The 288,358-nt window shown below is 37.4% G+C and overlaps 1 pseudogene; it reads left to right on the top strand.

The window, feature by feature from the left end:
• Positions 1-94,302: 94,302 nt before the first annotated feature.
• LOC109703178 (small ribosomal subunit protein eS7-like) lies at positions 94,303-243,969 on the top strand (annotated as a pseudogene).
• The last annotated feature ends 44,389 nt before the right edge of the window (positions 243,970-288,358 follow it).

The raw sequence follows: 288,358 nt of genomic DNA, 5'->3' as shown, positions 1-288,358 counted from the left end.
CCCATGTACTGAGGCAGAACATCATGGCAGCTGGAGCATGTGGCAGTGACTGTTCTTTACTTCTTGGTGGACAGGAACCAGAGAAAAACAGAATACAGGAAGAGCCCATCCCCAATGTCATACACCCAATCACCTACTTCCTCCAACTAAGCCCTACTTCCTAACTTTCACTACCTGTGATATGCCAGCTTATCATGAATCCATCAAGGAATTAATCCACTATTTAGGTCAGAGCCTTCATGATCTAATAATCTCTGTAGATACCCTCACAGATATACCCAGAGGCGTGCTTTACTAATCTCCTAGGCAATTCTTAATCTAATCAAGTTGACAAGACAAACCATCACACTGTGCTTATAGTGGGAGACAAATAATTTACAAAGGCTTGGGATGGAGTCGGGGAATAACAAACTAATCCAGTGCATGCAAGAGTTTATTCTGTTAGCTCTCTCTAAACCAAAACTATTTCACTGTAGGAATAAGCACTCCACTGAAAACTAAAAATAACAAATATGTATGCCTCTACATGTATTTAGTTATTTGTTTATGTCTTTACAAGCTTCCTCTTATCTTTATCCCCCTCCTCTAACACCATATCAATCTCTAATGAATAAAACGTTCTCTCCCATTCTCCTGCTCCAGGACCTTTATATATTATATTTTATTTTTATATTAAAATTGAAAATGGAAACTTGATATATTTTTCTAGACTTAACTAATTGGGCAACTATGGTATGCGGGTGTCTTTATGTAAAGCATCCATATGTTTCAGGTGGGAAGAGTCAAACTTAATAAATCAGTCAGACTGCCCAACACATTTGGCCTGACCAAGCACCCAGGTTACTGTCTATATCACCAAGTAAGTTATACCCTGTGTTCAGAGTTTCAAGATGCTCAAACTCACCATAGAAGCAGCCTAAAAGCATAGGTGTCACTTCCCAGTACTCTCAATGACTGGCTATGTGAAAATGGACAAATAGCTAACTTCTCTGATACTCACTTTCCTCATCTATAAAATAGTGATAATAATAGTGCAAACCTCCTAGCATTTTTGCAAATAATAAGTAAAATAACCCACATAACTTGCCTAATATAGAACTCTGCACACAGTGAGAACATAATTAATGTACAATTAATGTGGAAAAATGCAACTTTATCATACTTTTGGCCATATATACTACCTTCAAGTGATGAACTGTAATTTACTGAAGGAATATTTGAAATATATGTGAAAAAACATGCATTCCAATTTGGAACATGACTACAGGAAAGAACCATCAAACAGTTATTGGGCTTGTCCCAAAGTGGGGCATCACTGATGAGCACACTAACAGTTGTTATGGTATTGTAGATGGCCTTTAACAGCTTGGTTCTAAGCCATCTGCCATCTTCCCTTTCAACTCTTTCCTCCTATGCCTCACCACAGGGACAGAGGATCTTGTTTCTACTTTGCTGTGATTGAGCTCAAAAGCCAAGAAAAGACCTACTCCTATGCTATTGTTGTTGCAGAGAATTTCCCCCACATAGTCTCATTTTCTAAACTCCAGTAATAGACTTAGTGACACTCTCAAATTTTGTCATATGACCTTATGTGAAGGAAAGTGACTCCTCCATAAATCAGAGCAGAAGCCACCCTGTACAGTCTAGAATTTCCTTAGTCAGAGAAACAAACTAAATGCAACTGCTGCTGAGCATATGGTACAATTTCAATGTCTTCAAAATGCAGCTCAAAGACCCCCCATATCAGAATCACCTGGAAGATTTTGAGATTCACTGATTCACTGATCTAATTATTAGAAGTAAGTAATAATCAAAATCTTGGAAAAGAGAGGCTGGCAGAGTGGCTCAAGTGGTAAAGCACCTGCCTAGCAAACATGAGCCCCTGAGTTCAAACTCCAATATGACCAAATAAATGAAATTTAAAAAAAATAATAATCTTGGCAAAGAAAAAGAGAATAGAAACTGGAATTCATAAATCTTTCCCCCACTACCCAAAGACTTATACAGGATGATATTTAAAGAAGATATCTCTATTAGCTCAATCCATTGTGTTGGATAATCCTGGCCCCCAAAACACTTCCTGACTTGCAAATGTACCCCTGCAGAGGGATTCCACTCAGGACTTTCTCTTCCTCTGTACCTTTCTTCTTCCAAGAAGGGTTCATGTGGCTGAATTTATTTTCCTAAAGTAAATTCTTTGTTCTCAACTATAAATTAATGTCTCTATACCAAATCGACTTTGATAATGCAGTATGCATGGCAAAAGGAGTTAAAAAAAATCTCCAAACCCTAAACTTTATCTCATTCTCTTTTTACTAATTTCAAATTTGCAGGTACTATGACACTCAAAAGCTTATCCATTTTTTAAGATCATTAAAAGAAAAAACAATGAAATATTAAATCCCTGGGTAAAAACATGACCAAAAAAAGGAAAACAAATGACTGCTGGCAGTCATTAATAACATTATAGTATTCTGACATGCTATAATATTATTATATTATTATATATATATACACCACATTTTCTTTATCTATTCATTTTTGATAGGTACCTAAGATGATTTCATATATACACATACAATAGAGTTTTACTTGGCCATTGAGAAGAATGAAATTATGTCACTTGTTGGAAAATGTATGGAACTAGAATGATGTTAGATGAAATTAGCCAGTCACACAAGGACAAATATTGCATATCTTCTCTCATTTGTGGAAGCTAGGGGAAAACAAAACAAAAAACCAAGGTAATGAAAGTAAAAAAGAAACTACAAGTGAGGTGGGAGGAGAAGGGAAAATGGGGAGGAGCATAAGAAAATAACAAAGGCAGTGAATATGATAAAAAAACATTACATGCATTTATGGAAATGTCATGATGAAACCCCTCACTAACATATAATTTAATACATGCCAATAAAAAATAAGTGTTGTATAAAGCTTGGCCTACCTCATACCATGTATTCTAAAAATGGTGGTCACAGATGGGTGGATTTTAGTTCTGGTCACTGCACACCTCTTCCCAACACCTCTCTCAGTGACCTTGGTAGCTAGAAATCAGCTGTGCTAGGAGTATTATGTTCTTGTTCTCCTCTTTACCTCTTGCCTTTTGCCACTGTGTAAGCAAAAAAATGCCTCTGGTTCCACAGGTAAACCAGACCAAAACCAGAGAGAATCCTGCAGTTTGATAGCTGTGACATCCACTTGAGACACTCCTTCTTGTCCATCGCTTGTCTTCCAACATTCCTACAATGCCACAGCACCATCCTATAGACACGTGAATGTGCTTTCTAAATCTTTTTATTTGTTATTCTGTGTTCTCCATGTTAAAAACCCATTGAGAAGATAACAGTGCTTGAAAATTCCTCACCACCCAGCAACTATAAAGATTGCACCACACAAAGAAACTATGAGTCACTAACTCAGGATAATACTTTAGGAAAAATAAATGGTCTTTTCAAATGATTACAGCAGAAAAAGATTATAATATTGAGGGAAAGGCATAAAGAATTTGTTTGTGCTATGAAGAAATAATGAAGAGCAAAAATTATTTCAGCCTTATGATCAACATTTCTGTAAAAATGCAAACATTTGACAACTGTATATCAGCGTGTCTACAAGATCTATAAAACAGTGTCCTTACATACAATCTTCTCTGATTTCATTTGGAGAGGACTTATTAATTATAATATTCAGTAAGTACTATATTCCTTAAATATAGTACCACAACAATACCTAGTTTCAAAAATCACTGGAAAGGGCTGTCAGATCTGAAGGAGTCTGGGTCCCTCTCTCTAAACAAGGCAGTCTACTAAGAGCTATCCCAATAATAAGAGCCTTTATCATTCTACTGGGGCAAGTGAAATACCTTTTAAACCTCAGGCAAACATAGTGTTTGTCCTGTAACATGATAGAGGAAACAAAGAAAAAGAAAGAACTAGAAAAAAAAATAAAAGTCTTTATGAACAAGTTCATGATGGCTAAGATAAGCCGTATCTTGAACATCAATGCAAAATACAACTTACCCACCTTTGATCTCCAGCATCAGGAGGTTCCGTATTAGTTTCTATGCTTCTGTGATTTGATTCTGAAAAGTATTCTCCATCTTTGATCAATACTCCACAAGAAAAAAACCATCCCACTGTACAAACAAATGTGCCTAGCACTGTTTATGTTCCCTCTTTTTCTCTTTTTTGCTTCTTCCCATTTAACAACATTCCTAATCACTTTTTTCCACTCTGACAAAAAAAATCCTTGGGTTCCCATGATGCCAAAAGAAGAGATCTTGAAATTTAGTGTACCTACATCTTCAAGGGTTCAAAACTGAAAAATCACTCACTATTCACTGCTCAATTTTCTTAAATCCATAAATTTGCAGCACACATTAAATGTGATTTTTTTAATGTATCTCTTCTCAATCACTTGCTTGGGTTCCCTTTTTTCAAATGATGAAGCCTTCTACTTATACATCTTCCTTTCTACCTCTATGATGACAAGTGAGTAGATGACATGACAAAATGTGTATGTGGCTCCCTCTTTCACTGAGTGGAGAAGAGGTCAGAGGCCCATCCACCTTACTCTAAAGTTGCCCTAGACACTTGTCTGTGTCTGAAAGGGCTCTGTCCCTTTTCCTCTAGGGATGCCATTTGTATTGGTCAGTTTTTCATTGCTGTAACAAATTACCTGAGGTAAACAACTTCAGGGAAGAAAGATTTATTTTGTCTCAAGGTTTCAGAGGTTTCAGTCCATGATTCCATTGCATTGGGCCTACGATGAGGCAGTGGAGCATGTGGTAGAAGCTGTTTACCTCGTGGTGGCTGAGAAGGAAAGGGGATGGGAAGGGGAAGAGGAAAAGATAACACCTTCAAAGGTAAGCCCCAGTGACCTAATTCTTCCAGCTAAGCTCCACATCCTAAAGTTTCTACTACTTCCCAAAATAGCACCACCACCTGGAGGTCAAACATTCAACATATGAGCTTGTGGAGAACATTATATATTCAAACTATAACACCATTCTAGTTATAGTAAATAAAAGTGAGTTAATATAAGTGTTTATGCTGACATTTACAAGTCAAAGCATTCAATTGTAACTCTCCTTAGTGGTATCTACAGCCCTCATTGGTAAAGGAAGCACATGTATAAGTCAGAACCTACTAGAGGTATGTGAATGCTGAGTACAGGGATAATACATGCAGTCCCTCTCCTCCACCATCTCTTTAGTAAGCATCTTCAGGGAGACACTGTTCATAGTGGTCCCTTCAAATTCCTCCTCCTCCTTCTCATGAGACATTATTGCCTTTGTCATGGTGTTGCCTTCTTATTGAGGCAGAAAACCAAATAGAAAGAGCCAATACTAATAGTTCATGAATCTTTTAATACTGCAACACTACTAGAATCCAGAGCTTGCCAAGTGCTGGGATGATAGCACCATTTTCCTTAACTCAACTTTTCCCCCAAAAAAACCAAGATACACATAGGCACACAGTATATACTTCAAAGGTCCATGGAGGCAGGGAGCTCTCACAATAATGAGCACTAGGACCTTCCCTCTCCATACGACATCCAGAGTAAACTTTTGAAACATAGACTGTACAAGTTCAGCTTCCCTGACTCAGAGTGAAACCAGAACTCCATGTTAGACCCTACACATTCCTCATGTTCTGTCTGCTTGTTATCTCAAGGTAACTTATTAAAGTTTGGACAGAGAGCAGCAAAGCTAAATGATTTTATTCTCTACTTTCATGACCATGGCCTGAGAGGTTGGTCCTGGAAAATGACCGGCAAGCCTTCAAACCCCATTAGCCTTTCCTCTTATAGCTCATGTGTGCTCTTTATCCAAATCTAGAGTAACCCTAATTCTTTTTTTTCCCTAACTTGATTTGTCCCTGACATCAAGAAAATGGGCAACAGCTCTGACACTGAAATAAAACTTAGTTCTCATCTAAAAGAAGCTTAATTTCTTCTTCTGGAAGATGTACAATTTTCATTCTTATAATCCTCACATCTGATTTTTGTTTTTCATTTTATCTTTATATCCAAATTTTTAAAGAAGCTCATGATATGAAAGAAAGCAAGGTTCTTAGAGACCAAAGCAATCACTGTGCTGCGGATGGGGCAGTGCTATACCTGAGCCCCCAGCATGAGTTTAGCATTGCTCCTCAAACCTGGCTCATTGTTATCCTGATTCTGTGACACTTAATTTCTTCTTCTATAAGTGCTTCAGTCTGCTGGTGAGAGACTTAGTAGTGAGAGATTTGTAGTTCTGGTGAGAAGGTGGGTTATAAACAGATCTACCGAGAAAAAGCTCAAAGATGGCATAGGACAAGGCATCATAAAACACTGAGGAACCACACTACCAGGGTAGGAATAGAATGAAGGCTTCCTACAAAATCATTTCTTTTTCATTTGCCATTTATATATTTACTTATCTATTTTAAATCATTTTCATGATCACCTTGCATCTTAATTCAGGTTCAATCACTGTTCACCTCTTTCAACCCATTTTTGGACAGCAGTTTCAAAAAATAAAAGCCCTTTCAGTGACATATTCTTTCCTTCATTACATGAGTCTCATTTCTTACCATGATATCTCTGTTACTAGATTTTTTAAATTCTTCATTAATCTCAACATAGTTTAGTGTAGTGTAACAATCCTATTCAGTAATTAATATTAGATGGAATTTTCAAAAAGAAAAAACATAAACAAGAACATATTAAATAATAAAATCCTATTGTGGCAAACTTAATTAGTAGAAAAGTGCCAATGCTTGCCTTTGATGGACAGCCAAAAGACAAACATGAAGAACTCTTAGAACCATTAACAGAAACATTGTTCTTTCAAGATAGGTTCTTCACTGTGTGGTCCCAGTAAACTGAGCTCTTCACAAAATTGGCAACACTATAACAAACTCTTTTTCCACTGTACTTTACAAAGGCTTTTCAGCATTGCAAATATATTTCCTTTAGAACCCATTTACAGAGAACTCTTGAAACTATGAGTGACAGTATGATTCTCCAATGAAGCATTCCCCACCATGTTCTCTTATGGTCTTGATCCCGGAGAACTGATCAGAACAGGACCTCAAGTTAGGCATATGGGCAATCTAAACCATCCCTTACTCAAAGAAACTCAACCCACAGAATACAAAAAGAAGGAAATAGTGAATAAAGAGCATAACTGAATATAACAGAATAGAAAAACAATAGGGAAACCCAATAAAGCAAAATACTGGTTCATTGAAGAGATCAGCAAAACTGACAAACTAAGCCAGGATGACCAAAAAAAAAAAAAAGAGAGAGAAAGAAGACATAGCTACAAAATTCAGGAAGGAAGAGGAGACATAACTGAATTTTTTTAAAAAGACAGAATACTATATTCAACAGTATGACAATTAATTAGATAACATATGAAATATACAAATTCCTAGAAAGACACAAATTACTAAATCTGACTCAAAAAAATTAAACAATTGGAATTGACCTATAATAAATAAGAGTTAAAATTAAGTGCTCCCCACAAAAAAAAACTCCACGCCTTGATGTATTCACTGATGAATTCTGCCAAATACTCAAAGAAAAATTGGTAAGAATCCTTTGCAACCTCTTCAACAAAACAGAAGACAATGACAAGTTTCTAACTCATGTTATAAGGTCTGTATTATCCAATACCAACAACAAATAAAGAAATCTCAAAAAAAATACAAACCGATATAGATTCAAAAACTCTCAACAAAGTAGAAAATGAAATCTGGCAACATGTAAAATGGATTGCCTACCACCATCAAATCAGATTTAGCCTAAATAATGCATGGTTGATTTAGCAAATGAAAATGTAATGTAATATTCCACATTAATAGAATAAAGGACAAAACCACATGCTCATATAAACTAATATATAAAAAGCTTTTAAAAATAAAATTCAACATCATTTCATAGTGGTATTTTTTAAAAAAGCAATAAAAGGGCATTTTCTGAACCTGAAAAGGGGACATCTTTGTAAAACAGTCAGCATCTTACTTAATGGTGAATGGCTTGGTATTTTCCACTTGATGTTAAGGATAATTTTGATACGTGTATTTGAACTATTTCTATTTAACACTGTTCTGGAGGTTTACCAGGGAAAGTAGGTGATAAAAAGATAGACAAGACATCTAGATTGTAAAGAAAAGAATAAATAAAACAATACAAATATCTCTATGAAGACATCATGAGTTTATCTTTTGTTTTATAACAAAGAAATAAGTGCTAATAAAAACCAAGTAGTACTAATAATCTAATAGTTCCTTCAAGGTTGCAGGCTATAAAATCAATATACAAAAAGCAATTGTATTTCTACATACTACCAGTGAACATTTTTAATGGAATGAATAAAATAATATGATTTATAAAAGCATCAAAAAGAATAAAATAATTAAATGTGAATTTAAAACACAAAAGAAATGCAAGTACTGTGCACTAAACACTATAACACATTATTGGAAAAAATAAAGACCTCAAAAAATGGAAAGACATTCCATGTTCATGGATCAGAAGACAGCATTGTTAAGACAGCAAATCTCCTCAAATTGAATATAACTCCTATCAAAATTCCAGATTATCTTTTTATGTAAATTGACAAATTGCTATAACATTCATACAGAAAAGAAAAGAGCCAAGAAAAATCAAAGCAATCTTGGAATTTTTACATGAAACCCCCCTGAGGTCACCTGATCCACTGAAGCAGTCTACCCAAGGAGCTGGGAATGCTACCAAACTCATTCTACAAAACAGTATTATCCTAATATCAAAACCAGGTAAGGACACAACAAAAAAAAGTTGTAGACCAATTGCCTTGATGAACATAAACACAAAAATTCTCAGTAAAATACTTGCAAACCTAATCCAACAGCACATTAAAAAGATCATATACCATGATGGAGCTGGTTTCATTCCAAGCATACAAGGAAGTTTCAACATATACAAATCAATAAATATAATACATTACATAAACAGAATTAAGGACAAAAACCATATGATCATTTCAATAGATGCAAAAAAAAGCCTCTGACAAAATTCAACATCTCTTCATGATAAAAGTTCTGAAGAAACTAAAAATAAAAGAAACATACATCAACATAATAAAGACTATGAATGACAAATCTATAGCCAGCATCATACTGAAAGTGGAAAAACTGAAATGATTTCCTCTAAAGTTAGGGATGAGACAGGATATCTACTCTCTTCCTTCTTATTCAATACAGGACTGGATTTCCTAGCCAAAGTAATAAGCTAAGAGAAAGAAATAAAATGAATTCAAATAAGGAAGAGTCAAATTATCCCTACTTATAGATGATATAGGTTCTATACTTAACAGACTTTAAAATCCCCACCAAAAAACTCTTTGACCTCATAAACACACATTCAGCAAAGTAGCAGGACACAAAATCAAGATACAAAAATGTAGTTTTTCCATACACCAACAATGAAAAGGTTGAGAAAAAATCAGGATATCGATCCCAATCATAATAGCCTCAAAAATATTTAGGAATAAATTTAACTTAGGAGCTAAGAGAGCTCTACAATTAAAACTGTAATACATTGAAGAAAGAAACTGAAGAAGATGCTAGAAAATGGAAAGACATCCTATGTTCGTGGATCAGCAGAATCAATATTGTGAAAATGGCTATACTATTGAAAACAATCTACAGATTTAATGCAATCCCCATCAAAATCCTAATGACATTCTTCACAGAAATAGAAAACTAAATCTCAAATTTATATAGAAGCACAAAAGATTCCAAATAGCCAAAGCAATCCTGAGCAAAAAGAACAATGCTGGAGGTATCAAAATACCTGACTTCAAACTATACTATAGAGCCATAGTAACAAAACCAGAATGGTACTAGCACAAAAACAGACATGTAGACCAGAGGAATATAACAGAAGCCCCAGAAATAAGCCTGTGCAGTTAGAGTCATCTGACTTTTAACAAAGACACCAAAAACAGAACAAATGATTTTGGAAAAACTGGATATCCACATGTAGAAGACTGAAAGTATATCTCTGTCTCTTTCCCTGTACTAAAATCAATTAACAATGGGTCATACCTCTACAAGGAAAACTATACACTTCTGAAGAAAGAGATTGAAGAAGACTATAGAAAGTGGAGAGATCTCCCATGCTCATGGATTGGTAGAATCAACATAGTAAAAATGTCAATACTCCCAAAAGTAATCTACATGTTTAATGCAATTCCCATCAAAATTCCAATGACATTCATTAAAGAGATGGAAAAATCTACCGTTAAATTTATATGGAAACACAAGAGGCCATGAATAGCCAAGGCAATACCCAGTCAAAAGAACAATGCAGGTATCACAATACCTGACTTCAAACTATATTACAAAGCAATAACAATAAAAACAGCATGGTACTGGCACAAAAACAGACATGAAGACCAGTGGAACAGAATAGAGGACCCAGATATGAAGCCACACAACTATAACCAACTTGTCTTTGACAAAGGAGCTAAAAATATACGATGGAGAAATAGCAGCCTCTTCAACAAAAACTGCTGGGAAAACTGGTTAGCAGTCTGCAAAAAACTGAAACTAGATCCATGTATATCACCCTATACCAAGATTAACTCAAAATGGATCAAGGATCTTAATATCAGACCCCAAACTCTAAAGTTGATACAGGAAAGAGTAGGAAATACTCTGGAGTTAGTAGGTATAGGTAAGAACTTTCTCAACGAAACCCCAGCAGCACAGCAACTAAGAGAGAGCATAGATAAATGGGACCTCATAAAGCTAAAAAGTTTCTGTTCATCAAAAGAAATGGTCTCTAAACTGAAGGAACACCCACAGAGTGGGAGAAAATATTTGCCAGCTATACATCAGACAAAGGACTGATAACCAGAATATATAGGGAACTTAAAAAACTAAATTCTCCCAAAACTAATGAACCAATAAAGAAATGGGCAAGTGAACTAAACAGAACTTTCTCAAAAGAAGAAATTCAAATGGCCAAAAAACACATGAAAAAATGCTCACCATCTCTAGCAATAAAGGAAATGCAAATTAAAACCACGCTAAGATTCCACCTCACCCCTGTTAGAACAGCCATCGTTAGCAACACCACTAACAACAGGTGTTGGTGAGGATGCAAGGAAAAAGGAACCCTCTTACACTGTTGGTGGGAATGTAAACTAGCACAACCACTCTGGAAAAAAAATTTGGAGGCTACTTAAAAAGCTAGACATTGATCTACCATTTGATCTTGCAATACCACTCTTGGTTATATACCCAAAAGACTGTGACACAGGTTACTCCAGAGGCACCTGCACACCCATGTTTATTGTGGCACTATTCACAATAGCCAAGTTATGGAAACAGCCAAGATGCCCCACTACTGACGAATGGATCAAGAAAATGTGGTATTTATATACAATGGAATTTTATGCAGCCATGAAGAAGAACGAAATGTTATCATTCACTGGTAAATGGATGGAACTGGAGAACATCATTCTGAGTGAGGTTAGCCTGGGCCAAAAGAGCAAAAATCATATGTTCTCCCTCATATGCGGACATTAGATCAAGGGCAAACACAACAAGGGGATTGGACTATGAGCACATGATAAAAGCGAGAGCACACAAGGGAGGGGTGAGGATAGGTAAGACACCTAAAAAATTAGCTAGCATTTGTTGCCCTTAACTCAGAGAAACTAAAGCAGATACCTTAAAAGCAACTGAGGCCAATAGGAAAAGGGGACCAGGAACTAGAGAAAAGGTGAGATCAAAAAGAATTAACCTAGAAGGTAACACACACGCACAGGAAATTAATGTGAGTCAACTCTCTGTATAGCTATCCTTATCTCAACCAGCAGAAACCCTTGTTCCTTCCTATTATTGCTTATACTCTCTCTACAACAAAATTAGAAATAAGGGCAAAATAGTTTCTGCTGGGTATTGAGGGGGTGGGGGGAGAGGGAGGGGGCAGAGTGGGTGGTAAGGGAGGGGGTGGGGGCAGGGGGGAGAAATGAACCAAGCCTTGTATGCACATATGAATAATAAAAGAAAAAAAAATACACAACACAAAAAAAAAATGGGTCATAGACCTTAAAGTAAGACCTGAAACTTTGAAACTACTGTAGAAAACATAGGGAAAGCACTGGAAGGTATAGCCATAGGAAACAACTTCCTGAAATAAGAACAAGAATTCACTCCAATAGTGAAATAAGAATAAGAATTGACAAATGGGATTGCATCAAACTAAAACACTTCTATTCAGCAAAGGAAATAGTCCCTAGAATGAAAAGATAGTCTATAAGAATGGGAAAATTTTTGCCAGCTATTCATGTGACAAGGAATTGATTACCAGAGTATATAAATAGCTTATACAACTAAACTCCAAAAGAAACAATAATACTATTAATAAATGGGCAAATGAATTGAACAGATGATTCTCAAAAGAAGTACAAAGTACCAATAAATAATGTGAAGAAATATTCAACATCCCTAGCTATAAATGAAATGCAAATCAAAATGACATTGAGATTTCATCTCACTCCAGTCAGAATGGCTATCGTCAAGAACACAAACAACAACAAATGCTGGCAGAGATATGGGAAAAAGGAACCCTTACACAATGTTAATGCAGCCACTATGGAAATCAGTAAGGAGGTTCCTCAGAAACTAAAATTAGATCCAATGATACCACTCTTGGGTATATATCCAAAGGTATATAAGTCAAGATACAATATATACACTTGCACACCCATGTTTATTGTAACATTTATTCACAATGGCCAAGCTATTGAATCAACCTAGATACTCTTCAACAGATGAATGGATAAAGAAAATGTGGCATATATACACAATGGACTATTATTCAGCCATAAAGATGAAATTAGGTTGTTTGCAGGAAAATGGGTAAAGCCAGAGATCATCAGGTTAAATGGAATAAGCCAGGTTCAGAAGTACAAATATTGCATGTTTTCTCTCATATGTGAAATCTAGATTCATATATAATGAATACAAACATGAGACTATTTGGGAGGATAAGCAAGAGGGAGGAACAGGAAAGAGAATGATCAAGAGTGAGTAATTTTGAGGTACATATGTCTACATATGATGATGCCATAGTGAAACCCATTAAAAACTGCTAAAAGTATAGGATTAGGATTAGGAGAGACAGGATAAAGAGAACAATAGAGGGAGTTAATTTGATCAAAGAACAATATATGCATGTGTGAAATACCACAATGAAACCACTTTGCACAATTAATATACACTAATAAGAAAAAGAAAAAAATGGAAAAATAATATATTGGATTATATCAAGATTTACATATTTTGTGTTACAAAATACCTATCAAAAAAGTGAAAATACAGCCCCCACAATGGAAGAATATATTTTCAAATAATAGCTATGATAAGGAATTTGTTTTGAAAAAATATAAAGAACACTGAATAACTCAGTAAGAAAAAGACTTGAATAACCCAATATTTCAGAAAAAAATGAGCAAATAATTTTCATACATATTTCCCCAAAAAAGATTCACAAGTGGCTAATAAGCATATGAGAAGAAGCTAAAATCATTAGTAATTAGGGAAAGATAAATCAAACCACAGTAAGATACCAGTTTACAACTACTAGGATGGTATGATAAAAAAGAGAGACAATAGGAAGTGCTCACAAGGGTATGCAGACACAAGTACTCTTATGAATTATTGGTAGAAATGCAGAAGAGTGCAGCAATTTTGGAAAATAATTTGACAATTTCTCAAAATGTTAAACATCGTTATTATATGGCTCACAAACTTGACTCTTCTATAGTATATACCCAAAAAGAAATGAAAATATGTCCACACAAAAACTGGTACATAAATTTTCACAGCAATGTTATTCATAATATCTAAAACATGGAAAAAACCAAATATCTATCAACTGATTAATGAATAAAAATATGGTATATCCATGCAATAAAATATTATGTGGTAATATAAGTAAATGAACTATATGCTAACATAGATGATGAACCTTAAAAACATTATTCCAAGTAAGAAGTAAAAGAAGCCAATCACAAAAGATTCTATGACTCCATATATACGAGATAGGAATAGACATTATTTTAGAGACATACGTTATATTATTGGTTGCTTAGGGATTGTCCCTGACTTAGTGAGGCTTCTGAGCAGGAGGTTCTTTTACTCTAACTTTTATTGTGCTGCATATGCCAGAATTCATGGCAGATATTTTGTCTAGTGTTTTTAAATGCCACCTATTAAAATTCATTTCTATATAAATTAGCATATTTACTTTTTACATAGATATCATAAAATCTGATTCTCTCTTTTCCACATTGATTCCTTTTATTAAAAAATCCTAACACTTGCTGATTCCATATTTAAGTCAACATGGTTATGTGCTTGTTTTCTTGTTTTATAATCTTGTTTTCTTATTTCTAGTGAAATACTGCACATTTTCATATTCTGGATTAGACTATAAGAATGTCATAGGAAAGAAAAATAGTATTGTATATCAAAAAAAAATTACACCCATGAGCCCAGAAAACAAACAGGTTTGGTGAATGAGATTTTATTACAGATGATAGAGTCTTCAACTAATACAAACATGAAGAAAATAGGAAACATAAGATAGGATAGATAGGAAGAAAAGAGCTGAGTAGGAGACATATCCATGGGCAAAGGGCTTGAAGAGACTTAACCACTTCCCACCCATAAATTATGTTCTAATTTTGACGTCATGAAAAGAAACATTCAACCCAGATGAAATCTTAGTCTCACATTTAATCTTCTGGTATTAACAATTACAATGATGAGGTATTAGCTCTTTGACTTTTCCTCTCCTCCATAATAATCTTCCAAGAATTATACAAGTCAGTGGATGCTTCAACAGACATTATACGTGACACATTCAATCAATATTAAATAAAAGACAGTTCTTACTCTGAATTCCACCACTACGACTCCCAGTCCTACACTCAGCTCATACACTAATTCAACCACAAAAAAGAGCTCTAACGCATAAACTCAGAACCTGGGAAAATTAGACTGAGCATAATAGAAAGATGGAACAGGGGATTAAAGCTCATTCTGCTACATTTTCTTTTCTTATTTTCCCTTTACTAATCTGGAACACTCAATTAGCAGATGCAAAAGAGATTTTTCTTTTTCTCTCTACACAAAGAGCATTTGCGAGCACTTAGAATGGTGCCAACCACAGTCACTCAGTGATTTTGTGAGTGTTTGTGTGTAATCAATAAATGAATCAAAGGTAAGAGAAGTTTCAATCCAAGGTATTGAGGCAATTTCTACAGATGCTGCATTAGATGTTGACTTGTTATTTCTTAATCCTCATTTTTAAAGTTGGGTTTTTTTCCAAACTCAAGATTGAAGCAATCATATTTATCTTAATTCAGATTCCTCAGCAGAGACAAGGATTGGTACACATAAATTGAATGGGAAGCTTTCATAGGAGAAATTGCTAAGGGAGTGGGAGATGCAGGAAAAGGGGAGGAAGAAGTTAAACTATGGCACAATTTGAGATAAAGTTCCAGTCTCAGTTTGATTCCATAGGGAGATTTATAAATTGACTCCACTAACATTTATCTCAGTTTTGAGAGTTGTCCCCACTCGAAATCAGGTGCTGGGTTTTTATACTGCTACTCTAGTCAGTCATTGGTCTTGGGCTATATTTAGGAGACTAAATTAGTAAGCAACCCCTGCTCTAGTCTAAAAGACTCCAGCAAATCTCTAAGTTGTAGGTGATGAAGTACTCAGAAGTTAGTAGCTATGCACCCACAACTGGTAAGGAAGATCAGAGGGGATCTGGGCAGAGTATCCTTAGTGTTCACTACAATGTTGAGAAAACGCACACACACACACACACACACACATACACACACAATGTATCAATTAGAACTCATTCCAAATTTCTGAACTACTTGTGTGTCCCTAGGCAAACTACTTCTCATTCCTTATCCTGTTTCCTCATATGTAAAACAGATAGGTTAAGATCATATGATTTATATGTTTGTTATAAGGAACAAATTTTTTATGTGTATGTGTATGTATGTATGTATATACATAAAGCAATGTAAAGCTATACCTCACTTTAATAGTTAAACAGCATTGTATTCTGAATTTCTTGAAAATCTTTACACCCCAAATTTGAATCTCTTCTAGTCTTGAAATACTCAGCTCTCTGCTGTTTTTTCAACTTTAGAGGATAACCTCCTTTCTTCCTTCTCCTCCTTTTCCCCATCCTCATTGCTTAGCCCCAGTGCCTTTGTTCCTTCTGACCTTGACTTTGAAGCAGTCAATTCAGACAGTACCAAGCCAAGCCATAAGAGTTTGTGACTCCAAGACTAATGGATAGTGTCAGGTATCTACAACCTGAAATTAGTGGGAATATCATCAGCTCCTAGGAAGACCTGCCAAGAACAGTGATGACAAGGATTCCTGGTAGCAGCAGCCCTGCAGAAATAGGGACTTAGCAAAATATAATGAAGGATGGACTGCAGACCTGGACTGCTGGGCTCAGGAAAGAAAGGAAGGACTTGGGAAATTGCAGAATCTTTGAATTCTGATTCCATGTGTCTTTAGCTGGATCAACTCACTTTTTATTTGGGAGTTGTGAGAAAGAATGAGTTGAAGTGTTGGCTGAGTTTGAAGAGAAGTGTTATTCAGACTCTATTCAGCAGATAAGTTTTGTTCTGGCCAAGATTTCATGACCTTTTGAATAACTCATTTCTCATTAGCCTCACTCCTAAGTGGCCAGTCATGTGTCTTTCTTTGGAAAGGCAGACTTGCCCCAGTTGACCACTTTACTGATCCCTTCTTTGCAACTTCATGTCATGCAAAACAGACTTCAGTTTCACATCAAAACTCCTCATAACCAGGTTTTACTTCGCCCAGAACTGATTACAAAGGCATCCAGTGGGATAACTTGAAGATGCAGCAGAAGAAACATTGCCTTTGACTCTTTTTTTCCTGCTAACTACCTAATGATAAAACTCTGAAGATGAGAGAGATATCAATACTGAACCATAGTGTTCATCTAAGGTTAGAGAATAAAAATAATTTTGAGTCAACTTTTCTTATTTGTATTGATCATAGGTCTCCACTTTCATTTATTATAAAATGCAAATTTAATACAAGTTAGAAATTCCTTGCTGAAGGACAGTTCTAGGACACATGCCAAGAAGAGGAAATTTGTTTTTTACATAATAGGTCATTGCTATTTATGCTTTTACTGAGGTTCCTCACTTAGCAGATAAGTTCCCAGGAAGCAGTTGCACTAACTCCCAGAAGCCTCAGACCTCAAAAAAGAGATAGCTCTTAAAACAATAAGCCAATCTTGTTTACCTACATGCCAGCACTCAATCTGCAAAGATGGCAGAGAAGTGATAGAAATGTAGCAAATTATAAAATATATAATACAACTGTGTTACAATTTATATCCAGTGGCAAACAGCATAGCAATCATCCATCAGGTATAATATTCAACCCCAACAAACTTAGGAAGAGATGGATGATAGGGTCAGAGAGGGTCTATGATATGAAACACTATAAGTTAGCCCTTTGCTCCTTTACAGGATAGAAGCAAAGGTGAAAAGAATTAGATTTATAGACACAACTCAGGAGTTTTGTTGTTGCTTTTGTATAAATGTCTGAGTACCGAAAGAGAAAAGAGTTGCAATGTCAGATACATCTTAGATTCGATGAATACAAAAAACAAGAAATCTCATTTAAGTAGCTATTATGTTATGTCACCTAAATTGTGCTTATGACTATGGGGATACAAGACTCTATTTTCAAATAATGCACAATCTAGTTGAGATGACAAAACTAATCTTTATGAAAATACCAGGGCTCAGTCAGAGCTTGTAGAAATACGAGAGAACAGCCTGAAGTTGCCCAAAAAAAAGATGCTGCAGACAACAGGGGTGTTAGTAACTGACAAACTTCTGCAGAACAGCTCAATAAATCATCTTGTTTGAAAGTATTCAGGAATTTTTTTAAAGTCTACATTCTGTTAGAGGCCCCATGATTCAGACAAAGAATCTACAACAAAGTGGAAAGCTGTCCAAACAAAATTGGACATGGTGTGAGCAAGAAATTAAACTGTCAGGGATTATTTTTTCTACATCTGAGTCTAGCCTATTCTGACTGCTGAAAACACTGTTTTCCCCTATTTTTAGCATAAATCTCAGGTCCAAGCCTAATTCTAACCATAGCCAAAGAGAAGTCCTCTAAAGAAGTTCCAGGTGTAGTTGGTTTCTTAGGAGAAGCACACAGAAGTTAGTAGCTAGAATGTAAATGTAAAGGTAAACAGAGGAGGTTTGGGCAGAGTATCAATAGTGTATGAGTCATGTGACTCTCTTAGGAACATCCTTTGGACTATTTACCCCAAAGACACCAACACATGGTCCATGGCCCATTAAAGGCTTTTGATAGATAAATAACCATACAGTACTATCAAATCATTGCCAAATTTGTCTTCAGGTAAAAATTATTTTCTTTTTGACAATCCTATAGAATTAGAAAGTTAAACCTTAAGGATTAGGATTAGTATTGTTTTCAGTAATTACACATCAGAATTAATCCCATTTGGGGGCAATAATCATTATAGAAAATCCTTTTTCTCTAAGTAATTAGAGCAGGAAATATTTCTACCCAAGATGACCAAAAAAGCCCTGTTTTCTCAGTGAAAATAGAAATCTTTTAAAGTACATGATTTGTCTCATTTTGCATTTCAGATTGCTTAAGGAATTTCTACTTCAATTCCAATGGTAAAACAATGATTTATAATATCCCCAGCTACCCCCATATGTAGATTCCTGAGGAATCATGGTTTTGCTCCAGGACTGCCTTTAACTGACTTCCTTCCACCCACCCACACCCATACCCACACAATGCACACTACTCAGAATCCCACCCAACCAGCATATCCCTCTCTCTACTTCCCGGTCATTTCCTCCTCTTCATCACTTAAACATTCTGGCAAACATCTGCCTTGCATGGTTATCTTCAAATCACCAAATCTCAAGTGTGCCTTTTCTTTTGATGGAGGAAACATAGTCACTGTGAGAATGCAAAATTCTCCTTGCTCTTTAACTAACATTCAAGGTCTTCATTTTATTCCTGGATTGTTTTCCCATTTAACTTCTACTTTTTTAGAAAATTTTTAGTCTAATAATTGATAAATCTCTGTTTGGAAACAATGTTTAGCTCTCATCCAAACATGTCAATTTGCAATTCTCTTCATTCTCATTTCTCTTGCTGTTTACAATAAAAGAAACTCCTGCCTTCCACCAGAGGCAGCGTTATTTACAGAAACAGATTGTTTGCTTCTTAACAGCCCATGGTCCGTCCAAACATACCATCTCATAATATTTTAAGAGTCCCACTTCTCTTAGGTTAACTTCTGCTAGATCAAACTGAAGATGGTCCCAGGACAATTAATCCTTCATTTTGGCGGTATACTATATATTCCTGAGAGAAATAACTGTACTGCCTATCACTTCACAGAGATCTTTAGGCAAGAAGTTAAAGAGGACACCAGGGGAAGAAACTGTGAAGAACAAAAAGAAAAGTATCTATTATCCACTTTCTATTTACATTTCCCTTGCTAATGCTCAAATTTAAGTATTAGTTTTGGTGGTAATTTGAGAGGACAGTGAGTGATAAAGTGTTTGGATTTTACAGTTATCTTGAGTAACCTGACAAAAGCATGAAAGAAAAGATCTTGCCTAAACTAGTAATTGAAGATGTAATTCACAATATAACTATGAACAGAAATTCTACAGAAGTCCCCATTCTTCTCTACACCCTTTACATGTTTCTGTTTCCAGCCAAATGTCCATCAGAAACTACCTAGACAGGTACCCTAGAGTCTCAAAGTGTCAACTAGTAAGTTATTATTGTGATCAATAAATTCCTGTTTCCCCTTGGATCATCCTCCATTATATCTTAGGACAAAGACTGCTCCTACGTACAAAATCTGTTCAAGTATTTTTCCCTATTTTATAACCCTGATACACTGACCTTATTGTGTGACTCTTGCACATATTGGCTCAAGAGACAAAGCAAAGAAAGAGGTTTCATTCTGTATTCAGAATTGTCACTCAGTAACAACAATGAAGGCTTTCTTCATTACCAGGTCATTTCTCCTGCAATCTGGGCTCTCTCTCAGCAGCTGCTTCAGGTGCTATGACGGTCGTGATTTCATGAATTCTCACAAACAAGCTTGTTTAATCCCCCTGTTCTGTTCTCCTCCTAAGCATCCCCCATTTCCAATCACCTAATGAAACAGTCATTATATTTTCCTTACTGCTGTTTCCTCACTGATGCTCTTTGCTATCTTAATTCTGGAGGTAGACAGTTTATTTAGCTAGCATGAGATACTAATGAGGATAAAGTTTTGAACTTTTCAAGTGGTTCAGCCCAGTCTTGTCAAGGCCTCTAGGCCTAGGTCATAGCATTAACCAAGCTGCCATCTTATAAAGTATCCTAGAGGGTCAAAGTAGAGCTCAAAGGAGTGGTTCTTTGAACAGTTATAAGAGCATCAGATCCATTTAGCTGCCTTGAGGCAACACTGTCACTGCCTTTGAGGAGTTTGAAATTCTTTTTTTTTTTTTTTTTTTTTTACATGTCCATATATACATACATATATAATATTTTCTTTGTTCCCTCATCAGTTGATGGCCACCTCAGCTGATTCCATGGTTTAGCTATCTTTTTTTTTTTTTTTTTTTTTCATTTTTCTTTTATTATTCATATGTGCATACAAGGCTTGGTTCATTTCTCCCCCCTGCCCCCACCCCCTCCCTTACCACCCACTCTGCCCCCTCCCGCTCCCCCCCTCAATACCCAGCAGAAACTATTTTGCCCTTATCTCTAATTTTGTTGTAGAGAGAGTATAAGCAATAATAGGAAGGAACAAGGGGTTTTGCTGGTTGAGATAAGGATAGCTATACAGGGCATTGACTCACATTGATTTCCTGTGTGTGGGTGTTACCTTCTAGGTTAATTCTTTTTGATCTAACCTTTTCTCTAGTTCCTGGTCCCCTTTTCCTATTGGCCTCAGTTGCTTTAAGGTATCTGCTTTAGTTTCTCTGTGTTAAGGGCAACAAATGCTAGCTAGTTTTTTAGGTGTCTTACCTATCCTCACCCCTCCCTTGTGTGCTCTCGCTTTAATCATGTGCTCATAGTCCAATCCCCTTGTTGTGTTTGCCCTTGATCTAATGTCCACATATGAGGGAGAACATACGATTTTTGGTCTTTTGAGCCAGGCTAACCTCACTCAGAATGATGTTCTCCAATTCCATCCATTTACCAGCGACTGATAACATTTCGTTCTTCTTCATGGCTGCATAAAATTCCATTGTGTATAGATACCACATTTTCTTAATCCATTTGTCAGTGCAGTGTGTGAAATTCTTTAAGGAGGAAAGATTTTCACTCATAAGGGAATAAGCAACCCCTTGGGATATAGCACAGAAGGAAATACTAAACTTAGTATTTCTTTGGGAATTGCATTAGCCTGCTTAGGCTGCTATAACAAAATATAGATTTAGTGGTTTAACCACATACATTTATTTCTTTTTTTTTTTCCTTTTTCATTCCTTTATTGTTGTTTTTTTATTTTTTTTATTTTTTTTATTTTATTATTCATATGTGCATACAAGGCTTGGTTCATTTCTCCCCCCTGCCCACACCCCCTCCCTTACCACCCACTCTGCCCCCTCCCTCTCCCTCCCCCCAATACCCAGCAGAAACTATTTTGCCCTTATTTCTAATTTTGTTGTAGAGAGAGTATAAGCAATAATAGGAAGGAACAAGGGTTTTTGCTGGTTGAGATAAGGATAGCTATACAGGGCATTGACTCACATTGATTTCCTGTGTGTGGGTGTTACCTTCTAGGTTAATTCTTTTTGATCTAACCTTTTCTCTAGTACCTGTTCCCCTTTTCCTATTGGCCTCAGTTGCTTTTAAGGTATCTGCTTTAGTTTCTCTGTGTTAAGGGCAACAAATGCTAGCTAGTTTTTTAGGTGTCTTACCTATCCTCACCCCTCCCTTGTGTGCTCTCGCTTTTATCATGTGCTCATAGTCCAATCCCCTTGTTGTGTTTGCCCTTGATCTAATGTCCACATATGAGGGAGAACATATGATTTTTGGTCTTTTGGCCCAGGCTAACCTCACTCAGAATGATGTTCTCCAATTCCATCCATTTACCAGCGAATGATAACATTTCGTTCTTCTTCATGGCTGCATAAAATTCCATTGTGTATAGATACCACATTTTCTTAATCCATTTGTCAGTGGTGGGGCATCTTGGCTGTTTCCATAACTTGGCTATTGTGAATAGTGCCGCAATAAACATGGGTGTGCAGGTGCCTCTGGAGTAACCTGTGTCACAGTCTTTTGGGTATATCCCCAAGAGTGGTATTGCTGGATCAAATGGTAGATCAATGTCTAGCTTTTTAAGTAGCCTCCAAATTTTCTTCCAGAGTGGTTGTACAAGTCTACATTCCCACCAACAGTGTAAGAGGGTCCCTTTTTCCCCGCATCCTCGCCAACACCTGTTGTTAGTGGTGTTGCTGATGACGGCTATTCTAACAGGGGTGAGGTGGAATCTTAGCATGGTTTTAATTTGCATTTCCTTTATTGCTAGAGATGGTGAACATTTTTTCATGTGTTTTCTGGCCATTTGAATTTCCTCTTTTGAGAAAGTTCAGTTTAGTTCACTTGACCATTTCTTTATTGGTTCATTAGTTTTGGGAGAATTTAACTTTTTAAGTTCCCTATATATTCTGGTTATCAGTCCTTTGTCTGAGGTATAGTTGGCAAATATTTTCTCCCACTCTGTGGGTGTTCTCTTCAGTTTAGAGACCATTTCTTTTGATGAACAGAAGCTTTTTAGTTTTATGAGGTCCCATTTATCTATGCTATCTCTTACTTGCTGTGCTGCTGGGGTTTCATTGAGAAAGTTCTTACCTATACCTACTAACTCCAGAGTATTTCCTACTCTTTCTTGTATCAACTTTAGAGTTTGGGGTCTGATATTAAGATCCTTGATCCATTTTGAGTTAATCTTGGTATAGGGTGATATACATGGATCTAGTTTCAGTTTTTTGCAGACTGCTACCCAGTTTTCCCAGCAGTTTTTGTTGAAGAGGCTGCTATTTCTCCATCGTATATTTTTAGCTCCTTTGTCAAAGACAAGTTGGTTATAGTTGTGTGGCTTCATATCTGGGTCCTCTATTCTGTTCCACTGGTCTTCATGTCTGTTTTTGTGCCAGTACCATGCTGTTTTTATTGTTATTGCTTTGTAATATAGTTTGAAGTCAGGTATTGTGATACCTCCTGCATTGTTCTTTTGACTGAGTATTGCCTTGGCTATTCATGGCCTCTTGTGTTTCCATATAAATTTAACGGTAGATTTTTCCATCTCTTTAATGAATGTCATTGGAATTTTGATGGGAATTGCATTAAACATGTAGATTACTTTTGGGAGTATTGACATTTTCACTATGTTGATTCTACCAATCCATGAGCATGGGAGATCTCTCCACTTTCTATAGTCTTCCTCAATCTCTTTCCTCAGAAGTGTATAGTTTTCCTTGTAGAGGTCTTTCACATCTTTTCTTAGGTTTACACCTAGGTATTTGATTTTGTTTGAGGCTATTGTAAATGGAATTGTTTTCATACATTCTTTTTCCGTTTGCTCATTGTTAGTGTATAGAAATGCTAATGATTTTTCTATGTTGATTTTATATCCTGCTACCTTGCTATAGCTATTGATGATGTCTAGAAGCTTCTGAGTAGAGTTTTTTGGGTCTTTAAGGTATAGGATCATGTCATCTGCAAATAGGGATATTTTGACAGTTTCTTTACCTATTTGTATTCCTTTTATTCCTTCTTCTTGCCTAATTGCTCTGGCAAGGAATTCCAGTACTATGTTGAGTAGGAGTGGAGAAAGTGGGCATCCTTGCCTAGTTCCTGATTTTAGAGGGAATGGTTTCAGTTTTTCTCCGTTAAGTATAATGCTGGCTATAGGTTTGTCATATATAGCTTTTATAATGTTGAGGAACTTTCCTTCTATTCCTAGTTTTCTTAGAGCTTTTATCATGAAATGATGTTGGATCTTATCAAAGGCTTTTTCTGCATCTATTGAGATGATCAAGTGGTTTTTGTCTTTGCTTCTGTTAATGTGGTTTATTACGTTTATTGATTTTCGTATGTTAAACCACCCCTGCATCCCTGGGATGAAGCCTACTTGGTCGTGGTGAATAATGTGCATATATTAAAAAGATTGAAAGATCCCAAATCAATGACCTAATGATACATGTCAAACTCCTAGAAAAACAAGAACAAGCAAATCCCAAAACAAATAGAAGAAGAGAAATAATAAAAATAAGAGCTGAAATCAACGAAATAGAAACCAAAAAAACCATACAAAGAATTAATGAAACAAAAAGTTGGTTCTTTGAAAAAATAAACAAGATTGATAGACCCCTGGCAAACCTGACTAAAATGAGGAGAGAAAAAACCCAAATTAGTAGAATTAGGAATGCAAAAGGGGAGATAACAACAAACACCATGAAGTCCAGGAAATCATCAGAGACTACTTTGAGAACCTATATTCAAATAAATTTGAAAATCTAAAAGAAATGGACAGATTTCTAGATACATATGATCATCCAAAACTGAACCAAGAGGAAATTAATCACCTGAATAGACCTACAACACAAAATGAAATTGAAGCAGCAATCAAGAGTCTCCCCAAAAAGAAAAGTCCAGGACCTGATGGATTCTCTGCTGAATTCTATCAGACCTTTAAAGAAGAACTGATACCAACCCTCCTTAAATTGTTCCACGAAATAGAAAGGGAAGGAAAACTGCCAAACATATTTTATGAAGCCAGTATTACACTTATCCCAAAACCAGGCAAAGACATCTCCAAAAAGGAGAACTATAGCCCAATCTCCTTAATGAACATTGATGCAAAAATCCCCAACAAAATAATGGCAAACCGAATTCAGCAACACATACATTTATTTCTCACAGTAATAGAGGATGAGAAATCCAAAATCTAGGTACCAGTCAGATCTGCCACTAGTAAGGGCTTGGTTCCTAATTTCCTTCTCTCTGTATCCTTAAACAGCAAAGAGAAAGGGAGAGAGAGGGAAAGAGCAAACTCTCCAGTGCCACTTCTTGTAAGGACACTCATAACATCATGAGGGTCCGTCCTACCCTCATGACTTAATTCCCTCCCAAAGGACCCAGGTCCAAACACCATCACATTGGAAGTTTGGGTGTCAGCATATGAGTTTGAGGAGGGACATAATTCAGGAATGGCTAGAATATGGTAGAGCCATCAAAGATGACACAAAGGCCAAGGGAATTGAGGAGTGTCTTCTTCAGGTATGTGCAAAATTTGGATACCTAAGGGGAGTGGCAGGTCTTCAAAGTGAGGGAAAGGACACTTTATGTATCAAAATGCACACTGATTCAGATGCTCCTGTTTGCTGTTTGTTTCTCATTAGTGATGATGACTTTCAGAAATTATTTGTATCAGAGAAAACCCATAGGAAATGAAATGTTTTGCATGACAGATAATGCTAACGATAATCATCCTTTAAGCAATAGCATTTGTAAAATAAGAACCTATACCTTACTAAGCCATTTGAAAACAAATTTATTTTCACATATTTCCCATATTCTGGCCCAACTTCAGGACTTGAATTTCTTTTCAAACCCAAGGTAGCTTTTCACATAAAATTAGAATTAATTTGGTAAGAGGTTGAAATCTGAAGCAAACACCTTGCTACCTTTTTTTTTTTCTTTTTTAAGACAGGATCTCACTATGTAGCCCAGGCTGGCCTCAAATTTATGATCTTCCTGCCTCAGCCTCCCAAATGCTTGGATTATAGGCATGAACCACCACTGTCTGTGCCTTGCTACTTTTAAACCAAATTAGCTTTGCTTAATAAGTATCAAGCTTGTGAATCTTTAACCTTTAATGATCTTAAGTGCATTATCTTATAGTCCCAATGCTTTGGCAAAGCTAAGGAAAATCAGTTTGTTTTAATACACTCTTGATTTAGGAAGCCAATATACTTATAATAAGTTGCAAGAAGAAGTCATTTTTCTGGAGTAAAACCAGTAACATAATTAGCCTGGTACACCCTCGCTGTTCCTTCAAAAGGATGACAGTGTTTAATACTTTGACAATGGATGCAGAGTTTCTGTGGAAGAAAGAAATATCTCAATACACTTTACCTTGACTTTTTTTTGGTAGTGGAGTGATCAGGATCTTGTTTGGATGGAACAAGAATAATAGTTCTTAGAGGTACCCTAGTTCTATGTTTACATAATCATGGAGGATATTAGCCTGTTTTAATAATGATATGAACTTATTGTTTTTATTTAATGCATAAATAATGGTAACAGAATATGGGGAATTAAGTGGCCTCCCATTATTTGATTCTTCATAATGGTTAACAATTTGCCACACATATATTTTTAAAGGACAAAGTATTAGCTATTTTTACATAGTTATGTCTAAAATACGTGAGAGAACAAATTACAGGAGGAAGATTTACTTTGGCTCACAGTTTTAGAGGCTTAGTCCACAGTTGCTTGGCCCCATGCACTTCAGCAGAACATCATGGTGGCAGGAGCATATAATAAGGGTTCTTTCCTCATGGCAAACAGGACACAAAGAAAGGAAAGGGATCAGAGAATCAGGTATAACTTTCAAAGGCATGACCCTAGTGACTTAATTCCTCCAATTTGGCCCCACCTCCCAAAATAGCACCAACAACTGAGAACCCAACCCAATGCATGAGCCAGTGGGAGACATTTCTTATTGAAATCGTAACAATGAGGATTATGGAAATAAATTTTTAAAAAGTCATTTTTCTGGAGTAAAAATGACTAAAAATGCTAAAAAGCAAGTAGCTTGTATCTATGACATTAGCTTTAATCTCAAGGCATCACAATGAAAGGAAAGATACAGCATAAATGGCCATATCATCAACAGAGACAAATATTCTCAAATCTGTAAAATTAGAAGTCATCAGATAATCTTGAAAATTGAGATTATTCCCATAGGTATTTGTAATCTCTCTCTCTCTCTCTCTCTCTCTCTCTCTCTCTCTCTCTCTCTCTCTCCTCTCTCTCTCTCTCTCTCTCTCTCTCTCTCTGTCTCTGTCTACATGTGTGTGTGTATGTGTGTAGTTGTTTACAGTTAATCTTTCTTCTCATTACTTTGAAAAATAAAATCATTTTAAAAGCTCCTGCTGTATTTACCATGGGTTCTCAGTTAATTTTTTCTTAAAAAATAGTAGCTACCATTTGTTACTCATTGGACCAGGTCTTGTGATAGACCCTTGACGTATTAAGATCATCACCTCACAATTACACTTTGGGACAGTGAACTGCTATTATTCTCATTGTACACACAGAAAATCAAGAAGCTAAATTACTCACGATTATATAGCTGGTGAACTGCAGAACCAATATACAAAACTTCATCATCTTACAAACATCATTCTACCTTATAAAATCTTGAAAGATTACATACCATAATATAAAATGCCCCAATTTGAGCCAGGGGTATAAAAATAACATTTATAATCCTTACTCTCTGTGCTCATTGTCTTTTGAAATTCGAATTCATGTGAGAATATCTAGCTGAATACCTGACAGAATACCTATCTATATTTTAACTTCCGTGAAATCATTTGTCCCATCGTATTCATTTTTATGTCTCCTGCACAAAGCCCTGGGGAGAACATGGTAGCCTCATCCTTGCTAATATATCTAACTCTGCTTAGAGTCCAAAACAAAGGACTACTAAGAAAATGCAGAATCCTGGGCTCACTTGGTGAAGTAGATATTCCCTGTAGAGGTACAAACTGAAGACTCCTACATGGAAGATGAATCTTCATCTCTGAGAAGCCTTTGGAGACCTAGCAAGTTTTTCATCAGGAGATAGACCAACTCAGCAAGACTCAGCTGTTCAGGATGAAGGATCTTATTTGACACAGGACACTCATTGGTCTTGGATTCTATAGCTCTGACATGGCCCCAGGCAAGTTGGCTTCTTACTTGCATTCTCTTTCTCTCCCATTATATCTACTCTGACCCAATCACTGGACCCCTGAATCAGATAAGGATGCCAGGTACACTAAACTCACTGATGTTTAACAATTAAGTCTTTAAAAGTTATTTATGTATTTTCCTATGTGTCCATAGTACTATATAGACATTTCTATCATGCACTTATACAGAAATGTTTGTTTCCTTTTTCTTGTCACTTTCTCTCACTGAACAATGATGTTCTTAAAGCCAAAAAACAGTATTTATTAAACTATATAATCCAGTTTATATATGTTCTATAACATAGTACACGGTTGATGCTTATTGCTATAATAATATCAATTAGTCCTCAAATATTGAAAATATTTAGTAAAATAACTTAGGTACTTTTATTTACTACCCATCACATTGCTATTAGATATTTTCCCTTTTAAGGTAAAGAAAACTCAGGTAGAGAAAAATTAAGTAATTTGCCTCAGGTTATATGATGGATTAAGGGCTTGAGATGACTCAGAAGTTGGTCCAATTTCAGAACTTTTAAAGAAGAAGCCAAAATTTCCACCAACAACCCTAAAACCTTTCCCATCTCCAAGTTCTAACACAGTTGCCACTCAGTTTTTTGTAGCCTGACCAGTAAAGTATAGATCAGGACTTAAAGTAGCTAGTACAGCTAGGCTATGCCACCAGAAATTAGGTACTTCTAACTAATTCTGACTTTGGAGCTATTTAAGTGGTGGAGAAAGAAAAAAAATGAACAAATTTTCCTCACCTATACTCCAATTTTTAAAATCTTTTCTATCATCTGGTCTCACCATTCTCTGCAGCAATGAATGAGGGCAAGAATTAAAACCCAGGTGATAAGTTCCTACACCTCTCATCAGGGCATCTGGTTGGAGCCAAGGGAAAACAATTAACGAAGGCAAGTGCACCCCAAATGCCCTAGAAATGTATCTTCATACTTCATTAGCAACTAACTGGGCATTTCATATTCCCCAATTTTCCTATACTAATTATCTGCCTCAGAGTAAATGAAGACAATTAGAAAGAATGACAAGTACAATTTTCTTTTGCATAGGAAAATTTAACTCCCTCATTATGAAGATATTTTAGAAAATGCCCATCTTAGAGGCTCTCATAGTCAAAGTTTTGCTTTGCTATTTTTACAGAGTATGGCAAAACCATATGCATTCCCAGGTCATAAGGTCTAAGAAGTCAAGTCCGTGTGTCAGTTGTCATAAAACATTTGTAGAAATGATAAATAATCTACAAAAAGTTTGAATACTGCCCTCAATTTACCACTTAAATTAATCTAATAACACCTTTAATTTTCATAGTATCAAACAAATTTCATATCAGACGGAAAGACATGCTACTTTGTGCTCTTAGGAAAGAAAAAAACAGTAAGAGAAATACATAGAAAGAAGTTGAAAAGGAGATAGAAGGAAGGGAGGATAGGACAAAGCAGAGAGAGGAATAGTGGGCAGTGTAACTACAGAGAGGTGACAAAAAAGATTCAATTTGGCACTGAGCAACAAGTGACAATTTGTTCACTTAATATCATTTTTTATGCTTTAATAAGTATTGTCATGGAACTCACCAAAGCTGACATTCACAGAAACTAAGCAGTGCAATACATGGATATAGGTCTTTGAAATGTGTTCTGTCTATGGTCCTAAGAAAAGGCTGACTGAGTAGCAGAATGCTTAACAAGCGTGAAGCCCTAAATTCAAACCCTAGAATTGCAAAACACACAAAAGGCAGCCTATACACTACTATGTTTATTCAGGGAGAAAATAAGTGTTTGGGAGTGGGTATACCAGTAAGCCACTGTATGTTCACACAATTTATTCCTTTCTGAACTTCCCAATTACTCAGACTAATTTTGTCTATTCTCTTAAATGTCTAAGTAGAGAAGAACTACTTTTAAGTTTGTATTAGGTTTTAGTCCTTCATGGAGAAATTCATATCATTGAGACAGAATGGACACTGCCATGCTACCTGGTTGTAGAAATAGACACATACACAGTAAGCAACTGCTAGTCCCAAAGCAAGAATTCCAAAAGAAGATAGTTCCTCTTACTTAGTTACATATTTATTGGGTCTTTTTAACTTTGTTCTACCATCCTGTTATTCCATTCAGAGTTTACAGAAACCCTTAATGAACACTGCTAAAAATAACATCCCTCAGGGACACATATGACTTACCTTGATAATGATGGTTTCATTGCTTCTCTTATTTTATTTGTGCAGCAGGTGATCATTAAAATTAAGCTCTTGATTAAAATTACCCAAGGTAATTTATCTCAGGCTGCATTCTCACTTAACAAGTGAAGAGATTCATAAATACTAATGGGACTAAAGTTTTCACCATGTTCAGTAATTCCTTAGGATACAAAGTGTTATGTTAGCATAAAATCACAATAATTAACTGGAACCCAACCCCTGAGTATCAACAGATATTCATGGAGTCATTGGAAAGTGTAATAAAGAAATTGTCACCATTATGCACATTAAGGTTTAATTACCAAAGTATAAACCTGGACCCTAAAGAATTTTTAGCAGGGGGTAGAGCCTTTTCTTATTTAACATTATTCTATTTTAAATGTCCATTAGCAACAATATTGTATAGTATAACAGAATTCTCGAATGTGAGAAAATTAGTAAAGATAATCAAAGTTCAGTTTCAAGGGTGAAGATGATCACGATTTGCTAAATTTTCCCTGAGCTCGTCTTTTGCTTTCATCGAATTGATGAAGTTCATTGTTTTGTTTGGTTGGTTGGTTGGTTTGCTCTGTTCTTATAATGCTATAAAACATTAACCCTTACTTCTTCAAGAAGGAAGGACACGGGTCTGCTCTAGCATAGCCCCTTCAAATACTACCAACACTGGAAGATCATGTCCAACTGAGAAAAAGCTAAGGTCAGACTATTGCTGTAAGGACCCTGGAGAACTCATTACTAACTAATACATCTCTAGGACAATAGAACTTTGATGTGGTGACTCAGGTGGTCAAGGAGAGCTCTATCCAAAATCAAGAGTATCAAAGACCCCTCAAAGGCCACAACTAATGGATGATTTTTTTAAAAAGATACTCATATTTTACAGAAAAGACTTTCTTATATTCAGAAGAGAAGAAAAAGCTTTGTTCTCTGTCAATTTAAAAAATAAAAAGTATGGAGCACAAGTGTAAAGACCTACTCCCTAATATCTTACTGAGCCCCATCTCTCATCTCCATAAGTACTGTCCTGTCCAACCATCCTATGAAATGTACAGGCAGTACTAAATTTTAGAATTGAGTTAGTGTAGAATTTTGTTCTTTGTGGTGAAAGCATTAAAGAAAATTGCTGTCGAAGTTTTTCATCAGATCTATTGAAAAGTAAATGAATTGTCATTCTATTAGGGCTGCTTTAATGTTTCTAAGCATATTATTTGCACATTTGATTGTAAGCCATCAGTAAAAACTTTCCAGAAAAACTGTTTTCTTAGCAGGAAGAAAAGAAGCAGGAATGTATCTGTAACAATGGAAACTTACACAATGAATTTGAAACACCCTAGGTAGGCATGATTTCATAATGGCATGTAATAAGGGATACATTGGAATAATTATCTCTTTCTTATTAATAATTGCCATTTCTGTGAGAAAGATAGATAAAGAAATCTATGTGGTGGTTATAACTTTAAATAGCTATATTAAAAACAATTATGAAATGACTTTTGAAGTCTGGATGAAATTGAAGCAGATTTGGCCAGACCATTTCCATCACAATAGGATTTTTGAAGTGAGCACGGAGGGGAAAAGGACCCATTACAGACAGGTCACCTGATCCAGCCCTGGAGATAATATGAAAATGTTCCATACAGTAATGTCTGCAGGGCTTTATCCAGACTAGTTTGAAATAGACACCCAGAAAAACGCACAGTTCTAATAGCCCTCCTCTTTTAATTTTAGCTTGAAAGCCTATTTCTTAATGGAAGTAATGCCTAGTCTTCCAATCCATTAATTTTCCATTAAAAATGTAAAAGAAACCACCAGGCATCTAGAAGAGTTGCTCACAGATCCTAGGTTGTAGCTGAGGGTACATCAAGTGTTTTTTAAGCCCTAACTCATCTGATGTCTGGTAGAATAAGATTTACTCCACAGAAAGCCTGAGAAAATAAAGAGGAACCTGAGGAAGATGAAAGTGAGGTGTGTGAGCTATTCCTTCATCAACCTATTCCAAGGTTGATGAAGGTACAAGGAACTGAAGAAATAGGTCCCTCTCTGAGCATCATCTGTAGAGGAGGCAACTATTCCCGGAGCAGGAAATATGTCTATGTATTATGTTCTGCATTGTGGTTCCCAGATGTCACATTAATCAGTCTGCAATTCAGTGTCATAAATCAAACCCTAATTGTTCCACTGTTACATGGGTAATTAACTCAGGGGAAAAACAAACATCAAATGGTGCTATGTAAAAAAATATTGTAGCTTGATATGATTCCAACAGGATGGCACCAGAACTAACCAGTAAAGCATCATAAATGACGCTTTTATGTCATTTAAAACTTGGTGCTACTACCTGTAGGGACGGTTATCTGGGTTCCCTTGATTTCATGGACCCCTATTCATTTCATGCTTGCTTTTTCAAAGCTCCAGCAACCACCTGCCTCTGTACAAGATGACAGACTCACCCCTCCCCAGCTCTTCAGCAGACAAACAAGGAAAAGATAAACAAATTGGAAGAAGAGAAACCTGAGGAGTCCTTGTCAACCCAGGCTAGACGGTATCTATCATAGGCGGGCATCTCCATCTTTGATCAATTTACAGTATTATTATGAGTGCAAATTGAATAAAATTGGTCAAGAAGAGAGTGTGGCTGGAGTTGGTACTCTGGCTCAATGGAAAAAGCAATTAGAAACATGTTATGGACTCCATCTGGACTTCCAAAATTAACTGAGGAAATATTTAAGGCCAGAAAGTAAAGGCTAAGAGCTAACAAGCAAGTGGTTATTGGCTTCATTATGACATCAGCATTAAACATTAATGTGAACTAATTTGTCTCCAAAACCTCTTGCAATGACCACGTACTAGTTATTATTTCTCAAACTAGATTATAAACTCTTTGAAGTTAATGGTCAACTGTAAGGGTTGTGTGAATCATCTTTGTATCCCCAAACCTGGAATAGTATTTAGCATACAGAAGGACTCCACTATGGGTTAGTTAAATGAATGATGGCCTTAATATTGACTGAATATCAAGTATGTACACAGACCTACAATGGATAAAACCATAGAAACTAAATAGAAGGAACAGTCTCTACTTCTAATTGTGTTTCCATTTCTCTTCCTTAATAGTTGTTTGAGTAGAAATCACCTACTATCTTATGTTCAAAGAATTTGGCAAAGAAAACAGCACAGCTGGAGCAAGAAAAAAGTAAGGGCACTTAAATCAAAGGCAATTCATTGAAAAGAAGTAAATGTTAGGCTGGATGCAATGAGAATATTAAGTCATAGAAACAAAGGTAGACATTTTACCAAAGCATCTATACAGGCATTGTTTTTATTTATTTATTTATTTTTATTTTATTATTCATATGTGCATACAAGGCTTGGGTCATTTCTCCCCCCTGCCCCCACCCCCTCCCTTACCACCCACTCCGCCCCCTCCCTCTCCCCCCCACCCCCTCAATACCCAGCAGAAACTATTTTGCCCTTATTTCTAATTTTGTTGTAGAGAAAGTATAAGCAATAATAGGAAGGAACAAGGGTTTTTGCTGGTTGAGATAAGGATAGCTATACAGGGAGTTGACTCACATTAATTTCCTGTGTGTGTGTTACCTTCTAGGTTAATTCTTTTTGATCTCACCTTTTCTCTAGTTCCTGGTCCCCTTTTCCTATTGGCCTCAGTTGCTTTTAAGGTATCTGCTTTAGTTTCTCTGAGTTAAGGGCAACAAATGCTAGCTACATTTTAGATGTCGTACCTATCCTCACCCCTCCCTTGTGTGCTCTCACTTTTATCATGTGCTCAAAGTCCAATCCCCTTGTTGTGTTTGCCCTTGATCTAATGTCCACATATGAGGGAGAACATACGATTTTTGGTCTTTTGGGCCAGGCTAACCTCACTCAGAATGATGTTCTCCAATTCCATCCATTTACCAGAGAATGATAACATTTCATTCTTCTTCATGGCTGCATAAAATTCCATTGTATATAGATACCACATTTTCTTAATCCATTCGTCAGTGGTGGGGCATCTTGGCTGTTTCCATAACTTAGCTATTGTGAATAGTGCCGCAATAAACATGGATGTGCAGGTGCCTCTGGAGTAACAGTCTTTTGGGTATATCCCCAAGAGTGGTATTGCAAGATCAAATGGTAGATCAATGTTTAGCTTTTTAAGTAGCCTCCAAATTTTTTTCCAGAGTGGTTGTACTAGTTTGCATTCCCACCAACAATGTAAGAGGGTTCCTTTTTCCCCGCATCCTCTCCAACACCTGTTGGTGGTGTTGCTGATGACGGCTATTCTAACAGGGGTGAGGTGGAATCTTAGCGTGGTTTTAATTTGCATTTCCTTAATTGCTAGAGATGGTGAGCATTTTTTCATGTGTTTTTTGGCCATTTGAATTTCTTCTTTTGAGAAAGTTCTGTTTAGTTCACTTGCCCATTTCTTTATTGGTTCATTAGTCTTAGGAGAATTTAGTTTTTTAAGTTCCCTGTATATTCTGGTTATCAGTCCTTTGTCTGATGTACAGCTGGCAAATAGTTTCTCCCACTCTGTGGGTGTTCTCTTCATTTTAGAGACCATTTCTTTTGATGAACAGAAGCTTTTTAGCTTTATGAGGTCCCATTTATCTATGCTATCTCTTAGTTGCTGTGCTGCTGGGGTTTCATTGAGAAAGTTCTTACCTATACCTACTAACTACAGAGTATTTCCTACTCTTTCTATACAGGCATTGTTCTAAGCATTTTTTATATATATTACCTTACTTAACACTATAAAAACTTTGTAAAATGCTTTTATTTTCCATATTTTTCAGAAAAAAACAAAGAGCCAGAGTTACCTGGTTTCCAGGATTCATGGCTACTTAATGGTGGACATTAAATTTGAACGCAGAGCATTCTCTTTCCGAAGGCTTAACTTTCCCTGTCTTAGGAGACAGGTAAGTCCTTCTTAGTACATAAAGGTCTGGGTTGGCAGAGTGGGAGATAAGAGTAGAATCTGATTGTATCTTCCCCCTCTAACACCTGGTCCTCTTGACTGTTTCCCCTGATAGCAAGGTTCCTAATCAACCTCAGCATGATGCTACCTCTCCAAAGAGTCTCTATATGAGGTGAAGCAGATTAAGCATCATTATTCCATTTATAAACCGGTTTTCAATTCTTTATCAATATAGCTCAGAAAAAAATCACATGGCTTCAATTTCACTATAGCACAGAAAGCATATATCCAGGCACACACACACACCATCAACAACATGTATCTTGGAGTGTGATGTCTATTGTAAATCTAGTATTCTCATCTTCAAAACTCAGAGACTTTAAGGTGTAAGTAGTATACATGATTTTTCTTATTATTCAAAGTTTAGAACTTCTTGGAATCCAGGAAGATAACTAACAATGTGCTATTTCAAGTTCCTCATCTCAATATTGAATAAAATCCCACATAATAGGAACTTTAGTCAAGAGGAGCAGGTGTTAGCAGGGGAAGATATAATCAGATTCTTCCCTTATCTCCATGCTGCAAGCCCAAGTTTTTCTGTACTAGAAAGGATTTACCTGTCTCCTGAGGGACAAAGAAAAGTAAACCTCAGAAGAGAGATGCTTACAGTGGCAGGAACACCAATGCCCCCGTGGCTGCAATGGCAATAAACAGAGTTTAGTGCATCTAAAGCATATGCTCCTTGACATTAGAAAGTAATATCAAGTGAACAATGTTTATTAGATTGTCCTCTAAAACAGACAAATGCCCAATCACATAGGTGATGAAAAAATTAGCTGGCTACTAAGCATTAAATGGATCAATAATCTATTAACTCTAACCTTGTTAGCAGTGAGCTTGCGGTATAATACGTGACCTGCCTTTTTAAACAAGCTTCCTTCAATGTCTTTAACTAAAATAATTTTCTTTTTTCCATATTCAGCAGTGATATCCTTAATATTCCATATTATTTCAAAATGGCTTTGTCCCTTTCTTCAATGACTGTTCACCTTCAAGGCCTTTTGAGATCATTACATGTGTACCATTTTATTCAGCTGGTAATAGTATAAGTTTTATTTTATGGGTAGAAACCACAGCAGAGGTTCAGACAATATTCAGTAAATCTCACAGTCATGATGAAATATTATGAAGTCCTTGATGACAAATCATCTTTTCAAAGTCACTGTCTTATCAGCAGAAATAGTCTCACCCATACCTAAGGAATGAGGGTAGAATCATAAAATGTTTGCAGAAACAAAGTTCTGATGGAGAACTGAAGAGAGAAAAGGAATAGGTTGATAGAGGAAGTTATGTTGAGGTGGGGATAGAGAACTGAAAGTAATTTTCATTTACCAGGCCCTATATGAATACATATTATATAAGCAAGGAAAACATTCCAGTGATCAGGTACCACCAGGGACACTGCCCAGAGTGGGTATACCTCATCCAGTCTTCCAGAGGCAAACATAAATTTCTCTATGAAATAAACTAAGTTCTCTCAATGGCTCAACCTAATCACCAGATGACTTAAGTAGAGACTCCAATGACTCCAATCTTAAGAAGGCAAGAGAGGGAAAATCAAAGTTCTGAAATAAAGTATATGCCCATGAAACCAACACTCTATAAAGAAAAGCAAATGGCAGAATAAAAGACAGAAAATGTCAGAAACAGCACTAATTTAAGCCAAAAATATGGAAGTATGCCCTAAAATGTAAAGTGAACAGATACTGAAATGACTGTCCAAGCAGGTTTCATAAACTCTTTGAACTAGACAAGTAAATATTGTAGGAAAGAAAGTGTGTGTCATCCTTGACATCAGATTTATGGGGCCTTTTGGAAAGTAAAGTAGAAAAAAGAGGACCAGATCATCACTGAGAACTGAAGGATCCTGGATGGACAAAAGTCCTTGGGCATATATTCAGCACAAGTTCTACATTAACAACTGTGTTATCAAGCACTATGCTTGGTACTAGGTTCAAAAATGAAAAGTCATCATTTCTATACCCAAAAGTCTGAAAAAGTCAAAATAAGAACAGTCCAGTTTTTAGATGAATGTGGTCACCTGTGACAAAGAATAGGAAACTGCCCCGAATGATTTCTATAGTCAATGTCAAAGCAAAAGAAAACTCAAGAATCATCACAATTGCTCTGTATAACATCTAGAAAAGAGGAGCAGTTGGAAGAGAAATGAATATTAGACTTCTCCCCATATGACCTGTTGAAAAGATTAGTCTTCCAGAAGTACTTTTTTGTGACATGTACTTGAGACTGAATTCAATCTGTTCAGCTGATACATTCTTGCCTGGTTCTTCTAACTTATTCACATTTCTGTATCAGTTTTTCAGTTAGAAATCAGACAGGATTTGTTATAATAAATATGATACAGGTGTATCTCTTTTATGTTAGTTACAGTATAGCCCATGATGGACAAAAGCAAAAATAAAAAAAGTTTTGAAATGAGAAAGAAAATGTAATTAATTTTTGTTACTTAATCAGTTTGTGGCTGTATAAAGTACAAATTCTGGGAAATCTTCAGTTTCCCTTTCAGTTTTTTCTTCTATAAAAGGAAAATAATTTGCATTACTATGATGTCAGGAGGATTAAATAATAGGAATGGGAAATTCTGGCTTAGTTTCTGGGACAGAATATGTACTCAAAATAAAATAATATTGGTCATATATCATTAAGAAATCACCACATTCCATTTCATTTTGTTGATTGTACCTTTCCTGAGCAGTAGCTTTTTGGTTTGATATATCCCACTTATTATTTTTGCTTCTTTTGCCTGTGGTTTTGGTGTCATAACCAAAATATCTTTGCCAATGTCAAGGAGCTTTTTCCCCTATATTTTGTTCTAGAAGTTTTACAGCTTTAGGTCTTGCATTTAGGTCTCTAATCCTAGGATAAAGGTCCAACTTCAATATTTTATTTGTGGATATCCAGTTTTTCCATCATTTATTAAAGAGACTCTTCTCCTCCCATTATGTACTCTTGGCACCCTTGCCAAAAATTAGTTGACTGCATATGAGTGTTTCCCCCCCCCTGGAAAACAATCAACAAAAAGGCAACCTAGAGGATAGGAGAAAATATTTGGAAACCTGTATTTAATGAGAGGTTCATTAAATATACAAAGTAATTCCTATAATTCAATGGCAAAAAATAACCCAGTTAAAAAGTAGACAATGGACCCAAATAGATATTTTTCCAAATAAGACATAAAAATGCCAACATGTATATGAAAAAGTGCTCAATATCACCAGTCATTAGGGGAATTCAAATTAAAACCACAATGGGATGTCAACTCACACCAGGTAGAATGGCTATTACCAAAAATACAAGAAACAACTTTTGGTAGGCTATGAAGAAAAGGGAAAACTTATACACTATCTGCAGGAATGTAAGTTGCAATGGTCATTAAGGAAAACAGTATGGCGTTTCCTTTAAAAAATTAAAAATATAATTACCTGCCATGTGATCATGAAATCCCACTTCTGGGTATTTATCCAAATGAAATGAAATCAGTATGTCAAAGCTATATCTGCACTCTCATGTTCTTTGTGGCATTATTCACAATGGTCAAGATATGGAAACAATGTATGCATGCATTGGAAAACAAAGAAAATGTGATAGGTACACACACATGATGAAGTAATATTCAGCCACAAAAAAAGAAGGAAATTCTGTCATTTGCCACAACACGTGTAAAACTGGAGGGCATTTAATGCTAAGCGAAATAACAGGCACAGAAAGACAAGTACTGTGTGCTTTCAACTATGTGGAATATGAGAACGTTAACTCATAGAAGCAGAGTAGAGCAGTGGTTACCAAGGTCTAGAGTGAAGTGGAGGCATAGGGGTAATGAGGAGGTATTGTATGTAGGACACAGCACTCAATTATAAGATCAATAAGTTCTGAGGAATGAATGCATAGCATGGTAACTATAGTCAATAACATTGCTTGGTGACGCATGTATTGTTTAATTTGATTGTGCTAACTATTATACAATGTATAAGCATTTCAAATCATTATATTGTAGATCTTAAATATGTACAAGTATTGTTTTTCAACTATACTTCAATATAGCTGTATAAGATTTGAAGAAAGATGAATACTGGAACAAATTCCGCAGTGTGAAGATATTCTACACAATTGAATGGAAGTTAACATGTGTCTAATATGTTTTAGATTATGGAATTTTGAAGTTCTGCTTCAGTAAAGAAATATAATAAGCAAAGTAGAAATTACATTATTATAAGAACGTTATATGGTTATAATTATAATCATTCTCTAGGGATTATTTCAAAGTGAAATCTGATCCATGGCTATTAAACTCACTTCCAAAGTCCTAGTCTCCCATGAAGCAACATGACCACAGCCTTGTCAGATGACAGACATGTAGTTCCTAACCGAAAATCTGAACTTGTGGTTGTATGGCACCTACAGTTGATAAACTTGATTTTACCAACTGAATTATAAAGCGAGAGGCCACCTTTTATTATCTGCTATGATCTAACGCTGATTTATTTCCAGCAAGTTCTTTCTATATTCCATTGATGAAATTATGAGATCAACATTAAAGAAGCCACCTGGATAAGAACAAAGAGGAATAATCATTTAAAATAAAAATCTTCCCCAAACAGATAGAATGTCAGAAAATAAATGTTATCAGCGGACCCACGTTTGTTAAGGGCAAACGGAGTTGTCCTGTGAGGAAGCATGATTACTCATTACTAGTCATGGTAGGGTTCCATGTGGTCCATAGCTCATGAAGTCTGGACCTGCATCCCTCTTGCCTACCAGAATCACACGAGTTGAGCCCTCAGCTCATCATCCTGGTAAGCAGCTTGACCTAAAACACCAAGTAGGTCATGCTAGCTGGTAACTTTGGACAAGATACTGATGCCCTCAGGATACCAGATTTATTCATAGACACTGGAGAATTTCACACAAAGATAAACCACAGGGTCACAGCTGGACTGTTAGAAGGTGATTTGATTCCAAGCTAACTGATATCTGGCTGACGAGGTTGGGTGTGGAAAGCAAAAAAAAAAAGATCTACAACCTAGAATCTGCACCAGGCACTTCTGGGGCATTCCTAGCTATCTGCATCACTTGCAATAGGGAAATAGCAGAGGTTGGAGATTAAGTATAAATATTTTAAATTCATACTCTCTGGTTTATATCTTGACTGTACTACTTATTGCTGTGTGTCCTTGGAAAATTATTTTACCTCTCTAGGCTTTAGTTTCTTTCTATGTAAATAAGAATTTCTATACCAAAAACCTTGTAGATTTATAAAAAATGATTGACAATTCATTTAAAAGCTTTAGCACAGGGCCTGTCATATTGTGGTGTTTCATACATGCTACTTGTTGTTAATTTGATTATTTTACCCTACTATCATATACTGATAGCCATTCAACTTAAGTTGAATTCACCAAATTTCTCCTCTCTCTACTTTTGAAATTCTTCCTTCAAAACTCTTGTAACTGAATATGGAAAAACTACTAATTTGGGAAATTATAAAGGAAATTTAAATGTAAAACAAAGCCAAATAAACAAAAGGTTTTGATTTCTTATTTAAAAGTATAACCTGAGAGTCCAAAGATATTTATTATCAGACTGATTAAAGCTACTGGAGACTTTGGGAAAACCACTTGACTGTCAAGCTTGGTGTCTTGACATAAAATGGAGGGAAATATATGTATTTTGTTCACCTCAATGAAGTTGCATTAAAATCTAAAAATTTAAGTCTTTTTTATATTTTGAACCACTGATCCAGCATTATAATTTGTGGCACTTATTCCAAGGAAATAATTCTAAAAAGAAAGAAACTTTTTATATCAAATAATAGAAAACCAATGAAGTGCCGTTTATTTTACTTAATCTTTCTAAGGTAATTCACACTACGCATATACAATTTAATGTTAAATATCATTAGATGTTGGAATGTCATTTCATTCTATCCATTATAGATACCAGATATCATGTCATATAGAGAATAAAGTTGAAAAATCATGACTCAAATTACATACTATAAAATTGTTGTGCATTTGAACAAAAATGGTAAAGAAATACAAAAAAAATTAAGCAAGTCAAATTAAGGTCATAAGAATGTTTGCTATAAAAATCATAATAGATAAAAGTAAATGTTCAAATTATACCTTGGAAATGATACATTAAAATCATCTACAATGCATTTTAATAAATAGGAAAAGACATCACTATGTGGTTGTGCCTTTCCCAGTGACTATTTGTGTCCATATCCTACCTCATTATTCTATCACTTAAGGAAGGTGATTTTTCTGAGCCTCAAAATATAGAAAAAGAAGTAACTGCCTGAAGCTAGAAATGTATGAAAACTTCAGCTGTTAACAGGCTTTCTGAGCCAGGAACAAACACTTGGCTTGAATCCAAGCCATGTTTAGTCAGCCCATGTCCTGAGAATCACTGCTAGTCTGGTGAGAAGAACCTGCTGCAAGGGCAGAGAAAGACCTTTTTTCTGAATTGACTTTGTTTTGAAGCTGAAATGGCTGATGTCTAGGCTGGATTTATTGCCTGCCAAGGTATAGCAGCCTTTGTTTCCCTGTACTTCTGATTTGGACTACTTAAAATTTTTAGCTGTCCTGCTTGTCTGAGCACTGGACCACTCTTGCTTTGACATCTCAAAACTACATGACTTCCCCGACTAAGCACCTCTTAGAGCACACAAGTCAAAACTATGTAGGAGCCTTTTAGTGAATCATGATTTGGAATATGAACCAAACCTTAATCCTCAATTCTGTCCTAAGTCTGACATCCTATTATTTCTACAGATGAAATTTTTTAAAATCTCTGAATCATAGAATGAGCAATAAAAAATGACAAAGAATGAGAAACAGGGTTCTGAATCATACAATGTTCACTAAAAAGAGAAAGAACTGCTCTAATCCTTGAAAACTACAACAGTGAGCTCCACGGCCATCCAAACACTTCAACTAAGAGTTTACAAATGTATGTGTAACAAGATGTCTAAATAGCAGCAGAAATGAAGCTGAAGTTCTTGTCATCCTGGCATTAAGACCTGGAACAACACCAGCCTCATTGCATTGCCTTTTGAAACATTGCATTAGTTTCTCTGGATGTACAGTAAATGATCAGAATATTACATTAGTACATATCTCACTGTTTCTATAGTTCAGAAGTCTGGGCTGTGCTTATCTTGGCCCTTTGTCCAAGCTGTCAATAGGCACAGTAGTTGTATTGTCATGAATTCCCATGTAGAGGATTGGCTGGGGAAGAATTTACTCATTCAGATTGTCAGCAGAATTCATCTCCTTGCAACTGTATGACTGGGGGCCCTGCCTTTTTTGTCTCCTGTTGACTAAGTGCTTACCTCAGATCACATAGTCTGCCCATCCTTCTCCATCACATGGGATTCTCAGCATGATCACTTAACTGCAGGAAGGGCCCAGTCCTTCTTATAAGGGCTTCCACTTGATTAGTCAAGCTTACCCAGAATACATCAGAATAAATCTCTTTGTTTAAATAAGAATCAATTGATTGGAGGTCATAGTTGCATTCTCAAACACCCCTTTTACCTTGACATAGTCTATTGACTCACAAATTCCCACCCACATCAAAAGGAGAGGACTAATATCAGACATGAAACCTTGAAGCTAGTACAGAAAAGAGCAGAGAGTACACTGAAAGCAATAGGCATAGGCAAGGACTTCCTCAATAGAACCCAAGTGGCTCAACAGCTAAGACATAGGATAGACAAATGGGACTACATGAAATTAAATAGCTTCTGCACAACAAAAGAAATGGTCACCAGATTGAAAAGGCTACTGGGAGAAAATCTTTGCTAGCTATACAATAGTCAAGGGACTGATAACCAGAATATACAGGGAGCCCAAAAAATTCGATGTCACAATAAAAAAATAGGCTAAACTAAACTAAACAAACCTTTTTCAAAGGAAGAAGTCCAAATGGCTAAAAAACACAAGAAAAAATATTCACCATCCTTGGCTATAAGGGAAATGCAAATCAAAACCATACTAAGATTCCACCTTACCCCTGTTAGAATAACTATCATCAAGAACACCACCAACAACAAATATTGGTGAAGATGTGGCACCGGTGGGAGAGCAAGGTGGCAGGGAAAGAGGTAGAAGAAGAAATACAGTGCAAATAATATATACACCAGTATGTAAGCACAAAAATGATACCTGTTGAAACTGTTCCAGGAATCAGGGGAGGGGGGATGAAAGAGAGCAGTGGATGGGGTGAATTCAAGTATGATATATCTGATACATTGTAAGATCCTTTGTAAATGCTGCAATGTACCCCCACCCAGTACAATAATAAATTAATTAATTTTAAAAATCTATATACAAAAGAAAAGGAGAGGACTATGCAAGGCAAGGATGTCATGAGGTAGGAATCACAGAGGCCACCTTATGGTCTCTGGCACAAATATTTTGTGTGTTTCTGTAAAAAACAATCACACAAAAAGATTATGAGCTTCTAATATGCTCAGAATTATGCCTGCTTACCAAGTAAGTGTGTGTAGATAACAGCAAAGAATTCACACAGTGGTGCAGTACAAACAGTGGAGAGAGAATTCCAGCCCTCCTCCCTTTCCTGCCGTCTCTATAACCCACCACTATTTGGCCCATTGGTCTCTCTTCTTTATGTCCAGTTTGGCTCAAATGCTACAATAAACCCAGGCTTAGAGCAGGCAACCTTATGTATTTCCCATCATTTTGCCTTATAGTCCCCTCCAAATCCAGTGAAGTTTAAATAAAACCAGGGCATTCTTATTGGGGTTTCCAAAAAAGAAAGCTCCAGTGTTGACCAGTCTAAAGACTCCTTCACTCTTAGGCACATTCCTTTTGCTCTGATTTCTGAACCCTCCTGTGTTCCTGTCCTGTTCTCTGAGCTCAGATACCAATCTCCTGAGTGAGACTTTCTACCATGCACTCACCAGTGATCCCAGTTTACAGAATATGACATCTGCATTAGCTCTTTCAGAAATGAGACCCAGGCACTATTTTCCAAATTTATATAGTTTTCTTCTCATATCCTGTCAAGCATGGAATGATTTGGAACAAGTGTATCAGTCCTCCAAACAGAATTTCTCAAATGACGAGTCCCACGGGCTGATTATTTAAAAATGTGTCTGCAAGCCTAGACACAGATGAACAAAAGCCCTTAGAATCTTATTGAAATCTGTAATGAGTCTTTCAGGATGCAATTTTGGTGTTTTTAAGTACATATGACAGAGCCGAGCTGACTTTTAATTTCATCTCTGTCAAAAAATCAATCAAGAAGTAGTTTCATGAACCTATTTGTTAAATGTTCAGCACTGTAAAAGAAGCTGTGGGAATTAAAAGAAAAAATAAACTCTAGTCTGTGATTTCCAAGGTTTCACTGTCCACTTGTATACATGCGCACATGTACACACAAGCATGAAACATGCATAGAATAAGAGTACACCATAGAAGATGAAAAGTAAAAAATAATATGTGCCATGTATTGAGGCCTTCCAAAGGGAGACACTCACAGGGCTAACAGTTCTCACTTAGTTTTGTTTGTTTTTAACACTTAACAAATTGAGGTTCAGAGGTCTCATCTAAAGTCACCATTAACAAAAGGGCATAGCTAAATTTATCTGATGTTAAAACTTATACTGTTTCCACCAAAAAAAAAATGTTGAACTCTAGAATTCTAGCTTTCTCTTCAGATTCTTAACTCATTTTGGGGGGTGAGGGAATTTGAACTCAGGACCTTGAGCTTGCTAGGCAGGCCCTCTACCACTTGAGCCAGGTCTCCAGCCCCAGATTCTTACTCATTTGAAGTCTGGACTTTCATGTTTTTAGTTGTCAAATAGAGAACTGAACTAAAACAACAGCCAACATGTGGCCCAAACACTAGAGTATACACACATTAAGAGAGCTCAGTAATTGACAGTTTCTAGCAAGCAAACTGGTATTGGATCATTTTTCTTCTACAGATGTTACTCAGCCACAAAGACCTTAGTGATAATTAACTTGTTACAAAGTTATAACTTGACCTCAGGTCTGTAAAGAAATGATCACTGCTTTATACATATTATTGATCATAGCTTACATTGTATCTTCACATGAATCATTTGTTTAAACATCAGAACAATTTTGAAGTCAGTGAAGTAGTTTCATTATTTATTTATTTATTTATAAGCCAAACTTTATGCTCATTTCCTTACTTGATCCTGACTGGCCTACTCCAATTCCTCTGCAGTTTGATAACACCCAAGACAGGCTAAATTATGTGCAGAACCCAATGAAACACTAAAATGCAGGGCCCCTTGCTCAAAACATATGAAGAATTTGAAGACAGCACCTGCAGAGTATGAAACCAAGTAAGAGGCCCTTCTAAGAAAGCAACACAGCTCATAGGACCATGAAGCTGAGCCTGCTAATACCACTGCAAATTAAATTGTGAAATTAATAATTCAGGAAGCCACTAATTGAATAAGGCAAAGGGTTTTATGTTATCACTGCAAAAGTACCTGTGACAGATACAATCCAAGATGATGATCACAATCATCCTCCTCTAAGTAAATTATTTAGATTAAGAAATGGATGCCCATTAGCTTCTGATGAAATAAGATAAACATATTTCTTCCCAAGTTCCTTGCTGAACATTTTGATATGTAGTTGTGCCCAAGCATAATATTCTGATAAGCTGAAGGCATCAGAAACATCCACTCAAGAGCAGGGAAGTCATCAAATTACCCTGTCATGTTCAGCAAATCCACCCTATCTGTCCTACACTTCCAGCATGCCACTTCAGGATGAGTAATATCAGAAAAGTGGCTACCTGAATGCTATCACAACAGAGTACAGAGCTGGAGTACGTACCAGATGTGCTATCAACGAACAGAAAATGTTTGCACGTCAGCTAGGATTCATGGTTTGAATTCCCAGAGAAATGATCTTATGGAATGAATAAAATTATCTTCTGGGTTGAAAAAAAAAGTGCATGGTTGCCCATCACCTCTGCAGAATCCCTGGGGACTGTGGCACTAACTAACCAACTCCATTCCTTGTGAGGAAACAGAGGACCAACAATACCTTTGCCTTTTTGCCCTGTAGTCCATACTTTTATCTTACTCCAAAACCTCTGAAAATTGACGTTTTTGTCAAGATTGTTCAGGAAAGAGCCAGAAAATGTGCAATAAAGAGCAGAGAAAGGGATAAGAAAGATTCCTAAATGACTGAAATGTCTCCTTTTTTCATTAAAAATAAATATGATCTAGAAAGAAAAAGCATATAAATCAATCAGACAGTAATGAGGGGAAAAGTGCACAAATGTTCATTTTATTCTTCAAAGCAACTGTCAATGCACTGTAATTTCTTTTTGCATACCTTTTACCCATTACCAAATCCACTTCCACATATTCAGGTATTTGGTAGAGCAGCACCCCACTGCCAGTAACAATTTTGTCTTAGCTAGCTGTTATAACAAATGCCATAAACTGGATGATTTAACAAAAAGCATTCAGTTTTCACAATGCTGGGAGCAAGGAATTCCAAAATCATGGCACCAGTACATAATATGTCTAATGAAGGTCTGCTTCCTTATTGACATATGGCAGTCTTCTTGCTGTGTCCCCACATGATAAAGAGCTCTTTGGTGACACTCATAAGGACACTAAACTCATTTGTGAGAAGCACCGTCTCCAAGATATCAAATTCTCCCTCCCCAAAGCCCTCACCTCCTAATTCCAGAGCCTCAGGAGGTAAGGTTTCAACATAGGAATTTATGGGAAGTACAGGCAGTTAGCCTATAACAATCTTTTTTAATAAGTAACACTCCCACAATCTTTGCATTTTTTGACTCTGATATTTTAGAAGTGAATGCATTTCTCAGATTGTGCTTTTGGGATGTTTTATCATAATTACAGCTGTTTATTCTCAATTGTGCCTTCCATCTGCCCCATATTGCTGATGCTAATTTGTGTGACCCAGTTGAGGGACATCCAAATTTCTCCACTGTTTAATTACTATTGTATTTCCCTCTGTAACTAATAAATGGTCTCTGAGATGATCCTTTATGACCATGCAATTATCTTGCCTAAAATTCACCCACTGGATTTAGCATCCCTTGGTGATTCTTACCTGTTACATTTATTATGTTGGTTACAGATGATGATTCCCTAACTAGCCTTACCCACACAATTTTCCATTCTCAATTCTCAATATTCTACTGTGAGCAAGTCTTTTTGTTTTTTACAAAATCTATCTACTACAAGTATGGGATTCTGATTTCTTATTTTGTTCAATGGTTCATAATTCATTATGCTTTTAAATCATTCTGATGGTCAGATATCCAAGATTTGGGCAGTGGAAGTCTTCAACCTGCTCCTATGTTATGTTTCTCAAAAATAGAGCTTGGTTTATTTTTTATCTTCCCTATGGTTATTAATTTTTTAAATTCTATTGATTTCAGTCCTTATCTTTATTAATTCCTCTCTTGTACTAAGCCAGGTTTAATTTGGTCTTAATTTCTTAGCTTCTTAAGTTTTAGTCTTAATAACTGCTTGTAGACATTTGTTCTTTTGCAACATAAGCATTTAAAAGAAAAAGCCACCCCTATCCATGCTTTAGCCACATCTCACAAACTTTTACATTTTGTTTTCATTTCTATTTTTTTTATTTTTTTTTTTATTATTCATATGTGCATACAATGCTTGGGTCATTTCTCCCCCCTGCCCCCACCCCCTCCCTTACCACCCACCCCACCCCCTCCTTTTCCTCCCACCCCCTTGATACCCGGCATAAACTATTTTGCCCTTATCTCTAATTTTGTTGAAAAGAGAGTATAAGCAATAATAGGAAGGAACAAGGGTTTTTGCTGGTTGAGATAAGGATAGCTATACAGGGAGTTGACTCACATTAATTTCCTGTGCATGTGTGTTATCTTCTAGATTAATTCTTCTTGATCTAAACTTTTCTTTAGTTCCTGGTCCCCTACTCTTATTAGCCTCAGTTGCTTTTAAGGTATCTGCTTTAGTTTCTCTGTATTGCGGGCAACAAATGCTAACTAATTTTTTAGGTGTCTTACCTATCCTCATATCTCCCTTGTGTGCTCACACTTTTATCTTGTGCTCAAAGTCCAATCCCCTTGTTGTGTTTACCCTTGATCTAATGTCCACATATGAGGGAGAACATATGATTTTTGGTCTTTTGGGCCAGGCTAACCTCACTCAGAATAATGTTCTCCAATTCCATCTATTTACCAGCAAATGATACCATTTCATTCTTCTTCATGGCTGCATACAATTCCATTGTGTATAGATACCACATTTTTTGATCCATGCGTCAGTAGTGGGGCATCTTGGCTGTTTCCATAACTTGGCTATTGTGAATAGTGTCGCAATAAACATGGGTGTGCAGGTGCCTCTGGAGTAACCTGTGTCACAGTCTTTTGGGTATATCCCCAAGAGTGGTATTGCTGGAACAAACGGTAGATCAATGTTTAGCTTTTTAAGTAGCCTCCAAATTTTCTTCCAGAGTGGTTGTACTAGTTTACATTCAAACCAACAGTGTAAGAGGGTTCCTTTTCCCCCCCGCATCCTCGCCAACACCTGTTGGTGGTGGTGTTGCTAATGATGGCTATTCTAACAGGGGTGAGGTGGAATCTTAGTTTTAATTTGCATTTCCTTTATTGCTAGAGATGGTGAGCATTTTTTCATGTGTCTTTTGGCCATTTGAATTTCTTCTTTTGAGAAAGTTAGGTTTGGTTCACTTGCCCATTTCTTTATTGGTTCATTAGTTTTGGGAGAATTTAGTTTTTTAAGTTCCCTATATGTTCTGGTTATCAGTCCTTTGTCTGATGTGTAGCTGGTAAATATTTTCTCCAACTCTGTGGGTGTTCTCTTCAGTTTAGAGACCATTTCTTTTGTTGAGCAGAAGCATTTTAGTTTGATGAAGTCCCATTTATCTATGTTACTTCTTAGTTACTGTGCTGCTGGTGTTCCATTGAGAAAGTTCTTACCTATACCTACTAATTCCAGAGTATTTCCCACTCTTTCCTGTATCAACTTTAGAGTTTGTGGTCTGATATGAAGATCCTTGATCCATCCAATTTGAGTTAATATTGGTATAGGGTGATATACATGGATCTAGTTTCAGTTTTTTGCAGACTGCTAACCAGTTTTCCCAGCAGTTTTTGTTGAAGTGGCTGCTATTTCTCAATTGTATATTTTTAGCTCCTTTGTCAAAGACAAGTTGGTTATAGTTGTGTGGCTTCATATCTGGGTCTTCTATTCTGTTCCACTGGTCTTCATGTCTATTTTTGTGCCAGTACCATACTGTTTTTATTGTTATTGCTTTGTAATGTAGTTTGAAGTCAGGTATGTGATACCTCCAGCGTTGTTCTTTTGACTGAGTATTGCCTTGGCTATTTGTGGCCTCTTGTGTTTCCATATAAATTTAACAGTAGATTTTTCAATCTCTTTAATGAATGTCATTGGAATTTTGATGGGAATTACATTAAACATGTAGATTACTTTTGGGAGTATTGACATTTTTACTATGTTGATTCTACCAATCCATGAGCATGGGAGATCTCTCCACTTTCTATAGTCTTCCTCAATCTCTTTCTTCAGAAGTTTATAGTTTTCCTTGTAGAGGTCATTCACATCTGCTGTTAGGTTTACACCTAGGTATTTGATATTTTTTTGAGGCTATTGTAAATGGAATTGTTTTCATATATTCTTTTTTAGTTGTTCATTATTAGTGTATGGAAATGCTAATGGTTTTTCTATGTTGATTTTATATCCTGCTACCTTACTATAGCTATTGATGGTGCCTAGGAGCTTCTGAGTAGAGTTTTTTGGGTCTTTAAGGTATAGGATCATGTCATCTGCAAATAGGGATATTTTGACAGTTTCTTTACCTATTTGTATTCCTTTTATTCCTCCTTCTTGCCTAATTGCTCTGGCTAGGAATTCCAGTACTATGTTGAGTAGGAGTGGAGAAAGTGGGCATCCTTGCCTAGTTCCTGATTTTAGAGGGAATGGTTTCAGTTTTTCTCCGTTAAATATAATGCTGGCTATAGGTTTGTCATATGTAGCTTTTATAATGTTGAGGTACTTTCCTTCTAATCCTAGTTTTCTTAGAGCTTTTATCATGAAATGGTGTTGGATCTTATCAAAGGCTTTTTCTGCATCTATTGAGATGATCAAGTGGTTTCTGTCTTTGCCTCTGTACTGTGGTTTATTACATTTATTGATTTTCACATGTTGAACCACCCCTGCATTCCTGGGATGAAGTCTACTTGGTCGTGGTGAATGATCTTTTTGATGTGTTGTTGAATATGGGTTGCCATTATTTTGTTGAGGATGTTTGCATCGATGTTCATTAAGGAGATTGGCCTATAGTTCTCCTTTTTGGAGGTGTCTTTGCCTGGTTTGGGGATAAGTGCAATACTGGCTTCATAAAATATGTTTGGCAGTTTTCCTTCCCTTTCAATTTTGTGGAACAGTTTAAGGAGGGTTGGTATCAGTTCTTCTTTAAAGGTCTGATAGAATTCAGCAGAGAATCCATCAGGTCCCGGACTTTTCTTTTTTGGGGAGACTCTTGATTGCTGCTTCAATTTCATTTTGTGTTATAGGTCTATTCAGGTGATTAATTTCCTCTTGGTTCAGTTTTGGATGATCATATGTATCTAGAAATCTGTCCATTTCTTTAAGATTTTCAAATTTATTTGAATATAGGTTCTCAAAGTAGTCTCTGATGATTTCCTGAACTTCCATGGTGTTTGTTGTTATCTCCCCCTTTGCATTCCTGATTCTATTTTTTGGGTTTTTTTTCTCTCCTCATTTTAGTCAGGTTTGCCAGAGGTCTGTCAATCTTGTTTATTTTTTCAAAGAACCAACTTTTTGTTTTATTAATTCTTTGTATTTTTTTTTTTAGTTTCTATTTCGTTAATTTCAGCTCTTATTTTTATTATTTCTCTCCTTCTATTTGTTTTGGGATTTGCTTGTTCTTGTTTTTGTAGGAGTTTGAGATGTATCATTAGGTCATTGATTTGGGATCTTTCAGTCTTTTTAATATATGCACTCATGGCTATAAACTTTCCTCTCAGGACTGCCTTTGCTGGGTCCCATAGGTTCCGGTAGGTTGTGTTTTCATTATCATTGACTTCCAGGAACTTCTTAATCTCCTCTTTTACTTCATCGATGATCCATTCTTCATTAAGTAATGAGTTATTTAGTTTCCAGCTGTTTGCATGTTTTTGTCTTTACTTTTGTTGTTGAGTTCTACTTTTACTGCATTGTGATCAGATAGTATGCACGGTATTATTTCTATTTTCTTATATTTGCTGAGGCTTGCTTTGTGCCCTAGGATATGATCTATTTTGGAGAAGGTTCCAAGGGCTGCTGAGAAGAATGTATATTGTGTAGAAGTTGGATGAAATGTTCTGTAGACATCAAGTAGTTCCATTTGATCTATTGTATATTTTAGATCTTGAATTTCTTTATTGAGTTTTTGTTTGGATGACTATCTATTGATGATAATGGGGTGTTAAAGTCTCCTACAACCACTCTGTTGGAGTTAATATATGCTTTTAGGTCTTTCAGGGTATGTTTGATGAAATTGGGTGCATTGACATTGGGTGCATACAGGTTGATAGTTGTTATTTCCTTTTGGTCTATTGCCCCTTTTATTAGTATGGAATGTCCTTCTTTATCTCATTTGATCAATATAGGTTTGAAGTCTACTTTGTCAGAGATAAGTATTGCTACTCCTGCCTGTTTTCATGGGCCATTGGCTTGGTAAATCTTCTTCCAGCCTTTCATCCTAAGCCTATGCTTATTTCTGTTGGTGAGATGGGTCTCCTGTAAGCAACAAATTGTTGGATCTTCCTTTTTAATCCATTTCGTCAAATGGTGCCTTTTGATTGGTGAATTAAGTCCATTAACATTAAGTGTTAGTACTGATAGGTATGTGGTGATTTCTGTCATTTAGTTGTCTTAGTTGTTTGAAGGTTCGATTGTGTGTACCTAAGTTGAGGTTACTCTCTGCTTTCTTGCTTTTTCTTTTCCTGTGGTTTGGTGCTGCCTGTCCTTTCATGGTTATGTTGGGTTTCACTTTCTGTGGGCAGATTCCCTTGAAGAGTCTTTTGTAGTGGTGGCTTTGAGGTCACATATTGTTTTAGTTTCTGCTTATCATGGAAGACTTTTATTGCTCCACCTATTTTGAATGATAGTTTTGCTGGGTAGAGTATCCTGGGGTTGAAGTTATTTTCATTCAGTGCCCAGAAGATCTCTCCCCAAGCTCTTCTTGCTTTTAATGTTTCTGTTGAGAAGTCTGCTGTGATTTTGATGGGTTTACCTTTGTATGTTATTTTTTTTCTCTCTCTCTTACAGCCTTCAATATTCTTTTCCTAGTTTCTGAACTTGTTGTTTTAATGATGATATATCATGGGATAGTTCTATTTTGATGTGGTCTGTTTGGTGTTCTGGAGGCCTCTTTCATCTGTATGGAAATAGATTTCTCTAGATTTGGGAAATTTTCTGTTATTATTTTGTTAAATATATTACGCATTTTCTCTGCTTGCACCTCTTCTCCTTCTTCAATGCCCATGATTCTCAGGTTTGGTCTTTTGATGGAGTCGGTGAGTTCTTGAATTTTCTTTTCACAGGTCTTGAGTTGTTTAACTAATAGTTCTTCAGTTTTTCCTTTAATTACCATTTCATCTTTCAGTTCTGAGATTCTGTCTTCTGTTTGTTCTATTCTGCTGGATTGGCCTTCTGTTTTGTTTTGCTATTCTGTTTTGTTCTTTTTTCTGAGGTTTTCCATATCCTGGGTGGTTTCCTCTTTATTGTTGTCTATTTTTGTCCTGAGTTCATTTATCCATTTATTCATTGTGTTTTCTCTTTCACTTTGGTGTTTATACAGTGCTTCTATGGTTTCCTTTATTTCTTCTTTTGCTTGTTCAAGTTCTCTATCTTTGTTGTCTTGGAATTTCTTGAGTGTCTCCTGAACATTTTGGTTGACCATGTCCAGTATTATCTCTATAAAATTCTCTTTGAGTACCTGTAGTATGTCTTCTTTTAGATTATTCTTGTGGGTGTCATTGGGTTCTTTGGCGTAGTTTATCTTCATTTTGTTGGAGTCTGGATCTGAATATCTGTTTTCTTCATTTCCCTCTGGTTCCTGTACTAATTTTTTGCTGTGGGGAAACTGGTTTCCATGTTCTTTTGTCTTCCCGTCATTGCCCTTGGTGTTGTTATTTCCCTGTACTGTGTGCAATTAAGTATTTTCTGGCTTGTAATAATAGCACTAGTGATATTTAGAATGGAAGAATGAGAGGGGATGGAAAGCAAAGAATTTAAAGCAAAAGGGAAAAACAAATAATTAGAAAGAAAAAAACAAAACAAAGAAACAAACAAAAAAGTTTCAAAGATATAAACAGGGAGAAACAGTGTACTAATCATCTGTAAGCTGAAAAGGCATTAGAGAGACAGAGAGAGGATTGAAAACAAAAAGTAAAAATAAATAAATAAATAAATGGGAAAATATATATATATATATATTTTTTTTTTTTAAATCTCCAAGTTCAAATGCAATAAAGTTTCAGTCTTAATAATTTTGGTGTTCATCCTTCAGCCTCCAATCCTGGAGATGGTGCCTCAGATGTTATTCTGTAGTTGCCTCATCAAAAGAGAAAAATAAAGTAAAACAAAACCACACAAAACAAAACAAAAAAAGCCCACAAAGTGTCCCAAGTTCAAATGCAATACAGTTTCAGTAAGTTTTTCAGCATGCAGTTGTAGTTCGGTTGTTTTCTCATCAAAGGTAGGGAGAGAGAAAAAAAAAAGAGTCTGGAGACAGTTCTGTGAATGGTATCTGCGGCTGTGGCTTGCCTGCCCGCTGCTGTCAGCCTGCTGTTGCTGGAGGCTTTATTTATGCAGATCTCAGGGGTGAGCTTAACCCTCACCTGGCCCCGCAGTCTTTGTTTACTCAGAGTTCTCCTGTGCACAAGCCACTGCTACAAGCTTTCCCCTTTCCAAGCACACTGGGGGAGGTGACATGGCACTTGCTTTCTCAGGCCAGTGTGTTTATTTACAGCTCACATGGGAAGTGGGTCTTCCCCCCTCTCCTGTGGAGTTTTCCTCCCTCCACCACTTTTACAAGCTTTCCCGCTCTTGGTTGCTGGGCATGTGCCGCCACTCCTGCCTTCTCCAGCCCAGCTTGTTTATTTACAGCTCTGTGAGGGATTCCCTTCCCCCTATCTTCAGCGTTCAGAGCACCCCACCCTCTTTGCTACATGTCTTTATTGTTCTTATTGTTTATTACTCAGTTTCTCTTTTTTTCCCTGGGTGGGGGTTGGTCTGTCCAGGGGGCTATGCTGATCTGGCCCAGGGTTGTCTGTAGAAGTACCATGTACCACTTAGCTCACCTTGTGGTCCACGTCTTCCCAAGCTATCTGGGCGCCGGTGTCTGGCGGTGGCCCGGGGGTCCTCCTGGTTTCTCCATTTAACATGAAGTGAAGATGCTCTGCACAGGCTGGAGGTATGGAGGGGTCAAAGTTTTGCCTCTTCTTGGTGTTTTTCCTGTAAGGTGTATCCCCAGCATCTCTCCAAGATTTTACTTTAGGAGGCATGCTTTCTGCTTCCTCCCTCTAGCTGCCATCTTGGAATCTCTTCATTTCTATTCAGTTAAAAGTATTTACCCTGATGATTTGCTCCTAGACCTGTTAATTATTTACAATCATATAGTTTAGTTACAAGTTTTAGGGATAGCTGAGATATATTTCAATGACTACTTTCTAATTTACTTCTCCTGTGGTCACAGGATATATTCTGCATGACTTTAGTCTTCATAGTGTACTGAAATTGCTTGTGTCCTATCTTAAGCATTCTATGTGCATTTAGTTGATAGTGCTGTCTAAATTTTCTATATTACTGCTTTTCCAAATATTAATATTTTGAAATAGCCAGTGAGAATTGCATGTTTAACTGTTTCTGCTTTGAGTAGTGCCAATTTTCCTTCATGCATTGTGAAACTCTTATTCTTACACATATACACTTGAGATTGTCATAACTTACTGATGAATTAACCTCTTTATCATTATGAACTTTTCCTCTATCTTTGGGAGTATTCTAATGACTATTTTTTTCTGGGCATGATGGTAAATTTCTGTAATCTTAGAACTCAGGAGGATGAGGCCTGGACTATACAGCAAGTTCCAGCCAGTCTGGGAAATAGCAGATATCTTGTCCCAAAAAGGTGGGGGGGAGTATTTTTCTGATATTGCACAGTCATCCCAGCTTTCATGTGATTAATCTTCATATATTTTCATTAGGCTTTCTGTGTCTTTTGTTTTTGTTTGTTTGACATAAACAAACTGTTCCTATTTAGTGTACATAACTAGGTGAGTCTGGAAATGATATACACCTGTGAAACTATCACCAAATCAATGCCATTAACATCGTTACTTCTCACCCTATTGTGGTTTCAATATGAAATGTCCCTCACAGGCTCATGTGTTGAATACTTGGTCCCAGCTGGTGTCACTATTTTGGAAGGTGGTGGGAACTTCAGGAGGTGGTGTCTACCTGAAGGAAGTATGTTGCTTGTGGTGGACCTCTGAAGGGCATAGCTTGCCTTGGCCCCTTCCTGTCTCTTTCTGTGCTTCCCCAAGGAGAAAGAATTCCTCCAAGACATGCTATTACCACCATAATATTCTGCCCAAATGCATAGATCCAAGGAACCATGGACTGAAACTACCAGCCAAAATAAATCTTCCCCCCCCCTTAAGTTGTTTATAAGCATTTTGTCACAGAAACACAAAAGTATTTAATACACTGCCTCTTGATTTTATTCTGTTTTTTGTTATAAGAACATGTAACAAAATATCCATTGCTTTAGTAAATTTTTGTCTTTTTATAATAAACTTCTTGTAAACTGAACATAAACTAGATCTTCTTTTTAAGTCTAGTTTTACAATCTCTGCTTTTTAATTGTGTTTTGATCACTTAATTGTCAGCATTGTTATGGTTATGTCTATCTTGCTTTCTTATTTTCTGCATACCAACTGTTTTTCCCTTATGCCTATGCATGGTAGTGAATTAAACACATGCAACATTCAATCAGTAATCTTAATGAGTGAAGAGGACCAGAACCCAAACCACAGAAAGCATACAGAATGAACTACCACATACCTCAACCAGGGGCTCTAGCCAATTACTTCTATGTAGTACATAGACCTGGATAGACAGATCTATTAAATTTTTCTCAATAAAACCTAAAACCAAAAAATGTGTATTATTTGAATATTTAATAATTCTAATTTTAAATTTTTCAAAGCATTATGTTGGGCAAGAAATAAGTACCTCCTGGGAAGATTCAGTCATTCCACTTTTAGTCTCTAACTCCCAGTTTAATTGTTCCCAATTCATTAATTATCTGAATTTATTTACCACTCCAGCTAAATCATAAGCCCCTTGAATAGAGGCATACTCATTCTGTTGCCACCTCAAAATCTGTCACAGAGACAAGCATATGATAAAGCTCAATAAACCCCTAAATGATTGTTGGCTGACAAGAGACATCTATTTGCACCAGGGGCCACCACTTTCCTACCCAAAATCATGTGCTGAGGACACCAGACCAGATTCCACTAGGAAGGACTGTGGTCATGAGTCTGCTCACCTCATGAGTGTCAGTCATTCCCTTGAAACCCACAGTCAAGAAAAACATCCTGCCAAAACCTAGCATTAGGAACTCTGCCTAAATTTATGTTGACAGTACCCATTCAAATCCAAGAGTTTTTACATACTAATGGTCTGAGTTGTGTAAAAAGTAGATGCTCAGCACAGAGACAAATAGAGGAATAGAGAGAAGTAGAGAACTCATTTATCTTTTAGGAGAATAAAATCCTGACTCTAAGGATAGCTGTTGCATGGCTATTGTTTTTTGTTTTGTTTGTAGTTCTCAGTCTTTACCCTAAGAGGCACTAACAACATTATCAAGTTCACATATAAGCCAAGAAATGATTCAAAAGTCCAACTCTCTAGTGAAGGCAGGCATGGACCAAGAACCAGATAAAGATCCTCCTCAACTTATTACAGGTTTGTATCCATGAAGCCCATTTTAAGTTGAGAATATCATGATTGAAATGCATTGAATACACCTAGCCTGTGGAAGATCATTGTTTAACAACAAAGCAGTGGTAGAGCTTCACCTGTTGACACTTGTGATCATCTGGCTGGCTGAGAGCTACTCAGCATCACAAAAGAGAATCATATGGCATATTGCTAGGCTGGGAAAAGATAAAACTTCACAATTCAAAGATAGTTTCTACTGAATATATATTGCTTTTGCACTATTGTAAAGTAGAAAAATCTTAAGTTGAGCCTTAAGTCAGGGGTCATCAATGCTCAAATTTAAAGTTTTTTTCTCTGAGAAGCCCTTGCCAAGGTGGCCTCTCTGGTTCCTCTGTCTCCTCATTGTAGAAAATGAACTGTCAGATTACATCTGCTTCTCAGTGGAAGAAGCAGAAGTATCAGGATTAGGGAAGGGCCAGACTCTCCAGGTACACCTGAATGTGAAACTACTGGCTGAGTGGCCCAGAAAGTAACTTAAATAACCTCTGTGTGTCTGAGTTTCCAAACCTGCAAAATGAGTACATATAATAGTACTTAGCCTACTAGGTTCTTCTGAAGATCAAATGACATACTTGCAAAGCTTGCTACAAAAGAGAGAAACTGAAAAACCATAAAGTGTGATTATTATAGATTCTTTTCTTCTGTCCTCCAGAAATATCCTAACCCCACATAACTTGATAGTTTCATTGCTGTTCCTTCTCTAATATTATAGGGTCACATGAAGAGAAATCTCAATAGAATCTATTATTGTTGATAGTTAGTGAATGCCCTTTTCTGAGGCTGCATAATTTTCATCCTTGGGCAAAGTCAATTCTATGGAAAGGAAAGGAAGTAAAGATCCCTTCAATATCTTGGACACAAAAGTCCTAACCCTTTCTAGGAATGCATTTCTGTATGTGTGTCCCTTTATTGTAGGATGTCTGAATTCACCTTTACCTGCCACTGCATATGTCTTTGAATGTATGTCTCCATGTATGAATTTCTATACATCTCCATGCATCTTAGGCTATGTTTATACATCAGAGTACTGTGTGTGTTTGTGTGTGTCTTCTTTTGTATATAACTGTATATCACTTCCTAAAACTGTATGTATGACTGTGTGTTCCTTTGCACATTTATTTCAGTATCTATTGTGTGAAAGTGTGTTTGTTTCTGCTTCAGTTTTCTATGTTCTAGGACTGTGTCTATGTACATTGGTGTGTGTGTCTGTGTGTGTGTGTGTGTGTGTGTATAGTCATAGTCTGTAGGTATGAGCACTTACTTCAGTGTGCTTGTGAAACCAAACTTTGGAAAACACAGGTCATTGGTTCCCCAAAAACCATTTAAGTTCTAGGGAATTTTTAAAGCAAAGCTAATGCCCAAATCCCACTTGAAGATAATATTGTCATTTACTGGTTTGCTTTGGAGTTCAGATGTGAAAACTCTGTAGAGCATTCCAGGTGATTCTAATGTATAACCATGGTTGTGAGAAAGTTATATCAGTCAAATACACAGACTCTGTCACTCTCTTTGGAAAGCTGAAAACTTTCCTTGCCTGTGACATCAATAATATCAGTGGGAAAAGGTGGGAATTTGAATAAATTACACAGTGCAAAAAAGGGCAGATATACTCTCCTAGACTTTCTTGCTGAGGAGGGAGTGCCCCACCTGTCTGGAGACCCTGTGAGTTAACACTCTAAATTGACATTTGAGAACAATGGAGAAAAATGCTCCTCCAAACCCCTCTGTCATTTCAGCAATAATTTCCTTTTACATATAAGTCTGTCTTATCAAAAAGATGGAGTGTTCTCTTAATTTCCATATAAATTCATCACATTTACTGCAAATGTTTGGCAAACTAAAGGAGGATTTATTAGTATAATAAACCAAGTTCTTCATGAAAAAATTAAATGAATTTTAAGCATTCTTTACCAATGGAAGTAGTTTTTTTAAAAAAAGGGATATAAACAGGACAAAAATATCTCATTTATGGAAAGAAAATCTAAAGATAAAAATAAGAAGGAATCCAAGAGGAGGGAGGGGAAGAAATAAAACCTAGATGCTTAGACTAGGGAAGCAGGGCCACACCATCCTATAAGATATTAATGTAGAATGCTACTGTGCAAATTAGAAAAGACTCCTCTTTTCCAGCATCCAGCCCCACTCACTTTCAGAGCAGGGTGCCCCCTGGTTAAGCATGCTGAATAGAACAGTAGAAGCCCAGTGGGAAAGGAGCTGTAGAGAGATAGACTGTCCCTCCACTCGCAATTCCTGCCTCTGGAGAACTACCTAAGAATCTGAGGATCTCTTCACCACCACCACCCATGGAGATGCATTCAGGTGAGTGAACAGATTCACATGTGGGCAACAGAAAAGGTAGATTCTCTAATATTCCTTGGTAAGCACTATTGCATTTAGCAATCTACTTCAGTATCAGCAGGTTCTCACTGAATATTTGCTCAAAGAATGACTGATTAGATAAATGAATTAATTGCTTTGTAGTAATCTTTTGGTCCTGAGCAAGCCATTCAGAGGGCCCTTTCAACCAATGAAAGAAAACAAAGAATAATTCAGAATGTTCTTGGGTGTCATCAACCATCTCACCAAAAGAACTATCTTATACAGCAAAGTAATTTTTTTATTTTTACTTTTTTATTATTCATATGTGCATACAATGCTTGGGTCATTTCTCCCCCCTGCCCCCACCCCCTCCCTTACCACCCACTCTTCCCCCTCCCTCTCCCCCCCACCCCCTCGATACCCGGCAGAAACTATTTTGCCCTTATCTCTAATTTTGTTGAAGAGAGAGTATAAGCAATAATAGGAAGGAACAAGGGTTTCTGCTAGTTGAGATAAGGATAGCTATACAGGGATTTGACTCACATTAATTTCCTGTGCATGTGTGAAATGCAAATTAAAACCACACTAAGATTCCACCTCACCCCTGTTAGAATAGCCATCATTAGCAACATCACCAACAACAGGTGTTAGTGAGGATGCGGGGAAAAAGGAACCCTCATACACTGTTGGTGGGAATGTAAACTAGTACAACCACTCTGGAAAAAAATTTGGAGGCTACTTAAAAAGCTAAACATTGATTTGATCCAGCAATACCATTCTTGGGGATATACCCAAAATACTGTGACACAGGTTACTCCAGAGGCACCTGCACACCCACGTTTACTGCAGCAAAGTATTCAAGGGAAAGGTTCAAGGTAAGGGATATATTGGTTTTCATACGTTGATGTACAGTAAGAGAAATATGAAGGGAATATACAACACATTATGTATCCTGAGTCCACAAATTTAAGGAACAGTCAATAAAGAAGATATGAAATTAGATTATACATGGAAAAGTTTAAAATAGGAATTCTTACTGACAGCTGTCCAGTCTGTTGAACTAGGTCTAGTGATTTTGAACTTGTAGTCTTGCTAAGAAGATCAGTTCATGCTAATATATTTCTCCTACCTTCCTGCATGAAAAAGAGTGCCTTGATGTTGTAATTTACACTTCTCTGATTACTACAGAGAATAACATTGCTTTCTTATTTGGCTTATAGTTAGAATTTCCACTGATTTTTCTATTCACTAAGGACGAACTCAATATAGGCATATATACATACTGGGAGATCTTTCAAAGATTTTTAGCAAAAAGGATTTAAATGTTGACCACCAAAAAAGAAAAGATAAATTTCCACCAGAAACAAGCAAACAAAAATTAGTATACTATGATTACAACCAGTAAAAAACTATTAATGTTAGGCAAGGACTGAAAGAGAGTGGATTCATACATAGAAGTTTGGGTGATTTTCCTCTTTTTTTCCTATATTCTATATTTCTGATATTTAGATTTTAAAATCTAAATATTTCTTTAGTGTTCTAAGACCACTATAACAAATTATCTACAAACCATGTTTCTCAAAACAATGTAAATTTGTTCTCCCACAGTCCTGAAAACCAGAAGTCTGAAATCAAGGTATCAACAGACTATCCATGTTGCCTCTGAAAGTTCTAAGGAGTCCATCCCCGACTCTTCCTGGCATCTAGTGATTTCTGGAAATCTTTGACTTTCTTTGGCTTGCAGCTGCACCAGCCCACACATCTTAATTTGTTTACAATTGCAAGGATGCTGTTTGCTAAATGAACATAAATTTTACAGAGACACTGTTCGGCTCAGTACAGTATTTTAGGACTTTCTTCCTTTTAGTGATAACAAAAACCAAGTATCTATTATCAGGGATTGGCCTCTATTTCTTTAGAATCCAAGCATACCTCTTATTATATCATCTAGTAAAAGGTTCAGTGATGGACAGCAGGAAAACATTAGACATGGATGGAAAAGTTCATAAATTTTAAAAAGGTAAATGAATGAGTTATCTGAAATAAAACTATGTGTTAAAAATCTCCTACCACCTCAGAGACAATTTCCTAATTCAATTCAACTTCATCAAGTATGAAAGAATCTGACAAAATCACATCTACTAGCCTCCTCACAGGCATAAGAGTAAAGACTGCTTCTGAAATAGCATCATAACAATGATTAATATTAATACATGGTTATAAGCTGAAACCCTTCAACTCACGGTCAAAGACACATTAAGCAAAGCCATAAAATGCAGAAAGAACTTCATTTCACTGATAAGTACTCTTTGTGTTTTGAAAAGGTAAGTAGGTGGTAAGTATGATAAGAAAGTTAGGCAAAGTAGTTTAGGAGTGTTGAGCAGGTTGAGAAAAAATAAGCATGTAGATGAGAATGTAGATTGGATGAGCACAATAGTTAGGTTGGGTGGAAGATAGTTACCTATAGACCGTCTGCACTTTCCCATTTTCAATTTTCCAAGTTTCTTAAATTCCCAGACCATACTATCCTGAGAAAAACACAAAATCAGAAAGAGCTACAATTGGGCAGGCTGAGGTTTATGAATCTGAGCACGTTAAATTATTAGAAGAAAGAAAGGAGAACACCAGTCACTAGGCATTAACAGCTTATAAATTGAAAGCATTTAAAGTAGCATACACCTGACTACATGGTGCATTCCAGTTCTGCACTCTCAGAATCCTTAATTATCCATCACTATGTGGACCTTTGATTCATCACAGATTCCCTTAGCCTCCAGGAAACCCGTAATTCAGCTCTGGGAGCCCTCCCGCCAGATGAGCTACCCAGCTGTTTCTCAGCAGCAAAGAGAAAGAAGGGCAGCCCTCCATCACCTCAAATGATGAGTTCCTAAAAGTCTCTCAATGACCTCATTTTGCTACTAAAGCCTATTTGAGATGCTCACAGGAAGCTCACAGTTTAACCTGACAGTAATTACCTTTCTACCATGAATAACAGTCCTAATTTATTATCTGTGTATGAAGAATATATGACTTATTTTTAAATGCTAGCCTACCTCAGGTGCCACTAAGAAACATAATTGACCTATCCTGCTTGACCAAATCAAGAGAAAGAAAAAGTAAATCCAAACAAGCCATCAGTTTTACAATCAATGAAAAGTTATTGTCATGCTCAGACATTGTTCAAAACATTCCAAGGTAAATCCTTGCTTCCCTTGAGCTACTCACAATTTCAAGAACAGACATTAGAAAACAAGAGGAAGAAATATAGCAGGAACAAAACACATATCAATTAGGGTATATTCCACAGCAGGTAAGTTTTTTAAAAGCTTATTCACAAAGACTTACATAATAAAAACTTCTATTGTTTATTTAACAAGGAGTTCATAGATAGGCAATTCAGTACAATAGCTTAGTAGCACCTTCTGTTCTGCCATCCTCAGAGGATCAGCTTTTCACTTTTTGGTGTGTGCTTTTACCATCACAAGATGGCAATTAAAGTGCCAAGAAAAAGGCAAAAGGAAAGATGTCTTCAAATAGAGATGTAAATGATAAAATTCTCTATAAACCTAAGCATATGTCTCTAGTTCGTAAGGGCAAGTATAGCAAATTCCTTCATTCCTATAAACTATTAGGAAGTTTTTCCAAATCTATTCCAGAAAATTCTTATCTCCTCACCCCCAATAGATCTCCTCTTTCATCTCCATGGCCAGAAGGGTACAGATAACCCTTAACTACAAGGGAAGCTAGGAAAACAAATACCTGGCAAAGGACAGGAAGGTTGTTACTGTCACTCCCATCCCCAAACAAAAGCCCTAGTGTGTAAGCCAGGAAAAGTGGAAGAGATACAAAAACTTCCTGCTGAGAAGCAACTGAATATGTCCACACAGGACATTCATTCTGAGGCAGTCCCTTAATCCAGTCATACAAAAAAATCATACAAAATGAAAATTTTAAGATTAGGTGGTAGTCATCAATGATGTCATATTAGAAAGGTTAAAAAATGTTTCCCCACATCACTTATTAATTTGAAACCCACTAATCCCTTTTCAAATAAGTTCCCCCAGAAGACTGGCAATGTGAGATTGGGGAGGCTTTCAGGGAGGTTTGTATTTTCATATATATTTGAAAACTCTCAAGTACATTATACACTAAAGGCTGTCTGTGGTAATAATGCAATAAATAAGCATTGTTTAACCTACTGTTGTCCAAACAACCACCACAACAAAAAGAAATATTATTTTACCTAGCTCCTACTAATACCCCAACCATTGGTAAAGACTGACATATACTTTTCTTATCTCTGTTACCCTGGGAAATGGACAAGATTCTTGTTCTTTTCTTACTACTTATTTTCTAAGGAGACATCTTCTGCCAGCTCACCTCACTGGTAACAGCTATTCATCAAAGTCCTTTTCTCTTTCTTTCTTTTTTTCTTTTATCTTTCTCTGAAACCAACCAAGGTTTGAATCAGACTGAAGATAGTGAGCAATTTTAAGCCTATCCAATGAACAAGAATAAAGAATTTAATAATGCAGAGGGCAGACTGAAAATAAAGCCACAGGTACCTTCAATTATAACAAAGTGAAAAACAAAAAAACTTACTTGGTGAGATTTAGAGAGATTACAAAAAGTGATGACAGCCAGTGTGATTACTTTAAGGAAAGCTCTCCCTTAGGTGAGCTTTTCCAAATCCTAACTGTGAAAATGGTTTTTAAGGAGAGAAATCGTAGTTAAAGGAAATGGGAAGTTATGTCTTCTGCAGCTTTCCTGTCTCTCCTTTTCCTCACCTTGTTCTCACCATCCAATGTCCTGACAGTGTTTATATATGAAACATTGGATAAATGTATTGTCAGAGAACTCAAGAATATTGATCCCAACCTGGCTGGCCTGGTATGCTAATTGAACAAAGAAAATCTATGTTCTGTTCCAAATATTCTAACTCCACTTTTCAAAGCAAGTTTTCCATTCCTATCATTTACAGGGGAAAGAGAAAAAAGAATCATGGTAGGTCCATGCATGTACATTGGGCTCAGAATTGATCATTATAGAACTTCTAAGTCCCTGAGAGTTTTCTCAACGTAAGTCCCACAGAAATCCCCTCACACTCCAAAAATTCTGCAGGTAGTTCACTTTAATGTCATTTGCCAGAAACTATTCTATGCCTGTGGAGGTACCAGAACACTGTACTAAGTTTTCCCAACAAATAACAAACCCTGACCTAAATCAGTTCATCACTTGGTCTAGTCACCTATTTCTACAGACCTGAAAGGCTATGTTGGTTAGTGGGTCTGAGTTTTAGAGCTAAGCTTCCTCCTGTGGAAAATTATACTTGCATCTCTTTCCTCCAAATTCTTTTTAAGTAATCAGTCAGAAATATATTTCTTGTTTTCCCTTAGCTTAGGGAGGGCTCTGTAGGTAACTGGACAGCCATAGCTGTTTGAAGCATCTGGAAACTAGGAAATGTTCAGTGGATACAGGCCAGGAAGGCAAACATGGCAAAATCCAGAATTCAGTTCTCACTGCCAAAGCAACCAACTTGCCCATTTTTCTCTCTCAGAGCATCCAAGCCAACCACATCTACCCTATCACATTTGAAAAATCTACCTCTACCTGAAATTTCCTCCTCTTCTCACTACTCACTCAGATGAATCCTTCTCAACACACAGTTTCTTGCACAATTCCTTGGCCTACTTTTAATTTCTCCTCATCAATCCACTATTGCCTCATTTCATCTTCTCAATATCTTTGTTTGCTATCTACAGCTCTCAAATTCACCAATATAGCAAAAGGAGTTCCAAGTTCATCCTTAACTGATTTTCTGTCCCTACGAAAGATGCTCTATGAAAGCAGCTTTGTCCTTGGTTATCTCAGTACCTGTAGCACACACCACATAGCATATACCCAGAACCTACCTGTTAACTGAGCCAGTAGAAGGCACTATCAACTGATTTTCAAGCATTGTTGAATTAATAACTGTAAGGCTCCATTGTAGAGAGTTTGGAGAATTAACTGAGTTACTCTAGAGTACTAAATTGTCCAATAGCTGCAGAGCTAGAATTGATGTTAGGTTCATTCCATTACTATTTGTCTACAAGCCTAAACTCTCATCTAAACCACTCTGCTTTGGCAGTTAGACTATTTAGCTGTATTAAGTTCACTCTTCCCAGTCTCAGCAAGACATCTGCAAATTAACCATATCAGAGTTACTGTGCTCTGTACTTACCTCTTTTCCGTGGTGCCTCCCATTCTCTGCTTTTCTTGACACAAACCAGCAGCTTCTCACAGAAATTGGAAAAAGCACAAGACAGAAATATACCCATGTGGTACAGCCATTATCTCTCCCATTCTTGGTGTCAGACTTAAGAAGTTCCTGGCATATGGCTGTTCAATACATATTGATGAATTGGTTTTTATTTAATGATGACAGCAACCTTTGCAGAGCACCATTAGTTGTATATATACCTCATAACAGCGTCTACTTAGATCTCACCAGAGCCGTGGGAGAGCGGGTAGTGCAGTATCTCCTCAGGACAGAGAAGAAACCTCAATTCAGAGATCACACTCCTGACAGGACAGCCTCAACACCAGATTTCCTGCAGCAACCTCCAAGCTTCCATCTCAAGTTTCAACATAGTCAGCTAGTACTTGTCCTCCAAGAACAAGTCACATTGTTCATGCATGGTCACCTCCTCTGTGACAATGCCTTGGAGACCGTGAGCCCCAACCCGCTCTGTGTTCTTGTCACTCATACATTCTGCAACATTTATTACAGTGTAATGATCTGGGGTTAATAAAACAAATTAAACTGATAGCCCCTGGGAAACAGCTTCCCTAACTTTGTCACTTATGTCTCTCCAGTAGTTTGACAAAATATTTTTGACATTTTATTTCTGTTACAATATACCAACGATTTAAAACCAAATTAAGATATTCACAGGACTATAACTCGTTCACAGATGCATTTGCTGGCTAAAAGGACAGCTGTGGATGAATCTCAAAGACATACTATTGAACAAGAGCTCAGATCCAAATTAGTACATATTTTCATGAAGTTCAGAAGCAGGAAACGTAACTGCAGGTGTTAGGACTGCTACTGTTATGGTTTGTATTAGTGCATTTATACCTAGGCACCAAAGGGATCCAGAATAGCAAATTACATGACAATGGAAAACACCATGAAAGTAGAGGTATTGACGTTCTTGTTACCAAAGAACATTTTTGGGCCTTACCTATGGCATCCAAGATTTTTTTTTAAGGATGTTAAAGTTTCCAGGATCAACTTACATTGTGTGTTTCTCTCTGATGTAAAAAATGCAGGGTTTTCTCAAAAACCTCACCTTGAAAAGGCCAAAGATTGCTGACTTCCAGCTGCTTTGTGTTTCTCTGAAGCTCACTTTCAGGACTCTCTCCTGTTTCAGTCTCTTATAATCAGCAACCTTGAGACCTGCTTCCAGAAATGGGGAGGATCTACTGTAGGTGTGCCTGCTTAGCTAGAGGAGGTCAGCAGAAGAGGGGACAGGTTGTGGTCCCTGGGATACCTTCATGGGAGGACACCAGTCAACAGTGCCACCAGCAGGAAAGTGCCAGGAACATCACACCAGTACCAGAATTCTCTCTCCACAATGCACCTGGTGGGTACCCAGAAACAGGGAGTACTGATAGCCCATTGAAGTTCTCCTCCTCTCTGAGGGAAGAGGATATATGGGGTGCGCTCCCCAACCTAAATTACCCTACAAATGCAAGACTTTGGTGTGTAACTTAAGCCCCCAGAATACTTGTCTTTGGAGACACACAGCACGTGAAACAGAGAGCCAGGTCCATGATGCCTGCTAACTGAAGTTTCTTTCAGGATTGAATTTGGAAAAGAAGACAGGGATTGGGTGGGACAGAAGCAGGTCCTGCAGAAGTAAATGTCACTTTTGTGAGAAGTGACAAGGCTCAAGTTTGCAGCACGTGCGTGTCTAGAAGTCCCACCCACAGCGTCCATAAGATCACCCTGCCGGTTTTAACCCTTTACAACTTGCATTCGTTGGCCTCCAACCCCATCCTCTCTTCTCCTCTACAGTGGCCCAAGGCTTAGCTGTGCACAGAGCCAGCGCCTGTCTGAGCAAATGTCATGGTATGGGCTTCGCTCCCGCTCCTCCAAGCAGGTGGCTAAATTCTTGAGTTCCAGACACTCGCTGGGATCAATAGTTCACATTTTCCACTTGGCCCACTCAGTACAGAGAGAGTCCAGAATAAAGCAAGGAAGCGGCCAAAGCTCCACCTAGCGGCCCCTGGGGGTCGGGGTTTGGTACCCAGGTGGGTAGACGGGACCATGGCACAAAGACGACCAAAAGTCCGGCGCCGCCAGGCTGGGGGCGGCCATGGCCAAGGAGACAGAAGCCGAAAGGGGGCGCCGCACCCCAGGCGTGGGCGCGGGGCTCTCCCAAGCAACTGTGTACGAGTTGGGCCGGGATGGGCGGGCTTAAGCGGCGCGGGGGGACGCGCCGCCGCGCGGGGGGACGCGCCGCCACGCGGGCTGCAGTGCAGGCTCGGATCCCCCGCGGCCGCCAGCGGACCACGCACTCCTGCACTCCCTGGGGCATCCGCCCGCGGGCTTGTAACAGGTGGAATGGATCCCAAAGCTTGCACAACACCTGGTGGGAGGCTCCCTTCTCTTCTGAGAGATGGGACCTAGACCTGACCCAGAGCGCAGCTGTGTGTTCCCGGCTTGGGGCAGAAAATAATGTTAATTTTTTATCTGATCGTGTGTGAGCCTCCTCTCCTGGCTTCCTAAAGCAGGCCTCTCACCCTGCACCCTACCCCATTTGAAGGAGCACTTTCCTGCTGGCCACCCTTTTAAATGGTTTAGTTGCAATGCTTTTTGGCTTTCTCAAAGACGCTACAAAGTTCTTGAAGACAGGAAGATAACTGGGAGGTTCATGGGATAGGTATAATGTCTGGGCTATATTTTTTAAAAATAGCAATTTCAATAAATTGCAAGTTTTGCAAGTACTGGTATTTAATTATTGTGACATAATCACTTATAAACTTATGTGACCATTTGGATAGCACAAGCTTGAAATTCTCTTAAATAAGATAGGTGATCAAAATGGTATAGAAATCTTGTCTTACAAAGATTTCTTTTTAATCTTGTTGCCAAAAAATTTTTTGTAACACATAAGACCATCACTTAAAACCCTTTTATAGCTCCCCATTGAATAAAATTTAAAAAACTGACCATGAGTCCTGAACGAGTTGACGCCTGCCTGTCTTAACCTCCTTTATGCTGCAGCCATGGTGGTCTCCCGAACTCTTCACTGGGTCGTGTTTTTACCCCAACTCATGGCTTTTATGTATCCCATTCCACCTGGTTGGACTGCTCATCCCCACTCTTCTCAAGACTGGCTTCTCCTCATCTCATCTCTTGCTTTTTCTTTTCTTTTTTTTTTTTTTTTTTTGGCGGTGCTGGGGCTTGAACTCAGGGCCTTGCACTTGTTAAACAAGTGCTGTCCACTTGAGCTATGCCTCAGACCATTCTCATCTCTTCAATCTTAGCACATTCACCTTCTCTTAGTGGTTTTGGATGAAGTACTTAAGAAACCTGTTCTGTAAATGGGGGAAATTCATCTACTTGATTTTTTTTAAATGCCACAAATGCTAAATCAGCTTTGTAAGACTGTTGCTAATACCAATACTACTGCCTTGCATTTATGATCTCCTCAGATTGCTAAATAGTCTCTAAGTATTCATTTTTTTTCCATTTTGCTCTGGTTATTTTTATTTTTTTTTATTGTTTTATTATTCATATGTGCATACAACGCTTGGGTCATTTCTCCCCCCTGCCCCCACCTCCTCCCTTACCACCCACTCTGCCCCCTCCCTCTCCCCCCCACCCCCCCACCCCCCCACCCCCTCCATACCCGGCAGAAAGTATTTTGCCCTTATCTCCAATTTTGTTGTAGAGAGAGTATAAGCAATAATAGGAAGGAACAAGGGGTTCTGCTGGTTGAAATAAGGATAGCTATACAGGGCATTGACTCACATTAATTTCCTGTGCGTGTGTGTTACCTTCTAGGTTAATTCTTTTTTATCTAACCTTTTCTCTAGTTCCTGGTCCCCATTTTTTAATTGATAAATTTTGTAGCAACTCCAGAAGATGGACACAGGACAAGTTTTTCTTACTGTTATGTAATATAATGAAATGTATCCATAGTCATAGACATGGAGACAAAATATGAAAAGAAATTTATTATTTTGAATCACAATTGATCCAATTGTTTCCCCAGTCTATATTCATATGTGTGGGTGTATTAAAATCACATTACTTTTTGCTATTGCACAATCACTTCAGATTTATAAGGAATAACTTACATAATCAAGCTGAAACAGCAAAGTATAAAATAATATCATTGACAATTTCATCTTCTAGAAAGAAGTACTGATAGTAGGTCCTATTGCTCCTATTCCCAGATCTAGGAAAAATAGATAAATTATATTTAAAAAATCATATTTTAAAAACATTGAAAACTGGATGTGGTGGCACATGCCTGAAATTCCAGAACTTGGTAGGTTGAGGCAGGACAATCATGAGTTTTAGGGCAATCTGGCTACATAGAAAAACCCTCTCTCAAACAAAAAGTCAATGGAGAGCTGTGAAAGCCAAGAGAACAGGTGGATTAAGATCCAGAGAGAGGAGTCCTTCCTAACATTAAGTGAGATGATCCACGGATGGAAGGGGGAAAATTGATCATGCTTTGTTTCTTAAAATATTAACAAAACCAAGTGCTTCCAAGGATGTGAAGAAACTGGAATTCTCAGACATTTGACAATAGGATTGCAAAATGTCACAGCCACTCTGGAAATGCCTTTGTAGTTACACATATAAAGTTATGCATAAGGAACTAAAAGTACCACATGACCCAGCAATTCCATTCCTACATGCTTACCCTAGAGAAATGGAAACTCATTTCACACAAAAACCTGTAATGAATGTTTACAAATACTTTATTCATAATCACCCCAAACTGGAAACAACCATTTTTCTTCCAAAAAACAAACATTTTTCTTCCAAAAATGAAGGGAATAAGAAGTGCAGGCACAACTATTTAATGGAATGGTGTCCAGCAATGACAAGAAGGATACAACTGTTAAGATGTGACAATTTGGATGAACCTCAAAGGCACAATGCTGAGCAAAGAAAGTCAATCCCAAATAATGACCTATTGTATGACTCCACTGATGTCTCAAAAAGACAAAACTGTAGTCCCTACAACATGTAGGGACGGGTAGAGGGTATGACCCAAAGGGCTGTCATATGGATTGTTTGGAATACTGGAACTATTATGTGTCCTTACTGTACTACTGATTACACAACTCTAGGCAGGTGCCAACCTTCATAGAACTGTATGCCAAACTAAAAGCAAACGTTATTGATGTTAAATAAAATTCTGACTCAAGTCAGAGTTCTGAAGTGAATCTTGGCACTAACTCTTTCCTTAAATATTTTATTGGTAATCACAACACTCCTATAGATCAGATACTATTATATCCACTTTACAGATGTGGAAACAGAGCCTTGCAAAAGTTAAATATCCTCCCAGATTTGCACAGCCAACAAGGAGTGATGTATAAGTGATCCAATACAACTTCAGGCACACATTCATTTATTTTCTTTCTCTAAACCCTAGGATGTTTACTAGCTGGAAGTTTTAATATTAAGCACAACTGAGAATTATATGAGCACCCTTAAGGCAATTAGACACACCACTGGGTGTTGAGTTTAAATCGTTATTAAATTTCTTGAAGACAGATTTTTCAAATACAGCCATGACATGCTCAGAACTTCTAATTTCAAATATCAGAATACTTCTAATAGTCACAATACATAAATATCAAAATCTTATGTATTTAAATTTTTCTAAGTTATTCTCCCATCTCAATATAATTTCTAATAATTTTAATCTAATATAAAAAAACTGGTTGTTAGATTAGTATTTCTTTTTTTGTTGTTCCCCACATCTCATAGCATCTCTACATTTTCCAAACACATAATATACATTGAATGCTTCCTTTGTAGTTAGAGCAAGTTGAGTCTTTCTTGTTGATGTTGCTTATATAACTATAACTTTGTTCTTTTAACATGTCAGTTTTTAATGGGAGATTTATCACGGCAATTTTAATCTCAATAGGAATGTGACCACACTCCCCCTTACAGATTCATATAAAGGTTTAGCTTGTTTAAAATTATCAAAGTCTACAATCTCTAATTATAAATTAGATCCTGATTTATTTTCTTGCTCATTTATTTGGAATCCTTTTTCATGACATTACCTGTACAATAGATACATCTCATTAATTGTTTTTGCTGTTTTAATAGACTATAGAACAAAGCCTAATTTAAAAAATTATAGCTGTCTAACACCTACATTTAACAAAGGCTCTATACTCTGAAGAATATTTTTACTTGACAGTAGTTAAAAACTACAGCACAAATACTTCATGACAAGTGCATTATGATTTCAATAAATTTCTGAGATAAACAAACCCTTAATATCTTCCTCTGGTATTGAATTTTTGTAGATCACAATTAGAGAATGAATGAAATGAATTTATCTTTACAAAATGAAAATTATTGGGGAAAATTTTTTAATTCTGGGGAATATTTAGGAAAACAAATGTATTGAACACCTATTTTATGCTAAGAATATTATGTGTGTATATTATATTTTTAACAACTCTGATCTATGGAACTTTCCCATTTTACAGATGAGGTAACTGTGGCTTTGAGCAATTAAGTAACTTTCCTAAACCAAGTTAGGGGAAGCATTCCAAGCAGAAGGACCAGCACGTGGTATGTGGAGGCAAAAGCAAAAGTAACAAAGGAGAATTCAAAGAAATAAAGGAAAGCCTCCCGGTTGGTGCATGGGGAGTTGAGAGGATGGTGAGAGCAGAGGCCCAGAAGGCAGGCAGGACAGCACATGCAGGGGTTCCAGCAAAAGCCAAGGATTTGAGAATTCATCGTGTTTCCCTCACATTTGCTGTAGTGTGAGGACTAGATAGGGACATTGTGGCAGATTATGGTAACATGATCAGGGCCAGGGATGGAGAAAGCATATCATTTTATGAAAGTCAATACATAAGAGAGATAGGCATTCCTTATTGCTGCAGACTGATGGTGGGTGATCAGAGGGACTCCCAGGCTTTCAGACTTGCTCAGGTTTGTAAAAGGTGACATAACAGGTGATATTCTTCACTGAGACAGGAAATAATTAAAGAGCTTATAGCAGGAGAATCGCTTGAGTTTGTTCTAGCACATGACCAGGTACATTTGAGACAATGCAGAATAGGTAATGAGATAAACAGATCTGGAGTTTAGCGGAAATATCACGGGCCAGAGATCTAAGTTTAGGAACAAAAGTAAGAACCACAAAATGGAAGTACTACAGTACTTCCAAAGTTGTAGCTTGGAAATTCTGTATCAGAAGCCTCCACAAATCTACTAACATTTTCAGACCTTCCTGTGCCTCAGACTCATCTGGGTGTAGTTTTCCACAAGTTGGAAAAGCACCTGGGTTTGAGCCTCATCTATGAAGTTATAGGTGTACACTTGTTATTATTCAGCATCTTCTTCCACAAAATGGAGTAACAGTAGCTACTGCAAAAGATTTCTTAAAGATTAAATAAGACAATTTCCATGAAGTTCTAAATACAATGCCTGAAACATAGTAAGAACTTGAAACTTGCTCACTATCATTATTTTTTGAGGTGGGGGGGTAGAGGTTGTAAAATTTGGATTCATGTACTCCAAATGGGTGTTTTGGGGTTTAGTTCACCTTCCATCTCAACTTCTTTTAGTCTATGTGATATCTGTCTATATTATTCATTACTATTTATATCGAGTTATTTATATTAAAGTAATACATACTCATGGTTAAAATTCAAGATAGGTTTATAATTAAAAAAAAGAAAAGCTTTCTATCCCCACCATTCCTCCCTAAAAATCTCATTTCTAAAAATAATCAGTTTTAGATATTTTCCTGTTTTTAGTTCTCTGATGGTTATTAATACAGAACTTGGGACTAAAGTTATCCAGTGTATCACATTTATCTCCTATTTACACATACATTGCCCTTATTTTCTATATATTTTTGCATCTCCCCTTTTCAGAATTTTCCTAATTATTATTCTATCCTGACCTTGTCCAAAAAAGGAACACAGGAGAGGAAAAGAAGAATCTTTCTGCCTCCCTTTCTCATGACCCAGGTCTTCAAGAGAGCACAATCTTGAGACCAACCTCAGCCTCCAGCCCTCAATATCACAGGATCCCAGAGGTGATAATTTTAGAGGGTAGTTCATTTATTTCATTGTAAGATGGAACTTGGAAAATATTCACAGTATTCTGGATGATAAAAAATTTGCTAGCACACACTAAGTAGCTTCCTCCCCACTTCAGGCAAAACTTAAGAGTCTTGAGCTACAATGATTGACTTTCTTGACAATAACATGACTTTCATCTTTGCCACAATTCTGCCTGCAACTTTATTATCCACAGAAATGTGTAAATGGACCCACTATAGCATGGACTTCATTGCTTTAGTATGCCACATTTTGAGTTTGCTCTTTGATCCAATTATTCACAAAATGCTGCATTTTGCCTTGTTTCCTCAGACAAGTGGATGATGATTTAGCTTAAACTGAAGCTTCATACTCATTTGGAGTTACATAAGAAGAAACCTGAGGATGACTTGAAGTTTTTCCAGGGAAGAATTTTTGTTCAGCTTGTAGATGATTTAGGTGAGATGCATTAGACTATGAATTAATTACAGAATGAAGGCATCCAATAAAATACCTCTACTTACCAAACACATGTTAACTTAAGAGCAGATACCTTAAAGCAACTGAGGCCAATAGGAAAAGGGGACCAGGAACTAGAGAAAAGGTTAGATCAAAAAGAATTAACCTAGAAGGTAACACCCATGCACAGGAAATCAATGTGAGTCAATGCCCTGTATAGCTATCCTTATCTCAACCAGCAAAACCCCTTGTTCCTTCCTATTATTGCTTATACTCTCTCTACAACAAAATTAGAGATAAGGGCAAAATAGTTTCTGCTGGGTATTGAGGGGGGGGAGCGGGAGGGGGTGGAGTGGGTGGTAAGGGAGGGGGTGGGGGCAGGAGGGAGAAATGAACCAAGCCTTGTATGCACATATGAATAATAAAAGAAAAATGGAAAAAAAAGAGAAATATGCTTAATTTGGTTGCAAAAAAAATATTTTCCTTGAGTGTAGAATTTATTCTACAGCAGACCTGCAGCTAAGGATTGGTTAGCAGAGAGAACATCAAATTGAATAGTTTTACTTTGGGATGGAACAGAAATAGAGGGATAAATTGTTATTTGCTGTAATTTTTACCTCTTCATCTGCCTGTTTGTAAAACTGCCATTTTGTTATAGTCTTATTTTCTCTCTAATTTTAGAAAGTCAGAGAATTAAAAAATGCCTATTTTTAGGCAAGGACTTCCTCAATAGAACACCAGCAGCCCAGCAACTAAGAGAAAGTATGGACAAATGGAGCTTCATAAAACTAAAAAGCTTCTGTACAGCAAAAGAAATGGTCTCTAAACTGAAGAGACCACCCACAGAGTGGGAGAAAATATTTGCCACCTATACATCAGACACAGGACTGATAACCAGAATATACAGGGAACTAAAAAAACTAAACTCTTCCAAAATCAATAAACCAATAAAGAAATGGGAAAGTGAACTAAACAGAACTTTCTCAAAAGAAGAAATTCAAATGGCCAAAAAACACATGAAAAAATGCTACCATCTCTAGCCATAAAGGAAATGCAAATCAAAACCACACTAAGATTCCACCTCACTCCTGTTAGAATAGCCATCATCAAAAACACCACTAACAACAGGTGTTGGTGAGGATATGGAGAAAAAGTTACCCTCATACACTGCTGGTGGGAATGCAAACTAGTGCAACCACTCTGGAAAAAAATTTGGAGTCTTCTTAAAAATCTAAACATAAATCTCCCATATGATCCAACAACTCCTGGGGCTATACCCAGAGACACCTGCACACCCATGTTGATTGCAGTGCTATTAACAATAGCCAAGTTATGGAAACAGCCAAGATGCCCCACTACTGATAAATGGATTAAGAAAATGTGATATTTATACACAATAGAATTTTACTCAGCCATGAAGAAGAATGAAATCTTACCATTGGCAAGTAAATGGATGGAACTTGAGAACACCATTCTGAGTTAGGTTAGCCAGGCTCAGAAGAACAAAAATTGTAATGTTCTCCCTCATATGTGGACTTTAGATCTAGGGCAAATGCAGCAATGTGGTTGGACTTGGGTCACATGATAAGGGGAGAGAAAACACAGGAGGTATGAGGATAGGTAAGAAACCCAAAACATGATAGTATTTGATGTCCCCACTGCAGAGGAACTAATACAAAAACCTTAAAGCGACAGAGGTCAGTAAGAGAAGGGGATCAGGAAGTAGTGAAAAGGTCAGTTAGAGATGATTCAACTTGGGTTGTAACACATTTGTACATGGAAGCAATGCTAGGAATCTCTCTGTATAGCTATCCTTATTTCAACTAGCAAAAGTGCTTTGTCTTTCTTATTATTGCTTATACTTTCTCTTCAACAAAATTAGAGATAAGGGCAGAACAGATTCTGCCTGGGAGTGAGGGGGAATGGGAGGAAGAGGGAGGGGGAGGGAGGAAGGGGGGTGAAAAGGCCCAAACAATGTATGCACATATGAATAAAAGAATAAAAAAAACTGCCTATTTTTTAATATGTAATCATCCATTTGGGCCATGTTTTTAGCTTTTTAAAAATATGTTGATATTTGTTCTCTGTATTTTTCAGGCTTCTCCAGAGAGACCAAAGCATTAGAATACATACACAAATATATGAAAGGTGACTTATTAAGGGAACTAGCTTATGTGATTATAGGAACTACATCCCAGGACAGGCTTTCTGAAAACTGGAGACTGGGATGTTGGTGGTATGGCTCAGTATAACTTTGGGGGCCTGGGAACCAGGATGGCAGGCTGAGGAAAGTTGCTGGTATAAATCCTAGAGTCCAAAGGCTGAAGAGTCTAGAGTTCTGATATCCAAGGGCAGAAAAGAAAGTGTCTCAGTTCCAGAAACAAGAGATAATAAATTGGTTCTCTTCTGTTTTCTTTCTATCTGAGCCGATTGTATGGTACCCCTCACATTAAGGGCAAATCTTCCCTGTAGTTCTCGCATGCCAATTTCCTCTGGAAACACCTTCACAGATACACCCAGAAATAATGCTTTAGCAGTTCCCCAGGTATTCACTAAGCATCATGCTCTCCTATTCGAACCCCATGAGAACTCCATGAAATGGTTATTCAAATGTTAGTGCCTATGTTTTCTAGACAAAGAAACTGACACCAGAGTACCAATATGTCCAAGTCACATGTAGATTAGCACCTGATCCTGGGCTAGATTCAATTCTCCTGAACTGTAAACTTTACAATAATGGGCTAAAAACAAAGTTCTAACAAAACCGGGGAGAAATTTCACTGTTAAACATTAATAACAAAGCAACATTTTTCTCTTCTTCCAATCTACTTAATTAAATTATTTTTCTTCTAAGAACTCTTTTATAATTCATTGTATGCCATCCAGTGCCCCCTACTTGATATGCTCACAGAAGTTAGATGAAGCTTTTGCTGCTCCTTTATTTTCATATATTTTGTTTCTTATCAGATATCTAGATTTGTGTATAGTAAATCCAGTCATTGAAAAATATAGTAAATATCTGCAGGATAGAAACCTTGAAGGCAATGTGGCTCCATAGTAAAGAACATTGACTTTCAAATTATCAAAACCTAGAATCAAATCTCATTCTTCCATCTGCACATGGACGATCTCTCTAAGTTTCAGGATCCCCGTTGATAAATAATTAAATAATAATGACAATAGTAAAGATCTAATTTTTTATGTCCCTTCTACCACACAATGCAAATTCTAGTAGAGTATTAATCATGAGCTCTGGTTCTTTAGAGCTTATTTTCACTGATATGAGCCAGGACTGGCCAACCAAAGAACTCCATTTCCCTGACTTGCATAATTGGTTGCAGAACAGACACTTGCCCTAAATTAGGTCAACCAGTTCTCTTTTTTGGAATTTCACAAAGGAAGCAATCATGTTTGATTGCTGCCATTGCTGCAGGCATCAATAAGTTCTGCCATAAGAGGAAGAGAGCCTGAAACCGAAGCAAAAAGTGAGAAGGGTAGAAAAATGAACAAGGGCTAGAACCATACATAATTGATTCATATGGACTCCCTGCCCTTCCCAGTTCTTTAAGAGACTGTTATTGCTCTGGTACTGTTGTTATTATTGCTGAGGCTATCTCAAATTGGATTTCACTTGTCCATAACTGAACAAGTTGTGATTAATGGACTACCATGTAAAGTTCTGATAAAACTTAAATGAAGCAACACCCATAAGATGCTTAAGACTGTGCCTGGTACATACTAAACCTTCCATGAATGTTAACTGTTGTGATGATGGTAAGTAATGCAATGAAGTAGTCGATAATTTTTCATCCTGCAAAGTTTTCAGTTCATCATTATATGTGTATAGACACTGACTAAATACTGCTTGAAAAGTTTGGTGACTTGCTCTGTAAGACTGTAAGACAGTTCATGTGTTAAGACTTGAGATATTTGAAGGCTTTAGATTAAATATAATATCCTGTTGTCATTCCTTACTACCTCAAATTCTAGCACCACTATTTTCATTCTTTCTTGTCATTGTTAATTTGTGAGAGTCTCAATTTCACCTCAAAATGGTAACAAATGATGCAGTTTAGTTTCAGAAACTCTATCTTTTGAAAAAGAAGTAGTTTTGCTCTTGCTGTTGTTTGGGGGTTTTGTTTGTTGGCTTATTATCAAAAGGTGCTGTAACTGGATAATGCTGATAGCAGCTGGCAATCATGTGAATTTAAAGCCCCAATACCATATTTTCCCTCAAGAGCTTCCAAGATGAATTTACTTGAGAACAAGGATCCAAGATAGTTCAGAGATGTGCATATAAGGGGTGGGAGCTATAAAATAAATTCCAAGGCCATGGCATACCTAATTTCTGTATCCCTGGATATCCCTGGTTGGGAATGAGGCATAGATGAGGAAAACTGTTAGCACAGTTTGACAAAGCTCAAAGAAAGATGTGATTAAAATCATTGGTTAAGTAAGTACTTCTTAATCATGATTATTAATTATCATATTCTAAAACAGCATCAATATTATCAATCATAATTTTGTGCTAATTCTTGAACCATCTAGTATGGAAGTACGTTAGCAGCAGGCATGTGGATTTGCAATGCACTTTCAGGATTTGGTAAATTTTAGGTAAAATGGTAAGCAAGAAAGAAACCCATCCAATACTTGTCAAATATCATGTCAAAATCACTCATTGATAACAACACTGAAAGTCAGCAATTGTCACATTTTTCCATTTAGTTTGCCTTCCCTGTATCCTTCCTTTTAGGAATAGCATTTCCCATAATCTCTGTGACCTGGGAAGAGGGGTATCAAGAGGCACAAAACTGAGAAGATAATATAACAAAGGTCAACCAAAAGCCACTTTTAAAGACTAAATTTTGACATTGAGTTAGGGAGGGTCTCTTTCTTTACAAGACCACAAGCCAAAATAAAAATGTAAGCCAGGCTATTACTCTTTCACATAAAAAAGAGATAGCCAGCCAGAGAATGGAACCATCCATAAGAGACACACACACATACCTAGAGTGAGAGAGAGAAAGAATACATGAATACATGTTGGTGAATATAAATTGAGTCCTATGTCCAACTGTCCTGAAATTTGGAGTTAAAGCAACAAATTCCTCCCCCCCCCTCCATAAAACAAATTTTGATTTGGGTTTCTGTCATTTGGAAGCAAAAATCCTACAACAAATTGCTATGATTTGGATATGGTTTGAGTTTCCCCCAAAGCTTCTTGTGTTGAAATTTAATCCCTATTGTGAGGTATTAAGAGTGTGGAAAGTTAATCTGACTATGAGGTTTAGAAGCAAGACCTTTGGGAAGTGATTAGGAGTAGACAAGGTCATTAGAATGGAGTCCTCATGATTGAATCCTAGTAACTTTATACAAAGATGGAGAGAGACCAGACACCTATAAACACACACACACACACACACTCCCAGCTCTCACTATGTGATGCCTCAGGACTCTGCCAGCAAAAGCACCATCACCATATATGAGTCCTTGATCCTCCAGAACTGGAGCTAAATAAATCTCCTTTTTAATTCACTCAGTCTATGATATTGTGTTATTAGGAACAGAAACCAGACTACTTCACTAACGTATTGTATTAGTGTTTCTGGTATTTCACATTTTCATCCTTATTTCTTATAAAATATGAACCGATTACTCCTCTGAGTATTATTTAATCTAAAATAGTTCACACTCAGATGAAAAAATAGCCATCTGTCTGTGTGTGTGTGTGTGTGTGTGTGTACTTCAAACAGCATCTAATCTTTAATCAGAAAGTCTCTGTGTGGCCTAACCCAAGTGGCTTAACTGCTCTGAATCATTAATCTTGTGCATTGCCAAAATACAAGTACAAATATACATGTTTACAAGTGTGCAAAGCTGAATAGATCAGATGTTTGCATGAAACACAGTTGTCCCTTGATATCTGTAGGAGATTGGTTACAGAACTAGCCCTCCCCCAAGCACACCAAAATCAACTGATGCTAAGTGCATCATATAAAATGACATAATATCTGCATATAAGCTATACACATCCTCCTATATACTTTAAATCATCTCTAGATTACTTGCAATCCTTAACATGATGTCTACACACCACTTAATTTGCATGGATTCAGCATAGTACTCAGTACACAGCAAATTCAAATTTTGTTCTTTAGAACATTCTGGATTTTTTTCAAGTATTTTCAGATTGGTTGAATTCATGGATGCAGAGTTTAAGGTACGAAGAGCTGACTATAAATGAGTGCATAACTCTTCAGAAACTGCATGGAAGAGCATTCTTACTTAGCTTGGTAAACACTGGCCATACTAAATTTCTAAGTGCTGGATCATTTCATAATCTATGTGGATTATGTTTTATGTAATTACCACTCTTTCTGCAAAGAAGTGGTAAAATATATGGATACGTCCTTGTCCTCTGCTTGGGCAGCCTACATCTGGACTGAAGGGTGCCGCCATGGGCTTTTCTGAAGTCAAGGAAGATAGGAGAGAAGAGGGAAAATGCTATTTCCCCAAACAGGTGAGGATAGGGTCCTAATACAGATCCTAAACAGCCTCTAGAGAAGAATAGAGGACCCCTTGGGGATGAGACCATTCACATTGGGTGGTCTACAGACTCCCTCTTCATAGAAGGAATCCATCATGAGAGTTCCCAGGCATACTTGGGAAATCAAGATGTCAGCAGCAATCACATAGGAAATAAGGGGCTTAGTCTGTATTTTCTAGGTGTTAGAAACATAGCTACATTCCAAGATTTGCTTTAGCTCCACAAACAGAAAGGTCCCCCAAATGGATGAGATAGAATTGCTATCCAGTCTAGATGGATGATGCTTGGAGCTAAAATTTGTTGATTTAAATGAACAGAAGTGGCATTGCTTTTGTTTCTGAGCTAATGGGCTGCCATGTGCAACCACAGGAGTGCTGGGTGTAATTTCAATAGTCCCAGACTTTGGTAATCAGTCATCCATGCAGGATAAACATTGTAATGCTAGCTCCACCACAGGCATTTACTGAAGACCATAGGATATTCCCAACACCCATATCTCATCCCAGCCTGAACACCAAGAAATTATTATATCCCAAAGTCAGAAATTAAATACTCATTGCCTTTACCCTGTTCTTAAAGGTTGAAAGGCATAAGTGAAATAGAAATAGATTGTCAAGCTTAGATTAAATTTAGGCATCCATAAAGGAATTCATTTCTTTTCATCCTTGCCTGCACTTGTTTTCAGAGTATTTAGTGCTTACCAATGTGACATCTGCCAGTTGCTAAGGGTTTTCCAGGGCCCTTTCAGATTGAGTGTGGGCAAGCAGGTAAAGATTAGGGGAAGGAGAAGGACAGAGGCTTGGGAAGATTATGTTTTGCTCAGGGCTCAGATCCTCAGGGGGACAGAGGACAAATGTCAAGCAAACCCTCAGTAAGCACAAGCACAGACCACAGTATCGATTGGCTTCTGTTTGATGACTGTGATTGCTTTGACCTTTCCAGAATGAGAAAAGCCAGCCTAATATGCTTATCAGTCTTCACTGAAGGTCTAGTGTATGTCCACACTGTGGTGCAGACCATAGGTAACAATGACAAGAGGCAAATGACACCTCCTATCCTCAGAGACTAAGGCTCATTAAAGACAGTCCTTGGGTTAGATTTCAGAGCAAGAAAAGAAACATTTTGTTTCACCCATGTGATATTTTTAATTATTTCCCAATATAACATCTGAAATTTTCAGATTAAAAAATCAGATATGTAACTTCTATTTTAAATGTAAATATTTGACATTAGGATCTACTTCTGTAACAGTGAATTGCATGTGAGGAGTAACTGTTCCCGTAGCTGGGAGTAAATTCTTCACTGTGGGCTTTGCTTATCTCCTAGTCTCAGCCTGCCTCGCTCTTATTCATCAATTCTTTGTGTTTGTAGCATCTTGGCTCAAACTGCTAGGTCAAAATGTCAGCAAGAAGACAGTATTAATAATATTATGAACTCTGATTGACTTTCAAAACTGTTCAAAGCCAAGCTATGCTAACAGCTCTACATTTAGGTAACAATAAAATAGGGTTATGAATAGGAAGACAAAAGAAGAAAGTCATGCTATGAAAACAATTGGTTTGTTATGGACTTATCCTTGGCTTTCTAGTTTGCTTCATCTTAACACCCTTGTCTCAGATTTGTTAAAAAAAAAAAAAAAAGATGGAAAGTTTTTGGAAGCAAAAGATTAAAATGTTTGTTTTGTCAAGACAATAAGGAAAGTCAGTTTTCATAAAGACAAACAAACATTTGTATAGGAAGTTGAATTCTGTTAGAAATAAGGGAAGAGATTTCTCCCCTTTTTCATAGAGCATTTACTTTAGAAAACTTGTTAATTATAAGTACATTCTCCTCTCTTTGAAATGTATATTGATCCTCTTGAAAAGTAGATAGATCTTTTGTTGGTTTTATGACCCAGTAATATCTTTCTCAGGACCTGGAGGCCATCCTTTGAAATGTAAGTATGAAGAGAGATAAAAAAAACTCTACCTCCTAGTTTCTTTGGAAGGGTGGGAGTCTAACTGAGGTGGATGCCATTCTCCAAGTTGCAAAACTACCTCTCATTTCAAAGATAGAAGTTTGTTTCTTCTCCACATAAATGCAATTAGCTAACATAGATGGACACCCAGTTGCCAGATGAATCTAGGATGAGCTATGAATGACAAATGACCCTGTCATGTCCTTTTGCTTGGTGATTAGTTGTGGTTTATGTTGTGAACATGCATGCATGGGTTGTATCTACTAAGCTATATAAAAGGTTACCTTCTTTTCTGTCTTTACAGCCTGCTAGTGATTGCCTGTGGCACACATAGCATTCTGGCTTAATATTTATTCAATAATAAATTGATTCTCTTTTTCTACCATTTTTGAAGAGAAGACTTTCTAGTTGGGAGGAGGTTTTGCTTTTAATTATATTTCACCAACATTTTTCACATGCAACCAGTGATGGCTGGTTTGAATAGATGTATGAGAAGTGGAGAAAGGTCCATTCTCAGTCATACATTTCCTTGATTGGTAAAAATACAGCACTTTGGATTAATTCCAAGATGGCAGCTAGAGGTAGGAAGCACAAAGCGACCCTCCTATAGTGAAATCTTGGAGAGACGCTGAAGACACACTTTGCAGGCATAATGGCTGAGAAAAGGCATAACTTTGACCCCTCCACATCTCCAGCTGGTGCAGAGAATCTACACTTCACGTTAAACGGAGAAACGAGGAGGGCTCCTGGGGCTGCCAGTGGCCAGCGCCCATACGGCTTGGGAAGACGCGGACCAGGTGAGCTTCACGGTACCACGGTAGCCCCACAGACAAGCCTGGGCCAGAGCAGCATAGCCCCCTGGACAGACTGACCTCCACCCGGGAAAAAAAAAAGAGAAACTGAGTAATAAGCAATAAGAACAGTTAAGACATGCTGGAAAGAGGGTGGGGCGCCCTGAGCGCTGAAGACTGGGGGAAGGGAATCCTTCCCGGGACTGTAAATAAACAAGCCGGGCGGGCCGGAGAGGCTCTGGCGGGAGCGGGGCGTGCACCCAGCAACCAGGAGCTGGGACGCTTGTGAGAGTGGAGGAGGGAGAAAAACTCCACAGGAGAGGAGGGAAGACCCACTTCATACGTGAACTGTAAATAAACATGGCGGCCAGCAGGAGCAGCAGCACCGCCCAGTAAGCAGGAGTGGGAAAGCTTCTGAAAGTGGCAGTGGGAGGAAAACTTCAGAGGAGAGGGAGGAAGACCCACTTCCCACGTGAACTGTAAATAAACATGCAGGCCTGACAACGCGGGGGCAGTGTCACCTTTCCCAGTGCTTGGAAAGGGGAAAGCCTGTAGCAGAGGCTCCCGCACAGGAGAACTCTGAGCAAACAAAGCCTGTGGAACCAGGTGAGTGCTAGCTCACCCCAGAGATCTGCATAAATAACACCGCCAGCTATAGGCTGAGAGCAGCAGGCAGGTGAGCCACAGTTGCAGATACCACTCTCAGAACTACCTCCAGACTTTTTTTTTCTTTTTCTCCCTACCTTTGATGAGAGAACAACCGAATTACACCTGCAAGCCGAAAAACTTACTGAAACAGTATTGCATTTGAACTTGGGACACTTGGTGGGGCTTTTGTGTGTGTGTGTGTGTGTGTGTGTGTGTGTGTGTGTGTGTAGTTTTGTTCTACTTTATGCAACCCTTTGATGAGACAACTATAAAACAACATCTGAGGCACCAACTCCAGGACTGGAGATTGAGACGGACATCCAAATTATTAAGACTGAAACTGCATTGCATATAAACTTGGAAGTTTTTTGGTTTTTTTTTTTAATTTTCTATTTTCCATTTTATTTTAATTCAATTTTATATATAGATATTTCTTTCATTTACTTATTTTTTATTTTTTTATCTTTGATTTTCAATCCTCTCTCTGTCTCTCTAATGTCTGTTCAGCTTACTGTCAATTAGTACACTAACACTCCCTGTTTATACCTTTGAAACTCTCTTGTCTGATACCTTGTTCTGCTTTCTCCCTCTTGTCTGTATATTTGTTTTCCCCTTTTCTTTAACTTCTTACTTTGCATCTCAGCTCACCCTTCCATTCTAAATATTACCACTGTTATTATTACAAGCTAGAAAATACTTAATTGCACACAGTACAGGGACAGTAACAACACCAATGACAATGACGGGAAGACAGAAAAAACAGGGAAACCAGTTTCCCCACAGCAAAAAATTAGTACAGGAACCAGAGGGGAATGAAGAGAACAGAAACTCAGATCCAGACTCCAACAAAATGAAGATAAACTATGCCAAAGGACCCAATGATGCCCACAAGAATAATTTAAAAGAAGACATACTACAAGTACTCAATGAGAATTTTATAGAGATGATACTGGACAGGGTCAATCAAAATGTACAGGAGACACTCAAGAAATTCCAAGACAATAAAAATAGAGAATTTGAAAAAGCAAAAGAAGAAATAAAGGAAACTATAGAAGCACTGTATAAACACCAAAGTGAAAGAGAAAACACAATGAATAAACAGATAAACGAACTCAGGACAAAAATAGACAACAATAAAGAAGTAAACTGCCAGGATATGGAAAACCTCAGAAAAAAGAACGAAACAGTACTGCAAAACAAAACGGAAGGCCAATCCAGCAGAATAGAACAAACAGAAGACAGAATCTCAGAACTTGAAGATGAAATGGTAATTAAAGGAAAAACCGAAGAACTATTAATTAAACAACTCAAGACCTGTGAAAAGAAAATGCAAGAACTCACTGACTCCATCAAAAGACCAAACTTGAGAATCATGGGCATCGAAGAAGGAGAAGAGGTGCAAGCAAAAGGAATGTGTAATATATTCAACAAAATAATAATGGAAAATTTCCCAAATCTAGAGAAAGATATTCCCATACAAATGCAAGAGGCCTCCAGGACACCAAACAGACCAGATCAAAATAGAACTACTCCATGACATATCATCATTAAAACAACAACTTCAGAAACTAAGGAAAGAATATTGAAGGCTGTAAGAGAGAAAAAACAAGTAACATACAAAGGTAAACCCATCAAAATCACAGCAGACTTCTCAACAGAAACATTAAAAGCAAGAAGTGCGTGGGGTGAGATCTTCCGGGCACTGAATGAAAATAACTTCAACCCCAGGATACTCTACCCAGCAAAGCTATCATTCAAAATAGATGGAGCAATAAAAGTCTTCCATGATAAGCAGAAACTAAAACAATATGTGACCACAAAGCCACTATTACAAAACATTCTGCAAGGGATCCTGCACACAGAAAGTGACAGTCAACTTACCCATGAGAAGGCAGGCAGCACCAAACCACAGGATGAGAAAAAGCAAGACAGTAGAGAGTAACATCAAGTTAGGTACACACAATCAAACCTTCAAACAACTAAGACAACTAAATGGCAGGAATCACCACATACTTATCAGTACTATCGCTTAATGTTAATGGACTTAATTCACCCATCAAAAGGCACCGTTTGACAAAACGGATTAAAAAAGAAGATCCAACAATTTGTTGCTTACAGGAGACTCATCTCACCGACAGAAATAAGCATATGCTTAGGATGAAAGGCTGGAAGAAGATTTACCAAGCCAATGACCCCCGAAAACAGGCAGGAGTAGCAATACTTATCTCTGACAAAGTAGACTTCAAACCTACATTGATCAAACGTGATAAAGAAGGACTTTCCATACTAATAAATGGGGAAATAGACCAAAAGGAAATAATAATCATCAATCTGAATGCACCCAATGTCGACGCACCCAATTTCATCAAACAAACCCTGAAAGACCAAAAAGCATATGTAAACGCCAACACAGTGGTTGTGGGAGACTTTAACAGCCCATTATCATCAATAGATAGGTCATCCAAACAAAAACTCAATAAAGAAATCCAAGATCTAAAATATGCAATAGATCAAGTGGACCTAGTAGATGTCTACAGAACATTTCATCCAACCTCTACACAATATACATTCTTCTCAGCAGCCCATGGAACCTTCTCCAAAATAGATCATATCCTAGGGCACAAAGCAAGCCTCAGCAAATATAAGAAAATAGAAATAATACCATGCATACTATCTGACCACAATGCAGTAAAAGTAGAACTCAACAACAAAAGTAAAGACAAAAAACATGCAAACAGCTGGAAACTAAATAACTCATTACTCAATGAAGAATGGATCATCGATGCAATAAAAGAGGAAATTAAAAAGTTCCTGGAAGTCAATAAAAATGAAAACACAACCTACCGGAACCTATGGGACACAGCTAAGGCAGTCTTGAGAGGAAAGTTTATAGCCATGAGTGCATATATTAAAAAGATTGAAAGATCCCAAATCAATGACCTAATGATACATCTCAAACTCCTACAAAAACAAGAACAAGCAAATCCCAAAACAAATAGGAGAGAAATAATAAAAATAAGAGCTGAAATCAACGAAATAGAAACCAAAATAACCATCCAAAGAATTAATGAGACAAAAAGTTGGTTCTTTGAAAAAATAAACAAGATCAACAGGCCCCTGGCAAACCTGACTAAAATGAGGAGAGAAAAAACCCAAATTAGTAGAATTAGGAATGCAAAAGGGGAGATAACAACTAACACCATGGAAGGTCCAGGAAATCATCAGAGACTACTTTGAGAACCTATATTCAAATAAATTTGAAAATCTAAAAGAAATGGACAGAATTCTAGATACATATGATCATCCAAAACTGAACCAAGAGGAAATTAATCACCTGAATAGACCTATAACACAAAATGAAATTGAAGCAGCAATCAAGAATCTCCACAAAAAGAAAAGTCCAGGACCTGATGGATTCTCTGCTGAATTCTATCAGACCTTTAAAGAAGAACTGATACAACCTTCCTTAAACTGTTCCATGAAATAGAAAGGGAAGGAAAACTGCCTAACACATTTTATGAAGCCAGTATTACACTTATCCCAAAACCAGGCAAAGACACCTCCAAAAAGGAGAACTATAGGCCAATCTCCTTAATGAACATTGATGCAAAAATCCTCAATAAAATAATGGCAAACCGAATTCAGTAACACATCAAAAAGATTATTCACCACAACCAAGTAGGCTTCATCCCAGGGATGCAGGGGTGGTTCAACATACGAAAATCAATAAACGTAATAAACCACATTAACCGAAGCAAAGACAAAAAACACTTGATCATCTCAATAGATGCAGAAAAAGCCTTTGATAAGATCCAACATCATTTCATGATAAAAGCTCTAAGAAAACTAGGAATAGAAGGAAAGTTCCTCAACATTATAAAAGCTATATATGACAAACATACAGCCAGCATTATACTTAATGGAGAAAAACTGAAACCATTCCCTCTAAAATCAGGAACCAGACAAGGATGCCCACTATCTCCACTCCTATTCAACATAGTACTGGAATTCCTAGCCAGAGCAATTAGGCAAGAAGAAGGAATAAAAGGAATACAAATAGGTAAAGAAACTGTCAAAATATCCCTATTTGCAGATGACATGATCCTATACCTTAAAGACCCAAAAAACTCTACTCAGAAGCTTCTAGACATCATCAATAGCTATAGCAAGGTAGCAGGATATAAAATCAACATAGAAAAATCATTAACATTTCTATACACTAACAATGAGCAAACGGAAAAAGAATGTATGAAAACAATTCCATTTACAAAGCCTCAAAAAAATCAAATACCTAGGTGTAAACCTAACAGCAGATGTGAATGACCTCTACAAGGAAAACTATACACTTCTGAAGAAAGAGATTGAGGAAGACTATAGAAAGTGGAGAGATCTCCCATGCTCATGGATTGGTAAAATCAACATAGTAAAAATGTCGATACTCCCAAAAGTAATCTACATGTTTAATGAGATTCCCATCAAAATTCCAATGACATTCATTAAAGAGATTGAAAAATCTACTGTTAAATTTATATGGAAACACAAGAGGCCACAAATAGCCAAAGCAATACTCATTCAAAAGAACAATGCAGGAGGTATCACAATACCTGACTTCAAACTATATTACAAAGCAATAACAATAAAAACAGCATGGTACTGGCACAAAAACAGACATGAAGACCAGTGGAACAGAATAGAGGACCCAGATATCAAGTCACACAACTATAAGCAACTTATCTTTGACAAAGGAGCTAAATATATACGATGGAGAAATAGCAGCCTCTTCAACAAAAACTGCTGGGAAAACTGGGTAGCAGTCTGCAAAAAACTGAAACTAGATCCATGTATATCACCCTATACCAAGATTAACTCAAAATGGATCAAGGATCTTAATATCAGACCCCAAACTCTTAAGTTGATACAAGAAAGAGTAGGAAATACTCTGGAGTTAGTAGGTATAGGTAAGAACTTTCTCAATGAAACCCCAGCAGCACAGCAACTAAGAGATAGCATAGATAAATGGGACCTCATAAAACTAAAAAGCTTCTGTTCATCAAAAGAAATGGTCTCTAAACTGAAGAGAACACCCACAGAGTGGGAGAAAATATTTGCCAACTATCCATCAGACAAAGGACTGATAACCAGAATATACAGGGAATTAAAAAACTAAATTCTCCCAAAACTAATGAACCAAAAAAGAAATGGGCAAGTGAACTAAACAGAACTTTCTCAAAAGAAGAAATTCAAATGGCCAGAAAACACATGAAAAAATGCTCACCATCTCTAGCAATAAAGGAAATGCAAATTAAAACCACGCTAAGATTCCACCTCACCCCTGTTAGAATAGCCATCATCAGCAACACCACCAACAACAGGTGTTGGCGAGGATGCGGGGAAAAAGGAACCCTCTTACACTGTTGGTGGGAATGTAGACTAGTACAACCACTCTGGAAAAAAATTTGGAGGCTACTTAAAAAGCTGGACATCGATCTACCATTTGATCCAGCAATACCACTCTTGGGGATATACCCAAAAGACTGTTACTCCAGAGGCACCTGCACACCCATGTTTATTGCGGCACTATTCACAATAGCCAAGTTATGGAAACAGCCAAGATGCCCCAGCACTCACGAATGGATTAAGAAAATGTGGTGTCTATACACAATGGAATTCTATGCAGCCATGAAGAAGAACGAAATGTTATCATTCGCTGGTAAATGGATGGAATTGGAGAACATCATTCTGAGTGAGGTTAGCCTGGGCCAAAAGACCAAAAATCTCATGTTCTCCCTCATATGTGGACATTAGATCAAGGGCAAACACAACAAGGGGATTGGACTATGAGCACATGATAAAAGCGAGAGCACACAAGGAAGGGGTGAGGATAGGTAAGACACCTAAAAAACTAGCTAGCATTTGTTGCCCTTAACGCAGAGAAACTAAAGCAGATACCTTAAAAGCAACTGAGGCCAATAGGAAAAGGGGAACAGGTATAGAGAAAAGGTTAGATCAAAAAGAATTAACCTAGAAGGTAACACCCACGCACAGGAAATCAATGTGAGTCAATGCCCTGTATAGCTATCCTTATCTCAACCAGCAAAAACCCTTGTTCCTTCCTATTATTGCTTATACTCTCTCTACAATAAAATTAGAAATAAGGGCAAAATAGTTTCTGCTGGGTATTGGGGGGGGAGAGGGAGGGGGCGGAGTGGGTGGTAAGGGAGGGGGTGGGGGCAGGGGTGAGAAATAAACCAAGCCTTGTATGCACATATGAATAATAAAAGAAAAATGAAAAAAAAATACAGCACTTTCATGAACTAAAGGAAAGAGTCAATGTACTCACAGCATTTTCCTTATCTTCTCTCTTGTCCATATGTTGAGGAGGGACTATCTATTTGACATGCCTCATGTTCCATGGAAAGCAGCAGCACTCTTCAAGGTAGATGATAGCTAGAAAGAATAGAGGTCACAAACCATGATGACTCAAGAGGAATATAAACCAAATACTTCTCTCTCACTCTTGATAAATGAGGGTTGCTGGCCTCTTGCTATCTGAGTTTCAAATCTGTCTTTTTCTCTTTTTTCCCATGCTGGGGATTGAACAGAAGGCCTCAAGCATGCTAGGCAAAAGCCCTACCACTAACTCCCACAACTTCTGGCTTGTGTCAAAACTTCTCAAGTCGAATCCTAGTCACCTTCAATTCTTTCAGAAAATTGAGACTGTCTTGGCTACTTCCCAAGGCACAGTTATCTACTCTTTCTTGGACTGTCATTTCCTGTTAATTCACTGAATATTTGTTACTTGAAAGCACAATAACCCAATGTGTATCCCTCTGTTACTACTATTATTTAAAGTCAATTCTGATGGTTTCAAGATGGGAACTCTGTTGTCCTGTAAAAATGATATGTAAACAAAATTAATGACAATAATTCTTCACAAAATATTAGCAATAAACACATTTTTTGAAGAATTAAATTAAAGTGGGTAACTTTTACCTCTTCATTTTTAATTCATTATTTATTTTTAGTTGTCTTCACTTGTATTATTATTTTATTTCATAGATGATACATCTCAATCACTTAGGAACTTTCTCTTCTTTCCCTCCTTATATTTCAATCACTAATCAAAGGATTTCTTCCTGGGCCAGAAGTCCCCATTTTTCTCAAAGTTTTCAAGAAAGGTAAACTGATCTGCCACAGGCCATGAAGGACTAGACCAGCTCCTTTCTGCCACCTTGCACAGAATGACCTGCATCTCCCATTCAGTGAGCTCAATTCCACAAAGGGGACTCATAACACTGGGTTCCACTCTATTTTGAAAATCATTTTACTCTGGGAATTAAAATCAAAGATCTCCGCTAACTGGCAAACATCTGCTATTCATTGATAAGACCATCTGGTATTTCAGCTCCTCTCTCTGTTGTAGAAGCTTCATGTAGCTGCCTCCCAAAAATTAATTATTCTGTAACAACTTGATTCCTGGAAGCACAAGTCAAATAATGTAGTTTTGCTAAAGGCTACTAATTCAACACTTTGCCTGTACTTGAATGGACATTCCTGTGCCATCACCTGATCATGGTCTGAAGTATTTCAGGCCATTATATCTGGGGAGGAGAAGAGAAGAGGGAAAGCATACTAATACCCTGAGCAAGTGGCTTGGGAGAAAAAGAAATGTGTTTATCTGCATTTCACAGGCTCATGAGCATGCATGGCCTAATTTGAATAATTTATTTAAAGGGATGATTATGATAATACAACCAGAGCTGCATCTGACTTAGGAGCTTAAGGAGTACTTGCAGCAGTAGTGATTGTTTTTAATGTAGCTATACCCTTCACCTCATTCAATTAGTAGCTTCTTCAATTATTGATCTCATCATTCAATTTGCAGTAGTGCCACGAAGTTCCAGTGCTATAGGAGCAGCTTAGTCCAAGTGCTGCAATGAAATGAGCACCAGATGGGGTCACTAACTAGCTGAGTGACTCTCAGCAAGTCACTTCATCATTCTGGATTTTAGTTTTCTCTTTGGTAAATAAATTGCCCAACTTATCATACCCCAGGGTGCTATGATGCTCAAATGAGATGAGGAGGGCAGCACGTAGTACACTCAGCAATCAGCAATGTGACACATTACAGATTTCATCTATTTACTTTATCTTTACAGAACACAATCTGATGATGTCAGAAAGACTGTGGAACAAAATGCTAGACCTGTAAGAATGTATAGTTTCAAGCATTGGTTTTAGGGGCAAATTGTTCACCCCAGCTCACCTGCTGTAATTTCTTACTATAATTTTTTACATACCTAAATCTCCATAATATATATATTTTTTTCAGGATTTGTCACAGTGGTTCTTCACCTGATGATTCATTAGATTTACCTGAGGCTCTTTAAATATGCTAGTGCCTAGGCCTCAAATGGACAGAATCTTTGCTGGCATGGCACCGGCATTGGTATTTTTATAAAGTGAGTCAATTGACTCAAATGCACAGTGAGAAATATATTTAGAGGAAAGCGCACCAGTTTTAGAGCCAGGCACCCCTGACCCCACCATTCTGATGAACACATAACCTTGGCCACTGTCTCTGAACCTCAATTTATAATATGTAAAATGGAAGGGGTGGAATTGATGACTTTTAGAGTTGTGAGGCTGAGTTCACTTATGTAAATTATCAACTCAGTAGATGTTCAGTAGATGGTAACTATTATCCTTTATGTACAGACTCTCGTTTCTTGAAGGTGATTATGTGTTTGTGTGAATATGTATGTCTGTCTGCATTATAAACTCTTTGAGGATAGAAACTATGATTTATGTCCCCTCTAAATCTCCCACAGCTCCTAACACCATGCTGAACATATAGTAAGTGGGTACTTAACATCTATAGCAACTATTTTTGATAGATACATTGACAAAATGAGATGAAAAAAATCATCTCGCTGTCAAGTATATTTAAAAACATCAACACTGCAGATTTTGATAAGATTCTAAGCATTTGCTCATCTGAATCTAAGTCATGGGAAACATTTTCTGCAATAGAACTGAGGTCATCAGCTTAAATATTGCATTTAGGGAAGAGTCATGTTTACCCAAAGTGTTTCATTTGATACAGAGCTGCAGGAAGGAAGCTGTGCATAAATTGTAAATGCACAGCATGGTTTTCATTTCTGAAAGAACTAATATAGGTATCATGTTCTAGAAACTGAGTCGGAAAGAATATTACCTCGAGTGCTAAGGTGCATAAATCTAGAAACTGAATGGACTCATGAAGGAAGGAAGGACCAGGACACTGGAAACAACTTGAGGAAACAGGAGGCATCCATTACCGTGTCAGAGCAGCAAGGCCGCAACTTAAATCCTTTCTGGCCCAAGCCCAGGTTGATCTTAGCAATGGATCAGAGCAATCTATGGCCATGGCCAGGGGAGAGAAAACAAGGCAGAAGGTTTGCATTCTTTCTTAATTGACCAGGAGTATCACCTCATGAGAACACTTGCTTCTTGTCACCATATATTGAGCAGCAAGCAAAAGTTAGAGCAGACTAGCACTCTGCGGTATTCTGTGGAGTCAGTGTGTTTTGTCCACAAAGTATTTGCACAATGCACAGTGCAACCAAAGAGGCGTTACTCTAATCTTAATAGAATTTAGTGCCCTCACTATCTTCTGATGACTACTACTCCTGTAATTTTGAGTTTACAAACTCTAAGTTAATAATCACAGAAGGCAGACATTGTCTCTAGGAAGCATTGGAGCTGTGCTTCATTTTACTGCATATTCCAAGCCTCAATCCAGTGTTCTCTAAGATTTCTCCTCCCATACACAAAGGTAATGGCGATTCAGACCAATGAGGAACAACACATGAAGTTCTTGTGGTGAGTCATTTGAGTTATAGGGCACTTAACAGCATTGAGATATGTGCCATAAGGTCTGCATGTGTTTGGGGTCCAGGAAGTTGCACAGAAGCATTCTCTTATAAGAAGTCAAGAAAATAGTCTAGAACTCAGGCAAGCAAGATTAAGGTTTAGAGCAGCCCATACTGGACATAAAGGAAAATTAACCCCTGAAATCATGGCTTACAAGAACTTAAGTCAAAACTCCAGTCATTTAAGCATGAGAAGGTAGACCAGGATTGGAAGCAAGCCTTGCCTCTGTCAGATGTCTCTTCTGTACTCTATCAGAATATGAATTAGCCAGGGTGTGGTATGGCATGAGTGGCAAATTTGGTAAGTGTTTTGCCTGGAAGAGAAGGATAGTCACTAGTACAAATTCAAATATGATTTCAATTTCAGGAAATTGAACTATTGGTTCTCAGGTCTCAGAAAAATCACTTTGTATAGTATTTACTCAACAAGGTCCAATATGGAAACCAATATGGAGGGCAATTTAGAAAGAAAGAATTCTCTGGACTGATGTCTTTCAACTTACTGGATTTCCATTAATATCTTATTATCCTTTAATGATTTTCATAATACATTTTTAAAATTTGATTTTTATCCATGACTTTTATAATATAAAATCTAGGGCTAACACCACAGTTTTAATCCTTTTTGCATTTCTTTCCATGTGTTCATGTATGCCATATACTACATTTATAATACAGTTCAGTGACTTTCTGCCATATAATATCATGAAAATATTCTCCTGGAAAAAAATACCATCTCTATATTCATGAAGACAAACTTAACGTTAGATGAACATTAACATAATATTAGCATAATATTAATATATCAGCATAAAATTCATTTGCACCAATATTACATTAAATTGCATTTACCTAAGATAAGTTACCTAAAACAAAGCACAATAGTGCACACTTCAGTTGTTGCCAACTGTTTGGCATTTTTAAAAGGCTTCTAGTTTTCTTGTAACTATTTCCTTAGTATAAATCCCATGCTCTGCATTACTGAATCAGTATTCTGAATGTAAAGCAAGTCTTGTTAACTTTCCAAAGAATTTCCTCATAAATTTTAGATTTTGATATTCAAACTTTCCAGTAGGGAGCAAAACACAAATTATGTCACCCACTCTTCAAGCAGAAAAACTGAGCCTTTGAAAGGCTAAGTGACTTAGCCAAGCAAGATGAACCTCAACAAGACCTAAAATAAAAGCCTTCTAGTTCTTAGCTTTTCCTCCTAAGTAAGAGAAATTTAAACAGATCTTTTGTTTGACTATGTATTATGTTTTAGTAGTCTTTATATTTCCCAAATAATTTTCCACTCTTGCTATATTTTGGAATAAGTGTGTTAAAAGAGGAGGCAAGTTGTGTTTAGTGAATTTTAATAAAATCTATTTTTAAATGATAATATTTATAAGAACAGTTAATTATAATAATCAAGTCCTTCAATATTCCAGGCATATGCTAAGTGATTTACATCAATGGTGTGTGCTGTGCTGTGACCCCAGAGGAATGACCCAAGTGGGAACATTTAACCCCATGGAAATCAGCAAATGTTCATCTCCCCTAACCAAGAGCTGGTGGTTAAACACTTGCTGGCACAACACACAAAACAAATTATTTCATTTAATGAATAGAAATGAGCCTATGGTTCTTTTACAATAATAATCCTCATTCACAGGGGAACAGATTGAGGTCCAAAGACATTTAATACTTTCCAATATTAGACAACTATGAAGTAGCAGATTTGGAATTCAAACCAAGCAGTCTCATGTCAAAAATTAACATTTAATACTACTGTTCCCTATTGGTCCAAAATAATGTAGACAGCTATGGGATATCAGCGATTACTAAGGAAAGATTCTGGCTTCTAGACTTTCTTTCTTTCTTTCCTTATCCCTTTTCCTCCCAACCTTAAATGGATTAGAAGACACAATTTTGAAAGCATCTTATTGTTTTCCACCAATTCAAATTTGACTCTTTGAGGCTGATGATTTAAAAAATAAAAACTTCTCCATTCTTTATCAATGAATATGTGTCCTAAGGATGTGGGTTTTTGCCCCAGGTAATTAGCTAAGTCAGCAGCTCATACAGCCATCAGCGAAGTCCAGTGTTGTATGTCACATTGAATAACCAAAATTTCCTTTATGTACATCTACCATTTCCCCTCTCTCAGAAGTGTAGACTTGTTAATGTGTTCTTCATAGATGCCATCTACAACAAGTCAGTTATTCAAGAGATTTTCTTCACATAATTATTCTGCTCTTATTCTGCATGATTTCCATAATTGGTTTATCACTTTAGCAATTAATAAGGTATCCATTTCAGGTGATTATTCTCAGTGTAAAAGCAAACATATTTGGTTTGTTAGCTGCAGACATCATGGAAAAAGGGCATGCATTTGTGGGCGTTCAGGATCTATATGTCAATCATATGCAATGCTGAGGTGTAATGGTGGCTGCTTTTTGGAAGAGGAACTAACTCTTTCTGACCTGAAGTCTAGTGTTTTCTATTCTGCCAGTACCACACTGTCTCTCTGGATACAGCTATGCTATACTATGAATACTATGAAATAGACATTCAAACTCCAAAGCAATCCTAAGTAGGAAAACAGGCATACTTCTCATTCACTGGGTTTTTTTCCTTTATTTACCCACTCTCCCCCACCATCTATTAACTTCAAAAAAGTAGTCAGAGGACAACCTTTCACTGAAATATTCATAGATGTGGAACTTGGAGTGGAAATTGGAGTTGAATAATGCAATTTCCACCTAATATCTCTTAAATTATCTCTGACTGATTCTCAACAGTCTCTTAGTAAACATTTCTGGAAATAATGTGATTTATTACATAATGATAAATTATTTTTATAATTTCCTTGGGAAACTATGAGTATAAGAAGATTTTTCTTAACATAAGTCAAAAGTCTGTCCTCTTCTACCTTGATTTAGAACTCCTGTGTGCAGTTACACAAAAGTCTACCTACTCCATAGGAGAAAGAATGATTGAAAGGATTTCAGTATTCACACCAGCACCTCTAAAAAGCCATCAGTTACTGGAATTCCTTCATCTAATCCTGCTACAGATTTACTTAAATACACCTAAATACCTTTCCCCTAAGTACTCCATATGATCCCCTAATGATCATATGAGATGGTGTCTAGCTTCTTCACTAAACTGGATATTTTTAGTCACTTATTTGATAAATAATTTGAAGAACCTTAAAGTTCTTCAAAATGGGTTAAGTCACAATCCATCCAGTATGTTGGGTCTTTATTTTTCATTTTGTTTTTGAGATGAGATCTCACTATGTAGCCCAGACTGGCCTCTTGTTCCTCCTGTCTCACTTTCTGAATAGCTGGGATTACAGATGTATATCACAGTTCTGAGTTTAACAGGTCTGCTCTTTGTGAGAAAAGTAGAAATGAAAACTACTTTAAATAGACTTATTTTGTGTATCCTTGGAAGAGACAATTGGTAAGAGCAATGTGTTCCACCTTGTTTAATGGTCATGGTGATTTACTTCAAGGAAAGAGAATGGAAAATTGGTCAAATATATGGACTAAATGTTCAATAACAAAGTTGAGCTTTCTTAGTCAATAAAGGAAGCAGTGTATTTTCAAAAGAGGCTTCAAGGTGAGTGGAAACAAAGTTAATGAATTGAATAAATACAGAAAAATCTGTACATATCATCAAGACACTGTGGACGCACAGGAAATTAATGTGAGTCAACTCCCTGTATAGCTACCCTTATCTCAACCAGCAAAAACCCTTGTTCCTTCCTATTATTGCTTATACTCTCTCAACAACAAAATTAGAAATAAGGGCAAAATAGTTTCTGCTGTGTGTTGAGGGGGTGGAGGGGAGAAGGAGGGGGCAGAGTGGGGGGTAAGGGAAGGGGTGGGGGCAGGGGGGAGAAATGACCCAAGCCTTGTATGCACATATGAATAATAAAACAATAAAAAAATAGATAAAAATAAAAAATAAAAAAGACACTGTGGAAAAATCAAACAATGTGGAAGGAAAATGCTGCAGAATTCCTGAATTGGGTACAAAAATGTGGTACAAAAACAAAGTAGTCTCAAGTTCTGGTTTATAATCAGCTGCTTCTTATACTTATAACTGTTTCTTCCTCAGTACAGACCTTTAAGCCTAACCGTAACAGTACAATGGGAAAATCCATGTTCGTATAGTAAATAAGGGCTGATAGAGTCCTAAGTTTCAAAGAGCAAAATCTCAGTTTGCTCACTTAGAAAAATGTGTGGGGAGATTTTGAGAAGGTTTCTTTGAGTAGAAAGAGAAAGAAATAGTAAGGGGTAGATTTTAGTGTGGGATAAGAGATGTGCACTGAGCCCTGTGTTAGGAAAATTTGTAGGTAACACAGAGCTGTTGGATGTCTCACAAATTTTACTCAAAATCAACATAGCTAAACACCAAACACCTTGTGATCCAATTGACTGATACCACTATGGCATGGAGAAAGTCTGAATGGAGTCACCTTTTTAACTTGAAGGCCCATGGAGGGGATAACTAAAAAAGGCAATTTCTTTTATCACAACACAAGAGTAAGAACACTCAAACTTGAAATGGCTGAATAAAAAGAAGTATGTGGATTTTTACTGCAGCGACTGTGTTAGGATAACCCAATAGGAATAGTTGAACAATATAGAAATGGAAAAATAAAGCAAAAATAATTATTTATTAATTTTTCATCCCAAAGACAAAAATTAATCACATTTTTTGTAAACCTTTCAAGATCTTTGATAACTCTGTTTGTGTTCATTATCTATATCTTATAAAATTTGCAGGTACAATGTAACTACTGGCAAATAATCTGATTTCTCATTTGATGCATCATGATCATTTTTATGTTATTAAATACTCTTTTTAAATGTGATTTTTCCACGTATGCATTATCTCTACAATTTGTTTCATCAATGCCTTGTTACTGGATTTTATGTGGTTTCTGTTATTATCTTTGTTCATAAACATTTGGGTACACCTATGACTATTTCTTGGGCTAAGTCCCTATATGAAGAAATCCTGAATAAAAGAGGTGGAACATTTTTAGCTTTGGATATTTACTGCCAAGTAACTACTTACATGGTCTGCTGCCAAACTGGGTACTAGCATTTTTATAAATGAAAATTTGATAGGTCAAAACCAGCATTTGGTACAGTTTTCCTCAGACTACTTGTGAGTACAATTATATAATTTGCCCATTTGGGCATCTTCTAAACTACTCATTCATGCTCCACAGAACAAATTATAATTTGTCACTAGACTGAGGCACCTGGATATCACTCTGCCATTCCTCTTAGTGAGTAGTGATGCTGGGAGAAAAAGTTTGTAACAGTAATTAAAAGCAACTCTATTATGGGCTGCTACATAATCTAGACAGCTTAATTCTTTCCTGTGTCTAATTTTCTTATCAAATAAGTAATCTAAATCCTGTATTCTACATAACCTTACATTCTGGGATAGGATAAACCTATTCTAATCAAAACACTATGCTTTGTATCTATGAGTCTAGAATAACTAAGCTATTCTAAGTTACCCAAATCCTCTTAGGCCTCAGCTTCCTTCATTTTCTCATGATATTGTTTAAGAGAGGCATCTGGGCAATTTTATGTGCCCCTTCATAGTCCTGAAAGCTTCCAAAGTGGGTAGAAGTTTATAATTCCAAATAAATATGAATGCTGAGAAGTTGCTGAGCACTGTCTGCACACCAAGCATTACGTTAGGACTTCATAAGCATTATCTTCAAATATGACTCACAAGAAGATCTTGTGACCTCTAAAAATGGTTATTCTTTAGATGTAGAAAGAATTTTTCATAACCTTCCCAAATTCACATAGCTAATAAATAATAGAATTATTTATTAGAGAACCAATGCTTGTTCTGGATAGATTGAGCTCAAAGCCTGATTTAAATCAATATGCCATAATCTCTCAAATATGAAATACCAGGTTAAGTTCCCTCTGGAAGCCAGGATCTTCTTAGACCATAGTTTCCTGCTATCAAATTGATGTGAACTCAAAATATGCAAATAAAATTTGATATCAGACTCAACTATATAGATATTATTAATGACTGAAGACAAAAACAGAAATTCCTTGCAAAATGCATTATAATCTCAAATGTGACAGACTTTCAACATCACTCTTTTCATTGAATGTTTGACACTATGCAGTGCTTTAACAATGATTGTTCAAACTTTTCATTTATGAATATTCAAACTGAAAGGAAATAGAAAACAAACTGGTATTAAAATTTTGGGACTCTTGATTCTTTGCCCAGTGCTTTTTCTTCAAAAATTTTTGCAGCCTGTGACAAATAATGAATATTCTCAGATTTAGGAGATAAACACACAAGAACAAGGAGACATATAGGGATTATAAAAACATAAAATTGAAAACTCCTAACTTTCAATCAGTAGGACATTTGATAAACAAAAGTAATATATAAAAACCCTGAATCCTACTCAGCCATTTAAAATAATGATACATAGTTGTGTTTATTGTTCTAGATAGATAAGCATGATATATTAGTGTTTAGGAGAAAAGCATGACCTCATACATGATATTACACATTTATATCCATAGGTGGTATGAATTTTGCTAGATGGTGAGATTATGATATTTTTAATTTTGTCTATGACCTTAATAATATTTAAATTGTTTGACGTAAGAAATGAGCTGTACAAAACAAAATGTTTTAGCACAAAGCAGTTTTGAATGATTCTGCATGTCTTTTTAAACTAGCTACACCAGTGCTTTTAAAACTTTAGTCACCTAGAGAATCTTCTTAAAATGCAGATTTTGATTCAGTAAGTCTGGGGTGGGGCCAGAGAATTTGTATTTTTAACAAGCTCCCAGATAACATGATCCTGCTGAATGAAAAACACTTTGCATTGCAAGGGTCTAACTGCTGTTACTAATTGCAGCAGGCCTTTTCATCACTTGCTCCATATGTAGTTTCTGGAAATCCTGGCCTGGAATTGTTTTCCCTTGTTTATTAGTACTGTAGTGATTTCTAGGTAAATAGAACCCTGGAGTATTTTTGTTTTTCTTGTAGTTTATAAACATAAACATCGGAAGACACTATTTTAAATTGCTGAACATATATTTTGCAACTGGAAATCTTACTCAACGATTGTCTCTCTCATCTGATAATTTTTGTCTTGATATTTTGACTGAGGATGTAATAATGGCATTGATTGTTTAAATGTATGAGCAATTGGAGAGTAATTATGATTTAGAGAAAAATAGCAATTGACAGACTACTTGGCAAATCAAATGAGGTCATAATATGAATGCTAATTTTCATCACATTTCTTTAATGTAATTTCACAAAGAAAATTAAAATAAACCATTTAAAGAATGACTGGATGTGGGACTGACCTAACATTTATGAAAACAAGAAGGTTAAAAACTTAAACTTGGAGAGAAAGTTGGGTAAAACAAAATTCTTTTGAAATTATAAAGTGATTAACAACCATAAAGTAAAATATGACTGCAACTATTGTAAATGTTCAGTACTTGTTGACTGCTTGCTCTGTACCACACTGCTCAAGTTAGTTTATATGTATTATTTTCATTGATCTATTCTTTCAGGATTATAGAAGTTCAATAACTTGCCCAAAGTAACATATTTAGTAAGTGGCAGTCAGTACTCAGTTTATATCTGATTGACTCAAAGCTCAAGATCTTAATCACTACCCTTTGAGGCTCATTCAGCAATTTGAGTGCCTGCCTAACGTGTATCAAGCTTTGTTTTTAGTTAATAGTTGGAACAGAAACTCTGCTTTCATGGAGTTTACCTTCTAGTGAAAATAAAGGGATATTATATTTATGTTGGACCTTAATCTCTTAACTATGTAGTACTAAAGGGGAAATAGGAAAGTCACTTCTTTCTTTGGTCCTCAATTTCTTCAATGATAGAATGACAGTTTTGTACTCTAAGTTATCTTAAGTTCCCAAACCCCTTGTGCCCATGAACGTTCAAGCCATTTTATTTATCTTTGCAGTCCCTACTTCCAATTCAAGCTATCAACAGTCCACTTACTTCACATAGGCCTCCTTACTTCATTCTTTAATTCAGTTTCCTTTCCTAATTACTATGGTTATTAACATTCTTATTGCCATTATCAATGGCCACAAATATAAGATCAAGCTTCTGTGGAATGACTTAGTAACTTTCTACTACAGTGTTTATATCAACTCAACTCCCCCAAACCTTCTTCTTCTATCTGAGCCAGACTACTGATGGTCTGCCATCTTGCTTGCAGGCTCTCTGCCATTGTCACAGATGGGACTAGTGTACTAGAGTCAAGACCTCATGTATGAGAATCAAATGCAATCATTAGAAATTATTTTAGAGAGCTCTTTAGCAGTTGCCATGCACTAAAGCAATTTACCCATCTGGATCCCAAATGACATTGGTTAATTCTTTACTCAACGTGTTCTAAAAGACTCATACATAAATTTTTCTACCCCTGTAGAAAAATAATTGGGCAATGCTATCACTGGCATAAAAGGAACTTAGGTGTGGTTTTCTCTACAACACTTCTGCACAAAATAGTTGTCAGTAGGAAATTCAGGCATCCTTGGACTTGCCAGTGTTCCTCTAATCATGAATTCATTTACTCTAATAATAATAATATGTCTGATTGCATTTTGTGTCCAGCACGATGTTAGAATCTGGTATTACAGAAAATAATTAAGTAAATGTTTTACCTTAAATGAACTGACATGATATTTTTAGACACATAATTATTTAATTTACATAGTTGTTATGAACTGAATTGTGTCCCCTAAAATTTACATGTGAAGGCCCACCCTTCATGGTGACTATAATTGGAGAAAGGGCATTCAGGGTATAACTAAGGTTAAATCAGATAATAAAGATAGAGCTGGTATCTGATGAGACTGATGTCTTTATAAGAAGAGGAAGGAATAATACAAGTATTTTTATATGCATTTATGAAAACAGAATAATAAAACCAGTTAAAATTGTTTTAAAAGGGGAGGAAGGGAGATAAAAGAGTAATGCAGAGGGTGAATTTGATCAAAGTACATTATAGGAAATGGCATGTATGGAAATATCATAAAGAAACACCTTTGTACAATGAATACATGCTAATGGAAAAAGAAGAGGAAGGGACACAAGAACTCTCTCTTCTCTCTTTTCCCTCTCTCTCTCTCTCTCAACATACGCAAACTGAGAAATGGCCATGTATGAGCACAGGAAGAAAATGACTGTCTGCAAACCAAAAAGAGAGTCCATGCAGAAAGCAACCCTGACAGATTGTAGTATTGAACCTCCAGCCTCCAGAGATGTGAGAAAATAAATTTCTGTTGTTTAAGTCACTCAGTCTGTAGTATTTTGTTATGGCAGCCTAAGATGACTAATGAAGTTGTGTTAAACATTTTCAGTAATCTTTGGTATAAGAAAGTAATGCCAAGAAAGCTTGATGTTTCAAGGACTTTTACATAGGAACCATGGAGATGCAGTCATGAAGTATATGCATTTAGGTGGCTAGCAAATTTTAACACGTCTAAAATTGACCAGCTTTGTAAGGAAAAGTCATAAGGATCACGTTCATAGGTGGGCTAATAATGAAGAGGAGGAGGTTTTACTGATAGATGGGGTGTACCAACCCAACATCCAGTGAGTCCATGGAAGCCAGAGACAGTCCAATCATATGTCCTATAATAAAAACTCTGGATGCTGAAGCTCAGTGGATATTCCTGGTTGCTAAGAATAGTGGACCCTGATTCCTTGGGGAAATAGCAGAGAAGTTCTTCATGCAGGACCCTCCAAGATCTGGCCTTATACATCTCTTCATTTGGCTAATCTGGATTTGTATGCTTTAAAATGAGATCATAATTCAAATACAGCACTCTCCTGTGAGAGAGAGAGAGAGGGTTTAAATAATTAGTATTGACAAATATCATTTCCCCTGAAACCATTTCCCCTAAAGTCTGGAACGAGACAAGGATGCCCACTCTCTCCACTCCTACTCAACATAGTCTTGGAATTCCTAGGCAGAGCAATAAGGCAAAAAGAAGAAATAAAAGGAATACAAATAGGTAAAGAAGAAATCAAACTATCCCTGTTTGCAGATGACACAATCTTATACCTAAAAGATCCGAAAAACTCCTAGACACTATAAAGAGCTTCAGCAAAGTAGCAGGATACAAAGTCAACTTATAAAAATAAGTAGCCTTTTTATACACTAACAATGAACAGATTGGGAAAGAATATAGGAAACCAATTCCATTTACAGTAGCCTCAAAAAAAATCAAATACCTAGGAATAAATTTAACAAATGATATGAATGACCTCTACAAGGAAAACTACAAACCACTGAAGAAAGAGATCGAAGGAGACTACAGAAGATGGAAAAATCTCCCATGCTTATGGATTGGCAAAATCAACATAGTAAAAATGTTCAATACAATTCACATCAAAATCCCAAGGGCATTCATCACAGAGATTGGAAAATCAACCCTAAAATTCACTTGGAAACACAAAAGACTGTGAATGGCCAAGGCAATACTGAGCAAAAAGAGCAACACTAGAAATATCACAATATTCAACTTCAAACTATACTACAGAGACATAGCAATAAAAACAGCATGGTACTGGCACAAAAACAGATATGAAGACAAGTGGAACAGGATAGAAGACCCAGAAATGAATCCATGCAGCTACGCCCACCTGATTTTTGACAAAGATGCCAAAAACATACGATGGAGAAAAGACAGTTTCTTCAACAAATGTTGCTGGGAAAACTGGATATCTGCATATAGAAAATTGAAACTAGATCCATGTCTTTCACTCTGTACAAATATCAACTCAAAGTGAATTAAGGACCTTACTATAAAACCTGAAACTTTGAAGCTAGTACAGGAAAGAACAATAGGCATATGCAAGGACTTCCTCAGTAGAACACAAGCCAGCAGCTAAAAGAAAGGATGGACAAATGGGACTATCTGAAATTAAATAGCTTCTGCACAACAAAAGAAATGGTCTCTAAATTGAAGAGGCCACCCACAGAATGGAAGAAAATCTTTGCTAGCTTTGACAAGGAACTGATAACCCAAATACACAGGGAGCTCAAAAAACTAAACTTCCAAAAAATCAATGACCTAATAAAGAAATGGGCAAATGAACTGAACAGAACTTTTTCAAAGGAAGCAGTCTAGATGACAAAAAAATGCTCACCATCCCTGGCCATAAAGGAAATGTAAGTCAAAACCATACCAAAATTCCACCTCACTCCTGTTAGAATATCTACCATTAAGAACACTAACAACAACAAATGTTGGTAAGAAGAGGGAAAAGTTACCTTCATACACTGCTGGTGGGAATGTAAACTAGTACAACTACTATGGAAAAAGTATGGAGGCTCCTTAAAAAACTAACAATAGATCTTCCATACGATCCAACAATATCATTCTTAGGGATATACCCAATGGAAGTGAGTCAGGTTATAACAAAGTCACCTACTGCCCATGTTTATTGCAGCACTATCTACAATAGCTAAGCTGTTGTAGATACAGCCAAGATGCCCCACTACTGATGGATGGATTAAGAAAATGTGGTATTTATACACAATGGAATTTTAATCACCCACAAAGAAGAATAAATTTTGTCACTCACAGGTAAATGCATGGAACTGGAGAATATCATCTTATGTGAAGTTAACCAGGCTCAGAAAGCCAAAAGTCTGATGCTCTCCCTCATATGCAGATTATAGACCTAAAACAAATGCAGTAATATTATGGGGCATGGGTCATGCAAGGGAAGGATAGGGCAAGGGAAAAACTTGAATGTGGTTGATGTGATCACTGTATAGGAATGAATATAAAAATCTTAAACTGGCTGGGGCCACCATGTGAAGGACTAGGGAGGAGTGGAGAAGAGTGGAAGAGATGAACCAGTTGCAGGGTTGTAATACGTATATGCATGGAAACAACACAAGGAAACTCCCTGTGTAGCTATCTTTATCTCAAACTAGCAAAAATGCCACACTTTTCTCTCTTTTTTATCTTTTTTATCTTTTGTGTTTCTTCTTCTACAAAATCAGAGAATAAGAGGGCAGAACAGGTCCTTTGGGGGAGGGGAGGAGACTGATGGGGGGAGATATTGGCACCAGTGGGAGGATGGATATGGTGCAAATAATGTATATACATGCATGTAAAAGCAAAAATGATACCTGTTGAAACTGTTCCGGGAATCAGGAGACAGGGGATGGCAATGGAGAGGGTGAATTCAAGTATGACATATTTGATACATTGTAAGGACCTTTGTAAATGCTATAATGTACCTCCACCCAGCACAACAATAAAAGAATAAATAAATTTAAAAAATGGTATTGAAAGACTCTTTTTGCAAACAAGCAAGGCAATATTTCTACATTTTTCCAGTTTAGTGGCTGCATGTTCTTTTGGTTCTTATCCTAAAAAGTGCTTCAGTACCTCTCCTTTGCTTAGCTTTTATGCAAAGAAATATCTGTGATCCTTCCTATAACCACAGCAGCACCAACCAGAGTTTGAAAAGGCTTAGATTCCTAATTTCAGAGCACCTGTATGCTGATTCAGAAGCCAGATATTCCCTCTCTTCAGGTGGAAATGGTGATCTGGAGGTCCTTTTTAAGATAGAGCAGAGCTTCCTCCATAGGGTTAGCTGGGCTGGAAGGTATCATTAGATGGGGAGGGTTGTGAGCAAGTCAAATGAAGTAGTATGTCAAGGGTTTTGATTCATAGGTAAATGGACTAAGTATCAGTGGCACTAGAGAAGTACGAATGAGGGAAAAGCAGGGGGCGGGGGGAGTATCTGAAATGAATAATTCTAAAGACAAAGAGGACTTGATTGACACAAGAAAAGGATATGAAAAATTATGGATGGTCACTGCATAGATAATATAATGGGATTCTTTAAGAATCCAGGCCACTTGGAGTAGAATTCAGCCCCAAGGAGGTCCTTTTAAACTCCACAGAAGAGGATAATGTGGAGGGCATTCTCAAGGCCATATTTGCTATATTGAAGTCCAGTCATATGTTCACTCTGGAATCTCAGACATGTTATTTATGTAAAGCACTATATATAATTCACATATATTATATAATTATGTAGTACACATACTGTAACATAATATATTGTAGTATTATGTCTAACAATAAGAAGACAAAAGGTTTGGTTATGAAGAGATGAATACTGAGGATTTTATATGCCAATTTCTTATCTAAAACCATTGGTGGCACAAATGAAAAGATTCTCAGGTTCAGAGTTTATCTGCAGATCTAAGTTCATCTTCCACTTAGAATTTTTCCCACCATATTTCTATCAAACACTGTATAGGATCTGGACCATTCTTCTCCAGAGTATAATAAGAACCATAAGCCCTTGACAAGAATAACAAATTCTTGTCTCCATGTTTTTAATCTTCAGACCTTGATCCATTGCCTGGTACACAGATGACCTTCACTAAAGATTAGCTGACTGTGTGCTAAATAAAAGCCTGACTACTTCTGCTCTCTGAGGGGCATATATGCCCATGATGATAATTTTTTCTCTCCTATCTCTGCTTTTTAATATATTATTAGTACATAATAGTTGTACTGAAGGGTTATATTGTGACATTTGCATATGTGCTTACAATACATGTTAGATTCACTCCCTTCCCCTTTCTTAGAACACTTGCAACAAGTTTCATTATCCCATTTTCATACATTAATACCAAATTCATCCGCCATATTCTCTTCACCCTTTCCTTATGCTCTCCCCCTTCCCACTGGCACCTGCCCCCAGAGAGGAACTGTTTTACCTTCCTGTCCTTCATTTTTAAGTGTACTGATAATTCAAGGGGGTTTTTCTTGGCATTTCATATATATATATATACATATATATAAAATGTATGTATTTATGTGTACATTTATCTTTTCAGTCTAGTTTATAGATCTAGCTTTCACATATTAGGGAAAATAAGCCACCTTTGACCTTTTGAGCCTGGTTTACCTTGCTTAATATGATTTCACCGGTTCCATCCATCTACCTGAAAACAGCATAACTTAATTCTTCTTTATAGCCAAATAATACTACATTGGGTATATATACCATATTTTCTTAATCCAATCACCAGTTCTGGGCTGTTTCCAAAGTTTGGCTATTGGGAATAGTACTGCAATAGCATTTGTGTGCAAATGGCTCTATAGTATCCTGGCACATATTCCTTTGGGTATATGCCCAGGAATGGTAGGCTACCAACTGATCGTATGACAGTTCTAGTTTTAGGTTTCTGAGGACCCTCCATACTGCTTTCCGTAATGGTTATACTAATTTACATTCCCACCAATCGTACATAAGAGTTCCCACATCCTCCCCAGGATTTGTTGTTGTGTATGTTATTGCTGATAGCCATTCTGATTAGAGTGAGGTTAAATCTCAATGCCATTTTGACTTGCATTTCCTACATGGCCAAGGAAGTAGAGCATTTCTCCATGTATTTATTGGGCATTTGTGCTTCTTCTTTTGAGAATGGTCTGTTAAGTTCATTTGCCTATTTATTCAGTGGGTTGTTGATTCTTTGCAGGGTTAGTTTTTTGAGCTTCCTGTAAATTCTGGGTATTAATCCCTTGTCAGAAGTATAGTTGGCAAAGATGTTCTGCCATTCAGTAGGCTGTCTCTTCAGTCTACTGACTGTTTCCTTTGCAATGCAAAAGCTTTTTAGTTTCATGCTGTCTCCCTTTGTCAATTCTTTCTCTTAATTGCCGTGCTATTGGAGTTCTACTCATAAAGTTTCTACCTGTACCCATATGATTCAGGGTATTTCCTATTTTTTCCTAGAATAATTTCACTATTACAGGCCTTATATAAAGGTCTTTGATACACTTTGAATTGACACTACTACAATCATCAGAGACTGGGATCTAGGTTCATTCTTCTGCAGGTAGATATCCAGTTTTCCCAGCACAATTTGTTGAAGAAGCTATCTTTTCTATTTCCTTTCATTTACAAAAAAAAAACCTATAGACACTTGACTGATATTAAGGATGTCTTCATCCCTTTCCAGCTTCATGCTACAATGTTGTTCTTTTAATATACATCTGTTGTACAAGAAAATTATTTCCAAATTTCTGTTCTTCTCTCCTGGCTTCTAAAATTCAAAAAATACTGCAGTCTCTCTCTTGCTAATGCTTCCTTGAAAAAGTAAGAGTCATTGCAGAAACTTTGAGAGAGGAAAACTTCAAACTGCTCTGAAGGGATGGTTAAATAAACTCAGATCATGTGACATTTCTGTCATCTTTCAATCCCATGGAATATTGTGCCTGCACATGCAATCTGCACTGTACTTGGTAAATAGATAAAGTGTCTTTTCTCCATAGCCCGGAGAAATTTGTTGTGTCAGAGCAATAATCTCAAATGAAGAATCAAAATTGCCTTGAAAATCTTCTCTTTTTTGATTGTACCAGATAAAATTTCTATAAACTTGTGTTGAAATTAGATGTTCATTATACATTACCCTCCTTCCATCAACACAACCACATTGTAATTTTCTATCAAAACACTTTATGTGTGAACATTTGCTGACCCTGCTCTCCTGAGATAATGTGTGCTGACATAAAATGACTTTGGAAGATGCTTGGTTATAAAATCATCAAAATGTTTCATTTTTATTATAAATTTACTAAGGATTATTTAAGTCCCTGCCATACTTGTAGTCAAAAAATAAATACATAATATCACAAATTTAACAAATAATATGTAATAATAGTCTAAGAGACCATGAAGATGAAGAGACCAAATCATAGAACATCACTTTATATTAATATTTTGGAATCAGGGCAAAAATATGATATTGTCCATGTATAAAGATGATTGTTTCTTTCAAAGATGGGGAGTTTGTGGCAGACTATTTTAAAAGCATAGATCACAGAAGCACAAAGGTGGACTTCCATTGCCAACTGAGATAAAGCAAGCCCATTATAGTGTATCTTTTATATTAATTACAACTAAAAACACTAAAAATAAAAATAGAAAAGACAGCTATCTAAGAACACTAATAGACAACAGCAAGAAGATTGGAGAGATAAGGCAAAATTTGAAGAACAACCTGTATAGAAGGAGTTTATTTTCTTCCTCTTTTATTCTCTGGATTGGCTCAAGGGAAACGCAACTATATAGCTTCATAGTGAGCAGGTGTTGCAAAATTTATGAGAGAAACAGTGTGTTTCTGGCCAGAAGACCAGGAAAAGAAGCTGCTGTGGTATATCCAAGCATGGGGGAAATTTTTGTTTTGATTTTGGTTTGTTTTTGTTCTTTTTTTCCTCCAAACCCCAGTCCAAAGGAAGCCCTGGCCACAGCAAGAACAGTAACAATAGAACAAACATCTAAAACTCCAAGAGAAAAACCTGTCTATTTGTCCAGAGGAGTTAGGGAAAGGGGACTGTAAGGTCCAATGAGTATGGAAAAGTTCCACTACTCTTTTCTAGTCCCTTTGTCTCAAGAGTGACCCTTGCCATGTGGAACTCTGCAGTAATAAGTGTGAATAAATTTTCAAAAAGAATCTTTTCTTCTTTCTTATCAGATGAGTAGGAAATGGAACCTGGGGAACAAGAGAGTGTGAAAGGAATCCCAGAGGAAAAATCTGGAAAAAGAGTCCCTTAATTCTCTTCTGAATAAAGCCAACTATTAGACTCCTTGCCAAGTCAAATATGCATGGAATCAACTGAAATTACATGGCAAAAGCGCTCAACATTGAGCTGGCATTGGAATCTCCATGCACAAAAAGTTAGAACTCATGAATTAAACATGACTGGGTCAATTTCCTTCTAAAATAAACATATAAAGTTACGTACTCCAGGAATAAGAAAAATAATCTCACAATATAATATTCAAAATATTCCAAATATAATCATAATTACTTTAAGTAAAAAGAGCCATAAAAGTGTTCAATTCTCAAGAGAAAAGATAATCAACAAACACCAACTAAGCTATTAGTCTTTTTTTATTCATATGTGCATACAATGTTTGAGTCATTTCTCCCCCCTTTCCCCCGACCCCTCCCTTTCACCACCCCCTCCATCTCCCCCCCTACCCCCTCGCTACCAGGCAGAAACTATTTTGCCCTTATCTCTAATTTGTTGAAGACAGAGTATAAGCAATAATAAGAAGAACCAAGGGTTTTTGCTAGTTGAGATAAGGATAGCAATACAGGGAGTTGACTCACATTGATTTCCTGTGTGTGTGTGTGTGTGTTACCTTCTAAGTTAATTCTCAAACTAACCTTTTCTCTAGTTCCTGGTCCCTTTCTCCTATTGGCTTCTGTTGCTTTAAAGTTTCTGCATTAGTTCCTTAGCATTGAGGACATCAAATGCTATCTTGTTTTTTGGGGGGGTTTCTTGCCTATTCTCATACCTCTCTTTTGTGCTCTCGCCTCATCATGTGATCAAATTCCAATCCCCTTGTTGTGTTTGCCCTTGATCTAATGTCTGCATATGAGGGAGAACATACGTTTTTGGTCTTCTGGACCTGGCTAACCTCGCTCAGGATGATGTTCTCCTGTTCCATCCATTTACCTGCAAATGATAAGATTTCATTTTTCTTCATGGCTGCATAAAATTCCATTGTGTATAAATACCACATTCTCTTAATCCATTCATCGACAGTGGGGCATCTTGGCTGTTTCCATAACTTGGCTATTGTGAATAGTGCTGCAATAAACAAGGGTGTGCAAGTGCCTCTGGAGTAACCTGTATCACATTCCCTTGGGTATATCTCCTAGAGTGGTATTGCTGGATCATATGGCAGATCTATGTTTAGATTTTTGAGAAGCCTCCAACTTTTTTTCCATACTGGTTTTACTACTTTGCATTCCCACCAGCAGTGTATAAGGGTTCCTTTTTCCCCACATCCTCGCCAACACTTGTTGTTGGTGGTATTTTTGATGATGGCTATTCTAACATGGTTGGGGTGGAATCTTAGTGTGGTTTTGATTTGCATTTCCTTTATGGCTGGAGATGGTGAGCATTTCTTCATGTATGTTTTGGTCATTTGAATTTCTTCTTTTAAGAAAGTTCTTTTTAGTTCACTTGCCCATTTCTTTATTGGTACATTAATTTTGGGAGAGTTTAGTTTTTTGAGTTCCCTATATATTCTGGTTATGAGTCCTTTGTCTGATGTATAGCTGGAAAATATTTTCTCTCACTCTGTCAGTGGTCTTTTCAGTTTAGAGACCATTTCTTTTCTTTAGCAGAAGCTTTTTAGTTTTATGAAGTCCCATTTGTCTATGTTAGCTCTTAGTTGCTGAGCTGCTGGGGTTCCATTGAGAAAGTCTTTGTCTATACCTATTAGTGCAAAGTATTTCCTACTCTTTCCTGTACCAACTTTAGAGTTTGGGGTCTCATATTAAGGTCCTTAATCCATTTTGAGTTAATATTGGTATAGGGTGATAAACATGGATCTAGTTTCAGTTTTTTTCAGTCTGCTAACCAGTTTTCCCAGCAATTTTTGTTGAAGAGGCTGTCTTTTCTCCATCATATATTTTTAGTGCCTTTGTCAAAGATAAGTTGATTATAGTTGTGTGGATTCATATCCAGGTCCTCTATTCTGTTCCACTGGTCTTCCTGTCTATATTTGTGCCAGTACCATGCTGTTTTTGTTAGTATTGCTTGATTTGTAATACAGTTTGAAGTCGGGTATTGTGATACCTCCAGCGTTGTTCTTTTTGCTGAGTATTGTCTTGGTTATTCGTGGTCTCTTGTGTTTCCAAATAAATTTAATGGTAGATTTTTCAATCTCTTTGATGAATGTCATGGGGATTTGGATGAGAATTGCATTAAACATGTAGATTGCTTTTGGGAGTACAGCAATTTTTACTATGTTGATTCTACCAATCCATGAGCATAGGAGATCTCTCCACTTTCTATAGTCTTCCTCAATCTCTTTCTTCAGGAGTTTGTAGCTTTCCTTGTAGAGGTCTTTCACATCCTTTGTTAAGTTTACACCTAGGTATTTGATTTTTTTGAGGCTATTGTAAATGGGATTGTTTTCATATATTCTTTCTCTGTTTGTTCATTACTAGTGTATAGAAATTATAATGATTTTTCTATGTTGATTATATATCCTGCTACCTTGCTATAGCTGTTGATGGTGTCTAGGAGCTTTTGAGTAGAGGTTTTTGGGTCTTTAAGGTATAGGATCATATCGCCTGCAAAAATGGATATTTTGACAGTTTCTTTACCTATTTGTATTCCTTTTATTCCTTCTTCTTGATTATTGCTCTGACTAGGAATTCCAGTACTATGTTGAATAGGAGTGGAGATAGTGGGCATCCTTGTCTGGTTCCTGATTTTAGAGGGAATGGTTTCAGTTTTTCACTGTTAAGTATAATGCTGGTTGTAGGTTTGTCATATATAGCTTTTATAACGTTGAGGTACTTTCCTTCTATTCCTAGAGTTTTTATCACGAAATGGTCTTGGATCTTATCAAAGGCTTTTTCTGCATCTATTGAGATGATCAAGTGTTTTTTGTCTTTGCTTCTGTTAATGTGGTTTATTACATTTATTGATTTTTGTATGTTGAACCACCCCTGCATTCCTGGGATGAAGGCTACTTGGTCATGGTGAATGATCTTTTTTGATGTGTTCTTGAATATGATTTGCCATTATTTTATTGAGGATTTTTGCATCAATGTTCATTAAGAAGATTGGCCTATAGCTCTCCTTTGTGGAGGTGTCTTTGCCTGGTTTTGGGATAAGTGTAATACTGGCTTCATAAAATGTGTTAGGCAGTTTTGCTTCCCTTTCTATTTCATGGAACAGTTTAAGGAGTGTTGGTATTAGTACTTCTTTAAAGTTAGAATTCAGCAGAGAATCCATGAGGTCCTGGACTTTTCTTTTCTGGGAGACTCTTGATTGCTGCTTCAATTTCATTTTGTGTTATAGATCTATTTGGGTGTTCAATGTCCTCTTGGTTCAGTTTTGGATGATCATAAGTATCTAGAAATCTGTCCATTTCTTCAAGATTTTCAAATTTATTTGAATATAGGTTCTCAAAGTAGTCTCTGATGATTTCCTGGACTTCCATGGTGTTTTTTATCTCCCCTTATGCATTCCTGATTTTACTGATTTGGGTTTTTTTCTCTCCTCATTTTAGTCTGGTTTGCCAGGGGTCTATCGATCTTGTTTATTTTTTCAAGAACCAACTTTTTGTTTCATTAATTTTTTATGGTTTTTTTTGTTTCTATTTCATTGATTTCAGCTCTTATTTTTATTATTTCTATCCTTTTATTTGTTTTGGGATTTGATTGTTCTTGATTTTCTAGGAGTTTGAGATGTATCATTAGGTCATTGATTTGAGATCTTTCCGTCTTTTTAATATATCCACTCATGGCTGTAAACTTTCCTCATAGGACTGCCTTTGCTGTGTCCCACAGGTTCTGGTTGGTTGTGTTTTCATTTTCATTGACTTCCAGGAACCTTTTAATTTCCTCTTTTATTTCATCAATGACCCATTGTTCATTAAGCAATGAGTTGCTCAGTTTTCAGTTGTTTGCATGTTTTTTGTCTTTATTTTTGTTATTGAGTTCCAGTTTTAATTCATTGTGATCAGATAGAATGCCTGGTATAATTTCTATTTTCTTATATTTGCTGAGGCTTGCATTGTGCCCTAGGATATGATCTATTTTGGAGAAGGTCCCATGTTGCTGAGAAGAATGTATATTGTGTAGAAGTTGGATGAAATGTTCTGTAGATATCAACTAGGTCCATTTGATCTATGGTATGTTTTAGATCTAGGATTTCTTTATTGATTTTTTGCTTAGATGACCTATCTATTGATGATAATGGGGTGTTAAAGTCTCCCATGACCACTGTGTTAGAGTTAATATATGATTTTAGGTCCTTCAGGGTATGTTTGATGAAATTGGGTGCATTGATACTGGGTGCATATAAATTGATAATTGTTATTTCCTTTTGGTCTATTTCCCCTTTTATTAGTATGTAATGTCCTTCTTTATCTCATTTGATCAATGTAGGTTTGCCAGAGATAAGTATTGCTACTCCTGCCTGTTTTCGGGGGCCATTGGCTTGGTAAATCTTCTTCCAGCCTTTGATCCTGAGCCTATGCTTATTTCTGTCAGTGAGATGGGTCTCCTGTAAGCAAGAAATTGTTGGATCTTCCTTTTTAATCCAATTTCTCAGACAATGCCTTTTGATGGGGGAATTAAATCCATTAACATTAAGTGTTATTATTGACAGGTATGTGGTGATCCCTGTCATTTACTTGTCTTAGTTATTTGAGGGTTTGATTGTGTCTAGCTAAATCGATGTTACTCTCTACTTTGTTGCTTTTTCTTTTCCTGTAGTTTGGTGCTGCTTGTCCATTCGTGGTTATGTTGGGTTTCACTTTCTGTGTGCAAAATCCCTTGAAGAATCTTTTGCAGTGGTGGCTTTGTGGTCATATATTGTTTTAGTTTCTGCTTATCATGGAAGACTTTTATTGCTCCATCTATTTTGAATGATAGTTTTGCTGGGTAGAGTATCCTAGGGTTGAAGTTATTTTCATTCAGTGCCCAGAAGAACTCACCCCAAGATCTTCTTGCTTTTAATGTTTCTGTTGAGAAGTCTGCTGTGATTTTGATGGGTTTACCTTTGTATGTTATTTGTTTTTTCTCTATTACAGCCTTCAATATTCTTTCTCTAGTCTCTGTACTTGTTGTTTTAATGATAATATGTCATGGGGTAGATCTCTTTTGGTCTGTTTGGTGTTCTGGAGGCCTCTTGCATCTGTATGGGCATAGATTTTTCTAGATTTGGGAAATTTTCTGTTATTGATTTGTTAAATATATTATGCATTCCTTTTGCTTGCACCTCTTCTCATTCTTCAATGCCCATGATTCTCAGGTTTGGCTTTTGATGGAATAATTAAGTTCTTGCATTTTCTTTTCACAGGTCTTGAATTGTTTAACTAATAGTTCTTTGGTTTTTCCTTTAATTACCATTTCATCTTCAAGTTCTGAGATTCTGTCTTCTGCTTGTTCTAGCCTGCTGGATTGGCCTTCCATTTTGTTTTGCATTTCTGTTTCATTCTTTTTTCTGAGGTTTTCCATATCCTGAGTCCCTTCCTCTTTAATATTGTCTATTTTTGTCCTGAGTTCATTTATCTCTTTATTTATCATGTTCTTTGTTTCACTTTGGTGTTTATACAGTGCTTCTATAGTTTCTTTTATTTGTTCTTGTGCTTTCTCAAATTCTCTATTTTTGTTGTCTTGGAATTTCTATAAAATTCTCATTGATTACTTGCAGGATTTCTTCTTTCAGGTTGTTCTTCTGGGCTTCATTGGGTTCTCTGTTATAGTTTATCTTATTTTGTTGGAGTCTGGATCTGGGCATCTGTTTTCTTCATTTCCCTCTGGTTCCTGTATTAATTTATTATGGGGGGGAATGGTTTCCCTCTTTTTTCCATCTTCCCATCATTGCCCTTGCTATTGTTACTGTCCCTGTACTGTGTGTAATTCAGTATTTTCTAGCTTACAATAGTAGCTTCTATTCTATCTAGAATAGAAGGGTGAGTGGAGAGGGAAAGAAAAGAAGGTAAAGAAAAAGGGGAAAAAAACAAAACAAAAAACAGAGCCGAAGAAATAAACAGGTAGAGATAGTGTACTAATCAACAGTGAGCTAAACAGGCATTAGAAAGACAGAGAGAGGATTAAAAAAATTAAATAATAATAATAAAATTTCTCAAGTTCAAATGCAATAAAGTTTCAGTCTTAATAGATTTGGTGTTAGTCCTTCAACATCCAGTCCTGGTGTTGGTGTCTGAGCAATAGTTCTGTCATTGTGTCATCAAAGGGAAAAAAAAATCCCAAGTTCAAATGCAATACAATTTCAGTCTCATCAAAGGAAAATAAATGGAGTCTGGAGACAGCTTTGTGAATGTCTATCTGAGGCTGCAGCTCACCTGCCACCTATTGTCAGCCAGCTGTTGCTGCAGGCTTTATTTATTGCAGATCTCAGGAATGAGATCTCACCTAGCCCTGCAGGCTTTGTTTATTTAGCGTTCTCCTGGATGCATGCCCCTTTTGTTTTCTCCAGTATACAGCCCTACCCACTGTTGCAATTGCAATCCTTCTTTATTTAGAGTTTGCATGGGGAGGTGCTCCTCCCCCACTCTCCTGTGGCGTGTGCCACACTTTAGCCACTGTTGGAAGCCTTCCCCTCTCCAAGCACACTGGGGGAGGTGGTGCCCACACCTGCCTTCTCCAGCCGGCTTGTTTATTTAGAGTTTGTGTGAGGGAGTGCCCCTCCCCCCCTCCAGTGGAGCTTTCCACAGGACAGTCCCTGTTACAAGCCTTCCCTGCTCCAAGGTTGCTGGGCGGGGGCCATCACTCCTGCCTTCTCCGACTGGCTTGTCTATTTACAGTTCATGTCATGACGGAATATCCCCCCCACTCTCAGGAGCTCAGGGCACCCCGCCCTCTTTGTTATGTGTCTTTTTTTTCACTGCTTGTTTATTATTCAGTTGTTTGGTTTTTTTTTTCTTTTTTTCCCTGGGCAAGGGTCAGTCTGTCTAGGGGGCTATGCTGATTTGTCCCAGGGAGTACCACATGCCACTTACTTTCTCACCTGGTGGTCTCCCAAGCAGGGTAGGAGCTGGCGTCTTGCAGCTCAGGAGCGTCCTGGTTTCTCCATTTAACATGGAGTTGGGATGCTATGCACAGGTTGGGGTTATGGAGTTGTCAGAGTTTTGCCTCTTCTTGGTGGGTTTTCCTGCCACGTGTATCTCCAACGTCTCTCCAAGAGTTTACTTAGGCAGCACACTTTCTGCTTACTCCCTCTAGTTGCCATCTTGGAATCCCTCCACTATTAGTCTTTAATATGCTGTTAAAACCAGCTCCAGAATTGACTGTAAAACACTTACAATTAATGGAAAAATATGTAAGTTCTCTGCAGAGAAATAGTAATTATAATTGGAATTTCAGTTCTAAAATCTACAATATCTGACTAAAAATTCATTGCATGGACTCAGCTGAATAATAAAGCGGATAGAGGAATGAGTTAACGAACTTTAAGGGAGAATAACAGAAATTCTCCAATCTGAAAAGTGAGGAAAAAAAGGTAGAAAAAAAACTGAACACCCAAGCACTGCAGTGCACACTATAATCCCAGGACTTAGTTGTCTAAGGCAGAAAGATCACTGATTTAAGGTCAGCCAGTACTACATGATGACTTGAAGACCTGCTTGGGTTACATGGTGTGGCCTTGTCTCAAAAAAAAAAAAAAAAAGAAAAGATGAAGATAGTGCTAGCAAGCATGAGGCCGTAAGTTCAACCTCCAGTATCTTAAAAAAGAAAAAGTCACATTTTTTAACCAGTTGCCAAATTGACGACAAAAAATATCTCCTTATTAATTATAGTTTAAATGCCAAAAATACAAGTTAAAGAAAGAATAATGAAAGCTGCAAGAGAAACTGCCATTTACTCCACCAGAATTACATCAGACCTCTCCTAAAAGCCAGGGAAGCATGGAATCATATATTTCAAGCACAGAGGGGTCAATAGCTGTCAACCCAGATTACTATATTCAGCAAAGTTAGCTTTTAAAATCAATGGAGAAATACTTTTCCAAATAAGTACAAACTAATGCAATTTGTGACCAAGCCAACAGTACAGATGAAACTTAAAGGAATCCTACATACAAAGGAAGAAGAAATAAAATCACAATCACAAGAGTAAAGGGAAAATAAATTTCATGAGAGAAATAGATGAACGAATGAAAATTAGGAAAGGATCAAACATTCTCAACTCACTAAAACAGCAAACCCATAAGATGAAGAAGGGAGAAAGAAAAGAACAAAAAATATTTGAATCAACCAGAAAAAAAAATTACAGGAATTGACACATATCTCTTAATAATAACCCTAAATGTAAATGGTCTTAACTCTCCAGTTAAAAGATAGATTGGCTGATTGGATTTAAAAAGCAAGATCTACCTGTTGGTTGTCTATAAGAAGCATTTCTGGAAAAGATACACAAAGACTGAAGGTGAATAAATGGAAAATGACATGCCAAGAAAATGGAATCCAATAGCAAGCTTGAGTAGTGATACTCATATCTGATGAAGTATATTTCAAGTCAAAATTAGAAGAAAGAAGGTCACTACATAAAAATTTAGGGAACAGTCCACCAAGAACACATAATTATTATAAATATATATGTACCAAACATTTAATAAAACAATTTAATAAAACAAATACTAATTGACATGATGGGACAGATAGATTTGGATACAATAATAGGAAATTTCAATACCCCACTCTTATCAAAAAATAGATTATCCACATAAAAACTTAACAATGAAACTTCAGAGTTAAATTATCATAGAATAAATGGACTTAGCAAATATCTACAGAATATTCCATCCAATGGCCACAGGATACAGATCATTCTAAGCAGGCTGTGGGAATTTCTCCCAAAGAAATCATGCTAGACCATAAAGCAAGTCTTAACAAATACAAGAAAATTGAAATGATTCCTTATATCTTAGCAGATCATAATAGAATAAAGCTAGAAATCACCAACAACAGAAACTATAGAAAATATTTAAACATGTAGAGATTGAGTAATATACTTTTTAATGATCAGTGGGTCATTGAAATATAAGGGGTAAATTAAAAACTTCCTAGAATTAAGTAAAAAATGCAATCACCTCTTACAAGACTGGTGGGATGCAGAAAAAGCAGTTCTAAGAGGGAATCCTGTAGCTATGAGTAGCTACATTAAAAAATCAGAGAGATCTGAAATAACTTAATGGTACATCTTGAGGTGTTAGGAAAATAAGAATAAGCCAACCTCAATATTAGTAGAAAATAAATAAATAAATAATATAGATCAGAACTTAAATTAGTTAAATGGAAACCAAAAGACCAATACAAAAGATCAATGCATGATTTGGCTCTTTGAAAAGATAAGCAAAATTGACAAATACTTAGCCAAACTTACCAAAAGAAAGAGCTAGAATACCCAAACCAATAAAAATAAATATATTACAACAAAAACCACCTGAAATCCAGAGGATCACTAGGAAATACTTTGAAAAATCATACCCTACTAAATTGGAAAACCTGGAAAAAATGAATAAATTTCTGGACAGATATGACCTACCAAAATTGAACCAAGAGAAAATAAAAACTTGAACAGATTAGTAACAAGCAGTGAGGCTGAAATAATAATAATAAAAAAAAAAACTTCCAAAAACTTCTTGGTTAAATTTACATCTAGAGTTTTTTTGGGGGTGGGAGAGAGGGTCTATTGTAATAGGGATTGTTTTCTTGAATTCTTTTCCATGCCTAGAATTGAACTCAGTGCTTTGTGCTTGCAAGCCATGCTCCCAATTCCCTTAATTAACACAGATGTAAAAATCCTCAAAAAAATTCTTGCAAACCAAATTCAACAGCCCAATAAAAAGATCACATGCTGTGATCAAGTTGTTTTCACACCAGGAATATAAACATTGTTCAAAAGTAATACAACATACAGACAGACTGAAGGACAAAAACCACCCGATCATCTCAGTAGAAAAAAACCCTTTGACAAAATTCAACATCCATTCATGATAAAATCTCCACAAAAACTAAGAATAGAAGGATCATACCTCAACACAATAAAGGCAGATCCATAGCCAACATCATACTGAATGGGGAAAAACTGAAAGCAGCTCCTCAAAATCAGAAACAAGACAAAGACGTTCAATCTCTCCACTCTTACTCAATACAGATCTTGAATTCCTAGCCAGAGCAATACAGAAAAAGAAATAAATAAAATGAACACAATGGGAAAGGACAAAGTCAAATTATCAATTTTCATGTGTGGTTCAATGCTTAAAAAACCCTAAAGATGCCAACTGAAGACTCTTGGATCTTATAGACACTTTCAGCAAAGTAGCAGGATATAAAAATCAGCAGCTTTTCTCTCTACCAATACACAATTGCTGAAATACAATTCAAGAAAACAAGAGGGGCATGGTGGCACACACCCATAATCTCAGGTACTTGGGAGGTGGAGAAAGGAAGATTGTAGTTTGAGGCCAGTCCGGGCAAAAAGTTAACAAATTCTATCTCAAAAACAAGTTGGGTGTGGTAGAATATGCCTGTAATCCCAGCTTCTTGGGGGGTGGAAGTAGAAGGGTACAAGTTCAAGGCCACCCAGGGCAAAGCACCATGAGACTCTACCTAAAAATCAAACTAAAGCAAAAGAACTTTGGGCATGGCTCACATGCACAAAGCACTGAGTTCAATTCTAGGTACAGAAAAGAATTCAAGAAAACAATCCCATTAACAATAGCTCCTCTCCAAAAACAAAAAGAAAGAAAGAAAGAGAGAAAAGCCTTAGATATAAACTTAACCAAGAATATTGAGGATGTCTACAAAGAAAATGATAAAGCACTGATGAAACAAGCATAAAAAACACTAAAAGATGGAAAGAACTTCCATGTGTGTGGATGGGCAGAATTAATATCCTGGAAATAATCACATTACTGAAAGCAATTTACAGTTTCAATGCAGTGCACATCAAAATTCCAATGACATTCTTCACAGAAATTGAAAAAAAAATCCTAAAATTCCTATGAAAAAAAATAAGATCCTGAAAAGCCAAAGTAATCCTGAGCAAAACAGCAATGATGAAGCAATGGTTTTAGGTTGTGTAACAGAGTAATCATAACAAAAAGACATGTACACCAATAGAATAGAATAGAAGACACAGAAATAAGCCTACACATCTATAGCCATCTGATCCTTGACAAAGATGCCAAGAACATCCATTGGGTTAAAAACAGCCTCTTTAACCAATGGTGCAAGGAAAACAAAACAGCCACATATAGAAGACAGAAACTAGGTCCCTGTCATCCTGTTTTTAAAAAAAATCAACTCAAAGTAGATCAAACTCCTTAATGTTAGACCTGAAACATTGGAATTACATGAAGAAAATGTATGATTAAACTCTTCAAAATATAAACAAAGGGAATAAAAGCAAGAATTAATAAATGGTATTGCATTATATTAAAGCTTTTACAGCATAAAATAAAGTAAAAAAAAGCCCATGGAATTAGATAAAATCTTTGCCAGCTATTCATCCAAAAGGGGATTAATATCCACACTATATAAGTAACTCAAAGAATTTAACATCAAGCTAGCAAATAATTCAGTGACCTAAGCAAATGAAATAAACACTTTTCAAATGAAAAGTAAATGTGGCTGAAAAATACATGAAGAAATGTTCATCTTTTGCCATCAGAGAAATGAAAATCCAAAGTACTTTGAGATTCCATCTCATCTCAGTCAGAAAGGTAATCATCAAGGAAACAAACAACACATGTTGGTGAAGAAGTTAGGGGGAAAGAAACCTTTATACACTGTTGGTATAACTATGGAGATCAGTGTGGAGGTTTCTCAAAAAGTTAAAAATAGAACTATCATATGGTTCCAATGTACCATTTTTGGTATACACCCTAAACAATCAAAGTCAGCTTACAATGTAGATACTTGCACCCCCATGTTTATCACAACACTGTTCACAATAGCCAAGTTATAGAATCAGCCTAGATGCCTAACAATGGATGAATGGTTAAAACATGTTTTGTAGATACACAAGGGAATTTTGTTCAGCCATAAAGAGAAAATGGATGGAACTGGAGATCATCAAGTTAAGTGGAATAAGCCAGGTTAAAAAAGCAAGTATCACATGTTTTCTCTCAGATGTCACATTTAAAGGGGAAAGGAGGACATGAAAATAACAGAGGACTTTTAGGGATGTGAATAAGGATAAGGAAGAGAGTGGAAGGGGAATGAGAGAGAATAATAAAGGGATTGAATATCACCAAAGTACATTATATGCATGTATGGTAGTATCATAATAAAACCTATTACATTGTACAGTTAATATATACGAATAAAGAAAGAAAATAATTTACTTTTTTCTAAGTCTTATTTTTCTACTATTAATATTTAGGTAAATGATCCATTACAAATTAAATTTTGTGTATCAAATAACAGAGTGGTTGGTTTTGTTTTATCTTTACATACTCTGGAACCAACTCTCCTTTATGTATGGCGGTCCAAATGTTACTTTGTTTCCATCTTAGTGTAAGACTAATGATCTGAAAGACTAGTTGCAACTACTCTTATGAAACAGATTTTCAAGTTAAAATTAAAATGGGTAGTTCTGCGTATTTTCCTGAGAATTTGAGCAGTCAGAACAAAGTTCTATAGACATTATTCTGAGGAACAATCTACATTGTCTCAGGTTGGATTAGATGACCTCCTGTAATGGAAACTATTATTATGATAGAAAACCCTGGCAAAATCAGTTCCAATTACACGCAGACTTCAATAATAATTAATTAACTGCTTTTAATCTACTTATTTAAGGTATAATCTCCAAATAAGTTTCTCTATCTTTCTTATTAAAAGTGATTATTAGTAAGAAATAGATGATTATCTATACATTTCCTTATCACTAGGTATACTCTTTGGAGCATGAGAAATACAAGGTGTATATTTTCCATAGTTATAAATATATTCCTGCCTTTTTTGTTCCTGATGAGAAAAACATTTCTGGAAAGCTTTTATTGATGGTTTATAATATAATCAAATGTGCAAGTGCTATGCTTAAAACATTAAAATAGCTCTAACAGAGTAGTAATGAATTTCCTTTTCAATATATAGAATGAGAAACTTCAATAACAGCTTCCCTTAATGCTCTTACCACAAGGCATCTACTAATGTTATTTTTAAATTTAGTCTTCCTTCTAAATCCTATAGCAAAGTTGAAAAAGAGAAACAAATTAGTATAGCAAAGATGTTGGGCAGTGTTGTCAGAGAGGCATCCCTAGAAATTGTATCAGCTCAATATTTTCTTCTTTTTTGTCTTAACAGTAACCCTAACTCAATCATCTCTGCTGGATGTAACTTGTTCCAATAAATTCACGAGAAAGATTAAGGGTTTTAGGAGTCTTGTACTCAACAGAAGCCCCATCGAAATCTTCACCACCTACTTTATCTACTATGACTCACTCTGATCTATTCCTCTCACCTTCTATAGCAGAAGTCTAGAACCTGCAGAGAGTTCTAGACTTTAATATACCTTGTCTCCTCTTTTAACAGACAGTTAAACTCCTTGCAAGTTGGAGCCATGATTCTTGCTTCTTTGAAAATCACCAATGAGCTGAGTTTGGTGTTATACACAAAGTGAATGACCTACAACAATTCATACATTTATTGTAAAAAAAATGTAGCTAACTTTTATTGAGCACTGATATATATCATAATTAATTATGACAATTGGGATGTATTATCATCTTATTTCTACAGGTGAGGAAACTATTGTTTGATAAAGATAAGTGACTTGCCAAAAGGCACATCAATAATAATCATAGTGAAAGAACCATTATTATATACCACTGTCTCTGACCACAGCCAATAAACTCTATTAGTACAGTTCTGAATCAAACTTCTCTTCATCATTATCCTAAAATGTCACTGTAACTACTAGATGAGGCCAGTCATCTGCTGAATTATATCAGATAACAGAGCCACCAGATATACTCTCAAATTACTACAAAGAAAAAAAAAACTTCAGTTTAAATTATCAACTAGTGAAAGTTACCATTAAAAGATATATAGATAAGCTTATTGCTTTCCCAACTTTATCACCATTAGCTTCACCCTAACTTCTAGTTCTTAAAGATATTCATAAATCAGTTCAGGAATTTTTATACTGTCAAAACAGAAAATGGCATTTTTTCCTAAGCCATCCTAAGTCACTCTAGAAGGACTCAGCCAGCTCTAAGAGAAGTGAGGATCCTAAAATATGAGCTACTACATTTATAGATGAACCACTTGTTAATGTGGCATTCATGAGTTGGGTTCTAAAGAGGCAAAATAGGTTGTTCCCTTAGAGGAAGCTGCTTCTAGTGGAAAGTAGGGGACTTTTTTGTTGCAAACAGCAACCAAAAAGAGACTGCTGATAATTATAATGCTTGAATGAGACCTGAACACTGTTTCTAAAAATGGACTTTACATTTGGAGCCTGGGAACGTTTGTAAGTAACAAATGGGAAAAGAATTCAGGAATAAAGAGATTTAGGATGTTAGTTACAGAGCAAAGAGATTTGTGCCTTCTCAAGAAGGCACTTTTTCCCATCAAGAAAAATGTCTTATTTCAGACATGGTAATTTGGACATAATTGTATAATGGGGACATTTGCTGAAGTGTTTGAGTAATTGAGGCGAGGAAATTACCAGGTAGTATTAGGAAGAGATAGTCACATTGGGCTAGATTCTGAGCAATGTGCATTGTGTAAGTGTGGGTGGGTGGAAGGAGTTCAATAAGTGGGTGGAAGGAGTTCAGTAAGTGGCAGTCACAGAGCAAAACAGATTCCTTACGCACCACTCAGGGGTTTCTATTGACTTTTGGGGAGAGCTTTCTATGTGAACACACATGTGCAGAGAAAGTTGAAACTTTAACACAGAATGTCACCATCTCCATTGTGGAGGTTGAAAGAGTTAAAGAGTTTTAAGCCCTGAAGCAACCAGTATAAAAATGACCTAAAAATATGTAATTAAAGTTTTAAAGAAATAACAATGTTGTACTTAATAGATCAATTTAAACAAAAAATCCATATAGGAAAACAAAAGGCAATAGAAGAAAACAAATGAAACATAGAAAACAAAGAGCAAAATGGCAGGTGTAAATCCAACCATATCAATGATAATACTAAATACGAATCAATTAAGCAACCCAGTCAAGAAAAATAAATTATGAGCTTGAATTAATAAATAAGATCAAACTATATCCTGTCTATGGGAGTCATACTTTTGATTCAAAGAAATAAACAGGTTGAAAGTAAAAGGATGGAAATAGATATACCATACAAACAACAATGATAATAGCTAATGTCAGAAATAAATAGACTTTAAAGCAAAACACTTCTGCTAGAGATCAAGACAAACATTCATAATTATAATAAAGTCAATTAATCAGCAAGATATAATAACATAAGCATATATGCATCTAACATAGAACTATGTTGGCTTAACATCTGAAAATTGATTAATTCATATACCATATTAGAATAAGGTAAACTGATAAATGGAAAAGTTAAATGTGGTAAATCCATACAGTGAATATTATTTAACAATAAAGAAAATGAAGTACTGATATATGGTTCCATAAACCTTGAAAACATGCCAAGTGAAAGAAGCCAGTCACAAAGGAGCACATTCTGCCATTCCGTTTACATGAAACACCAAAATGGCTGAATCTATAGATTTATGAAGTAGGTTAGTGGTTGCCTAGAGCAGAGAGAAAAGAAAGGAGAATGTTGCTGTTGGATACAGAGTTCATTTTGAGAGGAAAAAATTCTAAAACTAGATTATGATGATGGTAGAGCAATCCTGTGAATATACTAAAATAAATGCATTGTATATTTTAAATGAGTGAATTTGTATAATGTAGGAGTCCTATCTCAATAAAGATGTTGGGTTTTGTTGATTTTTGTTTTGTCTTTAAACAACCTATTTGTAGATATGGCCAATTGTATGGCTAGAACAGGGAGAATAATTTATACATGAAACATTTGGTTGTACCAGAAAGCAAGTAAGTGCTCAAATATAAATGTTTTCATGTCAAGTAAACACAGACTAGAAGGGGTGCCCACTGGTCAAATATGAAAGAATTTGGGCAACAAAAATAAAGTCATAATGTATAGGCACTATATTTAAATAATTCAAGAGTCCAAAGTAATATTAACCAATAATACATAAATATATAATACATAGAAATAAAATAAAACTCAGAAAAATTCTTTTATAAAAGAATGACAGATAGTAAAGGCAGAATGTAGAATTAGAAAATAAATATGTTGTAAACCCTATTATAATGATTCAAGCAAGAATCACTCATAAAAGCTAAAAAAAAACAGGATGAAAAAGCATTGGACAACAAATTCATACCATCTCAAAGTATCACCCAAGAGATTACTACTTGCAAAGGGAAGATTGTAAAATGGAACCACCTGAGAGTCATCACCTTAACTAGTGATCAAGCTATGACCACTATGAGAAAGGTACACATCACCTCTGTGAGATTCTGGCCAGAAATGTGTGATCTGAATTAAACCAAAATCTAATAGGCAGACAAATTCAGAAGGTGGAATATCCTGCAGGAATTCTGGCCAGAGATAGCTGATATATGTAATGTCATGAAGAAACAGGGAGATGAAAGGAAAGTTCTAGGTTATGGGAGGCTAAAGGAACTCAACAATAAATGGTATGCATATATCTTAACAAGATTGTTATTTTAAAAATAAGTAAAAATATAAAGGACTTTTGAGGGACAATAGTGAAAACTTCTGTATGGACTGCAAATTATATGGTAATGTTGATTTTCTTAGGTATGGCAATAGTGTTGAGTCTCCTTAGAAAAATGTGTTCTTGTTCTTGAGTTATACGTAATGAACAATTTAATGGAGAAATATTACAAAATCTTCATGTTACTGTCAGATCTGGAAAAAGGGAAGTCTGAGTTTATATATATACACATGCGTGTATGTACATTACACAGACGCCAAGAGAGACATTGTGGCAAGGTAAAAGTAGTGTGGCATAGGTAAAACTATATGAGGGGTACACAAGTGTCATGTTATATTCCTTTTTTAAATGTCTGTGGGTTTGAGATTTTCAATGCTACTTTATTGTTGATATTACTAATCTGAGCATTTACTTCTACACAAAAATCTGCCTTTTTGTGTCTCTTCTACTTTTTAAATTTTTTGCAGCACTAGTAAAATGACCACACCATAGCATTTTAAGTATAGAAATATATAATTGCCAGCAAGAGCAATAATCTTGACAGATAATATGTATTCAGATTTTATCCAATTGTGGAAATAAAATATTACGGACAGATCTGAAATTCCTAAGAAGAAAAAATTTATGTCATTAAAAATATCTCCACTTGCCCCTTAAAAACTCAAGCATCCAGAGTGTGTTTCCTTATGATTTCAGGATGTTACCATTCCCTGACCTACAGAAGAGGATTTTCTGGAATGAAAATTGATCCCAGGATGGGATTAACATAAATGAGTTTACTCAGGTACAATACTGGTCTCTGGAGTAACTTTCCACTTCTGCAGGGTTTACAAAGAAAAATAATTAAATTTTTCTCCAAAAATGTATTAATATTTAATAAAAAACAAAGCCAGATTATAGTGTTACTAGAAAATAAGTAATTTACATTAAGCCCTCCTATAATTGAACAAACACACTAGTTAAGAAGCATAAATTCCCAGACATGAGAAGGGTGTGACTAAGAGGAAAATTTTCAAGCTGGTAAGTATTTAGTCACCAGGCTAAAAATTTCAATGAATCTCATGAGCTAAAATTGACCAAATTCCTGCTCTCAGAATGATCATCTTAACAGTGTTTAGTTGACTAATGAGCATGTGTTCTACCAGTGATCCAGAAAAGTGGCAGTGATCTGTAGTAATTTATCTCCCAAAAGATCGGTAATGGCCATGGAAAATGTACAGAAATTTTGTTTTTCTCAAATCTCAGACCATATGGGGAATGACTCATCCTCACATTTGATTAGCTTTGCTAGAGCAACCCGAAAGCTCAGTACAAGAGCCAAATTAGCAGACTGAGAGTTGGCCCTTGGGAAATTGGGAAGGTGGTGTTTATATTAATCTAGATAGGTTAGACCAAGCAGAAGGAGCAAACAAAACCTGATACCTCGATACTTTCATATAATCAAGCTTTATTTCTGGTTCACAAAACACCAATTCAAGTTGGGCAGCCCTCAGTTAATTTTGTAGTTTCACTATCTGAACCATGGTGGCTCCAAAGCACTACGACAAAAGGAAGAGAGAAAACTAGGCGGTACAAGAGTTATTTAAAACACCCAGGTATTGTTATGGCTTTAATCCCTCCTCATTTTTTCTTGGCTAAAGCTCGGCCATTTGGCTTCAATCCAACTTCAAAAGAGGCTGGGAAATACAGTTTTTCCAAGTGTCCAAGAAGAAGAAATGACGTGAGGATTTCCTAACATTGCTTGTGCCGTAGCATACTCTCCAATACGATGACCACTCTTGTAGGATCAAGATTGCCTGATGTCTCCTTTGTACAAATGTGGAAAGAATATGACTTGGACAAAAGAAAACAAAGAAGAGACAGAGAGCTTTTGTCCACCACAAGTTGTATTCTGTGGATCTTGTTGTGACTGTGAGCTGATAAATAATGCCCACTTGCTTTTTCTTGTTTAATTCAGTTTTTCCTCCTAATATGGAAATTTTTCTGGTAGGTAAAAATTATTTGGAACCTGATTATAGCACTCACTGTATGAACATTCTGTCCTCAAGAATTCTAATCTGATGCAGTACAGCAATTTTCTTGTCATTGAATAGCACCTGGCAAAAATAACAGAGAGAAATCAAGATTGAGAGGTTTTTAGGAAGGAACAGACCACAGAGGACATTTCGGCAAGACTTCAGGGATTTTAATTTAAGCTTCCTAAACTGTACTATTTTTATTATATCTTTTTGTTAGTTTCCAAAACTGTGCTCTAGAGAATAGATACTTAGAAATGCCTCCAAGTGGATAAATTGGTTTCCTATTCTGATTAATATTCACAACAAACTCAACAGTTTCAAATAACACCTGTTTTTAGTTCACAGTATCCAAGCCAAACAAAGAGTACAAACATAGTTGAATTGGTTCCTCTGCTTAGGATCTGTCCACAGAGCTGCAATCGGTGTCTACCATGGCTGGATTCTCATCAGAGCCTTTACTAGGAAAGGATCTACTTGCAAAATCCTTCAAGATAAAATTAATTTTCTTGGAGACTTGAGATCTATATAAGCTTTTTCATTCAAAACCAGAAACAGAGAGGTAGGAAAGAGAGAGACTGCTTAAATAATGGAATCATATAGCGTAACATAGTAATGGAAGTGACACCCTAACTTTTCCTATAATCTCAGTTAAATGCAGTCATAGGTCATGCCTACACTCAAGAGGCAGGGAAGATTAGGAAAGCCCACTTGAGGGTATGTCCAAACAATCACCCTCCTGTGTTGCTGGGCACTGACCCTCACCTCCTGGGAAGTTTGGAGTTTGGAATGGTCTTTGACATCTATTAACATCCATAGAGTTCCAAAACCTCACCTGAAACGTTGGTAGCCAACCATTCTCTAGTCGCCCAACCTGCCAAAACATGCTTGAGGCTAAGCACTGAAATTGGGGGGACTCTAAATTTTCTTCTTCAAAGACATAAAAAAGCAAAACTGGTCAAAAATAATGTAGGAGAAGTAAAAAAAATCTTTATAAAGTAATTTTCTAAAATAAAGAGCATAAAGATGCCATATGGCTTTCGCAGAAGTGTTTTCGATGGTGTAGAGCTTATTACAAGTTGAAATTAACAAATGGGTTCTTTCATTGGGAAAGCTACATGCAACTTTCCAATTTTATTTATGTTCAGCTGCAAGTTTTATGTTCTCCTGAGCTATGAGCAACCCCTCAAATGATACTCTGTCCTCTCCTAGATTACATGTGATAGCATTAGCTAGGTCAATGTCTTGGTGAAATAATGCATGGGACAAATTTTCTGGACCTGATACATGTCTTTTCTTAGAATATTAGGCTGCAATAATTTAATAGCAGATGTTAGGTACCATATTGCCCACTTTTTCCTTATTGTCAGGAGAGTGGTAGATGCCCATTTATTGGAAATTATTTTTCTAAGATATTTTTTACTACAATAATGCTGTAGGAGGTTAGAACTACTTTTAAAGCATCCTTTCAATTACACTTATCATAAGATATGAAAGGAATAATCTTCAGAATTTCTCTTTGGATACATTATTCTTGCTAAGCAACTGGGCATTATTCTATACATGAAATAAACTCTGAAACAACTTGAACAATGTCTGAAAACACGTCTGGTGATTTGGTAGAGAAAGACCTCACCATATTTTTTCTTATAATTCCCAAATCTCCCAAGTATGTCTTTCTTTAGGGCCAGTACAATTGGCTGTGAACATGTATTGTATGAATATAGAACTATGACCATGTTTCAGGCACCAGGCATAAAGTGATGAAAAAAGGGAGCAAGTTCTTGGTAACTTGGTGATTTTTATGTGATGTGGGCAAAGGAACAGACACATGAGCTCCTGCAATGTGCTGAGCTCCAGATAAGACATAAAAAGGTCTGAGCCCTGCTTGAAGAGACTGTAGGTAATGAAGATCAGATGCTGGTATGGTCCTACTGGCTTAAGGCAGGAATATGTGCCTCCTATGGTCCTGCCTCAGCATTCTGTCTATGCAATACTGGAGTCAAAAGGTATATTTTTAAATGCACCCTACAAACTTGCTCCATAGACTTGACTTTTGAATACCTACTTCTGATGCACACAATGTTTAATATATTTCATGCATATTTTTCCCTTAGTGTTTGGGACTTTCTTTAATGATAGAAACTGACATACTAAATTTACAAATGAAGAAAACAAGTATCAAACTGCAGTTTGCGCAGGCCACGTAGCCAGCAAATGGTGGCTCAGTTGTACTCAAACTCAATCCAAGCCTGTGCTCACCTCAGTCTGCCGTACCACTTCTCTTTCTGTGTCTTCATACCCTTACAGGGTTTCTATGGAATACAGAAGCTTTCACAAGATCTTCAACTTCATACCAGAATTCAAATTTTAGTGTTTCCTGTTGCTTCAGGTTTTTCTAATGCTTATGGGCTGGACTGACAAACTGAGGGGTTTAGTGTCACAGTTCTCAAACCTCAGGTATTAGGAACCTAGAGTGATGAGTGTTTCAGCCTTTGGGCCCTGGGTGTCAGGACCCTCAGTGCAGTTGCTTGTGGGGCTGAGCTGCAGAACCTGACTGGGAGTGATGGGGAATGAGAAAGAAAGACACACAGACATAGACACACAAAGCTGGGGACAGGAGGGCTGTACATTCCTGGTGCGATACGTGAGTGCCTACCTGAGCCAGAGTGTTTATTTTATAGGTCAGTACAAAGTTCTGATCAGGTAAAAATCAAGTTTCAACAATTCTTTGATCTAAGGTAAAGGCATGGAGTCTAGTGGGCTAAATTTCCTAAGCCTATAGAAGCTTAATTACAACACATCTGTTCTGGAAATCATGAAGGTGCACAGGACACCTTATCTAAGGTATTGATTAATCTGGCATCAGGGAGTCTCCAAACAGTTCTGGTATTTTATCTAGTTTGCATCAGGGAGTTGGTATGTGGTCACAACAAGTTGTTTTCTTCAAGGGAGATACAGGAAAAAGGTCAAGACACCAGGTGCTGGGGTGCTGGGAAGAATGAGAGCAGGAGAGCTCTGCAAGCTCCTATTATGGAGAAACTTTGCAAGCTCTGTCATTTCCCAGGCGAAGGTCCATGCCTAGTCTTCAACACCTCAGCCCTTAGGGCTTTGAAACTCTTCTAGTGACCAGGGACTGTATTTGTCATTTACAGCTCCTCATAGCCTATCTTTACATTTTCACTGTCCTTTGTCTCCACCACCTCTGCTCTACACCATCTTTGTCCCTGGCCTTCTCTGTAACTCTTCAGCTGCCCTCTTGCCATTACTGCTGCTTCTGCTACTGATGTTGCCATTGCTGCTTTGTCTCTTCTTTGTGTTGCCAGCTCAGCATGCTCAACCAGTAGGCAAAGAAAAGACCATCCAGGAGAAGTCTTTTATTGAGTCTAATAAAGCAATGCTGGGGCAGCACAGAAGGGTGTCTCATGGATGACTTGAGAAGTAAGCTGAATAAGCTGGATGTGGTGGCTCACATCTGTAATACCAGCACTAGGGAGGATGAAGAAGATGACAAGTTTGAGGCCAGGGCCACACAGAGACTGTCCAAAAAAGGGGGTAGGGGGAGAAAAGAGCCTAGTTATATAGCTAGAAAAGGGATGTGGCAATGTAGTTTTCATTAATCATAGCACAGCTTTCAGTGTCACCAATCACAGGTTTCATATTACACCAATTACAAGCGTTCTGCTGGCCTTAGTGAGAAAAGCATCATTGTGAGCAAGGTCATCTAGAGTTCACTAAGACTTGTTTTGGAATGATGTCTTCCAAAGCCAGACCAGATTATCTGGAGCAGTCATGACTAGGACAAAGCCTTCTGGAGCAGGAATCATGGCTTTAGTTGCAGTGGTCCTTGTAACTGGAGTGAAGTATTCCTTGGCATTATAATAGAAGATTTAAAATAGGGGGGCTGTCTTAAAGGTAGTCCAGTTGTTTGCCAAGGAATTGCTTGGATGGCAGCTACATATTTGAGGTAACCAAGTATGGGAAAGAATCTGGCAACTGCTGCTTAAGCAGTTAAACAGCTTGGTCCCAAGAGTTCAAATTATTCAAAGGGAAAAAAAACAAGGAGTATATGCATCAAAGAATGAATATGAAATTAATATTCTTAATGCTGTTTAATAGCATTTAACCACTGACCAAATTCCTTTATGGAATTTGGGAAAGGTTGAATCCCTCTAACTTGTCTTAATGTTAAGAAAGACAGCCTGGTCATCTCACAGTGAATAGCAGTAATGAAATTTGCTCACTGATACTTTTGAGCTATTGTCCCAGCCTATTGACTCCTTCAGTGAGCCAAGGTTCTTCTCACACTTGTGTACTCCAAGGTAGGGTTCAGAGACCTCCTAGATTCATAACCGTCTAAAGGCAGATATTCCTTTCCTCAACTATGTAAATCAACTCTTTATGGTTGCCAAAGCAAAATTAAAAGCTGAGCATCTCTTCAGTGGTGAGTAGAAGGGGGTGAGGTATGAAGCCCCTCACTCTAGTGCCATACCTAATGCTTCAGTTAGGCAGTCTCCCACCCAGAAGATAAAGCCCCTTTCCATTTGTCTGTGTTCAGCACAATCTACAGGTGTCACTATGAGGTCCTGGGATGCTTCTTTGTGAGGTGTTTTGCTTGGGGCCAATCATAGAAACCCAAGATTGAGAGTTACAAGGTAGGGGTAAGTGGTAAAAGATCTGATGGCCTGTCTCCCTGGCTATTTCTCATCCATTGATAATTGTTGTTTCTGTTGTACCCATTGACCAGCTCCTTAATAAGGAATTTCTGGTACCTGCATTCACACCTCCTAGCAAACTAATTACACCAGATTATTTCAGATACAAGAATGTGTGGGATACAGCATTGATAGTCAAGTTTGTAGGCTATTCAGAACACCTTGAGAAAAATCACTTCATCTTTCTGAGCCATACAATAGAGATAATGATAGCCACTTCTCAGATTTGTTTTAAGGCTTATGAGTCAATGTAACTAAAGTACTTAGAACAATATCTGGTGTTCAATAAGTCATTCCATAAATGGAAGCAATTAATACTGTTTTGATATAATTCTTGACTTCCTGTAGGCATGCTAACCTCAGCAGAGTTCTTTAAAATCTTGAGCAGGATATAACCCATTCCATCAAAAAGGCCACAGGACACCAAAATCAACTCAAAGTGGACCAAAGACCTTAATAAAAGGCCTGAAACTTTGAAGCAACTCCAGGAAACAGTAGGAAATACACTGGAATAGATAGGTACAGGGAATGACTTTCTAAATAGAACTCAAACAGCTCAGCATTTAAGAGAAACAATAAACAAATGAGACTGCATCACACTAAAGAGCTTCTGCACAGCAAGGAAAACAGTCACCAGACTCAAGAGACAGCCCACTGAATGGCAGAAAATCTTTGCCAGCTACTCATTTGATGAGGGACTAATATCCAGAATTGACAGGGAACTCAAAAAACTCAACCCCCAAAGAATCAACATTCCAATGAAGAATTAGGCACATGAATTAAACAGGGAATTCTCAAAGGAAGAGGTACAAATGGTCAGTAAATATAAGAAGAAGTGTTCAAATTCCCTGGTGATAAAAGAGATGCAAATCAAAACAGCACTTAGATTTCATCTCACCCCAGTTAGAATGGCCAGAATCAAGGGTAATAACAACAAATGCTGGCAAGGACATGGTGAAACAGGAACCCTTATACACTGCTGGTGGGAATGCGAATTAGTACAACCATTATGGAAGGCAGAAAGGAGATTCCTCAAAAAACTAGAGATAGAACTGCCATAGGATCCAGTGATACCACTCCTGTGCATCTACCCAAAGGAACATAAGACAGGATACAAAAGAGGTGCCTGTACACTGATGTCCATTGCAGCACTAGCCACAATTGCCAAGCTTTAGAAACAACCCAGGTGCCCTAAAACTCATGAATGGATCAAGAAATTCTGGAGTGTTTATACACAATGGAGTATTACTCAACTGTAAGGAATAATGACATGTGGTTTGAAGTTATATGAATGCAACTGGAGGACATCATGTTAAGTAAAGTAAACCAGGATCAGAAACACAAAAGCCACATGTTTTCTTCCATATGTGGAAGATAGACCCAAAGATAAACATATACACAAAAACAAGCATGATCTATACAAACTCAGATGTAGAACATGTTTGTAACAATGGAACTACTCTATGGAACTCGGGGAAAGAGGGAAAGGAAAAGAAAAAGATAGAGCAACAGTAATATTGTACAATATAAGAAGTGAAGGTAGAGGATATAATGATGTGTATTGAAACCTGTTGAAAATAGGGGGTGGGAGGTAAAGGAGTAAGGGAGAGTAATAGAAGGGGTTGAACGGACCTAAGTAAAGTATACCCACAGTGGGCATACATTGAGACATCCCCTTGAACATCAATTTAATATTAATTACAAAACCCAGGACTGTGAAATGCGTGCAGTGCGGGGAGGTACTGGTGAGAGGGAGGAGGGTGAAGGAAAGAGATTGGAGGATGGTATGTATAGGGTAGATGGACTTCATATTCCTATATGAAACAGAAACAAGAAACCTCTTGCAATTGCTTTGGGTGGATTGGGGAGGGGGTTGAGGGGAAGAGACGATGGGGACAATGTAAATAATGTACAATATAAGTCTGATCAGAATTGTCACTATGAATCCCCTCTGCATATAATGAATATACCCTAGTAAAAACAAATTTTAATAGGCCATAGGGCAATATTCCTAGTGACAGATCAATGTACTGAGTCAACGCCTAGCTCTCCCCTAGGCCACTAGGCAATGCCATAGATTCCCTACTTCTTCCACATTTCTTCAGGTATAGGCCAGAGTCTAAATATAAAGCACATTCCCCTCATTTTTTTTGTATTTTCAAAGGTATGCTGGTCTCCATTCATACAAATCCATGTGTTGCATTCCATCTGTACCCCCGCCAGACCACACAGTAAGCTTTTGCTGGGAATGCTATGCAAGCAAACAACCATCAAGGGGGTCCTTTGGAAAAAGAAGATGAAACTTCAGGAAGAATGCATCCTTTCCTATGGGGAAGCAAGGCGGGAGTCAGAAATAATTATAAAATAATAAGATTAGTACCACGATAACAAATATGTACACAATGTCCTGGAAGCAAAGAGGAAGGAAAAACAGATTCTGCGAGTGAGACTCAGAGGAGGGTTGTGAGAGGTGGTCATATTTGCAATGACTCTTCCGAAAGAGGGGTGAGTGTACCAGGCTAGACACAACCAGAGAGTATGCAGGTGGGAGTTACTTTTCACTGGAAGAGTGTGTCCTCCTGGAGGCTGGAACATGGTGTATAGGAGAATCGGAGGTATTTTATTTTAGCAAATCAAGACAGACAAATCTGTGGACAAGCCTTTGGCTCACATTACTTGTGGGCTCTGCCCACTTCTCCATTAAATCCAGAAGACAGCCTTGTCTATCCTCCCGCCCACCATTTATTAGTGTCTAGCCAGGCTTCTACTTTGCCTTCAAGAAGCCTTCTGTGAGCCCAGGAGGGAAGATAATTCTCCCTGTTTTCAACCTAGAGCATGTATACTACTGAATATACGGTTCCTAAGCACAGCATCCTCATAACATATCTTCACAGCCATCAGTAACAACTAGTACAGTGCACTTAGGACACATTCTTTGGATGACAATCACGCTGACCCTGTACCAGGCTATGTGCTGATTGTATTACATGAACTTTTTATTTATTCCTCATACAACTCTGCAACAATTATCTTCAACCTTGTTTCACATATCAAAAAACTCAAAATCAGGAGACTACTCATTCAGAGTAGTTTGTCCTAAAACGCACAGCCTGTGAATGTCAAAATTAAGACTGAAACTTGTGGTGTCTAACTTTAAAGGACACTGACTTAATCACGACACCGTAATGGTCATCTCAGGATACTTGGCTTAGAGGACTGAAAAATTCTCACCTAGACACTTACTGAGTGCAGATTTATCAAAGAATTAAAAATAGATTTGTGGTCTTGATTTAATAGCAACTTTTTCTTTCTGAAGTTTCCAGCATAACGTGGGAGTAGCAGAGGCAGCCATGACAGTTTATTAGGATTTCCTGAGGTATAGGCATATAGCATTGAAAACAAGTATCAAAGTGAGGGCTGAGAATGTAGTTCAGTGATAGAGCACTTGCCTTACATGCATGAGGCTCTGTTTCCACCCACAGGACATGAGAAAAAAAATGAATTCTCCAGGCAAAGGTGACAGGCCCCTGTACCCTGCCCCGACATCAGATGAGTAGCACTCTTAGACCAATGTGGAAAGTGACAGAGGCAGGATAATGGTCCCCAAAGACAGAAACATTCCTGTCCTCTGAGCCTGTGAATGCTACCTTACATAAAGAGAATCTGCAGAGGGTTAAGGCCTTGAGGTGTGATGTTGTCTTGAGATACCCAGGTGGCGCCATCTGATCACATGAGTCTTTAAAAGAGAAATTCTAAGTTGGAAGACAGAAGAGAATATCTGAATACAGCAGTATGGGATGGATTCCACATCTGTACAGGTTCTGAGATGTAAAAGCCTATGTACAAAGGCCAGAGGGAAGCTTCTGGAAATTAATGTTTACTTCCAGCTGACAGCCAGCAAGAAAACAAAGATTTCAGTCCCACAACCACACAGACCTTCTACCAACACTGGAATGAACTAAGACATGGGATCTTCCTTACAGCTTACTGAATGGAGTTCAGCTCTTCCAACACCTTGATCTTCGCAGATTTCTGACTTCCAGATCTTCCAACTAATAAATGTATGTTGTTCTATACCACTAAAATTGTGAAAGCTTATGGCAGCATAGAAAATTAATTTTAAAAACACATTGAAGCAATCAATCAGTCTGTATATTCATTTTATTGATAAAGATACTGAAGGCAAAGAAGTTGAATTGCTTGTTCAGGGTCTCATCCTCATTATGAGGCAGATCAGAGGACCCAATCCTCCTGAGAGCACAGGAGCAGGGTTTAAGCGGTTTAAGCACTATTAAGCACTGTTAAGTGCTGCTGAGAATATTGGGGTTTTTGCTGAGATTTTTAAGTCCTTTTTTTTTTTCTTTTGGTGATACTGGGATTTTGAACTCAGGGCCTTGCATTTACTAGGCAAATGCTCTACCTCTTAAGCCATGCCTCTATCCCTGTTTTCTTTAGTTATTTTTTCAGATAGGATCTTGTGCTTTTTTCCTAGGCCAGCCTGGCACCACAATCTTCCTATCTCTGCCTCTTGTATACCTGGGATTATAGGCACACACCACCACTGCCTGGCTTGTTCTTTGACATAAGGTCTCACTAAACTTTTTGCCCAAGCTGGCCTCAAACTGTGATCCTTCAATCTGTCTCCCAAGTCGCTGGGTTTACAAACATGACCACCAGATTTGGGGGGTTTTCCCCTGGGAATGAACATAACTACTGTGAGTGGCCACTTAGACCTTTGAATTGTAGGAGATAGAAACTTCTTTTAGGCCTGGCAGCATTGAGTGGGGAACTATCAGCCAAGCAGCTCTTTATTTGACAATAGGCCAAGCGGACTTCAAGGCAATCCATGTTCTCTTTTCTTACTTTATTGAATACTCCTTCTGAGTCTTATTTTCATGCTGTTCTTTCCAATCTGACTTTGAAGGTTTTAAATATTTCAGGGTTCAACCCTATGCCCTTTATAATTTTTCCATAGTTAATTTGATCTTCATAAAAGGACTCCTAGATTTATATTGCCAGCCACAAATCCTCTTCCAAGTTAAATGTTGGCATATTCCCAAGTATTTCTTTTTGTTTAGAATGCATGAGAAACCCATATGGTCCCCCTCCAACCAGGTTATTCAGGTTTCTGCAACAAATATAAAGAATACCTTAAAAATGACACAAATCTATTTCTCACAATTCTAGAAGGTAAGATATTCTTGGTCAAGATGCTGGCAAATTTATTAGCTGGTGAGGGTCACTTCCAGGTTCACAGAAGATGTCTTCTTGCTGTGAACTCACATGGTACAAGGGAGGAGGCAGCTAGCTCTCTTGGGTCTGTTTTATAAGGACACTAACCCGATTCATGATATTGGCCTTATGATCTGGCCCGCCTCCTGAGACTATCACATTGGTGATTAGTTTTTCTACATATGAGTTTGGGGGTACACTAACATTCAGTCCATAACACAGGTCCTCCTCCCTACCTTGAGTAATGCATCAGAGTCTAAAAACTCAGATTTTACCCCTGACCCCTATCTCACCCACCCTTAATAGCCTTTTCTAGTCCAGCACTAGAAGTGATATTTCAATATCACTTATTTGTGGTTTTCAGATACATTTCTCAGTACAGTTTTCAGCTATAATATTTCCTATTTCCAAACTTCACCTAAATTGGTTAATTGATATAGATGACCTTAAACTCCAAGCAGATTCTGGTTCCTTGTGAATGGGTTTATGATATGAGAAGTCATTTTGTGGTTTATTGTTTAATAAGATCAGTTAATTTTAAAGAGTTCCTTTTAGCTCTTCACTGGACCGAGAGGATTTCCACAATTGCAAGTTCAAGTAAAATTTTTGTGTGTTTATTGCCTTTTATGCTTTACTTCACTTTTTTGAATCATACACTGTCAACTTAAAACAAATCTTTTTTTTCCTTTACCCTCCTGGAAATAAAATATACTCCTCTCCATCATTCTTTAGCCTACAGTGGAAGACCCAAAAAAAAAAATGTGAAACAGAAATCATACCTTGCTGCTATAGAGCTGTTCCACAATGAGTTGGTAAATCATGCAGGCAGAAGTCATTTGTCAAACAAATACATTTATTTGTGTGCCGGATTGCTTACCCAGGTCTTACTAAATAATTCATCAAGCTCTGATTTGTTTACAATGGAGAAAACATAATTATAGCTCTTCACCATATCATATACCTCTATTATGTTGCATTCCATAATCAAGTGGTTGCAAGCATATTTCATAAATGTGAATCATAGCATGAAAGATGTACAGATAGATAGATGGTAGATAAACTGCTATTGACTTCAATGTAGTTGATATTCTCCATCCCCATCACCCTACATGCTGCCATTAAATGAGAAGAAATACTCTTACATGATGGATAGTACCAGGTAATACTATTTACCTTTTTCTTGAGGTTCTAATTTAACTCTGGTACCTAAGGGATGATGATATAATCCATTGGTCCAGTGTTCCGAGGAAAGTAAAGCATTTGCTATTTATTAAACCTTAGGGACTCCTTTAGATGTCAGGAACAATAACATGCCTTGTATATAGACATTTATTCAAAATGAATCAATGACATACATGTAGGTCTATACAACTCTTGGAAGGACACATAGGATAAATCTTCATGACCTTGTATTTGGTAAAAGAATTTTAGATATGACATAAAAATAATGAGCAACAAAAGATAAAATAGATAAATGGGTCTGTCATCAAATTAAAAACTTTTGTGCTGAAAAAGATATCAGGAAAAGAAAGCCCACAAAATAAGAGAAAACACTTAAGTCATATATATGATAAAAGTCTTGTACCTAGACGGTATGTACAACTCAATAATAAAAAGAACCTTGGCAGATCTCTCTCCATCTTAGTGTGTCTGCAACCTCACCAACAATAACACAACACAAAGAACCTCAGAAAGAGCTGCTGCAAGCATCTGTGAAGACCGCCAAACCCAAGCAAACACAAACCCTTTGTCTGCAGCCTACCTATGCTGCCCTGTAGCTGATCTGTTCTCAACCAAGGGAATCTGCTAACCCTCCAGGTGAGCACAACACACTGTTTGAGGGGGAACCTCATTTTGTAGCATAACTAGGAAGCCGATTGCATTCCCTCTGGACAAAACTGGTGGCTAAATACATGGAGGGAATATTTCCCCTCTGCCTGAGGGGAGGAGCAGAATGCAGAGCTGAAAAAGTCCCTGTGGGGGTGGAGCAGCCCCTATGGGGAAAGCCAGGCACTGCACTGCCTTGGAGAAACCAGAGCAAGCTGAAACTGAGAGTCTCACCAAGAGAAAAGCTCAATTCTAACTCACAGGTTTACCCTGTGACTGGAAGGGGCTGGCAACTACCCATTTACCAACACTTCACACCCCTCACAGGACCACTTTTGAGAACCTGCCTGCTCCAGAGGCCCCAACCCACTAAGGAAGCTCTGGTTCAAACACTCAGAATTGAGCCTCCCCAAAAGCTGTCCAACAGAGAAGAGCAACACTTATTGCAACATACCAACCTTAAAATGGGACAGTCTTAGCCAAATCCCCTATAAAAAAAAAATAAAAACATCACCACCTTAACCTGAATTCAGAGGAAAGGATCCAGAATATTCATATGTTCATTGAACTGATAGAACTGATATATATTTTTTTTATTTTTTATTTTGTTTTACTTTTATTCTAATTTTTAATTTTTTGTATTTTTTTAATTTTAATTTTAACTTTTATTTTCTTCATTTTTTCTTCCATCTTTGTTACCTGCCTCCCTTCTCCATTCTGTCCTAACATTAACTTACTCAGCCCTCTATTGCCCCACTTTCCTTTCTCTACCCCATTTTTCTTTCTCATCTCTTTCCATCTTCTCCCCCTTCCTTTCCCCTTCTCAACTTCCTCTTCCCCCTCCCTCTCCCCCCACTACTTCAACCTCCTCAGAATGCACCACCCACTGAATAGTCTATTACACCAGCTTTACACATTACCCAAACCTTCCTATCCCTCAGCAACTCAGACAATAGCACCCTCTTCCACAGTGACTGAACAACACCTCAACATGCACTAAAGACTTGGTACCCAAGAATGGCCATGCCTCACACCCTCTCCCCTCACCCCATCCCTCCTTCCTGCCCCTTCTGTCAGCACCAACTCTTTCAATATCTAAGTATCCACCTCTACCCAAACAACTGTTATCCTCCCAATCTCCATGTCTTATACGTAATATCACCAAGGGGCTTACTATATATTTTATAAATAACTGGTCTGGCATTGAATCAGTGAATTTGTTATTACTAACTTATACTGCCTAGGCAAGGAATGAAAATAGCACATCAACCTAGCTAATGACTAAGCCAGTCATAGCATAGTAATTGAGTCAAGGGGAAGATAATAGGTGATTAAAATTTCCAATTAGTTTCTCAACAACATAGAAGCACAGCACACCATAGAAGAATGGGAACAAGAAGGAGGCCAGGAAATCCTACCCCCCCAAAAGACCAAAAATTCAATAGAGGATTTAGTGGGAAATGAAGAAAGTGAATACCCAGTTCCTGACCCCAAAAGAACAATGATAAATATCACCAATGAGCTAAGTGATGCCCAAAAAAAAAATCTCCCAAAGATGAAATTATGGAAGAGATTGCTGAGAAGCTCATAGAGAAGCTACAAGACACAGTTAACCAGAAAATACAAGATGCACTCAAGAAATATAAAGACAACACAAATAAAAAACTTGAGAAGAAACAGAAACAGATAAATGAACTCAGAGAGGATTTCAACCAACTCCAAAGTGAAACAACAGAGACCATTAAAAAAAATAAATATATGAAATAAAGAAGACAACACAAGATATGAAATAGGAATTTAACAACAATATGGAAAACCTCAGAAAAAAGAACCAAACAGAAACTCTAAAAATAAAAAGTTCCTTAAATCAAATTAAAAAATACAGGGAAAGCCACTCTAGCAGACTACAACAGTGGAAGACAGAATTTCAGGACTTCAAGACAAAGTTGATATTAAAGAAAAAAACAAAACAACTCAACTTTTGAGACAGAACTCAAAAGTTGCTAAAGGAATATGCAAGAACTCAGCAACTCCATCAAAAGACCAAACCTGTGAATCAGGGACATCGAAGAAGGAGAAGAGGTGGAAGCCAAAGGAATACACAATATATTCAACAAAATAATAGCAGAAAATTTCCCAGATCTCAAGAAAGAGTTGTCCATTCAGGTACAAGAAGCCTCTAGGACACCAAACAGGCTTGACCAAAATAGAACCTCTTCACGGCATATTATCATTAAAACAACTAGCACAGAGGACAGAGAAAGAATATTGAAGACTGTAAGAGAGAAAAAACAATAGCATATAAAGGTAAACCCATCAAAATAACAGCAGACTTCTCAACTGAAACTTTAAAAGAAAGAAGGGCATGGAGAGATGTATTTCAAACACTGAATTAAAACAATTTAAGTCATAGAATACTCTACCCAGCAAAACTATCATTCAAAATTGATGGAGGAATAAAAGCTTTTCACAATGAACAGAAACAAAAATAATACATGACCACCAAGCCACCACTACAGATACTGAAAGGAATTCTACACACAGAAGATTAAAAAAAAAAAAGCCACAAAAGGACAGGAAGTATTAAATCTCAAGAGACAAGAGACAAGGAAACAAGCAGTCAGAGAGTAGCACTGAATCGGCTGCACACACTCAAGTCCTTAAACAACAAAAACAACTAAATGGCAGGAATCACCACATACCTCTCAATACTAACACTGAATATTAAAGGACTCAATATCCCCATCAAAAGACACCATTTTGAAAACTGGATTAAAAAGGAAGACCTGACAATTTGTTGCTTAAAAGAGACCCATCTTACTGACAGAAACAAACAATGACTTAGGGTGAAAGGCTAGAAGATGATTTAGCAATCTAATGGCCCCCAAAACAGCAGGAGTAGCAATACTTATTAAAAGTGGACTTCAAACTTAAATTACTCAAAAGAGATAAAGAAGGTCACTTCATACTAATAAAAGGAGCAATACATCAAGAGGAAATAGCAATTATCAGCTTACATGCACCCAAAGTCACAGCACCCAACTTCATTAAACATAGATTAAAGGACTTAAAACCACATATAGTCCCCTACACAGTGGTAGTGGAAGACTTTCATACCCTTCTATCAACAACAGATAAGTCATCCAAACAAAAAATCAACAAAGAAATTCTAGAGCTAAATGACACCATTCCAGTTCCAATGGAACTGACAGATGTCTACAGAGTATTCCATCCTGCAACTGCACAATATGCATTCTTCACAGCAGCTCATGGAACCTTCTCCAAAATAAATCATATCTTAGGACACAAAGCAAGCCTCAGCAAATATAAGAAAATGGAAATAACCCCCTGCATTCTATCTGATCACAATGCATTAAAACTACAACACAACAAAAACAACAGCAGAAAATAGGCAAACAATTAGAGACTGAACAACACATTGCTCAACAATCAGTGGGTCAGAGAAGAAATAAGGGAGGAAACCAAAAATTTCCTGGAATTTAATGAAAATGAAAACACAACCTATCAGAACCTATGGGATACAGCAAAGACAGTCCTAAGAGGAAAGTTTATAGCCATGAATGCATATATTAAAAACACAGAAAAATCTCAAAATATCTCAAAAACCTAATGCTACATCTCAAACTCCTAGAAAAATAAGAACAAGCTAAACCTAAAACAGGCAGAAGGAGATAAATAGCAAAAATAAAGGCCCAGATGAACAAAATAGCAAAAAACAACAACAACAACAACAAAAATACAAAGAATCAATGAAACAAAAAGCTGGTTCTTTCAAAAAAATAAACAAGATTGACAAACCCCTGGCAAATCTGACTAAAATGAGGAGGGAAAAGACCCAGATTAATGAAACTAAAAATGAAAAAGGTAGATAACAACAAACACCATGGAAATCGAGGGAATCATCAGGGACTACTTTGAGAACCTATATTCAAACGAATTGGAAAATCTAGAAGAAATGGACAATTTCTAGATACATACAATCATCCAAAACTGAACCAAGAGGATATTAATCACCTAAACAGATCTATAAACACAATGAAATTGAAGCAGCAATAGTCCCCCAAAAAGAAAACAGGACCTGATGGATTCACCACTGAATTCTACCAGTTCTTTAAAGAAGAGCTAATACCAACACTCCTTAAACTTTTCCATGAAATAGAAGAGGATAGAACACTGCCTAATTCATTCTATGAAGACAGTATTACACTCATCCCAAAACCGGACAAGGATTCATCCAAAAAAGAGAACTTCAGGCCAATCTCCTTAATAAATATTGATGCAAAAATCCTCAATAAAATAATGGCAAACCAAATCTAACAGCATATCAGAAAGATCATGCACTATGACTGTCAGCTTCATGCCAGGGTTGCAGGGATGGTTCAACATACACAAATCATTAAATGTAATACAGCATATTAGCAGAAGTAAAAACAAAAAACACCTGATCATCTCAATAGATACAGAAAAAGCCTTTGATAAGATTCAATACCACTTCATGATAAAAGCCCTAAGGAAACTAGGAATAGAAACAATGTACCTCAACATAACAAAGCTATGTATGACAACCTATCACCAACATCATACTTAATGGGGAAAAACTGAAACCATATTCCCCAAAATCAGTAACCAGACAAAGGTGCCCACTCTCTTCACTCCTATTCAACATAGTCTTGGAATTCCTAGCCAGAGCAATAAGGCAGGAAGAAGTAATAAAAAGAATTAAAAATAGATAAAGAAGAAGTCAAACTATCCCTATTCACAGATGACATGATCTTATACCTAAAAGCTCCAAAAAATTCTTAGACATCACAAATAGCTTCTGCAAAGTAGCAGGATACAAAGTCAACTTACAAAAATCAGTAGTCTTTTTTATACACCAACAATGTACAAATTGAAAAAGAATGTAGGAAAACAATTTCATTTACAAAAGCCTCAAAAAAAATCAAATACCTAGGAAAAAATTTAACAAATGATGCGAATGACCTCTACAGGAAAACTATAAACCACTGATGAAAGACTACAGAAGGTGAAAAGATCTCCCATGCTCATGGATTGGTAGACTCAACCTAGTAAAAATGGCTATACTACCAAAAGCAATCTACCTGTTCAGCACAATTCCCATCAAAATCCCAATGACATTTATCACAGGGATTAAAAATCAACCCTAAAGTTCATTTGGAAACACAAAAGACCATGAAAAGCCAAGACAAAAACAGATGTGAAGACCAGTGGAACAGAATAAAGGTCCTGGACATGAATCCACTCAGCTACACTCATCTAATTTTTGACAAAGGTGCCAAAAACATACAATGGAGAAAAGACAGCTTCTTCGACAAATGTTGCTGGGCAAACTGAATATCTGCATGCAGAAAACTGGAACTAGATCCATGTTTTTCACCCTGTACAAGTATCAACTCAAAGTGGATTAAGGACCTTAATGTCAGACCCAAAACCTTGAAGCTAGTACTGGAAAAGGCAGGGAATACACTGGAAGCAATAGGCATAGAAAATAACTTCCTCAATAGAACCACAAGTGGCTCAGCAACTAAAAGAAAGTATTGACAAATGGGACTACATGAAATTAAATAGCTTCTGCACAACAAAAGAAATGGTCTCTAAATTGAAGAAATCACTCACAGTATGAGTAAATGGATGGAGTTGGAGAATATAATCTTAAGTGAAGTTAGCCAGGCTCAGAAGGCCAAAAGATGCATGTTCTCCCTCATATGTGGATTGTATACCTAAAACAAATGCAGCAGTATTATGGGACACTGGTCAATCTAAGGGGAAGCTCTGCGAGGGAGGGATAGGGCAAGGGAAGGAAACCAAAAACCTGGATGAGGTTGATGTGCTCACTGTACAGGAATAAATATAGAAATTTTAAACTGACTGGGGCCACCATGGGAAGCGAACTAGGGAGGAGAGAAGTCTGGAAGAGGGGAAACAACTGGTGCTGTAATGCAAATATGCATGGGAACAACACAAGGAAACTCCCTGTGTAACTATCTTTATCTCAAACTAGCAAAACATCATATTTCTCACTTTACCTTTATCTTTTATGGTTTTTCTTCTTCAAAATTGGAAAATGGCAGGGGGCACGGGTGGGAAGGGGAGGTGCCAGGGAAGGGGGTAGGAGGATGAACATGGTGCAAACAGTGTATACATATGTATGGAAATGCAAAAATGACACCTGTCATTCAGGTGGGGGAATGGGGGACAGAAGTGGAGGGGGGATTCAATTATGATATATTTGATACTTTTTAAGAACCTTGAAAATGCTACAATGTATCCACACCCAACACAAGGCTAATAATAATTTTAAAAAAAAAGTTCTATGGTTAACTTGAGATAGTCCGGTTGTGGTTGACTCCAGCCAGCAGGGGGCAATACGGTCCAGCTTAATAAACCATTAGAGTTACAAAATAAATAAATAAATAACCTCAAAAATTGGGTAAAGGATCTAAATAGCCATTTCTCCAAATGGCCAATAATAGCATTATAAAACAGGTGTCATTTGTCATCAGGGAAATGTAAATAAAATCCTTAATGAGATACCATTTCACATCCTCTAGAATAACTAGGATCAAAAGGAGATAATAGCAAGAGTTGGAGAGTTTATGGAGAAATTGGAACCCTCATCTACTGCTGATGGAATTGTAGAATGGTACAGCTTCTATGAAATAAGTCTGACAGCTCCTCAAACAACTAAAAATGGAGTACCATATAACTCAGTGATTTCATTCCTAAGGTACATGCCCTACAGAAATAAGAACATATGTCCACACAAAAACTAATATATGATCATTTTTAATAGCATTACTCATGGTAGCCAAAAGAGGGAAACAATCCACATACCCATACACAGAGAAATCAACCAACAAAAGGTATTGTATTCCAAAACATTGAATAGTATTCACCTATAAAAAGGTGGATTAAACTAATAGGTAGTTACAGGGGTGACCCTTTACTGTCCAAATAGGATGTGTAGTGCTTTGTTCTGTGCCCTTTGGGGATGTCCCAACAAGTAGAAGGGGACATCACGCAAGAAAAGTAAGATCTCAGCAACAGGAAAGCAATGTGAGCCAAGAGCTGTGCAAATAAACCTACTAGAGTCACTAGAATTCAATGATCCAGCTCTAGAGAGATGAAAAGCAGAAAGACAGAGACCACTGGAGGTCATCTTGTGTCCCTGCATATGTGTGCCTAATGTCTGCTGGTCTGCCAGCGGCCACTCTGCCCCAGCTCTAGTGCTCCCTGTGATCATTTCCATTCTAGCAATATTAGATCAACTCTCATGAACCAGAAAGATCTCTCTCACCAAACCAAGGCAGAAGTGGGCATTGCTGAGAAAGGAAAGGTTTACAGATAGAAGATAGCTTATGGAGCAGCTACATGAAATGACAAATGACTTCAGTTCTCTGAAAGAAGTTAGCGGACAACAACATCTCTGGTGTTGGAGAGGTAAATATATTCATAAACCAAGGAACAGTGATCCACTTTACCAACACTACAGTTCAGACAACTCTGAGACCCAGCAACCCACCGTCTGCATCAAACTGTCTACTTAGCATCTTAACCAGCATGGTGCAGTCATCCTGCACCTCACAGGTTAAAGAGACTGGCTGGAGCTCTGCCCAAACAATGTGTGATGGAATAGCACCACTGTACTGAAACGGGGAGAAACAAGAGGTTTCTGAGCTTGTGGAGAATTTTGAGACTTCTTAGAATGTGGCATACTGAATTTAGTCAACTTCTGAAGAAGATAAAACTTGAAGAATTACTAAGAGCTACCATCTTATATTATGAAACTTTTAAAATTATTTTGTTTGTGGACCTCATAAAATCTAAACTCGCGTGTGTGTAGCAGCACTAGGGTTTGAACTCAGGGCTTCACACTTGCTAGGAAGGCACAGTAACATTTGAGGCATGCCCTGAGCCCATTTTGCTTTCGTTATTCTGGCGATAGGATACTGCTTTTTGTACAAGCCAGCCTGGACAGCATTCCTCCTATTGTATGTTTTCCACCATCACTGGGATGAGAGTTGTGTACCACCATGCCCAGTTTTTTTCCTTTGAGATGGGATTTTGCAAACTTTTTTTGCCTAGGCTGGCCTTAAACTGCAAGCCTCCCCATCTCAGCCTCCCAAGTAGCTAGCTGGCTTACAGGTTTGAGCCTTCCATACCTGGCTTAAAATCTGATATTTTTAAGTACTGGCCCATTGATCACTGTAGTTCATTTCAGTTTTGGATTATACACAGTTCATTCTTTGCTATTAATTAAGCTGCAAAAATCAAGAATAAAGTTTGAAACAAAGATTAACAAAGTTCTTAGTTTTTAAAAAGACAGGAGGAAAATCAGGAGTAGCAGGTAAAACTGGCAAGCAATGCAGGGTCCTCTCCTGGAAATAGACTTGATAATCAGGATCTGTCTCTTCTTGGTCATTGTGGCACAAGTTATAGATGGGCCCACCATTTGTAAAGGACCAGGGATGTAGCACACAATAGCCACCTTGACCTTACTACTGCCTCCACAAGCATCCAGAAAACTTTATTTCTGTCATGCACTACCATCCTTCCACAGATTAGGCACTCTCTGATCAAATATTCTCCCTATCACTATCAGGAATAAACCTCTAAGATAAGAAAGCAGCTGGCAGCCATATGGTGACTGGGGCCCCTCTGGGGCAAAATGGTGCTTTTTTACTTTTTCAGGGTGAGGATGAAAAGCTTTGGATCAGTTATTTCTAGCAATTGCCTGGGGGTAGCCTCATAGAAGGATTTGTCTGTGTTTTCAATGAAGACATTTTTTTTTTGAGGAAAACTAAGGATTTGAGAGTTTCAGTTCTAGTGAAAATAAGGATTACTTATTAAGTGATAAATTTTTTTCCTAGTGAACTAGCAATGATTTAACAAAATATTTTTTGTATGCCCCAGTGTACAGTGCTTGGCATATACTGAATACTTAATAAATATTAAACTTTAATTATTTCAAATATCTGCATTGTTGTCTATTTTGAATTTCTCCATGCATCAGTTTCACCTCTAAATACCTAAACGGGTCTGGGACACAGATTTGATCAACTTGTTTCTATACTACAGAGTCTCTCTAGAGTTAAGGTGGCAGTGATTATGTGAGACAAAAGAGCTGAAGCTATCTTGAAAATGTTAGGTAGGAATAAAATTATTCCTTTCAAATGGAACTCAGAAATTCAGGGAAGAGAGTTTAAAACAGAGAGATTGTGAAAGTGTTCACTTAGTCATCCATCTACACAATATCCTCTCAATACCAAGCCCTTTGGAACTCTTAGGGTTTACATATTTGTAAGAAGCAGTTCCTTTCTGGTAAATGGAAGTTAATGAGTTTGAAAATATTTCCCAGCAAGAGAGCAGGCAGTTTAGTTTTGGGGGGCTTTTTTGTTGTTGTTGTTTTGGTTTGGTTTTTTGGTTTTTTTGACAGTTTTAAGGGGATCTGAATTTTGTCAATTTGCTAACACAATTAAGACTGATGATGTTTTGTTTTTATTTTTAAGGACTTACCATAAAATTTTCAACTGTTTTTCTTCTCCACAGCCCTCTGTTACTTGATATTAACAAAGCTCAAGTTTCTAACTCAACTGAAAATTATGTTTTTAAAAATCAAATCAACTTACGACAGTACTTCAACGGCAATATGTCTAAACACTGACAGACTTCCTGATTGCTTATTTTGGTGGCTCCCAATGCATAATTAAATCTTATTCAGGCCAATTCCAAAGAGTTATCTTCTTCTTTCTTAAGGTATCTTTAAAATTGCATGTTATCTGTCACTGTTGTGGTTATTCCTTCTTAGAACTGTATTACGGATTTTTTAAAGGTAGGACAGGAGAGAAAGTGGAGGCCCTGCAAGCCTTAGCTGTTGATGTGACTTCCAGCCCCCTCCCTTTTTTTTTTTTTTTTTTTTCAGTAAGCTTGCTACTGATCTCTTCTGCTTAACTTAGGCCTGCTAATTCACATCAGGCCTGCAAAGATAGAAATAATGGAGAACAAGTGCTCAGGGTGTGAAGACAGCTTCCCCTAAGAAAAGGGAAAGTCACATCAAAGGACATTTCTCCAAATCTATACCAAGCCAAAGGCCAAGGATGCTGGTTTCTCAACTTTTCTAATATCCCAAATACAAGACCTCAGTCTCAGCAATTATTCTCTCTACTCATGATCCAAACAGAAAAATAGCTCACCTCATGATTAAGGCAAATGCTGACCATCTCTGGTTGAGGCAGGAGCACAGGCTGTAAGAAGCTGGAGTATCCAGACGAGACTTCCCTGAGGGATGCTTTCTGAGAAGGCTTTTCCTCCAAGATGGCTTCCAGTCTTCATACTGCATCATCAAAGTCCCCGGACGTGAATTCTACAAGGTCCCCAGGAAGAGCCTTAGTCTGTCCCTCTTGGACTAGCTGAGAATATCAGTGGTATCCTTTTACTCTGGCATTTTGGCTGGCTTTTCTGAGGCAGCCCTGTAGACTGCACTTAGAGAATCATTGTTCTAAAGGGAAGGAAACAATATTTACTTAACTATAATCATATATATTTTCAAAATAGACATTTCAGTTTAGTTGTTCAAATTTCAAAAGATACAAAAGTATACACAGTTCGATAAAAAAAAAAACTCTCCTTCATATTCTAGTAACCTAGTTACTTCCCTTCTCGTTACCTGCTCCTCTCCTCAAAAGCAGCTAACGTTATCATTTTCTTTTCTTCCTTCCAAAAATATTTTATGCAAAATCAAATGAAATCATATGCACATATTTCCTTGTATTTGCCTTTAGACACATAAACTTTGGTTTATGTCTTGCTTTGTTCAGCTAAGAATACATCTTAGAGCTCACTCTATATTTTAGACAACATTCCATATCAGGGCATAGACAGATCATTCTCATTTTTTTGGTACTATGTGTACTCTATCAAAAAAATTTGTTATAATTTAACCAATCTTCTAGTGGAAGACATCTGGTTTGTTTCTATGATTTGCTGTTACAAATGGTGCTGTAATGTCAATACCTGTACTATTTCACACATGTGGAAAAGTGTGACCTAAAGGGTTAGGGGAGAAATTGCTAGGTCACAGGGTATATGCATTGAAAATTTTGATAAGTATTACAAATTTTTCTCCTTTGGAAACTTCTACCTCTAATATGTAAAAGTATTATTTCACTGACCCATCATCAAACCATATGTATGACTTGGGTATTTTCTAACTGATGTGAAAGATGGTAGTTTTAAATCACATTTTTTCTTTATATGTGAGACTGAGCATCTTTTCATATAAATGAAAACTATTGGTATATCATTTTTGTAAACTATCTTCTAATCTTTGCCCATGTTTTTAATTGCTTATTGATATTTTATTGATTTCTAGGATTCTTTATATATTAAGAAAATTAATTCTTTCAGATATGAGTGGCAATATATTTTAAGTCACTATTTGTGTTCTGATTTTGACTATTGTGTTTTTGCAACACAAAATAAAATTGATATTTACAAGTCCTATCCCAGTTCATGATTTTATGTGTTTATTTGTATGCACAGTGTGTGTGTGTGTGTATGTGTGTGTGTGTGTGTGTGTGTGTGTGTGTGTGTTTTACTTTTACTACTGCTTCTTCTAGGAAATTTATGGCCACAGTACTTAACAAATTAAATCTTGTCTCAACCTAGAACACACCCTGGCATGAAGCATGAGCCCAATTTTATTTTCCTCCCGACACAGAAATCCAGTAGTTCCAATCTAAGTTCACATTTTCAAAACACACACATATATACAATTTCTCCACTTGATTACCCTTGGACAAAATATGGTGAATGTTTTGGTTAATCTTCCTCCTCAGAACTATGGCATAACTTCTATAAGTTACCCTTCCACCTAAATCTATAGGTGGAGTTAGAAACAACTGTGTGTGATTCCTAAAGAAGTGAATTTGGAGTCTTTCCAAGCTTTGTTTCTGAAGATTTCCTTATACTCTGAATATCAGTTTAATTTTCATCCATCATTTGTTTTCAATGGCCACAGAAACTCATGTTGAATTTCATATATTATTGCATCCATACTGGAATGCAGATTTTTATTGTTATTTTTAAATATACTTTGTGTGTGTGTGCTTCTGTTTAAATTATCTGTCTCCCCATCCTGAAGGATGTCTAACTACTAAAGCTTTGACATAAAATATATTATACTTTCATAAAAATCTCATGAATAAATATTGTAATTCATATCTTTAATCTGGTTTTCTGAAACTGGCATAATCAAGTAATGTGTCCTGGAGGAGAGGCTGGAGGGCTGAGCTAGAACAATATTAATACTGCCCAGTGCTCAGATGGCTTTCTCCTCTTCCTCCTGTGAGCTCTGATTTATAAATGTGGTGCCTTACACACAACAGCTACAGAGAACTTGATTATGAACCCTGAAGGCCAAAGATGGCATTGTAATTTAGCATCTAAGCATGCATAACCATTTCTTTTCCATTGCTGACCTTCCTGAGAGAATAGATACATGTAATGGAGAGGTCTTTGAGTGATGGGAAGCATCTGGGCTGCTTTTACAACAATGTAACCAAGATCACCTCTAACATAAGCAGGTCTGCATGCTGCATGCTAGAACAGTCTAGAGATAGCAATATATAATGAAGGTGCGAAAAAGAGCGTGAAGGCTACAACTTCTGGAATAAGAAAGCCTGCAGGGATAGCAGGTGACCAAAGAGAGTGGACTCTGAAACTCCAGGAGGAACAGTAGTTGATGGACTTAGGAAGAGGGAGTCATGAATATGTTTGTGCTTTCACACTTCTGACCTCTCATAATAACAGGTTCTCTAATTCCATATCCATTTTAGTGTCCTGCTAACACTAGTGAATTTTAGTTAGGAGAAGTAAAAAAGGAATGGCTTTAGTAGGATGAATGGGATTTGGGTCAGAATCCCAAAAGACAGAATCCTGAACACCATACTACCAAATACTGAAATTCTGAAAGATGAAACTCCTTAAAAGCCTAAATAAAATCCCTAAAGTCTAAAATCCTGAAAGATCAAAATCCTAAAAACAAAATCTTAGAAAAAATAATTTTAAAAAATTCTTTAAAAGACATTTTTTTTTCTTTTGAAAACACTGGTTTGGACTGGGGGCATCACACTTGCTAGACAAGAATCCTACCACTTGAGCCATGCCCAAAATCCTTTTTGGTTTTGGTTATTTTTCAGATAAAGTCTTGCTTTTTTTGCCCAGGGTTGCCCTCAGATCATGATCCTCCTATCTCTGCCTCTCATGTAACTGAATGACAGGCATGAATCACCATATCTGACTTTTCTTTGAAATGAGGGGGGTCTCACTTTTTGCCTGGAGTAGCCTCAAACTGCAATCCTCCAACCTCCACTTCCCAAGTAGCAGATACTAACTACCACACCAAGTAGCAGATATTAACTACCACACCCAGCCCTATTTACATTTTTAAAAGGAGATTTATTAGAGACATATAAAACTACAACAGAACATTCTAGAGGAAATTTTACACAATGAACTAGGCAATTAATGACATAGGTGTTTCCAAACACAAACACTCAGGCATGCTGACAACAGTAGCACAAGCGTAAGAGTCATAAACAGACAAACTGTATTCATAAAGAAGCAGGTCAAAAAACAGAAGGTAGAAACACACATTTCTATGGTTGATAATTGTGTCCTCCCAGCTAAAGCTGCAGTCATCTGAAATACCATGATGGACAACCTAAGTCTTTGGATGAGATCAATGAAAAAAAAAAAAAACAACCATGCTGGGTCACCCAACATACACAGCTACCCAAAGAGCTGAGATCTCAAGAAATTTTAACTTTCACAAATCCAGATATATGAAAAGGACATCTTGTCATTTATGGGAAAGTTTAGATATTTTTGCTTACATCTACCATTCTTACACAGAGACCCTGGGATTTCAGTGACATGGCTCAGTCCACTAAACCAGGGAAGCCAATGATATAACTCCTAGTCCAAGGCTGAAAGTCAGAGAACCCAGGATCACTAACATAAGTCCTGGAGTCCAAAGGCTGGCAAGCCTGGAGCTCTGATGTCCAAAGCAGAAGAAGAAATTTCAGCCCTAGCTTTCAGAAACAGACCACTTTGCCTCGACAGATTGGATGGTGCCTGCCCACATTGAGGGCAGATCTTCTGCGCTTAGCCCACTCAGACTCACATATTAATCCCCTCTAAAGATTCCCTCAGCGTCCTTACTGATTGCTGCATTTGGTCCATTAGAAGTATTAGGGGTGTGTGTGTGTGTGTGTGTGTGTGTGTGTGTGTGTGTGTGTGTTTGTGTTTCCTTTAGTTTTGGCAGAGGTAACTACTTCTAATTTGATGAGTTCAAAGTTTCTTGGTGTGACTCAGCCTTTATACTTTCTCTGAGGTAAGGAATATTAGACTGTTTTCTGAAACTTGAAAGAACATTGGAAGTTGGTGAAGACAGGTTAATTTGAAAGTTAAGTTAGAAAGCAAGTGGAGGAGTCTTCTGATTGGACATGTGACAAGAAGATACCAGAAGTGTCAAGATGCTGCTTATGAGGCAGGTTCATTGGGAAAGGGTAGGAAATAGTTGCAGATTTTATCATTTGTTAACCAGCAGGATAGCCTCTGCCTTCAGTCTAGTTTACCTGTGAGCTACAGTCATTCCTTATACATCGACAAGAGGCAGGGGTAGGGAGGATCACAAGAAGACAGACATCCACATGTCTGTGTCCATTATTTATACAACATGTGGTATGTGCCAGGCCCATGCTAAGCCTTGTACAAGACTTCCGTTATGTCCTATTCAACACAACCCTATGAGATGGGTACCCATGCTCTTTACATTCTGCAGATGGAGAAACTGAAACTTAGAGAAGTTAAGTGCCCCCCAAATTTCACTTCTATCCAGTGATTTCTCTGCAACTAAAAATCTCTTCATTCTTACATTGTGTACATAAGATTATTATTATAAGGTCAGTTCATGGGTAGTTGGAGCAAAAGCCTCTTGCATATTTAGAGTGGAGGGACTTTTTTGCAAGAAGCAGGAGAGAGGCGTTCCAATGCTCTTCTTTGTCAAGTCCTTCAAAGGTCCTATATGCCACCAGCTATAGGTATCCATACCATGAATCAAGCATCATCAATGTAGACCCTGGCATTGAAACTTAGAGATGTCTATTACAAAGCAATTGAATGGGAATTAGTGATATTAATTATATATATTAGTGTATATACAGAAATATTAGTATAGATACATAAATATATATGAATATATATGCATATATATAACTAATACATGGTTTTGATATAGGGCCTTGCTACCTGCCTCAATCCCCCAAGTGCTGATATTATAAGTGTGTGCCACCATGACTGGTGTAATAGAAATTTTTTTAAGGTCAACAGGTTTTTTTTTTAATATACTTTATTTTTATTTATTGCTGTACTTGAGGTACATTATGACAGTTACAAAAGTTCTTACAATATATCATAGTTGAATTCACCCCCTCCATCATTCTCCTTTATCCTCCCTCCCCCATTCCTGGAATAGTTTCAACAGGTCTCATTTTTCCATTTACATACATGTTTACAGAATATTTCTACCATATTCACACTCTGACTCCCTTTCCTTATATCCTCCCCCCTCCTACTGGTACCTACTCCTCAGGCAGGAGCTGTTTTGCCTTCCTGTTCACTGTTTCTGAAAAAAAAAATGACATTTTTGTTTAAGATAGCTATACAGGATATTCCTTAGTCCCCTTCTTATGGTGATTTCAACAGGTTTTAAAAATCTATATTCATTCTTGTGTAGAAAATACACCAACCACTTTCACTTTCTTAACTTCTTCTTTTACCCTCCCTCTCTCTTATGTGACCTCCCCTTAGTGTGGCCTAGTTTTCATAATATTGCTTATATTTGTATTGGGTCTATATTCCACATATGAGAGAAAACATTCAGCCCGTGGTTTTCTGAGCCTGGCTAACTTCACTTAAGATGATGTTCTCCAGCTCCATCCATTTACCTACAAATGACAAAATTTCATTCTCCTTTATGGCTGAATAAAATTCCTTTGTATATAAATACTACATTTCTTAAACTATTCACCAGTGGTGGGGCATCTTGGCTGTTTCTATAGCTTAGCTGTTGTGAATAATGCTGCAATAAACATGGATATGCAGGTGCCTTACATGTAACCTGACTTACAATCCTTGGGGTATATTCCTAGGAGTGGTGCTGGATCATATGGCAGTTCTAGTTTTAGTTCTTTGTGGAACCTCCATACTATTTTCCATAGTGGTTGTATTAATGTACATTTCTACCAGCAGTGTATGAAGGTTCCTTTTTCTCCACATCCTCACCAACATTCACCTCACTCCTCTTAGAATGACTATCATTCTAAGAGGAGTGAGGTGAAATCTCAATGTGGTTTTGATTTGCACTTCCTTTATGGCCAGGGATGTTCAGGTTTCTTCGTGTGTTTTTTGGCCATTTGGACTTCTTCCTTTGAAAAAAGCTCTGTTCAGTTCATTTGTCCATTTCTTCATTGGATCATTGATTGGGAGTTAGTCTTTTGAGTTCCCTGTATATTCTGGTTATTAATCCTTTGTCAAATGTATAGCTGGCAAAGATTTTGTCCCATTCTGTGGAAAGCCTCTTCAATCTGGTGACAATTTTTTTATGAAATTACACAAGGTACATCTTTCATGGCTGGACTTTGATTGTGATCAAAATTAGAACCTACAGGGCCAAAGTGGGGGGTCCTTAATAGAGGGAGGAATGTAGCTAATGAGATTATTTTTTTAATCACCAAGGAGACAGAACATAAAGAGCAAGTGTTTAATAATTATTTGAGAGAATAGAAAGAAAAAGAAAGAATAAAACTGTTGGTCTCCATTGTCTGGGTTCATACTCATGGTCTATGGTCTTAATCTAAAGCAATCATTTTACATTAAGACTTTAATATCTTAAATAAATTAATTTTGGAGTTCACATTCTGGTTCACCACATATTTTGTATTTTAAATGTTTACTAAAAAGTTCTTTTTTATTCAGCACAGTCAGAGAGATCAAATTTGAGAAATCTATTACAAATGTGAGAAATGAATATGCACACATGGAGAACAGAGTATGCTGAAGGTAAAATGCAGTTCCAGTTAGAGAGAATTTGCACAGTGAATCAGAAAATTCATCAAGGAAGTATAGAATACTAGTTCTTAATTTTTTTCCATGCCAGGGATCAAACCCAGGGCCTGTGTATGCTACAAAAAATGCTCTACTGAGCTACTCTCCCTAGCCCCTGTGATTCTTTTTATTTTATTAGCATATAAGAGTTCTACAGGGGGAGATAAAATGTGACATTTACATATGTGCTTGCAATATACCTTAATTAGATCTCCCCCCTCCATTTTTTCTGACTCATCTCTCCATTCTTAGAATAATTTCAATAATTTTCATTGTTCCATTTTCACATATGAATACAAAATACCTGCACCATATTCGCCATCCTTTACCCTTTCGTTATGCCCCCTACTTTGACTGGTATCCACCACCCTGACAGGACCTGTTTTACATTCCTGTCCCTCACTTTTTTAAATGTATATTGATAGTTCAAGAGGTTTTTGCCTTGATATTTCAGACATGTGTATATCATGCTTCATCAGATTAACACCCCATTACTTACTCTTTCTCTATCCCCCTGCTCCCCTATTATTCAACAGCTTACAGTGCATTGCATAATATTATCTTTATACAGATAAGATGTTCTAATATATTTCACTCTCTAACATTCTCTGTCCCTCTTCTGCCTCCATAGCTCCCCTTAGACAGACACGCTAATATAATCATGTTCCAGATAAATAGATAGATAGACAGATAGATAGATAGATAAATGATAGACATACACACATACATATACATAGATTATATAAAATCATGTATCTATTTATGTGTACATTTATCTTATAGCTTACAAATATAAGAGAAAACATACGACCTTTTACCTTTTGAACACCTGACTTACTTTGCTTAACATGATGTTCTCCAGTTCTATCCATTTACCTGCCTGTAACATAATTTCATTCTTCTCTATGACTGAATATTGCTCCGTTGTTCCACATTTTTTAATTCTTTCAACTGTGTGGCATCTAGTGCTGCAGTAAACATGGGTGTGCAAATGGCTCTATCATATCCTGAAGCACATTCCTTCAGTTAAATGTCCAGGAGTGATATCACTGGATCTTATGGTAGTGCTATTTTTAGTTTTCTGAGGGACCTCCATATTGCTTTTCAAAGCAATTACACTAATTACGTTCCCACCAATGGTGTAACAGTATTCCTTTTATCCTGCATCCTCATCAGGATGTGTTATTGATAATAGCCATTCAGACTGGAGTGTGGTAAAACCTCAATGTCGTTTTGATTTGCTTTTCCTTTGTGGTAAATGATGTCAGGCATTTCTTCATGTATTTTTGGCCATTTGTACTTCTTCTTTTGAGATGTGTCTGTTCAGTTCATTTGCTCATTTATTCAATGGATTGTTGATTCTTTGTGGGGTTAGTTTTTTGAGCTCCCTATAAATTATGGTTTTTAATCTCTTGTCAAATGTATAGCTGGCAAAGATTTTCTCCCATTCTGTAGGCTGTCTCTTTAGTTTAGTGACTGTTTCCTATGCTGTGCAGAAGCTTTCTAGTTTCCTACAGTCCCATTTAACAGTAAACTTTGGATTGCCTGGTCCGACCCTCTGCCGCACTAAATTTGCCTCTTGTGGCAGATTCTCACATTGGAACTGGGAGTCCCAGAACTCTTTGGGCTGTGATTTTTAAGTCTCCTGAATTGCTCAGTCTTATAACTCACCTACCTATAAGGAGCTATCTGAGCTCTCTGCCAGCCAAGACTAGGTGCTGTTTTGGTAATTTTCCACAGACAAGCGGGGTCTTAATTCCCCATCCAATCTCCCTTTAACTTCTCAGCTCACTGCAAGTCAAAGCCTCTCTGTGGTCAGGAATCTCAAGATACCCTAAGAAGTGACTGTCCCTTGTTTTCAAACCCCGATGAGTGCCTCAGACTTAATCAGGAGGCTCTCTCTTGAGATGGCACCTTGTGACAACTCTCTGAGGTATGTGGAATGAGGGGTTGTCTTGTCTGCAGCTGGCCTGTCACATAGGGGAAATTAGTGTCATATCCCCACACTGGGGTTAGGTTTGTGGATGGTACAGTTATTGTCCCAGAGCTAGGTGTGTTGGTCTGTTTTGGCAGCTACCTGGCTTACCTTGAGGTGGAGACCAGCGCCCCTCCCTTCAGGGAGAGCTAAGACTGGAATCTGGGCTAGAGCTACAAATTGCATCTTTATTCAGTTTGTAATCTTTTTGATTTGCTGTATTTTTCAGTTATCCTGTGACTCTTTTGTGTTTCTTCATGTTCTTCCTCTCTTTGGCACTTCTCCATGTAGTCTCTTCTTTGTTATCCAAACTCTTATTCAGTGTCTGATGGAGAAAGCTTCTACTTCTCCACCATCTTGCCTGCTCCTCACCAAATACCTTAACTGACAGAATTTAGTTGTGGTGAAGAAAATTTAGAGATCATCCACTTTAGCTCCCATATTTTAAAAAGGAAAAAATGGAGGATCAGAGGGCTCTGATAATTATCTAAGATGAAAAGTCTAATTAATACCAGGGCTGGGATAAGAATCCAGGTTTCCTGACATTCCCTTCAATGCACAATCTGATTTTCCATTAACGTGAAAATACAGAGACCGGAATCAGTACCATTCCACTTTATTGTCTTCTTTTCCAATTCTATTTATGCCATGTATTAACTCATTTATTTCATTTATTTTAAAAATATTTATTATCTACTGTATACCAAGTTCTGTGTGGGATGCTGAGGACACACATTAAATGCGACAGCCATTGGCTGTCTTCTCGCAGGTCTTACATTCTAGTGGAAATAATTACTAGTGGAAAGTTTGTTTCAAAAGGGATTTTCAGGGCAGGGGTTACTTCTGTTGTCTAGATTAAAAAATAATAATAATAATTCTAAATGCACCAGGAGGTTTTAATGTGGAAAATTAGAGTTCAGGCCTGACTCCAAAGTCAGGACTCTTGCATTTCACAATTATCTTTAAAATATATAAAGATCCACTGCCTTATTACTGCTTATTAATCAGTTGCTTTTTTAAAATTTAAGAACTATCATACAATCTGTTGTTTTGCCTACATAATATCATTCCAACTGGTATTCCTTTGCAAATCTGTTTCTCTTCTGTTCTCTCTCTCTCTCTCTCTCTCTCTCTCTCTCTCTCTCTCTCTTTCACACACACACACACACACACACACATGCACAGAGAGAGAGAGAGAGCATTTGGGAAGATCATACACTCATCTGGCCAGAGTGAGCACTCATCCCCAGCTGGACCATCTACAGCTGCTATGAAGGGGAAGTCCTCTGCTGGACATGAAGTGGTGACATGCAAATACTGGCGCCATGAGACTGCCTGCCTGAGAGTGAAGCCTGTACTCAGGAAAGCAAAGCCAACAGAGCCTCTAAGGCAGCTGTGTCTAGACTTTAAAACTTCCACTTATGGTAGTAAATAAGTACTTTTTAGTTTTAACCAGATTAAGCTGCATTTCTTGACTAAGACCGCAATAATATAAAACAACCAAGTGTTTGACAGGCACATTGTAAGACATTCACAGGCTCCAGACTTGCTGGGCTTGTTTTTCCAACACAAATGGCTAATGCAACTCCTACAAGAATAATTCAGTATAATTGCCTGAGGGTGGGAGAGGATTTGAGGATAACACATCCTAGTCTTTCTCCCTTTTCTGGGTTTCTTATCAATCTGAGAATTAGGTCAAGGTTTGCCAAATTTGATCTGTATCAAAGTCACCCAGGTGATTTTGATGCTTTGGCCACACTTTGAGCATAGTAACATAGAAGCAAAAGAATTTGTTCCCTTCCCCTCCCCAGCATAACTGCTGAGCCACTGTAAGGATTTCGTGTGCACTTATAACAAAGTAAACTTCAGGAGTAGCTTCCAAGACTCAATTTCCAGGTCTGTCTGTGCAAATAAGGACTTGTGAAGCTGAATTGGAAACTGCAAAGATGTACTTTGGTTGTTGTGGGAGTTTACCCTGTAAGGACAAGGTTCTCTGTCCTTCTTAAGGCTAAAGAGAAAGGAGTGATGTTTCCATACTGATATATAATATACTTTGATCATATTCACCCCCCTCTATTACTTTTTCTTATCCTCCTCCCCCTTGGCTATCTTTCTTTCATTTTTAAATGAATTTCATTAATACCTTTTGATACCAGAGTCTGTCCTTCTTATAAATCTTATCAGAGCAGCACCCTCCTTCTAGGAGCCAAACCCAGGAGTATTTAACTAGCAATGATAGCAGCTCTTAATTTTTGATGGGAGTAAAGGGATATGTGCTAAGAACATGTTTAAAAATTACAAAGAGAGGGAGATGCTGAGCCTGTCTTGTGGACATACTCCCAACAGAAGACATCTTCACTGAACCAATTTGTCCTTGCTCTGCAATTACAGAACTAGTTAGATGTGGCCTAATTATAGCAACAGATCCTAATATAGCTTAAATGACTTTCAGTCACTCTGGCTACATATATAAGCAAGTATATAGTTCAAATTGAGAACATATTCATATGTACATAGACGAGCTATTACATCTTGCTTTATTTCAAAAAATGAAAGAAGTTTCCACAGAATTCATGGAGCAGATTGCACCTGACTTTATTGTAACTGATCTGAAAAAGATGATAAATGTTATTCAACATTTTCTATCTATGACTTTCAGATTATTCTGTGTGAGAGGACACGAAGGTCATTTTCATTAACAATAACACATTTATTGAGTGCTATCTGTGTGTCAGATACAGAGTTAATATTTAAAAAAAAATATTTTCTCTTTTATTTATAAAACATTTTAGGTGAAGAAAGTGGGCTAAATACATGAGGTGACCTTCTCAAGGTCATGACACTAATAAATGCCAAACTGGGATTTGAACCTATATTTATCCTACTCTACATCTTATGCTTTTAAGCCACTATGATCTATTTTCTTCTGTAAGCAAGAGCACATACACACACTCTCCATTATGAGAAAGTTGAGTGGCAAAGAAGACAGAGGTATGGATAATGTCTACAAAGATTGAAGAAAGGCAACTCCTGAATTATTGATAGTTGTCACCATTTAGTTAGGTGAGATTTGGTATAAAATGGGAGTCTTGTTAGAAAATGGAAGTCCTTTGCTCTGCAGGATGGTACCCACTGAACTCTGAAACTCGCAATATTGAATTGTATATACCCTTCTGTCATGGCAGCCTAGTGCAGGGGACAGGCTACTGTGGCAATGGTATCTTTGTGGTAGAGCACCGAACAGTTCACCTTCCCAAAGCTCTCCCTGGAGATGTGAGTTCTGCTGCAAGAGAACAATCAGCTTTGTCTAAAAGCAAATAATAGAAACTAAATTCCTCTATCTAAAAGGCATTGCTGTGAAGCCACTGTGAGCTCTGTGGACACTCTATCCTCAGCCTCCTCCTCCAGAGCATCTTTGTTGAGCTACAAATCAGATCCAGCCTCAGAAGCAACTGAAGTCCCTGCTTAATGTGTTCTGATCACTGCATTCTACAAAAATCTTAATATGTAGACTGCATAACAGTCACACAAACTTAAAATATAATTAAGGATAAGGATGAAAATATTCACTCCCACTCTTGTCTCTCCTTTCTCAAGTTTATAACCTTCTCCTTTAGATACTACTTATTAGTAATTTCTTAATGTCTCCCTTACAGTTTTAAAAAATGCAAGTAAAGTACTTATAAGTTAGATTCTTTCTCCTTTTTTACACAGGAAAAAACACAGTGGTACCATTTTCTCTCTAATTAGCGTATCTTTTTAAAAACATGGAAAATTATCTTATTTGGTTTTATAGGTACATAATATTTCAGTGCTGGATATACAATTGATTTTATCAATTTCCTACTGGACACTTGGGTTGTTTCCAACTTTTTGCTGTTTCAAAGGATGTTGCAGAGAACTTGTATGTGCACATTTTATATGTGTTCTTTTGGAGGTAAAAATCTCCAGAGATCTGCTCTGAGTCAAGGATACGTACATTTGTCATTTAGAAAGATATAGTCATTTAGATGGATATTCTGAGAACCTGAATCAGTAATTTGAGCCTTCATCCCTGAGAGGTGACCCAGGTTCACTAGGTCACATTATTGTCTTCATTCTTGTTTCCCACATTTTTTAGCAGTGCATATTAATTGTACAATGTGTGGGGGTAGATTCAATGTGATGTTTCCATACACACATATAATACACCTTGATCATATTCAGCCTCCTCTATCAATCTTTCATATTCCTCTTCCTCCTTTATGATCTTTCTTTCAACTTTTCAAGTGGAATTCATTATGACCTTTTCATTCTTGCACACAATGTGTTGCGTTCACTCTTTTTTTTATTGTTTTATTATTCATATGTGCATACAATGCTTGGGTCATTTCTCCCCCCTGCCCCCACCACTCCCTTACCACCCACTCTGCCCCCTACCTCTCCCTCCCACCCCCTCGATACCCGGCAGAAACTATTTTGCCCTTATTTCTAATTTTGTTGAACAGAGAGTATAAGCAATAATAGGAAGGAACAAGGGTTTCCTTCTATTCCTAGTTTTCTTAGCGCTTTTATCATGAAATGGTGTTGGATCTTATCAAAGGCTTTTTCTGCATCTATTGAGATGATCAAGTGGTTTTTGTCTTTGCTTCTGTTAATGTGGATTATTACATTTATTTACTTTCCTATGTTGAACCACCCCTTCATTCCTGGGATGAAGCCTACTTGGTCGTGGTGAATAATTTTTTTGATGTGTTATTGAATTCGGTTTGCCATTATTTTGTTGAGGATTTTTGCATCAATGTTCATTAAGGAGATTGGCCTATAGTTCTCCTTTTTGGAGGTGTCTTTGCCTGGTTTTGGTATAAGTGTAATACTGGCTTCATAAAATGTGTTAGGCAGTTTTCCTTCCCTTTCTATTTTGTGGAACAGTTTAAGGAGGGTTGGTATCAGTTCTTTTTTAAAGGTCTGATAGAATTCAGCAGAGAATCCATCAGGTCCCGGACTTTTCTTTTTGGGGAGACTCTTGATTGCTGTTTCAATTTCATTTTGTGTTATAGATCTATTCAGGTGATTAATTTCCACTTGGTTCAGTTTTGCATGATCGTATGTATCTACAAATCTGTCCATTTCTTTAAGATTTTCAAATTTATTTGAATATAAGTTCTCGAAGTAGACTCTGATAATTTCCTGGACTTCCATGGTGTTTGTTGTCATCTCCCCTTTTGCATTCCTGATTCTACTAATTGGGGTTTTTTCTCTCATTTTAGTCAGGTTTGCCAGGGGTCTATCAATCTTGTTTATTTTTTCAAAGAACCAACTTTTTGTTTCATTAATTCTTTGTATGGTTTTTTTGGTTTCTATTTCATTTATTTCAGCTCTTATTTTTATTATTTCTCTCCTTCTATTTGTTTTGGGATTTGCTTGTTCTTGTTTTTGTAGGAGTTTGAGATGTATCATTAGGTCATTGATTTGGGATCTTTCAGTCTTTTTAATATATGCACTCATGGCTATAAACTTTCCTCTCAGGACTGCCTTTGCTGTGTCCCATAGGTTCCAGTAGGTTGTGTTTTCATTTTCATTGACTTCCAGGAACTTTTTAATTTCCTCTTTTATTTCATCAATGATCCATTCTTCATTAAGTAATGAGCTATTTAGTTTCCAGCTGTTTGCATGTTTTTTGTCTTTACTTTTGTTGTTGAGTTCTACTTTTACTGTATTGTGATCAGATAGTATGCACGGTATAATTTCTATTTTCTTGTATTTGCTGAGACTTGCTTTGTGCCCTAGGATATGATCTATTTTGGAGAAGGTTCCATGGGCTGCTGAGAAGAATGTATATTGTGTAGAAGTTGGATGAAATGTTCTGTAGACATCAACTAGGTCCATTTGATCTATTGCATATTTTAGATCTTGGATTTCTTTATTGATTTTTTGTTTGGATGACCTATCTATTGATGATAATGGGGTGTTAAAGTCTCCCACAACCACTGTGTTGGCGTTTATATATGCTTTTAGGTCTTTCAGGGTATGTTTGATGAAATTGGGTGCATTGACATTGGGTGCATACAGGTTGATAATTATTATTTCCTTTTGGTCTATTTCCCCTTTTATTAGTATGGAATGTCCTTCTTTATCTCATCTGATCATTGTAGGTTTGAAGTTTACTTTGTCAGAGATAAGTATTGCTACTCCTGCCTGTTTTCGGGGGCCATTGGCTTGGTAAATCTTCTTCCAGCCTTTCATCCAAAGCCTATGCTTATTTCTGTTGGCGAGATGAGTCTCCTGTAAGCAACAAATTTTGGATCTTCCTTTTTAATCCATTTCCTAAACGGTGCCTTTTGATGGGTGAATTAAGTCCATTAACATTAAGCGTTAGTACTGATAGGTATGTGGTGATTCCTGTCATTTAGTTGTCTTAGTTGTTTGAAGGTTTGATTGTGTGTACCAAGTTGGGGTTACTTTCTACTTTCTTGCTTTTTCTTTTCCTGTGGTTTTGTGCTACCTGTCTTTCATGGTTAAGTTGGGTTCACTTTCTGTGTGCAGAATCCCTTGAAGAATCTTTTGTAGTGGTGGCTTTGTGGTCACATATTGTTTTAGTTTCTGCTTATCATGGAAGACTTTTATTGCTCCATCTATTTTGAATGATAGTTTTGCTGGGTAGAGTATCCTGGGGTTGAAGTTATTTTCATTCAGTGCCCGGAAGATCTCACCCCACACTCTTCTTGCTTTTAATGTTTCTGTTGAGAAGTCTGCTGTGATTTTGATGGGTTTACCTTTGTATGTTACTTGTTTTTTCTCTCTTACAGCCTTCAATATTCTTTCCCTAGTTTCTGAACTTGTTGTTTTAATGATGATATGTTGTGGGGTAGTTCTATTTTGATCTGGTCTGTTTGGTGTCCTAGAGGCCTCTTGAATCTGTATGGGACTATCTTTCTCTAGATTTGGGAAATTTTCTGTTATTATTTTGTTGAATATATTACGTGTTCCCTTTGCTTGCACCTCTTCTCCTTCTTCGATGCCCATGATTCTCAAGTTTGGTCTTTTAATGGAGTCAGTGAGTTCTTGCATTTTCTTTTCACAGGTCTTGAGTTGCTTAATTAATAGTTCTTCAGTTTTTGTTTTTCCTTTAATTACCATTTCATCTTCAAGTTCTGAGATTCTGTCTTCTGTTTGTTCTATTCTGTTGGATTGGCCTTCCGTTTTGTTTTGCAGTTCTGTTTTGTTCTTTTTTCTGAGGTTTTCCATATCCTGGGTGGTTTCCTCTTTAATGTTGTCTATTTTTGTCCTGAGTTCATTTATCTGGTTTTTAATCATCTTCTCTGTTTCACTATGGTGTTTATGCAGTGCTTCTATGGTTTCCTTTATTTCTTCTTTTGGTTTTTCAAATTCTCTATTTTTGTTGTCTTGGAATTTCTTGAGTGTCTTCTGTACATTTTGGTTGACTGTATCCAGTATCATCTCTATAAAATTCTCATTAAGTACCTGTAGTATGTCTTCTTTTAAATTATTCTTGTGGGCTTCATTGGGTTCTTTGGCATAGTTTATCTTCATTTTGTTGGAGTCTGGATCTAAGTATCTGCTTTCTTCATTTCCCTCTGGTTCCTGTACTAATTTTTTGCTGTGGGGAAACTGGTTTCCCTGTTCTTTTGTCTTCCCGTCATTGCCCTTGGTGTTGTTATTGTCCCTGTACTGTGTGCAATTAAGTATTTTCTGGCTTATAATAATAGCACTAGTGATAGTTAGTATGGAAGGATGAGAGGGGATGGAAAGCAAAGAAGTTAAAGCAAAAGGGAAAAACAAATAATTAGAAAGAAAAAAACAAAACAAAGAAACAAACAAAAAAAGTTTCAAAGATATAAACAGGGAGAGGCAGTGTACTAATCAATAGTAAGATGAAAAGGCATTAGAGAGACAGAGAGAGAGGATTGAAAATAAAAAATAAAAAGAAAAGATAAGAGTCAAAATAAAAAGTAAGTAAATGAAAGAAATATATATATATAAATAAAATAAAACAAAATGAAAAATAGAAAATTAAAAAAAAAACCTCAAAGTTCAAATGCAATGAAGTTTCAGTCTTAACAATTTTGGTGTCTGTCTCATTCTCCAATCCTGGAGATGGTGCATCAGCTGTTGTTCTGTAGTTGTCTCATCAAAGAGGATGCATAAAGTAGAACAAAACTGCACATAAAAGAAAAAACACACAAAGTGTCCCAAGTTCAAATGCAATACAGTTTCAGTAAGTTTTTCAGCATGCAGGTGTAGTTTGGTTATTTTCTCATTAATGGTAGGGAGAGAGAAAAAAAAAGAGTCTGGAGACAGTTCTGTGAATGGTATCTGTGGCTGTGGCTTGCCTGCTGGCTGCTGTCAGCCTGCTGTTGCTGGAGGCTTTATTTATGCAGATCTCAGGGGTGACCTTAGCACTCACCTGGCCCTGCAGGCTTTGTTTACTCAGAGTTCTCCTGTGCATGAGCCACTGCTACAGTCTTTCCCCTTTCCAAGCATACTGAAGGAGGTGACACTGCACCTGCTTTCTCTGGCCTGTGTGTTTATTTACAGCTTATGTGGGAAGTGAGTCTTCCCCCCTCTCCTGTGGAGTTTTCCTCCCTCTGCCACTTTTACAAGCTATACCACTCCTGGTTGCTGGGTGTGTGCCCCCACTCCTGCCAGAGCCTCTCCGGCCAGGCCTGGCTTGTTTATTTACAGTTCCAGGAAGGATTCCCCTCCCTCACTCTTCAGCACTCAGGGTGCCCCACCTTCTTTGCAATGTGTCTTTATTGTTCTTATTGCTTATTACTCAGTTTCGCTTTTTTCCCTGAGTGGAGGTTGGTCTGTCCAGGGGGCTGCTGATCTGGCCCAAGGTTGTCTGTGGAAGTACCGCGGTACCATGAAGTTCACCTTGTCCACGTCTTCCCAAGCCATCTGGGCATGGGTGCCTGGCAGCCCGGGGGCCCTCCTGGCTTCTCCGTTTAACTTGAAGTGGAGATTCTCTGCGCTGGCTGGAGGTGTGGAGGGGTCAAAGTTTTGCCTCTTTTCGGTGGTTTTGCCTGCAAGGTGTGTCTCCAGCGTCTCTCCAAGATTTCACTCTAGGAGACACGCTTTCTGCTTCCTCCCTCTAGCCGCCATCTTGGAATCCCCATGTTCACTCTTTATGGAAGAATTCTTCATTGAAAATGCTTTCCAAGCTTTCCATGTAGAGTTATCCCACTTCTCAGAAATGAAGAAGCCTCATGACCAGATTAACACTCCCAGAACCTGGCTCTTTCTATTACACTTCTCTGTTCAGATGTCTTCAAAGTTTTCCAGGGGTTATAGTGTGGGAATCAAGCCATTTAATAACAGCCTCCAGTAGACATTTCCCCTGCACCTCTGTGCATCTCTGTGCTCTCTGCCTGTCTACAAACAGGTCTGGGCTTTCTTGTTGCAAGTACTTTCTCTTCCCTCTCAATTTTCACATGTTACTTTGTTCTCTCATTTTGGTGCTCACTCTTGTTGCACTGTGTTGTGAATACCCACCTCCTCTCTCCTTCCACACAAGACCTTGTATAGGGATTTGTCTGCCTTTTCTAGACAACCACCACTCTCAGCAACTAATAACATCCTTGTACACTGTTGATGCTCAGAAAATATTAGCCAGGCATGGTAGTACATACTTGTAATCCCAGAATTTGGGAGGCAGAGGCAGGAGGATTATGATTTCAAGGCTTGCCTGGGCTAAATAGTGACACCCTGCCACAAAAAATGAACAAACAAAACAAAACAACAGCAAAATGAAATTTTTTTCTTTTTTCTTTTCTTTTTTTCTTCTTTTTTTATTGTTGTATTGGGGGGTACATTGTGACATTTACCAAAGTTCTTACAATGTATCATAGTTGAATTCACCCCCTCTCTACTATTCTCTTTTATCCCTCTTCCCCCATTCCTGGAATAGTTTCAACAGGTCTCATTTTTCCATTTACACACATGAGTATATAATATTTCCATGTATATAACCCAAATTGGTTCATCCCCTTTATTTTTTGCCTTTCTACCTGAGTCCTCTTCTTGTGGTGATTTCAACAGGTTTAAAAATTCTATATTCATTCTTATATAGGAAGTACATCAACCATGTTCACTTTCTTAACTTCCCTCTTTTACTCTCCCTCTTTCTTATGTGACCTCCCTTTTTTTTTTCATTTCTCTTTTATTATTCATATGTGCATACAAGGCTTGGTTCATTTCTTCCCCCTGCCCCCACCCCCTCCCTTACCACCCACTCCGCCCCCTCCCTCTCCCCCCCCTCAATACCCAGCAGAAACTATTTTGCCCTTATTTCTAATTTTGTTGTAGAGAGAGTATAAGCAATAATAGGAAGGAACAAGGGTTTTTGCTGGTTGAGATAAGGATAGCTATACAGGGCATTGACTCACATTGATTTCCTGTGCGTGGGTGTTACCTGCTAGGTTAATTCTTTTTGATCTAACCTTTTCTCTAGTACCTGTTCCCCTTTTCCTATTGGCCTCAGTTGCTTTAAGGTATCTGCTTTAGTTTCTCTGCGTTAAGGGCAACAAATGCTAGCTAGTTTTTTAGGTGTCTTACCTATCCTCACCCCTTCCTTGTGTGCTCTCGCTTTTATCATGTGCTCATAGTCCAATCCCCTTGTTGTGTTTGCCCTTGATCTAATGTCCACATATGAGGGAGAACATACGATTTTTGGTCTTTTGAGCCAGGCTAACCTCACTCAGAATGATGTTCTCCAATTCCATCCATTTACCAGCGAATGATAACATTTCATTCTTCTTTATGGCTGCATAAAATTCCATTGTGTATAGATACCACATTTTCTTAATCCATTCGTGTGACCTCCCTTTAGTGTGACCTGTTTTCACAATATTGCCTATATTTATATTGGGTTTATATTCCACATATGAGAGAAAACATATGACCTTTGGCAAAGAAAATATTTTTGGTGGCTCCCAGGGACTGCTCTCTGAAACTCTGAGCTGCAGCTCCCCATCTTTGCACTGAAATTATTCAATGGTAATTTGCAGTAATTGTTTCTGCAGAGTCCTGAGTGTTTTCTACCATCTCAAAAACCTCTGAAGCTGGAAAGCTCATTTTACTTTCTTTTGGAAAGCAATTCACAGTATGCCCTCCTTAGAAACAATTTGATTGGGGATATTGTGTTACAATTTGCTTTAGAAAGCTCTGGTTTACAACCCTTTGCTATTTAGTTTCTCAGTTCCCTTCTCTTTAGTTTCAAGAACAGTGGAAGACCTTGACCCGACAGGGTGAGTTCTCATATCAACAAAACTACATCTTTCAGGGCATCCTCTCTCTTTCCCTGTCTTCTGTCCTTCCTTTCTTTTTAGTAATAATACATCATTCTCCTAATAAACCTAAAAGTAGTTGCTATTGGTATACTCATTTTAAAGACTGAGCATTTGTTTTAAAGAGAGGGCAACTTGGTCTGAAAGACATTAAAGAGTTTAACCAGCTATGGTTCACATACTGGTGAGCTGGCATACACAGAAGGCATCTCTGAGACCAGAGTCTAATCATTCAATCACTTTGCTCTACTTCCTCCCATTTTCAAAGGGATCTTAGGCTAATTGCCTTTCAGAGTTTGAGATGTCATGTGACATCCTCTCTCTTTCCTTTTCCAGGGGCAAACAGAAAAATCTAACTTCTTGGATTGGTTGGATTTAATGCCACAGAAGAGGCTCATTAAGGGACTGGGGTTATTTTGAGGTCCTAGCAATGCATGGGTTGCCCAATACAAAATCATCATCAATTATAATAGCCACTTCTTTCCAGGGTGTTATTCAGAATTCAAAGTAGAGTTCAGGCATAAAATGTGTTAGATGGAAAATCAACATTATATCCTCTGAAGGGCAAAAAAGCATCTCCCCTTACCCTAATTCCCATGCATCTTCTTAGGCACCTAATTTGTACTTGGGGATTTATCATTAACTACATAAATGGTACCAGTACTTGATTCCAGCAGAGAAAATAAAATACTTAAGGGACTGCTTTGACCAGATGATTCATTATTAGTAGTAATAAGGGGTGTAATTATTTAGTATTTATACAGTCCTTTATTTGCAGAGAGTGTTTGATATCTTTCTGGCATACATATTATAAGCCTAATGGTCATTTTGTGCTCTCCCACTTGTTATGTTTGTGTGTATTTGCAGCACTTAAACATTTGTGATAGTAAGCAAAATTAATGCTCGTGAAAGCACACAGCTGCCTTCCCTGTGTGGTTTGGTGCTTCTTTTATTCATAGAACACTTGTCTCCCTTGCAAGGATTCTATATCCAGCTCTACTTGACCACAACATTCTGCTCAGGGAAGTTCCTCTGTTTCTATTTGCAAATTCTTTTCTTGGTTTTATTTCCATAGTCACACAGTGTCTTTAAAATAAGACTCCACCTTAAGATACCTAGGTTTTAATTAATTAAATCCCAACTGCAGATTGATCTGGGATTAATGCAGAGTAAACTCTGATTTACTATAGTTGATATTGTTCCACTACTCTCCACTATAATTCCATTTCTGATACACTACTTGTTAGATGGTGATGAAGATGATGATGATAACAAGAAGGAGGAGAAGTAAAAGGAGAAGAAGAAGAAGAATTTATTGAGTACTTAGATGCCAACACTTAGCTTAGTACTTTGCCTGCATAGTCTCATTACTTCTCACAAGAGCCCTATGAAGTAGTTCTTATTTTTCCTTTACAAAGGCCCTGGTCACTCAGTTAGTTTGGACTCCACCTGTCATCCACATCCAGTCCATCTGACTGCACCATGCCCTTGTAGCCAATGTACAATCTTCATTTACTTCAAATCTCTCATTTCTTGCCAGCTGAGATGGTTTTTGAAAATGGTATATAGTTTAGTTTTATCCCCAGTATGTTCTCTTTAGGAAAACTTTGTGAACTCAAATCATCTTGAGGCAGAAAACTAAAAGTCAGAGAATTGTTCTCAACCCTCACTTTCCTTTGTCTTCTCTTTCCTTTTATTTTATTCATTTTTCCCTTCTAGAATGATGGCCTGAGTCTAAGATTTGTGACACTCCTTTTTAGGATAGAATTTAATTTTCTCTATTTTATAATCTAGCTCCTTTCTATCCCACATACTAACAGCAGTATAGTGGGCCTTGGAGATTACTACCAAACTATCTGGCAAGGAGCCCCTTCTTAAGAAGTATGAACCCTTCCAAAGCTTGGGAGAGTCTGCAAAATATAACAATGTTTTATTGTATTTCCTCTATGCTCTTCACCTCTGGCCTTCCCACCATCCCCAAATTACTCCTCTCATGCAGGAAAGTGATTCATATTGAGTGTTAAAAGCATAATATGGAACCTCTACCAGGTAGCACTGCAATAGATGACTGCATGTGGAGAAGTTAAATCAATGTTTGTTAGCTAGTAGAGTTTTAAGTCAAAGCAATAGTGGTTCACAAGTATCATGTTCTTACTCAGTTTTAGGTAATATACCAAGTTCTTCCCTTATTATCCCATTTAAATTTCATGTCAATCTTACACAACAGATACATGAATCCATTTCACTGATGGAGATGTTATAGGTGATTTGCCACATGTAACACAGTTGGTAAATGAGAGAAATGGGTTCCAAATCTGATCTTTATTTTCACAATCTCTGTGGTCCACCTGTGTGGAAGGCATGGGTATGAGTAGGAGAGCCTTCCCAGAGGGCCACCCACTCCACCTATATACAAACTAACCCTGACAAAGACTTTGGAATCTTCCCCTCCCTCCCAGGGTGATGATATTTCCCTCTGTCTGTGGTAGGAATTTACCAGGTGGCCAAGGGTGATGATGAGGGTAATTCTTGAACCCTGGCTACAGCTGAGGGATCAACCACACATGCCTCCAACTCAGATCTCCTTTGGGTAGAATTAACCTCCTTCCTTCTATGCTGGGAGGAGAGGGCTAGGAGATCCTACCTGCAGAAGCAGAGAGAACCAACTTATTAAACACCTACTGGATGAACCCTCTGTGCTAAACTTTGTCACTTGTGAAGTGCTTATTCTCTTTTCCTTAATAGAGATCTGCAAGCTAGATACTATTTAGGGAAATCGGGTGACTAGAAAATAGAAAAGTAATTTAGCTTGGCTTTTTTTGCATCATCTCTACCACATGAGACAGAGCACGAGAATATCAAAGCCTGTGTGATGGTTAGCTTTATGTCAACTTGGCAGTACTACTGTATCTTGTTATTTAGGTACTACTAGGATTTGAACTCAGGGCCTCACACACACTAGGCAGGTGCTCTATCACTTGAGCCACTCTGGATACACAGCTTGTATCCAGTTATTTAAACAAAACAGTAGTAGATGTTGCTCTGGGGTATTTTGAAGATTTATAATGAATTGACTTTAAGTATAGATTATCTGCAAAATGTGGATGGGCCTCATCCAATCCATAGAAGACCTTAAAATGAACAATGAAGCTTTCCAGAGAAAATATTCTCTCTCAAACTCCAACATCAACTCCTGTCTGAGTTTCCAGTCAGTTACATGTTTCAGACCTTTGAGCCCACCATCACAGAGCCAACTCCTTAAAATAAATCCTTCTGTTATCTATATTACACTTGCAATGTCTCATCTGTTTCAGGTTGAAAATTTTAGATCTCTTAGAAGCATACTTTCAAAAGCTTCCATTTCTGGGACCAGCAATGTTGCTTCTGCTTTTCTCTTGGATGATTGTCTTTCATTCTCAATATTCCCCTAAGGAACTCTACAGATGTCACTGCTACCATGAGAGACTACATGGCTCTGTGTGTTTCATTTCTATCCTCATTGGAAGGTTTAAAAAGAGCACTGTATGTCTGAACAGCTGTCAAGGTGACCTGGAGTTTTCATGTGACTTGACTGTTGGATGTGTCTCTCCAAGATGTGACTTGCCCACAATGTCTCCACCCATTCCCACAGAAGATGTGGTGCTTATCATGCAAAAAGCTACTTGGGAGGTCTGTGGTATTTTTCACAGTCTTACACTGCTACTATTGTAGCATTGAGTAAAATCTAATTGACTTCTCTCTGATATATTTAAAGCCCATCAAGTCCTTGAAAAAGACCATCAGAAAGGCCTGAAGATGAGCTGATTTGCATCTCTTCAGAGACAAATGAGTGAAGAAAAAAAAAAGTTAGCAGAGTAGTCTTTAGCAGGTTGAAGCTCCTAAATCTGTCAGCAAACTTTACAGTCCACGTACATGAAATTAGGCAAGACTTTCTTCCCTCTTCCCTCCAGTGGCATTTTGAATTATGTTCTCCACATTATAAATGGATCTGCTTCTTCTCGGCTGGTAGCCAAGCTTCTGGATGATAGGTATAGGTTTTATTTTTATTTCAACCTGCTTCTGATTCAGAGCTTAGTGTGACATACAGTCAGGCATCAGGTTAAAAAAATAATAGTAATAGGTCAGCCACACCATTTTCAATTATCCCCAATGAGATATAATTGGTGCTATTGGAAACTCTCTGGATTGCATTGATTTTTCCATCCAAGCTGGTGACACTTTTCATTAAATTACCCTATTAGTTATGAAAAATTCTCCCAGGAAAAATTATATTAGTCACAAGTTCTTTGTATGTACCTATTCTGTTTTCCTGCAAGACATGACCTTGGACATGAATAATTTTCTCCTTACTGAATGCTGACTCTTCAGGGTGTGCAACTGCAAAAAAGAGGCCTAAGTGAGAGGTGAGTAGGAGCTGAATTCTTGGCCAAGTTGTCTACCTGGGAGGAAGGACATCTTTTTCCAATTCACATAAGACACCATGCTAAAAGCCCACTACTGTCTGGTAGAGATGAATCAATTCAGGTTGTAATACACATGTTCATGGAAGCAATGCTAGGAATCTCTCCATATAGATATCCTCATGTCAAACTAGCAAAAATGCTATGTCTTTCTTATTATTGCTTATGTCTTTTCTTCAACAAAATTGGAGAAGAGAGCAGAACGGGTTCTGTCTGGAAGTGAGGGGGTAGAGAGGAAAGGAAGGGGGATAGGGAGGGGGCAGGGGGCAGGAGGGAGAAATGGCCCAATGTATGCACATATGAATGAATAAATAAATAAATAAAAGCCCACTACTATGTGCAGGCCTTAAACTGGGAAGTTTATACTCACTCTTACGTTTAATTTGCACATCTGCTGTGTAAGGCAGAACTATGAATATAGAGACAGGGAAGACAAGAATGCCTCCTGTGCTATGGGGCTGAAGTTGATATCAGTATAAATTCATGATACTTACTAGAAAGAGGGATAAACACAGATATAAACAATTATAAGTGGTGCATGTGTAAAACTCTGCTTGGAATGAGACAAACCTGGACTTAAACCTTATCATCTTGTCCATGTGGCTTTAGTCAAATTAATTTAGCAAGTTTAATCCTCAGCTACTCATCCAAAGAATAAAAAGAAAAGAAGGAAAATGGGAATGCTAATAATATCTACCTCACAAGGTTATTGTAAAGCTTAAATGAGACACAGCACACTTATCACAGTGTCTAAAATATACTATGTCGCCCAAACTATAGTGAATATGGTAAGATTATTATTAATTTTTTATTATTATATGTTGTTGATCTAAAATGGTTAAAATACCTTGTCTGTGACAATTGGCTCTATCTTATCTTTCATCTGACACCTTGTGACACTTATCTGCTTATTTTCTCCCAGAATGCTGAATTTACCTTAACTATAGCTATCAAAATCCAGCCAAGATGTCCCCAGAGCCTTCCCCCAAGGTCCAGCCCTGTCCTGTGGGGACCTAGACTGCTCAAGTCAGACTGAGTATAGGGAATACGACTGCAATAGGTCAGAGCTTGAATAAGCAAGGCCAAATCTGATCACAGAATAATTCCAAAGGCCTGTCCCTTCATAGATGTCACCTGGCTGAGCTCCTCCAAGAGAAAAATATCTCATTCATAGTTAAAATATCCATTAACATTCTTATCACCTACGACCTGAATTTCAAGAAATACATTGAAAAAGCTTTGGTTTCTAGGGCCTTTCACTGTGGAGGAAGCTAATTTCACTTGAGTAGGAGGGATTATAATGACAAACCTCTTTCCTACTTTGTTCAACCAAAGTATGGTGCCACTATGGAATGACATCATTAGCCCCAGGAGGAGGGGGCAATTATTGGAGGTGAAATTTCTACAAAGAGAAAAATGGGCACCTATCAAACCTTGTGGATCATGATGAAATCACAGAGTCCCACAGACTGAGTGTAAATGACTAAGTTTGATAGTTGATCTATTTGTTGCTGGACCTTTAATTGAAAGACTACCTGACAGGAAGCCTGGGATAAATTCATTCTCTCATGCATGCCTAAATTTCATGACCTTGCTTATTTGAAAAAAGATTGGGTTTCATTATTCTATTTTCATACATGCATATAAAGTACTTTGATCATAGTCACCCAAACTTGGGTTTTATTTACAATTTTTCTGGTTAGAAATACTTCCATGGGGGATATTTGTATCCTTGTATGTTTTTGAACACATTCAGAAAGAATACCTAATGTTCCAACTCTATTTTATAACCTCTAACATGATTTATTTATGCTTTTCAACGCATTGTATTCTCTGTATCGTTGGATCTCCAGGCACCAAGATTGTTATTTCCACTTTGCAGAGCAGGAAAAATAAGTTCAGAGAGGTTGTGACTCGCCTGTTATAAGACTAGCATTAGAACAGGTACTAGTACTCAGTGCTGTGTTCCTTCAATTTCATTATGTTGTGATTCTTTAGATATTCCATTTCATGTATAATAATAATAATAATAATAATATTGGTAATGCTAACAATAGAGTACTTTGAAATGCCTTATGCCCAATGTTCTTCTTCAATTATTCCTACAGTTTTCTGCTCCTGTTAAATATATTTCAGTATTATATTTTAGGGACTTTAAATAAGTTTTCAAGAGGAATTAGTCAATCAAAACCACCTTAATTGACCAGGAACATAGAATAGCCTCTTTTCACCCATGTTCTTACAGGAGTTTAATGGGCATGCATACCTGTCAGCTAACCATATTGGCTTACCATACAATGAATAAAGAAACTTTCTTCTACAGAATAGAATAGATAGAGGAGAAAGAAGAAGGATTGGGGGTATGACTTCAAAAGATCAGTTCAATTGTCTGTATTGTTAGATAAACAAAGGAGAAAATAACAATTTATTTTAATGTATCGTGTTTACATAACCTTCCAAATGAGATAGTTAAAAACAAAGAAAGTATGAGTTTTTTAGTGATCTCAGCCCAAATAATCAACTCTGTGTTCCCAATCCTTTGTCATTAATGAGAGGAGTCTAAATACTCTAGGAAGGCTTTTTGCCCTTACTATTTTTGTTCAATGGGCATATCTACATCTCAAAAAAATACCCTTAAAATTTAGTGCTAGAACTGTTCCAATTCAAATTACTGGTGAGTAGTTGTCTGGCATACTAGAAATTAAGTATATTGATCTAGTCCCACTCATCCTTCACTGGACCCCCAACCTCTACCTTGCTCAAGAGATACTTATCTCATGAGGTCAAGTCAAGGTCACATGAGGATGTACTTTAAAACTATAAAATACTGATAAAATATTAGAAACTTATGCAAGGTTTCAATTGAACAACAACATAGACACATGGGGGCATGGCTCAAAGGGTAGAGCACCTACATAGCAAGCAATGAGACCCTGAGATCAACGCCCCAGTATCAACAAAAAACAATGGACACATAGAAAGCACATGAACAGAGAATATATCTATTACATTAACAATCACTCTGGAAACATTATTTATGTCTTAACATGAAAAGTTTCAAGATCCATTTCCATGCTCTCAGAGAAACGTTTTCTGTTAATCAGTGTTTTGTTTTTTTAATTATAACACGAGTCATATAATTCACATCCCACTTAATTCTCAACTTAAATTTTCATAAACATAAGTTGATTCTCTTTCATTTAGTGCAAATTAATGACACTTAGAAAGCCTCAGGTTTGGAAATCTGGGTTAAGCACAGACTTCCATCACTTTCTAGAAAGAATGCCCCATCTCTAAACATCTTGTGAACAACTTCTTTTTCCTTTTCTCCTTCTTTCTTTTCTTCTTCCTTTTCCTTCTTTATTCTTGTCCTTCTCCTTCCTCCTCTCTTCCAAAAATAAGGCAATTGTTAGTTCAATGCCTTTTACACAAAAAGTACTGTCACATAGTCACATGCTGGCCTTCATCATGGCATCTGGCAGATGGACTCCTGGCAGAACTCCTTGGAGCTCATGGGCACATGGTAGTCAGGGCCAGTGGAACCCAAGGAGCCTGATGCTGATGCCAACACTGCCACCATGGGCCAGCCAGAAACCAAAGTGCAGCCACTGAGCACTGCACCAGAAGACAGAGCATCAATCAGAATCAAACTCTGTGACATCCTGGACCCCTAGCCCATGGAAAGCCTCCTTACATCATGCTGCACTGAGAAAAGTGACACCATTTCTCCCCACTGGCCAACTCCAAAGCTGCCTGCATGAATTTACAGAATGACCAGTGAGAATCATCCACCACATGCACCCTACCCCTCCAACCCCAGAACATAATCTAGCACAGCTCCTGGGATGACTGACCACACACACACAACAAAACTGAACAGCATAAATAGCAAACTGTAATCTAACACCAACAGAGGTGGGGGTGGAATGCTGAACCTGCCCTGGAGAACAGGGGTTGGGCAAGGAGCCAGACTCTCAGTGAAGTAATGCAGATCAAGCAACAAAGGCTGAAAGCAAGGGTGAGGCAACAAGCCAACCTCCCAGAGGAGGCAAACTAGCACTGAGCAGATGTTGGGAGAGGCACAAAGGCTGAGAGTGGGGGTGGAGTGACAGACCAACTTCCCAAAGCCAGGCAAGTGGTGGATCCTGGAGCTGATCTCATGGGACAGAGGGCAGCATTGAAAACTGAATTGTCCCACCTTTCTGGGGGAGGAGCTGACCAAACAGAGCTGCAGCTGAAAACAATGCAGCTGCCACCTAGTGAAAACAAAAACAGTTATGACCACCCTGCATGAGCAGGTAGACTCATGTCACCTCCCAAATACTACTCACAAGCCAGTCACCTGGTGAGACCACATCAGAGAGCCCACTTGTAGCCAATACCAAGATTGGACGCCTAAGGAATAACTCCAGAACTTTTACCAAAAAACTGAACTTTTTGTTGATCCTGTAACTGGTGTTTCTTGTAGTGTTTTTGTGTTTTGTGTGTGTGTGTGTGTGTGTATACACGTGCACATGCGCATGCACTCATGCATGTATTTCTGTATTATTAACTTCACCATCACTATTTTCTTAACCCTATACTTACTCCTTCACTTTCCCTTCTTTTCTGTGCTACAACCCATTGTTCTCACTCCCAACTACTCTTTCTGTCTTTCTGCCCCTTCTTATCCACTCTCTCCCCCTGTCACCACCTCCCCCTTCTATACCCCAAACATGTCACCACATTACCCCTCCCTCCTACACATTCACCACCTGCTGACTAGTCTACTATACCAACTATACACACCCCAGCCCCTTGAAATCCCTGACACAAGCATCCTACATGACAACAGAAATACACCCAAACATACACAAGAGCCACAAAACCCATACCACTTGCCCCACCCACCCATTCCTTTTCCCACTCCCCCTTTTAGTACCACCTTTACCGATTTCCCAAATTTCTATATCCAACCTAATAAATATTATCCCCCAAATCCTACTCTTTATAGATATTACCACCAAAGGGTTTTCTAAATAATATGTAAACAACCAGTCGGCATTGAACCTGTGAATTTTTTATTGCTAAATTACACCTTCACGTCAGGGACAGAAAGAGCACATAAACCTAGCTAACAACCAACTCAGTCACAACACAAAAATTAAATCAAGGGAAAGAAAACAGGTAATTAAACTACAAATTAGCCTATCAAGAACATAGTTGCACAGCACTAAGAGGAGCAATGGGAAGAAGAAGGATGGAAACCACTCTCCTCAAAAATAATAATAATTCAATATAGGATTCAGTGGGAAATGAAGAAAATGGATGCCCAGTTCCTGACCTCAACAAAACAATGATAAATGTCACTAAGGAGCCCCAGTGACACCCACAAAAAAAAAAATCAAAGAAGAAATATTAGAAGAAATCACTGAAAAATTCATGGAGAAGATATTAGACATGATTAATCACAAGGTACAAGGTGCACTCAAGGAATTTCAAGACACCAAAATAAAGAACATGTGAAGACACAGAAACAAATAAATGAACTCAGAGAGGACTTCAACAAACACCAAAGTGAAACAAAAGACACTTTAAAAAGAGAGATATAGGAATTAAACATTATAACACAAAATATAAAAGAGGAGTTAAAGATAGATATGGAAAACCTCAGAAAAAAAGAATCAAACAGAAATCCTGGAAATAAAAAGTCCTTTAGACAAAAAACACAGTGAAATGCCACTTAAGCAGACTAGAACAAGTGGAAGACAGAATCTCAGAGCTCAAAGATTAAATAGAAATTAAAGAAAAAACAGAAGAAAACTTAGTAAAACAACTCAAGAGCTGTGAAAGAAATATGCAAGAACTCAGCAACTCCATCAAAGACCAAACCTGAGAATCATGGGCATTGAAGAAGGAGAAGAAGTCCAAGACAAAGGGATATGTAACATATTCAATAAATTAATAAAAGAAAATTTCCCATCTCAAGAAAGCTTTGTCCACTTAGGTACAGGAATCCTCCAGAACACCAAACAGATTCTACCAAAATAGAACCTCCCGCATGGTTGTTATCATTAAAACAACAAGCACAGAGAAAGAATATTGAAAGCTGTAAGAGAGAAAAAACAAATAACATATAAAGGCAAACCCAACAAAATAACAGCAGATTTCTCAACAGAAAACTTAAAAGCAAGAAGGGCATGGAGTGAGGTATTTTAGGCACTGAATGAAAATAATTTCAACCCTACAATAGTCTACACAGCAAAAAGATCATTCAAAATTGATGGAGCAGTAAAAATCTTGCTCAATAAACAGAAACTAAAACAATGTATAACCACCAAACCACCACTACAGAAGATTCTCAAGAATTCTGCACATAGAAGATGAAAGCAAACAAACCACAAGAGGACAGAAAGTATCAAACCACAGGAGAAGAAAAGACAAGTAACAGAGAGTAGCATTGATTCAGCAGCACACAATCAAATCCTTAAACAACAAAAACAATGAAATGGCAGGAATCACCACATATCTGTTAATATTAATACTGAATGTCAATGGACTCAACTCCCCCATCAAAAGACACTGTTTGGCGGTTCTCCTTGGGATGGGAGAAGGTGGCCCAAACAATGTATACACATATGAGTAAATGTACAAGCGATAAAATTTAAAAATTAATTTTTTTTAATTTAAAAAGAAAAAAAAACAAACACACACACATAAAGATCTGACAATTTCTTGTTACAAGATACCCATCTTATTGACAGAAATAGACAGTGGTGTAGGGTGAAAGGCTGGAAGAAGACTTAGCAAGACAATGATCCCTGAAAACAGACAGGAGTAGCAATACTTATATCAGAAAAAGAAGACTTCAGGTTACAATGGTCAAAGGAGATAAAGAAGGACACTTCATACTAATAAAAGTGGCAAAACATCAAAAGGAACTAATAATTATCAACAATTATCAACCTTAGGCAGTCCTAAGATGAAAGTTTATAACCAAGAGTGCATATAGTAAAAGGACAGAAAGTTTTCAAACAATCTAATGCTACATCTCAAACTCCTAGGAAAACAAGAACAATCAAAACCCAAATCAAGCAGAAGGAGAGAAATAATAATAAATAAGGGCCAAAATTAATGAAATAGAGAACAAAAAACCATACAAAGAATCAATGAAACAAAAAGCTGGTTCTTTGAAATAATAAACAAGATTGGCAGACCCCTGCCAAATCTTACTAAAATGAGGAGGGAAAAAGCCCAAATCACTAAAAATCAGAAATTCAAAATGGGAGATCACAAAAAACACCAAGGAAATCCAAGGAATCATCAGAGACTACTTTGAGAACCTATATTCCAATAAATCTGAAAATATGGACAAATTCCTAGATACTTATGACCATCCAAAACTGAACTAAGAGAATATTAACCACTTAAACAGATCTAAAACACAAAATAAAATTGAAGAAGCAATAAAGAGTCTCCCAAAAAAGAAAAATCCAGGACCTGACAGATTCTCTGCAGAGTTCTATCAGACAATAAAAGAACTAATACCAACTCTCCTTAACTTTTTCCATGAAATAGAAAGAGAAGGAACACTGCCTAACTCATTCTATGAAGCCAGTATTATACTCCTTCCAAAACCAGACAAGAACACCTCCAAGAAGAACTATAGGCCAATCTCTTTAATGAACATTGATGCAAAAAACCCAATAAAAAAATGGCAAACTGAATCCAACAACATACCAGGCAAATCATTCATCATGATCAAGTTGGCTTCATCTCAGGAATGCAGGGGTGGTTCAACATATGCAAATCTATAAATGAAATATAGCACATTAATAGAAGAAAAGACAAAAACCACATGAACATCTCAATAGATGCAGAGAAAGTCTTTGGCAAGATTCAACACCATTTTATGAGAAAACTCTAAGAAAACTAGAAACAGAAGGAATGACTGTCAACATTATAAAGGTTATATATGACAAACATATAGCCAACACCATACTTAATGGGGAAAAAACTGAAACCATTTTTCCTATAGTCAGGAACAAGACAAGAGTGCACACTCTCTCCACTCCTGTTCAACATAGTCCTAGCCATAGCAATTAGGCAAGAAAAAGAAATAAAAGGAATACAAATAGGTAAAGAAACTGTCAAAATATCCCTATTTGCAGATGACATAATCCTATATCTCAAAGACTCAAAAAAGTCTACCCAAAAACTCCTAGACACCATAAACAGCTTCAGCAATGAAATATACAAAAACTAACAAAAATCATTAGTCTTTCTATACACCAACAATGAACAAATTGAGAAAGAATATATGAAAATAATTCCATTTACAATAGCCTCAAAAAGTCAAATATCTAGGAATAAACTTTAAAAAGGATGCAAATGACCTCTACAAGAGAACTACAAACCATTGAAGAAAGAGATCGAGGAAGACTACAGAAAGTGGAAAGATCACTCATGCTCATGGATTGGCAGAATCAACATAGTTAAAATAACTATACTACCAAAAGCAATCTACATGTTTAATGCAATTCCCATCAAAATCTCAATGACATTCATCACAGAGATTGAAAAATCTACCGTAAAGTTCATTTGGAAACACAAAAGACCGCAAGTAGCCAAGACAATACTGAACAAAAAGAGCAACTCTGGAGGTAGCATAATACTTGACTTCAAACTATACTACAGAGCCATAGCAATAAAAACAGCATGGTACTGGCACAAAAACAGATATGAATACCAGTGGAACAGAACAGAGGACCTGGATATAAATCCACACAGCTATGCCCACCTTATTTTTTTGACAAAGATGCCAAAAACACGACTAAGAAAAGACAGCCTCTTGAACAAATGTTGCTTGGAAAAGTGGTTATCTGCCTGCAGAAAACTGAAAGCAGAACTATGCCTATCACCCTGTACTAGTATCAACTCAAAGTGGATTAAGGACTTTAATATCATACCTGAAACTCTGAAGTTAGTACAGAAAAGAGCAGGGAATACTCTGGAAACAATAGGTATAGGCAAGGACTCCCTCAGTAGAACTCATCAGCCTAAAAATTAAGAGAAAGGATGGACAAATGAGACTACATGAAATTAAAAAGCTTCTGCACAATAAAAAAAATGGTCTCTAAACTGAAGAGACCACCCATAGAGTAGGAGAAAATATTTGCCAGCTATACATCAGACAAAGGACTGATAACCAGATATACAGGGAGCTCAAAAAATTAAACTCCCCCAAAATCAATGAACCAATAAAGAAGTAGGCAACTGTACTACACAGAACTTTCTCAAGGAAGAAGTCCAAGTGGCCAAAAAACATATGAAAAAATGCTCACAACCCCTGGCCATAAAGGAAATGCAAATCAAAACCACACTAAGATTCCACCTCATTTCTGTTAGAATAGCAATCATCAAGAATACCACCAACAAGAAATGTCGGCAAGGATTTGGGAAGAAAAGGACCCTCGTACACTGCAGGTTGGAATGTAAGCTAGTACAACCACTCTGGAAACATTAGGGAGTCTTCTTAAAAAGTAAACATAGATCTGTCATATGATCCAGTGATACCACTCCTAGGGATATACCCAAAAGAATGCAACTCAGGTTATTACAAAGGCACCTGCACACCCATGTTTATTGCAGCACTATTCACAATAGCCAAGTATGGAAACAGTCAAGTTGCCCCACTACCTACAAATGGATTAAGAAAATGTGGTATTTATACACAATGGAATTTTACTCAGCCACAAAGAAGAATGAAAGTTTGTCATTCAGAAGTAAATGGATGGAACTGGAGAACATCATCTTAAGTGAAGTTAGCCAGGCTTGGAAGGCCAAAAATCTCATGTTCTCCTTTGTATGTGGATTATAGACCTAAAACAAGTGCAGTAATATTATTGGACATGGGTCACACACCAAGGGGAGAACATTCACGGAATAGGGAAAGGGAAGGAAACCTAAAACTGTAGAGGAGTGAATATATTAATCTTAAACTGGCAGAGGCCACTATGGGAAGAGGACCAGGAAGTAATGAATAGGTCTGGTAGAGATGAACCATGTGTGTTGCAATACACACACACATGGAAGCAACACTAGGAATCTCTCTCTATATCTATCTTTATCTCAAACTAGCAAAATGCTATGTCTTTCTTATTATCTCTTATGTTTTCTCTTCAACAAAATCAGAGAACAAGAGGGTGGAACACGTTCTGCCTGGAAGTGGGGGGGAAGGGAAGGAGGCCCAGACAATGCATACACATGTATGTAAATGTAAAAATGATTAAAAATTTTTTTAAAAGAATTTTGAGTAGAAACCAGCATTCATTTAATAAAATTTACTATGGTGGATTAGAGCATTTTTTAAAAGTACTGTCACATATTTTGCAAATATTTTTTATAGGACCTTTCATCTCAAGATCTTTCATTGGCATATTACTCAAAGCCTGATACCCCATTTACATGTCAGAATAGTATTGGTCACCCTGCCATTCATCTTACTCAACATATGTGGTACAATTAATGTGAAATATCATCTTCATAAATTCTCTTAACATACTGTTCAGTCTCATTCTGGGCCACCTTCTTCTAAGAAAAGCATTTCTAGTCTACTCAAGTCTTTCTCTCTCCATGCCCATCTAGTGTGATCATTTATCTTGTGTTTTCTACACAGACACAATTTTCTTGGGAGGCCTTGTCCTTCTGGACACATATAATTAGTCAATAAATTGGTACCTGACCCCAGCTAGGCCAGTGAGTATTTCCTAGTGTTTCTGAACTATGCAGCAGAAAGAACAAGAAGCACTTCTTTTTTTATTATTATTATTTTATTATTCATATGTGCATACACACTTGGGTCATTTCTCCCCCCTGCCCCCACCCCCTCCCTTACCACCCACTCCACCCCCTCCCTCTCTCCCCCACCCCCTCCATACCCGGCAGAAACTATTTTGCCCTTATCTCTAATTTTGTTGAAGAGAGAGTATAAGCAATAATAGGAAGGAACAAGGGTTTTTGATGGTTGAGATAAGGACAGCTATACAGGGAGTTGACTCACATTAATTTCCTGTGCATGTGTGTTACCTTCTAGGTTAATTCTTTTTGATCTCACCTTTTCTCTAGTTCCTGGTCCCCTTTTCCTATTGGCCTCAGTTGCTTTTAAGGTATCTGCTTTAGTTTCTCTGTTTTAAAGGCAACAAATGCTAGCTAATTTTTTAGGTGTCTTACCTATCCTCACCCCTCCCTTGTGTGCTCCCGTTTTTATCATGAAGAAGCACTTCTTGACACTAGCTATGGTTTGAATATGAAATGTCCTCCAGAAACTCACCTGCTGAAGGCTTGCAACCCTGCTGGTGGCACTATTTTGAGAGATTCTGAAAACTTTAGAAGGTAGGTCCTACCTAGAGGATGAAAGTCACTGGGAGTGTGTCTTTGGGGACGTATCTTGTTCCAGGCCTCCTCTGTCTCTCTGCTTCCTGTCCACCATGAGGTATGCATGAACCTCTGCCACATGCTCCCCCTACCATGATATCCTCCCTCACCATGGGTCCAGAATCAATACATCCACAGACTATTTATTGAAACCTTTGAAGTCCAAGTATATCTTTTTTCTTATGTTCTTAGCCTAATTTTTTATATAAATACTCAAACACATGCAAATATTGGAAGAATTGTACAATGAACACTCGTATCCATCATATTGATCCTATAATTAACATTTTGCTGTATTTGTTCTCACATATCATCTGTTAATCCCTTACCCATAAAGTCATCTTTAATTTTTATGCATTTTTTATTTAAGCTATAAACATAAATACAGAACACCTTTTGACAATCTGGCATACATATCATGAAATAGATTTCAATTATAGTTTATTGAGGTAAAATTTACACACAGTGAGATGCACAAATTTTAAGGGTGACATACAATGATTTTGACAAAAGTTTATACCTACATAAGTCAAATCCCTGTCAAAATACCTAGTATTTTCTTTAAGTAAGTTTCCCCTTATGCTTAAGATAGTTGTAGTCTTTTATTTCTGCCTGCAATCAAAGAGATTGCATACTTTAGGAGACTCACAGCTGACTTAGGGACCAAACCCCAGGGTCTGGAGCTATATGGTGCCCATTTGCAAATTAAGATGAGTTCTTTGGCCTAACACAGCCTTATCATAGTCTCAAGGACTAGAAAGAGGAACAGGGCTTTATGTCAGCTATTTACAGTAAATAAGCTCAGCATACATGGGGATCCTATAAAGACCCTGGACCCTCAGTCTGAGGCATAAACTCTGCTTTGGCAGAGTTCCCTTCTATCACTTCCTGGGTATCAGCTTCTTGCTGCAGTTTTATCACTGCCCAAAGCATGCTGAGGTGCTCCCAATGAAAGCTATCCCTCAATAATAATCAACAGAAAGAAGAACTTCTTTGGGAATGGGGTGGTATTATATGTGAAGGAATGTAATTGTATGCACTAAGAAGTATAAGTTGCTTGTTTATCTCAAATCATCAGAGCAAGAAAGGATAAGTTGATGACTGAGTAATGAATACATTTTTGATTGAACTAGCATTAGATACCAAATAATGTTCCACCCAGGATGTTATAAATTGGTATTTACACATTATATTGGACACATAGAGGAGGTAATAATGCAATCAAAATGCAACAGCAATGAAAGCTATGCCTGGGCAGGTCTGGTAGTGCCACAGGCCTTTTACAAATAGATGACACCTCCCCAAGGCCAGGCATAAGTGTTTAGAAATGCAAAACACAGTCATTTTAACCCACTACAGATGACCAGAGAATTATCCAAAATAAGGAGCTGGTTTTCCCTGAGGCTTGAAGAAAGACCAGGCACTTTCTTCCAGGAGTGAGGATGAGGAGGATCTTCAATACAAATAATGCCTATCTTTATAAATCTTCATAAGCCTGCCCAGAGGGGACCTATAACTTTGAGATCAGCCAAGGGAAGGAGGAATACATTCTATTTATGGAGGAGATACTTTGTCTGTAAAATGTATTTGGAGTCATGATGAGGGAGTCAGGTGGGAAAATAGAAGCCCCCCCACTTTTCTAGCTCCACTTCTCAAAGTTACAGATACAGAAATCAGTCTCATATAGGCAGGGGTGGGAGGCTCCACTATCAGTCAGTCATTGTTTCTATACAAGACAGATAGAAGTACAGCCATTTAAGACATCATACCTGTCCCACACTGAACACCATCCCTTCTTTTCCCACAGCTATTATTCAAACCATCATTGTCTCTTGGCCTATCTATTAATTAGCCTCTTAAATTTGTCCTTGATTTTAATCTTGCCTTCCTGGACTCTGCCACACAGAGGCATTTTTCTAAATCACAAAAGTTGGGGGATCTTCTAGAGGAGGATGGCTAAGAATGAGGATGCACAGGTATACTTTCAAGATTCAAACCCTGCTTCTGTCACTTTCTTACTAAGAGACCTTGATCAAGCTAATGGACTTTTCTGTACCTGATTTACCTGAGTTTCCTCTTCTATGACTTGTAGGTAACAGACACTCTCTCTTATAGAGTGCTATAGGTAAGCAGGCTATGTAGAAAGAAGAGTGTCTGGAACCTGGTAAATACTTAGTAACTGCATATTATTATGAAGTCACTTGCCATATAGAATATTCAAGTGACCTTCTACTGCTTCACAAGTTCAGTCGCATTCCTAACAGTGATGCCAAGACCTTTTGTAATTGTTCCCAGCCTCCTCTGTCCCTAAGTACTCTGCCACTTTCACCCTGTCCTCCATGAGGCACTAAGGACTATGTCCTCAATATGGCACATAACTTGATCACTCTGATCCCTGTGCATGTAGCTCCCTCTTTTTATAACTCTTCCTTTGCAAGTAGTGAACATCTACTCAGCCTTCTAAAGAAGACCTTGAGAATGGATAAAAGTCTTCAAAACTAAGAGTAGATAGTGTTTTCATCTTGACTCCTACACTCACCATTTTAAGTAATTAAACTAGTTTTCTGTGCCTTCATTTCCTCATTTGTAAAATGGGCTCAATACCTCCATAGCACAGTTATAAGGATTAAATGTGACAATGAGCATAAGGCACTCAGAAAGGATGTGACACATATAAGAACTAAAAGTGAGAACAAGTCTGATTGTGACTCATTTCAAATTTTATTTTCTCGATCAAGTCTCCTTCAAGTTTTCTCTATGCTTCCACAGTCCTTCTGATATAACATTATCATGACATTTATAAACTTTTGGAATATTACTTGATCACAGTTTTATTTCTGCATTAAGAGGGAACCATGTTATATTTGTCTCTGTATATTTCCATCCTCCACAATCCCAAAATCAGAATAAGTGCTTAAAATTGAATCTAATGAATGGATAATTTTACAAAGATGCAGAGAAATGTAAAAGATTTAAAAGCTTGTTCTCAAAAAAATTGCCTGGGGAGGTTCCAAGATGGTAACTAGAGGGAGGAAGCAGATTGTGTGAACTCTGTAAAGTAAAAATCTTGCTGAGATGCTGGAGACACACCTGGCAGGACAAACCACCAAGAAGAGGCAAAATTCTGACACCCCCCAACCCCCCACCTGCACATAGCTTCTGCATGACAAGATATACAGAGAAATCAGGAGGGCTCCCACACTGCCAGATGCCAGCTCCCAACCAGCTTGGGAGACACAGACCAACAGGTAAGCAAATAAGTGGCACGCGGTACTCCCACAGCCATAGATCAAATGGACCAAGCCAATGTCTACAGAATATTTCATCCTTCTTCTGCACAATATACATTATTCTCAGCAGTCCATGCAATCTTATCCAAAATTGATCATATCTTAGAGCACAAAACAAGCCGCAGAAAATATAAGAAAATAGAAATAATACCATGCATTCTATCTGATCACAATACATTAAAACAAGAACTCAACAACAAAAATAATAGCAAAAAACATGCAAACAGTTGGAAGCTGAACAACACATTGCTCAATGATCAATGGGTCATTGATGAAATGAAAGAGGAAATTAAAAGGTTCCTGGAAGTTAATGAAAATGAAAACACAACCTACCAGAACTTATGGGACACAGCAAAGGCAGTCCTAAGAGGAAAGTTTATAGCCATGAGTGCATGTATTAAAAGGACAGAAAAATCTCAAATCAATGACCTAATGCTACATCTCAAACTCCTAGAAAAACAAGAACAAGGAAATTCCAAAGCAAGCAGAAGGAGAAAAATAATAATAATAATAAGGGCAGAAATGAATGAAATAGAAATAAAAAAAAACATACAAAGAATCAATGAAACAAAAAGGTGGTTCTTTGAAAAAATGAATAAGATTGACAGACCCCTGGAAAACCTGACTAATATGAGGAGAGAAAACACCCAAATCAGCACAATCAGAAATGCAAAAGAGAGATAACAACAAACACCACAGAAATCCAAGAAATCATCAGAGACTACTTTGAGAACCTATATTCTAATAAATTTGAAAATCTTGAGGAAATGGACAGATTTCTAGATACTTATGGTCATCCAAAACTGAACCAAGAGGACATTAATCACCTGGATAGATCTATAACACAAAATGAAATTGAAGCAGCAATAAAGAGCCTCCCAAAAAAGAAAAGTCCAGGACCTCATGGATTCTCTGCTGAATTCTATCAGACCTTTAAAGAAGAATGAATACCAACCCTCTGTAAACTCTTCCATGAAATGGAAAGGGAAGGACTACTGCCTAACTCATTCTATGAAGCCAGTATTACACTCATCCCAAAACAAGGAAAAGACACCTCCAAAAAGGAGAACTATAGGCCAATCTCTTTAATGAATATTGATGCAAAAATACTCAATAAAAGAATGGCAAACAGATTTAAACAACACAGCAAAAAGATCAAGACCAAGACCAAGTTGGCTTCATCCCAGGGATGCAGAGGTGGTTCAACATATGCAAATCAATAGATGTAATACAGCACATTAATAGAAGCACACAAAAACCACTTGATCATCTCAATAGATGCAGAAAAAATCCTTCAACAAGATCCAACACCATTTCATGATAAAAGCTCTAAGAATACCAGGAATAGAAGAAAAGTATCTCATCATTATAAAAGCTATATGTGACAAATATACAGCCAACAATATATTTAATGGTGAAAAACTGAAACCAGTCCCTCTAAAATCAGGAATGAGACAAGGATGCCCACTATCCCCACACCTATTCAACATAGTACTGGAATTCCTAGCCAGAGAAAATAGACAAGAAAAAGAAATAAAAGGAATACAAATAGGTAAAGAAACTGTCAACATATCCCTATTTGCAGATGATATGATTCTGTACCTTAAAGACCAAAAAAACTCTACCCAAAAACTACTAGACACCATCAACAGCTATAACAAGGTGCCAGGATACAAAATCAACATACAAAAATCATTAGCTTTTGTATACACCAAAAGTGAACAAACTGAGAAAGAATATATGAAAACAATTCCATTTACAATAGCCTCAAAAAAATCAAATATCTAAGAGTAAACTTAACAAAGGATGTGAATGACCTCTACAAGGAAAACTATAAACCCCTAAAGAAAGAGACTGAGGAAAACTATAGAAAGTGGGGAGATCTCCCATGCTCATGGATTGGTAGAATCAACATAGTAAAAATGGCTATACTACCAAAAGCAATCTACATGTTTAATGCAATTCCCATTAAAATCCCAATGACATTCATCAAAGAGATTGAAAAATCTACCCTAAAATTCATTTGGAAACACAAGAGACCATGAATAGCCAAGGCAATACTCAGCAAAAAGAACAATTCTGGAAGTATCACAATACCTGTCTTCAAACTATATTACAAAGCAATAGCAATAAAAACAGCATGGTACTGGCACAAAAACAGACATGAAGACCAGTGGAACAGAATAGAGGACCCAGATATGAAGCCACACAACTATAACTAACTTATTTTTGACAAAGGTGATAAAAATATACAATAGAGAAAAGAGAGCCTCTACAACAAAAGATGTTGGGAAAACTGGTTAACAGTCTGCAAAATACTGAAACTAGATCCATGTTTATCACCCTGTACTAGTATCAACTCAAAATGGATCAAGGACCTTAATATCAGACCCCAAACTCTAAAGTTGGTACAGGAAAGAGTAGGAAACACTTTGGAAGTAATAGTTATAGACAAGGACTTCTTCAATAGAACCCCAGCAGCTCAGCAACTAAGAGAAAAGATGGACAAATGGGACTTCATAAAACTAAAAACTTCTGCTTAAGAAAAGAAATGGTCTCTAAACTGAAGAGACCACCCACATAGTGGGAGAAAATATTTGCCAGTTATACATCAGACAAAAGACTGATAACCAGAATATACAGTGAATTCAAAAAACTAAACTGTCCAAAAATTAATGAACAAATAAAGAAATGGGCAAGTGAACTAAACAGAACCTTCTCAAAAGAAGAAATTCAAATGGCCATAAAACACTTGAAAAAATGCTCACCATCTCTAGCCATAAAAGAAATACAAATCAAAACCACACCAAGATTCCACCTCACCCCTGTTAGAATAGCCATTATTAGAAACACCAACAACAACAGATGTTGTTGAGGATGTGGGGAAAAAGTAACCCTTGTACACTGCTGGTGGGAATGCAAACTAGTATAACCACTCTGGAAAAAAATCTAAACATAGATCTACCATATGATTCAGCAATCCCACTCCTGGGGATATACCCAAAAGAATGTGACACAGGTTACTCCAGAGGCACTTGCACACCCACATTTATTGCAGCACTATTCAGAATAGCCAAGTTATGGAAACAGCCAAGATGCCCCACTACTGATGAATGGATATTAAAATGTGGTACTTATATACAGTGGAATTCTACTCAGCCATGAAGAATGAAATCTTATCATTCTCAAGTAAATGGATGGAACTGGAGAACAGCCAGGCTCAGAGGACCAATAATCAAATGTTTTCCCTCATATGTGGACTTTAGATCAAGGGCAAATACAGCAAGGGGATTGGACTTTGGTCACATGATAAGGTGAGAGCACACAAGGGAGGTATGAGGATTGGTAAGAAACCCAAAAAATAACATGATAGCATTTGATATCCTCAATGCAAAAGAAATAAAGCAGAAACTTTAAAGTGACAGAGACCAATAGGAGAAGGGGACCAGGAACTAGAGACAAGGTTAGTTTCAGAAGAATTAACTTAGAAGGTAACACACATGTACAGGAAAGCAATGCAAGTCAACTCCCTGTATTGCTATCCTTATCTCAACTAGCAAAAATCCTTGGTCCTTCCTATTACTGCTTATACTCTCTCTTCAACAAAATTATAGATAAGGGCAAAATAGTTTCTGCCTGGTAGCAAGGGGTTGAGGGGGCAAGGGAGGAGGTGGGGGGAAAAGGGAGTGGGCAGGGGGAAGGGGGGAGAAATGAATCAAACATTGTATGCACAAATGAATAAAAGATTTTTTTAATTACCTGTTTCTAGCTCAGTACATTCATTGTGGTGAATGTTCATAGCATTTTAATTGCATGAATAAAATTTAGTAAATACATAAACAAAAGATTATTATCACAAAAGGGCATTGTCTGCCTTAGAGTTTAACAGATAGTCCAGACTCTTAGTGCTTTAGAAGCTCAGAAGAAAGAGAGATCTGTGTGTGCCAGAGCCTCAGGGATAGCTTCCTGGAGGGAGGGAAAGTTAAGTGGGCCTTAAAGAATAGGTGGGTTTGATGGTGAAAACATTTTCAGAGTAATAGGCATCACTTATTTGAACATAGAACCACTCAGCCTTGCACTGACTGCTTACGACATTAGTACATGCAGGTTGTACTGATACTGAGAAAAAACATGTTAATGGAAATCACATAGTCTAATAGTTAGACCAAGGAAAATATAAACCAGAGTTTTAGGCACTGGTAACTGATGACACTGTCTTTATCATTTGGAGAGAGAGAAAATGATCAAGAGAAAAAGAGGGAAGCATTCATTGACAAACCAGCTGGTCCTGTGGTTGATCCTGCTGCTTGCTCTGTAGAGCCAATGTCCTCTTCCTGATGCAGAGCTAGTCAGTGTTTCTAGCCTCCTTGCAGACTATGTGTGGCCATGGGATTGAGCTTTGCCCATGGAGTCTGAGATGTATTTGGTCTGATAATACAGCTGTCCAACTTTTTTATGAATCAAAATGACAAGGGACAGACTGGAGGAAAATATTTGCAAAGCATATGTCTCATAAAGAATTTATATCTAGAATTTTAAAAGAATTGTCAAAATTCAATTTTAGAAAGCAGACAATCTAATTTTTAAATGGTAAAAAGTTTTGAACATACACTTTACTAAAAAGCTAAACAGATGACAAATACACACATGAACAGGTACCCAAATCATTGTAATTAGAGCAACACAAATCAAGACCACAATGCCATTTTATTTCACACCTATTAGAATGGTTAAAATCGAATAGACTTGCCTTAACAAGGTGGTAAGTATCTGGTGGAAAGGGAACTCTAAAAAAAAAAAAATGGTAAAATGGGACAGCCACTTTGGAAAATGATTTGGGTGTTTCTTATAAAGTTATACCTACCATATAACCCAGGAATTTCATTCCTGAGAATTTATTTAACATAAAAAAGTATTCATACAAATGTGAATTTCCAAGGCAGCTTAACTTGTAATAGCCAATAATGGGAAACAATGCAATTATTCAGCAAGAAGTGAATGAATAAGCAAGTGGAGGTATGGAAAGACAACAAGATATTATTCAACAATGAAAAGTCAGCAGAGAAACGTAAATCAAAACTACCCTGAGACTCCATCTCACCTCAGTCAGAACTATCATCAAGAACACAAGCAACAACAAATGGCAGGATGCAGAGAAAGGAATGCTTATACATTGTTGGTGGGAATGTGTGGGAGTGGATTAGGAGAAGCCTGTAAGAACTTCACATAAGCACAGCTGTGTCAAATAAATGGCAGGCTGAGTTTGGCATGGCCCCAGCTGCAGAAGGTGGTGAAAGCAAAATGCAGCACAGATGCTTTTCCTAAGTTGTTTACATTTGGAGAAGTAGGATGGCGGGTTTCTCTTGGTACAATGTCATGCCCCTCCCAGAGAACTCTTGCTCCACCTCCTTGTTTACCACTATATATAAAAGATTCACTGAAGGAGGATGCAGGAGATGGGTTGAGGATTTGATGGATTGATTGGCTGGCTGCAGGCTGCTTGTGAAGCTCCTGCTGCTGCCACTGCTGCTGCTGCTGGCTGTTGTGTGTCTCCACCAGAGCAGCTTTCTGCACTGAGAACTTAGAGCTATGCTAAAGAAAACATGGGACAGTGCAAATCTAAGGACCAAGACTTTAAGAGAGATTAAAGAAAACACAGGACAGAGCAAGTCTAAGGAAAGAGACTTTAAGAATAGAAAAGAAGAAAGACTTTAGAATTAAGGTTTTAAAGAATAGAAAAGAAAAAAGACTTCATAAGTAGGTTTTAAAGAATAAGAGAAGAGAAACAAAGTAAAAGAAGAGAATAATAGAGAAAAGAAGTAACAAGGCTGTTGTGTATCTCCATCCAAGTGCCCAACACACCTGATCCCAACTTTCTGTATGTTTTTCTTCTATCCTTTCTGCAACTTCTGTCACCACCAGTTAGGTTGGTAGAACAAGAGTTCATGAGAAGAATGGAAATTAATCCAGGAGTGATGGAAATCAGTGTGGAGTCTTCTCAAAAAAACTACAGATAGAGGAGATTCCAAGATGGCAGCTAAAGGAAGGAAGCAGAAAGCATGCCTCCCATAGTGAAATCTTGGAGAGATGCTGGAGACACACCTTGCAGGCAAAACCACCAAGAAGAGGCAAAACTTTGACCCCTCCACACCTCCAGCTGGCACAGAGCATCTCCACTTCACATTAAATGGAGAAACCAGGAGGGCCTCCAGGCTGCCAGTTGCCCACGCCCAGATGGCTTGGGAAGATGCAGACAAGGTGAGCTTAGCAGTACTGCAGTACTCCCACAGACAACCCTGGGCCAGAGCAGCAAAGCCCCCTGGACAGACCAACCTCCACCCGGGGAAAAAAGAGAAACTGAGTAATAAGCAATAAGAACAATAAAGACACACAGGAAAGAGGGTGGGGCACACTGAGCACCAAAGATTGGGGGAAGGGAATCCTTCCCAGAACTGTAAATAAACAAGCCAGGTGGGCCGGAGAGGTTCTGGCAGGAGCAGGGGCATGCGCCCAGCAACCAGGAGCAGGAAAGCTTGTGAGAGTGGCAGAGGGAGGAAAATTCCACAGGAGAGGGGGGAAGACCCACTTCCCACGTGAGCTGTAAACAAACACGGTGGCTGTCAGGAGTAGCAGCACTGCCCAGTAATCACGAGCGGGAAAGCTTGTAAAACTGGAGGTGGGAGGAGAACTCCACAGGAGAGGGGGGAAGACCCACTTCCCACGTGAGCTGTAAACAAACACGCAGGCCTGACAACGCTGGTACAGTGTCACCTTTCCCAGTGTGCTTGGAAAGGGGAAAGCTTATAGCAGAGGCTCGTGCACAGGAAAACTCTGAGTAAACAAAGCCTGCAGGGCCAGGTGAGTACTAAGCTCACCCCTGAGATCTGCATAAATAAAGCCGCCAGCAACAGCAGGCTGACAGCAGCGGGCAGGCAAACCACAGCCACAGATACCATTCACAGAACTGTCTCCAGACTCTTTTTTTTTTTTGTCTCTCCTACCTTTGATGAGAAAACAACTGAACTACACCTGTATGCTGAAAAACTTACTGAAACTGTATTGCATTTAAACTTGGGACACTTTGTGGGATTTTTTTGTTTTTTGGTTGTTTTGTGTGTGTGCAGTTTTGTTCTACTTTATGGGTCCCCTTTGATGAGACAACTACAGAATGACATCTGAGGCACCATACCCAGGATTGGAGACTGAGACAGACACCAAAATTATTAAGACTGAAACTTCATTGCATTTGAACTTGGAGGGTTTTTTTTCTATTTTTCATTTTGTTTTATTTTATTTCTATATATATATATATAACTTTCATTTACTTATTTTTAATTTTTATTCTTATCTTTATTCTTTTTATTTTTTATTTTCAATCCTCTCTCTGTCTCTCTAAGGCCTGTTCAGCTTACTGTCGATTAATACACTAATGCTCCCTGTTTATACCTCTGAAACTTTCTTGTTTGATTCCATGTTTTGTTTTTACCTACTTGTCTGTTTGTTTTTTCCTTTTCTTTAACTTCTTGCTTCCCATCTCCTCTTACCCTTCCATTCTAAACATTACCATTGTTATTATTACAAGCCAGAAAATACTTAATTGCACACAGTACAGGGACAGTAACAACACCAAGGACAATAACGGGAAGACAGAAAAAAAAGGGAAACCAGTTTCCTCACAGTGAAAAATTAGTACAGGAACCACAGGGGAATGAAGAAAACAGATACTCAGATCCAGACTCCAACAAAATGAATATAAACTATGCCAAAGGACCCAATGAAGCCCACAAGAATAATTTAAAAGAAGACATATTACAGGTACTCAATGAGAATTTTATAGAGATGATACTAACAAGGTCAACCAAAATGTACAGGAGACACTCAAGAAATTCCAAGACAACAAAAATAGAGAATTTGGAAAAGCAAAAGAAGACATAAAGGAAACCATAGAAGCACTGTATAAACACCAAAGTGAAACAAAGAACATGATCAATAAACAGATAAATTAACTCAGGACAAAAATAGACAACATTAAAGAGGAAACCACCCAGGATATGGAAAACCTTAGAAAAAAGAACGAAACAGAGCTTCAAAACAAAATGGAAGGTCAATCCAGCAGAATAGAACAAACAGAAGACAGAATCTCAGAACTTGAAGATGAAATGGTAATTAAAGGAAAAACCAAAGAACTATTAATTAAACAACTCAAGACCTGTGAAAACAAAATGCAAAAACTCACTGACTCCATCAAAGACCAAACTTGAGAATCATGGGCATCGAAGAAGGAGAAGAGGTGCAAGCGAAGGGAATGCATAATATATTTAACAAAATAATAACGGAAAATTTCCCAAATCTAGAGAAAGATATTCCCATACAGATGCAAGAGGTCTCCAGGATACCAAACAGACCAGATCAAAATAGAACTACCCCACAACATATCATCATTAAAACAACAAGTTCAGAAACTAGGGAAAGAATATTGAAGGCTGTAAGAGAGGAAAAACAAGTAACATACAAAGGTAAACCCATCAAAATCACAGCAGACTTCTCAACAGAAACATTAAAAGCAAGAAGAGCATGGCGTGAAATCTTCCGGGCACTGAATGAAAACAACTTCAACCCAGGATACTCTACCCAGCAAAACTATCATTCAAAATAGATGGAGCAATAAAAGTCTTCCATGATAAGCAGAAACTAAAACAATATGTGACCACAAAGCCACCACTACAAAAGATTCTTCAAGGGATTCTGCACACAGAAAGTGAAACCCAACTTAACCATGAAAAGACAGGCAGCACGAAAGCACACGAAAAGAAAAAGCAAGACAGTAGAGAGTATCATATATGTAATAAATATATAATGGGAGTTTTATTCAGTCATGAAGAATGACATGTCATTTGTAAGAAAATGGATAGAACTGGAGTTTATCATGTTAATCAAAATAAGCCAGACTCAGAAAGATAAATATCATGTTTTCTCTCATATGTGGAATTGGAGAACATCATTCTGAGTGAGGTTAGCCTGGCCCAAAAGACCAAAAATCGTATGTTCTCCCTCATATGTGGACATTAGATCAAGGGTAAACACAACAAGGGATTGGACTATGAGCACATGATAAAAGCTTTAGCACACAATGGAGGGGTGAGGATAGGTAAGACACCTAAAAAATTAGCTAGCGTTTGTTGCCCTCAATGCAGAGAAACTAAAGCAGATACCTTAAAAGCAACTGAGGCCCATAGGAAAAGGGGAAGAGGTACTAGAGAAAAGGTTAGTTCAAGAAGAATTAACCTAGAAGGTAACACCCATGCACAGGAAATCAATGTGAGTCAATGCCCTGTATAGCTATCCTTATCTCAACCAGCAAAAACCCTTGTTCCTTCCTATTATTGCTTATACTCTCTCTACAACAAAATTAGAAATAAGGGCAAAATAGTTTCTGCTGGGTATTGGGGGGAGGGAGAGGGAGGGGGCAGAGTGGGTGGTAAGGGAGGGGGTGGGGGCAGGGGGGAGAAATGAACTAAGCCTTGTATGCACATATGAATAATAAAAGAAAAAGGAAAAAAATAAAAATTTAAAAATTTAAAAAAGAGACATGAATTGGTAATGGGGGGTAAACATGGTCAAAGTATATTATATACAAGTATAAAAAGGTCATAGTGAAACCCATTATTTTGTACAACATGCACTAATAAAAAGAAAACATGCATTTACAAAAATAAAACAAAAAAAGAAGAGCTGTGGACATATGCTATAACATGGGTGAGTGAATGAAGCCAGATCAAAAAGTGAGTACAGATTCTATAATTCAACTGATCTAAAATCTACAGAATAGGAGAAAATCTACCAACTGTGCATCTGACAAGGGGCCGATAATCAGAATATACAGGGAGTTCAAAAACTAAATTCCCAAAAAATCAATGACCCAATGAAGAAATGGGCAAATCAACAGAACAGAGCCTTTCAAAGGATGAATCCAAATGGCTAAAAAAACACATGAAAAAATGTTCACCATCCTTGGCCATAGAGGAAATGCAAATCAAAACTATATAAAGATTCTACCTCACTCCTGTTAGAACAGCTACCATCAAGAACAAAAACAACAAATGTTGGTGAGGCTGTGGGAGAAAAGGAACCCTCATACACTGCTGGTGGAAATGTAAGGTAGTCCACCACTATATGGAAGACAATATGCAGGCTTCTTAAATAACTAAACATAGATCTGCCATATGGATCCAGCAATACCACTTCTAGAGATACACCAGAAGGATTGTGAGTCAGCTTATAACAATAGCACCTGTATACCCATGTTTATTGCAGCACTATTCACAATACCTAAGCTAAGGAAACAACCAAGATACCCCACTATTGACAAATGGATTAAGACAATGTGATGCTTATTATATACAATGGAATTTTATTCAGCCACAAAGAAGAATGAAATTTTGTCATTCAGAGGTAAATGGATAGAACTGGAAAATACAATCTTAAGTGATGTTATCCAGGCACAGATGGTCAAAAGCCACATATTCTCTCTCATTTGTGGAATATAGACCTAACAGAAATGTAGCAATATTATGAAACACTGGTCACATTAAGGTGATGTCACATATGAGAGGGTTAAAGAAGGTAGGAACTTGAATTGGGTTGATATACCCACCATACAAGAATAAATATAGAAATCTTAAACTGACTGAAACTACCATAAGAAAGAGAGTATGGTACAATGATGAAAATTAGAGAAGATAAATCAATTGGGGTTATAATACATACATACATGGAAATATCACAAGGAAACTCTATTTAGCTACCTTTATCTAAAGCTAAAATGCCATGTTTTTTGTTTTATCTTTTATCTTTTTTCTCCTACAAAATCAGAAACAGGAAGACAGAACAAGTCCTGCCAAGGGGGAGGGCTGACACCAGTGGGAGGGTAGAGGTGTTAGAGAAAGTGGGGAGGAGAGTGAATATGGTGCAATAAAATGTGTACACATGTAAGTAAATGCAAAAATGATACCTGTTGAAACTACTCCAGGAATTAGTGAAGGGGGGATGAAGTAGAATGGTTGAGGAGGTGAATTCATGTATGGCATATTTGATACATTGTAAGAATCTGTGTAAATGATACAATGTACCCCCACCCATACAATAATAAAGGGAAAAAATAAAATCTAAAAAAAAAAAGTAATCTATATTGACAGGAAACAAATCATTGGTAAGATAAGGCAGTGGAGTGATGGGGAGGATAAGCAGAAGGATTATAAAACAGAATGAGGAGGTGTTTAGGGGTGAAGATGTCCCTGATTGTAGTGACAGTTTGACAGGTGTATACGTATGACAAAACCTACCAAATGATACACTTTAAATTTTCAAGGTTTATTATACCCAAGGTTTATTGTACCCAAGGTTTATTTTCAAGGTCCATCAACCAGTGAATGGATGGACAAAATATGTTTATACAGTGTAATATCATTGACAACACAAGGAATAAATTACAAATATGTGTTATGGCATAAACAAACCTCAAAAATTTACACTTACTGAAAGAAACCAGACACTGCACACTACATATTCCAGGACCCCATGTCTATGAATATTCAGCAAAGGCAATTCTAGAGGGACAGAATGTAGATTTTCATTTACCTAAAGAAAGAGTATGAGGATCCAAGATGGCAACTAGAGTGCAGAAGCAGACAGCGTGAGCTCCATAAATCAAAAATCTTGCTGAGATGCTGGAGCCACACTTGGCAGAAAAAAGCAAAAAGAAGAATCAAAACTTCAACACCTTGAACCCCCAGCCCATACAAAGCTTCTCCATGCCATGTAACACTGAGAAAACAGGAGGGCTCCCATGCCACCAGACCCCAGCTCCAAACCTGCTTGGTAGATATCCACCAGACCAACAGGTGACAAATAAGTGTCACATGGTATTCCCACAGCCACCACTGGGAGAAACCAGCATAGCCCCCTGGACAGACTGACCCACAAACCCACAAAATCACAAAATAAATAAATAAATAAATGAATAATAAACAAGGAACTGAAAAGGAATATGCAGCAGAGTGCGCAGGGTGCTGTAAGTGCACCAGAGAGGGGGGAGGGGCAAGGAGGTGGGGAAGGGGCAAGGAGCTGATCCCAGCAGAAACTTTCAGTAAGCAAAGACTGGAAAAGCAAAAGGGCTGACAGCAGTTGGTTGATAAGCCACTGCCTGAAATAAGGCAGATAGCAGTCATCTCCTGAACCAGTGAACAACATCCAAAGACAAACAACACTGCAAAATTTAAAAACAATCAGCAAACCAGCATAACATGCTGACAGCTGGGAGCTGGCTGATCAATCTCTGACCTTGCCCCAGAGAAAGGGGGCGAGGCAAAGAAACAAGCCCCCAATAAACCAACACAGTGAAAACCCAACTCCAAAGCACAATGGCAGGTGGGCTCCAGAGCGGATCTCTGGAACCTGAAGACATGCCACACCTCACTGAGGGAGGAGCTGACTAAGGAGCTGCTGCTGAAAGATAAGAAAAAAATACTGGAAAGTCTCCCCAACCACCTGGCAAAACTAACACAGAGCTTCTGCTTAAATACCAACACCAGGACTTCATGCTGAAGGAGTAACACCAGAACTACTAAGACTGAAATTCTATTGTTCCTGAACCTGGAATGTTTTTATGTGTTTGTTTGTTTGTTTGTTTTGTTCCCTATTTGTCCACCTCTCAAGTTGATTTCTTTGTTTTTCTTTTTTTTATTTCTTCTGTTTTGTGAGTTAGCTAACACTAAAATTACAAACAGACCACAAACAGAAACAGCATATATAAACTAACCTAAAACCCAACACACCCACAAAACAAGATTCAGCCAAGGAAAAGAAAACAGGTGACTGAAAACACCAACAGCCTATCAAGAACATAGTTACACAGTACCAACTGGATTGATGGGAAGAGAAAAAAGGGATGGAAACCATTCTCCCCCTAAAAATAAATTAATACAGGATTCAGAGGGAAAAGAAGAAAATGGATACTCAGTTCCAGACCTCAACAAAACAAAGACAAACTATGCCAAGGAATCCAACAAAGCCCACAAGAACGCCCTGAAAAAAGTAATCCTGCAGGTAATCACTGAGAATTTTATGGAGATGTTACTAGACATGGTCAACCAAAATGTACAAGAGGCACTCAAGAAATTCCAAGACAACAAAAAAAAGAATATGAGAAGACACAAAAACAAATAAATCAACTCATAGAAGCCCTAAATAAAAACCAAAGTGAAACAGAGAATGCTATAAAAAGAGAGATAAATGAATTAAACATGAAAATTGACAATATTAAAGAGGAAATGACCCATGATATGGAAAACCTCAGAAAAAAGAATGAAACAGAAATACAAAACAAAATGGAAGGCCACTCCAGCAGAGTAGAACAGCAGAAGACAAAATCTCAGAACTTGAAGATGAAACGGTAATTAAAGGAAAAACTGAAGAACAATTAGTCAAATAACTCAAGACCTGTAAAAGGAGTATGCAAGAACTCACCAACTTCATCTAAAGACCAAACATGAGAACTGTGGGCATTGAAGAAGGAGAAAAGGTACAAACAAAAGGGATTTGTAATATATTCAACAAAATAATAACAGAAAATTTCCCAAATCTAGAGAAAGCTATGCCCATGCAGCTACAGGAATTCTCCAGACACCAAACAGATTTGACCAAAATAGAACTACCCCACAAAATATTATCATTAAAACAACAAGCAAAGAGAATAAAGAAATAATTTTGAAGGCTGTAAGAGAGAAAAAACAAATAGCATATAAAGGATAACCCATCAAAATCATGGCAGATTTCTCAGTGGAAACCTTAAAAGCAAGAAGAGCATGGAGTGAGGTATTTCAGGTATTGAACACAAACAACTTCAACCTTGGATACTCTACCCAGCAAAACTATCATTCAAAATAGATGGAGCCAATCTCCTTAATGAACATCAATGCAAAAATACTCAATAAAATAATGGCAAACTGAATCCAACAACACATCAGAAAGATCATTCACCATGACCAAGCAGGGGTGGTTCAACATATGCAAATCAATAAATGCAATGCAGCACATTAATAGAAGCAAAGACAAAAACCACTTGATCATCTCAATAGATGCAGAAAAAGCCTTTGATAAGATCCAACATCATTTCATGATAAAAGCTCTAAGAAAACTAGGAATAGAAGGAAAGTACCTCAACATTATAAAAACTATATATGACAAACCTACAGCCAACATTATACTTAATGGTAAAAAACTGAAGCCATTTCCCCTAAAATCATGAATGAGACAAGGGTGTCCACTATCCTCACTCTTATTCAACGTAATACTGGGATTCCTAGCCTGAGTAATTAGACAAGAAGAAGAAATAAAAGGAATACAAATAGGTAAAGAAACTGTCAAAATATCCCTATCTGCAGGCAACATGATCCTATACCTTAAAGACCCAAAAAACTCTACCCAAAAGCTCCTAGACACCATAAACATCTACAGCAAGGTGGCAGGATACAAAATCAACTTACAAAAACCATTAGCTTTTCTATACACCAATAACGAACAAACTGAGAAAGAATACGGGAAACAATTCATTTACAATAGTCTCAAAAAAAATCAAATACCTAGGAGTAAACTTAATAAAGGATGTGAATGACCTCTACAAGGAGAACTACAAACCCCTGAGAAAGAGATCGAGGAAGATTACAGAAGGTGGAGAGATCTCCTGTACTCATGGATTGGTAGAATCACATAGGAAACATGGCTTTACTACCAAAAGCAATCTACATGTTTAGTGCAATTCCCAACAAAATCCCAATGACATTCATCACAGAGATTAAAAAATCTACCCTAAAATTCATTTGGAAACACAAGAGACCACAAATAGCCAAGGCAATACTAGGGATAAAGAGCAATGCTGGAAGTATCACAATACCTGACTTCAAACTATATTAAAGCAATAGCAATAAAAACACGAAGGTACTGGCACAAAAATAGACACGAAGTCCAGTAGAACAGAATAGAGGAACTGGATATGAATCCACACAGCTATGCCCACCTTATTGTTGACAAAGGGGCCAGAAATATATGATGGAGAAAAGACAGCATCTCCAACAAATATTGCTGCAAAAAAAACTGAAACTAGATCCATGTTTATCACGCTATACTAGTATCAACTCAAAATGGATCAAGGACCTTAACATCAGACCCGAAATCTGAAGTTAGTACAGTAAAGAGCAGGGAATACTCTGGAAGTAGTAAGTATAAGCAAGGACTTCCTCAATAGAACCCCAACAACTCAGCAACTAAGTGAAAGGATGGACAAATGGGACTTCATAAAATTAAAAAGCTTCTGCACAAAAAAATAAATGGTCTCTACATGTAAGAGGCCACCCACAGAGTGGGAGAAAACATTTGCCAGTTATACATCAGACAAAGGACTGATAACCAGAATATACAGGGAACTTAAAAAACTAAACTCTCCCAAAATCAATGAACCAATAAAGAAATGGGAAAGTGAACTAAACAAAACTTTCTCAAAAGAAGAAATTCAAATGGCAAAAAACACATGAAAAAATGCTCACCATCTCTAGCCATAAAGGAAATGCAAATCAAAATGACACTAACATTCCACCTCATTCCTATTAGAATAGCTATCATCAAAAACACCACCAACAACAGGTGTGGTGAGGATGTGGGGAAAAAGGAACCCTTGCACAGTGCTGGTGGGAATAGAAGCTATTGCAACCACTCTGAAAAAAATATGGAGGCTTCTTAAAAATCTAAACATAGATCTGCCATATGATCCAGCAACCCACTCCTGGGGATATACCCAAAGGAATGTGACATACATTACTCCAGAGGCACCTGCACACCCATGTTTATTGCAGCGCTACTCACAATAGCTAAGTTATGAAAACAACCAAGGTGCCCCTTACTGATGAATGGATTAAGAAAATGTACTTATACATAATGGAGTGTTACTCAGCCATGAAGAATGAAATCTTATCATTAATAAGTTAATGGATGGAACTGGAGAACACCATTCTGAGCAACGTTAGCCAGGCTCAGAAGACCAAAAATCATATGTTCTCCCTCATATGCAGACTTTAGATCTAGGGCAAATACAGCAATGTTGTTGGACTTGGGTCACATTCTAAGGGGAGAGCACATATGGGAGGAATGGGGATAGGTAGGAAACCCAAAACATGAAAGTGTTTGATTTCCCCACTGCAGAGGAGTTAATTCAGAAACCTTAAGGCAACAGAGGTCAATAAGGGAAGGTGATCAGTAAGTAGTGAAGAGGTCAGATAGAGATGAATCAATTTGGGTTGTAACACACTTGTGCATGGTAGCAATGCTAGGAATCTCTCTATATAGCTATCCTTATCTTAACTAGCAAAAGTGCTATGTCTTTTTTATTATTGCTTATTTCTTCTCTTCAAAAAAATTGGAGAAAAGGGCTGAACAGGTTCTGCCTGGATGCGAAGTGGGGTGGAGGGGAGAGGGAGAGGACAGGGTGTAGTGGGAGAAATGGCCCAAATAATGTATGCACCTATGATAAATAATTTAAAAAAAAAGAAAGGGTATGAAATTGGTATGGTACATGTGCTTTAGTGACACTATTGTGGTTGTAAAAAATGTTCTAAAACTAATTTATGGTAATGATTGAACAAAGTGGTTGGTTTACTAAAACAAATTATTTCAAATTCTGGCACCCTTCATCTCAAATCTACTCAGCTCATGGTGAGTTCTCAGAATGAGTCTGCATAACAGGTGCAAACCTTGAGGAATTTCAGAGGGAGCTTTGGCAGCTGAGCTACTCTACTGAGCACCAATCAATAATTCTTCTGGTTAACAAAGGCAATTTTAATGATGTCTTGAAGATGTGATCTTGGAATATAAATACTTGAAAAATGGGCACATTGTATGAATATGGCCTTGAAAATGAACTCTAGGCATTTCAGAAAATAAGAAGTGATAAATATCTCAGTGGGTCAGTATGTGGGGTTGATATTTGCCAAGGGGAAATGCTATTATCTCATTATATTAATAAGTGCAAATTATGAGAAAACATAAGGACAGTAAAAGCAGGGAAGCTGGGTTACAACCTAAGGTTTAAGTTTTATGAGGATAGGATAAAGGGAAATATTTTTCTTTGTTAAGAAAGTGTTTTTTTCTATCTATGTGATGGTGAATATAAATTTCACCCCTGAAATGGAAAAGAAAGGAAATACAAAAATACGTGTAAATACTTTTGTGTAGTCCAGGAGAGAATTTATAGATAGTCAGGAACTACCTTGTTTCTTTCTAGAATTTATGGCATAAGTACTGTAATATTATATTTATATGCAAGGCAATGGCAGTCCTTCTGGTGATGGAATCAGTGAGGGATGGGGGGAGGAGAGGGGACCAAAAGAATAATGGATGAAAATGTCCTCAGCACAGATTGCTGTACAATGGCATTGGCTCTTCATATCTGTTTTCATATAAGCCAGAATTCACTCATCAGCATACACCTAGACAATGTTTCCCTGATGGAAATTAAAGCAGATGAAATGCTTTATGTACCACAATCACCAAGGGGAGGCTAGTGAGGGGTCAGTCAACAGAATTTTGGGAATGATGCCCTCTGCTTATCAAGACCTCTGTGACCCTCTGTGTGTTGATTACTGCTAACACTCAAGTCTAAGAAAATTAATTTTCTTTGCTCCTGAAAAGAAATACATCTCCAGATTCCAAGATGGTGGCTAGAGGGAGGAAGCAGAAAGCAAGCCTCCTATAGTGAAATCTTGGAGAGACGTGGGAGACACACTTTGCAGGCATAATCACTGAGAAAAGGCATAACTTTGATCCCTCCACACCTCCAGCAGGTGCAGAGAATCTCCACATCACGTTAAATGGAGAAACAAGGAGGGGCCCGGGCAGCCAGTCACCAGCGCCCAGACGGCTTGGGAAGACGCAGACCAGCTTACTGCTGATTAGTACACTAAAGCTCCCTGTTTATACCTTTGAAATCTTCTTGTCTGACACCTTGTTCCGTTTTCTCCCTCCAGTCTATGTATTTGTTTTGCCCATTTCTTTAATTTCTTACTTTCCATCTCAGCTCACCCTTCCATTCTAAATATTACCATTGTTATTATTACAAGCTAGAAAATACTTAATTGCACACAGTACAGGGACAGTAACAACACCAAATACAATGATGGGGAGACAGAAAAAACAGGAAAACCAGTTTCCCCACAGCAAAAAATTAGTACAGGAACCAGAGGGGAATGAAGAAAACAGGTACTCAAATCCAGACTCCAACAAAATGAAGATAAACTATGCCAAAGGACCCAATGAAGCCCACAAGAATAATTTAAAAGAAGACATACTACAGGTACTCAATGAGAATTTTATAGAGATGATACTGGATAGGGTCAACCAAAATGTACAGGAGACACTCAAGAAATTCCAAGACAACAAAAATAGAGAATTTGAAAAAACAAAAGAAGAAATAAAGGAAACCATAGAAGCACTGTTAAAACACCAAAGTGAAAGAGAGAACATGATGAATAAACAGAAAAATGAACTCAGGACAAAAACAGACAACATTAAAGAGGAAAACAGCTAGGATATGGAAAATCTCAGAAAAAAGAACGACAGAAATAAGCAGAGGCTAAGGATGAAAGGCTGGAAGAAGATTTACCAAGCCAATGGCCCCCGAAAACAGGCAGGAGTAGCAATACTTATCTCTGACAAAGTAGACTTAAAACCTACATTGATCAAACGAGATAAAGAAGGACATTCCATGCTAATAAAAGGGGAAATAGACCAAAAGGAAATAATAATCATCAATCTGTACGCACCCAATATCAACGCACCCAATTTCAACAAACATACCCTGAAAGACTTAAAAGCATATATAAACGCCAACACAGTAGTTGTGGGAGACTTTAACACCCCATTATCATCAATAGATAGGTCATCCAAACAAAAAAATCAATAAAGAAATCCAAGATCTAAAATATGCAATAGATCAAATGGACCTAGTTGATGTCTACAGAACATTTCATCCAACTTCTACACAATATACATTCTTCTCAGCAGCCCATGGAACCTTCTCCAAAATAGATCATATCCTAGGGCACAAAGCAAGTCTCAGCAAATATAAGAAAATAGAAATTATACCGTGCATACTATCTGATCACAATGCAGTAAAAGTAGAACTCAACAACAAAAAGTAAGGACAAAAAACATGCAAACAGCTGGAAACTAAATAACTCATTACTTAATGAAGAATGGATCATCGATGCAACAAAAGAGGAAATTAAAAAGTTCCTGGAAGACAATGAAAATGAAAACACAACCTACCGGAACCTATGGGACACAGCATAGGCAGTCCTGAGAGGAAAGTTTATAGCGATGAGTGCATATATTAAAAAGACTGAAAGATCCCAAATCAATGATCTAATGATACATCTCAAACTCCTAGAAAAACAAGAACAAGCAAATCCCAAAACAAATAGAAGAAGAGAAATAATAAAAATAAGAGCTGAAATAAACGAAATAGAAACCAAAAAAACCATACAAAGAATTAATGAAACAAAAAGTTGGTTCTCTGAAAAAATAAACAAGATCGATAGACCCCTGGCAAACCTGACTAAAATGAGGAGAGAAAAAACCCAAATTAGTAAAATCAGGAATGCAAAAGGGGAGATAACAACAAACTCCATGGAAGTCCAGGAAATCATCAGAGACTACTTTGAGAACCTATATTCAAATAAATTTGAAAATCTTAAAGAAATGGACAGATTTCTAGATATATATGACCATCCAAAATAAAACCAAGAGGAAATTAATCACCTGAATAGATCTAAAACACAAAATGAAATTAAAGCAGCAATCAAGAGTCTCCCCAAAAAGAAAAGTCCAGGACCTGATGGATTCTCTGCTGAATTCTATCAGACCTTTAAAGAAGAACTGATACCAACCCTCCTTAAACTGTTCCATGAAATAGAAAGGGAAGGAAAACTGCCAAACACATTTTATGAAGCCAGTATTACACTTATCCCAAAACCAGGTAAAGACACTTCCAAAAAGGAGAACTATAGGTCAATCTCCTTAATGAACATTGACACAAAAATCCTCAACAAAATAATGGCAAACCAAATTCAACAACACATCAAAAAGATTATTCACCATGACCAAGTAGGCTTCATCCCAGGGATGCAGGGGTGGTTCAACATACGAAAATCAATAGACGTAATAAACCACATTAACAGAAGCAAAGACAAAAACCACTTGATCATCTCAATAGATGCAGAAAAAGCCTTTGATAAGATCCAACACCATTTCATGATAAAAGCTCTAAGAAAACTAGGAATAGAAGGAAAGTACCTCAATATTATAAAAGCTATATATGACAAACCTACAGCCAGCATTATACTTAATGGAGAAAAACTGAAACCATTCCCTCTGAACTCAGGAACCAGACAAGGATGCCCACTATCTCCACTCCTATTCAACATAGTACTGGAATTCCTAGCCAGAGCAATTAGGCAAGAAGAAGGAATAAAAGGAATACAAATAGGTAAAGAAACTGTCAAAATATCCCTATTTGCAGATGACATGATCCTATACCTTAAAGACGCAAAAAACTCTACTCAGAAGCTTCCAGACATCATTAATAGCTATAGCAAGGTAGCAGGATATAAAATCACATAGAAAAATCATTAGCATTTCTATACACTACCATGAGCAAACTGAAAAAGAATGTATGAAAACAATTCCATTTACAATAGCCTCAAAAAAAGTCAAAAACCTAGGTGTAAACCTAACAAAAGATGTGAAAGACCTCTACAAGGAAAACTATACACTTCTGAAGAAAGAGATTGAGGAAGACTATAGAAAGTGGAGAGATCTCCCATGCTCATGGATTGGTAGAATCAACATAGTAAAAATGTCAATACTCCCTAAAGTAATCTACATGTTTAATGCAATTCCCATCAAAATTCCAATGATATTCATTAAAGAGTTCGAAAAATCTACCGTGAAATTTATATGGAAACACAGGAAGCCACGAATAGCCAAGGCAATACTCAGTCAAAAGAACAATGCAGGAGGTATCACAATACCTGACTTCAAACTATATTACAAAGCAGTAGCAATAAAAACAGCATGGTACTGGCACAAAAACAGACATGAAGACCAGTGGAACAGAATAGAGGACCCAGATATGAAGCCACACAACTATAACCAACTTGTCTTTGACAAAGGAGCTAAAAATATATGATGGAGAAATAGCAGCCTCTTCAACAAAAACTGCTGGGAAAACTGGTTAGCAGTCTGCAAAAAACTGAAACTAGATCCATGTATATCACCCTATACCAAGATTAACTCAAAATGGATCAAGGATCTTAATATCAGACCGCAAATTCTAAAGTTGATACAGGAAAGAGTAGGAAATACTCTGGAATTAGTAAGTATAGGTAAGAACTTTCTCAACAAAACCCCAGCAGCACAGCAACTAAGAGATAGCATAGATAAATGGGACCTCATAAAACTAAAAAGCTTCTGTTCATCAAAAGAAATGGTCTCTAAACTGAAGAGAACACCCACAGAGTGGGAGAAAATATTTGCCAACTATACATCAGACAAAGAACTGATAACCAGAATATATAGGGAACTTAAAAAACTAAATTCTCCCAAAACTAATGAACCAATAAAGAAATGGGCAAGTGAACTAAACAGAACTTTCTCAAAAGAAGAAATTCAAATGGCCAAAAAACACATGAAAAAATGCTCACCATCTCTAGCAAGAAAGGAAATGCAAATTAAAACCACACTAAGATTCCACCTCACCCCTGTTAGAATAGCCATCATCAGCAACACCACAAACAATAGGGGTTGGCGAGGATGTGGGGAAACAGGAACCATCTTACACTGTTGGTGGGAATGTAAACTAGTACAACCACTCTGGAAAAAAATTTGGAGGCTACTTAAAAAGCTAGACATTGATCTACCATTTGATCCAGCAATACCACTCTTGGGGATACACCCAAAAGACTGTGACACAGGTTACTCCAGAGGCACCTGCACACCCATGTTTATTGCGGCACTATTCACAATAGCCAAGTTATGGAAACAGCCAAGATGCCCCACCACTGACAAATGGATTAAGAAATTGTGGTATCTATACACAATGGAATTTTATGCAGCCATGAAGAGTAAAATGTTATCATTCGCTGGTAAATGGATGGAATTGGAGAACATCATTCTGAGTGAGGTTAGCCTGGCTCAAAAGACCAAAAATCGTATGTTCTCCCTCATAGGTGGACAATAGATCAAGGGCAAACACAACAATGGGATTGGACTTTGAACACATGATAAAAGCGAGCGCACACAAGGGAGGGGTGAGGATAGGTAAGACACCTAAAATACTAGCTAGCATTTGTTGCCCTTAACGCAGAGAAACTAAAGCAGATACCTTAAAAGCAACTGAGGCCAATAGGAAAAGGGGACCAGGAACTAGAGAAAAGGTTAAATCCAAAAGAATTAACCTAGAAGGTAACACACGCACAGGAAATCAATGTGAGTCAATGCCCTGTATAGCTATCCTTATCTCAACCAGCAAAAACCTTTGTTCCTTCCTATTATAGCTTATACTCTCTCTACAACAAAATTAGAAATAAGGGCAAAATAGTTTCTGCTGGGTATTGAGTGGGGGGAGAGGAAGGAGGCAGAGTGGGTGGTAAGGGAGGGGGTGGGGGCAGGGGGGAGAAATGACCCAAGCCTTTTATGCACATATGAATAATAAAAGAAAAAAAAAAAGAAATACATCTCCAGAAATAGGGTAGTTGGGATGGGCTTGCAGAAGATAGAGGATCCATTCTTGGTGCTTCAAAGCAAAAACACAGGAACATTTGAATCTAAAACTGTAGAGAGGTGCCAGATGTGCTTGGGAGTGTAGATTTCCTAGAGTGCTAAAAATTCTTCTTAATAAAGAGATAGAATAGATGAAGTCATATCCATCAAGTTTACTTTTTTATATTCTTGGGCCAGACAATTTTTATTAAAAGACCGATTCTCCTCCTCAACACTGACCTGAGACTTGCAAAAAGGTGGTAAGTAGAGATGAAACAAAGGCTAACATCTGTACAAGGGTAGAACATTCAGTAAACTAACAAATTGAGGAAGAGGAAACATTGAATAAATTAATGAATAATTAATGCTTTGACTTCTTCAGTGAAGGGTAATTCATTCATCTTATGTTTGGGTTAATTATAGAAATATAATTTAAGTGGATCCCTGCTGTGATTGATAAAATGTATAAGGTTAATACACAACTTTGGGAATACCCACACTTTTTAATTCATTATGGCTTAATTAAGGCACATTGTCTCACTGGAATTAAAGGATTGGCTTTAACAGATAAAAGTGTGGCTAGTGCATTTGTTCAATATTCTTTTCCTTGATTTATGGAAGACATTGGTCTCTGACTATACACTCATTTATGATGCATTTGTCATTGACATTTGTTTTTGAAGATGATGCTGTTGATGGTATGGACATCTATGTGAGCAAAGGTAGTTGCAATACCCAGTAGGTGTTCACTTGCCCTTTCATACCATTCTCTTTCACCAGAATTTCTGCTAAAGAGGTCATTTTTATAACCAAAATGGACCTTTGGACTTCTACTCTCATATTACACTGTCCTGGGTATTCTTTAACTTCTTTCCTATCTCCAGCTTTGCCTCCATGTTACAGACAAGGGGATATCTATAAGGCATTGTTTCTCTTAGACTGCTGCTCTTACTTTGACTGTTTAATAGAAACATAGTGAGTTAGACAACAATGTTTCATTCTAATGGACTATAGGCATTTCTGAAAAAAAAATTAGACAGGGGAGCAAATATCATAATAGTTCTGTACCCTAGACTGGTAAATCAGATGAGTACCTCTGGACTCTTGCTGGAAAATGACTGAGAACTAAACTAGTAGCCCACAATCATGGGTAAGGATAAATTTATGTCAACCCTTTCAGGAATGAGGGAGATTTAAATAAATAAGTACTCTGAGTCAAAATGTTGAGGTTTATATGAGAACTAAATGAGATAATCTCATTTAAAACATTCAGAATCATGTCTGGTACATAATAAATATGTAGAGAATATTTTCTTTTATGTTTATTATTATTTATTTATATATCTCTGTATTAAATAAAAATCACCTTCAATTCTAGAATTTGGACAATTTTTTTTTTTTTGGCTGAAAAACTGTTCTAAAAAGAATACAACACACAATAGTTAAATTGCAGAGTGCCCAAGTCACTCTCCTTAATGGGATGTCCTGGACAGTATGAAAGATCAGGTTTAAGACTCAGGAAGTACACAAAGGGGAAAAAAGAGGTCAATGAAAGGATTGAGGGTTGGGGTAAAAGGAAGTTTCCCTATTTCGGTTTTTCTAGAAAGAACCAGGATAAATATGATTACAACACTGTGTTGGAAAAAGGAAACCAGGTGAGAAAATGAGTGCTATCCTTTCCTCGGATAGGCATGGCATCAGAATATAGTTAGTCCAGATAGTAAGGAAAAGAAGATGATATTCTTGGGACAAAGTTGTGGCTCTTACTACTCCTGACCCTGCAAGTCTTCTACTCTGACACTCACAGACCTGTATTGGTTTCTCTAAGGTAATCAGCCGGAAGGAGGTTAAAAATCAAATTCATTTGGAGTTGTGATAGGGACTATTTGGCTCCATCTATTCCAAAATTCACTTTGAAGCAGGGCTATCTTAAGATACAGTAGACAGGGAATGGTCAAATCCTCACAAAGTTCACATTTCTTTCTATATCGGCCAACCATCATTGGTTCCTGGACATTGCTATGTGTCTTAGATCTTAGAGCCAAGTCATTTTCTACAAATTTCTGAATGAAATTAGGCACCTTTTTAAAAAAAAAAATGGTTTCCAAATCCCTTTGAAGGGTTTGCAATGAGTTATGTATAAGAAGAATGTGCCCACTACTACTTAGTAAAAACAACAATAATAATACACATTTACTAACACTTTCCAGGGTTCAGGTCCTATACAAAACACTCCCAGGCTTTTTTCCATTTAAATTCTCATAATCACCCTCTCCAATCCTTCTGGAAATGTATTATATAAAACCAAATCTTTAAAAATGCATGCCTAAAATCACAATATTCCCCAACTCAACTACTCATGGTTGGTTTTCTCCATTCTCCCATGAACTTCCTCAACTCTTTACAACTGCAAGGAGAAATATAGTTTACATTGCAGACATGCTGCATAAGTTCAAGAAACCCACAGGACCCTGGGAGGCAAGGAAAAGGAGAAAATAGAAGGCTTCAACACACTCAAACCAGATTCCAATACTGGAATCTCAATGTTAGCAAGGAGAAAAGAATGAAAGAATGATAAAATTGCTTATAGTCTACACCACCCAAGATGAAAGTAGGCCTCATGAGATTAGAATGTGAAGAAGATCAATTTGCTTCTTCAATAAACCTCTATTTTTGTTTCTGAAGATCAGATAACTATATCTTTATCACAAATATTTCTATAATTGCATTTCTTTCTATAAATGCTCAACAACCCTACATATGCAAAGACCATTTAACAGAATGCCAACATTAACTTTGGAGATTATAATTTTCCAAAGTAACAACTAAGAGTTGCTGTAACTCATGAAATATGCAATAAGAGGTTTTGAATAAGATTGAAAAATAGTAAGAAAATCTGTGCTCCCAGCAGGCAAAAGATTTCTGACATTTTTAATAATAATGAAATGTAAGACCTCCTTAAGGCAAAACTGAAATCCATTTTGCATGTGAAAACAAAATAGGTTCCATTTAATTTGTTTAGGTTTCTTTGTTAGGCTTTATGTTTCTTATTGGAAAGTTTGAAGAAATGAAAAGAATGTATAATAAATGTCTCAGTGGTTGAAGGAAGGTATGGATGAGGAAGCCAATTTTCTAATCAAATATGCAGACACTGAAAGTCTTAGTTTGCTTCACAGCTGAACCAAGGAGGTTTAACTAATTCACATTAGAAGGGAGAAAAGGAGTGGAAGGAAAACGAACATTTTTGAATTTTGGAAGAAAAGATGCCAAAAAAACATTTTGGAGAAAAGACAGCCTCTTTAACAAATTGTGTTAGGAAAACTGGATTTCCACATGTAGAAAACTAGATTCCTTTCTTTCTCCCTGAGCAAAAAATCAATTTAAAACATATTAAAGACCTTAATGTAAGATCTGAAACCTTGAAACTCCTACAGGCAAACATAGGGAAAACTCTTGAAAATACAGGCATAGGCAACAACTTTCTGAATACTACTTGAATAGTTCAGGAAATAAGAGCAAGAATGGACAAATGAGATTGCATCAAATTTAAAAGCTTCTGTACATCAATAGAAACAATTACCAGAATTAAGAAACAGCCAACAGAATGGAAGAAAATTTTTGCTAACAATTCACCTGACAAGTGATTAATATCCAGAATATATAAAGAGCTCAAAAAAGTAAACACCAAAATAAGAAATAGTCCAATTTAAAAATAGGCAAATGAACAGAGATGAAGGATGACAGATTAGAAAATTCCTCCATTCAGCTCTGAATGAGAAGCATCAGCATAACACAGGAGAGGCTGTATTCTGAAAAGATTAAAGAGAGCACAAGCTTGGGAATCACAAAAAAGGTGACAGGACTGTTGGAAAGGACAAACAAAAGGCAACAGAGAAAAGTAGAGAACAGTTCACAGGACCAAACTCAACAGGGGGGAGAAGGGCACAAAGAAAAGGTAATTCAGGTAACTCTGTGAAGAGCATGGCAACTATACCACAGAAGAAGACAAGCCTTCCCACAAGCCTTAAACCCAAAGCAGGCATTTGGTGTGATGTGATTGCTCATGCATAGCAGACTAGCTTTAAAAAAGAAAGATATTTGTCATTTACACACACACACACACACACACATGCACACCATATCTCAGAGAGCTGTAGCGAGGTGCCATCTTGAAGGGGGGGCCTATTGTTTGAGACTGAGCTATTCTGGGGAATTGAAAACAAAATACAATCACAGCATAGAGAATCTTGGGACATCCTACCACAGTGTCTAGGTGGGAGATAGCCACAAGGGCTGATCATGAAGAAAGAGAGAGTCTGACATGGAACTGCTGAGAAGTTTAAGCAACATGTAGCTCAGGCAGTGAAGGACATGGTAATTGGTGACCCTGCCCTCCTTAACAAAGATCAAATCCCACTACCTGGCAATCATGTGGAAAAGAGCAAATAGCCCATGACTGGTAGACTGCTTAGCCTCCAAAGCTGCCTCCAGGCTATGAGTACTTGCTGCCAGGCAGAACAGAAAACTCTGAGCCCATGTACTGTGAATCACATGATTTTCCCAGCCCCCATCCTCACTTTGAGTTGTGAACTGCTGGGTTGAGTATGAAAGCATGGAGATCTGCATTCAGAGAGACTCAGTACCTCAGTTCTCCCCTAGCAGTGCAGAACTCAGTGTTCTGTTTGCTCTACCCACTCTTTGATGCATTCAGGGGACACTGCAAAGCTTGGACACTTGCTGCCCCTGTGGGCACAAACATGAATTTATGGAGCAAGTGGGAACCTGCCTGACCCACAGATTACAAAACTCCTTGTACTCCTTTCTCAGTACAGAAAGAAGGGAAGCTTCTAAAGTGAAAGCACCCCAGAAGTAGATATTTCATTATTTACCTCTCCCACCACAGCCCCAATTGCATTAACCTGTACACTAGGAACTATAAGAGATTCCAGCTTATTTTTCTGTATATAAGAGGTGCTGGGGAGTAGGCCTGGTGTCCTGAGCATGTGGGTGAATGTTTGGATGTTGAGCTACACCTCCAGTTCAGTGGTGAGAAACTGTACCTCAACCCTACCAATATATAAGCCTGCCTGAACAGTCAGACTACTTGAACTGAAAGACTGCAGATGATTTAAACTTTGAACTGATGACTTGGATTCAGATGTGCATATTACAACACAAATATATGACACATGAAAAAAGGCAACATTTATATAGGATAAAGCAAGATGGTGGATAACTGACAGGCCCTGAGACCCTGAGCATCATGATTTCAGAAAAATACTTCAGATTCATGGTAGCAAGGATTGGGTAACCCTGCTTTTTTTGCCAACTAAGATACCACCAATACATAGGGCGCACATAATATTCAATGACCCACTCATAAATTAGCTTTTAATAGCACATAATAGCCATGGAAGCCCTGGTGCTGGGACCAGCAGCAGCTGCTTGTCCACCAACTAGAAAGCTATTTCTCCCTTTTTGTGTGTGTATAGCTTATTTTCCCCTGTCTTGAAAAAACAAAAGCACAACACAGAGAACTGTAGAACAAGTCCTGCAAGCATATGGGAAGTCCTGGATCCACCATAATCCATGGACACAGATCCTGCCTGTGCTGCTTACTTCTGCTGTCCCCGAACTGAGTAAAACTTCAACCCTGTCAGGTGAGTGCAATACATCATCTGTTCTAAAGGGAACCACATAGACCAGTGCAGCTAGTGGGCAGACTGTAGACCCCCTGAACAAAATGTAGGGAATATTTCACCTTTACCTGGTGGAGGTGGGGTTGAACACTGAGCTGATCCTACCTGTGTGGGGGCAGGGCTGCCCACCCACAGTCTGGTGAAAAGAAAACATTCCACTACCTTGGAGAAACTCGTAGTGAGCTGAAACCAACAAACTTCCAAGAGAAAAGCTGTGGACCAAAATGCTCAATTATAGCTCCCAGGCTTGCCCTGTGGCAGTAGGGACTGGTAACTGTTCACAAACTAGCTCCTCACTGGGACCACTTCAGAGGACCTGCCTAAACAAAATGGTCCATCAAACCAAGGAAAGCCAGGTATCAAACACCCTGAGGTGATGCCTCCAAAGCTATTCAGTAGGGAGGGGCAATATCCATTGCCACACAGCCCAGCACATCATCTTTAAGAAGGGGCAGAGACACAGACAGAGGCCCTGTCAGAAGCGTCAGTACCTGGATTTGAAATCAGAGAAAAGAATCCAGAACATTCATTGGACTCACTTCTTTCTTTTATTTAGTATTTTTATTTTTTCATTATTTTTCAATTTATTGTTAACTATCTCTCTCTTCCACTCTGTCCAAATATCAATTTGCTTATCCCTCCCTCACTCCACTTTCCTTTCTGACTCCCTTTTTAAATTTTTTCTTTTCTTTTCTCCTTCCCTCTCTTCCTCTCTTCTCCTTTCCTTCCTCCTTTCCTCCTTCCTTCCACCCACTGTCTCTACCTCCTCTACACTCACAACTCACTGACTAGTCTATTATACCAACTTTACACGTTACATGCATCCTTCCCTCGCAATCTCTAACAATAACACCCTCCCCCACCCTTTTACACACATTAGAGCCTTATTACCTTATAGCCCCCAAACCTCACACCTCTTCTTACCTCACCCCATTCCCCTCCCTGACCCCTTTTCTAGTGCTATCTTTTTAATTGCCTAAGTATATATCTCTATCCAAACAACTGTTATCTCCCCAATACCCACTGTTGATAGATAATATTGCCCAGGGCTTCCTTATATATTATGTAAATAATGGGTTTTGTATTGAATTGGTGTATTTGTTATTGCTAAGTTATATCTCCAGGTCAGGAAACAGAAATAATACAATGACCTAGCTAAAAACTAAGCTAGTCAGAGCATAGAAATTAAGTCGAGGGAAAGATAACAGTTGATTAAAACCCCCAACTAACTAATCAATAACACATGAGCAGAGCACAAAATAGAAACATGGGGAGAAAGATAAAGCAAAGGAACACAACTCCTCAAAAGGCTAACAATCATAATAGAGCATTAGGGGGAAAGTGAGGAGGGTGAGTCCCTAGTCGCTGACCCCAGTAGGGTGATGATAAGAATGTTCAATGACTTCAAAAAGGAGTTTAAAAAAACACTCAAAAACAAATCAATGAATATCAAGAGAACATGGATTAAAAAAAAACTTGAGAAGACACATAAATAACTAAATGAGCTGATAGAGGATTTCAACAAACTCCAAAATGAAACTAAAGAGAAGATTTTTCTTTAAAGGAGAGAAATATATAAAATAAAGAAGGTAGCACAAGATATGAAAGAGGAGTATAACAAACATATGTAAGGTCTCAGATAAAAGAATCAAATAAAAATCCTGGAAATAAAAAGTCCCTCAAAATATATGAAAAATACAGCTGAAAGCCACTTTAGCAGACTGGAACAAGTAGAAGATAGAATTTCAGGCTTGAAGACAAAATAGATATTAAAGAAAAAGCAGAAGAATTCTAAAAGAAAAGACTCAAGACCTGCAAAAGGAATACACAAGAAATCTGTAACTCTAACAAAAGATAAAGAGGAGAATCCAAGATGGCAACTAGAGGGAGGAAGCAGACAGTGTGAGCTCCTTAAATCAAAAATTTTGCTGAAACGATGGAGCCACACTTGGCAGAAAAAAACACCAAGAAGAAGCAAAACTCCGACACCCTGACTCCCAGCCCATACAAAGCTTCTCCATGCCACATTACACTGAGAAAACAGGAGGGATCCTCTGTCACCAGACCTTGGCTCCAAACCTGCTTGGGAGACACAGACTCACAGGTGAGCAAATAAGTGGCACATGGTATCCCCAGAGCCACCTCTAGGATAAACCAGCATAGCCCCCTGAACAGACTGACCCCCACACCACAAAAAAAAAAAAAAAACATGAATAATAAACAAGGAACTAAAAAGAAACAAGCAGCAGAGGGAGCAGGGTACCCTGAGCACACTGGAGAAGGGGGAAGAGGCAAGGAGCTGATCCCCATGGGAACTTTCAGTAAACAAAGCTTGGAAAGATATGAGCAGCTGCTTGAAATAGGGTAAATAGCGATCCACAAAGCTCATCTCCTGAACCAGTAAGCTACATCCAAAGTCATACAATGTTGAAAAATTGAAAAACAATCAGCAAACCAGCATAACACACTGACAACAGAGAGCTGGCTGACACATCTCTGACCTTACCCCGGAGAAAGGGCACGAGGCAAAGTAACAAGCCCCCAGTAAACCAATACAGCAAGAACCCAACTAAAAAGCAGGAAGACTAGTGGGCCACAGAGCTGATCTCCAGAATCTGAGGACAAGCCACACCTCACTGAGGGAGGAAGTGACTAAACAGTAGCCGATGAAAGACAGGAAAAAAAACTGGCCAGTCTCCTCAACCATCTGGCAAGACTAAGACAGAGCTTCTGTTTAAATACCAACACCAAGACCGGATGCTGAAGGAGGAACACCAGAACTAATAAGACTAAAATTCTATTGTTCCTGAGCCTGGAATTTTTTTCTCTAAGTGTTTGTTTGCTTGTTTGCTGTTTGTTTTTCCACCATTTCTCCCTGTTGATTCCTTTAGTCCTCTTTTTCTTTTTCTTTTTTATCTTTCTTTCTTGGTTTTGATAGTTTTACTATCATAAGTTAGCTAATACTAAGTTACACACAAACCAGGGACAGAAACTGCACCAAGTGGAATGATAGGAAAATGAAAAAGGCAGAAACCATACTCCCCCCAAAAATAAAGTAGTACAGGGTTCAGAGGAAAATGAAGGATACTCAGTTCCAGACAACAACAAAACAAAGATAAACTATCCCAAGGAACCCAAAAAAGCCCACAAGAACACTCTGAAAGAAGAAATCCTGCAAGTAATCACTGAGAATTTCACGGAGATGTTACTAGACATGGTCAACCAAAATGTACAAGAGGCACCAAGAAATTCCAAGACAACAAAAATAAAGAATATGAGAAGACACAAAAACAAATAAATGAACTCATAGGAGCCCTAAATAAATACCAGAGTGAAACAAAGAACACTGTAAATAGAGAGATAAATGATTTAAGAATCAAAATTGACAATATTAAAGAGGAAGTGACCCATGATATGGAAAATCTCAAATAAAGAATAAAACATAAATATAAAACACAATAGAAGGCCACTCCAGCAGACTAGAACAAGCAGAAGAAAGAATCTCAGAACTTGAAGATGAAATGGTAACTAAAGGAAAAACTGAAGAACTATTGGTCAAACAACTCAAGACCTGTGAAAGGAATATGCAAGAACTCACTGATTCCATCAAAAGACCAAACATGAGAATCATGGGCATTGAAGAAGGAAAAGAGGTCCAAGCAAAAGGAATTCATAATATGTTCAACAAAATAATAACAGAAAATTTCCCAAGTCTAGAGAAAGCTATGCCCATTCAGCTACAGGAAGCCTCCAAGACACCAAACAGACTTGACCAAAATAGAACTATCCCACAACATATTATCATTAAAACAAGCAAAGAGAATAGAGAAAGAATTTTAAAGGCTGTAAGAGAGAAAAAAACAAATAACACATAAAGGTTAACCCATCAAAATCACAGCAGATTTCTCAATGGAAACCTTAAAAGCAAGCAGAGCATGGAGTGAGGTATTCTGGACACTGAATGAAAATAACTTCAACCCTAGTATACTCTATGCAACAAAATTATCATTCAAAATAGATGGAGCAATAAAAATCTTCCATAATAAGCAGTAACTAAGACAATATATGACCACCAAGTCACCGAAAAAAAAGATTCTTCAAGGATTCTGCATAAAGAAAGTGAAGGCAAACAAAACCATGAAAGGATGGGCAGTACAAAACCACAGGAAAAAAAAAGCAAGAAAGTATAGAGTGCTTGATTCAACTGCACACAATCAACCCCTTAAATAACAAAAACAACTAAATGACAGGAATCACCACATACCTATCAATACTAACACTGAAGGTTAAATGACTTAATTCCCCCATCAAAAGGCACTGTTTGGCAAACTGGATTAAAAAGGAATCCAACAATCTGTTGCTTACAGGAGACCCATCTCATCGACAGAAGCAAGCACCGGCTTAGGGTGAAAGGCTGGAAGAAGATTTACTAAGACAATGACCCAGAAAAAAGGCAGGAGAGACAATACTTATCTCAGAAAAAGTAGACTTCAAACTCATATTGGTCAAATGAGGTAAAGAAGGATATTCCATATTAATAACAGGGGAAAAACACCAAAAGGAAATAACAATTATTAACCTATATTCACCCAATGTCAATGCACCCAATTTCATCAAACATACTCTGAAGGACCTAAAAACATATATAAAATCAAACACAGTGGTAGTGGGAGATTTTAATACCACCCCCATCATGAATAGATAGGTCATCCAAACAAAAAAATCAATAAAGAAATTCTACAACTAAATCACAACATAGATCAAAAGGACCTAGCCAATGTCAACAGAATATTTCATCCAACTTCTACACAATATACATTATTCTCAGCAGCCATGGAACCTTCTCCAAAATTGATCATATCTTAGGGCACAAAGCAAGCCTCAGCAAATATAAGAAAATAGAAATAATACCATGCATCCTATCTGACCACAATGCATTAAAACAAGAACTCAACAACAAAAATAATAGCAAAAAACATGCAAACAGTTGGAAGCTGAACAACACATTGCTCAATGATCAATGGGTCATTAATGAAATAAAAAAAGGAAATTAAAAGGTTCCTGGAAGTTAATGAAATGAAAACATGACCTTCTAGAACCTATAGGACACAGCAAAGGCAGTCCTAAGAGGAAAGTTTATAGCCATGACTACATATATTAAAAGGACAGAAAGATCTCAAATCAATGACCTAATATTACTTCTCAAACTCCTAGAAAAACAAGAACAAGGAAATTCCAAAGCAAGCAGAAGGAGAGAAATAATAATAATAAGGGCAGAAATTAATCAAATAGGAACAAAAAAAACACAAAGAATCAATGAAACAAAAAAGTTAGTTCTTTGAAAAAATAAATAAGATTGACAAACCCCTGGTAAACCTGACTAATGAAGAGAGAAAAAAAAACAAATCAGTAAAATCAGAAGTGCAAAAGGGAGATAACAACAAACACCACAGAAATCCAAGAAATCTGAGAAGGTTCTCAGATTTCTAATAAATTTGAAAATCTTCAAGAAACAGACAGATTTCTAGATACTTATGACCATCCAAAATTGAACAACAGGACATTAGTCAAATGAATAGATCTATAACACAAGATGAAATTGAAGCAGCAATAAAGAGCCTCCCAAAAAGAAAAGTTTAGGGCCTGATGGATTCTCTGCTGAATTCTATCAGACCTATAAAGAAGAATTATTACCAACTCTCCTAAACTGTTCCATGAAATAGAAAGGGAAAGAATACTGCCTAACTCATTTTATGAAGACAGTATTACAGTCATCCCAAAACCAGGCAAAGACACCTCCAAAAAGGAGAACTATACTCCAATCTCCTTAATGAACATCAATGCAAAAATCCTCAATAAAATAATGGCAAACTGAATCTAGCAACACATCAGAAAGATCATTCACCATGACCAAGTCAGCTTCATCCCAGGGATGCAGGGGTGGTTCAACATATGCAAATCTAATAATAGAAGCAAAGACAAAAACTACTTGGTCATCTCAATAGATGCAGAAAAAGCCTTTACAAGATCCAACACCACTTCATGATAAAAGCTCTAAGAAAACTAGGAATAGAAAGAAAGTACCTCAACATTGTAAAGGCTATATATGACAAACCTATAGACAACATCATAATTGATGGTGAAAAACTGAAACCATTTCCCTTAAAATCAGGAACGAGACAAGGGTGCCCACTATCCCCACTCCTATTCAACATAGTACTGGAATTCCTAGCCAGAGCAATTAGGCAAGAAGAAGAAATAAAAGGAATACAAATAGGTTAAAAAAACTGTGAAAATATCCTTATTTGCAGATGATATGATCCTACACCTTAAAGACCCAAAAAATCTCTACCCAAAATGCTCCTAGAAACCCTAAACAGCTTCAGCAAGGTGACAGGATACAAAATCAACTTACAGAATCATCAGCTTTTCTATACACCAAAAGTGAACAAATTGAGAAAGAATATATAGCAACAATTCCATTTACAATAGCCTCAAAAAAAATCAAATACCTAGGAGTAAACTTAACAAAGGATGTGAAAGACCTCTACAAGGAACACTACAAACTCCTGAAGAAAGAGACTGAAGAAGACTACAGAAGGTGGAGAGATCTCCCGTGCTCATGGATTGGTAGAATCAACATAGTTAAAATGGCTATACTACCAAAATCAATCTACATGTTTAATGCAACTCCCATCAAAATCCCAATGACTTTCATCACAGAGATTAAAAAATCTACCCTAATGTTCATTTGGAAACAAAAGAGACCACAAATAGCCAAGGCAATACTCAGCAGAAAGAGCAATGCTGGAGGTATCACTATACCTGACTTCAAACTGTATTACAAAGAAGCAGCAATAAAAACAGCATGGTATTGGCACAAAAACAGACATGAAGACCAGTGGAACAGAATAGAGGACATGGATATGAATCCACACAACTATGCCCACCTTATTTTTACAAAGGCACCAAAAATATATGATGGAGAAACAACAGCCTCTTCAACAAATGTTGCTGGGAAAAGTGGTTATCCATCTTTCAAAAAATTGAAACTAGATCCATGTTTATCACTCTGTACTAGTATCAACTCAAAATGGATCAAGGACCTTAATATCAGACCCAAAACTCTGAAGTTAGTACAGGAAGGAGCAGGGCATACTCCAGAAGTAATGAGTATAGGCAAGTACTTCCTCAGTAGAACCCCAGCAGCTCAGCAACTAAGAGAAAGGATGGACAAATGGGATTTTATAAAACTAAAAATTTCAGCACAACAAAAGAAATTGTCTCTAAACTGAAGAGATCACCCACAGAGTAGGAGGAAATATTTGCCAGCTATACATCAGACAAAGGACTGATAACCAGAATATACAGGGAACTTAAAAAACTAAACTCTCCCAAAATCAATGAACTAATAAAGAATTGGGCAACTGATCTAAACAGAACTTTCTCAAAAGAGGAAATTCAAATGGAAAAAAAAATACATGAAAAAATACTCACCATCTCTAGCCATAAAGGAAATACAAATCAAAACCACACTAACATTCCAACTCATTCCTGTTAGAATAGCTATCATCAAAAACACCACCAACAACAGGTGTTGGTGAAGATGTAGAGAAAAAGGAAACCTTGTACACTGCTAGTGGGAATGCAAGCTCATGCAACCACTCTGAAAAAAAAAATTTGAGACTTCTTAAAAATCTAAACATAGATCTGCCATATGATCCAGCAATACCACTCTTGGGGATATACCCAAAGGAATGTGACACAGGTTACTCCAGAGGCAACTGCACACCCATGTTTATTGCAGCACTACTCACAATAGCAAAGTTATGAAAACAACCAAGGTGCCCCCTACTGACGAGTCAATTAAGAAAATGTGGTGTTTATGCACAATGGAGTTTTACTCAGACATGAAGAAGACTGAAATCTTATCACTCTCAAGTATATGGATGGAACTGGAGAACACCATTCTGAGCGAGGTTAGCCAGGCTCAGAAGACCAAAAATCGTATGTTCTCCCTCATATGCTGACTTTAGATCTAGGGCAAATACAGCAATGTGGTTGAACTTGGGTCACATGATAAAGGGAGAGCACACATGGGAGGTATGGCGATAGGTAAGAAACCCAAAACATGAAAGTGTTTGATGTCCTCACTGCAGAGGAAATAATACAGAAACCTTAAAGCAGCAGAGGTCAATATGATAAGGGGATCAGGAACCAGTGAACAGGTCAGTTTGAGATGAATCAACTTGGGTTGTAACACATTTGTACATGGAAGCAATGTTAAGAATCTCTCTGTATAGCTATCCTTATGTCAACTAGGGAAAGCACTTTTTCTTATTATTGCTTATATTTTCTCTTCAACAAAATTAGAGATAAGGGCAGAACATGTTCTGCTTGAAAGTGGGGGGAAAGGGGATTGGGGACAAGGGGAGAAATGAACCAAACCATGTGAATAAATGAATAAAAAATAAAGATAAAGGCTGTGAATCATGGGCATAAAAGAAGGAGAAGAGCTACAAGCCAAAGGTATAATATATTCAACAAAATGATAGTAGAAAATTTTCCAAATCTCAAAAAAGAGATGCCCATTCAGGTACAGGAAGCCTCCAGGACACCAAACAGACATGACCAAAATAGAACCTCTCCACAGTATATTATATGTAAAACAACACAGAGAACAAGGAAAAAACATTAAAGTCTCTCAGAGAGAAAAATCAAATAACATATCAAGGTAAACCATCAAAATAATAACATATTTCTCAACAGAAACCTTAAAAGCAAAAAGGGCATGGAATGAGATATTTCAAGCACTGAAAGAAAAAAAAAACAGTACTAGAGTACTCTACTTAGCAAAGCTATCACTCAAAATTGAAAGAGGACTAAAAATCTTCCATGATAAACAGAAACTAAAACAATACATGACCACTATAGAAGATACTGAAAAGACTCCTATACAGAAGATGAAAACAAACATAGGCATGAAAGATGAGAATTATTAAGCCTCAAGAGAAAAGCAGATAAGAAATCAGAGATTAGCATAGACTTCTTGCATACACACAAACCCTTACACAACAAAAACAACTAAATGGCAAGAATCAACACATACCTCTCAACATTAACAGAGAATGTTAATGGACTCAACTTCCCCATAAAAAGACACTGATTGACAAACTGGATTAAATAGGAAGACCCAACAATCTGTTGTTTATAAAAACCCATCCTAGAAACAGAAACAAACATTGCCCCAGGGTGAAAGTATAGAAAAAAAATTAGCAAGCTCATGGTCCCTGAAAGCAGGAAGGAGTAACAATACTTATATTAGATAAAGTAGACTTCAAACATAAATTAATCAGAAGAGACAAAGAAGGTCATTTCATACTAATAAAAGGAGTAATACAACAAGAAGAAATAACTATTGTTAACTTGTATGTGCCCAATGCCAGTGCACCCAACTTCATTAAACATACACTAATGGACTCAAAAACACTGATAGACCCTAACACAGTGGTGGCAGGAGACTTCAATACTCCTCTATCCCAATAGATAGGAAATCCAGGCAAAAAATTGACAAAGAAACTCTAGAATTGAATGATACCACAGATCTAATGGACCTGACAGATGTCTATGGAGTATTCCATCCTATAACACCACAATATACATTCTTCCCAGCAGCCCATGGAACTTTCTCCAAAATAGACCACATTCTAGGGCACAAACCAAGTCTTAATGAATATAAGAAAACTGAAATAACCCCCTGCATACTCTCTGACCACAACACAATAAGCAGAAAATAGTCAACCAACTAGAGGCTGAACAACACATTGCTCCATGATCAGTAGTTCATTGAAGAAATAAGGGAGGAAATAAAAAAATTCCTTGAATTTAATGAGAATGAAAGCACAACCTATCAGAACCTACAAGATACAGCAAAGGCAGTCTTAAGGGGAAAGTTTATAGCCATGAGTACATATATTTAAAATACAGAAAGATCTAAAATAAATGACCTAATGCTGCATCTCAAACTCCTAGAGAAACAAGAACAACCTACAGAACTTAAAAACTAAATTCTCCCAAAACTAATGAACCAATAAAGAAATGGGCATGTGAACTAAACAGAACTTTCTCAAAAGAAGAAATTCAAGTGGCCAGAAAACACATGAAAAAATGCTCACCATCTCTAGCAATAAAGGAAATGCAAATTAAAACCACGCTAAGATTCCACCTCACCCCTGTTAGAATAGCCATCATCAGCAACACCAACAACAACAGGTGTTGGAGAGGATGTGGGGAAAAAGGAACCCTCTTACACTGTTGGTAGGAATGTAGACTAGTACAACCACTCTGGAAAAAAATTTGGAGGCTACTTAAAAAGCTGGACATCGATCTACCATTTGATCCAGCAATACCACTCTTGGGGATATACCCAAAAGACTGTTACTTCAGAGGCACCTGCACATCCATGTTTATTGCGGCACTATTCACAATAGCCAAGTTATGGAAACAGCCAAGATGTCCCACCACTGACGAATGGATTAAGAAAATGTGGTATCTATACACAATGGAATTTTATGCAGGCATGAAGAAGAACGAAATGTTATCATTCGCTGGTAAATGGATGGAATTGGAGAACATCATTCTGAGTGAGGTTAGCCTGACTCAAAAAACCAAAAATTGTATGTTCTCCCTCATATGTGGACATTAGATTAACCTAGAAGGTAACACCCACGCACAGGAAATCAATGTGAGTCAATGCCCTGTATAGCTATCCTTATCTCAACCAGCAAAAACTCTTGTTCCTTCCTATTATTGCTTATACTCTCTCTACAACAAGATTAGAAATAAGGGCAAAATAGTTTCTGCTGGGTTTTGGGGGGGGAGAGGGAGGGGGTGGAGTGGGTGGTAAGGGAGGGGGTGGGGGCAATGGGGAGAAATGAACCAATCCTTGTATGTACATATGAATAATAAAAGAAAAATGAAAAAACAAACAAAAAAAAAGGAGTATTTATTAGGACTTTGATTATGGTATGGTAGCATGGCTGCACACATATATCCAAACTCACTGAAATTTACGGGTTTTTTTTAACTTATTTTTGGTTTGTTTTTCTTTTATTCATATGTGCATACGAAATTTATATGTTAAATTTGCGCACTTAAAATGTTAGTTTTAAATCAATAAACCTTTTTAAATGGGAAAAAAAAAAAGAACAACCTACACCCAAAACTAGCAGGAGAGAAATGATAACAAATAAGGGCCAAAATCAACAAAATTGATACCAAAAAAAAAAAATCAAAACAAAAAGCTGGCTCTTTGAAAAGATAAATAAAATTGAGAAACCCCTGGTGAATCTGACTAAAATTAGAAGGGAAAAGACCCAAATTAATAAAATTAGAAATGAAAAAGGGGAGATAACAACAAGTACCAAGGAAATCTAGGAAAATATCAGGGACTACTTTGAAAACTAATATTCAAATAAATTGGAAAATCTATAAGAAATGAGCAAACTTTAGATAAATATGACCATCCAAAGTTGAACCAAGAAAGTATTAGTCACCTAAACAGATCTATTACATGCAAAGAAATTGAAGAAGCAATAGAGTCCCCAAAAAAGAAAAGTCCAGGTCCTGATCAATTCACCATTAAATTCTATCAGACATTTAAAGAACTAATACCAGAATTCCTCAATCTTTAGAATGACATAGAAAGGGAAGAATATCAAACTCATTTATGAAGCCAGCATTACACTCATCCTAAAACCAGATAAGGACACAAGAAAGAAAGAAAATTATAGTCCAATGTCTTTAATGAACATAGATGCAAAAACCCTCAATAAAATATTGGCAAAACAAATTCAACATTTCAAAAAGATCATAAAACATGATTAAGTAAGTGATGCAGGGATAGTTCAACATATGCAAATCATAAAATGCAATATAGCACATTTGTAGAAACAAGACAAAAAACACATAATCATCTCAATAGATGCAGAAAAATTCTTGATAAAATTCAACATCAGTCTATGATAAAAGCTTCAGTGAAACTAGGAATAGAAAGAATGTACTTCAACATAATAAAAGCTGTATATGACAAGCCTATAACCAACATCATACTAAATGGGGAAAAATTGAAAACATTTCCTCTAAAGTCAGGAATGAGACAACATAGTCTTGGAATTGCTAGTCAGAGCTATAAGATAAGAAGAAGAAAAAAAATGAATAAAACTGGAAAAGAAGTACTCAAAACACCCCTATTTGCAGATGACATGATCTTATACCTAAAAGACCCAAAAAACACCTAGACACCATAAACAGCTTCAGCAAAGTAGCAGGATACAAAATCAATTTACAAAAATAAGTAGCCTTTCTATACAGCAACAATGAAGAGATTTAAAAAGAATATAGGAAAATAATTCCATCTACAATAGCCTCAAAAAAAATACCTAGGAATAAACTTAACATAGGATGTGAAAGTCTTCTATAAGGAAAACTACAAACCATTGAGGAAAGAAATCAAAGAAGACTACAGAAAATGGAAAGATCTCCCATGCTCAAGAATTAGTGAAAATGACTGTATTACCAAAAGCAATTTACATGCTCAATGCAATTCCCATCAAAATTCCAATGACATTCATCACAGAGATTGAAAAATCAATCCTAAAGTTCATTTGGAAGCACAAAAGACCACAAATATACTGAACAAAAAGAGTAGTACTGGATATATCACTGTACTTGACTTCAAACTATACTGCAGAGCCATAACAATAAAAACAGCATGCTACTGGCACAAAAACAGACATGAAAACAGTGGAGTAGAAACAGAAGACCCAGATATGAATCCACAGTAGCTATACCCATCTGATTTTTGACAAAGATGACCAAAGCATATGATGGAGAAAAGACAGCCTCTTCAACAGATGTTGCTGGGAAAGCTGGATGTCTGCATACAGAAAACCAAAACTAGATCCATGTCTTTCACCCTGTACAAGTATCAACTCAAAGTGGATTAAAGACCTTAAAGTCAGACCTGAAACCTTGAAGCTAATGCAGGAAAGAGCAGGGAATACACTGGAATTAATAGGCATAGGCAAGGACTTCCCCAACAGAACTCAAATGACTCAGCAACTAAGAATGGATTGACAAATGGGACTACATAAAATTAAAAAGCTTCTGCACAAAAATAGTAATGATCTCTAAACTGAAGAAACTGCCCACAGAATGGAAGAAAATCTTTGCCAGCTACACATCTGACAAGGTTTGATAACCAGAATATATAGGGAGCTCAAAAACCTAAACTCCCAAAAATTCAATGACCCAATGAAGAAACGGGCAAAAGAACTGAACATAGTTTTTTCCAAGGAAGAAGTGGAGATGTCTAAAAACACATGAAGAAATCCTGAACATCCCTGGCCAAAAGGAAAGGCAAATCAAAACCAAGTTAAGATTCCACTTCACTCCTGTTATAATGGCTTCCATCAAGAACACAAGCAACAACAAATATTGGTGAAGATCTGGGGGAAAAGGAACCTTCATACACTGCTGGTTAGAATGTAAATTAGTACAACCACTATGGAAAACAGCATGGAGGCTTCTCAAAAAACTGAAAATGGAACTGTCTTATGATCCTGCAATTCCACTTCTAGGTATATAGCCAAAAGAATGTGAGTCAGGTTACAACAAAGGCACCTGCCCACCCATGTTTATTGCAGCAGTATTCATTTTAGCTAAGTTATGGAAACAGCCAAGATGCCCCACTACTGAAGAATGAAAATGTGGTATTTATAGTCAATGGAATATTATTCAGCCACAAAGAAAAATGAAATTTTGTCATTTGTAGGTAAATGGATGGAATTGGACAACGTCATCTTAAATGAAGTTAGCCAGGTTCAGAAGATCAAAAGCCACATGTTTTCTCTCATAGGAAAGTGATTGCAAACTAGAAATACAAGGGTACCTAGAATTATAGGCACTAGTCACTGGCTCCTGGCTTCTTCTTTTCTTCTTTTTGACAGGTTCTCACTCTGTGGCCCAGAATGGAATGGAGAACATCATGTTAAGTAAAATTAGCCAGATTCAGAAGGCCAAAATCTTCATGTTTTCTCTCAAACATGGAATATAGACCTAGTATGAATACAACAATACTATGAAAAACATGCCACACTAAGGAGAGGTCACATATGAGAGGGGCAGAGTAAAAGAAGGAAGTTTAGAAGGTGGATATGGTTGATGTACTCTCTATACAAGAATGAATATAGAATTTTTAAACTGGTTGAAACCACCATTTAAAAAGTACTAATGTATAAAGAAGAAAAATAGAGTAGATGAACCAAGTCTGGCTATGATATATATATGGAAGTGCCACAAGGAAACTCCTTGTGTAGCCATCTTAAATAAACAACAGATCATATTTTTCTTCTTTTTTTCATATACAAAATTGGAGAACAAGAGGGTGGAACAGGTTCTTCCTTGGGGGGATTGTTATAGGTGGGAAAGGGGAAGAGGTGGGGAAATGGTGTAGGAGGGTGAATATGGTGCAAATACTGTGTACACAGATATGTAAATGGAAATTTACATATATAAATGAAAAGTGCTGAAATTATTTCAGGAATGGGGGGAGGGAAGAATGACGGAGAATGGTGGAGGGGGTAAATTCAAGTATGATATATTTGATATATTGTAAGAAATTTTGTAAATGCCACAATGTGCCTCCATCTAGCACAACAATAAAAAGAAAAAAAGGCAACATGATTCCTCCATACTTCAACACTCCACAATAATGGACTTTAGTGATAATGAAGTGGAAGAATTCAAATGCATGATTATAAGAATGAACAAAGAACTTAAAGAGGACATATAAATATATCACTGAATTCAAAGAGAACACAAAAAACAAATAATTCAAAGACAATACAAAGAAACAACTGGATAAAATAAGGAATACAATGCAGGATACAAAAGAGGAATTCAGTAAAACTTTAAAAATCAAACTGAAATTCTGGAAATGAAATGCTCAGGGCTGGGAACATGGCTCAAGTGGTAGAACTCCTACCTAACAGTTCAAACCCTGTTACTGCCAAAAAAAAATTTGATTTTAAACAGACTTTGAGCAAAGTAAAGTGTGGGGGGGTATGAAAATAGTATAATGAAATCTATTAAAAACTGTTAAAAATGAGGGAAGAGCAGGAATGAGTATTACAAAAAATTTAAATGGGATAAATTTGATCAAACTACATTATATGATTTATATAAATATCACAATGAAATCTTTTTGTAAAATTAATTTATACTAATAATTTTTTAAGTAAAGGTAAAGAAGAAAATGGGAGGAAAAGCAAAGCTCAATGAATCAAATTTTAAAACCCACCAATCAACTGAATCAACTTGAATACAGAATATCAGGGATTGAAGACATGATTATAAGAATGAACAAAGAACTTAAAGAGGACATATAAATATATCACTGAATTCAAAGAGAACACAAAAAATAAATAATTCAAAGACAAAAAAGAAACAACTGGGTAAAATAAGGAATACGATGCAGGATATGAAAGAGGAATTCAGTAAAACTTTAAAAATCAAGTTTAAAAAACTTTAAAAATTCAACATTCAGTTGTACATTTAAAAAAGTAAGAAAATATGAACAGAACATGCAAGACCTCTAGGAAACAATTAAAAATTAAACCTATAATCAAAGGTATAGAAAAATGATAAGAGGTATAAGCTAAAGGCATAGAAAATAAATTCAATAAAATAGTAGTTGAAAATTCCACAAATTTTCAGAATGAGATAGTCATTCAGGTTCAGGAAGCTTTTAGAATCCCAAACACATAAGACCTGAAAAGAAGCTCTCCATGTCATATTACAATTAAGAAATTAAGTACACAGAATAAGCAAAGTACTACTAGCTGCAAGAGATAAGCAACAGTTACATATAAAGGTAGCCTCATCATAATAGCTGCAGCTTTCTCAACAGAAACTCATAAAGCAAGGGAAGGCTGGAATGATGTATTTAAAATCCTTTAACAAATAAATGCCAACCTAGACTATGGTATTTAGCAAAACTAACCTTGTAATTGAAATAAAAGGAAAAATAAAAACTTTCTGTAATAAACAAAAACAATGGAATTCATGATCAGTAAGCCAGCACTACAGAAGATACTACACATAGGAAGAGTATGTGTAGGAAGGAATCCTACACACAGAAGAGTATAATAAATGCAACTATGAAAGTATGGATATGATTAAATCGAACTAGACAAATAGATAAGCAAATCAGGATTAGGAAAGAAGCAAACACTATAAAAACAAAAAATGACAAGAAATACTATATACCTTCTAATAAGAACCTAAAAGTTAATGATCTCAGTTCTTCAATCAGAAGACACAGATTGGTGGACTGGATTTAAAAAAAACAAGACCCAATTATTTGTTGCCTACTAGAAACACACCTCACTAGCAAAGACAAACACAAGCTTAAAGTGAAAGGATGGAAAAAGAAATTCCAAGCAAATGGATTCTAAAAGCAAACAGGAGTAGCTATATTCAAGGCATACTTTAACTAAGAACTCCAAGGAAACAAAGAAGGTTACTTCATATTGATAAAGGGAACAACCAATCAAGAAGAGATAGAAAATTGCTTTGTCAAGAAAAAACAAAAAGAGATAGCAATTGCAAATATATACAGACAGAATGATGGTGTACCAAATTTCATAATACAAACACTATTGGATATAAAATCACAGATAGACCCCACCACAATAACAAACCACTAGACAGTTCATCCAGACCAAAAACAAATCAACAAAGTCACTTTAAAATTAAACAACACTATAGATCAAATGGACATAACAGACATCTATAGAATATTCTACTCAATAGCCAGTCCTTGGAACTTTCTTCAAGTAGATGATATTTTAGGACATAAAGAATGTCTTTAAAAACACAAGAAAATTAAAATGACTTCTGGTGCTTTATCAGACCACAGTGGAGTAGAACTGGAAATCAACAACATGAGAAACTGCAGAAATATTCAAACATAAGGAGATCAGACAATGTACTTTTGAACAATCAGTGGGTCATCAAAAAACTTGCAAGGGGAGACTTTCAAAATTCATAGAATAAAAAAAATGGAAACATACATATCAGAATCTGTGGGAAATAGAGAAGGCAGGTCTAAGAGGAAAGTTTAGAGCTATGAGTGTCTATACTTAAAAAACAACCAAATAAATAGCATATAGATGCATCTCAAGGCCTTAGGAAAACAAGAGCAAGTCAATCCCAAACCAGTACAAGGAAGGTATAATAGTTAAAGTTGTCTAGTCATGGAAAGTATGAGCAATCCTTACCAAAAATGTTCTGTCTTTGATGACACATGATGCCTTATAGCAAAAACAGGTCTACAGTAAGAGTTTGGCTAAATAAAATGTGATGTCTGGTCCAATTCTGATCTCCTCTGACTCAGACACACAATTCCAACTTTAGAGACGTCAGAGCTGAGTGCAAGATAAAATGCAGCTAATAACTACAATATTGTATTAGTCTGTTTTCTGTTGCCAGTGGCACAATACCATAGACTGGGAAGGCTCACAATTCGTGAGCTCCAAGGTGAAGGGGCCACATTAGTGATGGCCTTCTAACTGCAGAGCCCCAGGCGGTGCCAGTAATCATATGGCAAGAAACAGAGGAAGTGTGTCCATCTGCACTCCTCCCCACCCCCACAAACACACATATACATCTCTCTCACTCAGTCACTCTCTTTCTCTTTTCTTATAAAGCCACTAGTTTTCTGCCATGGGGGATCCATCCTGATGAGTTTATCAATCCTAGTCTCTTTCCAAAGGCTTTACCTCTAAACACTGTAGCTGAATTTAGTTTCATCCTCTTAATAACCGACAATATGGATTAAATTTCAACAAATGAACCCTTGGAGGACATACACTAACCACATCCAAAGCACAACAAATATAATTTAGAATATCTATTTTGCTTCCGTGTAGCTATAACTCTTCACACAATTTTTTAGGGAAATAGTACCATCTGAAAAATATTCTTCTGAGAATAAGTCATAATTTCATGGTCTATGGTGAGAGTAGGAAGTTTTGAGGCTTTTCAAAACTAGGGCCTTGCTGTGTTTCAAGGAGACCTAATGACCCTCTCCTGTACTCCCTTCACCCCATTGCTTTCGTGTAGTCTTTCCCTATTTCTTATATTTCAGAAGGTACAGGTGGCTGAGGCCAATGATGAAAGCCTCACTCCCTGGGCAGGAAATTTTTCTCTAAATGAGAGCTGATTATGAGGCTGCTATTCAAAATTCACCATGGGCTGTCAGCAACAGATGCATGTTATTGAATGTTCCTCGATGCCATCTTAGCCCTGGATGTTGCCATGATTTCATGTGTGAGCTGCTCCTCACGTGGGTCACCAGTCAGGAGAAAGCAAAAAAGGCAGTATTGGGGTCTCTACTCTTCCTCTTGAGGGTTAAAATCATACCATTTAGAATTTTGTTTACTTAGTAGAAATTTTTGGTGTTGGGAGACATACCCAGAGCAGCCATTGTCTATCTCACTAAGAACCACTTTGATTTCAAACTACTCCTGCTGCAGATTCTTAATCTACCTGGAAGTGGTTATGTGTCATTTTGGGTGTTAACCCATCCACTTCATCTCCCATTTACATGGTGATTGGCAGAAGTGCAATATTTACTGTTTTTACTTATTCTTAATTTAAAATTTTACAGGCTTTGGGAAGCAAACAGAAATAACAATTTTCAGGAAACACGGAGTACAGAATACTAAATATCTACAAAGGGGAAAACATATAAGGCATCAGAAGAGAACCTATAATACCACAGAGAAATGGAGTTGGTCTACAAGCATGTTGCTGAAACTGCAGACTAAGTTGCACAAGCACTCTCAGAAGGGAAACAGTGACGGAATGCATACACTTCATCTCATGTAATAATCACTTCTTTGAAGCTATGTCAGACAGGAATTAAAGTACTCTGATTGGACAGAGAAACTGAGGAACTGAGTAGTCACGTGTCTTGCTCAATAGCTTGATGTGATGAGTTAATAACTTAACTTACTTGCTGAACTGATGCCATGTATTTCCTAAGATCCTTGGTGTTATGGAAGTGGTTAAGAGTTCTTGGACATGCTTTCTCTCTAAGGTGTGGGAAAGGTGTAGGAAATTTTTCTGGTGTATTTCAGGCCATTCCCAAACCCCTGAAGGCCTTGGACTCTTATGTTAAAGACTTTTACTCATTTGAAGACCATTTCCCAGTCTCCTAACTCCATGTAGTCTTTCACACCAGCTGGGAGGATGAAAATTAAGGTATTTTGCAAATGCATTTAAAGGTCATTCACAAAATCAGTAATGAACATTCTTAAAATGACTGGCACACTTAAGCACTTACCTACAGTATCTTGAAAGAAAGCCTAGGATGTAGATTAAAAGTTTCTCCTATTGCACGCTAGTGGCTCATGCTTGTAATCCTAGCTACTCAGGAGGATGAGAACCAGGGGACTAGGGCTTAAGGCTTGCTCAGGCAAAAAAAAAGTTCACAAGACCCCTTTTTTAACAGAAGAAAGCTGGACGTGGTGCTTCCAGTACAGGAAGCCTAAAATATGAGGGTCATGATCCAGGCTGGCCTGGGCAAAAAGCAAGGTCCCATCTCCAAAATAGCCAGAGCAAAACGGGCTAGAGTTGTGGTTCAAGGAAAAAAAGAAGTTTCTCTGTAGCTGAAGATTTGGAGCCAGAGGAGCCTTTAACAAAGGTTTTAGCAGCCCAGAGTGCAATAAGAAAAATAAGAAAAACTGAGTTTTCTATAGATAACTTCAGGACTTCTGAAATTATGTTTTTCCCCACATTTTTCTAAATAAATAGTTCTTTTTCTTTTTTTCTGCTTTAAAGGAAATGGTGGTATTGAGAGGTATTGACTGGTCGGGAGTCCAACCTCTGGCATCAGACTACCTCTAAGTCCACCTCTGCCACCCACAAGCTGGACGTGTACTTAACCTCTTCTACTATCTATAAAATGGGAATATTAATAGCAGCTTTTAAAAAGTTATTCACATTTTAAACCTCAAGTGTTAGCTAGTGTTAAGAATAGAAAATGCATAGCTAATACTAAAAACATACAACAGATTATAATATAATATATACACATAAAAAGCAAAAATGTTGGAAACTCTTGGTATAATACTGAAATCACTGCTTTATTAACTTTACTATTTTGAAATTCACATGTCTAAGAATCATTATTCTAGTATGTAAGAGGAAAGATGATAGAGGATCACATGAAAGCCCAGAAATAAGGAGAAGAAAAAAATGGTTGACCATCTCTTTGCTGAAAAATACCTTCTTTGTCTAGAGGTATGAGAGGAGAAGAGCAAATAATGTCAGTGTATTCAGCCTCCTTTTATTCAAGGTCCTCAAGTTCAGTCTACCTTGTGTCTGCTCTCTCTCTCTCTCTCTCTCCTTCCTTACCTACTTCTCCCTCTCTCTCCCTCCCTCCTTCCCCTCCCTTTCTTTCTCTCCTCTCTTCTTTTTTTTCTTTCTCTCTCCCCCCTCCTTCTTTCTGTCATAAATTTTAATATAAAATAAATAAATAAAATAAATTTTAATATAGAATTTCAACAGTCAAGATCACTTAGCCTACTAGTTTATCAGCCATAGGCAACTGGTTGCAATTGGTTTTTAATACCAGGTTGCTGTAAGATTAAAAGATGTTTTTCTCTATTTAGGTGGTGTAAAAGGCTTCACTTAGGATGAAATATAATGGTGATATCAGTTGTGGTTTAAAGTAGCAGCACTTATAAATAAGAAGAAGGTCATGCCCCCTTCAAGGACTGAACGTCTCTTCAATAGGGAACGTGATGGGAGTGGAAGGGTGGTTACATTTCTTTTATCACATATTACAGAGAGTGAACAAATGTCAGCACTATAAGGCAACACTAAAGGAAACACAACCATCCCAACACTGTAAACCCAAATTACTCTAACAAATGATCGATCAGGTGTCAGTGGATCAGAGACCATCTAACTTAAGTCAGTATACACTTTCCACTGGCTTCCAAGTGGTTTTCAAAGCCACAAAGCTTAATCCTGCTGCATTCCCACTCAACTCAAATTGATTTTAGAAAGCTAAAACATAGCCTAAAACAATGAGAAGGGGGAAAAAGAAACTATGCCCTAGCCTCAAACAAAATACAGAACTGACACAGTCCATAGTGAATTAATTTATGCCTCTCCAGTTACTTGTATGTTTGAAGAGAGGGAATAGCAGGTTTCTACTTTATTTATCTAACAGAGTGACACCAAGGGCAATAGATGAAGGAATGGATTTGGTGACTCCTATTGTTTGTCTATGAAATGTTTTGGATTTCTAAATATTGTTGAAATTTCAACTAAACTGATTAGTAATCCCCCTCGTGGCTTTCTGAAATAACATCTTAGGTCAACAAAGACTAGAAAGGCATATGTAAGTAAATTTAGAGAGAGACCCTAATTCTTATTTGGGGATCATATTTAACATCCATTTTATAGGAGATCAGCTCAGCATGGAGAAGGGAAGAGGGCAGTGAATGAGCTGCATATGGCATGGAATAGTGTAAGCAGACACTCTCTCTTGGTGTCAAAACGTAGTTTCTCCAGTGACAACCAAGTTGAAACTAAAATATTTATCCTAACCAAGTACAGATGTGGGGAGGTTGTTTTTTTTTTACATTTAAAGCTCTCAATGTATATTATTAGTACCAATTGGTACTTCCCAGGACTTTTCTGTCATTTTATAAATTCTAAAAATTTATTAAGATACTAAAACATGTTCATTGCAAAGTAGTTTCTAACCTCAACTAAGTTGACTCAGGGCCTCTCACAGGTTAAAGGACATACCTCAAAGAAGGAATTTGATGTTTGTTATAAAAAGGAAATTAAAGCATTTCAAGTGGTATAAAACAATGGATGGAAAAACATGATTAAAACATAATAATGTTTAATCTGATAGTTCTTGTTAGCCAAGCAATGTGCTAAGGCACATAAACAAGTTATGATGTCATTTAATTCCCACGGTGACCCTATGATGAAGACGCTACTATTGTTTTATCTACCTTCCACAAGTAAGAACACTGGCGCTCATAGAAGTTAGGTCACATAGCTAAGGATCCCAGTGTCCAAAGCCTATACGCTGAACCTGTCCCCATGTTGCCATCCAAAGTTAGAAGTTGAAACTCAGGCTTGGGTTCTCAGACAAAACCTGAGCATCATTTACCGTGGTTTCCCCATTTGCAAGTTGAAAAAGTGAAGATGAGAATAGATGAGGTTCAGTTTCTTCCAAGATTGAACAAGTAACCTCAATGTGTGACAATTACTTTGTTTTTCTTACAAGAAGCAGATAGGGCTTTACACAATGCCTAACTGTGATTTTTACTTTTTTTTTTTTCACAGTACTTGTGCCTGTGGGCAGGTACTTTACCACTTGAGCCTACACAGCCTTTAATTTTTCAGATAAGGTCTCATGGTTTTGCCTGGAGCCAGCCTCAGAACATGATCCTACCTATGCCTCTCATGTAGCTGGGATTACAGGCATGTGCCACCATACCCTGGCCTAATCTCTTACTTTTAAGAGAACTGCTTGCTTTAACTCTCGTGAATATGTAGCAGTTTATTCTCAGTTCTCATTCTTCTTGGTCCAAAATCACCTTGATGAAAGAAAAAAGAAGGAAAATAGTCAAAAGATTAATCATGGTGATCTGAAGGAGTGTAAAAAATTTTTTTTCATTTATTCATATGTGCATACAATGTTTGGGCCATTTCTTCCCCCCACCCTCCCTCCCTCTCCCCCTCTACTCCCTTGCTTCCAGGCAGAAACTGTTCTGCCCTTATCTCTAATTTTGTTGAAGAGAGAGTATAAACAATAATTGGAAAGACAAAGCATTTTTGCTAGTTGAGATAAGGATAGCTATACAGGGAGATTCCTCACATTGCTTTCCTGTACATGTGTGTTACCTTCTAAGTTAATTCTTCTCCAACTGACCTTTTCTCTAGTTCCTGATCCCCTTCTCCTATTGACCTCTGTTGCTTTAAATAATTTTTTATATAAACCAGCATCGTAGCCATTTATTATCACTATCAAGTATTATGCCCTATAGATAATTTTAAGTTGTATAGTTTTATAAAACTGGTTGTGAAGTAGATATGTTTATGTCAACATCACTACACACACATGTGTAATGGTTTACAAACAACACGATGAGGACTGTGGCATTAGACAATGGGAATTTTCAGCTCCATTATGATCTCTTATTTTTTACTTTTAACATCGTATTTTTATTATCATATTATTATTATTATGCTGGGAGAACTTTGCAACATTTACAAAAGTTCTTACAATATATCATAGTTGAATTCACCTCCTCCCCTATTCCTGGACTAGTTTAAACTTATCTTATTTTGCCATTTTCATACATGACTACAAAGTATTTCCACTACATCCACCCTCCTCCACCCTTTCCTGTATATCTTTCCCCTTCACATTGGTACCAACCCCCAGAGGGAAACTCTTTTACCTTCCTATTCTGTTTTTGAAAGAAGGCATTTTTGTTTGTTTAAAATAGCTGTACAGTTCTCTTCCTAAGCCGGCACTCCTCAAGGACAAGGCCTTGTTCAGCTGGAGTGCCAAGATCATGAAGCCCAATGGCGAGACGAAGACGAGTTGGAGTCGGGCATCTCCCAGGCGCTGCTGGAGCTGGAGAGGACGCGGACCTCACGGCGCAGCAAGCTCATCATCACGGCGGCCAAGGAAATTGAAGTTGGTGGTGGTCACAAAGCTATCATCATTTTTGTTCCAGTTCCTCAACTTAAGTCTTTCACCAAATCCAAGTTCGGCTAGTATGTGAACTGGAGAAAAGGTTCAGTGGGAAGCACGTGGTCTTCATCGCCCAGAGGAGAATTCTGCCTAAGCCAACTCGAAAAAGCCATAGGAAAAATAAGCAAAAGTGTCCCAGAAGCCGCACCCTGACAGCTGTGCACGACGCCATCCTTGAGGACTTGGTCTTCCCCAGTGAAATGGTGGGCAAGAGGATCCGCGTGACACTGGGTGGCAGCCCGCTCGTAAAGGTTCATTTGGACAAAGCACAGCAGAACAACGTGGAACACAAGGTTGAAACGTGTTCTGGTGCCTATAAGAAGCTCACTGGCAAGCAAGTTAATTGTGAATTCCTAGAGTTTCAGTTGTAAACAAAATGACTAAAGTATAATTCATAGTAAAAAATAAATACATAAATAATTTAAAAAATAAAATAGCTGCACAGGGAGTTTCATTGTGACATTTCCATTATATACATATGTATACGTACATATATGTATATAAACCTGAATTGGTTCATCCCCTCCATTTTTCACTTCTTATGGTGATTTCAACAAGTTTAAAGATTTATTCTTGTATAGAAAGTATATCAACCATATTCACCACCTTAACTTCCTTCTTCTACCCTTCCTCTCTTGTTAATAATTTTTAATTTTTCTATATTTTATGTAGAAAGAAAAAGATTCATTGAGTAATAAAGAGAAAGATTCACTGAATAATCCACTTACTCTAATTTGTCTTTGTGAGGCATACCCACACTTGGCCTATTTTTAGTCTGTAGCCCTTGACCTTGTTGATCTTTTGCTTTCTGTTGTTTTCGGTCTGGCCTAAGATAAGGAAACATGCCAGTCACCTGCTCAAATCAAGTCAACTGTGTCTTGAATTAAGGCTTGCATATGAAACTAATCTTTTGTAACATCCTCACAACAGTGGAATAACATTGAAAACATCACTCATGCCCCTGAAAAAATGTTAATCCCACCCTGGGTCTGAGAAGTGACCTGCCAGCCTGATGATGTATGTCACAATGAGCCACTGTGCTACTTATCCCAGCAGTCCTAAGCACACAGTAGGTCCTCAAGCAATCTATACAAATTAACTGACCAAGTGACTCAGGTATACATACCCAGAAACAGAGGAGAGATGGGAAATGCAAGAGATGAGAACTTAACTCCACTCCATTTCTGAAGTGAAAAAAACTCATCCTAGCCTTTTCTCAGAAACATCATCAGACTTCATCTCAGAAACTGGCAATGACTTGCACTTGAGTTGAGACCCCTGGGGATGTATGAGAAGCATCTGCCTTCAATTATACAGAAGAAGCTCCTCCATGGAAGCCCCTCCAAATTATCATCTAAGCATGGGTTTTTTTGTATGTGTGTCCTTATAGATCCTTACATAGGAAGTAGAGAAGGAATTTGGGAGGAAAATGTGTGTAGATGACAAAGACACTATTGTGAGAGTCTGCATTCCTTTGAGCTGATATGTATCCCAGGAACATCACACAAAATTGACAAAGACACTCTGGCTTTTTTTAAGTACAAAATAGGGCCTTGTCATCTTATATGAAGCTCCATGGAGGATTTTTTTCCTGACCTCTAATGGAGATGACAAGATGGGATTGAACTATTGCTTAACTTCCACACTACTAGTGAGTTGGACTTCATATGAGTAAAATATAGCTCTAAAATAGAGGTTTATGCTTGCTTTTTTCTACATCTAGATCCTATGCTCCCAAACCCCCATTATCAGGCATCACAGGCCAGGTTGAAAGTAGGTAATGCATGGCAGCCAGAGCTGGGGCAATGAATGAAGAACAGCAGGGACTCAACATTGCTATAACCAAAAGCCACCTGAGTGAAGCAGTAAGGAAGGACAATAGCAGTGACTACTAGGGCTGTTCACAGTGTACACTGAGAAAAATAATAACAATACTCTACAGAAAATGAAGATCCAGAAAACACGCTCGAGCCAGGGAAATTCAAGGCAGGCACTTGAATTTGAGAAGTTCATTTGGGAGACACTCCCAGAAATCAGTGGGAGGGTGGTGGGAAAATAATACAGAGACTAAGAACAAAGCAGTTCAGGGGTTTAACAAATCCCAGATAAATCCCATTAGAGCACAGGTTCTTGGACCTTTGGCTCTGGAGTCAACTTCATTCTGCCCATTATTGGTGGATAAAACCTCAAGAGAAGGGACTCCATAGCAGAAGATGAGTAAATGTCTAGAAAGTTCAGAGAAAGATAAAAGGCCACTTTTCAGTTGACATCAGGAAAATCAATAGGGGCAAGTGATGGGTGTAAGTTTAACTATATGCATCAGGGCCACAAAAAACACAGTTCTGTGGTAGTACAAAAAAGGACTAGATAGCAAAAATCAGACCAGATCTCATCCTTGTGGTACCTGTAATAAGCTGCCAGATTTCCAGAGAGCATATTCTCAGATTTGTGCTGTTAAGGTAAGGGCTTCATTGAAATCGGAACCAATCAGTTTGGAAAGGAAGCTCCGTGACAAAGTTAGTAGTCAGGCCTACGTTCATGTTCCCACCTAAGCCATTGAATTTGAGAGTCTCAAATTCCTACAAGGAAGATCAGTGATGGTCCTGAAAGCTGACTGCAATGTGAGGTGATAGTCGGGATGGGAGGGACTGTGGGGAGCCTAGTCCATCCTTACAGATGGGGATTCTTTTTATAGGGATGAAGTGAATATTGGGCATGTCATGTCCTGCTCAACCTCTGGCCATAAGATGACAATTCAGTTTAGGGAAGTTTCATCAAACCACCCAGTCTTACCTGTTTATTTCTGCTTTTGTTTGTTTATTAGTTAGTTTTTCTTTACAAGAATGCTTAAATGGAATCCTTTTTGTTATAAGGTTTTGTTTCTTTGGTTTTTTTCCCTCCAAGATATGAAATGGTAGAGAATATAAAATTCCCCATCAACTGTTAAGTCAACTACAAATAGCAGAAGCTGTGTATTGAAAGAAGGAGAGCAGCCAAAAATCTTGGGCCAGTGTCATCATCACAAGGGCCACTATGAGACAGATGGAAAAAATGGCAAAAGCAGAGAGAGCAGAGAAAAGCTCAAGTTAGAAAATCATGATCTTTAGCTAAGTCTTGGGATTTTTCTTTTATAAATCAAAGAAATTTCTAAAAATGGAGAAAATCATTCTGCCACAGAGGCCTATTAGAAGTGACAATGACCTGCTCATACATCGTCTGTCCCTTAGGCTTCAAGAAGGATATCAGAAGTAAACCAAGCATGAATCTGGCCCTATCAGAGTAGCTTAGATGTCAATTTTGTGCTATGTGAAAAATAATAACAAGTGTCCATGATGTTGTTAGAAACAACAATGGTCCATATTGATTGACATGGAGAGATGCTTATCCCACATATTGTTAACTGAGAAAATAATAAGTAAAACATTAAACAGTATTTCGAACATTGCATTAAGCTATGCAGTGCATATTTTAAAAGTATGGAGGAGAGACAACCATTAGAAATGTTTATGTCTATGAAATAAGACTGGTGATCTTTTAAATCTATAACATATTTTAAGAATAAAAACAGATTTCTTATAAAATTAAAAAAAAAAAACATGGCCAATAAAGATATTTTTAAAAGATATCATCCTCCTTCTCAAAGGGCTGTAGATGTTGTTCTGATAAATGAAATGAAAAAAGTCAAAGTTTCCTAAGAAACAAAGAGTTAAAATTAAAATGCTTGACAAATGAGAAAAATCATCTTTTTTCTGCCTTATTTCACATGGCGTAATTACAACTAGTTACAGGGGGAGAATTGGTACAATCAGCTTTAATTGGTTCCAATGGTTATCTATTTCAACCTTTACTTCTGAATAATATTAGTACAGAGATGTAACCTGTGAGTGAATTTTTTGTCTACATATCAGGAATTCCTACAGAGAAAAAATGTTAAATTATTTTTCCACCTATTTGGTATGACATATTTTCTGCAGTGTCTATCAAATACAAATGAAGAAAAATCTTAATAGTATTGGCATGGTAAAATGAAAACTATTAACAACAAGAAAGTTCATCATAGATTCAAATATATTTTAAAAATCAACAGTATGTTAACTGTTGACAAAATTATATTGTAGTCAATGATTTTCTCTACAGAGTTTTTATTAGTGAGTAATTGGTATTAAAACATGCCAACTGCTCTTAAGTAGTGAAGAAGACAAAGGGGTACATGACAGGAAGCAGATGGATCATCTGATTATTTTTCAATTACAGGTGGCATATTGAATACAAAAATTTGCAAGCCATCTATCCATTCACTTTACAGCTGTTTCTATAGTAAATGAATGCATTATTTCATTAGGGGGCATTTTTAACAACCAAAAAATTAAAATATACTTACATACAATGTATGTCCCAAATGGAAGATCAGGAGTGAAGAATGTTGATCCAATGGAGAGCAGCTTAGGGATGAGCTTGATTGCAGGCACCAAGAGGCAGGCACAGACCCTTTGAACTGCTCCTTTGGTCAGGAGTTATTAATGACTGAAAAGTTTTCTTTCTCAGATAAATGAAGAGACTAATAGCCTATGGCTTCCCAGAAACAAATGTATGTGGAAAACTACTATCTAGGTTGTGGATATATAATAAAGTTCATTAAATCCCACTGTAGACTCTGTGCAATTCATGATGCCATTCAATTGAAGGAAAGAAATCTGAGCCAATCTCCAGTGCTGTAATTAAAGTCTTTCTAATTGAAATTTTACCAAAATAATTATATATTCATACGCTTTAGCTGTAGGAAAAGTAATACAGAGAAATTCCTGCATACTTTGTATCATTTCCCCAATAGTGACATTGGGCAAAACAGTAGTATAATATCATAAGGAGGATACCAGTATTGATCTTATTCAATTATTTATTAATTTGCAGATTTCCCCACTTTTATATGTACATTGTGTGTGTGTGTGTGTGTGTGTGTGTGTGTGTGTGTGTGTGTGTGGTGTATGTACCCATGCATGTGTTTAAAGTTTTTAAAGCTTCATTCATTGGATTGTCATAAAAGTGGTCTTTATCACTAAGTAAATAGCTGCATATAGGCTAGTATAGCCTGGTGTAGCTGTATATAGTTAATATGTAGGCTCCTAAGTTCCCCTGTTAGAGTAGGACAGAGTAGTGGTAGATAGGGGACAGATTGAACCAGCTTAGCACGTACTTATTTTCTGAACTAAGTCATGGGAATTCATCCTATCTCTAAGTATCCCATGCTGACATGATTTATGGAGGTCTGTGCTCTAAACAGCATTCTCTGTATTCTTTATATTTGCCCCACCTACTCTGTACTGCCCAGGGCAATTGTACACTTCACTGTCTGGCTGGTAGACTCCTATGTTCAAAAACTCAGTGGAAAACCAAGAGTCGATGGAATTTTACACACTGTGGAGAGCTTAGTTTCTGGCCTGAGGCAGATCTAAGTCTAGATCTAGATTTGAATCTTAGGTCATTAAGTTTATCTAAACTATTCTGAAATCAGCTGCTAAATGTGAAACATGGGGCTAATAAGAATCTCTATTTCATAGGATTATGATAGCAAATTAAAAACTTCCTGCAAAGCACTTACCAAGGAGGTTGGCACAAAATGCATACTAAATAACTTTTCATATTATATTGCCATTATATTGCTATGTTATATTACATGTTGTTGTGACCCTTCATAAATACAAGAAATTTTGATTTTAAAGAACAAGCAGCTTTTTTTCTTTTTTCCAGTTTTGTGGTGAGAACAAATTTTGCATCACCTAAATAAACTCTTTTGTCAGGCTTGGCAGTTTGGGACAGAAGTTTTCCTTGCAGGTGGACCATTACACTCATGATTTGTTTGTGGTAAAAAGGAGCAATATGCCCATGATGCACAAAATCCCCAGTGAGGCACAAATTCAACTTCTTTAATTCTTGCAGAGCATGATGAGGGGTCTAGATAAATGTCAGAGACTGACTCAGGATTGTATGCAGACTCAGGCTTCTATGGGATTGTGTTGGGAAAACTAGGTGAGAGGCAAATTCAGTGACAACATTTTCTATACCAGGCATGAGGGCTCATGACTTGGAAGTCATTCCCAGGTATAAGGAGTGTGGTTTGGATACCAACATCTTGGAACTTGAGAACCATTCTATGGTGTTTTAGGATGATTGGCAGAAAGATGTAGGCAGAGTTTCCTGCACCAACACCCTGAAATCCAGTATTTTCACTTGGGGCATGGTAATGCATGGTTACCACCTTCTCCTCTCAGAAGGCTTCATGTGAACTACCTGATATTCAGAAAGAAGAGGATGTTGCTTTACAAACAGCAAAAGGAAAAAGAAAAGGAAAAGGAAATGGCACCAGCTCCAGACATAAAATCAAGGATAACAAATCTGAGAAAAACATTGTGAGAGGTACAAAGTGAAATAGGACAGGTTTGTAGACCCTTACTTCTATGCTTCATCTCCCTCCTCTCACTTAGTGTCTGCCTGGATTTCTGTAGGCTTTTTGTTTGAAGAGGCAAACTGAATTCCAGATCAAGCACAAGTCATTTACCAGCAGCAACGAACCAGAGCCTTCAAGATCACAGAGTCATATAGCTCCTATCAGCACTTCCTTCACATAAAGACCTGAGAGAACTTACTTCCTGAAGAAAAATGAAGCTGTGTGATGGATTATCTTCCTGATAGTTTACCAGCACCAGGAGTTTAACCATGAAACCAGAACCAGTGGATTTTCCTCAGACCCCTTTTGAGAGATTGCTTAGTAACAAAGAGAAATGCAATGAGGCTCCAAGATGGTGACTAGGGTACAGAAGGAGAAAGCCTAATCTCTGTGATTCCAAAACCTCCCTGAGAAGTTGGAGCCACACTTGGGTAACTCTGACTGCCTCTAGCCAAAATAATAAATGCCATCACACTAGGTGCAGGAAAAAATTCAAAAACTGACCCACAAATCAGCCTTTAATTGCACCTAACAGCTGCACAGCTTGCAAGGTGGGTCCAACACTGGGGAAACCCTCCCCCCCACAGCAATTTTCTTTCTTTTTCCTTTCCTCTTTTCTTTACTCTTACCTTCTCTTCTCCTCCTCCATCAAGCAGAAATAAAGCACCAACCAGAATCAAACCTTTGACACCCTGAACCACCAGTGTAACACATTACACTGAGAAAATCTGGGGGCTACCATCACCACTGCCACCACAGCTGCTGCCACTGGCTCCAAACCTGCCTGCAAGACATTTGACAGAACAAACAAGTGAGCACCACACGTCATGCAGAATTACTCCAGCTACCCCCCAGGATAAACCAGCACAGCCCCTGGGCAGACTAACCCCCCAGGCAGATTGACCCCCCACCCAAAAAAAAACTGAATAACAAACAGTGAACTGCAATCTAGCACAACAGCAGAGAAGGCAGGAATGCTGAAAGTGCACCAGAGAAAGGGGGAAGGGCAAGGAGCTAATCTCAGCACAAACTATCAGTAAACAAAAACTGGAAAGGCAGGAAGGTGGAGAGCAGGTAGGCGATAAGCCACTCCCTGAAGCAGGGCAGGTAGCCGATCATATTGCTCATCTCCTGAGCCAGTGAGCAGCACCCAAAACTGAAAAACAAATGGCAAACCTTCATAACACACTGACAGCAGAGGGGGCTGAACCTGCCCCAGAGAAAGAGGGCAGGGCAAAGAAATAAACCACCAGCATGGAAATTCCAGTAAACAAGCACAGCAAAAAGCCACCTCCAAAGAAGGGCAACTAGTGGACTACAGAGCTGATTTCCTGAACCTGAGGACAGCATTCAAACTTGAAATGCCCCACCTTGCTGGGAGAGGAGCTGACCAAGCTGCATGCAGCTGAAGAGAAACCCAGCTATCAGCTGGGGAAATCAATAGCTCTGACCACCCAGCATGGCCTGGCAAAACTATCTCACCTTGCAATTTCAATTTAACTGGTGGACAGAAGAACAAAACACTACTCACAAGCCAATCACCTGGTAAGACCACATCAGAGCTTTTGCTTATACGCCAATACCAGGACTGGATGCCAGAGGATTACTCCAGAACTTGAACTAAGACTGAAATTCTATTGCTCCTGAACTTGGTGTTTTTCTTTTTTTTTTAATTTATTTTATTTTTTATTTTTTGTTTGTTTTTGCTTTTTGTTTGTTTTTTCCTGCTGATTTCTTTGTTTTGTTTGTTTTGTTATTGTGGGTTTTCTATTTTTACTTCTATTTCTATTCTCCTTTTTGTTCTTTCTATATTATCAAATTTACCATCATAATCTTCTAATCCCTACTCTTACCCCCTTCACTGTCCCTCCTCCTGTGCTAAAATACATTGATCTCCTCCCCAACAACTTATCCTGACACTTCTCACCCACTCTCATCCCCTGCCCTCAACTTCCCTTCCTATTCTCTCCCAACCTGTCACCAGACTACCACTCCTTCCTACACACTCATAACTCACTGACCAACCTACTATACCAACTTTATACAACCCCAAATGCCTGCAATCTCTAACACAAGCACCCTTCACTACAACAACAGAAATATGCCCAAACACACACTATGACCAAAAAACTGGCAGCCCAGCACTGCTTCCCCCACTCACCCACCACACTTCCTGCCTCCCCCTTTAGTACCACCCTATCCAACTCCCAAAATTTTTTAGCTAGCTTTACAGACATTAATCACCCAACTCCCACTGCTTATAGATATTACCACCAAGGGGACTTCTATATAACATATAAACTACTGGTCGAGTATTAAACCTGTGAATTACTTATTACTGTTACACCCAGACCCAAAACAGAAATAGCACACCAACCTAGCTAAAAACCCAAGACAGCCACAAACAAAAATTAAATCAGGGGAAAGAAAACAGGTGACTGAAATCACCGACTAGCCTATCAAGAACATAGTTGCACAGTACCAAGTGGAGTAGTGGTAAGAAGAAAAAGGGATGGAAACCATTCTCCCTCAAAAAATAATTTAATACAGGATTCAGAGGGAAATGAAGAAAATGAACCCAGTTCCTGACTACAACAAAACAGATAAATGCCACCAAGGAACCCAGCAATGCCCACAAAACAACCTCAAAGAATAAATCCTGCAAGTAATCACAGAGAATTTCATGGAAATGACACTAGATGTGGTTAACCAAAATATACAAGAGGCACTCAAGAAATTTCAAGACACCAAAAAATGAAGAATATGAGAAGACACAGAAACAACTAAATGAACTCATAGGAAACCTAAATAAATACCAAAGTGAGACAGAGAACATTATAAGTGGAAAGATAAATGAATTGAAGATGAAAATGGAAAATATTAAAGAGGAAGTGACCCATGATATGGAAAACCACAGAAAAAAGAATCAAACAGAAACACAAAACACAGTGGAAGGCCACTCCAGCAGACTAGAACAAGTGGAAGACAATATCTCAGAACTCAAGGATAAAATAGAAATTAAATGAAAAACTAAAGAACTGTTAGTCAAACAATTCAAGACCTGTGAAAGGAATATGCAAGAGCTCACTGACTCCATAAAAGACCAAACCTGAGAATCATGGGCATTGAAGAAGGAGAAGAGGTCCAAGCAAAAAGGGATTTGTAATATATTCAATAAAATAATAACAGATAATTTTCCAAATCTAGAGAAAATTATGCCCATTCAGGTACAAGAAACTTCCAAGACACCAAACAGACTTGACCAAAAAAGAACTACCCACACTACATATTATCATTAAAACAACAAGCAAAGAGAATAGAAAAAGAATATTGAAGGCTGTAAGAGAGAAAAAATAAATAACATACAAAGGTAAACTCATGAAAATCACAGCAGATTTCTCAACAGAAACATTAAAAGCAAGAAGAGCATGGAGTGAGGCATTCTGGGAACTGAATGAAAATGACTTCAACCCTAGGATACTCTACCCATCAAAACTATCATTCAAAATGGATGGAGCAATAAAAGTCTTCCATGATAAGCAGTAACTAAAACAATATATGACCAACAAGCCATCACTACAAAAGATTCTTCAAGGAATTCTGCACACAAAAAATGAAAGCAAACAAAACCACAAGAGGACAGGCAGTATGAAACCACACAAGAAGAAAAAAACAAGGAATAAGAGAGTAACATTGATTCAGCTGCACAAAATAAAACCCTTAAATAACAAAGACAACTAAATGACAGGAATCATTTACCTGTCAATAATTGACAGGTAATCACATACCTGTCAATATTAACACATAATGTCAATAGACTCAACTCCCCCATCAAAAGACACCATTTGGCAAACTAGATTAAAAAGGAATATTGAACAATCTGTTGTTTACAAGAGACCCATCTCATTGACAGAAGCAAACACTGGCTTAGGCTGAAATGCTGGAAGATTTACCAAGCCAATGGCCCCTGAAAACAGGCAGGAATAGCTATACTTATCTCAGAAAAAGTAGACTTCAAACATACATTGATCAAACAAGATAAAGAAGGGCACTTCATACTAATAAAAGGAGAAATACACCAAAAGAAAATAGCAATTATCAACCTACATACACCCAATCTCAGTGCACCCAATTTCATCAAACATACTTCAAAGGACTCAAAAGCACAGGTAGACTCCAATACAGTGGTAACAGACTTTAATAACCCTCATTACCAATAGATAGGTTTTCCAAACAAAAAATCAATAAAGAAATTCTAGAACTAAATCACACCATAGATCAAATGGACCTAGCTAATGTCTACAGAATATTTAATCCAACATCTGCACAATATACATTCTTCTCACCAGCCCATGGAACTTCCTTCAAAATAGGTCATATTTTAGGGCACAAAGCAAGACTTAGAAAATATAAGAAAATAGATCTAATCCCCTGCATTTTATCTGATCACAGTGCATTAAAACTAGAACTCAACAACAAACACAACAACTGAAAATATGCAAATAATTGAAAGCTGAATAACAATTGCTCAATCATCAGTGGGTCATAGAAGAAATAAAAAAGGAAATCAAAAGTTTCCTGGAAGTTAATGAAAATGAAAACACCACCTACCAGAACCTATGGGACACAGCAGAATCAGTCCTAAAAGGAAAGTTTATAACCAAGAGTGCACATATTAAAAGGACAGAAAGATCTCAAATAAACAACCTAATGTTACATCTCAAACTCCTAGGAAAACAAGAGCAAGGAAATTCCAGAGCAAACAGAAGGAGAAAAATAATAAAAATAAGGGCAGAAATGAATGAAATAGAAACACAAAAAATACAAAGAATCAATGAAACAAAAAGCTGATTCTTTGAAAAAATAAACAAGATTGACAGACCTCTGGCAAATCTGACTAAAATGAGCGGGGAAAAGACCCAAATCAGTAAAATCAGAAACACAAAATGGGCAATAACAACACGATAAAAATCCAAGGAATCATCAGAGACTACTTTGAGAAACTATATTCCAATTAATTTGAAGATCTTGAAGAAATGGACAGATTTCTAGATACTTATTACCATCCAAAGCTGAACTAAGAGGATATTAACCACCTAAATAGATCTATAACACAAAATGAAATTGAAGCAGCAATTAAAAGTCTCCCTAAAGAGAAAAGTCCAGGACCTGATGGATTCTTTGCTGAATTCTGTCAGACCTTTAAAGAAGAACTGATACCAACCCTCCTTAAACTTTTCCATGAAATAGAAAGGGAAAGAATACTGCCTAACTCATTCTATGAAGCCAGTATTACACTCATCCCAAAACCAGACAATGACACCTCCAAAAAGAACTATAGACCAATTTTATTAATGATCATTGGTGCAAAAATCCTCAATAAAACAATGGCAAATAGAATCCAACAACACATCAGAAAGATCATTCAACATGACCAAATCGGTTTCATCCCAGGGATGCAGGGGTGGTTCAACATACACAAATCTATAAATGTAATACAGCACATTAATAGAAGCAAAGACAAAAACCACTTGATCATCTCAATAGATGCAGAGAAAGCCTTTAATAAGCTCCAACACCACTTCATGATAAAAGATCTAAGAAAACTAGGAATAGAAGGAATGTACCTCAACATTGTAAAAACTGTATATGACAAACCTCAGACAGCATCATATTTAATGGAGAAAAACTGAAACCATTTCCCCTAAAATCAGGAAAAGAATAAGAGTGCCCACTATCTCTACTCCTATTCAACATAGTACTGGAATTCCTAGCCAGAGAAATAAGGCAAGAAGAAGAAATAAAAAGAATACAAACAGGTAAAGAAACTATGAAAATATTCCTGTTTTCACATGACATGATCCTATACCTCAAAGACCAAAAAACTCTGCCCAAAAACTCCTAGACACCATAACCAGCTTCAGCAATGTGGCAGGATGGAAAAATCAACTTACAAACATCATTAACTTTTTTATACACCAACAATGAACAAACTGAGAAAGGATACATGAAAACAATTCCATTTACAATATCCTCAAAAAAAATCAAATACCTAGGAGTAAACCTAACAAAGGATGTGAATGACCTCTACAAGGAGAACTGCAAATCTCTGAAGAAAGAGTTTGAGGAAGGCTACAGAAGGTGGAAAGATCTTTTGGGCTCATGGATTTGTAGAATCAACATAGTAAAAATGGCTATACTAGCAAAAGCAATCTATGTGTTCAATGCAACTCCCATCAAAATCCCAATGACATTTATCACAGAGATTGAAAAATCTACCCTAAAGTTCATTTGGAAACACAAACAACCACAAGTAGCCAAGGCAATACTCAGCAAAAAGAACAATGCTGGAGGTATCACAATACCTGACTTCAAACTATATTACAAAACAATAGCAATAAAAACAGCATGGTACTGGCACAAAAACAGATATGAAGACCAGTGGAATAGAATAGAGAACCCGGATATGAATCCACACAACTATATCCACCTCATTTTTGACAAAGGCACCAAAAACATATGAAAAGACAGCCTCTTCAACAAATGTTGCTGGGAAAAGTGGTTATCTACCTGCAGAAAACTGAAACTAGATCCATGTCTGTCACCCTGTACTAGTATCAACTCAAAATGGATCAAGAACCTTAATATCAGACCTGAAACTCTGAAGCTAGTACAAAAAAGAGCAGGGAATACTCTTGAAGCAATAGGTATAGGCAAGGACTTCCTCAATAGAACCCCAGCAGCCCAGCAACTAAGAGAAAGAATGGACAAATGGGACTTCATAAAATTAAAAAGCTTCTGCACAGCAAAATAAATGGTCTGTAAACTGAAAAGACACAGAGCGTGAGAAAACATCTGCTAGCTATACTTCAGACAAAGGACTGATAACCAGAATATACAGGGAGCTCAAAAAACTAAGCTCCCACAAAATCAATGAACCAGTAAAGAAATGGGCAACTGAACTAAACAGAACTTATTCAAAGGAAGAAATCCAAATGGCAAGTAAAACACAAAAAAATGCTCACCATCTCTGGCCATAAAAGAAATGCAAATCAAAGCCACACTAAGATTCCACCTCACCCCTAGTAGAATAGCCATCATCAAAAACACCACCAACAACAAATGTTGGCAAGGACGTGGGGAAAAAGGAACCGTCATACACTGCTGGTGGGAATGTAAGCTAGTACATTACAACCACTTTGGAAAACAATATGGAGCCTTCTGAAAAAACTAAACATAAATCTGCCACATGATCCAGCAATACCACTCCTAGGTTATTCCATAGGCACCTGAACACCCGTTTATTGCAGCACTATTCACAATAGCCAAGTTATGGAAACAGCCAAAATGCCCTACTACTGATGAGTGGATTAAGAAAATGTAGTATTTATACACAATGGAATCTTACTCAGCCATGAAGAAGAATGAAATCTGTCATTCATAAGTAAAAAGGAAGGAAGTTGAGAACATCATCTTAAGCAAAGTTAGCCAGGCTCAGAAGGCCAAAAATCATATGTTCTCTCTCATATGTGGACTTCAGACCTAAAAAAAATGCAGTAATATTGGACATGGGTCACTCACATACAGAAGAATAGGGAAAGGAAGAAAATCCAAAACTTGAAAGTGTTTGATGTGCCCACTGTAGAGGAGCTAATATAGTAATCTTAAATTGACAGAGGTCACTATGGGAAGATGACTGGCAAGTAGTGAAGAGGTCTGGTAGAGATGAATCAATTCGGATTATAATATACATATGCATGGAAGCATTGCTAGGAATCTGTATAGCTATCCTTATCTCAAACTAGCCAAAACTCTGTGTCTTTCTTATTATTGCTTATGTCATCTCTTAACAAAATTGGAGAAGAAGAGGGCAGAACAAGTTCTGCCTGGAAGCAAGGGGAGGTGGGGGGAAAAACAACAGGGTTGGGGGTGGGGGAGAGATGGCCCAAACAATGTATACACATATGAATAAATGAATAAATAAACCAAAAATAAAAGAATAGCAACTCTGAGTCCATGATATTCTGCTTTTGATCTGTTTCAAATAGAAAAGCAAAAAAGAGAGTGTAATGGAATGATAGGATTTGGGGTATTGGACTAAAACTTGTTTTGCTCACAAATGAACTGTGTGTGAATGTCCACTCACAATGCTTTAGCAAAATCAGTGTCTTTGCAAAAGTCACCATGCATTATGTACTTTCTGTGTTTAGTACAAGGACAGTGTTAAGTAATTTCAATGTACATGTAATGAGTGACATTGACCATGCTGTACAAATAAGCAATGAGAACTCAATATTTACCTAAGGCCACCTGGCAATAAGTTACTGACTGAAACTTGACACAAAACCTTAGTAAGACATTTAAGAGCTCAAACTCCTAGATTTCAATAGTTGAACTTTGTACTCATTTATGTTGGCTCCAGGAAATCTCTATTGCTCTCTGTGCATAGCCTGCTATATTCACACATCCCCATTGTATTTCAGTGTTTGAAGAAAAGTACCCAGTTATAGCAGCGTGTGGCCATTTACCACAAATGGCACGGGCAGCTCTTTGAATGGATGGTTGGTGCTGCCATTGATTTATGTGACTCTGAAGCTGTGATTCATCTGAGACTAACATCAAGTCTCTGCTGGTGTATGACAAGTCAATAGCACAACTAGGAACTTGCTGTGCCTCTGCTATAGTGAGTCCTTCCTTCAATCAGGGAGAAGGAAAAGTGGCAAATCAAGTTTGGGATTATCACAGGAGCTGTGAAGTAGCCCCTAACCTCCTCTCTGTGTTAATGCTGGTATATAAACCAGGATAACATGTTATTATCTAGCAACAGTCACCAGGATTCCATTTCAGGAGGGAAATCCACATATAGAAAATCAAGTGTTTGGTGCATAGGGCAGAATCTAGGCTCCCAAGGACCTAGGAATAAGACAGTACTGACTTGGTAGAAATGCCTTAAATCCCTTACAACTCTAAGCAGGAAAAAGATGAACAAGAGAAGAAACTGAAACAATTAGGGATGATAACAGACTTGGCACTGGGTCCCAAGTGATGAGGTTGTCAAAAAAAAAAAAAAAAGTTCATTGGAGCTGGCAGAGTAGCTGAAGTGGTAGAGCACCTGCCTAACAAATGTAAGCCCCTGAGTTCAAACTCCAGTACCACAAGATAAATAAATAATTGGAGAAGAAAAGCAGGCTCTTTTGTTGAATCTATAGTGTATGAGGTGACACCTATGCTACGAAGTCATGTATGTTTTATGTAAGTTCAGAGTACAGGTGGGAGGTTGTTGAGAAACCAATGAAGGGACTGACTTTCTGAATTTGAAGTCTTGGACAGTGTGAAGATACCAAAAACTTTGGAAAAAGAATCTGGAGCCCAGAAGACAGAGGAAGCCTCAGATCAGCAGTTCCCTGATCCCAAAAATACTGAAAAGGACTTTGGACTCCCCACAAGCCGTGAGATTTCCTAAGTCTTTTCTAAGGGAGGGTATGTGTTCAGATCAGCTGCCTAAATCTCAGTGGTTGAAGGTCTCTGGCTAACAATTTGTTTACTTTTTTTTCCCTTGCCTACTCTGTTAGGTCCTTGGGCCCACATAACATTTATTTTGTTGGAAGTATGGGTTTTCCAGACAGAGATGAGGAACCTTGGCAAAGGGGAATTGGTTTGCTTACAAAGATCACCTAGGAAAATGAATCACTCCAATTCTCACCTCTGACCAGGTCCTGCACACAGGATGGTTTTGTCTCTTGTCAAGCAATATGCAGAGAAAACGCTCCAAAAGTCTAAGAAGTTCAGTTTGTATAAGATCTGGTCTCTCAGTTCTGAGGAAGTTCATGTACCTTGATTTTGAGTTTTTTTTTTTTTTTTTTTTTTTTTGGTGAATTTGCTTTCGGCCAATTTTATTCAATTCAGGCAAGAAGAAAAATACACAAGCTTATGATATATGGCCCTGTTTGCAAGCAGTGCTTTAGTTTATAGTTTTTCTTTAGGACATTGCTTTCTCTTTGAAGTACATATTTATTCATTTACTCTAGTTTCTGGGTAGGTAATTGCCAAGGCCAAGGTCTTTGTAAGGAAGAACATTACTGTGAGTGGGAGGAAAAAATGCAGGGAGTTTTTGGATAGTTTGTTGTTTATACAGATTGTGAATTTTCTAAATGAAGGATTGCAATGTCACAGTAATAAACCAGCAACAGAAAAGTACCTTTCTGTCTGTAATTGGAGGATGGTGAACTGAAGGGATTTAGACACAGTCTTAATGTGAATCAGTCAATCATTGCAGAAAGAAACTAAGAGAAAGTCCACAGCTTTATTAAAAGCACATAACAAAAATCTTACTTGGCTCCTGATGGAACCTGGTTCTGATCCCTAATTCATTTTTATTACACATGGTGGTAGGGAAACCGACCTCGACACTGACAACTCTGTCAAGTCAGCTTTGGCTTGCTTTATGCACACAAATGTCTCATTAAATTGTTCAGCAAACTCATCACTATCCTGAACCAGTGGGAATGACACTGGGAGAGGCAGGGAGAACAAGTATCATTGTACTATCCCCCACTGAATCAACATTCTCAAGAGTCAGACCTGTCTTTAAATGAGAGTGCAAGGGACAGGGGAACTTTTAGAAGTTAGAGTGCAAAGGTTGGTACAAAGAAGAATATTGGTACCATTTCAGGTATCTATGTCTCCAGCCCACCTCTTCTCCTTGCCATATCCTCACTCAAAAGATCTCAACTGCATGTGACCCTCTTTCATAGAGCAGATCAACTGTAATTTTTTGAAAAGAGCCATGTTTTTGTTTTACACTCTGGTAGTATCTAACCCTGATCACCATACATAATCTGGTCAAGACAACTTTTGAAACTGTAAACCAGGTGCACTTTCTTTTTTTTTTTAATTCATATGTACATACAATGTTTGGGTCATTTCTCCCCCCTTCCCCCGGCCCCCTCCCTTAACTACCCCACTCCCTCCCTCTCCCCCCTCTACCGCCTCGCTTCCAGGCAGAAACTATTTTTCCTAATTTTGTTGAAGAGAGAGTATAAGCAATAATAGGAAGGACCAAGGGTTTTTGCTAGTTGAGATAAAGATAGCTATATAGGGAGTTGACTTGCATTGATTTCCTGTGCATGTGTGTTACCTTCTAAATTAATTCTTCTCAAACTAACCTTTTCTCTAGTTCCTGGTCCCCTTCTCCTATTGGCCTCTGTCCCGGGTGCTCTTTCAATTCAGGTTGCACTGCAGCACCCAGCAGTTCCACAACAAACCTAGGCAGTTTCCTCTCTGTCAACTGGAATCCTACCTGTCCTTCAAGAGACATCTGTTACAAGTATGCTCCTCAACGATGGAGAAATAGCAGCCTCTTCAACAAAAACTGCTGGGAAAACTGGTTAGCAGTCTGCAAAAAACTGAAACTAGATCCATGTATATCACCCTATACCAAGATTAACTCAAAATGGATCAAGGATCTTAATATCAGACCACAAACTCTAACGTTGATACAGGAAAGAGTAGGAAATACTCTGGAGTTAGTAGGTATAGGTAAGAACTTTCTCAATGAAACCCCAGCAGCACAGCAACTAAGAGATAGCATAGATAAATGGGACTTCATAAAGCTAAAAATCTTCTGTTCATCAAAAGAAATGGTCTCTAAACTGAAGAGAACACCCACAGAGTGGGAGAAAATATTTGCCAACTATACATCAAAGGACTGATAACCAGAATATACAGGGAACTTAAAAAACTAAATTCTCCCAAAACTAATGAACCAATAAAGAAATGGGCATGTGAACTAAACAGAACTTTCTCAAAAGAAGAAATTCAAGTGGCCAGAAAACACATGAAAAAATGCTCACCATCTCTAGCAATAAAGGAAATGCAAATTAAAACCATGCTAAGATTCCACCTCACCCCTGTTAGAATAGCCATCATCAGCAACACCACCAACAACAGGTGTTGTCGAGGATGCGGGGAAAAAGGAACCCTCTTACACTGTTGGTGGGAATGTAGACTAGTACAACCACTCTGGAAAAAAATTTGGAGGCTACTTAAAAAGCTGGACATCGATCTACCATTTGATCCAGCAATACCACTCTTGGGGATATACCCAAAAGACTGTTACTCCAGAGGCACCTGCACATCCATGTTTATTGAGGCACTATTCACAATAGCCAAGTTATGGAAACAGCCAAGATGCCCCAGCACTGATGAATGGATTAAGAAAATGTGGTATCTATACACAATGGAATTTTATGCAGCCATGAAGAAGAACGAAATGTTATCATTTGCTGGTAAATGGATGGAATTGGAGAACATCATTCTGAGTGAGGTTAGCCTGGCTCAAAAGACCAAAAATCGTATGTTCTTCCTCATATGTGGACATTAGATCAAGGGCAAACACAACAAGGGGATTAGACTATGAGCACATGATGAAAGTGAGAGCACACAAGGGAGGGGTGAGGATAGGTAAGACACCCAAAAAACTAGCTAGCATTTGTTGCTCTTAATGCAGAGAAACTAAAGCAGATACCTTAAAGCAACTAGGCCAATAGGAAAAGGGGAACAGGTACTAGAGAAAAGGTGAGATCAAAAAGAATTAACCTAGAAGGTAGCACCCACACACAGGAAATCAATGTGAGTCAATGCCCTGTATAGCTATCCTTATCTCAACCAGCAAAAACCCTTGTTCCTTCCTATTATTGCTTATACTCTCTCTACAACAAAATTAGAAATAAGGGCAAAATAGTTTCTGCTGGGTATTGAGGGGAGGGGAGAGGGAGGGGGTGGAGTGGGTGGTAAGGGAGGGGGTGGGGGCAGGGGGGAGAAATGAACCAAGCCTTGTATGCACATATGAATAATAAAAGAAAAATGAAAACAAACAAACAAAAAAAAAAACAAGTATGCTCCTCAAAATACCTCACCTCGCAGAGACTGTGAAAACAAAATAATGGTACTTCTATTCAGACATCTTAATTTGCCTTGTATTATTATATAATTTTATGTGTGTATGTGTCTATATATTTGTCCTATTAGGGCATATGTTTTTCAACCTTCTTAATTGTATTATAACTTCCATAAAGACATAAGACTTTATATTAAAAATAAACAGCTACCATTTGTATAATGATGTACAATTCCAAAGCCACATGTCTTTGGCTTGCATCCCCATAAAATCCCATAGGCAAATGTACTGTATTCACTCACTGCAATGAAAAACTCAAAAAAGTCTTTTGGATAAGCACAATATGAAACTGATTAAATCATAATATGTCCATGGAGAAGCTCAGATGTATGCTTATAAATCTTCCCATGCTCCCAACATGAAAGAATATTCAATCTGTTATACTTCAAATGCTCTTGTTCACTTTAATATCATTCCTAGAGAAAGACAGACCTGTGGGGTTTGTGAAGGTTGGCTTTTGTAATATCCAATTTTTCAGACTCCATGTGAAAATGTCACTGAATTGATTCACACTTACTTTTACTGGCAGAGACTGGAAAATCAGGAAAGGAGTTTACATGTGCTAATTCACTAAAGAGTTCAGCAGGCTCCCTTTAGAAAAGACCAAATAAAAATTCCAGTATCTGAATCTTGAGAACTTTCCTCCAGGATTTCTTTTCAGAGAAGTCATTATATTTTATAAAGTTTTAGTGTGCCACAATCACCCTAGCATCCCTGGGAGTAAAAGGTTTTGCCTCCTACCTGTCTATTGGAATGACTCTAAAATCTTGTTTTTAAGTAGAGCTCAATGGTTCTGTATTGGGAACATCTCATTTAAGGGGGAAAAGGCTACCATCTACCTACACCTGGATTTCTTTTGATCTGAGACATTAATGATGTCCCTCCATGAAAATAAGGAAGGACTATAGCCATCCTTACTTTGAAAATGACTGATTTTAGCTCAGATACAACTAGCTATAAGTCCACAAGTGAAAACATCCTAGGGTGTTCACTTAACTCCAAACAAGGGGATAATACATGTAATAAATTCATTCTTACTTATTGAAATTCATTCTTACTGAAATGACATAGCTTTCTCCAACATTTTGGTACAATCTAGTTCAAGCACAAGCAAAACTGAATTTCTGGAAGAAAGACAAAGATACACTGTGCTATGGAGGAGCGATCAGAAGGGTCAGGTCTTCTGTGATATATTTATCTGCAATTGCAGAAGAAAAGAACACAGAACAGACATAGTTACAATTACTTCAGCCCAGTTTTTGAAAGAGCTCAGTGCTCTCCGACCTTTCACCAGACCCAGAGTCCACACCATTCACTAACCACATCACCTTTATCCAATTTCCTGGCAAATTTCATGTGTTATAATTGGGCAGATTTTTAAGAGAAAGAAGGATCATCACAAGTGTTTGAGTACTTACTAGTGTTAGAGCTGCACCAAGCATTTCATTTAATCTTATGATTTTTACTGTGGTGCACCACTCCAATCCCCTTCCTTAAGGTGGAGGGGAATTCTAGCCTCCTTGACTAAAAAAAGGACAGCTCCAAAAGGACATCCCATTTGCAGATATCCAGGTCTGGAGGTATAGCTCAAGTGATGTAGCTCAAGTGGTAATAATGCCTGCCTAGGAAGCAGGAGGCCCTAAGTTCAAACCCCAGTACCACTACCCCCACTCCCAAAAAACCTGCCATTTGCATGTGTCCTTATAGGACCAGCTAAATACTCAACTGTAATTGCATTGTGTTTCAGCTTCTTTCTGTGCCCTGTCCTGCTTTTCTCTCCCTTCCAAAGTATAGTTTCTGAAAGTATTCCCCAGTAATGTTATTACATAAAGTCTGAGAGTTTTGAAGTTTATATCTGGCCTGCCCAATCTACAATTGTTGAAAACAAAAGTGATCCAAGTGAGTAAACTCTGAAGTGAAATGTTGGCACTAGATTACTGGCAGCTGGGTGTTATGGAGACTCCATCAACAGCAGAGCAATGAGAGCCCCCTGGCCTGTACATTCTGTGCCATTGCAAACTTACACCAGTGGTGAATGGAATCAGGCTGTTGGGTGCAGAATCACACACTGGAAAGCTTTACATGGAACAGTGATTATAAGGACTTTGGATGTAGAGAGCTGTTAATGGGAATCATGAATGTACTGGAGAAAAACAATGAAAGACAAGGGGAAGTATAAAGCCAGACGGGAGCGGGGGGGCGGGGAGCCTCATCTCCTGCAACCAGAGAGCACAAAAAGTAAAGGATCAGTCTTAGGACTTAATTATAACAATATCAGAGGTCCAGACAGTGAGGAAGACCAAGCAAGAGCTATCACTAGCCAAGTAAAAACAGTACATCAAAACATCATGGGAGGAATGGTACAGATTATCCTTGAAGTCCTAAGGAATGTATGGTCCTTCTGCATATCTACAATGACCAATGGGCAAACACCACACAATCGAGGCTAGTTTGCTCTAATAAAGATATTATACTTGCTACAATAGCTACAACTGTAACTATTATTGGTTTAGTTTGTGGGGGTCCACTATCATCCTCTAGGACCCATCTGCTGCTTTTAGAAACCACCTAAGCCTCGTTCTCTATACTGCTTCTTGGATAGAAGATCATAACTTGAGAGTGTCGGCAATTCCTCTTTCAAAATAAGAGGTCCAAGCATTAGGAGGACTGATGGGAGGGCGCTCCTGCTTGCCAGTGGCTCTTGTCCTTAGTTATTGTTACCATAATATATTTATTAAAATCTCTCCTGTCCTTGGGGCAGCATGAGGAAGAAGAATAGAATTGTGATTAGAGCATGGGCTCTAGAATCAGACAGACCAGGGTTTGACTCCCTGCTCAGATATTTAATTTCTGATCTTATTGTGAAACTTATTTAACCTCTCTAAGCAAGTTTCCTATTCCAAAAAGTGGTAATAATTTTGCTGTTTTCTAAGGTAATTTGAGGATTGTTTGACAGAATATCTAGAAAGTGGTTATCACAGGGCCAAGCAAACATTTCCAAATAAAGTCAACATCTTGCCATTATGATTAGGCTTATGACTACGATTACTATCAGGGATTCTCTGAGTTTCTATCAGGTAGTGTGTATGAAGTACTGGGAAAACCATAATATAGACGTTGAGTGGTCTGGAAAATCCCATACAAATTTAAATTCTTTAAATAAGAGAGTTAACTAACTCAAGTCACATAATTATGGAGTATATATTCCCAACCAAAAATGGAATCTGTGGTCCAATACAAAATATTTTTAACTGCTGAGGTACCTACATTTAATGATTTACCACCATTAAAAATGAAAATAGTTTTAGTAATAATGTCTCTTTCCAATAATGATTGTTAATGAATTATTGCTTTTGAAAAAAATAAACTCATATAACAGGGTCTTTGGGGGGACTTCCAGGGTTCACATCACTTCCTCCACTGAGCATAGTGTCTGGAAGGGAGGAGCCAGTCTTTGGTGTCACTTCCTGTGAAATGCATTCTTCTTTGTCTCAAGCACAGAATCGCTTTCCTCTTCTTCCCGATCTTTTCATTCTTAACTAGTGTTTCATTTGCCAACAGCACTGTTATTTTTCTAGATCAGTGGTTTCAATGGCTGTCAGAGGGAAGAATGTGATTTGATATCTTCACATAGTATTCTTGGTTAGCGGTGTTTTTTCTTTCAACACTTGTAGCTCTGTGACATCACTAAAAAGCTGATCTCATCAAAGAATGGAGTGGAATAGTGATCACTAGAGAATCAGAAAAGTAGCAGGAAGGAGGATGGGAAAAAGGGTTAAATAAGGAGCACCAAAACACAGTAAGAGAGCAGAAATTAGTACATCTTTTCTATAGTAGTAAAGTACTCTCTACAACAATCTATGGCATATTTCAAAATAACTAGAAGGTATGAAAGTTGCTAACACAAAGAAATGGCTAAAGTTTGAGGAGATAGATGTGCTTATTAACCTGAGTTGGAAGTACACATTATATACATGTATCAAAAGTATCAAAATATTTTATAAATGTACAATCATTATATCTCAACTTGAAAAGTATAGTAAAAAGTTATCTTCTGCACAGGAAATCAATGTGAGTCAATGCCCTGTATAACTATCCTTATCTCAACCAGCAAAACCCCTTGTTCCTTCCTATTATTGCTTATACTCTCTCTACAACAAAATTAGAGATAAGGGCAAAATAGTTTCTGCTGGGTATTGAGGGGGGGAGCGGGAGGGGGTGGAGTGGGTGGTAAGGGAGGGGGTGGGGGCAGGGGGGAGAAATGAACCAATCCTTGTATGCACATATGAATAATAAAAGAAAAATGAAAAAAAAAAAGTTATCTTCTTCAAAGTATATTTGAAAATGACATCAGTTACTGTATAAGGAAACTGTCTTTTAAAATGACACAGCTGTTTATCAAGTGTCACCATTAGCAAATGTTCAGCTAGTGGTAGAGTGTACATTTTTTAATTTCCTCGTTTGTGTCACTTCTCCACCCCCATTATCCATCTGGTACCCTTATATGAGTCCCCTAGATATCATGGTTACCTTTTGGGATCCATAGTTAGTATCATTAGATTAACAACTTTGCAAGGCAAAACACAATTTCCATTACTTAAGTTACACCATTTCAAGAATTTAAAGGATATTTTTCTGAAAACATGGACAAATGAGGAGAAAAGCAGTGAAATGTACACGTGGGTTATTTTCCACAGATGCTGGGTGCTAGCCTTGCTGACAGCTCCATCATATGTGAGACATGTACTGAGGACATTTCTGATTCAGGTTTGGAAAACAAACAACTCATTACCAAATGTCTTCCTCTTAATTAATGAAGACAAATAAATTTACTTCAAATCTACACTGAGTCAAAACTGGATGGTAATTTTTTCCTAAAATGTTTAAGAGTATCAGTATTTTAAAGGCATAAAATTAATGGTTATAATCTGAAATAATTTTAAAATTAAAACCCATAGCAGCTTTATGGTTTTACTAGTCTGGAAATTATAAAGTTAGCATTTTTAATATGCTCATTCTCACATTACTAAATTGTGAAAAATGAAGTCTAAATGCTGCAATTACATAGAAATTATTCAAATGGTTGAAATGTCTTCTCCCCAGGAAATGATAAGAGAGATGAAATGTCAGTGTAGGTTATTGGATTTGAGTGCATTCTGGAAAAGAGTCTTGAGAGAAGGTATGTTTTCTTTATTCACCAGTAAAATGAGAACAAATTAAAATTATTTCTGAGATGAAGGATACTATTAGGTTTCTTACACAGAATCCAAAGAATTTAATTCAACTTGTACCTACCATGGATGCTCTGGGTTTAAGAATTCCTTCACCCTGCCCAAAAAACTTCTAATAATCCGAGGTTGGAGAATATTTTTTCAGCTTTTTCAGGTATCATTGATAAACATAAATCATATATATTCAAGGTATGCAGTACTTTGATATATGAATACATTGTGAAATATCAATCCAATCAAGCTAATTAACATTATCTATCACCTAGATAAAAGTTACTTTTTTGTCTTTTTACAAATTTTTTATTAGGAAATAGTTGTTACAGGGGGATTCATAGTGACAATTCCAATTAGGCTTATATTGTACATTGTTTATATTGCCCCCATTTTCTCTCCCTATCAACCCCCTCCCCACACCACTAAAAGCAATTGCAAGAAATTTCTTAGTTCTGTTTCATATAGGTATAGGAAGACCATCTACAATATACCGTCACCTTAATCTCCTTCATTCACCCTCCCACTAATAACCCCCCACACACAGACACACTGTCCCATTTTACAGTCCTGGTTTTTGCTATTAATATTTAAGTGACGTTCAAAGGGGTGTCTCAACGTGTGCCCACTGTGGGTATGTTTTACTTTGGTCTGTTCAACCCCTTACATTACTCTTAACCCTTTACCTCCCACCCCCCATTTTTCAACAGCTTTCAGTACACATCCTTATATCCTCTACCTTCACATCTTACATTTTACAATATTACTAATGCTCTATCACTCTCTTTTCCTTTTCCTCTTTCCCTGAGTTCCATACAGTAGTTCTACTATGACAAACATGTAGTGCATCTGAGTCTGCATATGATCATGCTTCTTTTTGTGTATATGTTTATCCTTTGGATTTATCTTCCAGATATGAGAGAAAACATGTGGCCTTGGTGTTTCTGAGCCTGGCTTACTTCACTTAATATGAGGTCCTCCGATTACATCCATTTACCTTCAAATCACATGTCATTATTCCTTATGGATGAGTAATACTCTGTTGTGTATATATACCAGAATTTCTTGATCCATTCATCAGTTGTAAGTCACCTGGGTTGTTTCCAAAGCTATTGTGACTAGTGCTGCGATGAACATCAGTGTACAGGTGTTCTCTATTATATCTTGACTTATGTTCCTTTGGGTAGAAGGAGTGGCATCACTGGATCACATGACAGTTCTATCTCTAGTTTTTTTGAGGAATCTCCATACTGCTTTCCATAGTAGTTGTACTAACTTACGTTCCCACCAGCAGTGTATAAAGGGTTCTTGTTTTGCCACATCCTCGCCAGCATTTGTTGTTGTTATTACCCTAGATTATGGCCATTCTAATTGGGGTGAGATGAAATCTAAGTACTGTTTTGATTTGCATCTCTTTTGTAACCGAGGGAAGCTGAACATTTCTTCATGTATTTACTGGCCATTTGTACCTCTTCCTTTGAGAATTCCCTATTTATTTCATGTGCCCATTTCTTCACTGGGGTGTGGATTCTTTGGGGACTGATTTTTTTTGAGTTCTCTCTCATCTCAATTCCAGATATTAGTCCCTTATCAAATGAGTAGCTGGCAAAGATGTTCTCCCATTCTGTGGGCTGTCTCTTGAATCTGGTGACTGTTTCTTTTGCTGTGCACAAGCTCTTTAGTTTTATGCAGTTCCATTTGTTCATTGTTTCTTTTAGATGCTGAGCCTTTTGAGTCCTATTTAGAAAGTCATTCCCTATACCTATCTGTTCCAGTGTATTTCCTACTGCTCCCTGGAGACCTTATATTAAGGTCTTTGATCTTCTTTGAGTTGATTTTGGTACACAGTGACAACCAGGGATCTAGCTTCAGTATTCTGCATGTGGCTATCCAGTTTTCCAGCAGCATTTGTTGAAGAAGCTTCATCATGTGTTTTGGGCTCCTGTGGCTGTAGATGTGTGGGTATATATCTGGGTCTTCTGATACATTGGTCTTTCTATCTGTGTTTGTGCCAATAGTATGCTGGTTTTATTGTTATGGCTCCATAGTACAATTTGAAGTCAGGTATTGTGATGCCTCCAGCATTAGAATTTTGCTCAGAATTGCTTTGGCTATTCAAGGTCTTTTGTGTTTCCATATATATTTCAAGATTAATTTTTCTATTTCTGTGCAGAAAAGTAATGGAATTTTGTTAGGGATTGCATTGAACATGTAGATTGTTTTTCATAGTATGGCCATTTTCACAATGTTGAATCTACCAATCCATAAGCATGGAAGGTCTTTTTTCTGATGTCTTCAGTGTTAGTATTGAGAGGTGCCTGTTGTTTCTAGTCATTTTTATTTCTCTGTTTAGTTTTACCTATTCTTTGTTTACTGGTCTGCTCAAAGGGTTTATTCTTTCTTGAGTCTTCCTGTCTCTATATAGTTTCTTGTTCTGTATGTAAAAGTCCTTTAAGTATCTTCTGTAGTACTGGCTTAGTGGTCTTGAATTCCTTTAATTTTTCCTTGTGTGGAAGGTCTTAATTTCTCCTTCAATTATGAAGGATAGTTTTGCTGGATAGATTGGTCTAGATTGACAGTTGTTTTCTTTCAGGGCCTTAATTATGTCTTTCCATAACCTTCTTGTATTTAGAGTTTGAGTTGAGAAATCTGCTGTTACTCTAATGGGTTTGCTTTTATACGTGAATTGTCTTTTTGCTTTTGCAGCTTTCTACTGAAAGCTTTCTTTGTTCTGTGCACTGAGTGCTTTGATTATGATGTGTTTGGAGGTGTTTCTTTTTTTGGTCCTTATGGTTTGGTGGTCTGTAAGCTTCCTGCACCTGGGTGACTCTTGTTTCTTGAGGTTAGGGAAGTTTTTAGCTATTATTCTATTGAATAGGTTGTCAGTGCCTTTAGTTTATATCTCCTCTCCTTCTTCTACACCAATGATTTGAGGTTTGGTCTTTTCATGGTGTCCCAGATATCTTGCATGTCCCACTCATATTTTTTTTTTTTTAGCATTCTTTCGTGCTCTTTTACTGTCTGGTCTAATTCCTCTACTTTGTCTTCCATTCCTGATACTTTATTTTCAACTTGCTCCACTCTGCTTGCCAAGCTGTTTATTGAGATTTTTATTTGGCTGTGTATTGAGATGTTTATTTCAAATTGATTATTTTTTAGGGCTTCCATATCTTTATTGATTTCTTCTTTCATATTCTGCATAGTCTTCTTAATTTCATTCATCTGTTTGTTTTATTCTCTTTGAGCTCATTTAATTGTTCACATCCTCTTTGAGATCAGATATTAGCTTTTGTGTTTCTTCTTTGAGCTTGTTAATCATTTTTACTATTTTTTTTATTTTTGGAATTTAGTATTTTATATGTCTTCCTCTATGCAGGTGTCTAGATCCTTAGTGGTGGAGTTGGCTTTTGAGAGAGAGCAATTCTCTTGTTCTTTCATTCTGCATTAAGATTTATGCATCTGGAGTTGTTTTTGCTTAGGGTTTTAATCCCCTGTCCCTCTATGGTTGGAGTTTTAAGTGTTTTCTCCTAGAGTTCCAGCAGTTTTCCTCAGAGAGGGTTATACTGGAAAGTTACCCCCTGCAGGGTTCTTGTTGTGATGCAGATTACCTCTTTTTCCCCTCAGTAAGGGAGCTGGGGTTCCACATCTTTGATGAGGGAGAGGGGACTTTCCCATGCTCACAGTAAGGGAGCACTGGTCCTCTGTGCACCATGGGAGGCCTCCTAGCACCTTCAGAGTAGTGTATTGCCACTCAGTGGAGAAGCTGGGATTCCAGCTCTTAGACAGGAGAGATCAGACTCTCCTGCAGGCAGGAGTGGTGGAAAGTGCTGGGTCTCTGAGCACATTAGGGAAGCAGGCCTTCTGGTGCCACCCACTGAGTAGCAAGTTACAGCTTTCCTCCCCTCAGTGCAGAATCTGGCATTCTTGCTCTTTAACAGAGCAGGGTCTCTCCCATTGTCAGACATGGTGGGGATCACTGGGCCTTTTCACGCCTTAGGGAAGTAAGTCTCCTGGCATGCACAGAGTGGCAAATTACTAGTGGAGGAGCTGGGTTCCTGCTCTTTGATGGAGCAGCAGGGGCTCTCCCACAGTGCTCTGTGGGGAGGGAAGCCTCCTGAAGCCAGCAGAAGTGCAAAGCCTGGAACTTAGGGTTCACATGTATATTTGGCAGTGGGCTCCAGGCACTGAGTAGAGAGTTGAGGATGCCCATGGGGCAGCAAAACCAGTGGGCTTGAATCTTCCAATACTGGCAAGGGAGTAGAGGTCCTGGGGTCTACTTGTGTTGGGGCATAGACTTCTAGGAGCCACAGTAGCTGCTGCAGGCATGGGAGAACAAAGCTGGCAGGCTTGTGCCTCCTGGAGCCTATGGGGCTTGTGTCCATTTGTGCCTGGGCTCAGATTTCCAGGGCCCCAGTAGGGCGGCTGCTGCAGGCATGGGAGAACAAAGCCAGTGAGGCCCAGAGCCTGTCTGTTAGTGTCCTGCTTCACACTGAGTGACACTACTGCTGCAAGCATGGGAGAACAAGCCTGCTGGCTTGTGCTTTCTGATACCCATGGAGCAGGCCTTGAGGCTTACTTATGCAGGGGCACAGGTTTCCCTGGCATTTCACAGTGTGGGGTAGCAGGTTGTATAGCAAGCTGGAGCTCAGAGTTCCTATGTGTGCCAGGAAATAGGACTTACCTCAAATGCAGAGGAATGGCGCATAGGGAGTCTTCACGGATAGGGGATCAAGAGTGTTGAGCTGCGAGTCCTTCTCCCATTCTTCCTATGGTTAGTTGCTTCTCTATTTGTGGATTAGGAAGGGGCTTTGCTTTTCACTGGTTATGGGACCCCATGGGTGACTTTTGGGGTCCCCCAATCTTCCTTCCTCAAGGTAGTTAGTCACCACTGGGGTTTAGAGATGTCAACAATCTTCCATCTTGCTCAATCACCCTCAGTTAGTTACTTTTTGTGATAAGAACATTGAAGATTCACTCTTTTAGGATGTGGAGAAAGGCCATAGGATGGTGAATATGGTGTAAATATTGTGTACACATGTATGTGAATGGAAAAATGAGACCTGTTGAAACTATTCCAGGAATGGGGGAGGCAGGGAGAAATCAGAATGATGGAGGGGGTAAATTTAAGTATAGTATATTTAATAAATTTTAAGAACTTTTATAAATGTCACAATGTACTCCCAGCACAACAATTAAAAACAAAAAGAATTGAAAATAGGGGGGAAAAAAGACTTAGTCTTTTAGCATATTTCCAGTGTACAATATATTAATAAATTAATGATATGGCCACTATGCTGTACATTATGTCTCCAAAATTTGTAACTGAAATTTTATACCCTTTGACCAATATCTCTCCATTTCTCCCACTTCCCAGTCTGCTTCTATGAGTCTGACATTTTTAGATTCCACATATAAGTGAGGTGATATAGTATTATCTTTCTGTGCCTGGGATGTTTTATTTATCATAATGCCTTTGATTCCATTTATATTGTCACAAATGGCAGGATTTCCTTCTTTTTAAGGCCATGCTACATTTTCTTTTTCCATTCATCCATTAGTGGACACTGAGACTGTTTCCACATCTTGGCTATTGTGATTAATGCTGCAATGATCATGAGAATTCAAATATCTCTTTAACATGCTGATTTCATTTCTTTGGGTATATAGCCATATAATAATAAAATCATTAGGTTATATGGTAGTTGTCTTCTTTTTTTTTTTGAGGAACATCCATGCTGCTTTCCGTAACGGCTCTTCTAATCCTTTCTGCAAGGGTTAGTTCCCTTTACACCCTTACTACTCCTTTTATTTTTTTATAGCCATTCTAATAAGTATGAGCTGAAAACTCATTGTGGTTTCCATTTGCATTTCCCTAATAATTATTGATGTTGGGCACTTTTTCATATAATCTAACACACACGCACACACAAACACAAACACATATGCAGTACAAGAAAGACAAAAGCATTATTCAGCCCATGTACTCAGAAGCCACAAAGAAGAAGAGATGCACTCCAATGAAAGAAATAACTTGGATTATGTAAATTGACTTTCACAAAACACAGTTTTGAGACAAGAAAATAAATTAAACAGTAATGGATAAAGGTTACTGTATTGTGATAAACTTACTGTGACCAGAATAAATATGTTCAGAAACCAACTGGATAAATTCACTTCAGACAGATCCAGAATTCTGATTTTATTTAGTTACAGAATGCTCATTTATTAAGAACACAACAAATTTGTTAAGAACAACAAATTTCACATTTAGTATCTGTGGAACAAATTTCCATTATTTTTTAGAATTTATGTGTAAAAGCAGGAGTTTTATGTGTAAAAAATATCAGACAACTTGAGTTTGAAAATTCAGACATCTAAAAGAGTATGATATATTTTATCCTAAAGGACAAATTAAAGGTAATTTCAACAAGGTTGGAAATGAACTGACTTGCATTTCATTTTGAAAAGAAATTATACAAGCAAATATGACTGTAGCAGCACACAGCACGTAGAATAGTGCCTATCACAGTAAATAATAAATACTCTATTAAAATTGACTGACAAATTCAGTATAGCAACTTATCGTTATGTTGTATATGGAACATGCTTAAAGTTCTAAATTCAATGGGCATGAGACAAAAAATTTCCTCATCCTGCAATTTTATTTTTAAAACAAAGGAGTTTTTATAAACCTTGCTGAAAAAAGTGTTACTTTTATTCTATGGGTTTGCTCCATCTCAGTCTGAGTTTGTATATAAATATTTAAATTGCTTTGCATAACACTTATTTCACAAAATTATTGTAAAGAATCTTCTCTCTAATGCTTGTTCCAGGATTGAGTAGATTATTTAAATGGCTAAACATTTCCATGTGAACTATAATCTTAAATTGAATGTAACAGGACACCATATTTTTCATAATGCTGATTTTTTTTAAAGATTCAGAAATACTGATTTTATAATTTTGGTCAGTAGTTTGCATAAACAAAATCAGTTTCAGTTTGTAACAATAAGTACTTATAAAATAAGGTTGAGATTGACTTAGAGAGTGCTGGTGCCTAGCTGAGGAATATCAAAACAAAATATTCAGCTCATTTTGATAAATTATTAATGTAGTTTTTGTTCAAGTTTGTTAATGTTTGTGACAGAAAGAGGAGAAATCAAAGCCTGATTTCTGTAGCCAGCAGTCTGAATAAAAATAGAAGTTATTGCTCCTCAGAATACACTGTGTTTATAATCCGAATAAATAATTGTATTTCTTATGTTATGACTGTTTATAATGAAATATGAGGAAAAGATTTTAAATAGCTATCATCCCATCCTTTGTATTTACAGTTCCCAAATCACCAGAGTTCTTGTTAGACAAGTTGCTACAGTCTGGCCCATTTGTCTCAGACTTTACAATGGCTATTCACTGAGAACCTACAAATTCATGGTAGTATCTAGGCTAGAAATTAGAGATAGTAAGTAGAATTCTGGTTCTCAAGAGCTTCTAACGTAACTAGGGGACAGTGAAACATATTTTAAAAGAAAAATGACAATGCAGGTTATGTGGGCTAAGAGCTAATGCAGAGATGTGGCTACTCTATAGGACCTCCCATTTCTTACCATTTCTTATTGTATCCTGGTGGGCACTTTGCCCCCTTGCTCCTGTTGTATATTTTTATAATTTGTCTTATAAATTTACTTGGCATCCTGTCTTTTCTTAGTAATCAGAGTTTGGATATTTACTCCCAACATCCTGGAAATAAATCTTGATGCAATACATGTAAGGGCAAATTTAGCTCCCCACTACCAAAGTGAAAATAATTACATCACTGTCTCCAGAATATGAAAGAGAATGATAATACATTAAGAAAAAAAAGACAAATAACCAGAACAGAGTTTCTTTACATTGACACAATTGACATTTTGGTGCCACAAGATCATTCCTTGCTATAGCAGGAGGCTGCTCTGTGCATTGCAGGATATTGATAAGTATCCCTGGCCTTGACCTCTCAGCTGCCACACCAGTTGTGATAATGAAAAATGGACCCAGACATTGCCAAATGTCCCCAATGGAGGGAAGGAAAAATTATCTATTGTTTAGAAATACATAGATATATAGATATACGCACCTATACATACATACACATGCATATTTATACATACATATATACACACACACTTATATAAACATATATATGTATGTATCCATAGATCTACCCAACTTAAGAATGAAGCAACAGAAATTTCTGTCACACAAAACAAATGAAAACTATTCAAATTCAAAATGCTAGGACTCTCATCTTTATTAAAAGAGTAATTCCAATAATATACACAAGTTTTAAGAATCTTTTTTGGTTTTGAGACAGGGTCTCACTATGTATTCCAGACTGGCCTCAAGCTCACAATCCTCCTGCCTCAGCCTCCAAAGTACTAGGATTACATTCATGTGCCACCACATACAGCCTTTTAGAAGCTTCTATAAGGAAGCCCCTCTACATTCTTCATTAAATCACACTTCAACCCACACAAAGGGTGAGCAGTGACTAACAATCTCTACATGGGTCAGGGTAACATGCTAGACACTGAAACCTTATTCCTCTGCACCAAGACTGCTCTTATTTTCAAGGCATCTCCCTCATTCTACCACAACCACAAGGGAGGAATCTCCCTGCCTTGTCAACCATAAGATTTGGTATTTGAGTTCACTAAAAGAAGTGCCAACATTCTTCCACTTTTGAGTTTCTTTTGAAGAGAGGATCAGTGTAGCACTGACAAACAGTCCATGAAAAAAATACAGAGAAAACAGGAAATGAAAGGTTTCCCTTTTGTTAAATCAGTTATCAACATTTTTGAAGGAAAGAAAAACAATAACCTTGGCCTCATATCATAAGTAATAAACATTAGGCTCCAATATCAGGAAATGAGAAAAATTTCTGGCCACAAGTAACTGAAAACTAAACACCTTGGGTTAAATGTTTAGGGGTTCATTTTTCTCACACTAAAAGCAGCTTAGTTTTTACCATCCAGCACTGGTATAACTAATTACTCACAATTTCACTAAGGATCTCTCAGTCAAGCTGTTGCTATGCTTCTCTCTGTAATTCTTAGTTTATAGGCTTTTGCCTTCGTTGTTACAACTACATCATCTATCAAAGACTGCATGTCTCAGACCTCATATCTGAGGAAAAGAAGAGAGCACACTTCTATTTATGTCTCAGTGGCCAAAACTGTGTTACATGCCCACCTTTTCTACAAGAGAGCCTTGAAATTTGAGGGGTTTTTTTATTTTAGAATCTCTATTAGCAGATGAAGATAAGGTCATCCAGCCTACAAGGGCTGCTAGGTCTGCCATAACTTGGGAAGTTCCCAAGTTATGTGGGGACGTCCTTCCTCTTTATTGTTTACTGTTTTTAATTCCAACCACTTTTAATGATCTTTAACGGCCAAAGACTGCTAACCTTTGCTTACAGCATCTCCCTTGCTAAAGGAGATGGTACATGGTCTCTTATTCTTTGTCTAGTTTACATTATTCTGTATCCACAAAGGTTGGCTTAGTCAATTTAGGGAAAATCAGTACAACTTATCCTTTTCACACTTCTGGTCATTTTTGCTTCTCTGGTGAACCTCCTGATATTGTTTTCTCTAATTTTCAGATGGACCTGAGTAGAGAAACGGTTGTTACCATGTGGACAACCCAAAGTTCTGGAGCACTCAAGGAGGGTATCTATCTCTTGTTCATTCACTGTCATCCTGAGACAATCTGTCTCAGCAGTGATTGTGTGGGATATGTCTGTTCTTACCAGCCACACCCTTTGCTGTGGTGCCAGGTTAGATGTGAAGCCAGATCTTGATTTGTCCAGAGTTCCCTTCTTCCTCTCCTCAGTACACTCAGGGTCCATTCCTGAGCCCCTTCCCATGCTTGGTCTCTCCTCCTTCAGCTTTTCTTTCAGCATGATGGCTAGAGGAGAAAAGGGTTTGTTAGGATTGGCCCTGTCTCACAGCCTCTTCTGTCTTGGACTTGAACATCACAAGCATTGTCTGGAGTGGGGATCCACACGAGCAGCAGCATTTCTCTTGCAGCCTTAATCCTTTGAAGTAGTTATGCTTTTCTTGTGTACCAAATACAACTGCACATGTTTTCCACTGTTTTTGAAACTAAATTAAGAAAATAATAAGAAATCAGTCAGCAGCGTTTGTGTACATTTAAACAGCTAAAAGCTTTTGGCAAAGACAACTGAAAAGAAAGGTTCTCTTTTTTAAGGGACAAAATCAAAGGTTAACAGCCAGAACAAGAGTCTGTTAGATGCAAAGATATGTGCACATTGCAATCACAATGGGGTAAGAGAATGATCAGTTAAATAAGGTATAGGCAGAGTCAAGTCCTGTCCTACCCAAGAGACTAGTCCATCGTCCACTTCCGACTCCAGCATCATCCCTACCCTCCTCCAAGTCTCCATCTATAGAAATGGGTGCATCAGAAGACCCTGTTGATGAGTTTGTGTTGGAATCAAAGGTCTAACTTACAGCCATGAGCTCTATACCCAGAAAAGCTAGTAGGTGAGTAAGAGAATCATTTTAACAGCAAAGAAGGAGTTTGGGTGGCCAAAAAAGAGACAGCTGGAGGTGGTAGGAAGAGCAAGGTGTTGGCATTAGGATGTCCAGAATTTTAATCCCAACTCTGTGACTGACTTCTGTGAAATCTTAGAAAATTACCAGCCTGTAGGAGCCTCAGCTTCCTCAGCTCTAAAATGAGGAACATGATTTCTTAAGTAAGTTCAATGAGACAAGTCAACATGTACATATGTGCCTAGTAAAATACCTGATACACGGTGCATGCTTAAGAAGCAATAGCCAATATTACTAAACTAAATAATTAAATTTCACCAACAGGCAGCTCAGGATTCAGATAATTCTGGTTGCAGAAACACTGGGACTAGGACAGGTGTGATTTTCATTCTCTTTGTTTTATTGTCTTCCACTCAATCTCCTCCACACTCCAAGAGGAATTATTAGCTACTGGATGTTTCCTAGAGGCTTATCTTCCTCAATTTCATAAGCTTCTTGATTTGTGATACTTTTTGGTAATTCTTCTACATTTCCGTGGCTGAATTTTGAACACTGCTTTCTTTAGAACACTTTGTTCACAAGTTCTTTGTTGAAATTTAATTGTACTTACATGATTACAGTTTTATGCTTTTTACAGTGCTGTCTACTATTTTCTATTATCACAGTGCACTAACTGATAATATATCAAATGTTAACAATTTCATACAACATAAAACTCATCAAGTCATGAACAAACATGTTCTATATCTTGCCCAAAGTAGCCTTTCTCTTTTTACTGCTTTTTTCATCTTTCTAACCCTCTTTAAAGGACATTTTAACAAAGAGGCATTCTTAATCCCTTCCTATCAGCATCACTCACAATGTCTCCTGAAGTCTTTTCTCTACGACAGTTGCTGCTCTCACATACTAACACTATGGACTAACCATTAACATTTCCAGCCTTAGTCCCAGTGCCTTGCTATGACCGCCCCCAGTACTGGCCTCTTGCCTTACACGGTGAATTTCTGTTCTACTTCCCTCCTATGGCTTCTTGATCTTAGTCTGGTATCTTGAGTTCTAATTCCAATCTCAAGTCCCTGGGAAGTCTGATGTCAGCAACCCCATCATTTGTGAGACTTAAATTTCCTCAAATTACAAATGAGAGGATTGGGCCAGATTGTGTAAAAGTGCCTTACAGTTCTAAATTTTAAAGTAAAATAAAAATAAATAATAAATAAATAAATAAATAATGTTTAATAAATTAAACATTAGTCCTTAATCGATTGCTTGCTAAAACAGCCCATCACCATATTGGTATAAATTTAGCAACAACAACAAAAGTCTGCTGCTCAGCTGCTGGAAAATTTCCACAAATATATTGATATGAGTGGCGCCCCCTAGAGTTTTCAGTGCACAACTTTTACAACCACATGAGGCATATATATGGTTAACTTCATTTATCTACAGATATTGACTGTTACAGGGTCACAAGTGAAGAAAGGGAAGAAAAAGATGTCATGAAGGTAGAAAAGAGTGAGTGCCATTAGGAGATGAGGCAAGATGAGGTAAAATCTATACCAGTTATTTGAACAGGCAAATTAAATTTTACTAGTTATAAAGTTGCAGGTAGCTAAACAAGTGAAAAGAGGCAAATTTCACAAAAGTGACAATTGTAGGAAGAGCTACTACCCCTGGGAATGCACAGTAAAAGAAAAGGCACTGGAAAGGCCCCCCTTCCAGAGGGGTCCCGTACCATTGAAATTCAGATCTATGTGGAGGAAGATTGGCTCAAAAGTGCTATTCTTCCTGACAAAGATGCCAGGAGGCTGTCTCTGAGAGGGGTGGAAAATTTGAAAACTGGATTCAGTTGTAACTGAAAGTTACTGCTATCACTCAGCTAATGGTTACAGAGAAGGAAGAAGCAGAAAGTCAGAAAACAGGAAGAAAGAGAAAAACATGCCATCCTTGCAGTGTTCCTCTGTTCTAACAATGACCCAGCTGGCAATGCAGAAGCGTGCTTTGCACAGTGCCCCGTATTGCAGACCAAAGCATAGAGGGCTATGTTTGGAAGTGGGAGCTAATAAACACACATACAGTTTGTCCTAAAGCAGAAATTTAAAAGCAGGTTTTATCTATGAACCACTCTAATAATGACAGGATACTAAGATGAGGAATCCTGAAGTTCTATCTATGCAGCAGAAGAGTTCCAGAATCATTTAGATTATCTGCCATAGGAAGGAGGGGGGCATGGTGGCATATAGTTGCCATTTCTGATCTAGAATCACTTAACTAGCCCTTGAACACCTTGGGTGTCCGGGCTGTGGGGACACACAACTGAATTCCTTCCTAGCAGCAGCAAGTGCCTGACCTCACTCCATGTGACAAAGACAGTGCAAAAGGAGTATTGTAGCTCTAGGATCCTGACACATAGCCTCATTTTATTTCCCAACATATGGAAGCAGCATAAAATTACTGAATTTTGATATTGTACAAAAGCTTACAAGTTCTCAGTGATGCTTGAGCAGCTCTAGGGAGAGAGAATTTATCATCTTCATATTCAGACACTTCTGACCCCAGGAAATCTTTTTATGAAGAACTGAGGTCAGCCTCAGTGTTACCTTCTATCCAGTGGCCCACTTTCTACCCTTTCCAGAAAGATAGTAGTAGGTCATCCTCTCTCTTCATATACCATTCCTTCAGTCAACACGTTCACCACATCTTTTTTCCCCATGTGAGGTAGCTTTAATGTCTCCAACTGTTCCTATACAGATGGTACATGGAGATCCCTGTCCTTGCTCTCTGAGTGCACTTTAATGTGTCTCAGCCTCTCATCAAGGGTGACTTGAAATCAATACTCCAGTTGTGATCAGAATAGCATCAAAGAATAGAGAATGCAGATAACTCTTTTCAAATTCCATCAGGGGAAGGGCATGTGGCCCGAGGGTAGAGTGCTTGCCAAGAATGCACAAGGCCCTGGTTTCAACTTCCAAGGTCATAAAAAAAAGATTCCATCAACATTTCTGATGACCTTCTCATACCGAAAACTCCAATGAGGACTTACTGGCTTTCATATGAAATGATCCTCAGCTTTTTCACCTACTGGACAAATAATTCCAGTTGCTTCTAACTTTCCCAAGAAAAAATATGTTACAACCAACGTGAAAGAAAAGGCAAATAGCTTTGTGAATGCTTGAATAAATTAGAAAATTAAGCTCCTACTTGCTGATGGTAGCTGTCATAAATGTATGCTCCGATGAAAAGAAACTTAAATCAATTTCAGTGTATTGAGCTGCAAACTTTGTTATTGTTCTTCCTGCACGATATAGATGCCATAAACCATTTCTAAGTGTGCAGAAGACATTTACTTCTGCTAGGCTTGTTGAGATGAGATTTCATAAGTGGCTCTGTTCTAACTTTTAACTACATTTAACTTAAATATATTTAATAGTAGCCTCAAAATTATCTTCACTAAGTAACAAAAGTTTAGATTAATGGCATACTGTATTTTAAAAAGACTTGCAAAGCTTTTTTGATCAGAGTCTTTAGATATTCCCTTTGTACTATCTCTTTTGGGCTCATTTAGTAGCATGAAAATTTTACAGAGTTTTAGAGTGGTGGGGCCTATAATGGGATAGCCAACTATCTAGGCTCTGTTTCCAGGCACACTACCAAAAGAATCTATGAGGAGGAGGAGGAAAAGAACAAAAGAAAGATAGCAAATAATAATGAAGTACATCATCACATCTGTGTAAGAACAAGACACAAGGAAACACACTGAAAACTGTTAAACAACAATGGAAGGAGGAGAAGGACAAAAAAGTGCAGTGGATGGGGAGTTACATTGACAAGCACAATGCATTTACAGGTATAATACCAAGGCAAAAATCCCAGTGAACAACAAACAGACACCTAAACAATAAAGAGAAAGAATAAAAAACAAGTCTTGTTTGTTGAGATCACTAACAGGAGAGAGGGTAAAAGAAGTAAAGAAAATGAGTATAGTTGATGTACCTCTATACAACAATGAACATAGAATTTTTAAACCTGTTGAAATACTCATAAAAGGGGACTAAGATAGAAAGAAGAAAAATGGAGGGGATAAGCCAATTTGGGTAATAATATATATAAACATGGAAATGTCATAATGAAACTCCCTGTATAGCTATCTTAAACAAACAAAAACATCTTTTCTCAAAAACAAAGGCCAGGAAGGTAGAACAGGTCCTATCTGCTGGTTGGTATCGGAGGGAGATAAAGGAGGGTGAGTATGGTAGAAATATTATGTATTCATGTATGGAAATGGAAAAATGAAACTTATTTAAACTATTTTGAGAATAGGGGAGGGGAGATAAAGGAGAAGAATGGAGGCGGGAATTTAACTAAGATATATTGTAAGCATGTTTGTAAATGTCACAATGTGCCCCCAATACAACAATAATATGGTAACAAAAATTTTAAAAAGAAGAATCTATGAAAGAACAGGGAGTTTAACATGAACAGAAGCCTTTAAGATATAATGTGATAAAAATTCTGTAGAAGCAAACTTCTAAAGGTTAAGGGAAGGGAGGTAAATGTAAATAAATACAAGAAAGTAAGGAGTAAAGAATAGAGAAAATTCTGATTTGTATACAGCACACTGGAGGATGGATGATCTGCTAAGATTAAATTCAAATTCTTATACTCAATTCTTTTACTCAAGGCAAACCCTCACTTCCAATGACTTCATTTTGACATTTTGAAAGACTTAGGGTGTGCCACTGAAGTGGCAGGGAACTATCTTTTGGGTACAGAAGATATAAGTGAAGGTTCATATACATATTGTCCTAAGGAACAAAACAGAGGTCCCTAAGACTGAAAAGGCTAGTTTTCTATCATTGATAGAAAATGTCTCAGTGGCTTAGACATTATTTCACCTTGAAGTTCTACACACCAGAATTCTGACATGGATTCACCCATTTAAAATCCAAGTGTTGGCAGGACTTCATTTCATTCTGGTGGCTATAGGGGATGACCCACTTCCTTACCTTTTCCAGCTTTCAGAGTCTGCCTACATTTCTTGACTCATAGCCCCTTCCTCCATATTCAAAGGCTACAAGGTTGTGTCTCAATATGGCTTCAGCTAGAAGAAGTTCTCCACTTTTAAGGGCTCACCTGGATCTTCTATGATAACATTCCATCTCAAGGTTCCAGTCACATCTGAAAAATTCCTTTTGCCATGTGATGTAACATAATTACAGGTTCTAAAGATTAGGGCAAATGGACAATGTTGGGAGTCATTTTTTCACCCACCACACAGTGTAAAGCAGAGAAACTGCAAAAAACAAATGGCTGTGTGCCCGGGAGCTGCCTCAGTGCCCCAAATCCGCTGAACAGCCCCAGGCACACACAGCTGGCCTGAGAAGAAGGCGAGGAGGGAGACATGGCAAGCCCCAGAGAAAAAGAGCAAGCAAGCCCAAGAGTGAGCACAGGGAGCTGACACCATGCCCAGCTGGAAGAAGAATATCCCCATAAGCTTGCAGATGGAAGAGCAGGAGAGAGGAGGATTCAAGATGGCAACTAGGGTGCAGAAGCAGACAGCTGGAGCTCAGTGACTCCAAAACCTCGCTGAGACACTGGAGCCACACTTGGCAAAAATAAAGCAGCAAGGGGAATCAAAACTTCGACACCCTGAACCCCTAGCCTGTGGAAAGCTTCTCCATACCACATTACACTGATAAAACAGGAGGGCTCCCACCACTGCCAGACACCAGCTCCAAATCTGCTTGGGAGACATTCAGCATACAAAACAGGTGAGCACAAAGCACCATGTGATATTCCCCCAGCCACCCCTGGGATAAACCAGCATAGCACCCTGGGCAGACTGACCGCTCTCCCCACAAAAAATGAAAAAAAAAACTGAACACTAAACAAGGAACTGAAAACTAACACACAGCAGAGGGACAGAGTTGTAGAAAGTGCACCTGAGAAGGGGGGAGGAGCAAGAAACTGATCTCTGTGGAACTTTCAGTAAACAAAGGCTGGAAAGGCAGAAGTGCCAACAGCTAGCAGGTAATAAGCCACTGCCTGAAATAGGGCAGGTAGTGGTCCACAAAGCTCATCTCCTGAGCCAGTGAGCAACATCCAAAGTCAAACAACACTACAAAACTGAAAAATAATCAGCAAACCATCATAACACACTGACAGCAAGGGGCCAGCTGACGGATCACTGACCTTGACCCAGAGAAAGGGAGCAATGCAAAGAAACAAGCCCCCAATAATCAAGCACAGTGAAAACCCAACTCCAAAGCAGGACAGCTGGTGGGCTACAGAGCTAATTCCAGAACGTGAGGACAACATACAAACTTAAACTGCCATATCTCACTGAGGGAGGAGCTGACCAAGCAGCTGCCTCTGAAAGACAGAAGAGAAAAAAAAAAAAAATTACCCAACCACCTGGCAAGACTACAACACAGTTTCTGCTTAAATACCAACACCAGGATTGGATGCTAGAGGAGTAACACCAGAGCATAAAGACTGAAATTCTATTGTTCCTGAATCTGGAATTTTTTGTTTATTTGTTTGTTTGTCTGTTTGTTTGTTCTGTTTCCTGTTGGTTTGTGTTTGTTTGCTCATCTCTCCACATTGATGTCTTTGGGGTTTTTTTGGTTTTTTTTTTTTGTTAGTTTTACTATTGTGAATTAGCATATACTAAAGTACACCAAGACCAGGGACAGAAATAGCACACACACGCTTAGGTACAAACCCAATATAGCCACAAAACAAAATTAAGCCAATGGAAAGAAAACAGGTGACTAAAATCACTAACTAGCCTATCAAGAACATAGTTGCACAGTACCAAGTGGAGCGATGGGAAGATGAAAAGGCATGGAAACAATTCTCCCTCAAAAAATAATTTAATACAGGATTCAGAGGGAAATGAAGAAAATGGATACCCAGTTCCAGACTCCAACAAAACAAAGATAAATGGTGCCAAGGAACCCAATGATGCCCATAAGAACACTCTCAAAGAAGAAATCCTGCAAGCAATCACAGAGAATGTCATGGAGATGTTACTAGACATGGTTAACCAAAATGTACAAGAGACACTTAAGAAATTTCAAGACACCAAAAATAAAGAATATAAGACACAGAAACAAATAAATGAATTCATAGAAACCCTAAATAAACACAAAAGTGAAGCAGAGAACACTATAAATAGAGAGATAAATGAATTAAAGACAAAAATAGACAATATTAAAGAGGAAGTGACCCACGACATGGAAAACCTCAGAAAAAAGAATGAAACAGAGATACAAAACAAAATGAAAGGCCATTCCAGCAGAATAAAACAAACAATACAGAAATCAGAACTTGAAGATAAAATGGAAATTAAAGGAAAAACTGAAGAGCTATTAGTCAAACAACTCAAAACCTGTGAAAGGAATATGCAAGAACTCACTGACTCCATCAAAAGACCAAACATGAGAATCATGGGCATTGAAGAAGGAGAAGATGTGCAAGCAAAATGGATTTTTAATATATTCAAAAACATAATAACAGAAAATTTCCCAAATCTAGAGAAACCTATGCCCATTCAGGTTCAGGAAGCCTCCAGGACACCAAACAGACTTGACCAAAGTAGAACTATCCCGTGACATATTATCATTAAAACCACAAGCAAAGAGACTAGAGAAAGAATATTGAAGGCTGTAAGAGAGAAAAAACAAATAACATACAAAGGTAAGCCCATCAAAATCACAGCAGATTTCTCAACAGAAACCTTAAAAGCAAGAAGAGCATGGAGTGTGGTATTCCATGCACTGAATGAAAATAACTTCAACCCTAGGATACTCTACCCAGCAAAACTATCATTCAAAATAGATGGAGCAATAAAAGTCTTCCATGATAAGCAGAAACTAAAACAATATATGACCACCAAGCCACAACTACAAAAGATTCTCCAAGGAATTCTGCACACAGAAAATGAAAGCAAACAAAACCATGAAAGGGCAGGCTGCACCAAACCACAGGAGAAGAAAAGACAAGGAATCAGAGAGTAACATTAATTCAGCTGCACACAATCAAACCCTTAAATAACATCATATCAGGATCCAACAACATATCAGAAAGATCATTCACCATGACCAAGTTGGCTTCATCCCAGAGATTCAGGGGTGGTTCAACATGTATAAATCTATAAATGTAATGCAGCACATTAATAGAAACAAAGAAAAAAACCACTTGATCATCTCAATAGATGCAGAAAAATCCTTTGATAACATCAAACACCATTTCATGATAAAAGCTCTAAGAAAACTAGGAATAGAAGGAATGTACCTCAACATTGTAAAGGCTATATATGACAAACCTACAGCCAACATCATACTTAATAGAGAAAAACTGAAACCATTTCCCCTAAAATCAGGAATGAGACAAGGGTGTCATGAGCCTCACTTCTATTCAACATAGCAATGGAATTCCTAGCCAGAGCAATTAGGCAAGAAGAAGAAATAAAAGGAATACAAATTGGTAAAGAAACTGTCAAAATATCCCTATTTGCAGGCAACATGATCCTATATCTTAAAGACCCAAAAAACTTCACCCAAAAATTCCTAGACACCATAAACAGCTACAGCAAGGTAGCAGGATACAAAATCAACATACAAAAATTGTTAGCTTTTCTATCCACCAACAACAAACAAATTGAGAAAGAATATATGGAAACAATTCCATTTACAATAACCTCAAAAAAAATCAAATACCTAGGAGTAAACTTAACAAAGGATATAAATGACCTCTACAAGGAGAATTACAAACCCCTGAAGAAAGACATTGAAGAAGACTACAGAAGGTGGAAAGATCACCCATGCTCATGGATTGGTAGAATCAACATAGTAAAAATGGCTATACTACCAAAAGCAATCTACATGTTTAATGCAATTCCCAACGAAATCCCAATGACATTCATCACAGAGATTGAAATATCTACCCTAAAGTTCATTTGGAAACACAAGAGACCATGAATAGCCAAGGCAATACTCAGCAAAAAAGAGCAATGCTGGAGGTATCACAATACCCAATTTCAAACTATATTACAAAGCAACAGCAATAAAAACAGCATGGTACTGACACAAAAACAGACATGAATACCAATGGAACAGAATAGAGGACCCAGATATGAATCCACACAGCTATGCCCACCTTATTTTTGACAAAGGCACAAAAGACATACAATGGGGAAAAGACAGCCTCTTCAACAAATGTTGCTGGGAAAAGTGGTTATCTACCTGCAAAAAACTGAAACTAGATCCATGTTTATCACCCTGTACTAGTATCAACTCAAAATGGATCAAGGACTTTAATATCAGACCTAAAACTCTGAAGTTAATATAGGAAAGAGCAGGGAATACTCTAGAAGTAATAAGTATAGGCAAGGAATTCCTCAATAGAACCCCAACAGCTCAGCCACTAAGAGAAAGGGTGGACAAATGAGACTTCATATAATTAAAAAGCTTCTGCACAACAAAAGAAATGGTCTCTAAACTGAAGAGACCACCCATAGAGTTGGAGAAAACATTTGCCAGCTATACATCAGACACAGGACTGATAACCAGAATATACAGG

The sequence above is a fragment of the Castor canadensis genome, chromosome 7 (genome assembly GCF_047511655.1).
Source record: "Castor canadensis chromosome 7, mCasCan1.hap1v2, whole genome shotgun sequence".
NCBI lineage: Eukaryota > Metazoa > Chordata > Mammalia > Rodentia > Castoridae > Castor > Castor canadensis.
The sequence above is the reverse complement of the archived record's forward strand: the minus strand, read 5'-3'. Positions and strand labels throughout refer to the sequence as shown.